This window comes from Balaenoptera musculus, chromosome 7 (assembly GCF_009873245.2).
Source record: "Balaenoptera musculus isolate JJ_BM4_2016_0621 chromosome 7, mBalMus1.pri.v3, whole genome shotgun sequence".
In the NCBI taxonomy this organism is placed as follows: Eukaryota; Metazoa; Chordata; class Mammalia; order Artiodactyla; family Balaenopteridae; genus Balaenoptera; species Balaenoptera musculus.
The window spans coordinates 97,654,243-97,897,236 of NC_045791.1; the positions used below are offsets into that span (position 1 = coordinate 97,654,243).

At 41.2% G+C, this 242,994-nt stretch overlaps 2 protein-coding genes across 8 annotated transcripts; one reads left to right on the forward strand and one right to left on the reverse strand.

Annotated features, from left to right (window-relative positions):
- Positions 1-14,277: 14,277 nt before the first annotated feature.
- On the forward strand, positions 14,278-162,073 carry SGPP2 (sphingosine-1-phosphate phosphatase 2). Of its 3 annotated transcripts, XM_036857631.1 has the most exons (11): positions 14,278-14,664; positions 18,742-18,835; positions 61,751-61,909; positions 88,826-88,882; positions 96,973-97,152; positions 99,910-99,999; positions 152,086-153,899; positions 155,689-156,715; positions 159,491-160,600; positions 161,224-161,311; positions 161,991-162,073. In XM_036857631.1, exons 1-7 carry the CDS (start codon positions 14,528-14,530, stop codon positions 152,635-152,637), a joined length of 1,269 nt encoding a protein of 422 aa, XP_036713526.1. In that variant the 5' UTR covers positions 14,278-14,527; the 3' UTR covers positions 152,638-153,899; positions 155,689-156,715; positions 159,491-160,600; positions 161,224-161,311; positions 161,991-162,073. The 3 variants fall into 3 exon arrangements, with proteins under 3 accessions (XP_036713526.1, XP_036713527.1, XP_036713529.1); XM_036857632.1 differs by lacking the exon at positions 88,826-88,882 and having other exon boundaries at positions 14,279-14,664; XM_036857634.1 differs by lacking the exons at positions 18,742-18,835; positions 88,826-88,882 and having other exon boundaries at positions 14,283-14,664.
- FARSB (phenylalanyl-tRNA synthetase subunit beta) lies at positions 161,877-230,607 on the reverse strand. 5 transcript variants are annotated; one of them, XM_036857627.1, is made up of 18 exons: positions 230,473-230,549; positions 228,896-228,931; positions 223,682-223,737; positions 220,142-220,198; positions 218,081-218,150; positions 217,381-217,496; positions 212,839-212,989; positions 211,566-211,674; positions 210,243-210,313; positions 208,689-208,750; positions 207,696-207,747; positions 206,088-206,149; positions 205,607-205,814; positions 205,010-205,090; positions 201,123-201,215; positions 197,023-197,140; positions 184,461-184,616; positions 163,160-164,661 (listed from the first exon to the last, which is right to left on the reverse strand). In XM_036857627.1, exons 2-18 carry the CDS (start codon positions 228,929-228,931, stop codon positions 164,510-164,512), a joined length of 1,650 nt encoding a protein of 549 aa, XP_036713522.1. In that variant the 5' UTR covers positions 230,473-230,549; the 3' UTR covers positions 163,160-164,509. The 5 variants fall into 5 exon arrangements, with proteins under 5 accessions (XP_036713521.1, XP_036713522.1, XP_036713524.1 ...); XM_036857626.1 differs by lacking the exon at positions 228,896-228,931 and having other exon boundaries at positions 161,877-164,661; positions 220,142-220,296; positions 230,473-230,607; XM_036857629.1 differs by lacking the exon at positions 220,142-220,198 and having other exon boundaries at positions 230,473-230,524.
- Positions 230,608-242,994: the final 12,387 nt, after the last annotated feature.

Consider the following 242,994-nt stretch of genomic DNA (forward strand, 5'->3'; position numbering starts at 1 on the left):
TCTTGGTAGCAGGTGCATAAACAAGTTCCCGGCATCACATTCTCACAAACCTGCATTCAGTGCAGCCAAGAAGTAGCAGGCCCCCTCACCAACTCTCCTTTTATCAGGGAGCAAAAGCATTTCCAGGAGAACCTTGGCAGGCTTCCTTTTATAACTCATTGCTCAGGATTGAAACATATGGGTCCCACAGCTGTATGGGAAGCTGGGAAACTAAGCATCTTTGGCAGAAGACGGGTACGGAAAGAGGGTCTCGAAGTAGCCCTGGAGTTTCTGGCCACATGGGATTTATCATTTTTTTCACTGTAAATGAATATTTTGTTATTTTTTAAAATATATATTGGTATTTGGTATAAGAGTTAGGGTTATGTTTTCCTGCATATAATGCCTCCCAATAAATTACCTTAATCTGACCCTCAGGATTTATCATTATTTGTGATGGTAGGATTGCAGTTACTTCTAACACATATATCTTTTTAAGACATTCTGAAATATTCACAGGTGAAATTACATGATGTCTGGGACATGCTTTAAAATAATACAGGATGGAGGGAAGCAGCTGGGGGTATGATGGGGCAGCACTGGCCATGGGGCAATGACACTGGGGTGGAACGATAGGCACATAGGGGATTCTCTACACTATTCCGTCTGCTTTTGTGTGGGTTCTAAATTCACAATAATAAAAATATTGAAAAGGTCACTCTCCAGTCTGTAAAAACAGTAGCAGCAGGTCCCACAAGAGTCTTATTGATGTTGATGACTCATTTAAAGAAAGATTATATCTTCAGAAGGGAGGATACCTGCCAGTGGTGGGAGCAGGGAGATTGGGCCATGTTCACCCAGTGTTGTCTGGGGGAAGATCCTCTGATCAGCGGGCTTGAGATGCGGTCCCCAGTGCAGGTCAGTCCCCATGTGGATTCTGGGTCCTCAAAATCTGTGACTTGGGGACTTCCCTGGTGGCTCAGTGGTTGAGAATCCGCCTGCCAATGCAGGGGACACGGGTTCGAGCCCTGGTCCAGGAAGATCCTGCATGCCGCAGAGCAACTTCTGAGCCTGTACTCTAAAGCCCGTGAGCTACAACTACTGAGCCCGTGTGCTGCAACTACTGAAGCCCGTGCGCCTAGAGCCTGTGCTCCACAACAAGAGAAGCCACCACAATGAGAAGCCCATGCACCGCAACAAAGACCCAATGCAGCCAAAAAAAAAAAAAAAAAAAAACTCTCTGACTTGATATAACTAGCTACGAAAACTGTATGGCAAGTTCCCCATGACTTTCTTTCTCTACTCCCCAGACAGATTTCTAGCGGACAGAGTATACTAAGTATTCAATTATGTGGGCCCGTAAGACTTATAATTATTTTTTCACTGTAAATGAATAACTTACAGTTCTGTTTTATATACATTGGTATTTTGGCATAAGAGCTAGAGTTACATTTAGCTGTATTTAACAGAGAACCCAATATAAAAGAGTCTTATAAGCACAGAGTTTATGCTCACTTGCAAAAGAAATCCACACATAGACTGGGACTGTGGTATGCTGGATCCACAGCGTCCACAGAGACCTGGGCAATATTTGTCTGCCCTATCATCCCCAGTGAATAACTTCCATCTTCTTTGTCACCTCTTGGTTCAAAATTGCTGTTAGAGCTCCAGCTATCACCTCTGCATTCCAGGGAGCAGGAAGAAAGAAGAATGTAATACTTCCCATTGGCCAGAACTTTGACAATGATGACATTTATCTGAAAGAAAGACCAAGAAAGGTAATCTTTCAAATAAGCTCATTGCCACACTGAACAAAATAGGGTTTGATTACTAAAGGAAAAAATAGAGGGAAGAGATGTTGGGTGACAACTGCTTAATGTGAATCAGCCCCTAGAATCTAGTCAACCAATTAGGTTGAATTCCTCATTTTATTTTCAACTCAATTTGGATTCAAGACAAAAAAGATGAGCATAATTTCTGCCAGCCTCTGTTTTGTTATCTTATTGTATTCTTATTCTATTTCCATAGCATCCTGTGGTTTTATTAACCCCATTTTATAGATGAGAAGGCTAAATGTCAGAATATTGAAGTGGATTCATGCCTTAGGTAATACAGCTACTAAGATGTGTTGACTTAAAATCTAGTGTTCCTTATCCTGAATTATAGAAGCAATAAGGTGAATCTGGTCTTACCATATTAAAGCAAATGGTCCCTGTGACAAGGAACTATTTTGAGGATAGAAATTGGTGATATATGTATAATATCGTCTGCTTTACTTGATTATCAGAGTAATTATCTCACATTTCCATGAGTTTTTTTCTTCCACTGCCACACTGATAATTTTGTGTACATTCTTCAAATGGGGGAACATTTGGTCTGACAGCCAGGATAAAGTGGTATATTACTATGACTGTGGCCCAGGGTACCTTGTCACAGATATTTTGCAAGGTGTTCTTAGCTTCATGTGTTTGGTACTGTGTCAGCCAATTTGTTATCTAAGAACTAAACACTGATGTGTATTTTTAGCAATGTGATTATGCTTCTTCCTTAAGCTGCAGAAGCTGATCTCTGCCAATTACAGGATCCATTAGTTGACCAGCTGCCATATGAGCTCTGTTCCCATCATCAAACATGTTTTTCTCCCTTATGATCATTTTTAGAGGTACCATCCTCTCCTGAAGCAACACAAGTTTTACCAAACAATATACCTGAGGTAGATAATTTACTTATATAATCTCTGTGAGCCTAATTAAAGTTGGTAAAATGAAGCTTTTTCCTTTGTTTGTATTTTAAAATGAACATAGATCAAAATCATCTGAGAGAAAAATGGGCCCTAATCCATTTTAATGGTGTCATATGAACCAAGCACATAATTATTTGTATTAAAATAAAAATACCCCTTTATGTGACCCACAACCAATGGAATTCTTCCTTTTTAAAACATTTAATCGGTACGTTGGAAACCTACCCTAGCCCATAAAATGATAACTTAAAACGATAACTTACTTTCATGATTTTTAACCTAATACGTATAGTTTAGTAACTGTGCTAGGGTGAATAACTATATCATTTTGTGTAAATTAATACTTAGCAAAATTTTATCAATCTAACTTCATAATTGAATTTACTAATCAGAAAAATATTTGGACAATTGGCTAGAATAAAGTAATTTGTTATTTCAGTTTCATCCACATACAGCCTGTCGATGGCGCCCTTTGCAGATCCTGGTCTGCCCATATTGTTATCATATCCACCCTCAATCTCTGACGTAATTCTTCCCTTTCACATCCCTCCCAGACTTCAACCCACACTGTTCTGTGTTTCTGCTTTTCTTTGTGCTATGTTTTTTGTCTTCTGTCTGTTATAACCTTCCATGGTCTCTGTTTGTCACGATCTTTCCCACTACAGATAGGCCTTTCCCACTACAGATAGGTCTTTTCAAACCCTACCTCCTCTCTAGTGCTTTCTTTGATCCTCCAGTTGTCATTAATTTCTACCTCCCTTATTTCCCCATTGCTTCATCCTAGATGCCAGCTTGGCTATTACAGTCATTACCATATCTGTCTATATCCTCCCACACACTGTTTATTCAGAAGGACAAGGCCTATGTTGATTTCTCTTCTGCATTTTCTATCCTTACAACATTAAAACAGCTCTTCATTTAGTTGGTGCTGAACAAGTCAGCATTGAACCACATCCTGTTTTGTTGTTGTTTTTGTTTTCTTTATCTACTCTGACCAACAAGGATTCAGCATTCCTTCATATGGTCTTTGTAGATCTCGGAGTTACAATGGCTTTTGAAGAATGCTGGGAGAATGTGCTAACATCCCAGGAGCAGGATCACCAAATGTGCAGAGAGCCCCACATCCTGGAGGGAGTTGGAAACAAGCTGGGGAGGAGGGCAGACCATCCAACCGGACGCCCCTTCAGAATGGACTAGTTGGATGCTGCCTTCCTCACTCTGTGCTACAAGTTATTTACCAGTCCGACACATAATGTTGGCCTTCCTAATAATTTCACAGGGGACTGCGGGGTAAGGAGATCAAGTGGGACTTCTCCCCAGCAGCAGGTGAGTGGAAGAAAAGCTGTCTTATGTCCTAAGATACATGATTGCTCTTCAGTGGTCAGGCCACTAGTGAGTTGATCATTGCTAGTGAATAATGGATTAAAGCTATAGTTTATAGCAAGTGATTTAACCTTTCCAAATCTCAGTTTTCTCATCTGTCCAACAGGGTAATAGTAACTTTTCCCAAACTTTTTGATTGCTGTGATGATTAAAGATAATGCTTGTAAAGGGCCAACTTACATCTCCTCCCCTGGTTCTCAGGCCTTTGGACTCGGACTGGAAGGACACCACTGGCTGTCCTGGGTCTCCAGCTTGCCGACTCACCCCACAGATCTGCGGACTTCCAGCCTCCATAATCATATGAGCCAATTCCTTATGATAAATCTTGTGATATAAATAGATATAGATACATAAATCATCTAGATATATTTATATATCTATATATTTAAATTGTACATATAATATATATAATATATATAGATATATTTATAAATGGCCAGATATAGATATATAAATAATATAAATGACCAAGTGGTCTTGGACAACACTGGAATATATATATACCTCTCTGTATATAGACATATAGATAGAGATAGATAGATAATCTCCTATTGGTTCTGTTTCCTTGGAGAACTAATACACTACTCTCAGTATTATCTGAAGTAGAAAGAAAGAAATTAGAAGCTCATTAGCCATTGAAAAAAAGAATGGGGGACATAGGGAATTTGCCAGTGGCATTTAGGTAATCAGGAAATAAAGGAATCACAGGACCCTGCGGTGAGTCACAGGAAGTGGGCGATTCACAGCAAGACCCCCAGAAGCTGCTGTCAGTCCTTATGTCTGTGGTCCGGAAGCCTCCACAACAGACTGTCAGGACTGCGGAGCACAAGGGCTTCTGCTTGCCTCTTACTTTCAAATATCACGCCAGCCTCTCTCATGTGAGGAATCCAAACTGCAACTCTACCAGCAAGAGTGAGTTTGGGAAATGTAAGTTTTAGGCCTCCAGCTGGTGATAAAGAGAGAACTTAGAAGTATTAAAAAAAAAAAAAAATCAAACAGAGAAAAGAAATGAATTTATAAGGTAAAATTTTGTTGACTTGAATAACAACCCCTAAAATTGTCCTCCTTCCTTTCGCACAGCAAAGGCCCCCAGTTTTGTTTTTTTTATAAATTTATTTATTTATGGCTGTGTTGGGTCTTCATTGCTGAGCGCAGGCTTTCTCTAGTTGTGGCGAGTGGAGGCTTCTCATTGTCGTGGCTTCTCTTGTTGCGGAGCACGGGCTCTAGGTGCGCAGGCTTCAGTAGTTGTCGCACGTGGGCTCAGTAGTTGTGGCTTGCGGGCTCTAGAGCTCAGGCTCAGTAGTTGCGGCGCATGGGCTTAGTTGCTCCGTGGCATGTGGGATCTTCCCGGACCAGGGATCGAACCCGTGTCCCTTGCATTGGCAGGCAGATTCTTAACCGCTGCGCCACCAGGGAAGCCCAGGCCCACAGTTTTAGCTGTGCCGGCACTAGCAGGGGGTGTGGGGCTCCTACCTGTTGATGCTCTGAAGTGGCCGTGACTCCAGGAACCCAGCACTCTGATTCAGTGGCCAAGCCACTTTCTTCTGGAAGTCCACGACGGGTAGGTGATGTTTATTGTTCATAGGTCAGTGACATTGGAACAGATTCAGCTATGCTCTTCCCTGATACTGACCACCAAGGTGAAAGGTTAACCAAGTATAGAAAAAAGAAGCTAAAATTTTAGGCCAGGCTAGAAGATTTTGCATTCACTGAAAAAAGGAACAAGCTCCTGGCTCTTATGAATTAAAAGCTCACTTGTGTGGAAGCAAACTGTGAAACAACCAGAAGAACTCTCTAGCCTGCTTTCTAGTGTTCAACAAATCCACAGATACCAGTTACCTCACTTATACAAATGGTATTTACCACGGTTAATAAACTCAGTTCATGACTAGAATTTGGATTTATAAGGCTTCACAAGTATTTATTAACCAAGTAATACAGTGGTATTTTAATGGGGCATGACATCAATAATAAAAAACATTGTAAAGGCCGTAACATTTAAGACTCTAGAACTTAGAGTTAATATAGGCAGTTCAGAAATAAAAGCATGCTTGATTATCCTGTTTTCTTCCTGTTATCACTTCAGCTGATCATCAAGAAAGCTGCTTCCGGGGCTTCTCGGGTGGCACAGTGGTTGAGAATCTGCCTGCCAATGCAGGGGACACGGGTTCGAGACCTGGTCTGGGAAGATCCCACATGCCGCAGAGCGGCTGGGCCCGTGAGCCATGATTACTGAGCCTGCGCGTCTGGAGCCTGTGCTCCGCAACAAGAGAGGCCGCGATAGTGAGAGGCCCGCGCACCGCGATGAAGAGTGGCCCCCACTTGCCGCAACTAGAGAAAGCCCTCGCGCAGAAACGAAGACCCAACACAGCCATAAATAAATAAATAAACAAATATTTTTTAAAAAAAAGAAAAAGAAAGCTGCTTCCCACTGCACACTGACCACAAATGTTAGCATTAAGCAGAGTCTTATGGTATTTCAACAAAGATTTTTATCTCACTTCACAGAGTGGATTAGCCAAATGATGTAGGTTAAGCTATGTCAATGATGATGCAGATACAAAAATAAACAAATAAATAAATAAGGGGTCTGGAGAAAATTCTGTTACAGTTAAACTAAGGAGGAAACAAGCATCACATTAACTTCATGAAATGATCCTTCAAGAAAAATAGGGTATGGAATGATATCCCAGTTTTACAGATGGTTAAACTTGGGCTCAGAGAAGAAAAGAGAATTGCCCAAGGACTAAGAGACCTGGATTTGAACCTGGGTGTTCCAGACTCTGCAATCCACACTACCAAATCATTCTGCCTCCAACATTATTGGTAACAGAAAAGGGTATTACCAGCAACAAAAGAGGCAATTAGCAATGAGAAAGCACCGTGAGCAAAATTATAAATTAACACTTTGTTCATTATTCTTCTGGGGAGATAAGTATTTGTTATTTAAGCAAGACAACATATCCCTATTAAAATTGCCAATGTGTAAACATACCCTTGAGAGAAGTGCTGCAAGTGTCAGGATGGTTGAAATTTAAACATATTCAAAAAAAATTGAAATACAGGATCATTTATGGACAGTCACTAACTATGCTAAGGAAGGCAAGAAGATTCAGGGGCCAAACTTGTGACTAGATTTACTGATATAGATGCCTATCCTGTCTCCTCCACTGCATTCTAGATTTCTTAAGCCGCAGTACTGTGGTTTCTTGTTGTATCTAACATTGGGAGATGGGATTCCAACGGACAGCACGGCTGACAAACTGCACTGGCCTTCCTTGTTTTAAATGCAGTGGAGGTAATCCCACCCACTTCAGGGACCAAGCTGGCGATCACATGAGAAACGGAGGAAGCATGTGAAATAATACGGAGTGGGGAGAACTGTGGAAGACCCTAGAATGATACTCCATCTAGAGAGAGCCCAGATATTCAGCTCAGGCAAGTGTGGCTACAATGAATCTTGACCCAGTGATATCAGAGCACCAGTTTTTAAAGAGAAGTTAGAAATCTACATCTTACATGAAATTATCTGATGCTTAAAGTTGGCAATTAATTCCATTTTTAAGATCATAGTGTGGGCCAGACTCTGAAGCCTCTGCTCTAGATGTCAGTTCCTATGTACTTATAGCTCTGACTCATGTCTGTAGACTGTGCTCAGGGGGCCCCTCTACTGGCTCAGCTGAAGCCATAGGGTAGCACTGATTCTGAGAATCTATATTGGCAGGCCTCGTGGGCAGGGCTTTCATATAGAGCAGGGGTCCCCAACCCCAGGTCGAGGTCCGGTACCGGTCCCTGGCCTATTAGGAACCAGGCCGCAGAGCAGGAGGTGAGCGGCGGGAGAGCGAGCAAAGCTTCATCTGCTGCTTCCCATCGCTCCCTATCGCTCGCATTAACTCCTGGACCATCCCCCGCATCGGTCGCATTACCGCATGAAGCATCCCTCCCCCCCATTCCTCCCCACCCACCCCACCCCCTGGCGTGGAAAAATTGTCTTCCGTGAAACTGGTCCCTGGTGCCAAAAAGGTTGGGGACTGCTGATATAGAGTGAGCTTTGGAGTCCTACATGCTCGGGCCAGTTACAGATTGGGCATCTGCCGATTGTAGACACCAGTCAGAGCTACAGATGCTTCAGCTGAAATGACCTTTATTAACCTGCCCTCAATAATGAAGAACATGGAGACCCCATGAGGTTCCAGGGCACTTGCCCAGCATCCTCCCCACTGTACCCCTCGTTGCCCGCTGACCTCTCACCACAACAAGATGACTTATTAAGTCACTGAATCAGAAACTCAGAAGTCCCTAGACCACATGCTGAAAATATTTTTTTATTGTCTATCAGGTGAGTTTGACAGGGGTATTGTTAACTTTGTGAGAAAGACATGCTAGTAATATCTGGTGGCTCATAGCCAACTTTCAATAATTATAGTCTCTTGATATAATTACTCACAGTAATCTCTTTTATATAAGCATCTCAAAAACCTGCTTCTCTCACTAACCAAACCTGACCAGTTAGAAGAGTTTTAAAAGAACAACAAATCTTTTTAAATTATAAAAGGAATACACATCTGTGAAAAATTCAGACAAATCCCAGCACATAGAGTAAAATCTGAAAGTCCCCCCTGTCTCCTATTGCATGCCAGGAGGTAGCTACTGTTAGTTAATGAGTGATTTTACGCCAGACCTTTTTCAAATCGTTTGCATGTGTGCACATATATGTACCTGCACACACACACAAACGTGTATGTTAACATCTTAAACATAAATAGCAACATATTATACCTAGTGTTCCATATTATTCTGGGACTTGCTTTGTTTATTAGACAATGCATATTGGAGATGAATATCTGTGAAGTTTTCCAATCCACCTTTAGCTTGTAGATGATTCATTAATTTGAATATATGCATGAAATATAACCAAAAATGCTTCACTTAGATTTGGAAGCTTATTGTGAAGTAAATGAGGTTTTAAATTTTTGATAACTAAGTGGTACAGTTCTACCCAGATCTATGTAGTAAACGTAGTCTTGGAAAGTGTTATGTTAACTGAAACTGTAAATTGAATCATATTATAAAAGTGTCCAGGAAACTGATTATTGGAAAGGACTCAACAAGGAGTGATACTAATAGGGACTATTCTTTAGGAATAAAAATGACTATCCTAATAGACCACTTGTGAACAGTCAAATACATTTTCTTTGTCCTAAATTGGGCCTCTCTGTATATGAGCTTGACCAACCCCAATGCAAGCCTGATGGAATTGGAAGAAATGGTTCCCTTTTCTCTGTTAGATGTTTGATGTTTTATCAAAGCATAAGCCAAACAAAGAGGACTGACTTTTAAAATTGGTTGGCATGAGATATCCCCCTTCCCTCAAGTTCTTTAGTTAGGTAGAGCAGGCTAAACCCTACCATGTTCCTCATAAAGTGGTCAAAATCCATCAAAACTCATTGGAAAACTATTTTGTCTCATATGGTTTGATTCAACTGGATTCAAACCAAGAAGTCCCAGCTGAAATCAAACTCTTAAGCAATATTCATGGTTGTGAGAGCATGCAAACTGGACCATTCCTTGACTGTTTGCTGCAGGAGAAATTCAAGGCTCCCAGCCTTTCTTCTTACTGCTTGCCCTCTTTCTGTCCCCCTGTTTACAGGAACATCACCTGTAACTGTTTTCTTTTAAAGCAAGGTTTTAACCTGAAATTTCTCTCAGCCTGAAAGTTTCCCCCCAACCCCAAGAAAATAATTTATGTTTGATGATTTATTGAAACTGTCTAAATAGAAAAATTGTTTTTCATTAGTTAAGGAGAAGAAAGGGTTTGCACCCCAGAAAAAAAAAGATGCGTTTAATCCTTTACATTTTAAAATTTCAGTGATCCGAACAGTCCATGGAGCCCAGGGCTTTGATCAATTTGTCAACAAATGATATATCTCTAATCTGCTAAGGCTATTAATCCTTGGTTACTTTACGTAACATATATATGCAAAGATATAAATTACCCTTTTAAAAAAAGACTGCCAGTAACCAAATTCACATATACAGTAGTCCGCAAATTTTGAAAGGGTTATGTGCCAAACGTTAGCTTGGATCTCAGAATGCCTTCCCCACGTAAAGTGACTAGATTTCCAGCAAAGCCTAGAAAGCAGTCTGATTCACCATGAGGTGAAATATCAGTAGATTCACTGTGTTCCAGAATCTCTTAGGAAGCCAGGACTCTGCAGCCCTTTTCAACACCCTGATGGGCTGGGGTGAGGGGTCAGAATCGGTTCCCATGGCAGCAAGAAGCCTGCAGCAGCAAGAGGTGGGCAGGGCTTTGGTAACCCCTTGATGGTGACATGAAGGTGGGCAGTTACTGCTCCATTTCCGTGTTCTGCCAATCCCTGGCTGGCTGAGTTAGGACTCTTCCGGCCATAAGTAACAGAAATGTGGGAGTTGTTACCAAGGATTCGGGGGTAGTTTGGGAACCCAGGCTAGGAGGACCTTCACAATGGTTGGAAAGAGGCACCGCGGAGCTGTCTCTCAGGATCTATTGCTTGCCTTGCCCATCTTCTCTGTGTGTCTGCTTTATTTCTCCCTTGTGAGCACGCAGCAGTAAGACCACTTGCCTGCCCCACGGTGTGGTCTCCAGTTTGTGAATTTTCTTCTCCCTAGTTCAACAGATACCAACTGGGGTCTATGAATCCAAATGCCCAAAGAGAAAGCATTTGATGATCCCAAATTTGGTCAAGCGGTGTCCAGCCCAGGGCCAATTAGCTCTGGCCAGGGGGCCAGGTCATATGGCTCAAACGATGGCTGCCAATCTCCTCTCCCATTCCTTTCCCATCCCCTGGGAAGAGAGTGGGTGAAGGAGGAAGGAAATCCTCCCATAAGAGCAGTGTGAGATGGCAGACCCTGAAAAGACTATGTAATACATTTTGTAACTTTGGGAAAAATTACTTCACATCTCAGAGTCTCAGTTTTCTCCTCTAAAAAAAGAGATAAAACTACTTGCCTCTGAGGGTTGTAGAATTTACATGCAAAAAATTGCAAATGAGTCCTAAACTCCCAAAGCTCTAAAAACTGTGAGGGGTACTCTTAGTCTAGAACAACATTCACTAAGTGTTTATTGAGCACTCATTACACACTGGGAATACTTTTCAATACAAGAGTAAAGAGTAAAGATACATTCCAGGAGAGAATGTGATTTAGTAAATGGAAAGAATACGTGTTAGAGTCACAAAGACCTGAGCTGACTCCTCCTTCTGCCACTTAGTTGTGTGGCTTTGGGTAAGTTTCCTACCTCTGAGCTGGGAGTATTACTCCTTATTACACCTTAAATGGCCCTACTTGATCCCACTTCTCCCAAGTCAATCCCCGCACTCAAGCCTCTCCTGCCAGGCTGGCCTCCTGGTGGTTCCTCCGACACTGCTGAGCTTGGGCTGCCTTTACAACTGCAGCTTCCTCTGTCTGGAATGCTGTTTCTCCTGATCTGGATGGGGGGGGGCTCCTTCTTTTTTTTTCAGGTCTCTGCACAAATATCCTCCTCTTGGAGGTAACCAACTTACCTACATGTCTTCCCCCTACCCCACCCACCTTGCTCCTCTCCATAGCATTTGTCGCTTCCTAAAAGTACAGATTTATTTGATTTTTTTAATTAGCTGTCCCCCCACTAAAATATAAGTTCTATGATCTAGGGCCTCTGGTGTTTTAACTGATGTATCCCCAGGCCTAGAAGAGTGTCTGACACTAGTAAATGCACAATTGTCAAATACATGAAGGATGAGCAGCTACTTCAGAGGGCTACAGGGAGGATAAAGTGTGATTAAATTAGTTACGGTATGAAAGTACTGAGCACATGCCTGGCACTGAGTAAGTACTTTACTGGGTTGAGTAGCATTCCCTCCAAATTCACGTGCACCCAGAACCTGTGAATGTGGCCTTTTGGCAGATGTAATCATGTTAAGATGAGGCCAGACTGGTTTAGAGTGGACCCTCATCCAATGACTAGTGTCCCCATAAGAAGAGGGAAATCTGGGCACAGAGAGTCATGCAGGGAGAATGCCCTGTGACAACAGAGAAGGAGATTGGAGTGATACTGCCACAAGCCAAGCACTGCCACACCAGCCACATAAGAAAGACAAGAAGTGAGGATTATCATTTCATCACAGGAGGAAAGTGAGGCACACCGTGACATCACAAGCCACTGGAAGCTGGAGTCAGTACCTGGTCCCCAAGGGGATATAATGCATTGTCTGAATATGCAATTTTTTGGCCTTATGCTCCATGTGCCATGTTTGGCTTTGCCTCTTTTTCCTAATTGGGAGAAAGGAAAATCGAAGCATCAAATTTGGGAGATGACATCACTCAAGTGTCTTCATGGGGAACATATTTCTTTTAACACATACAAAAAACAGGTCTGGGACTTCCCTGGTGGTGCAGTGGTTAAGAATCCGCCTGCCAATGCAGGGGACAAGGGTTCGATCCCTGGTCCGGGAAGATCCCACATGCCGCGGAGCAACTAAGCCCGTGCGCCACAACTACTGAGCCTGTGCTCTAGAGCCCTCAAGCCACAACTGCTGAAGCCCATGTGCCTAGAGCCCCTGCTCGGCAACAAGAGAAGCCACTGCAATGAGAAGGCCGCGCACCGCAAGGAAAAGTAGCCCCTGCTCGGCAACAAGAGAAGCCACTGCAATGAGAAGGCCGCGCACCGCAAGGAAAAGTAGCCCCTGCTCGCCACAGCTAGAGAAAAGCCCCCGCGCAGCAGCGAAGACCCAACGCAGCCAAAAAATAAATAAATAAATAATGAAATATTAAAAAAAAAAAAGAACAGGTCCGAAACCACTACAATTCCAGCTGTTAAAACTAAACCACAAAAAGAAACAAAAACAACAACAACAAAAAACTAAACCACAGGGTTTGGTCCCAGTGACTGTAAATGACAGCAACATTGAGGAGAGAAGCCTTCTGCTTCTCGGATTGACCATCTCTGTGCGTGACACAGCTGGATTGTGACGGCAGCTCTGTGCTTCTTCTGTAAGTTAAGTGGGAAATGGTATTTCCCAACAGTTTCATTGCTCTCTCAGCCACCTTGATCTTGCTTACCAGACAGGACTGGGAAGGAGAGAGGAAACTCAGGCATGAGGGAGACCACGTCATCCTTGAAAGCTACATCCCAAAGACCTGAATTGACATCTGGATAAACAAGGTCGTGGCAGGTGTTCCTCCATAGTCATTTGTGCAACCAAATACTTAGCAGGACTTACACTGGGCTACCAGGAAATGCTCAGCCTTCAGCGGCAAACTGAAGACAGAAGGATTGAATTGCACTTTCGTTGCAAGCAGGTCATCTGGGCCTAATTTGACTGTTGTCTTTCACTCCCTGTGAGGAAGTGCAGTGCCGCTAGAAGATTCAGGAGGGAGGAGGGAAAGCCAAGGTCGACCAGCAGGATGTTTTCTTTGCTGTTCTGCTGAGATCCCTAAAGCAGGCGCAGGTGTGGGGAGAAGTCAACCCCTCCTCGCGGTCCTTCAACACCTTGTTCTCTTCGGGTCTAAAGGTCTAGAGGCAGAGCGGAAAAAAGAAGTAGGAGAGGGGCAACCGCCATCTTTCTTAATGCGGAAAACCAAGAGAGAATCAATTTTCCTCTCCACCTGTCTAAAAGTGTTCCCCAGTTGCCAAATCACAAGGGCAAGGGTAGGGACGCGGAGGATGACCCAGGATCCACTTCGAACCTACTCGGTTCTTGAGCAAGGTTAAAGAAGTTTGGGCCTGTGGGGAGACGTTGCATCACGCAGAGTTTGGCAAGAACTTGGGAATCTTCCCTGGGGGGCTCCCTCTACCTGGCGGAAGTGGGCAAAGGCAGGACTACAGGCGGGATGGGGGGAGCTGGAGGGGAAATCAGACCTCCTCTTGAGCTCAAAAGTGAAAGGAAGGTCACTAAGCGATCAGCCGGCGCACGCCAGGATGGACTCACGCAGGTCCACACGTGCTCGGCCGCTCCCCATTAGGTGGCACTTCTGCACCAGCCGGGAGGGGTGAAGGAGGCGCGGTCGGGCGCAGAGAGGCGCGGTGTAGACACCTGTACCCTTTCGCCCAGTTCCGAGCGGGCCGGACGCCAAGGATCGCCCGAGCCCGCCCGGGCCCGCCGGGAAGGAAAGGAGGGCGGGCGTGCCTGGCGCAAGGTGAAGGCGAACACCTGGACGTCCGCGTGCGCGGGGCGGGCGCTAGGACCCGAGCGGCGCACCTGTTGGCTGGCGCCCCGGGCCCCGCCCGCCACCCCGAGCGCCCGGCCCGGCGAGGGCGAAGGCAGGAGGGACAGTGCGAGCGGGGGGCACCGGGTGGCGGCGGCGGCGGCCCCGGGATCACCATGGCCGAGCTGCTCTGGAGCCTGCAGGATTCCCAGCTCGTCGCCCGCTTCCAGCGCCGCTGCGGGCTCTTCCCCGCGCCGGATGAAGGCCCCGGCGAGCCCTGTGCTGGCCCCGCGGAGGGCGCGGCGCGGGCGCCCGGGCTCGGGCATCTCCCCGCGGCCAAAGGCAGGGGCGCCGGGGAGCCGGCCAATGGGCTGCGGAGAGTCGCGGTCCCGCAGGTAACCGCGGGCCAGGTGTTCGCAGTGGTGGGGGGAGGGGACAGCTCGCCCCGCCGCCTGCGGACTTGCTGGTCCCGGCGACTCCGCGACGCGGCGATGGGTGCGCGCCGATCCTGCCGAGCCGAGAGGGCCCCATACCCGAGCGGCGACCCGGCTGCCCGCGCTGTGGGTACCAGGGAGCGGTGGGTGGGAGTCCAATCCCTAGGATGACATCCTCTAACGCTGCCAGGTGGTGACCAGGTCTAGTAAGACTTCAGATGCCCCCAGAGCTTTAAATGCAGCCTATTTGGAGACTTTCTACTTTCATAAGTAATTAAATTTATGTTCATGCATATTCTCCCAAATGTGTAAGAGTTACATAATTGAAAAGAGGCGCGGAGACGTCCTTGGCATTTTCACAAGAGGCTTCCCTGAGGAGGGATTCTGACTACTCCCCCCGGATTCTGAGTTTCCGCCCATCCCCCTTTCTTTGATCCGCACTAAAGGCGTGTAGCGGGGCTCGGCGTGCTCTTCCCCGTCCTGCAACGCCAGCTCTAAGGACAGAATTTCGGGTTTAAATATCGCTGCTGAAAAAAATATATATATATCGCTGCTGGAGAGATTTATAAAGCCCACCCCCTACCTCCAGTGATGTTGTCCAGACAGCGCTTCGCTCTCTCCTTCCCCCAGAGTCTCAGGGTCCCTCCTGCCTGGTGGGTCTCATATTAACTGGCACCAGTGACTTTTAACAGATGCTGTCAGGAGTGAAGCTAAGCACGCTCTCCTCTAGGCGTTCACAGTGTGGTTACACAATCCACTGCGGCTTTGGGAAGCCAGCGCGTCGTCGCAGTGCACAGGGACTCCAGAGGGGAGGGACCAGACAGGCGGCAGATGCTAACGTGCCGGGGCTGCTGTCTGCCGGGGCGCAGGGCTGCCCTCTGGGAGGGAGGTCTCCCTGCAGCTGCGAGATGCCCTGGGCCGCCACGGAAGCTGCCCTTCTGGGGAGGGGAGGTAGAAAGTGTGGCAAATGAAAACTGAAACAGTGTATTAATTACAACTCTTTGCGGGCGTGGTGGAGGAAACCGCGTATTTTTCTTCCTAAAAGTTTTGGTGACAGGAGGGTGGCCTTTATGTGTAGATTTCTAGATCTAGTAACTGAGGAATTATGAAGAACCTGGCTTCCATGTGGAATGGAATATTATGGGCATTAAATTGTAGGATTAATTTAGAGGCTGGGGGGTGGGTTCCACTCCAGAGAAATCTTCCTGCGTAGTATTTTTTTTTTCATCTCTTGTTGTTTATTCTCTGTCCCCATGACACCCAGTAACTTTTAGATGAGTTTGAGAGCCCCCTTTCCCCTTCCCCTTTCCTCTTGCTTTGTCTTTAAAATGGGACAGAGGGAAGGAATAAGAACCAGTCTCAATCCTGAAATGCTGTTTGGCATTTTCCGTGCACACACACTTTATACCCACAGGCAGATGCACGGGCTGCTCTCTGTTGCTCTCTCCTCAAGGGTCTACTCTGTCTCCCTAATTCAGGAAGCTGAGGAAGAGTGCATTTTCCCCCTAGTGTTTCTCAAACTGTTTTAAACATTACCCTTAGTCATGTAACTTTCAATTCTGGAAAAGGACCATCTTGCCCTTTAAAAGCGAGATGAGCAGATTTTCTTGTAGAGAGGTGTTGTCTTGCCACTTGAAGACCCTGATCATTCAGTGAACCAAACGGAAGGGTCGCCCCCTTTCCATCCTACACACGACCTCAGTCACTATCGATCATGTAAAAGTAAGAGAGCTAAAAATTCACGATAAGAAATCACCACATTGGTGTGTGATGGGAAAAAAATGAGAGCACTTGATAAATAATGGGTTAATGTTTTTAAAGGTGGGTTGGTGTCAAGTGACTTGGGAAGATTAATACTTTGCAAGTACAGGTGGAGTTGCCAAAAGAAAACAATTGCATACCTGCCCCATATAATTGATGAGACCTTAAGGGGACAGCTGACAAAACTTCTCTCCAACAGCTACTCTTCCCCTTGGCCTCTGGCCTTTGCCTGGCCTGCCTGAGCTCCCGGTCCTTCTTTCTCTAAATAAACTCCCATTCATCCTTCAGTTTCAAAGGTCAATTCCTCAGGAGACACTTTCACTCACCTTCCAGTCTCCCTCCTCCTTTTATAGGTTCTCTTTGCTCCTTGTGTTTCTTCACAGCAATTATCACATTGTGTAAGCACACCTTTGTGCGGATATCTGATTATTGCCCGCCTCTTCCAGTGAATGATAAGCTCTAAGAATGCAGGCAACTTGTCTAGCTTGCTTAGTATTTTCTCCTCATGGCCTGGCATGTGGGAGCTCAGTGAATTTTGTAAACAAATGAGTGCAGATGGCAATATAAAATTGCCCTTTAAAAGCAAAACAAGCAGATTTTCTTGCAGAGAGGTGTCTTGCTGCTTGAACAGCCTGGGCATTCAATGAGGCAAATAGTAGGGGTTTCCCCCTTCCCATCTAACACACTTCACTATGTCGTGAAAAAGAGGGAGCTAAAAATTCAAGATAAGAAATTGAGGATTTTTTAAAACTGAAGCGTCAATATTGAAAATCAAATTTTTCCACATAACTTAGAAGTCAGGCAGCACCAGGGTATTGATTTAAGACACTTCAAACAATAGTGAAGTTCTTTTCTTCCCGTGAGGGTCTTTAGATTGCAACAAATCTAATCTTTCTCACCTCCCATGTTTTCTGTATGTCTTGTACTGCTTAAAGCAGGGACAAGTAGGGAAATGATTAAGTGAGGGCTTCCTTTTCACATTCTTGTAACACCACACGCCACTAGCTTCAAGATTAACTACACATTTGCAAACCAGGTCTGGGCTGGGCTTGCACAAAGCTGTCATTGAATAAATCAGACTGGCCCTCATAGATTTCCCAGTAGTCATGCATGTCACAGACAGAAAAGGTTTGCGTCCTAAAGAGTTGAATGCTTTGTTGAGGGCTTTCCAGATATCACACGGTCAGATCGGTGACTTAAGTCTAAACTTCTTTCTACTGTGCACACCTTCCAGGGAAACAATCCGAGGCTTCATTCTATCTGTCTCATTGGGAAGGTGTGAGGTGTTAGGACTGGTTGGGGGCAGGGTAGAGACTGGATGGAAGGAGAAACTATTGCTTTTGGTTTGCAAGTGTAACTGGTTTGCAAGGGTAACCAGAGGGGGACGTTCTTGGCAGTCACCAGGAGCAAGAGACAGGGGTCCTAGGACCCAGCTAGGAGGGCAAAGGCCCAGACGGAATTAGGTTTATTTGTTCTGGGGTAAAGCCAACCTTGAATACAATGGTATTTTGATTTCTATCATCTTCGCTCACTCAACACAGTTGCATTAAGTTAGATTTTGTAGTGCCTTTCCCATTGTTATGTTAGACTGTGGTTAATCTTTCCAAATTGTACTGTGCTCAATAAATACTTTTTGATAACTATTTGCTCAGACGTAGTTCTAAACTTGGATTGGGGAAGGGGTCAAAATTAGGTTATTTTTAGAAGTCTTTGCACTCCCCGTTTTCCTCTTGAAACATTTGGGGTGCTCCAAGTCTGTCAATCTACAAAACCCCACCCTTGATTTTATTGGTTTGCTTAAGTGTAAAGGACCAGGAATCAAAAGACCAGGATCTAGCTCTGCCCTGGGATCAATCTGAACTTCTCCGGGCCTCTGTTGTCCCACCTGCAAAGTGAGCAGAGTAGAACAGAACCATGGGTTTCCAACTGTGGCTATACATTATAGTCAGTTAGAGGGGCTTTAAAAACAAAACAAACAAAAAAAACCAATGTCCAGGATCCAGGTCAGAAGTGGGGCCCCAGAGAAGCTGGCAAACAGAAGGGGGAAGCTCTGAATTCTCTTCCCCTGGGATCCACCACCCTTAGTGTGTTCAGGACGAGGGAGGTGATGGCTGGAAGCAGAGGTCATGGTGGCTGTTGATGTTTTGGCTTGATTATGTCTAAACTGGCCAGCAGATCAATCTTCAAGTTTTGATTATCTTTACATGGATGCTCAGGTAGGAAATGGCAAAATAAGCCACTTTGAAAAGGTACATTTGATCTTTTTTTTTTTTCTAGTTGCAGATATTGTTCAGATGAGAAAACTTGGAAAAACTACAAAGAAAAAGTTAAATCCATGCCCATTATACCACTGCCCAAAGATAATCACTCGGTAAATGTTCAACCTGATTTTTAATGGCTATATATTACTACACAGCGTGGATGTACTATAATTTAGTTGGCCTCTTGATGGACCTTTAGGTTCTTTCCAGTTTTCGCATTAAAAAATAACATCTTTGGGGACTTCCCTGGTGGTCCAGTGGATAAGACTCCACGCTTCCAGTGTGGGACACGGGTTTGCTCCCTGGTCGGGGAAGTAAGATCCCATATGCCATGTGGCATAGACCAAAAAAAAAAAAAAAAAAGAAAAAATCTTTGACATGTACCATTATATTAGTTTCAAGTGTACAACATGATTCAATATTTGCATATATTGTGAAATGATCACCACAATAAGTCTAGGTAACATCCATCACCACACATAGTTACAATTATTTTTCTTGTGACCAGTTTAAGATCTACTCTTTTCGGCAACTTTCAAATATACAATATAGTGTTAACTACAGTTATCATGCTGTTCATTACATCACCATGACTTATTTATTTTATAACTGGACGTTTGTACCTTTTGACCATCTTCACCCATTTTGCTCATTGCCCTCCCCCACCCCTACCTCCGGCAATCACCAATCTGTTCTCTGTATCCGTGAGTTAAGTTTTGTTGTTGTTTTTGTTGTTTAGATTCCACATTAAATGAGATCATACATTATTTACCTTTCTTTTTTTAAAAAATTAATTAATTTATTTTTGGCTGCGTTGGGTCTTCGTTGCTGTGCGTGGGCTTTCTCTAGTTGCAGCGAGCGTGGGCCACTCTTCATTGCGGTGCGCGGGCTTCAGTAGTTGTGGCACGTGGGCTCAGTAGTTGTGGCTCGCAGGCTCTAGAGCGCAGGCTCAGTAGTTGTGGCACACGGGCTTAGTTGCTCCGCGGCACGTGGGATCTTCCCGGACCAGAGATCGAACCCGTGTCCCCTGCACTGGCAGGTGGATTCTTAACCACTGTGCCACCAGGGAAGCCCCCATTATTTATCTTTCTCTGTTTGACTTATTTTACTTAGCATAATGCCCTCAAGGTCCATCCATGTTGTTACAAATGACAAGATTTCCTTCTTTTTTACGACTTAATAATATTCCATCATGTGTATGTGTATATACACAATGGAATATTTTATATATATATATATAGGTTGCTTTCATGTTTTAGCTGTTGTAAGTAATGCTGCAATGAACATGGGGGTGCATATATCTTTTCGAGTTAGTATTTTCATTTTCTATAGATAAATACCCAGGAGTGGAATTGCTGGGTCACATGGTAGTTCTATTTTTAATTTTTTGAGGAACCTCCATGATGTTTTCCATAGTGGCTGCACCAATTTACATTCCCATCAACAGTGCACAAGGGTTCCTTTTTTCTCCACATCCTCGCCAATGCTTGTTATTTCTTGTCTTTTTGATAATAGCCATTCTGACAGATGTGAGGTGATATCTCATTGTGGCTTTGATTTGCATTTTCCTGATGATGAATGGTGTTGAGCACCTTTTAATGTACCTGTTGGCTCTTCTTCTGTATGTCTTCTTTGGAAAAATGTCTGTTCAGTTCCTCTGCCTTTTTTTTTTTTTTTTTTTTAAGAGGGGCACGCTGTCTCAGCATCTCCATTTTTTTTTTTTAATTTATTTATTTATTTATTTATGGCTGTGTTGGGTCTTCGTTTCTGTGCGAGGGCTTTCTCTAGTTGCGGCGAGCGGGGGCCACTCTTCATCGCGGTGCGCGGGCCTCTCACCATCGTGGCCTCTCCTGTTGTGGAGCACAGGCTCCAGACGCGCAGGCTCAGTAATTGTGGCGCACGGGCCCAGTTGCTCCGCGGCATGGGGGATCTTCCCAGACCAGGGCTCGAACCCGTGTCCCCTGCATCAGCAGGCAGACTCTCAACCACTGCACCACCAGGGAAGCCCCCTCTGCCTATTTTTAAATTGGGTTGTTTGGTTTTTCGCTCTTGAGTTGTATTAGTTCTTAATATATTTTTGAAATTAACCTCTCTTATCAGATATATGATTTGCAATTATTTTCTCTCATTTAGTTAGGTTGCCTTTTCATTTTATTGATGATTTCCTTTGCTGTGCAGAAGCCTTTTAGTTTGATGTAGTCCAGCTCGTTTATTTTTGCTTTCGCTGCCTCTACTTTGGGTGTCAAATCCAAAAGTCATTGCCAAGACTGATGTCAGTCTTTGATTGCTTTCTTAATTTAAATTTCCAGACTTGTAATTGCTGGGTAGAAATATGCATATATTTTGGCTTTTAAGAGGTATTACCAACTTGTCCTGCAGAAAGGGTGGAGGGATAACGTAACTAGGAGTGCAGGTTTTCCTATACCCTCACCAATCTTAGGTATTAATATTCTCTTTAATCTTTGGAGAAAATAGGCCACTTCTGCTTCTATCTCATCTTTGCTTCCTTTATTTCCAGCTAACATATATTGATCAGCTACTGTGTTTCTGGGACAGTCCTCAGCCTTAAAGATACAAAGATAAATAAGATTTAGTTCCTGCCCTGGGAAGGCCACCAAGAAGATGGTGCAATGCAACCAGTGCTAGAATATAGAAGGAGAAATACGTGGTCAGGGAGACAATTGCAGGAGTAATGGTGATCCCTAGGGGAGCCCATGACATCTTGAGTCAAGGCTTAAAGAGCAGTATGAGTCAAATAGATGAAAATGTGAGAATCTCTTTTCTTTACATGGAAATTTCATGTAATAAAACATAAAGACACATTATTATTTTTGATGAATAGTGACAAGTTCAACTTGGGCATAATAAGAGTCCCAGCAGGAGACAGATGGCCTACTGATAAGGGGTCATTGAAATCCTTAAAAATGGTTAAAGTGGCAAATTTTATGTTATGCATAATTTACCTCAATTTACCAAAAAAAAGAGAAAAAAGGAAAAACGATAGAACATAGGCTCTACTCTACTTCAGGGAGAGGAAGCATAACTTCCCTCTCCTTAAGTGTGAGCTGCACACAGTGACTTCCTTCTAAAGAGTACAATATGGAAAGAGGGAGGGAAATAAAAGAGTGATTTTACAGTGTAGGAACCTGACGGACACTACCTCAGCCAGATGGTCCAGGCTGACGTCAACAGTGATAAGTCACGATGATGGATGTGTTCTTGGTTTGTATTGAAACGATATACTCTTGATACATGTTGAAAATGTCACTTCACCTCTGTGGTCTTCTTCCCCCAAAACCAAACCCGTATTCTAATCATGAGAAATAAATCAGACAAATCCCATTTGAGGGGCATTCTACAAAAAACCTGTACTCTTCAACACTGTCAAGGCCATCCATCACGAGGAAAGTCTGAGAAACTGTCACAGCCAAGAGGAACCTAAGGAGATATGACTACTAAGTGTAATTGTGGAGTCCTGGATGGGACCCTAGAACAGAGAAAAAGGACATTCGGTAAAAACTAAGGAAGTCTGAATAAAATATGGACCTTGGTTAAAAATAACCCGTTAGTATTGTAACCAGTGAATCATACTAATAAGACGTTAAAGATCAGGAAACAGGCTGCAGAGTATGTGGGAAGAATGTGGAATACATGGGAACTCTCTGTACTGTGGTCTAAATTTTTCTCTAAATTGGGAATTCCCTGGCAGTCCAGGGTTAGGACTCAAGGTTAGTCAGTGGTTAGGACTCCTCGCTTCCACTGCAAGGGGCACAGGTTCAATCCCCAGTCGGGGGAACTCAGATCCCACAAGCCATGCAGCATGGCCAAAAATAATTAAATAAATAAATAGAAGAAAATAAATTTTTCTGTAAATTGAAAACTGTTCTAAAAAAATAAAGTCTATTTAAAATTTTTTAAAAGGGGGTGGGTAATTGAAGGAAGTTCAAAGATGGGATCATTTACAAAGGTGTAGGCAGGGCTGGAAAAATATCAGCATGGGAGGATGCAGTATCCTGGAGCAGGCAATTTCAGCCTAGAAAGGCAAGGGGAGAGGATAGCGTCTGGTAACCCCGGACCCAAGGAGAGCTTAGCTGTCAGAGAGAGGCCCCTGACTGGAGCTGAGGCCTTTAGTAGAGAAAGAGCCATAGCCAGGCAGGAGGAGAGGGGGAAATATACCTCAAACTCCTTCTCTGTATGCCCTCTCATATCCTGCCAATGCCTCTCCTCATCCAAATTCAATCAGAAGCCAGGGAGCTTGGGCTGATGCAATCCGAGAAGGTCGGCCTCCCTGGAGAAACATGGAGAGTGGATCTGGAAGGACGAATGGAGAATATCCAGCGCACGTTGTGTAAGGAAACTGGTGAGGTTATATTGGATAGAGTGTTGAGCTAGAGCCAGAGTTTCAGGCTAAAGCCTTAGTGTGGCTTCCTGCAGAATTTGGACTTCATCCTATAGACAGGGGGATGGCAAATCAATTTCATCCCATGTGCCAGATCAGAATTTTCAACTCAGGCACGGTGATGAGAAAGGTTCTCGGGTGTCACTGTGCTTAATCGGAAAGAGTGTGGGATTGGATGGCAATGCATCTGTGGGGCACTGAGGGACCTGGTGCTGAAGCATTTAAGAAATGGCGATGTTATATTCAAACAGCAGCCAATATGGGATTAACGTTAAATCAAGCCTCAGTATCTGTTTTGGGTTCTTGGTGATACTTTGAGTGTCTCCTGCTCCTGTAAATGCCTTAGGAGGAAAGAGACCACAAATGGTTTCTTAAGACGTAGGTTGCCATGTTTTGAATCAGGGGACCCCATCATTATGGCTACAAGCTGATTGGATCAGGGGTCAGCCCTTGAGTCAAAAGCAGCCTTTTTAGGCTGGTCAGCATCTTATGAAGTGGCCCTGCATGGGCACTTCACCTAATTGGGATACTGCGTAATGGAGAGTGACTAATGGAACCAATCAGATTGCTCCCTTAGGGACTCTGAATGGAAGACCCAGATGTAGAGACACAAATGGTAGAGTCGTGATGGACTTCAGAGAGAAAAAGGAGGTCATAAACAGAAGCCTTGAGACAGAGAAAGCAGTAGCAAGGCAGAGGTCCACAGGAGAGAGGAGGACAGAAAGTCTGCACCAGTGGGTGGTAGAAGCAGCAGGAAAAACTCCAAGTGGAGAAAAAAGCCAAGTCTTGGGTGGTAAAGACTCCCGTTCTGAGGGGGGAGGTGCTAGAGGACTGCTGCCTTTGAGGTAGAATGGCTCAGGGTGGGGCTCAGGGTGGGGCTCACACGGGCTGTATGGCTGCAGGCGTATTTCCTTACTTCTGAGGATTACTTTACAACTCCTCTCACTGGAGGGGACCTGAGTGGCTCTCCACTTGCAACCAGAACATGCTGGTCTCTAGTGCTCTGAAGACTTGCACATAATTGCAATTAAATCATTAGTTCTAGCATTTTTGTGAAGCTGGGAATGGGGGCGGGGGGCTGTGAGGGAGGGAGGGACCAGGGTCCTCTTCCTCACCTGTGCATCCCCAGTCTAACATATGCCTGGAACATATTAACCTGTCAACAGGTACTTAACAATCCCTGTTGAATGAAGCATGTAAGGGTGTGCTAAACTCAACATTTTCTTTCTTGGCAGAAATGTGGTCACCTGCCCTCTCCTGTCAGAACTGGGGTCATTTTACCCCTGACCACTTTACCTGGCTGTGTCTTCCTTTAGCTTAATGCTTTTTTCAGTGTTAGCTCCTTCCTTTTTACCAGGAAACTGATGAAGGTTTTGATTAATGAATAACTTTTTTTATTGGTTTGCTTTCTTCTGTTGGACACTGTGAAGGGAGTTCAGGTATTGCTAAAAATTGATGATGGTGAAACACCTGTCAACTTTTAAAATGTGGTGAGATAACTATGTTTTAGGAAGGCTGCTGACAGCAAGGCTAATCTAATTTTACCTTTCTTATAATTAAGATGTTGAAACTTTCCAATTTTAAAAGCACTTTCACTTCTGTGGGTATAGTTAATGATTAAATCCTCTGTTCTGATAAGAATTATGTCTCGAGCAAAGGCATTCTTCTTACATTTTATTTGGCATACAATTTTCCTGGGAGAAAATACTGTCAGTGTTTCCTGGCAACAAATTTAGAAGGCTCCTATCTGTGTTAGAAAACTATGGAAATGCTAAAATTGGGGCATCCACTGGTCTTTATAATTCTGCTTGCCTGGTGAGATACTTTCTGCAGATTAAGAAAACGAGATACTGAAAAATCCAGTCAAGACTGATTCACATTTTTTTCCTCTCACTCTTGCTTCAAACAGTGTGGGCTAATTAGCAAAGTGTTTTGAAAACAAAGAAAAAATCCTTAGGCCTGGGCCAGGGTGGATGGGAGGGAAAGGAGTGAAGCATTGAGATCTTGAGGGCGTGGTTAGGAATCTTGGGAAGGGGAGTAATGGTTTCCTCAAACTATTTTGAAATATTACCTCTAGTCCTCCAAATGCTTATGGCAGTTTTATACCTCTCTGTTTAAGAAAACAAAATGAAACGATCCAAAGCAAAACACTGGGTTCATACTTGCTTTTGTTAATGCCGTGTATTTGTAATCATGCCTCCAGGAGAAATGTCCTCTCTGTCATCCCCGGGTACGTTTTGATTTTTTCCAAGTGGCAAAAACTTTGTTCTCATAGAATTTTTTTTTTAATTAATTAATTAATTTATTTTTGGCTGTGTTGGGTCTTCGTCTACTGTGCGAGGGCTTTCTCCAGTTGCGGCAAGCGGGGGCCACTCTTCATCGCGGTGCGCGGGCCTCTCACTATCGCGGCCTCTCTTGTTGCGGAGCACAGGCTCCAGACGCGCAGGCTCAGTAGTTGTGGCTCACGGGCCTAGTTGTTACGCGGCATGTGGGATCTTCCCAGACCAGGGCTCGAACCCGTGTCACGTGCATTGGCAGGCAGACTCTCAACCACTGAGCCACCAGGGAAGCCCCCTTGTTCTCACAGAATTTTATGGGAAACAGCTCATCGAAGCAGGAACTCCTGTGGGCAGGAGGAAGAGTTGATGATGGTGAAAAGAGGGCTCCTGGGGGTAAAATGTTGGCAGCTGAGAGGCCAGGGCTTAATTGGTGGGGAAAGGGCATAGGTGAACTTTTTTTTTTTTTTTTTTGCAGTTAAAAAAAAAATCATCCCCTCTTGATAGGTGACTTAAAAGGTGGCCGTGAAATAGAACATCAAAGATTTTGTTAAAAGCGTGACAAGTTAAAGGAGGCTCTGTTAGAAATTGGTTGGTTTTCTTCTCCTTTCTGAATTTTGATTGTTTGATTTTTTTTCAACTAGGAAGGTATCCAATACTTTGGAATTAATTTTTATGCTTTTCTACTATTAAAGGAATGCATGTTTATGTTAAAAATAGTGGAAGACACTGAAAAGTATAAAGAAGAAAACAAAATCCTGTCATAATTTTGCAACCCAGAGAAAAATATTAAAGTTTTAGAGTATTGTTTCCTTTTATCTCTATGGAAACATAGAATATTTAAGTTATCAACATCCTATGCACGTATAATACTGGGATCAACTTTTGTCACTCATATCATGAGCATTTCCCCACATAACCGAACATTCTTTAATTATATGATTTAATAGTTGTATTATAGTTTATCATACGATTGTAACTTAATTTTTTTTAAGCATTTCCTAAAGTATGTATTTAGTTGTTTCATTGTTTATCTTTGTACTTCGACTGGAGTTTAAATATTTAATTGCTTCCTGAGAACTGGAAGAGAAGCATATTTCAGAGCTCTTCACACTAACTACCAAATTGCTTTTAGGAAAATGTATTTCAATTATTGTTCTGAACAGCAATCCAAGACTGCTAGCCCATTGTCAGCATTTTTTATCTTCTTGTTGCCCATTTTCTTTTTCTTTATTATAATATAACTTCAGTATAATAAGTGCAGAGATATTAAATGTACAACCTGATAAATTTGACTGTATGTCTAGATCCCAGTAACTATTGCCCAGATAAAGATATAGTGCAATTCCAGAAACTCAAAAAGCTTCCTCAGGCCCCTGCCAGTCAAGACCACTCTAACCCCCAGTAACCGCTGTTTTCTCTCTGTCACCATAGCATAGTTTCACCTCTTCTTGAACTTCACATAAATGAATCATATAGGATGTACATTTTTCATGCCCTGCAGCATCCATTGCACAAACATATAATTTATTTATCAATTCTACTGTTTATGGACACTTAGGTTTTTATGAATAAAGGACAGCATCAAGTATTTTCTTTAAAACATTTTTATTTTTAACTTTCATTTTGAAATAAAACTTTAAAAAGTTTGCAAAAATAGTACAAAAAATTCCTACGTACTCTTGACCAATATTCTCCTAATGTTAACATCATATATAACCACGGTATAATTATCAAAATGAAGAAACAGTATGCAATCTATGGGCCTTATTCTGTTTTTATGAATTGATCTACTAATCTCCTTTTGCCATTCTAGGATCTAATGTAGAACCATAAATTGCATTTAGTTGGTATTGTCTCTTTAGTCCAACCTGGAAGTTCTTCAGTCTTCCTTTGCCTTTCTTGACCTTGACTCTTGAAGGGTCCAGGCCAGTTATTTTGTATAATATTCCTCAGTCTGGGTTTGTTTGATGTTTTCTCATGATATTCAGGTTCTGTAGTTTTAGCTGGAATACCACAAGAAAAATATTGTATCTTTCTTAGTGCATCATACCAGGAGACACACAATGTCGATTTGCTCCATTCCCAGTAATTTTAACTTTATACACCTTTAAAGGTGTTTAAGTGGTGTCTTCCAGGTAAATGTTTTCCTCTTTGTAATTAATATGTATCCTATAGACTGGTATTCTGAGGCATTATAAATATCTTGTTTCTCTGTATATTTTCGTCCTCTAATTTTGTCATCCATTTAAAAAAATAATCTGCCAAAGTAATAGCAAAATGAAAACATCTCATTATTTTAATTTTGTATTTCTTTTATCTCTAATGAGGATGAGTGTTTTTCTTTTGTTTAGCAGATACTTGTATTATTCTTTTCGTGAATGGTCTGGTCATATACTGTATCGACTTTTCCACTGTGACTTTAATGGGAGATGTTTTTCTTACTGACTTTTGATGGTCTTCTCAGTTTATCCATTGTGCGCCAAAATCTTCCATTGTACATCAGTTAACATAAGCTCACAACTAACGGATTTCTCATTTCTCCTTATAAAGAGAAAATATTTGGAGCCTGAGGGAGAGAAGGATGATAAGGGAGAGTGATGACTCCCTTCAAGGCATCTGTGGGTTTAGATGCGTCATGCCTGGTCCCCTGTCCTTCTGCCTGCTCCTTCCAGGTCAGGCCCATCATTTGCAGCCTGTGAAATGTTTGTGATACTTCCATAGCCTCAGGCAGGGGCTGGAGATTCTGTAAGAGTTAAGGAAAGCATATATTCCTTAGCAACTCTGAGCCAAGAAGGCAGTATATGCTTAGAGGATGTTACCCTCCCTTTATGACATTATGACTGTGAAACAGAAAAGTGAATTGGTTCTCTTGTGCATTTGCAGAGGGTGGCACACAATTCTGGAGTCCTCCCCGAGTCCTGCCTGCCTTAGGTCTCCCCCTTCTGCATGGTTCCTGAGGAGGCTTCAGGACTGCCTTCTTGCCATGGTTGTTTACAATACACATATCCTCAAATAGAAGGAATGGAATGAATATTCCCAGTATTTATTCAGTAGTATATTCCTGCATAAGCGTTACTTTTGGAGAGGGCCCAACATCCATTGATCCTTTAATTTTGCCTCCATCTCAGCCCATCTGAAGCCACAGTCATATTTTATTGTCCAAAAATTTTGACCCTGAAGGCCTTATCTGAAATTTCCCAACATGTTGAGTTATAAATGGTCTAACCCTGGTATTTTCATGCTTACTACCTCAGTACCATTGCAGGGATAGAAATGGGACTTCCCACACTCATCCTGAGTACTTCCCAGTATAGACAGGTATACCTGCATACATTTTGGAGCCCATGTATCATAATGAAGCCCATAAAAACTATATCTTCTCTTAGGTTTAGAATGATTTATTTGGTGATCAATACTTCCCCTCCTCTCCCCATGCCTCACCCAACCCTCAGCCCAGTTGACTCACCAGATGAATAATCTATGATGGGAAAATGTTACTTTTGAAAAGAGAAACTTACTTGATCTTTAAAAGTTTGTACTAAACATACATTTACCATGCAACCCACAATTGCAATCCTGGGCATTTATCACAGAGATACGAGATCTTCTTCACACAAAAACTCGTACATGATCGTTCACAGCAGCTTTATTTGTAATAAGCCCCAATCTGGAAACAATCAAAATGTCCCTCAGTAGATGAATGGCTCTGCAAACTGTGGTACATCCATACCATGGAACACTATTCAGCAATAAAAAGGAAGGAACGATTGATACACCCAACAACTTGGACGGATCCCAAGGGCATTAAGCTGAATGAAAAAGCCAATCTGAAAAGATCACATACCGTATAATTCCATTTATCTAACATTCCTGAAATGACACAATTATAAAGACGGAAAACAGATTAGTGGTTGCCAGGAATTAAAAATGGGGGCATGACTATAAAAGGGTGTAACAAGGGATATCTTTGTGGTGATGGAATAGTTTTATAATTTGATGACAGTAGTCGCTAGTGAGTCTACACATGTGGTAAGTTGTCCTAACACTATACACACACACACTGTACCAGTGTCAGATTCCTGGTTTTGATAGGTAATTATGTGAGGTATAATTATGTGAGATGTAACCATTGGGAGGAAATGGATGAAGGCTATACGGTATCTCTCTTACTACCTTTGCTGATCCTTGTGAATCTATGTTTAAAAATCAATACTGCCTTGTAAAAATTGGTCCTCACAGCTTTTACTGGAGGCGCTCTGTGCACTGCAGGAAACCCAGCGTGCAGAGTGCAGCGCTGGGGAGAATTTCCTCTGAGGCCCCTCTAGAGCCGGCCGAGCTGCCGTGTTGATTTCCAGAGCTGCCGGGGTTGATTGTAAACCTCCTGCTCACTGGCCTCAGCTGCCTGCCCAGGGAAAGCACAGAGAAATGTTTGAGGGTCCAAAAAAGGCACATATGCCCTTAACTTTCATTCGACTCACTTGTTTTATAACTGCAGGATCTTTGCATTAAAAAATATTTTGTTGTTTTCTGTTTCATTGTCACTTCAAATTGGTGTTGCAAGTAGGTCAAATTCACACATCAAGTCTTCACTCTCCCCTCAGTTGTCATTTTTTCTCTGTCTACAAACATGCTTAAAATCTTCAACCCCCTCCTTACCCATCGCAGAACATCTGCATTCAGCCCTAGCATCCCTAGAGTCTGACATTCTTGTCTTTCTTGAACCAAGAGACGTCTTAAAAGAGTCACCTGAGATCAACACTCCATTTCTACTATATCACCTATTTTTTTTACCTGGCTGCATGCTAAATGAGGACATTATTTAGCATAAAATATGATTTTTGAGGTTTACTTTGCCTGTGTGTAATTTCATTGAGGATAGCTGACCAATTTCAAATTAAAAATTATAAAAGCATTCTCTCTGATATACATAAGAAGCAAAGGAGATTTCTCTTTATTTCAATTGTACTCCAGATGGCAGGGGCCAAGGCAATGGCAAGGGAAGCTGAATAGACGCTCACAAACTCATATTTTAATGGCTACTTTTCCTGGTATCAGGGTCAACAATATCCACTCCCCAAGTGGTGGACCTCCCTGCCCCTGTCTGTTAGATTTATGTTTTTCTCCCACATGTAGCTTTCATCACCAGGAAGTGTTTATCACATATCTAATTGTAAAAGATTTTTTCAACTATGTTCTACAACAGGAAAACTTAATCACAGTGTCCAAAGCATATCCCCAAAGTTATTAAAATTCCATATATTTCTAGATATGGAAACACATGTATGATATATTGTTCAACCAAAAAAAAAATCAAATATAAAAAATATTTATAATATGACCGAATTTTTTAAACTGTATAAGCACGTATTTGAACAATTTTTTTTTAAAGGATCTGGAGTGATGAACCAAATCTTACCAGTGGTTCTCTCTGGATATTTGAAAATTTTATCTTATTCATTCTTTTCTGTATTTTCTGCATGGTTTTGTTTTGTTTACAATAGAAGGTAGTAGTTTTATACTTAGAGAAAACTAAAGGATTGTCATTTTATAGAAAAAATTCTCCTATGAGGATATTTTATACTTTTGAGGAATATTAGCTACTAAGATTACTAACATTGTTCCATATAAGAATTTTTTTAAAATTACCATTGACATCCTTGTAACAAAATCCCAAATATCAGTTGTTTTGGTCATAATTCTTAACTTAGGGAATATTTATTAAATCCTATGAAGTACCCTGAAGCCTTCTTAAATGTAACAATATAGCTCCCTCCATGTCTGTATAAGGGCCCCCTGTGAAATTACAGGACACCTTTTCCTGCTCTGTCCAAACAACCATGTGAAATGCCAAGAGCTTAAAATACATAATGTTCTTCTGTATTATTGGGAATTTCTTAATGCAATGAAAGATTTTGGCCTCAAAAAGATCTCTTCTTTTCCTGGGCAAAAATGTATTATTAGAGAGCTCAGGAAAGTCTTAAGAAAAGCAGATGTTGTGTGTTATCACCCCACCCTTCATTCAGTTTTTGGCAAGTATTTTTTGTTGTTTCTTTACAAGATACTTTGAAAGATCTCTTTTTATTGTTGTAGATCCAAACGATTGTAAGTGGTTTTGCAGGCTCGTTAGTTACCTGATAGCAATATCTTGGGCATGTTTTGTGTTGGATCTTGGTTCCTCTTAATCTGATGACGGTGATTAAAGTAAAGCGATCCTGAAGTAGGATTCGATTGAGGGCATCACAACTACCACTGCTAAATGTTCGATGTCGTTCTTAACTGAATAATATAAGAATTTATCCATTTTTATTTTAAAATAAAACACAATTACTAATTTCAAAAATTAAATGAGTGATAGTTTTTTTAAAGTATTATTTTTCACTTTCCTAAAAAATATAAAATAATTTGTAGATATTAATTTTAACATAATTTTATTTGGAGTTGTATTAAATCTATGGGTTAATTTTGGGATAAGTGACATCTTTTTGACATAAAGTCATCTTATCCCTAAACATGTTATATCTTTCCATTTACTTAACTGTTTTTGTATTTTTCAGTAGAATTTTATAACTTTCTGCATAAAATCTTGCATCCCTTTTGCTAGATTTATTCCTAGATACCTTATATTTTTGTTAGTATTAAGGCAATGTTTTGAAATTGGTTTTCTGCTGATGTATTGGAATGCAATTGAATCTGGTATATTGATTTGGCAACCTTGCCAAACTTTTATTAATTCCAACAAAATGTCTCTCATTTCTTTGTGTTTGCTATGAAAACAATAAAAAATGGATTTTATTTCTTCCTTTTTGATTCCTATACCTTTCATTTGTTTATTTTTTTTTCTGCCTTACTGCACGGACAAGGACCTCCAGTATTATGTTGAGCAGAAGTAGTGATAGCACACATTCTTGTCTTGTTCTTGATTTTAAGGGAATGGTTTTAACATTTCACCATGGAGTATTATACTTGATGGAGTTTTCCCCTCCCTCTTAGAGCTTGTTTGCCAAGAAGTGTTCTCATGAATTTTGGCTAAATTGTGTTGAATTCTTTTTCTGTATCTATAATGAGAGGATCGTATGTGGGTTTTTTTTTTTTTAATCTCCTTTAATCTTATAAAAGGGTGAGTTAAAAGAGATTTTCTTTGTTGACCCAACCTTCCATTTATGGAATATATACTCAGTCTTTGGCATGATGTAATCAACAGCAGTATTCACTACTTATAATGGATATTATAAAAATATTATCTAACAGACTTTTTGTACCAGTGTATTTTTAAAGTATCTTCCTCCAGCCCCTTCTCTCACCCTTTCTGGCTTTGTTGGCTGATGTTTTTCATAAGCACAGAAAAAACACTGGACAACTTAATAGTGTAGTTCATCTTCATGTGTCTATGAATAATATTAGACACATATAAAATTTGCTTAGTTATGTAAATATTCTTGAGCATATGAAATATCCAGTTCCTAAGGTGTTAACTAAATGCTTTTCTCTTGGCTAAAAATCCAAAATGTTAAAAAAAAATAATTTCTTTTTGCAGTGTGTTTCTGGACTCATATTTATGAATCCACTACAGTATAATGGAGTCACATTGGAAGATTTGACTCAAGGGGCCTCTAACTTCCTCTGTCCTCAGAACAGGGACTGTTTTATCGCTCAATATTCTGAAGATTCTGACCAAAAGCAGAACAAGAATCTGCAGATCAGTGAGCATGGGGCCTGAGTGAACAAACCAGAAATCAGAGTGACCAAGTACTGAATCACAGGATTATACCAAGCAATGCCGCGGAAGGAATCGGCATATTTGCATGTAGTGACCTTTATAAGACACCCACACTTAAAAGGAAAATGACATTTTTAGTAGTTTCTCCCCTAAAAATTGTCACATATTAAAATTGAAAATATATCAGCAGACAAGAACGGCAGCTGTCTTATGAAGTAGTGCACCATGAAATGAAAGATCTAGCTTTATCCTGTGAATCATTTTTTTAAAAATTTGACCTTCTTCTATTACTGAAGAAAAGGATTTAGGAGGGGCCAGCATGGAGAGAAGGAGAAACAGTGATGTTCCTTCCTGATGCTCCTCCAATCATTTCTTCTTCCTGGTAGTTTCTTGGGTGATCTGTGTTATGCTAGGAGCAGATATTGCCATAGTTTGTTCTCCCGTTTTTATCTTTTCAACCATGGGTTTTGGTGATGTTCACTTGGGTCGTGTGCTACAAGGATGTTGGTCGTGGTGAGCCCTTCGTGGCTGCCCATGCTCCAGCAGAAAGCAGTGTGTTCCACGTCTGTGCTGTACTTTGCGGGGAGGCAGTGTAAGGAATGGGCTAAGATGGCACTTGGGTTCTTACACTTCCAAACCCTGTGACCTTTGACAGATCACATAAGCTGTACCACCTTGGTTCCCTTATCTGTGAAACATTGAGGAGTGGGGAGAATAATCCCAGGTACCTCCTAGAGTCCTGGGATGTAAATAAGATCATCAGTGCTCGGAGTGCTGGACACATTGTGTCTGGCATCAAGTAAGCCCTCAAATGCTAACTATTTTCACCATGGTTTCTGGCGTCCCACCAGCACCAATGTAGCTGTTCCAGCTCCTAATACTGCTAATGTCCCTACTGCTATTTTTATCCAATGGGCCTTTTCTAGAATGAATCTCACCTCTGATGGCAGGGCATGGGTGGTGGGGTGGGGGAGGAGGAGTGTTGATATAAGCAGTGCAAATCCTTCTATGCCGCTTCGGAATGGCTTCTACCCTATAATTTGGGTCAATCTCATGCTTTCAGTTGTTGCATTGAAATGTACTAAATTTTGCATTCCTTCCTTCTGATAGTTTGTGACACCTAATCATCGGCCATAAAAACGCTTTCCCAGGTCCCGCTTCCCCTCATCTGAACTTGCTGAGTTATGGAAAGTGTATTTTAGAGTGTTTCTTGCTCTGAGATAACACTGTTAATGTTCAGCCAATACATATGAAGCACCTAATGATGTGCCAGACCCGGGGTCACCCTCTGAAGTCTCAACAAGGATGTGCCTGCAGCCCCTGCTCTGGAAGAGCTCTCAGTCTGTCAGGGGAGATGAACATAGCCCAGAGGGGAAAGGACAGATTCTCAAAGATCATCAGTGTTCAATTGAACAAGGTCTTCCTTTCTCAGATTCCCTCGTTCCCCATAAGAAAACTCTAAGAGAACATTTCAATAGAAGATGCTTCTAAGATTTCTGATGGAACCATTTAAGAGGATTTGAAATGTACCAAATATAGAAGTAGGACAGCTGACGTTTTCAGGTTTTAGAAAACAATAAATGTGGACATCATATGGGAAAAAGTCCTTGGAGACTTTTTTATTACAGCATGTGACATGTAGGTTTCATGCTTAAGACTAGAATTTTCTAAGTTAAGAGAAGTTAAAAATGGGAGAAGAAGTGCGCATGAGTAATGAGATAAAGCTTCGAACATGTGGGTTTAATCCCTGGCCAAACCCCAGTGCAGGAGAGTGTTAACCATTCAGTGACCAGAAAAAGGAGGGCCTCTCATGATCCTCTTGTCCGCTGACTATGGGCGGAGTTTTGAGAATAAGGCCACCCACCCTTGTAGGGCCCCACGTGAGTCATGGTCATCCCATGCGTGGTGAAGATGGTAACTAATCTTCACTGCTGGCACCTGGCCTTGCCTGGGGTGGTGGCTCTCCTTTAACCACAAAGCAGCGGTCACGAAAGGCAGACCAAGTGTTGGGCTACACACAGGGTTTGTTCGCACATGGTTTTACTAGCAACATCTTTCTAGATTTTCTGGCTTCTGTTTTTTTAAGAAACTGGGAGATGGAACAGCACCTGCTTGCATTCCTGCACAACCGTGAGAGGTTGGGGGCTTCCCTGGTGGCGCAGTGGTTAGGAGTCCTCCTGCCAATGCAGGGGACACAGGTTCGAGCCCTGGTCCGGGAGATCCGATATGCCACGGAGCAACTAAGCCCGTGCGCCACAACTACTGAGCCTGCGCTCTGGAGCCTGCGAGCCACAACTCCTGAAGCCCGGGTGCCACAACTACTGAAGCCTGTGCACCTAGAGCCCATGCTCTGCAACAAGAGAAGCCATTGCAATGAGAAGCCCGCAACGAAGAGTAGCCCCCGCTCACCGCAACTAGAGAAAGCCCACGTGCAACAACAATGACCCAACACAACCAAATATAAATAAGTAAAATAAATAAATTAAAAATAAATAAATAAATAAATAAGAGGTTGGTTCCCGGTTGCAGTTGCCTCCCTGAAATAGAACAGACTGCCACCCCCATTTTATCCCACACCTGCAATTGCTTTGCTGATTTACAGCACTTGCTTCATCCATGTAAGCATTTGAATTTGCTGCTCCTGGTCTAGAAAATTCCAGAGTAAAGGAGAATGGCCAGGGTTCCCAGGGTAGAAGCCCTCAGGACACTCAGAAATGGTAGGAGCAGCTTCTCTTTAGTGCTGCTCTGGGGACCAGGATGTCCTGCCTGATACTATTTGATGTAGGCAGGGGTCCCCGGGGGAGAAACGCAGAATCACTCTGGAGTGATCAGGCCATCAAAAGCCACTGTTGTTGGTGGGAGTGTGTGTGGAAAAGGCTAGGCTGATGACTGCTGAGTAGAAGAAGCCTTGAACGTTGCCCTTTCTGGATCCTCCCAGGCTTATGTGGACCTGCCACCTGCCCCCTCCACACGCTAGCCCAGGAGCTTCATCCTTGGACTAGGCTTGAGAGAAAGGATATGGTGGGTTTCGAAGAATGAAGTGGATTTGCATTGATGGAGGAGATGGAGAGAACATTCCAGAAGAAGGGAACCACAAAGTGAAGGACTGGTGGTGGGAATGAATGTGCCATGTGGAAGGAACACTTAGGAAACCAGATGGACAAAAGCAGAGGAAAAAAGTGAAAATAAAGTTGGTTAGTTGGCTACTCAATCTGTTCTTGAATGCTAGGCTGAAAACATGGGGGGCTTCATTCTAGAGAGTTAGTCATTGTTCCTTTTAGACAGGGGAATGACCTGAAGAATGCAGATGACGAGAAAGGTTAATTTGGGGGCTGAGTACAGGGTAGGTTGAAATGGTGAGAGATAAGAGAGAAGTCGGGGAGCCGTTGGAGGTGATGGCTGAACTCTTTCCCCCTGGATTCTGGTCATGACAGGAGAATAAAGAGAAAGTGGCGAGTCAGAAACACCAAAAGCCAACTGACAAAACTCTTTTTTTTTTTTTTCTTATTACATGAGCAGTATATGTTTACTATAGAAGCTATATAAATAATCAAAAGTTTAAAGTGAAATAGTTAATCTCAGTACCCAGATTACCCAGAGATATTCCCTCTTACTATTTTGGGGTATAGATTTCTGGACACCTTTTCTATGCATATGTTATACATATATATATCTTTAACAAAAATACTGGTTTCCAATCTGATTTTCTAGTTTAACATATCTTGATCTTTGTTCCACATCAACAAATGTTTGTTTTCCATATTTTAATGACTACATAATATTCTATTTTCTATTCATTATTTGCCATGATTTATTTTTGCCAGTCAGGTGAGGTCATTTCCATTTTTTTCTGCTAATGTAAACACTGTAATGAATATCTGTGTGCATATCCTTGTTGAAGGTTCTGAGACATTTTGAAAGGATTGGCAAGACTTGAAGATGGATGCCTTCTTTGCTCATTGTATCCAAAGATAACTCAGCATTTTGACTCTAAAGAATTTGGGGCATGATGATTATGTTACTGACATAAATGAGAAAATATTGGAAAAGGAAGAATTATATTTTTGAAGGAAGGCACTATAGGTCAGTTTAAAATTTTTTGCTATAGGTAACTAAACTCTGTTAATAGTTGCTTGAAATTTTTTTTTCTCATGTAACAAGAGGTCTAGAGTTGGTGAATGCTGACATTTTGTTCAGCTGCTTCACAATATCATCAAGGACTCAAGCTGCTTCTGTCTCTCTGCTCCTCCATCCTTAGCTTGTTGGCTTATTGTCTCATGATGCTAAGATGGCTGCTGTTACTCCTGGCATCATAGCCATGTTCAAGTTAAGAAAGAAGGTGGAAGTAATGGCAGCTACCTCTATCCTTTTTACAAAGAAGACAAGTTCATCCAGCAGCTCCTCCTCACCTCCTTACTTCTCACGGACTAGACTGTGTCACATGCCCACCCCTAATTGCAAATGAAGCTGGTAAAGGAAAAAGTAGAATTGTCCAGATTGACTTGCCCCATTGCCCAAGGTCCAGTCTGAGTTAGGGTTTTGCTAACAAGCCAAAAATTGCTTACTAGATACCACCCATCTTGTGGGTGGTGAGCAATTCATGATGTCTTAGATACTATGCTTTGAAAAACTGAGTTACTGGGGCATTCAGAAGGTATTTCTCTGGGCGGCAAGGAACCCTGGTATCCAGGCCAAGGCTGCATAATAGAAGAGAAGATCAGAATGATCATTGCATAACCATAGAGGGAACCAAGGATGGTAAATCACTTAAGACAACGTTTAACAACACATTATTGAGTTTGAAGGAGAAAACTATGAGACGTGGGAAGAACTAATATTTATTAATTTTATGTAGTTGTTTTAATTTAATCTTTCTAAGGGTAACTTAGTCATTCTCCAGATGTTAACCAGTGTTGACCATGTGCTGAGCTAGGCACTGGTGTACGTACGATGGTGAGTAAAGCAAACAAGCCCCTTCACTATTGAGCTTATAGCCTATTGAAGGAGGCAAAATAATACCCAGAGAAACAAATAATGTCAGGGAAAAATACGTGCAGTGAGGAAGCATGCAGCTGGACAAGGGGATGGAGAGTGATGGGGAGAGACGTGTCTCCAGCATCACCAGGAAGCTGCTTCGTCATCACCACTTTACTGCCAGGGACACTGAGGCAGGCAGGCTGGGATCCAAAGCCACAGGTGGTGTTCGTCAGAACCTGGCCTCTGATCCAGGTCGAGCCCTGGAGCACATAATTGGGAAGTCATGCAGCTGGGAACTGGGGGACCACTTTGTGTCTGCATCTAAGTGGAGACCAAGCATCTCATGTAGGACTCTGTATATGAGAAGAATTCAGCCTGGATGGCATCAAGCTCCTTTAAATTTGCCTGTGCACTATATCAGGGACCAGCCACCTGACTTCCTGGCCTCCACTGGGCACTGGTCATGGAAACACAGGGACTATATCCCATGCCATGAGCTGCCTGGACTCACCAGCACCAGGTTTACATGTAGGATAGAGAGGTGGTTGAGGAGGGGTCGCAGGCTCTGGACTCCAGTGGCTTGGGTTTGAACGCTTATTCTCTCACTCATTGGTGTATAAACTTGGGCAAGTTAGCCTCTGTGCGGCCAAGTGTCCTCACCTGCAAAGCAGGGCTAATCCTAATTTCTGCCTTAGTGCCTAGTTGTGAAGAGCGTCTGAGAAAATACAGGTAATGGGAACATGGGAAGCACTTAATAAATGCTCACTCTGTGTATTGGCTTCTTTTGGTGGCTTTTAGAGAATCTTTGCATCCTTTGATGTGTTCACATTGCAGAGCTAGCCTCAGAAAAACATAATTTTTTTTTTCCATGCAGAAACCTCACATTCACACATTTATAAACTGTGAGCAACCTGGTGGCATGATGAGGGATCGTGTTCCCCTGATGGCACATTTGTGAAGCACAGCCTGCTCAAACTTTTATCTTCCTATTCGACATGCTTTTGCAGACGGCACAATATGGAACTGGTCAGACTCCTAATTATGACAGTGGTCCAGAGCCAGAATCCAATCATCTAGTTGACAAAGAACTTGGTACAGAGAACGGTGACCAGCTGTTCCCCATCTCCAGTGAGCAGAGAGTAAGAGGAAATGGGTTTAAGCGGCGTGAAGGATTTGGGTTATTTATGGCAGAATTTCCTGACAGTGAAGGTTGCTGAACATTAGGGCTGGATTAGAGAGAGAGTTTGTAGAATTCCAGTCTGCGGAGATTTTGCAAACATACTCATTTGTGCAATTATTACATGGCTGCCTTCCAACTATGCTCTCTGTCTTGTCTCTCTCTCTTTCTACCCCTGTGGTGCTTGTAACCAACTGAACTTTCTCTGAAAGACGAGAGGGAGGAGGCTGGTCTGCAGAGAAGGGAAGAGCGCTCCTGGTTAACCTGTCTCTGTCATTCTGGGTAAGGAGGCATGAACACCAACAGCCTTGGACTGAAAAAGCCCACCTGGGCCAGGTGAGATGCAAAGATGGTCAGGTTTAGGACTTGGATGAACGTAGAGGACACAGGCTGGCCCTGAAGAAGGCAGCCCCTTAGGAGAATCAGCTGATTCTCATCACAGGGCTGGTGGGAGCTCACACAGTTGCCGGACTTTGATTCCCGAAAGGAGTATGAATTTTAGGGAGTTTAAAAATTCTGACTTTTTTTTTTTAACGTCTTTATTGGAGTATAATTGCTTTACAATGGTGTGTTAGTTTCTGCTGTGTAACAAAGTGAATCAGCTATATGTGTACATATATCCCCATATCTCCTCCCTCTTGCATCTCCCTCCCACCCTCTCTATCCCACCCCTCTAGGTGGAGACAAAGCACGGAGCTGATCTCCCTATGCTATGCAGCTGCTTCCCACTAGCTATCTATTTTACATTTGGTAGTGTATATATGTCCGTGCCACTCTCTCAGTTCGTCCCAGCTTACCCTTCCCCCTCCCCATGTCCGCAAGTCCATTCTCTATGTCTGCGACAACTAACTTTTAAAAAGCCAGTCACATGTGGGCCAAAGTTAGTGTATCTCTGTGGGTCGTAATTCAAAGTGCAGGGCGCTCTTCTGTGACTTTGGCTCTGTTGGCCCTGTCAGTAAGGAGAAGACTGAGCATCTCTCCATGTTCAAACATGGACTTGAGGCAGAATTCCTCTCTTGAAGTGAGAACCTCTGTATTCATGGGTTGAACTGTAAGAAATTGCTCTTTTGTAGATCAAAAATTATCAAATATTGTCAGTTTCATATGCTTCAATCTAAAGTAATCATTCACCACTCAAGAAAAAGAATATTAAATGTAAACCATGTTCTCTCCTGTAGTATCAAAAATTGCCACCTCGGGACTCCCCTCGTGGTCCAGTGGTAAAGAATCCGCCTTCCAACGCAGGGGACGTGGGTTCGATCCCTGGTCGGGGAACTAAGATCCCACATGCCGTGGGGCAACTAAGCCCGCACGCCACAACTATTGAGCTCATGTGCTGCAAACTACAGAGCCCACATGCCCAGGAGTCCACGCGCCACAACTAGAGAGAAAAAACCCGTGTGCCACAACTAGAGAGAAGCCCAAGCAGACCGTGTGCCATAAAGAAAAAGATCCCGCATGACTCAACAGAGATCCCCTGTGCAGCAACTAAGACCTGACGCAACTAAAAAATAAATAAATAAGGAAAAATAAATATTAAAAAAAAAAACTTTGCTGTGCAAAGTGAATCATTAAAAAAAAAAAAATTCCTGCCTCCTTTCAGTCATCCTTCTTTTCTCTTTCTGTCTTCCATGTAGTTATAGGCTGCCATTTTCTACAAATATAATTAGTTTGAAATCAACCAGGCATAGCTGAGGATAAAACAGTTGTTATTCGTAGACAGATGGACAGATTCCCAAAGTAGGAAGAGTTCCGTTTCAGCCAGGATCCATAATGCTTCTGGTGGAAGTCAAATTGCTTACTGATGCTTCCGTTCTCTTAAACAAAAGGTTGTAGTGGGGGAGTCGTGGCTGGCAGACGGCCTCATAGGAACCAGAAGAGGAAGTTCTACCTCTGATGCCACGTCCCTTGCCACCCACAGTCTGACTCCTGGGAAGCTAGAGGGTGAGGCGCCAAGCCTTGGTCATGTCAGAGGAGAAAGACACGAGAAGAACCTTGCTTTCTGCTCTGGCCTCCCAATGTGTCCTAGAACTCAAACTCCAACGGAAGGACTTCCTCGGTCAGTTCTGAGAGCTCTCTGGATAAACAGGGGGATGCATTTTTTTTTTTTTTAACCATTTAAGGTTTACTCTCTATTGATGTATAGTTCCCAACCTTTTTGCATATTTCCTTCGTAACATCGATCATGCGTTTTGACCAAATTGCATAATGTATTCTCGTTCTCTTAATTAATTGGAATTCCACCCCTGCCCCGGTTTCTTCACTTTTAGTAAAAAGTAGCAACTGAATAAAAACCATACTCAAGAGAGGGAGGAAAAAAAAGCTGGAATCAGAGACTTAACAAAACTCCCCACTGAAACAATATTCCAGAAGCTATTTTCAGAATACCTATGAAATCAGTCATCTGGGGGCTGTTTTGTTTTTGTTTTTGTTTTTTTTAAGCTTATTTATTTATTTTTGGCTGTGTTGGGTCTTCGTTTCTGTGTGAGGGCTTTCTAGTTGCGGCGAGCGGGGGCCAATCTTCATCACGGTGCGCGGGCCTCTCACTGTCGCAGCCTCTCTTGTTGCGGAGCACAGGCTCCAGACGCGCAGGCTCAGTAGTTGTGGCTCACAGGCCTAGTTGCCCCGCGGCATGTGGGATCTTCCCAGACCAGGGCTCGAACCCGTGTCCCCTGCATTGGCAGGCAGATTCTCAACCACTGCGCCACCAGGGAAGCCCTGGGGGCTGTTTTGAAGGAGGAAGCTACAGAAAATGATTCATGTGTTTTCTTCATGCAGCTTTAAAAAAAAAGTATATTCCTCACTCTATTGATGGTGAATAGTTTGAAAGTCATATTAATATTTAGGAAACACACGTGACCATGCGTGGCACTATCTAGCTGCCTCTTTATCTAGTCTAATAAGTATGTAAAAACTTATTTTGATGTGTCCAAAGAGCCTAAACCCTCTGCGTTATCTGTGGCTGGCTCGAAAACTGCAGAACGATCATGTGAGGGCTGAGCCCTGGGCTGTCCTCTGAAACACAGCCACCCCAAAGGCTTCCTTCTCTTATCAAAAGGGAGAGAATCCAGTGCTGCTTTGCTTTCCATTGACTGCTCTCTCAGCAGCTTTGTGCCTCAGGTTTTAGACTGATGGCACTGCAAAGGCACTAAAAGAAGGAAAAGAATAATATACACTGATTTAAAAATATGTTCTCATGTTCCCCGAGCAGGGATGCATGGAAACATACTGCCTAGTGGTGGTTATCTGGTGCCTGATGGGGTACAACAGTCCTCATTCTTACCATCAACAACCTGCATTTGCTCAGCACTCTTGATGTGCCAGGCGCTGTTCTAAATGCTTCACGTGCACTGATGCATTTAATTTTCACAGCTCTGTAAGGCAGACGTTTTATTTTTCTGTAGTTGAGGAAATAGGCACAGAGCCAGTACCACACAGCTAGAGGACAACAGAGCTAGGGTTGAAACCCAAGTGCTTAACCATCTTTCTGTCTTGCCCCTTTTGATGAGGGTGCCAGAGGCCATTTGGTTATATCCAAAAGAGCGCATGCATTTCGTGATCATTTTCTTTTTTTTTTCATTTTATTTATTTATTTATTTATTTATTTATTTATTTATTTATTTATGGCTGTGTTGGGTCTTCGTTTCTGTGCGAGGGCTTTCTCCAGTTGTGGCAAGCGGGGGCCACTCTTCATCGCGGTGCGCTGGCCTCTCACCATCGCGGTCTCTCTTGTTGCGGAGCACAGGCTCCAGACGTGCAGGCTCAGTAGTTGTGGCTCACGGGCCTAGTTGCTCCATGGCATGTGGGATCTTCCCAGACCAGGGCTCGAACCCGTGTCCCCTGCATTGGCAGGCAGATTCTCAACCACTGCGCCACCAGGGAAGCCCCTCATTTTCTTTTAACACTACCACTTAATTTTCCTCTGTAACCAGGAGGTCCCTTTGGAACCTCCAGAAATCAGACCTGTTGTACTTCATGTCTTTTTTTGCCAATGCAAATCAGGAAATTTTCTCTCTAACCTGCCAATAGTCTAAAGATAAAGAGAGAAGAACAGAGCGATTTTTGTCTAACAGAGATAAGGGAAGATACACCCCAGGTAACCCTGGATGGATACTGTTCCTGATGCTGCTATGCCGTGTTTTACATCTTTCTATTGGGGTTAGACTCTGGAGAAAAGCTGCCAAGGTGAAATGGGCTGCAGCTTTCTGCCCAGACGGAAACCTTGATACTAGGAGAACTTAGGAGAGGAAGGAGGGAGTTCAGGGTTGACACGACTATTTTGTGGGAAACTTTGAAGTGGCCTGTTATGAAGGTCCTCCCGATCCATGATTCAGAATAGATTTCTCCTTGGTGTGAACCACAGAGGATTCGCAGTGTCGTGGGAGAGCCAAAGCGCATGTGGATTTGTTCCTGGTTAGTTGAACCTCTTAGACTGGACAGTGAGACTTTTTGCTTGACTAGTTAGAAACTCAGGCAAGTCTGAACCTCACTTACCTCCTCTGAAAGTGAGGCAATTGCACTAAGCAGTGGAGCTTTGAAAAAAGAGACCCATTTGAGCCTCCCTCCAGACCTAGTAAATCAGATTGTAAGAGTGGGGTCCAGACATGTGTATTTTGCACAGCTCCCTGGGTAGTCATTATGAACTTCTGGATGGTTCTAAGGTCCCTTCCATCCAGAGTATGTGTTGATGGCAGCTCACTCTTTGTTCCTCTGTCTGTTTATTCAACAAGTATGTATTGGATGCTTGCTATGCCGTGGGCGGAACACGGCCACTGTGCTGGATGCCAGGGATTCTTCAGGAAGGCAGTGGTCCAGCTTCCTGCCTTCAAGGAGCTTGCAGTCCACTGCAGACAAGCAAACAAGTCCAAGAAACTCTCAAGTGGGGTACAAGCCATGCAGAAGATAGCACAGGGTCGTGCAGTGCAGTCGCAGAGAAGGTGGCCAGGGAAGGCATCTCCGGGCGGCAGCGGGTGGGGGGACTCTGAGGGGCTGGCATCTCAGAGATGAGAAGGAGCCAGCCAGGCAGAGATATGCTCAGTAAACAGGATGGAACCTGCTCCACACGCTGGAGGAACAGGTAGTAAACGAAGGCCAGGGTGGCTGGTGCATGAAAAGGCGGTGGGCAGAGATGTGGTAAAGAGGAGCAGCAGTCAGATCTCAGGGCCTTGACTGTGGTCAGGCATTTGGACTTGATTCCGAGTGCAACAAGGAGCCATTGTATGGTGGAGGTTGTTCACTCTTCTTGTCTTTAGACATAAATTGATTCTCTTGGATTGATATTTGAATAAGTTCATTTTGGCTGCTCTGTGATGCTTGGCAAGGTGGATTTATGAAATTATTACTTGATATTTGATCAGTTAGCCTTGCTCTTTCTCACGCTTTTAAAATGTACAGTTCAGTGTTTTGTTTTTAATATAAATTATTTATTTATTTTTGGCTGCGTTGAGTCTTCATTGCCGCGCGTGGGCTTTCTCTGGTTGCAGCAAGCAGGGGCTACTCTTCCTTGCGGTGTGCGGGCTTCTCATTGCGGTGGCTTCTCTTGTTGCGGAGCACGGGCTCTAGGCACACGGGCTTCAGTAGTTGTGGTGCGTGGGCTCAGTAGTTGTGGCTCGCGGGCTCTAGAGCTCAGGCTCAGTAGTTGTGGCGCTCGGGCTTAGTTGCTCCACGGCATGTGGGATTTTCCCGGACCAGGGCTCGAACCCGTGTCCCTTGCATTGGCACACGGATTCTTAACCACTGGGCCACTAGGGAAGTCCCGAGTTCAGTGGTTTTTAGTATATTCACAAAGCCATGAAGCTGTTTAGACTGTACAGCAGTACTATCTACTTTTAGGATTTAAGAATAAATTGCTTTAAGTTACAAACATGTGGCTATATAAGAAATAATAGTCCCAAGAACAGAGTGAGTAAAGGAAGGCTTGGTGAGACTACAGAGAAAACATGGAAGCTCTCCCAATTCAGCACTTCCGATAGAACTTTCTACAAAGATGGGAAGGTTCCGTATCTGCGCTTTGTCCAAATTGGGAGCCATTAGTCACATGTGGCTGTTGAGCACTTGAAATGTGACTAGTACAACTGAGTAACTGGAATTTTTATCTAATTACATTTAAATTTAAATAGCCACATATGGCTACCATATTGGCCAGTGCAGTTGTATGGCAACTTACAAATTCACAGTCTTATCTGAGATCATTCTCCCCATCTCCCCTACCACTCCAGCTTCCAAAATGATTGAAATTTTGAAGCATATGCTATACAAATTGTTGTATTTAAACTTAATCCTCACTACAAAGAAAAAGCTGCAGCCTTCCCACAAGGAATCCAGATGACGGGCGGGGGGATGACATAAGGGAGGGAGGAGCCTATTCTGGAAATATATCTGGGCAGGAGTCAACTTGGTTGGCAGCAGGCATGGGTGACATCTGTGCGATCACAGGAGAGCAAAGGAAAGTCATGAGTTTGGCCTCGGCTTCACGGCTTACAAGGAATAAAAATAATTCCAAAAGCAGAATATTTTGAGAGTACGCGAGACTAAGATTTCTTCTCCTGCTCAAATTGTGGGTCGCATGTGACACAAGAACAAAATCACCCCTTCTAGGAATCTGTCACCAAACTATCAGTTAAGAAGAATCAAAGAGCCATGAAAGATTCTTTAAACTCTTACAGTTCAACTCATTAAATTCCTCCCCTCCCTAAAGTTCCATTTAAGTTGTTTCTGTTATTTAAAAATAGGTCTTCAGCAGCTTGCATTTTTTTCTCAAGGATTCGCTTTTCCATCCTTTAGAAGAAGAAAAGTAGCCCAAGAGAATCTTTCAGCTTTATTAATGTTGTAAAATATTCAGTGTCTTTTTTCATTGTTCTTTATTTCCTGTTTTCCTTTTTTTTTTTTAATTATCATGTTTTGCAAATATGAGACATACATGAAGACAAACACACTGAAGATGCTTTTTGTCCAAAAACTTCCAATACTCTTAGAGCAAAAATAAATCTTTGGCATTTATTATGTATGAAGTTATGAAAAGATGGGCTGGCCTTTAATGAATAATTAATATTTACCTATAAAATACGACACGCTCGGGAGAAAACCAAAAATATTCACTGACTGCTTGACAAACTTAGAAGAAAAAGTAATCAACCTCTACAACGGTAGGGTTTTAGGGCAAGTGCACAAGTGGAGACAGAGATTCCATAGGTCAAAGTATCTTAAAGATATTTGTCAAGCTAACAAAGCATTACATATGATACATTTTGCCCTCCTACCTTGACATATCAATCTTCATGTGACCTGGAAAGCTAGGTTCGTAGTTAGAATTCTCAGTCCCCCAGAGTTCCACGCTGGCATGCAGCGAAGTCAGGGAGCCAGCCTGTCATGTGCGCGGGGCTGTATAATGGACTCCCCAGGGGCCCAGGCTCCTTCCTCACCAGCAGCCAGCCCTCGGGTCTGGGGAAGTGCACACTGGTTCTCTTGTCTGCACTAGGAAAGACAGCCCTGGCGGGGAGACCTGCACAGGCCCCGCATGCAAGCTTGGGCATTTGGGCAGGGAATACTGGGGTACCAGGTGCCTAGAGAAAGATCTAGAAGACTGGGCATCTCCCCTTGCTTTAGGAGGAAGGACACAGCTGGAGGAGGATTAGAGTGAGGCGTGTAAATCACAAAGTCCAGGGCACGGAGCCTGTGGCCTGGGTCTGAGGACAGCGTGGAATCTTTTATGTTTTAAGAGCCAGTGACCATTTCAGTGCCTCTCTGTTGGAAGAAACTCTGTTCCCTAATATGCCCCTTAAATCTCACCACCATAGGACCACAGAACGGTCTCTTATTGGAGGTGCCCTTCAAGATCTGGTTCTACAGGTGGTCTCTTTTGCAGTCGGGAACCAGAAATTTTCAGTTTGGTGTTTTTGAGGCTCTTGAGGGCTTTTATTTCTATTTTTAAGCTGTCTTGAGATATAATTCACAAACCATACAATTCACCTATTTAAATGGTTTTCAGTATATTCAGAGCTGTGCAGCCATCACCATAATCAGTTTTAGAGCATTTTCATCATCCTAAAAAGAAAGCTGTACCCACTAGCAGTCCCCCCGCCTCCATCACCCCCACTTCCTCCCCACCTCAACTCCAACCCTGGGCAGTCGCCAATCTGTCTCTATGGGTTTGCCTAGTCTTCACTGAGTGACTTCGCACTTTTAGTTTCCCCTTTCATGTGTCCATAGGCCCAGAGACCATAGTAAAATCTTAGTACATCCAACCGTTTTATTTTTCTTATGAGATGTGGATTAGTGCTTCTTAAACTTTAGTGTGCATGCAAATCACCTGGGGAATCTGGTTAAAATTCCCAGTGATTCCCCAGGTCTGGGGTGGGCTTGAGATTCTGGATTCCTAACAAGTGATGCCCATGCTTTGGGTCTGGGGACCACACTTCAAAGGATAAGGACATGGAAGATGCTGAAGTCATTATTTTAACCGGAGTAGCCTCCATTTCAGACAACGTGTCAACAGCTTGTGATTTCACCTGGCTTTAGGATGGCAGGTTTCCATCCCGGCATAGAAAGTGGGGGGAAGGAAAAACGTGTGTGGGGAGGGGGAGGGGGGCAGTGGGCAGGGCTTTGCATACATGGACCTCTGTCTACCGTTCTGAAATGAGGGCTGTGAGGACCCCAAGCATCCTTTATCTCTCCTCTTTTCTTCCCGCCCGTGCTCCCCCTGCTTCATCAGCATCCTCATGGAAGCAGTCAGAGACACCCCATTGTTTAACTGGGTCTGGTTCCTTATCAGCGCTGCAAACCCGTGTTCTCTGACCATCTCTGATGCATCAGGGTCATCAGTTCTGGTCACACAGCGCTTTCCGGAAATTGTGTTCTATGAAAAGAAATGAGAACCACATTTTCCACACTTCGGTATTTTCAGTGAGTTCTGTGTCCTTAGGTGTAGGAGCCGCGGTCCCCGTTCGCGGGGGGAGGCATCCGAAGCATGCGTCACTCGGTGACAGAACTGAGCCGAAGCCCAGAGCCCAAGGGTTTGCTCAGGGTGGGTCTCTGCACAGCCTGTGGCATTCAGTCTCCTTCCGTGGAGAAACTCACTTTCTCTGGGTTTCATTAAATTGTTTTTGTTCCTGTGGTTTCTTGCTAAATAACTGTATCATCAGATCCCAGATGGCAGAGCCAAGGCCAAAAACAGAAACCAAGCTTTCTTCATCTCCCAAGATGGCCCACAGAGGCTCTGGGAGCATCGGCTTTTATTGCAGATGTGAAACGGAGCACGTCCTGGAGGCTTATCCTGGGCTGCGGGACTGTGGGTGGCAGAGGCAGGTTGTGTGTGAGACCCTCTAAGAGCGCAGCCTGAGAAGTGGTTTCTGTGACCTCTACTCAGATACATTTCAATCTGCAAAAATGGGAAATCACAGAGAAAGGACAAGAATGTGAGCACAGAGCTGGCCGTTCAGAGCACGTCTCTTATCAGGTCACTTCCCGGCTCAAACACTCTCAGCGGCTCCCCATTACCCAACCTCCTTACTACTGCCTTCAGGACTCCTCTCTCCAGCTCTGGTCACCCCTTCTAGCCTTGCTACCTACAATCCCCCCTATAAATACCTTACACTCTAACTATCCTGGCCCCGGTACTCTTCCAGGAACACTGTGCCTTGCTGCTTCCATACCTCCCCTCATGCTGTTCCCTTCAGCGGGAATGTCCCTCTTCCCTTTCTCTTTCTGTCACAGTTCCAGCCTCCTACCAGGACAGCTTGCTTTCCTCCTCCTTCTTCTCTTTGTTTTTTAAATCTTCTCACCTTCTTTCCCTCCTCTGTGCTCTACTATAACTAGATACTTCAGACACTTTCTTATTATCTATACTTTTATTTTTTAAAAAATATTTATTTATTTGTTTGTTTGTTTGTTTTGGCTGCACCGGGTCTTAGTTGCAGCACGCGGGATCTTTTAGTTGCAGCACGTGGACTCTTAGTTGTGGCATGCGAGATCTTTAGTTGCGGCAGGCATGAGGGATCTAGTTCCCAGACCAGGGATTGAACGCGGGCCCCCTGCATTGGGAGCACGGAGTACTACCCACTGGACTACCAGGGAAGTCCCATTATTTATACTTTTAATCAAAACCATGCAAATATGACTACTATTTATTGAGCTCATACTGTGTGTCTGGCGTGGTTTGATGTGGTTTACCTAAGTGCCTTCATTACATCTTCCAAGAGTTTCTGCAAGGGAGCTGATGTCACACCCACCGCACAGGTGAAAAATTCAAACTTCCCCAGAGTTGCCCAGCACTATGTCATTGGACTAAGGCTGGAGCCGACACCCAGACCCTTGTCTTGTTCCGCTGATATCTATTTATCTCACCCAAAGCTTGTCAGAACTGAAGAGGGAGGGCTCTGGCTCATGTACAAAGCCCTAGGACTTCCAAGCCCACGGAGGGCCTGGTTTTACCTGTTGAGAGATGGATTATGGGACGGTTTCTCTGCCTCAGCACAATGACTGTCCCAGGTCATGCCCATCTCCAGGTCATCCTTTATTTCTTTAGCAGTGTGCTTTGAGCTGTGGCCCTCAGGCAGCCTTAAACTGTATCCCTGTTGCTTTTGCAAAATCTGGCAAAGAAACTTGAGGTCCCTGGGAAACAAAACAAGCAAACAGCAGTAAGACCAAAAAAATGCAAACAGGTGGTCGCAGGGAATGCTGTTGGTGTGGATGGTTATTTGGCCAGGTTGAGGAATGAGCAAGGTGAGACAGCGTCTGTGGAACGGTACCTCCAGGGGCTCGAACAGATGTGGGCAGGGAGCTCCTGTAAAGAGGTTCTTGGGTGGTAGGATTCCTGGTCACCTGACTTATGGACGTGTTTGTGGTCTTGGTCTGCCCTGGGATCTGCCATGAGAATGTGTGAGTGAGAAGGGGGAGCACAGTAAAGGTGGAACAAAAAAGTGAAACAGTCAAGCTTGACCGAAATCATGATCTAAAATAGTATTTAAGGACCTAGAGAAATGCTCACAATACAATAAATAATACTTAAAATTTTAAGATTCAGTGGAATCTCAATTTTGTGAAAATGCAATCCACCACACTTAGGCATAGGAGAGGAGAGAGACCAATCGGAGATACTCAAAGGGGCTGAGTCTGAGGGTTGGGATAATGGGTAACTTTTACCTTGTCTTTATATGGTTTTTGAACTCCCACATGTTCCGGAGTGAAATGTGTTCATCAGAAAAATAAGTGGTAATCAGATAATCAGGAAGAAAACAAATGATATAAAAAAGCCCAAACCTTTAACTCAAAAAATTAAAAGTGAAAACAAAACAAAACAAAACCTAAACATTCACAGGACACAAGGAAATCAGTGTGCCAGAGACAGGCTGGGTGGGAAGGACCATTGTTCTGACCCAGTGTAGCTTTTTTCTTAATGTTCTTTTATGTGTGTACACAAAATTTCAAAGCTTTTCCTAAGTTTATTTTTGTGACCAGTGGCTTTAAACTTGCTAAGAGATAGCCTTTCAGAGGGAACTACGGTTTGAAAATGTGACGGAAATTGATGGAACCTCCCAAGAGTTTTTGGTGTAGACAAGGCTTAGAAGTGTGGATGAGTGAGACCCTCTCAGCAGAATGTCCTCCCCCTTCCATCTGTCCCTCCTTGATCTGTCCCATCCCTGCTTTACTTCTGATGCCCATCACCCCGTAAGGACAGTGCCCCAGGGAGGGGCAGGGAGGGATCAAGAAAGGAAAATCTTTCCAAAGTATCTTTACCATCTTGGATTCCTTGAGAGCTCTGAAAAATGGAGGCTGGATTTAAGAAATGGGGATGGGGTAGCACAAAGATAGCTTTCTGCTTCCTTTCTTTTCCGTGTACACACACACCTACTAACATGGTAGCCTTGGGTAAAGTAAACTCCAAACTAAACATTCTGTGCCCGTTTAGCCCAGATAAACAAGAAGGATGGAAGCAGGAAAGCCTTTGGATAAAATCTTTGACTTCAGTGGCAAACTAGTCAGACTTCAGCTGTGGCTTTGTCTGATTTAAATGTTTGTTTTTATTTTTTATTTATTTTTAAAAATTTATTTATTTATTTTTGACTGTGTTGGGTCTTTGTTGCTGCACGCGGGCTTTCTCTAGTTGCGGTGAGCGGGGGCTACTCTTTGTTGCGGTGCACGGGCTTCTCATTGAGGTGGCTTCTCTTATTGCGGAGCACGGGCTGTAGGCGCGTGGGCTTCAGTAGTTGTGGCGCACGGGCTCAATAGTTGTGGTTTGCAGGCTCTAGAGCACAGGCTCAGTAGTTTTGGCACATGGGCTTAGTTGGTCTGCGGCATGTGGGATCTTCTGGGACCAGGGCTCGAACCTGTGTCTGCTGCATTGGCAGGCAGATTCTTAACCACTGCGCCACCAGGGAAGCCCTAAATGTTTGTTTTTAAATCTTTGTCCGTAAAAGATCACCAAGGAGAAAACTTACATGTACTTGAATAGCTTTCTTACATTTTGGTGGTGCCTTTTAAAAATAAAAAAAAAAATTTTTTTTAAATTGAGGTATAACTGACATATAACATTATATTAATTTCAGGTGTACAACATAGTGATTTAATATTTGTATATATTGCAAAATGATCACATAAGGCTAGTTAACATCCATCACCATACATAGTTACAGAATTTTTTTTCTTGTGTTGAGAACTTTTACAATTTACTCTTGGCAAACTTTCAAATATGCAATTATGGTATTATTAACTATAGTCACCATGCCGTACATTACATCCCCATGACTTATTTATTTTATAACTAGAATTTTATACCTTTTGACCCCCTTTACCCATTTTTTGGTGGTGTCTTTTAAATCTTTAGCGAATGTTTTTTGAAGGGAATTAGGAATGGGTGAGTTCATGCTGCCAGTTTAGAGCAGAACTGAGTCAACCCTTCCAAGTTCTGAATTCTGAGTATGTGCATTGGGGCGGGGGGTGGAATTCCTGGATTAAAACTAATGAACCCAAGTTTATAAGACTCCTTCTTGAACATCCTGTAGTTCTTCCAAATGTCATTTTGATAAGTTAATATAAATGAATCAGAAACATCTGCACCAAAAATCCCGCTGAACACACAAGGGCTTAACAATTAAATGGAAGAATGTTTGGCACAATGTGGTTCAGGTTTTAGCGGATCCAAATATTTTGAAAAACAGTTAAGTTCTTAAGACATTTTGAGAATTTAAAGGGCAGCTGGTTCTTCCACCCCCTCTAAAAATGGGAGCGGTAATTTCTGTTCTTTGTGTTGACTCCTGTTGTTCTTACTGCCTATGGGGGGAATTCTCCTAGCAGAGGCCCTGTCTCTGGTCTCTGCAAACTGCTGTCCTACCCTCTCTCTCTCTCTCTCTCTCTCTCTCTCTCTCTCTCTCTCTCTCTCTCATTCCTAGATTTGCTTCCTCAGCAGATTCCGTGTGTTTCAGGCACAGAGATCTAACAGTGATGACGAGCCAGCGCTTTGTCGAGTTGTGAGATCCATTTCTTGGTTCAGGTGGAGCGTTGTTGTCACCCTGGATCACAGAATTTCACAATCCTTGTCCCGGTTCATCCTTCCTGATGGTGCCAATATGAGAACTGGTCCCTGGGAAAAGAAAACAATTATCAGACGTTCAGAGGAGGAGCTAAAATTCGATGGATGGTCAGGAGGAAAACAAAGCTCAAATTGTGGAAAAGGCCACAACGAAAACCTCTGCCGTAAATAAAAGCCACGTTCGGTTCAGTCCTCTCCAGCCTCCCTCTTGTTCTTGGACACAGACTGAGTGATCCCAGCAAATGCCAATGAAGCAGATGAAAGTGATTAGCGTGCAGTTCCCTTTCAAGCTCTTTTATTCGAAGAAGTTGTCCTTCCATTTTATTGACTTTCAGTCTCGCCATCCTGAAATTTTAATCACCCGAGCACTGAGCAGGCATCTCAGATCACCCAACTCGTAATTCTATCTGAATTGCAACATGAAAGGGGATACCCTCGTACATTCTTGTTCCTTCTGTTTTCCCCTTCAAGGGACACTGTCAATCATCCTTAGGCTTCCTAAGTGATCATCATTTAATTTTCTTTATAGGTTGGAAAGTCTTGATTCCCTAACTTAAAAAAAAGAGTAATTAAAAGTGATGGGAGGATATTAGTAAAGAGACGTAAATTCAAGAAAAATGCGTGTCTACCTCACTGGGCAAACAATGGGACTCTACCCCCAGTGACTTTTAAGTTTACTCTTTTTTTTTTCTTTTTAATTTTTAAAAAAAATTTATTTATTTTTGGCTGCGTTGGGTCTTCGTTGCTACACGCGAGCTTTCTCTAGTTGCGGAGAGCGGGGGCTACTCTTCATTGCAGTGCGCGGGCTTCTCACTGCAGTGGCTTCTCTTGTTACGGAGTACGGGCTCTAGTCTCACAGGCTTCAGTAGTTATGGCACGTGGCCTTCAGTAGTTGTGGCTCGTGGGCCGTGGAGCGCAGGCTCAGTAGTTGTGGTGCACGGGCTTAGTTGCTCCGCGGCATGTGGGATGTGGGATCTTCCTGGACCAGGGCTCGAACCTGTGTCCCCTGCATTGGCAGGTGGATTCTTAACCACTGGGCCACCAGAGAAGCCTGGCTTTGCTTTTTTTGTTTTTTGTTTTTTTAACATCTTTATTGGAGTTCAATTGCTTTACAATGGTGTGTTAGTTTCTGCTTTATAACAAAGTGAATCAGCTATACGTATACATATATTATATCCCCATATCTCCTCCCTCTTGTGTCTCCCTCCCACCCTCCCTATCCCACCCCTCTAGGTGGTCACAAAGCACTGAGCTGATCTCCCTGTGCTATGAGGCTGGGAAGCCCAGCTTTTAAGTTTAGCACTGCTAGTTAATGATATTTCTCCATTAAGTTGCAGAAACGAAAAAACAAAAGAATTAAAGCAGGGCTTCTTCCCATGGGTTCTGAGCCAAAATTTGTTTCAGTCTTGCCAGAGTTCAAATAATCACACTCTTATTTGGAACCTTCCAGGGACTTACTATTGTTCCCGGCCTAGATCCCAAACCTTAGCTTGATCCAGCTGCTGCTCTTAACTTCATCTCCTATCTCCCTCTTTTCCACCTGCGTGTCCCAGCACACAGGCCTGTTTCCTACTTTGGGGCCTTTTGCTCAGTGGTCTCCCTAACCCCAGGCCCCAAAGGAACCAGCTTATCTCCCCATCCAGGGCTCAGCTCAAATGGCTGCTCCTGGGAGAGCACCTCCCCAACACATGCATATCATTTGGTATCACTTGATCCTGCTGTAATTTCATCCTCGTGCTTATTGCTAAATGAAATACTCTTGCTTATTGTTAATCTTCCATCACTAAAGTGTAATCAGTGAACCGATGGTCTGTGTAGGCATGGCCTCTCTCCAGAAAAGGTTTGCCACTTTCAATTTTTAAAAAAATGTTGGGGGTCTTCCCTGGTGGCACAGTGGTTGACAATCTGCCTGCCAATGCAGGGGACACGGGTTCGAGCCCTGGTCTGGGAAGATCTCACATGCCGCGGAGCAACTGGGCCCGTGAGCCACGACTACTGAGCCTGCGCGTCTGGAGCCTGTGCTCCGCAACAAGAGAGGCCGCGATAGTGAGAGGCCCGCGCACCGCGATGAAGAGTGGCCCCCGCTTGCCGCAACTAGAGAAAGCCCTCGCACAGAAACGAAGGCCCAACACAGCCAAAAATAAATAAATTAAAAAAAAAAAAATGTTGGGCATTGCTTGGTTTGTACTTGGCGTGTTAACATGCTAGTCGGTGTCTTATAATAACTTCGAGTGTTTATTTTGCAAATATTCCACCTCTGCAGCGTCTAATGGCATGCGCACCAAAGCCGAGTCTTTCAGAGAGAGGTAGCAGGACCAAAACCTCGCGAAGTGTAGGCTCTAATGAAAGTGGCATCAAGTTCGTTAGATTTGCCCTTCCTAATCTTTAGGCTCTAGATTAGAAATTCTGGATGAATATATGCTGAGCGTGAGAATCAGAGAGCAAGGCTTGCAGAGTTTTAGTTCCGAATCGACTGCCTTTCAGGACATTGCCCCAGCCATGGAAGGCATTTCTGGGTAGGCCCCCGTCTCTGTAAATGGCTGTCAGTCTGGAGACCTAGGCTGATGCCCCTTTTCTCCCACCACCCCAAGCACATGAAGCAATTCCCACCTTGAAGAAAAATGCCAAGCTGACAACCCTCGGGAGCTGATGAGAAGAATCAGTGGGTAGGTTGAATGTATAGCAGATGTAACTAGACATCACAAAGCCTTTCCCAAGTTGGGTTAAAAAAAACAGTTTAGGGACTTCCCAAGTGCCGCAGTGTTTAGGAATCCGCCTGCCAGTGCAGGGGACATGGGTTCGATCCCTGGTCCAGGAAGATCCCACATGCCACGGAGCAACTAAGCCTGTGAGCCACAACTACTGAGCCTGTGCTCTAGAACGTGCAAGCCACAACTACTGAGACCGTGTGCCACAACTACTGAAGCCCACGCACCTAGAGCTCATGCTCTGCAACAAGAGAAGCCACCGCAATGAGAAGCCCGTGCACTGCAACGAAGAGTAGTCCCTACTCACCACAACTAGAGAAAGCCTGTGTGCAGCAACGAAGACCCAACACAGCCAAAAATAAATAAATAAAATAACTTTATATAAAAAAAACCAGTTGAGAATTCCAAAAACCATTGATTTTAATGGAATACTCTCCTGTGAATTTTAATCTTAAAAATAAAGCAAATTGCTGCTTCTATCTTAGCAAAGAACATAATGGCAGATGCTCCTGCCTGCAGAGCCAGAGAACCTTGTTTCCAAGCCAGGATTCTGACGGTGGTGCAAGAGCCCTTTTTAGGGAAATGAGGTTTCTTTTTCTGTACCGTGATGGTCTGAGAGGTTAGGAATGTTTTTCAAGCTTCATGACTCCTTAACTAATTTTGGATTTGTCATCCAGGAATTTATGCAGACCCTACTCGGATGAAGACAGGGAGCTTGGGATGGCTTCTTTCTGCGTCGTCAGTTGGTTGTTTGATCCGCTGCTATTTCATCGGGACGCCTCTTCCTCATGCCCTTCCCGTAGTACCTTCTGTGGTTGAGGGGTGTGCCTGAGCTCAGTTCCTGCATTCGGACCACTGTAGAATCCTCCGTAGAATTAACTAACTGTTCCCTTCTGGTTTGTCACCAGCATTTTTACCTGTCGCTTTGATCGCGTTATCTTACTCTCTTAAACTCCCATTGAGGCTTCCTCTAACACTGAGAATTAAACCTGAGAGCCTTCCTTTTGGGTTTAAAAACACTTCACTGGGGTGTCCTTGTTCCTTGCTACTCAAAGTGTGGTCCATGGGGGGGGGCAATCTGGCAGCATACGCATCACCTGGGAGCCCATTAGAACTTACAACCCTGTCGCAGGTGAACTGCATCAAAATCTGCATTTTTAACAAGATCCAGGTGAGTTGCAAGTGTGTTATAATCGAGAAGTGCTTTGTGGGAAATCCTTACTGCTACCATCGTCATTCACAGCCAAGAGCTAGGTCTTTGTGAGACGTTTCTCTGCCAGGGTTTGACCTGAACGCTTTGCACACACCAGCAACAACCTCTAATTTAATCTTCCCAGCGTTCTCACGTGGTATGTACTGTTATTATTCCCATTTGCAGAAGGGGAATCTGAGGCCCCAGGAGATCAAGTCATTGGTGTGAGATTATTCAGGTAGTGAGTGTTGAAACAGCCTGGATTTAATCCGAGACACTTTGCGTCCAGAGTTTGTGGATGCAAAGTTTGTCCACCAGCTCTGCACCCTCTCCTCTTCCTGGGCTCTTTTCTCCAGGCCACTTAGTCTGGACTCACTTGCCTCTTTCTCATCGGTCTGTAAAACTTCTCTAAAGCAAAGCCACCGTGAAGGAAATGCTGCTGTTTGGTGTGATCTATAAAAGCTTTGAGTCCTAAAATTATTTTTAAGTAAGACTGTGCTGTACCCTGTATAGATTTGATCTCTCTCAGCCAAAGAGAATGAGCTCCTTCTACTGCTTCCAATTAATATGGGCTGCTGGGAGCCTTAGATACTACCCTCCCGGATGTGAATTCCTTCCGGCTGTGATGAGATAGAGTAGCATCTCAAACTTGACCTTTGGAAGAATACTTGCATTTACAGTTCTAATCTAAAAAAAAAAAATGTAGATAAGTAATTTGACCGTGCAATGACATTGGTCCAGAGTTTATCAAGTCCTTTAAAGACCTCAAGGTCAGAATGCCTATAGCCTGTGTACTCAAGGCCAAAGATTAGTTACAGAAAGGTGGTATGTGAGGTCGAGCAGAGATTAAGGTCAGTGGTTTCCAAACTGATTACGGAACTGCTCTGAGGGGATATTCCAGAGAAAAACTTGGGGGTTGGGATGGGGGGGTGCCTGGCCTGAAATAGGGGTTCCCTGGGCCCCTCCTCACTTTCAACCAATTGGTTTCAATCTTTTTATATAATAGGTCCTGGGGTAACGTTCTGTTTAATGGGCCTTTCTCTACTTAAATTTTCTTTTTGTATATTAAAAGCCAACTGAACTAATCCTACTCCATCCTTTGCAGCTGAGGCCGTTGAGGTTCAGAAAGGCTAATTGACTTACTCAAGGTCACACATTGTTTTGGCTAAAAGCTATTTCTTTTTCTTTCTTTTAATAAATTTATTTTTTCGACTTCATTGGGTCTTCGTTGCTGTGTGCGGGTTTTCTTTAGTTGTGGTGAGTGGGGGTTACACTTTGTTGAGATGTGCAGGCTTCTCATTGTGGTGGCTTCTCGTTGCGGAGCACGAGCTTTAGGCACGCAGGCTTCAGTAGTTGTGGCGTGTGGGCTCAGTAGTTGTGGCTTGCAGGCTGTAGAGCACAGGCTCAGTAGTTGTGGTGCACGGGCTTAGTTGCTCTGCGGCATGTGGGATCTTCCCAGGCCAGGGCTCAAACCCGTGTCCCCTGCATTGGCAGGTGGATTCTTAACCACTGCACCACCAAGGAAGTCCTAAAAGATATTTCTTGTATTCCTCCTTTGACAGCTCAAAAGCTGGGCCAGCTACCAAGTGTGCTGGGCATTCGCTTCTTTTCTGTCTGGGTCTGCCCTTATTCCAGCCAGTGGTGCTGACCTGGCCATATTTCCTTTGCATTTAGGACTCCTCTCTGTGCATTTGGAAAACTAAACACTGTTCAGGTGTTTCGGGGCAGACCTAAATCAAGGAGTCATATATTCTCGGCGTTCTTTGTCTTTATCTTGCGGTAAATCTGTATGACACCCTGTCGGTCCTGACTTAGTTATGCACTGAAGGCAGCCTTGCAGAGAACAGGGAATACTCTGGTATCTGCAAAATAGAGCAGCTGTTCTCCCACCCAAACCTTAAGTTACCAAAAACCCCATTTTAGGAGAATGTGCATTTGAGAAATTTGTGACCAAAAGGGAAAGATGGCATTGGGAGACTGAGATCATGTTTTTCACCCCCACCTGCAAAAACATTTTCCTTTTTCACTTTCAAGAAAATAAACCAGGAAATCAAATAGACAAATGAGAATATCAGTGACATTTTGCAGTTAGTAATAATGGCTATCTGGGTAATTTCCATCTTATCATCCCTTGTTTACCGGAAACTTCTTTGGCTTTGAGGCAGATGATTGGCATACTAAGGGGTATTTTATTTCTAAAAATAGCTCCTCTCCACTCACCTGAATGTTCAGTGCTTTTCCTGATCTTTTGTCTAAAAATTAGCTGCTAATCACTGACTCCTGAGTCTGTGCTGCAGAAACACGGCCCCGCTGCCTGGCATGTCAGCTCCTTGGGCGCGACCAGTTCTACAGAATGTACTGATGGATGTTTTTGTTCCAGGATTTGGTTTCCTGTCTCTCAGTTTTATCTCCTCTTCTCTCTGCCATTCACTTTATCTACCATTTCTGTTTCTAACCCCGGTTTCTTTTCTCTCTAATTGTTCCCCATGCGACCAACACATACACTGAAACTGAAATTCTTATTTACAAAGATATATTGAAGTGATACACACTGAGATTTCCTACAAGGGAAACTTAGATTCTTGTCCTGAAAAGACAAGTACTTAACTACTTTATTTACAGTACATATAATTCTCAAGAATTTGGAAGCAAATATTGGCTCTCAAGCTATTTAATTACCTATACAGAGATGTTATCTAAAAGCTCCTTTGGCTGCCCTATACACACGTTGATATTTTTAACTTCACCTTTGCTTTTTGTTTCTAAGAAGATTTAGAGAATATTTAGCTCTCTACTCAAAAAAAAAAAAAAAAAAGAGAGCGTTCCTAAAAATTAAAAAAAGAGAGTTCCTGAGAGAATGTAAAAGGCATGCCTAAAGATATTAAGTAGTAATATGTAACACTAAACCAGTTTGCTGTCATCCATACCAGTCTTTTCAATTATTTACTAGGATGAAAATATTGAACTTGGTCTCAGTTAAGTCTCTAGGGTAGAGAATGGTTGTTGCTGAACATTTATCATGTCATATAACACTTGGGTACCATGAAATAACACGAGGGAGGGGTTTGACCCTTGTCAAAGTTTGGCAAAAGTTTTCCTCATAAAGCTTCAAAGCAGGACAGATTACCAAGTGTACCTGACAGCTGGTGCATTAAAATAACTAATTTTTACGTAAAAAGGGTCGCTTCACAGGATTTGCCCCAAGGTCAAGCCTGTTGGATGTATGTTTATGAAACAGAATCTACAGAGATTAGTCCTCACATTAGATAATGAGACACAGGCAGAAGGAGGGAGGAGTTTGTCATTTATTCATCTCAGTCCCTTGACCTTGTTTTGCACATCTAACCATAGTATCTTGGCAGAGAGGTAGAACTATACACTTCCTTATTTAATTCATTTTGTGCATTACTGTCTTTCTACTTTAGGATGGATCCATTCTTTCTCCTTTGAATTCACTTAGAAGTAAAGTTCATCCCAGAAGAGAGATGAACTTCTGGCTTACATTGTATGCTCACTCCTGACTAGCAACTTCCTCCCAGGTAGTGCCATGTACTGCTTGGCTTGAGGCTGAATTTTTGAACTTAACCATGACTGGTTTACACGAATCCAGATATGCCTCTGGAGCCGAGGGCAGTGTCAACATAAGCCTTTTTTTTTTTTTCCTTAAGTCTTTTTTTTTTTTTCCTCCCTGCCTACTACCAGGATAACAGGGTGGAGAAGGATGATGGAAAATGGGAGTGCATTTTAGCGGGCCCCATGCGTACTTGCTGTGTTTCTTACACCATCACTGTAGTGGGCCGACTTGACGAATCCCATTCAAAAGGTAAATTACAAACATTCATCTGCAAGTGATTTTTCTAAAGTCTTCATGTTAGTTAATCTCTTGTTGCTGCAACAAATTACCATGAACTTAGTGGCTTAAAACAACACATATTTATTCTGTGGATACAAAATATATGGAGGTCAGAAGTCCAAAATGGTTCTTATCTGGCTGAAATCAAGGTATCAGCAGAGCTGTGGTCCTTCTGGAGCCTCAAGGAGAGGATCCTTTTCCTCACTTTTTCCAGCTTCTAGAAGCTGCCGGCATCCCTTGACTCTTGGCTCCTTCCTCCATCTTCAAATCACTTTCTGACTCTTGACTTTTCTGCCTCCTTCTATTTTTTAACGATCTTTGTGATTCCATTGAAGCCACCTACATAATCCAGGGGAACCCCTCAATCTCGAAATCATTAATTACATCTGCAAAGCCCCTTTTGCCGTGTAAGGTAACATCTTCGCAGGTTCTAAGGATTAGGAGGTAGACATCTTTGGGGACATTCTCCTGCCTACTACGGTCATAGACCCACACAGTGTGCTATCAGAGTTCACCTCCCTTGAGTTTCTAGCCCTCTGTGGACACAGGAGAAAGGTTTGGGTTTTTTTGTGTGTCTTTCCCTGATATTTCTGTCTTGGATGTTACTAATTTAATTTTATGGAGAATTAACATCATCTGTGTTTGTGTAGACACCTGGGGGTTGATAGATGTTCAATAACACTGTAGGCTGCTAGTATTGATACTGTAATTACACAAGGGGAGAGGAGGTAGCACCTTGGCAATTGAAACCCTGTGAATCGTAGATAGAGGGTTTTTTTTGTTTTGTTTAGTTTTTGTTTGTTTGGGGGTTTTGGGGACCACATCTAAGGGCATGTGGGATCTTAGTTCCCCCGATTAGGGATGGAACCAACACCCACTGCAGTAGAAGCAAGGAGTCTTTGGACGGCCAAGGAAGTCCCTAGGTAGAGGTTTTTATTTTTTCAATTTATTTTAAAATATTTATTTATTTATTTGGCTGCGCTGGGTCTTAGTTGCGGCATGAGGGACTCTTTCAGTTGCAGCATGCATGCGGGATCTAGTTCCCTGAGCTGGGATCAAACCCAGGTCCCCCTGCATTGAGAGCACGGAGTCTTAACCACTGGACCACCAGGGAAGTCCTTAGATAGAGGTTTTTAAAACTTGCCTTATAGTGACCTGTTCAATGAACTCACAGAGTCTTCTAACTTTTGTCTTTTAGGCTTATGTACAGAAGTACATTGTGAAGAATTATTTCTACTATTACCTATTCAGATTTTCAGCTGCTTTGGGACAAGAAGTGTTCTACATCACATTCCTTCCATTCACTCACTGGAATATTGATCCTTATTTGTCCAGAAGACTGACCATCATATGGGTTGTAAGTATTAGTATTACTCATGAACCAGTATTACTTCTACAACAGCTACCTGCTTTGGTATTCAAGTACTCTGCATATATGCTCTTTTTAAAAAATCACTTAGAGTTGAATTTTTACCTGGTTTACTTTGGGAAAATGGAAGGAAAGATTTAAAAGCTATGGGTGAATGAGACTATGAGAGGGGAGAGGTGATGTGCAGGAAAAGGACCTTTCTGAGAATCCATGAAGGGACATAAAATGCTTCCTCCCAAGAAACCCCTTTTAGTAAAATTTGATCAAAAACTGAAAATAGGAGCTGTTGACTAATAATTCCGAGTGGTATTAAGTGTAACTACCCCATGTCTATTGGATACAGAAAAGCATGTAAGGCAGGGCAACTTCTCTGAGGAAGCTGGTAGTATTATGTGGGCAGCTGGCGTATACACGAAAACCCAATGATAATTCTGGGTGGAGAGGTGGAGCCCCTTCTGATGTTTTGTCTGGGACCCTATCGTGGAACTTTGTTCAGGATCAAATAAGTTCTGATTTTTATTTATTTATTTATTTATTTAATTTATTTTTTGGGCCACATCAGGTCTTAGTTGCGGCATGCGGGGTCTTTGTTGAGGCATGTAGGCTTCTCTCTAGTTGTGGCATGCAGGTTTTCTCTTCTCTGGTTGTGGTGCACAGGCTCCAGGGCAGGTGAGCTCTGTAGTTTGCGGCATGCAGGCTCTCTAGTTGAGGCGCGAGAGCTCAGTAGTTGTGGCGTGTGGGCTTAGTTGCCCTGTGGCATGTGGGATCTTAGTTCCCCGACCAGGGATCGAACCCTCGTCCCCTGCATTGTAAGGCGGATTCTTTACCACTGGATCACCAGAGAAGTCCCTGATTTTTTTTTTTTTTAAACTGGGGGAGATGGTGGTTATTTGCAAGGCAGCAAGGCATGCTGCCAGCGTCCGGACCCTGGGATCAGATAGGCCTGGGTTCAAGTGCAGCTCAGCCACTGCGCTTGTCCGTGTGCCCTTGTCCTGAGCCTGTAAAATGGTGTCAATAATGTACATCTCCCAGAATCATCATGAAGACATATAGGGTATGGCCTGGTGCATGTGAGGACTCTGCAAGTCGCCAGAAGCATGGTAACACATGGTGATGAGTCCAAGAAGGCGAAAGAGTCTTAAAGATCAACCAATTCTTAGGGCAAAGATGGTTTAGCCGGGAGTGGGGGCCTCAGGGGCAAGGTTGCCAGCACGGCTGTTTCCCTGACTCAAGATTCTGCTCTGAAAACAGCTTCAGAAGTGCCTGGTCAAGAAATATTTTAGATTCCACATATAAGTGATATCATATGATATTTGTCTTTCTCTTTCTGACTTACTTCACTTAGTATGATATTCTCTAGCTGCATCCATGTTGCTGCAAATGGCGTTATTTCATTCTTTTTTATGGCTGCATAGTATTCCATTTTATATATGTACCGCATCTTCTTTATGCATGAACCTCTCTACGAAACAGAAACAGACTGGCAGACATAGAGCACAGACTTGTGATTGCCGGTGTGGAGGGCGGGGGAGCTGAGGGAAGGATTGGGAGTTTGGAATTAACAGATATAAACTAGTATATATAGGATGGATAAACAACAAGGTCCTACTGTATAGCACAGGGAACTGTATTCAACATCCTGTGAGAAGCCATCGTGGAAAAGAATATGAAAAAGAATATATATATGAATAACTGAATCACTTTGCTGTACAGTAGAAATTCTAACACAACATTGTAAATCAACTCTACTTCAGTTAAAAAAAAAAAAAAAGTGCCTGTCGTATCTAAAGAAGCTGGGGTTCTCGGGCGGCTCTGCTCTGAGAAGCCATGGCTGCACCCCTGGTGCTTTTATTTTTCTCATTTGTAGAACAAGTGAGAGGGGCCTTGATCAGGAGGCATAAGTGCAGATATCCTAAAAGGCAGGACAGAGGAATAAAGCAGTGAAGTGCTGGGTGGGGAGGGCTGGTGGGTAGGGCACCTGGGGCATTGGGAGCAGCTACCCCTCACCTCCACCTGTGCCTGAGAGAGGAAAGACAGGCTGGGGTGGTCAGATCTCTTTTTCATGTGAAATCTTTAAATGTAGGGCTTACATTTTTAAAATCTCTATATGCCAATTGAACAAAGGATCCTTGAAGTCTAAACTTCCGAGGCTTGGTTTGAAGCCTCTGGCCTTGAAGGACAGCTAAGGTCCCTCAGGCTTATGGTTAAGATTATTTGGCCCCGAATTCTTCCTATTTGCTCCTTTTCTCTCTCAAACTACAAGCCACTTTTTCCTTTCTCCATCCCTGTCTCCCTTCCAGCCCTCTTCTGAAATCTAGCTTCTGTTAAAAGTATGATCCAACGAGAATCTGCAAAAGCATAGGCATCTTGCAAAAGATGAGTATTAGTGCAGTTGCCCTTTCCTTTTGGAAGCGGCTTCTGTTCCTGTAGAGAGGTGATGTCCACTGGAGGAGCTGGGGGAGGAGAGACAGGGAGCGGGGTGCAATCCTTCTGTTCTTAGGATGTGAAAATGCACCCAAGACCCGTGGTGCTTGAGTTTCTTTTCCTCTCATTTATTTTCTGAGATACCAAAAAAAACCCCAAAACTTCCAACTTTTATGGTTGTCAAATGGGGCAAATGATGCAAAATACTTCTAGTAACCTGGGAAAACCTTATACTGTGTACAGTCAGCTCAAGGCCAATTATCTTGCCCGCTGAGGGTGGAGAACTTTTCCTGAGGGGCCGGGAAGATGTTTAGACCTGATGGGAGGCAGTGGTTAGGGGACTCAGATTGTCATTATAGGTTGTTATTTTTCACTTTGGAGTCCTCATTTCAAAGGGCTCAAAAGATTTCCCGTTTGAGGTAGAATTACTAGTCTTTTGTCAGAGAGTGGACAAATAAAGTCTTTACCTGAGAGAGGAAAGAGCAACCTTTGAGTATGCAGTTTGTCCTGAGCTTTGGCGATGTGCTATTTGCTTTCAAAAGTGGGTGCATGGCCAGGTCCAAAAGGCCCCCATGCAGAGAGGTATGTAATTCGTATCTGTGAAGCAGTGTGTGCATTCCTGGCGGTTCCAGTGGAGGGAACAGTGGCCGGTCCAAGGTGGGGATGGAGGGAGGGAAGGAAGAAGTGGCAGAGGGAGAGAGGTAGAGGCTGGGGTGGGTGGGGGAGGGTTCAGAGGTGTGAAGGTGTTTGCTTTGTGCTCAGCTGCGGAGATAATAATGAGAGAGGCTTGGTTTGGCTCCAGTGCTGAAAGTGGGTGGAGGGAAGGAAAATTCCTGATGGTGTTGGGAGCTGGGAGGGAAGGAGGGGTGGAGACGGGTGAGATTCTTTTGGGCCATCAGCTTCCTGCTGAGGCAGCCTGTCTCCTGTAAGGGATATCCCTAAATTAGTGGCTGCCCCTTTAAGGGGTGAGGGTGAAGAAAGGTTAATTATATAAGGGGCAGAATTTGAAGTCCCCCTAACTTTAAACATCTTTTCTCACCCAAAATCCTTTGGAAGGCAGCTGTGTCCAAGGGTGTCAAACATCTTGACAAATTTCATATTAATTCGACAATTGTCATTGGATGAAGTCTCAACAGGTTTCATTGCTTTTAAAAATAATTTGTCATATTAGGGGTGACTCATGCTGTCTGAAGTAGCTTAGCAGAATTTATGGTTATATTAACTGTTTTCTCATCACAATCATAATTGTTCCTCTTGTCTATTGCACCTCTCTTATTGCTTTTGTTGGCATCTGTGTTCATTATTTGATCTTCATAACAATGGGTTGGTATCATTTTATAGATTGGGGTAGTAATACTTCAAATAATAATAAGCCATATTACATGTTGAGGCCTTAGTATACATGCCACTCAGTGTAATAATGCTTTACATATTTTACCTAATTTAATCCTGCCAGCAATCCTGAGAAGTGATTATTGCCAGTTTTACAGATTAGGAAACTGACATGTAGAAAGGATCACTTTGGATTAAGTGGATTTGATCCTGTCCCCTAAGGCCTCTTGTGCTAGAGAGGGCCGCCACTGTTGTTTCTTAGAAGAACACAGCTGAAAGACACGAAGAGCATTCACTGTTGATTTTTTTTTTTTTAAGTGATGTTGAAGCTGAGGCTTTAAGCATTAAAACCACTTGCCCAAGGTTCTCTTCCATTGCGTATTTGCTATGATTGTATTTCAGGTTTGCCTGTATGGCATTTATTAACTCTATCTACTACTTAAGTGTCTTCTATAGGCTCTTCTTGACAAGTCAAAGGTATCTTATCCCAGAAAAGTTAGATAAGCTTTTTTTTAATTAGCTGAAAAACATCAATGAGGTATTTTCTTCTTCTGTCACATATGAGGTTTTTAACCTGTCATTGTATTCAATAGAATCTTCGACCTTGGGACAGAAAAGGCCATGAATGGGTTATTCATTAGATGCTCATAAAGAGATGTTATAGATAGTGCTTCACGAGGAGTCACTGCCCAACTGAGTGATTATCTGATCTCCTGGCTTCCACTGTGGTGTGGTGACAGCCCCACCAAAAAAGACAATAGTACTGCTTGTGTCTAAAAGGGTTAGAGGCAATTTCATTGAAACTGCATCGTGTTCAGCTTTGTAACATGAGGCAAAATCTCACTTTTTGCTAAATAAAGTTATTCTCCATTTTGTAAAATAACAGTGCAAATATCGATACCACAGCTGATCCATGGAAGGCTCATCTTCTCTGTTCTTATGATACTTACATCCTGCCTCTTTTCACAGATCTTGCATGGCATTCAAGATGAGATGCAAGAGAAAAATGGGAAATGTAGGTAAAATCAAAATTAGGGGGAATACAGATAGAATAGGAGACGAATGCCTAAAGTTGAGCCATGAATTTGTCTTTCAACTTTGTCTTGACTAATTTAAAACGAAATGACATTATTCGCTAGGGAAGAATAAGCTTATTCCTAAGAGAGGAAACGTCCTGACACATAGGATTGATAGACTCATTAAGGATAGTGACGCATGTTGCTAAATTATATTCCTAGGAATGTTGTTCGCTATCAGTACCCCTGATCAGCTGTGTGAGAGTACTCATTTTGACTCTTCCTCATAACCTTTGTGTGTTCTCATTTTTTCAATCATTGCTGATTAAACCGATGAAAAATGGTACCTCCATTAATTTTCATATATTTTTAGTGAAAATGAAAATATTTTTCGGACTTTCATCAGCCATTTGTGTTAACTCTTGTGAATTGTCTGTCCTTTGAGTATATTTTTAAAGGGCTTTAAGTTTTTAATTGCTTTTCAGCAGTTGTTAACATAAAATGTACTTAGCTATTGATTTTCCATGTCTCAGAGGCAATGTGCCTTTATATATAAGATTTTTAGAAATTTAAGATTTTGAGAAATGGTATGTAAGTTTATGGTATCAGCAATAGTGACCTAAGAAAATACCTTAAAATAGAATTTCAATGCTTTTATGCTGGGTGTTCACCTTAGTTTTAGGCACAGACCTCACCACTCCTTGTTGCCCTACCTTTTGTGACCTCCCTGGCCCCTTTAAGACATTTGAATTTGGGACTCCCATCTTCAGGCACTTAATTTTCCTGGCCTGCAGTTTCCCTGGCCACAAAATAGCTTACTCAGGGGCAACCAGCTGTTAGAAAACCTGATTCTTGCTGCCTAAACTCCAGGAAGGTTTAAATTTGTCTTGGAGTTTTTCCTTGCCTTTTTTCCCCATTTGTAAACACTTCTTTTACCTAACACCAAAGGATACAGTCTCCACCATTCTAACCCATGTGTGGTTATTTTTAAGTAATTGTCATCCTATCCAAACTGTTCTTGAATGTTGAAGATCTGGTTGCTTCTGAGAGTTTCTGGGCAGGGTTAATCTCTCTTCTAATAATTCGTGGTTTTTTTGGTTTTTTTTTTTAAAGTCCCCTCAATCCAATTTATGGCTTTTGATGATCTCCTTGAATAGAAGCAAGGAGTGTTCATGTCAGGGGAGGGGGGCTGTTTCTACCTCTATCAGCAGCTTTGAGGTTTGGTCAGAGGTTCCTGATCCTGAAATACCATGAAAGGAACATGAGGCTGATGTTTATAGGGTGTTTTTTGGTTTCCACTCAAACTAGCTCAGGAAAGGGGGGATTTGTTGTAAGGTTACGAGGAATCCCATAGGAGCCAGAACCTCACAGGAGCTGATGCCAGTGAACAGCTTGGTTTCTGGTACAATTAAGCAGGTGCTCCAGGATCTGCTTCTTTACCTCCTGTTGCCAGCTGGTAACTTCCTGTCTTTTAGTTCAGAGTTCCAAGACAGTCTGACCCAGCTCACTGTGTAGCACAACTCCATCCATCTCGGGGTCAGTGCGTATGTTGACTGTATTTCGTCCAAGCAGCCGTGTTGGGGGCAGCGATAGACAATTAATTGGGGCCCAGAGCCACGGGCCAGGTTGAAACATCAAGAGACTTGGACTATAATCGTAGCAGTGAAACCTTGCTCAAGCCACTTCATGATTCTGGCCTGCAGCATCCCTAGCTTCAAAATGAAAGGACCCAGCTAGAGAATCTTTGGAGGCATATAACATGGTCATGACTCTTCTTTATATGTTCGCTATGTGACACTTAAGAGATCCATCCATGGCATGGAGTAAGAAGGCAAAGAGTAAATGCTGGGCAGGATAACATTAAAAAAAAAAAAAAAGGCCTGTCATCTCTTTTGCAGACCAAATGCTAATGTGGTTTTACATATTTTGTGCTGGGAACCCCTCAATATTAGAAAGTACATTAGAAATGCATATCAAATCCACTGCTAAATATTTGTTAGGCAGTCTGCTGTTTTGTGTTCAACACGATCAAAGGAACACTTTAAAAGGAAATGCTGAATTGCTTGGTGACTATCGATTCCATTTTTATGTACACTCAAAATCCTGGCGATAAGGAAGTCATAACAGCAGAAGATTCCTCTTGGCAGGTCCTTCCGTTCCTACTCCTGCAAGTCAAATTAACTTATGTTGGAGAGCTTGAGTTTAAATGATGGATTTTACATCTCACATTCTGATTATTGAAAGCTAGCTAGCTGATATCTACATTATAAAGTAGAACTAAAATTTATATTTAAACTGTGCCTATGATCTAGTGTCTAACTGCAGCAGAGTCTAGGGTATTATTTTATAAACAGTTCCATAAATTGGTTAAGAGGTAGCTTTATGATAACATGTCTAAATGCAGTGGTGTCTCTTTGGATGTGGGCAGGCTGCCATCTGGCTGTGTCACAGGGGAGTCTCTGAGACTTGGTAAGAGAGGAGTGCAAAACAGCCTGCCCCATCCCTGTAATTCACAACCCTTAGACAGGGGTCAATTTTAGTGCCAAAAGATGACTTTTAATGTGATTATCTCCTAATCCTCTGTTTAAACCACTACCACCATTCACTTCAAAAGATTGCCCTGCTTGTTAAGTTGGTTCTTGCTTGAGATTAATGAGTCTTGAGAAGTATTCAACAATGGCCAGATTGTAACCCTCACTAACTTGCATTGAATGAAATGGAATTAGGTGTCAGAGATTCTGCCCAGTTCCTCTGAAGTAGAACCTTGTCATTTAGCCTTAGTTAAATATTAAGTAAATGTCTCTAGGGTGTTTGTTATGCAAACTGTATTGGTTTGGTTTTAAAACACAACAAGGAAATGTTTTGGTTTTAGTGTAGCTTTAAAAAAAAAAAAAACAACAACCACCTTGAAAACTGGACTCAGCAGATTTGGATCTCTCTGATTATCACCATCATTACCTGAAAAATGATCTGCCCCTCCCCCCGTGCCCACGTTCTTCCCTAACTCTTCTGCCACCCCACCCTCACTACTGTCCCAATTTTCAACCCCCTAAGACTTGCAATGCTGGTTTTGGGTTTGGTTTGGTTTTGATTGAGCAGAATTGTAATCCTCCCACATAGAGACCAGCGCCCCTGACTCTCGGCCCTGAGCATCACTTCTAAATGCTTCACTTAACTTATCTCAGGATGTGTGATTACTTTCAAGCTTAGCTAGGTATGAGATTGTTTGAGACACCAGGAGCCTGGAGGCAGGATGTCTTTAAGGATGAAATTAGTTTGGATCTGCTAAGACAATGCAAAAAAAAAAAAAAAAAATTAATCATTTCATACAGAGTTTGGATATGCAGTTAGTCTTTTTCCTCTCCCTTTAGTTTTATCGTAGCTTTTAATGTCTTATCAAGAAAAACAAATAGCCTTTGCCAAGTTATATCCAGACCAGAAACCAAGGCACATCCGGCAGGGCAGAGCCTCAGTTCACTTTCTGAATTCGGCTGGAGTCTAGGACCAGGCCTGAGGCTGCTCTCCCCAGCTGCCTGCAGGCGAATCACTCCCTAGGGGGTCTTTACAAAGCACCCTTCTGGACTGGACCTTGTCCCAGATTCTCTCCCGTTCATTTGTAAAACAAAGGGAAGGAAAAATGAGCTAATCAATAGGCCACAGGGGCCTTTCTTTCAGAGGAAATTTTCGAATAAAATCTTAACAATGCTCTATTTTTTTAACCAATCAATTCCATTTGCAAAGCTGCATTCTTGTTTTTTTAAATAATTAATTAATTAATTAATTTTTGGCTGTGTTGGGTCTTTGTTGCTGCGTGCAGGCTTTCTCTAGTTGCGGTGAGCAGGGGCTACTCTTCATTGTGGTGCGCGGGCTTCTCATTGCAGTGGCTTCTCTTGTTGGATAGCATGGGCTCTAGAAGCGTGGACTTCAGTAGTTGTGGCACATGGGCTCAGTAGTTGTGGCTCTCCGGCTCTAGAGCACAGGCTCAGTAGTTGTGCACAGCCTTAGTTGCTCCGCGGCATGTGGGATCTTCCCAGACCAGGGCTCGAACCCGTGTCCCCTGCATTGGCAGGTGGATTCCTAACCACTGCGCCACCAGGTAAGTCCCAAAGCTGCATTCTTGAATGGGTATGATTCTCACAGCAGCTGCCTTCTGAGACTTCTCTACCTGCCAGATGCTTTACATACAAGAACCCCATTTCACAGGTGAGAAAACTAAGACCCAAAGAGTAGTTAAGTGATTTACCCAAAGGGACACATCTAGTAAGCAGAATAGGTACATCTATCTCCCAACCCCATCCATTCCTTTCCAGTGCACCATCTTGCCTCAAATGGCTAAATTCTTTTTCCCCCTCAACCCAATTATTCAAAATAATAATTGGATTGGGCCTATTTGGTTGGAAAAGCTCCATATATCATCACAGCCTCGTTAGCAGGTGCCCTGTATGTGCAGCAGACTCATGTCACAGGTTCCCCAGGCATTTGTCCTGCAGTTCTCTGTGCTGTCATCCCTGGTGTCCCCCCTCACTTGTCAGACTGTGTGTCCCAGACTCTTTACCCTCCCCAGAAGGCCAGGGCATTACAGGGACCTGGGAGAGGAGAAGGGCTTTGGTACCTTTGTTGGGGGCAGGGAGTAGGGGGAGGCCTGATGAGGCTGCCTGCTGACCCCGCGGGCTTGTTGGGCCGAGGCCCACGTTCCACTTCCTTGTCCAATTCTGCAAAGAGCCCAGTGGAAAGGAGGAGTAGGGAAAAGATGGGCCTTTGTCCCACGAAGAGGTGGGGATTTGCGCTATGGGGACAATCCTTCCCTGAGGAAACTCTGGTGGAGGGGGAAGGAGCCTTACACCCCTCAGCAGCTCTCCCATAGGATTAGGAAGTGACCCCTATGCTGAGAAGGGGAAGGAAAGGTTTTTCCCAGCTAAGTGCTCTACCAATTTACAGCTGGAGAGGCCATACTGTATTTTGGCCTCTGGAATTTTCTGGAAGCTTGAGAGGTAGTAGACAAACCCAGTCTTGTTTTTTTTAAATTTATTTTTATTTATTTATTTATTTATTTATTTAAAAAATTTTTTTGGCTGCATTGGGTCTTCGTTGCTGTGCGCAGGCTTTCTCCAGTTGCGGTGAGCAGGGGCTACTCTTCGTTGCGGTGCACAGTCTTCTCACTGCGGTGGCTTCTCTTGTTGTGGAGCACGGGCTCTAGGCGCACGGGCTTCAGTAGTTGTGGCTCGTGGGCTCAGTAGTTGTGGATCGTGGACTCTAGAGCGCAGGCTCAGTAGTTGTGGCGCACGGGCTTAGTTGCTCCACAGCATGTGGGATCTTCCGGGACCAGGGCTCGAACCCGTGTCCCCTGCATTGGCAGGTGGATTCTTAACCACTGCGCCACCAGGGAAGTCCCACCCAGTCTTGTTAACCTCATGGCGGTCACCTCTCTTCTTCCCTCTCCTTTCACCAGGGCAGCCCTGGGGCTTCCCTAGGTGCACCCTTTGCAGCCCCTTCTCCCCAGTGCAGACTACAGCCTTGACCTCCATTCCTTTTCTTCCAGGCCCAGCTGCCACCAGGCGCCAGTCAGCCCTGTTGCACCAGTGGCCTCAGTGGGCATGGTGGCTGGGAGGCTTTGTGCTTGCTTTGGGGGAGCTGGGCCTCAGCCATCTGAGGGTTAATCTGGGAAACTGAGGCTGACCTCTGACCTAGGGTGCCCTCTCACTTTGGCCTCTTGCCTCCTGCAGCAGTCCTGGTGGTGCCCGAGGCCCAGCCCCAGTGCTCTCCTCGCTGGGCTGAGTCCCACTCATGTGACCTTATTATGTCCCCTGTGAGGCGGAGTGAATATATCATTTTCAAGGGGCCACAGTCTAACTGCTTATGAACAAATAACACTGTAAAGATCCTAAACGTGAGCAGAGCCTCTGTGCCAGCCTTCAAGATGACAACAGCTCTCTGTACAGCCAGCCGTAGTCATCTTACTGAGTTCCAAGTGGGTGCTGGACTTGGGGCCGTGGACCCTATAAACATTATGGAGTGAGGTATAGGCACTATTATTGTCATTTTAAAGGTGAGGAAGCAGCATGGAAAGCCAGCCAAGTTGATGTAGCCAGTAGGGAGCAGACTCAGGATTTGAGCCCGTGACTGTCTGATTCCAGAATCCTGGTTATGAACCGCTGCCCTCACGAACCATTTTCCTTAATTGTGTTAAATATAGTCGAGCTTTTTTGTGTATTAAACATGCCCAACTAATTTTATTTTTCATTTTACAAGTAGTGAACTGTGTTAATAAAAAATTGAGAAAAGAAAAAGTTCCCTAAATCCTACCACATTTATTGATTTGAGGGTGATTCCCCTTTTCCATCAATTTGCCTGCCTGTCTCTCTATCTATGCGCTCTTTGATCACAGGACACAGTTTAAATGATACTTTGTGATAAATGGTTTGATAGAACATTAAACATGACTTGGGGTTCATGGTGCATACCTAAGAAAAAGAGGGGAATGAGACGGGGGTGACTCACGAATCTTAACCTAAAAGAAATCATTGACTCAAAGGATAGTTTCGTTACCTTATGAATTAGAAGACTGGGATTCTAATCCAAGTGAGAATTGTTCCACCTCTATTTTACATAGTACATGTTTTAGTGAAATAGAGGGAGACACCTTGGAGTCGAGGGGATGGCCAGGCTGGGATGGGCTCATAACTGCTGGCTGTTACAGGTGGGTAATCAGTTAGTCCAGAGTTTCTTAATAATTAGCCAAGTGGGACTTCCCTGGTGGCGCAGTGGTTAAGAATCCGCCTGCCAATGCAGGGGACACGGGTTCGATCCCTCGTCCAGGAAGATCCCACATGCCGCAGAGCAACTAAGCCCGTGCACCACAACTACTGAGCCCGCGTACCACAACCACTGAGCCCGTGTGCCACAACTGCTGAAGCCCGCGCGCCTAGAGCCCGTGCTCCGCAACAAGAGAAGCCACCGCAGTGAGAAGCCCACGCACCGCAACGAAGAGTAGCCCCTGCTCACCGCAACTAGAGAAAGCCCACAAGCAGCAACGAAGACTCAACGCAGCCAAAAATAATTAATGTTTTAAAAAAATTTATTTATTTTTATTTATTTATGTCTATGTTGGGTCCTCGTTTCTGTGCGAGGGCTTTCTCTAGTTGCGGCAAGCGGGGGCCACTCTTCATCGCGGTGCGCGGGCCTCTCACTATCGCGGCCTCTCTTGTTGCCGAGCACAGGTTCCAGATGCGCAGGCTCAGCCACTGCGCCACCAGGGAAGCCCCAAAAATAATTAATTAAAAAAAAAAAAGATAAATGTCACTTGGCTGATTTTTTTTTTTTTTTAATCTCTGGCCTCAGTTTGACCATCTCTGAAATGTGGAGTTGAACAAAATGACCTCTTTTTTTAAAAAATTATTATTATTATTTTATTATTTTATTTATTTATTTTTGCTGTGTTGGGTCTTCGTTTCTGTGCGAGGGCTTTCTCCAGTTGCGGCAAGCGGGGGCCACTCTTCATCGCGGTGCGCGGGCCTCTCACTATCGCGGCCTCTCTTGTTGCGGAGCACAGGCTCCAGACGCGCAGGCTCAGTAGTTGTGGCTCACGGGCCCAGCCACTCTGCGGCATGTGGGATCTTCCCAGACCAGGGCTCGAACCCGTGTCCCCTGCATTGGCAGGCAGATTCTTAACCACTGCGCCACCAGGGAAGCCCCCAAATGACCTCTCTTATTTTGAAAGTTTTACGATTATATAAATATTGATGGCGATGTATTTTTTAAGATATTCTGTCTTTTTAATCATATGTTCCGGCTTCAACAATGCATCTGGCCCTATACAATTTCCCCCACGTGACCTCCACACACCTTGGGTTGGCTCCTACCAGTTTTCTTGGGGTCCCCATGAGGAACAATAGTTAGTGATTCTCTGAAAAAAGTCCTGAGACCCTTTGTTGGGCCCACCAGATCTGAATCGCTAGAAATCACTTGGCCCTGCAAATGCACACCAAGGGAGGGAGGGTTTGGTGAGGGTTCAGGGCTGTCCTAGTCCGGGCACAAAGCAATGGCAAACATTAAGCACACAGTCTTGCTCTGAGCTTGCGCGCGCGTGCGTGCGTGTGTGTGTGTGTGTGTGTGTGTGTGTGTGTGTAAGTGTAACAGGGAAGAGCCAGATCTGACTACATATTGGATCTGTTTCTTTTACTTTAACCTTTGCTTCCCCTTGCTTTCGTTCACTGAAAGGATACTGTCTATACATAATGGCCTGCCTCGGGGAACTCTGCCCCTCTGCCTGAACGTTTAACCAAAGTGCATTTGTTCAGGGAAACATCCGGACCCTGTCCACCTGTGGATGGCCGCAAGAAAGAAGAAATTAACACATCCCCTCCCCGAGGCTGGCCATTCCAGGGGATATTTGCAAAACTTATGGGTTTTTTACTTTACTTCCTCATCTCCTCCCCCTCTCTGTGCTATAAAAGAAACTGGCATCTAAACCCTGATAAGACGGTTATTTTGAGACTTTAGTCTGCCATCTTCTCGGTCTGCCGGCTTTCCGAATAAAGTCTAAAGTCGTCTTCCCTGCCTCAACACCTCGTCTCCGATTCATTAGCCTGTCGTGCGGCGAGCAGAGCGAGCTTGGACTCGGTAACGTGTGTGTACACATAAAAATCCATTGTTTGCATTGCATATGCTCCAATTTAACTAGAAAAAGATGTTATGTTTTTGTTCCTCTTAAAATTAAATTTCTTCTGGCATTCACAGGCACTGAAATCAGAAGGGAAAAAAATGTTTCGATTTGAAAATGTTTTTCAAATACGTAGCAATTCGACTCTAGGGGTTGGGACACGGTTTTTCCAGAAACTCGAACTTGGAAATTAGCAACGGAGCAGCAGTAAGCTGGCTTCCTTTTAAACTAACACTGATGAACAAATAAAGGCTAAATGAGTGAAATAAGAGAGCTGATTTCTTTATTAGGCCATAATAGAAGGTTTAGTCAAAGGAGAAAATGAAACTCTGGATTTAATACTAACTCTACAATCCATGGCATACCTGTACAGGGGCTGCCACTGGACAGGAGCCCCTCCCAGCCTGACCATGCCCCAATGAGGGCTTCTTAAACCTGGGTTATGTGAAATAAAAGTTGAGCAGTTTTCAGCATTTGTCTACATAATTGGGGAAAATATTTAGCAGAAAGAATGGATACAGGGCGATGGATTGAACTGCTCTCCGTTTTTCTTTAGCCAACAAAGACCACAATGGGGCTGTTTTATGAGAATTCATTAAATAAAAAAAAAAGGATCAGGGGGCTCATTCACTTGGATAAGCATTCCAAACAAGCTAAGTGTTCTTTGAGGCTTTAACCCACTGGGGGCTGGATTCAGAAATTTAAACCTGAATTTGTACTGTAGAAAGCTTTTCAAATGTATAAGACTGGGTTTTATGCTTAAAAAAAAAAAAAAAGTCTACTAATCTACAAAGAATGCTAGACTATTTCCCCTACAGGGCAATCAAAAGGGTGTGTCTTTAACACGAAAAGGATTAAATCATTATAACTCTGTCAAGAGCCTGAGTTTCAGAAAACCAGGTGCCTGTCTTTATTTAAAACATCTCAGATGCCTAAAAGGATGTCTAAGCGTGTGCTAATCTGTTATCTAGCTCTCTTATGGATGTTAATTTTGTATAACCTTATATACATTCATGAGGAATATATTTTAAGGAAAATTTATAAAAGAGGCATAAAACCACCTAGAGCCTTTTTAGTGTGTTATCTTTAAGATTAAAATATGAAGAGCCATGCATAGGATGTGCTTGGTAAGTGGAACAGAGTTTTTGTGGTGGAAATTCTCCTAGAAAACTCAAGGTGAAGGGACACCCAAATCAAACCTAGACAATGTTAAATACTCCTTTGTGGTCACCTGGACATTTTTCATCCTTTGCAACCTGAAATTCTGAAACTATGTATATTTAAACACTGGACATTGATCCAACCAAGAAGACAAGCATAGTAATCTTTTTTTTTTAAAACAATTTTATTTATTTATATATTTATTTATTTTTTGGCTGTGTTGGGTCTTCGTTGCTGTGCGTGGGCTCTCTCCAGTTGCGGTGAGCGGGGACCACTCCTCGCCGCGGTGCGCAGGCCTCTCACTGCAGTGGCCTCTCCCGTTGCGGAGCATGGGCTCTAGGCACGCGGGCTTCAGTAGTTGTGGCTCGCGGGCTCCAGAGCTCAAGCTCAGCAGTTGTGGCGCACGGGCCCAGCCGCTCCGCGGCATGTGGGATCTTCCCGGGCCAGGGCTCGAACCCGTGTCCCCTGCATTGGCAGGCAGACTCCCAACCACTGCACCACCAGGGGAGCCCCAAGCATAGTAATCTTTTGAAGGTGCCTCCTAAAACATCTTCTGAATCCTGTATTTTTACAGATTCAAACTCAGGTCTTCACTTGTAGTTTTTTGTTTGGTGGTCTTATAACCCTGAGCCTAATTCATTAGTTATCACCAGTAATGTAATATCCCATCCCTAAACTATTTACTTCTAGCTGATGCCGAAAGTGCGACCTCTGTGCACCGGTGCCGAATCGAATCTCGGAGACAAAGTTTTGGGTGAAGTAGAAAAGAATTGCTTTGCCAGGCAAAGGGAGACACAGTGGGTTCCTGCCCCAAAAAACTGTGTGTCCCAACCTGGAAGGCTTTGGTGAGGAGTCTTATAGCAGTGGTTCAAGGGTGGGGTTGCTGAGAAGAATTAGGGTGTGCGCAGGGCCTGCACTCCTTTAGCTGGCCTCAGGTCATGGGGGCTGAACAGAAAGGCTCCCATGCCCAGGAGCCCCATAGGGTCCTGCTTGGTTTCATAGGTGCACCATAGCCAAGTCTGAAAAAAGTAAATGATGTGAAAACGTGCTTGTCTCTTAAAATGATGGGGTGGTACGAGGGTGCATTTGGTCTCACACCAGCGCTCCATCTCCACTGTAAGAACAGCTGGACGTAAACTCTGTAGAAGTAGGTTCTGTAGCGTATCTATATCTAAAATGTGATGTCAGGAGCATGTAAATAAGAAAGAAGTTCTATGAGTCAAGTCATTGTTTCTAAAAATAAGGTTTTTAAAAAACATACAACTCCACAGATGGCAGAGCATTTCCAAACATATTTTTATCTCAATCCAACATCATTTTTGTAAGCTATTAATATCTATATTTACATAAGATGAAACTAAGGATGAGATATTAATATCACCCAGACCTCGTTCTCACTCCAGCCCTCTTCTTACTTCATCATCCTGTGTCAAGCCTAAAATAAAGGTTCTCTTTGAAGCAAATGAAGAATCTTTGGAAAGGGCCTAATAGGCTGGACAGTGGGTGGTGGATTTAGAGAGAATATTGGTGGATGGGAAAATGCACCCCTCAATGAAAGTTCAAAGGAAAACAATTGTACATCTAGCATCATAAGATATGTTGCGTAAAGCTGAGCAGGATTTAAAGACATTTAAACAGTCAGGAAAGACTGGACCACTTTGGGGGTCGGGGGGTGGTTCTTTTAATTTTAAAGGAAAGTTTGCTCCTTTTCACTCAGTGCTGGAAATCTTGGCTTCACCTCGTGTCAGCTTCTCAGAAAGCCCCTGACAGCTCTTCCTCAGCTGGCCCTTGTCGACTGAAAAAAAATACACAATGTGAGAGTTGTGAGTTAAGTTATATTTGGGGCAAACTGAGGACTAGAGCCCGGGAGACAGCATTTCAGACAGCTCTGAGAAACTGCTCCAAAGAGGTGGGGGGGGAGGTCCGTATATATGTAATTTTGGTGAAGGGGGAGTCCATGCAATCAGGCACATATTTTTTGCAGAAGGTTACTGCTAGTCACAAGGAGCAGACGTCATCATGAAGGATTTTAGTGCTTTTCTAGATCCGAGGAGATGCAAGAATTGGGCTCATAAAATCTTCTCCTGAAAATATCTAACTATCTGAAGACCTGTCCTTGCCAGTTTTCCGAGAGCACAGAGTGCCTCATTCCTGATCTCCACCCTGAACTCCTTTCAGGGGGTGTCGAAGGTCAGCAGCTGCAGTGGCTCATAATCTGATCCTTGTAGAGGTAGATGGCAAGCACCAATTTGTAGATGACACCCCCAACCTAAGAGTCGCTGATGGTTTGAGAGCCTGAAGGGGTTTGCCGTTGTCAGAGTTTATCTTAAAGTACTTTCACCCTTTTTACATCTACATTTTCTCCTGCAAATCAAAACCTGATTAGATAAAGCCCTAAATACACTCTTTGCTTAAAAATAAAAGAAAGAAGGTGACCCTGCTGAATTTTACCTGGGCCCTGTCTGTGCTCCTGGAAAACAGAAACCATGAAGATAATTCACCCACCCTTTTGTGTTCTAGGAATGATTTACTACAAGGAACCGTCCTTCCCCATGTGACTTAGACAAGACTTACAGGTCCCCCACCACCCCCCGTGTTTACCTGTGACAAGGTCAGTCACGGACCCTCCAATTCCCACTCTTTGTCTTATAAATGGTTTGAACTCCATCCCCACTGGCCAATCTGGACAAAATACCTGCTACCTTACACTCACAGGTCTTATGATCAGAGAGGTCTCCCAGTTGCAATAATCCTTTCAACTAAAGCTATCCTTGCCAGAATCCAGATTGTTTTTTATTTGATAAAGACAGCAAGGAAGCAGAGAATTCAACCTGGGAGTCCCTCCACGTGCTGTACTACAGTTCTCACTTTCCAAGATCATTTGCAGCAAAATTTACTCAGTGTTTACTTCCCTTATGCAACATACAATCTTTTGTATTGCAGAATAGCTTTCAGGAAGGCATTTGAATTCTTCCTCTAACCAAAGCATCATTTGAAAAACAAAGAAAATGAGGAGGAGTCATTTTGCTTAGGCTAGTATTTCACATACACTTGAGACTAGATTGCTGCTCAAACACAAAGCGATTTACTAACTTTGTAGTTATAGCTCCAAATCACAAGCGTTAGAGATAACTATATTCAAATGTAACTACAAAAGCAACTTCCACCCCCCAATATTTATTTATTTATTTTTAATTTTATTTATTTATTTATTTTTGGCTGTGTTGGGTCTTCGTTTCTGTGCGAGGGCTTTCTCTAGTTGTGGTGAGCGGGGGCCACTCTTCATCGCGGTGCGCGGGCCTCTCACTGTCGCGGCCTCTCTTGTTGTGGAGCACAGGCACCAGATGCGCAAGCTCAGTAGTTGTGGCTCACGGGCCTAGTTGCTCCGCGGCATGTGGGATCTTCCCAGACCAGGGCTCGAACCCGTGTTCCCCTGCATTAGCAGGCAGATTCTCAACCACTGCGCCACCAGGGAAGCCCCCAATATTTATTTTTATTCTCTCTCGCTTTATATATTTTAGAGCTGGCTTTCCCAGCGTTAACTAGAGACATTGAGAATTTGCTGTCAGGTAGCTCCTTCTCAGCTGTGTCCAGTCAGTCACCTTGTTTTATTATTGTTTCTAAGGAATAAATAGTCCACAAAAAATATGGGTTTTAAGGAGTGCTATATCATTTTAAAATAATACATGGAAAGTCAGTTTTAATTCTATTAGGACACCTAGGCTGTTGATTAACTCCATCAAATATGTATTCTACTTTGAATTCTAATTCTAATTCTAATTCCTTGAATTCTAATTCAAGGACCTTAATTTAACCAGTTGTATGATCAGGTCTGTAGTAATGAAGCACGGAATATTTTTTTCAGTCCTAAATATTCTAGTATGTAACTTAGAAGTTATATGCTAGGATTTACATAGTATTGAAGAAGTTGTCCCATACTATTTTGTATACTGGCTACAAGCCGTAAGTCCCAAGTTGTTTACCAATAGAAGTGACTTCTTTTCTCTAATTTTTTCATGAGCTTGGTAGATCCAAAAAGCAGGACGTTTAAACCAAAACATCTGAATGATCTTCCTTCACACAGGAAGATATGAAACAGAAAAGCTACAAAATAGAGACAACCAACTTAAAACAGTTCATGTCCGTTAGGTCTTCACTTCTCAGATGGAGTAGTGAACAGAGTGTAATTCTCCAGGGAGCCACAGTTTGTGCATTTATTCATTTAGTAAAGATTTTTGGTCTATACTGGGCACTTGTAATTTTAGATTTCCAACAATTCTGGAAACATTCCCTCACTTCAAGCCTGCATCATCTTTATTTTGCATGCTCATGCGAACCATCTAATGAATCTCCTTCCAGCTATCTTATGACCTTCAAATCCATCCTCCCCACAGCATGTAGAATGACCTATCTCAGGAGCTGCAGTGGTGCAATCGGTATAGCGTGTGGTACTTATATAGAGTGACCTATCTCAGATGCAAGTATGACCATGAACCACTCTTTAAAACATATTAATGTCCAAGCACCTTAAAATTACCTATAAGGGCTTTCATAATGGACTTCTGCCTAAATCTCTACCTTTAACACTTCCCCCTATCTGTTCTCTTCTCTGGAATCACAGAACTGCTGACGACTCCCACTCCCACGCCAGTTCCTGCACTGCAGACATATCCACGCTCTACTTTATACTTCCTTCCTACTGTTGCTACTGCCTTGCATGCTTTCACCTGCTCCAAGTCTCAGCAAAGGCGTTGTCTCTAGATAAGCCACCTTGAACCTTGTATCTATATTCCCTACTAGATGGTTCTTTATTGTTCCTTGAACCTGGCATGTAGTAGCAACTCAATAAATAATTAATGAATAAAATAAATAAAGCCTGTTTCTACAAAGAGGATTTAAGAGCTGTCCCCCTAGAGGAAACAGATGTAAAGAAGTAACTACAGTTCAGAGTGCTAAAGATACATTAGAAAATTCTACAGAGTGCTAAGGGAGCCTCCTAGAGAGCTTTTTAAAATGGAATTGTTCCCCATCTTGAGTGGTTCCCCAGTGGCCCTGATGGAAATTCAGGACACAGATTTGGTCAAGATTTCACCAAGGTTTTTTCAGTATGAAAGTAGTAATTCTATATGTTTCTGAACTGTGAAGGGATCTTTGAACCAGAAACCAGATTTTATTTGCCTTTTTAAAAGAGCCTCAGGTCTCTTTCTTATCTTGTAACTGATGAGCAACAACTATTAAATTTCATTCATTCATTTAAGAAACATCTGACCAGGGCCTGTTATGAAATACTATGCTAAGTGCTGGGGATTAAGCAACGAACAAGAAAGACTCCATCCTGCTCTTCTGAGGTTTACTTGTAGGCAAAACAGAGTAACAAGTAAATCAATACAGAAATTAAAGATTATACGATTGTTGTTTAGGACACAATAAGGTTGAGAGCAGAGACCTACTTTAGAGAAGGTGGTCAAGAAAGGGTACTTGGTGCTAGTTTCACTTAAGCCCTGAAGGATGAAAAGTAGCCAGCCAGCGGAGGAGTTGGGGGAGAAAGCTGCAGGCTGAGATAAGCAGAAAGGGCAAAGGTCCAAAACTGAGCCAGAGCCAGGCACTGTCCCAGACTCTGGGCCAAGCGTCCACTTGGGGCGGGGATGAGGCTGATACAATCAAAATGTAGAGTCTAAGTGCAGGCAGGGTAGAGTTCTATGAAGAAAAATAAAAGCAGGGTATGCAGACAGAGTGGCAACAGGCAGCTGTCTTAGGTAAGGTGGTCAGGGAAGGCCTATTCCATGGAGGTGGCTTTTGGACACGGGGCTGATTTTACTTATAATTTACTTATAACTCACGTTTAAATTGCTTATGGCAAATCTAGAATGTTCAAAATGTATCACCCGTCTTTGTGACTGATTTCTGTATTCATTTGGAAACCAGTGTTCCCAAGCAGTCTAAATGGCAAGCAAGCCTTCTAAGAAGACAGCTGGATTTTAAGTGGAAAGCCACCTTCGAGTTGGTCTTCTCCAACTCTAACACCAAACATTTGCTGTGATTCAAATCTGGTAAGGCACCTCATCAGACAGTTCTGTAAAATTACTGGCATTGCTCACCATCACAGGGACCCCAGCCTGACAGTGGAATGTGGAAATTGCAGAGGAAAGGGCTCGGAGAGAAGAGCATGGGAAGTGCCTGTTGGCTCGGAAGGCTGAGGCTCGCCAGCTCGCGTCAAGCTTCTCTCATTACAAAGGGTCACGGGGAGGTTATAGCCCCACTTACAGTCCTGTTGGGGAGGTGCTGACGGTGTGATCAACAGCCCCTCCTAATAGCTAGAGTTAATCACTCACTGACCGGCTGGAAAATCAGTGGCGGCCTACTCTCTCCCCCTCCACTCCGCCTATGTTGGTCCAGCCTCCTTCCTTCGCTCCCTGCGGTGAACAGGCGTCAGGAAGGGGATTCTCTGGGACTCTTGTCCCTTCCTGCTCAAAGACTGGCTCTACAGGAGGACAGTCATCTAACTCCAGGGGAGGAGAACCCATTCTTCTCTGCCTGGGAGAAACCTTGTAATGAAGATACCGTGTCAAAGATGAGAAGGAAGCAGCAAAGACAGGAGATAAAGTGGGGGAGAAAAAAAAGAGTCTTTCAGAGGAAAGACATGATTGCAGCCAAATGAAAAGGAAACTTGATTTTCAGAGATGATGGGCTAGAGAATATTTACATGTCTCCAACCCCTTGTCAAATGCACTGTAATCTTAGTTTTTAGAATATTTTCCTTTCAGGAGGTGGTGAGTTACATTTTTTTTGGTTGCGCTTTAAAAGTTGATGTCATTAAGTTTACCCCAAGCAGGCCCTGTCATAGGGCTTACCTAGACCAGCGGTCTCTTGGCAGGGAGGCTGAGGAATCAGGATGCTGGTGCCCTGGACCAGAACTGAGAATGGTACGCTGTCACCTTGGGCCTGACCAGGTGTATGTCTGAACCTTGGCTTGTCAGAAATGTGTTACCAACAGGAGGAATTAAATTCCAGGGCACTCTGGCTGAGAGCTTTCGTTCCCGAGTTGTGAGAACCTCCACCTGAACTTCACGGCCATGCAAAAGAGATTGTCACAAGGTTTATATGCTTCCCAGGAGGGAGGTTAAATCTCAGACCAGGGCCCATTATTTTCCCAAGTGAGAGGTGAAGTCGGGGTTCCTGGTGGTGGTGATGGGGGTGGAGGAGAGTAGTGCTGTCATGACAGTGTGGATCCTAACTTATACTGGAATGTCTCTGATTTCCTTTTGGAAGGAAGAGAAGTGATAACCAGGAAAGGTGGGGGGCAGGGTAGTGAGGAGTGTTGGGGGTACTGATAGACATACAGCTGATTGAAGGTGTTATGGAAATAGTATGCTCAGGTCTCTAGCATTTAGACCGACACTGGCACACAGAGTTGGTAGCTACCCCTGTTCACGGTCATCATGTTGACAGTCGTTCAAAATGAGTGGGAAATTGGCTTTGCCAAGTGTTGATAGCACAGCCTTTGCCGTCAACCTGAGAATGGAAATGGATGTTGTGTAAAGTAATATGAGAGTCCGATTGGCTGTTCCCCCAGTGAGTTGAGTAGATACGTATCCAGGGCGCCTTCACCGACAACCAACATCGTCTGCATGGTCATAAGTGAATTTTCTTTCCTACATCCTGTGATTATGGCTCCCATAATTTTGTTAGCCTGCATATTGAGTTTTTATTCTTATGCATTTCCTTAGCTCTCCATTTCCTCCCCAGCCTCTTAACTGGTAATTTTGTTTGCTCATGGACTGCTGTATGACAGAGTATCTCATCATGAAATGGTGATTCTCCTCACCTCCCCACCTTCCACATATGTGCAGATGTTCTAGCACAAGGAAATGCAGCCAGCAATACCAGCCTTTAGAGACAAAGAACACCTAGACCGGAAGGATTGGGGACAATTATCTGCCGTTCTTATCACCAGCTAGTTCAATGTTAAATTACTTGCCAAGTAGGAGAAGGGAGAAGATTTGGCATGTGTGAAGGGGACCAAATCCAGACAGACGGAAGGTCCCTAACCCTGGAACTACCTCAAACCAGGGCCATCAGGACGAGTGCTTCTCTGACATTGCTTTCACAATGAGAAATAATTCCCTGGGGTTACAGCAAGAGTTGTGTGAGCCTGCCTGCAAATCCAGTTTTCTTTCTATGTAGTACAGCTGACTGGTCACTCAGAAGGCAAGCCACGGAGATGTGGTTGATGGTCATTCACAACTTGGGTGGATGCAGTTGTGTGACTGGACTCTGTAAAGTCTTTAATCCTTCCAGATATAAATCTTTTTTATTTCTTCTGAGTGACCACCACCCAAATCTTTTCTGAGTTCTATAAGATTGTAGACCGGAGGCCAAGGTGAAATGACCCAACTCTGACTGAATGTGTAAGGAGAGCCTGTGATGGCCTGAAAAACTAGGTGTGGAATGTCAATGACCTTTAGCCTAATATCGGGTGGTTCATGGTTCATCGGGTCAGCATGACGGCCGCTCCGACCTTACACCACGTCCAGAGACTTCCTCATACACAGACGCTTCTGTAGAAAGACAAGAGAGTGCAGCGTGGTCATGTTTTCTCTTGTCTCAAGGTAATTCAAGGCTAGACCTTCTCTAAGGTGAGACGTATTTCAGGATATACTGAGCCTGAATCCCATTTAAAAGATGTCTGTGGCGGCTTCCCTGGTGGCGCAGTGGTTGAGAATCTGCCTGCCAATGCGGGGGACACGGGTTCGAGCCCTGGTCTGGGAAGATCCCACATGTCGCGGAGCAACTAGGCCCGTGAGCCACAACTACTGAGCCTGTGCTCTGCAACAAGAGAGGCCGCGACAGTGAGAGGCCCGCGCACCGCGATGAAGAGTGGCCCCCACTTGCCGCAACTAGAGAAAGCCCTCGCACAGAAATGAAGACCCAACACAGCCAGCCAGCCAGCCAGCCAGCCATCCATCCATCCATACATACATACATACATTAAAAAAAAAAAAAAAGTCTGTGCTTTTTCCAGTGGAATTTTTTTTTTTTCCAGAAAATTATGAGACACATTACAAAAACCCAAATCGTTTAGTTCTACAGAGCTGTTTTTCTTTTGTTGTGGGTTTGGGTTTTTGGTGATGGTGAAGGTGGGAAGGACAGGTTAAAACATTTTGTTTTGTTTTGTTTTTATGACCATCATTTTTAAGACAAATGCTTTCTCAGTCTTTATGGAGAAACACAAGTTTACTTGGGTACCACTAGAATGACCCGAGCTTTAAAAAAAGGTCTGGGCAGCTGTTCCTTATACCATCCTCATAAGTTTTTCCCTCCGTGAGGTACAGATAGCTGCGCTCACAGAACATGGGTGATAAAATGGTGGGAACATTTGTAAAATATGGTGAAACAGGGAAGTTGGCCTAGGGTTGCTCAATTAAGTTTTTTTTTCTTAAATCACCAGGAATCAGGATATGTACAGGAAAATGTCTTGGGAAAATTTACAGGTCATAAATTTATTATTTAAATTTAACCTACCAGTATCCCCTTCTTATTACATCTACGCAGAAAAATAAGAGAGCGACTTCCCAGGGAGGGTCCTTTGAAGGTGGAGAATAGTGTTTTCCTGAATTACTGCCAGAGCATAGCTCATATTTGCTTTATAACACCATATTTAGGCTGCTGTTAGAGATGTTGGCTTTTAACATCTCAATGGCTCCCAAGATGATGTATGTATAAGCAAGTGAGGATTTAGATCAAGGGGGCAGCAGCTCATTATTAATGCATGTGCTGAAAAATCTCTAGCTTGCTCTTGCTAAAGACAAGAGTGTTGGGGAGAATGAGAGCTCATTTTGGAGGCTAATATTAGAAACGGTTAGTATTAAAAATGGTACCACTACAGACAAAGGGTTTACTCTGTGTGAGTTCTGTCTTTTGAGACTTATTCAATTACAGAGTAGAATTGCCTTTTAAAAGTATGGATAGAAGGGCATAAAAAGTTGAAGTACTCTGTCTTATTTTGAAACTTGATGTTAAATGATCCATAATTGATTTATTTCTAGTTGAAGAAAAGATGCCCATTCAAAGGATATCACTTAGAGCATCCCTTTGCCCTCATCACCTACTCTGGAACATTCTGCTTTGGGAGGCCTAGGGAAATTTTGAAACTTTTTTTTTTTTTGATTCTGGTAAAAATAACTCTGTTCAGACCAAATAACCCATTAAAAAATAAGCAAAAAAAAAAGACATGAAAGGATGAGAGTCAAGAGCATGATTGTGTAGTACAGTGAGGATGGTCAGGAGTCCTTCTGTTATAGCAAAAGCTATATAGTGAAATGATTGAATCATACGTTTTATTAAATATATTATGAAAGATTTCAAACGTCTTAGGGCTGAAATAATATAAAGAGAGGAGAAGGCTGGTGGTGAATTCTTGTTGTTTTATTGTAAGTGTTAAGAGCGTAGATTTATATTGGTTCACTTACCTTCAGTACTCAAGTCTACCTTCAAGAGAGATGTGAGGCCAGCTGTTCTGGGACTGTTCCCACTGGAAGCTGACAGAGGGCTCAGTCCCTGGTTGCTTCGGATCAATGTGTAAATTACAGACCAGCGGGGGTTTTTTGTTGTTGTTTAGTTCTGGGGCTTTTTTGTGATTACAGTGTGCAGGATTATAATGTCAGTAATTATAATGTCAATTTTATGTGTCCCCATGGGTTTTATTTCCTCATCTGTGCCCCCACTGTGCACAGTGTGGATTTTATTGTTGGTACCAATGGTACACAACAAAGGAAGACTCTTAAGTGCCCCCCTTTCTCACCACTCCTGATGGTACCTGTATAGAGAGGATGGAAGATTCTTGGAGTATTGGGGGTAGAACTGAGGCAGGGATTCCTCCGTGGCTGAGAGCCTCTCTCTGCCCCTCATGCCTTTGCAAGGGAGGACAGCCCAGGACTCTGACTCCTTAGAGGCCACGTGGATCATCAGATTCCCCCAAGCAGTTGCTCTGGCCAGATTCATGGTCATACTGAGAAATATGTTTGATGACGTGCTTGCTGAGGACAAAACCCACGCCAGCATCAAAATCTGAGACTATATTTAATTGACATGTGTACTTAAATGCCTTTGTGTGTGTGTGTGTGTGTGGCTGTTTCCTAGGCTGGCTGGCTGGCTGGCTGGGTTACCCACAAAGACCTGTGGCAGCACACTTGGAGATGGGAGTAGTTTGCGGTTTTAATCAGATGAGAAAGTTGAACATGGCATGTGGCTAATGTCTATTGCATTTGTGCTTTCAGGGGTCTGTAAAAATAAAGGTTTTGATCTTTCAGTATTATTTTGCAGTTATTTTTTTCTAGGGTCAGCAGGACTGACAATTAATATACTTAGATATGACCCAGCAATCCCACTACTGGGCATATACCCAGAAAAAACCATAATTCAAAAAGACACATGCACCCCAATGTTCATTGCAGCACTGTTTACAATAGCCAGGTCATGGAAGCAACCTAAATGCCCATTGACAGACAAATGGGTAAAGAAGATATGGTACAAATATACAATGGAATATTACTCAGCTATAAAAAGGAATGAAATTGGGTCATTTGTAGAGATGTGGATGGACCTAGAGACTGTCATACAGAGTGAAATAAGTCAGAAAGAGAAAAACAAATATCGTATATTAACGCACATACGTGGAATCTAGAAAAATGGTACAGATGAACCGGTTTGCAGGGCAGAAATAGAGATACAGATGTAGAGAACAAACATATGGACACCAAGGGGGGAAAGCGGGGGGTGGGGATGGTGGTGTGATGAATTGGGCGATTGGGATCGACATGTATACACTGATGTGTATAAAATGGATGACTAATAAGAACCTGCTGTATAAAAATAAATAAAATTGAACAAAATATATATTAGAAATGTGAGGGAGGAGTCTAATAGTAAGTTTTCTTAGCAGTGATTACATTGTTATCTGAAGCAAGCCTTATTTGTTTTTGCATGAAAAACTCAAATGGCACTCAAGGCACCCACCCCAGCCCTTAGTTCTAACCCGCAGTGGATCCAGTATCCACAGTTCCTCATGTAACCTGCATGCATTTACTTATAAATAGATTTTTAAAATTACAAATGGGATCAAAATATACTCTTGCTGCCTCTTTTTTCATTTAACAGTATATCTCACAATGTTTTATTAACAGTTGCATAATTTAACTGGTGTCCTGTCATGAGCATTTAGAGTTGTTTCCAGGTTTTTGTGGTTGGTTAGCTGTCCGAAGGAAGGTGGGCTTATGCATGATTTTAACTTTTGTATGCTCTACATTTCCTAAGACTGAAGACACCAATTCCCTCAATAGGCATCATTTTGGATGTGACATCTATCCAGTGGTGAGTAAAAGACACTGGTCCCAGGCTTCTGCTGAACTGTTACTGGTGGGATGGTGTGGATAAGAATTTGGCAATTGTCTCATCAGATGCGACATCTTAATCTCTTAGCCCCAAGGGCAGCCAGGTGGCCTCTAGTGAGTGTTACATGGATATAATGGGTTAGGATCACAGAATTTGGGTTCTTTAAAAATAGGTATCTGGTCTCAGTAATAATTGTCATGCCAGGTTGGGGGAGGGGGGGCATGGTGAAAAGACCATAGGATTTGGCATCAGAGCGAAATTCAAGCCCAGCTTCTCTACATGCATTATATTTTCTTTAGGAGGACGTTCACCTTCTTTAAGCCTCAATTTCCTCATCTGTAAAACAGGAATGATATGAATATTAAATAATGTCTATGAAAATACACTTAAAAAGTCACTGCACAAATATTAGTTATTATTTAACCCAAGTCCTCCTTAATAACGAAAAGAAACCTCAACTGTTTTAAAGTAACTTTCCTAAAGCTATACATGCATACATCTATGACTTAATTACTAATCTTTGTACCTTTAGTGTTTGTCTTCAAAAATTTCAGACGCAGATCTGAGCTTGAAAAAATGGAGCATTAGAAAGAACAGGAAAATGTTGTCACTTTAATCATTTTATTTTCCTCACCTGCCATTTGTGCTTTCGTTATTGTATCTCCATTTTTACAGAACCTAGAATATGTCAAGACCAGTTTGCTGAGAGTCTTCTGTGATTTACGGTGTTTGCTCTGCAATTTCTTTGTTTTGGTGTTTCAGGCGTGGAATGAAATTTTATTAGTTTGAAATTACACCTGCTTGTCCCAGTGACTCACCATCACACCACCCTCCACAAACACACACAAACCCACACAAACCCACATGACATACACTATAGAAGGGCCGTGAATTTTAAAAAGTAAATAAAAATAATGCCACAAGCAGGAGAGGACATTCACCAGTTGAAAACAACTTTTTACACTGGATGGTAAGCAGTAGTCTCTAGAATGTTCCCAAATAACCATAACAAAGACCTGCTTTTAATTCACTCCCTGAAGCCAAATAGGAGACCACAGAGCAGTGTGTATTCTAGGGAGAAAAAAAATGACTGAACACTGAATAAACAAAAACACACACAGGCTAGTGCAGTCAGTCTTTTTTTGTAAAACTGTTGATCTGAAAAGCCTCCAGAGCTTAAAATTGCTCTTAAAATGAATCCCATACTCATGGGTTTGAGTAGGTAGATTTTCAGCAGCTTTCTCTGTGTCATGTGTGGTCGCCACCTCCGTGCCCTGTAGAACTGGGGTTTGGAGCGGAGTTGGGCAGGACTTTTGAAGAAAATATTAATAGAAGCCATAGCTGCTTCTATTGAATCAATATTTGAAGGCATTGTTAATAATATTTTGGAGCAAAAGACTTCAAGGACACATAGAAGAGGTATTTCAGAACCCACCTTTATGTCTAGTTTCTCTTTTTTTCAGTGGGCTACAATTAATATTAACCTTTTTAAAGAATATAATTCAGTGGTTTTAGTATATTCACAAAGTTGTGCAACCATCACCTGTGTCTACCTCCGGAACCTTTTCATCTCCCTAAGAAGAAACCCCATATTTACTAACACTCACTCCCCATCCGCCACCCCCTCATCCCGCCCTAGACAACCACTAATCTACTTTCCATCTCTGTGGATTTGCCTGTTCCGAACACTTCATATAAATGGAATCATACAATATTTGTCCTTTTTATGTTTGGCTTCTTTCACTTAGCACACTATTTTCAAAGTTCATCCTTGTAGCATGTATCAGTGCTTCGTTGTTTTTTAAGGTCAAATAATATTTCATTGTAAGGATATACCCCATTTTGTTTATCCATTCATCAGTTGATGAACATTTGGGTTGTTTAAACTTTGGGGCTATTGTGAAGGATAATGCTAAGAATGTTATATTCATGTACAAGTTTCTGTGAGGACATATATTTTCAGTGTTCTTGAGTATGTACCTAGGAGTGAAACGGTTTGGTATCTGGCCTTTCTTAATCCAAATTATCATGTTAGTAACCTGAGAAGAAGGGGAATGAGCTTAATTTGGACAGATTAAGAAACGGGATGGGTAGAGAAGCTGTGGTCTTTGGGTTACATCTCATTGTTCTCTAGAATGATGAAACTAATTCCTGACTTCTTAAAAACAAATCCATGGATAGACTGTCAATCCCAGGGATTCACAGTGTTTCTGTCCCATGAGACCTGAGGGATACCTTACATCCCTGTTAGTTAATCGCTTGCACTGTGATTTCCCCATGGTGACGTGGGCTGAGGGTGTAGCCAGAGGGAAGAAAGACGTTAGAGTTTATCATAATGTGTGTGTGTTTGGGGGGAGGGCCGGTGTAGTTTGAAAAGAGCCTCTCGGTGCTCCCTCCGTTTTGCAGAGGATTCAGCTTTTATTATAATAACAGTGGAGCCTTCACACTTTGCTTTGGGAGGAGGACAGAGGAGGGAGTGGGGGCAGGCAGCAGTCTCAGAGCGTAAACAATAAATGTATGGCTGTTCTCTAAGATCCTGTGGCTGCTTTACTAGTAATGTTATTTCAAGGATCTTCTGTTTCCTGAACTATCTGGGTTTTATTTATCCGGGCGTGAAGACTAAATTCTGTTCATCAGAGCTGTGTTAGACATAGAAAAATCGTCATTTTGGATTGTAATAACTAGGAAGGCCCACCACATTAAGAGAGAAAAAGCACCGTTTTCTCTGCTGACCCCAAAGAGCCCAACCATCAAGGACAGATCCCAGATTGGAAATTCTTCTAACTTGTGAAGACACATTTCATTTTGAAAGAATTGGTTCTCTAGAAAAGCCTTTTGTCTGCTTGGGGTCAACAGTAGACAATCCAGAGAACTGGATTTTCTTTCCACCTATACATTAATTAGGGAAGAAGTAAGCAAGTAGGCTAATTCCTCATCATGAAACGCTACGGGGCCCCAGCGCCATCAGCACCATGCAGGGGACCCAGCTAGGTTGCTGAGGCGTTAATGAGCTATAATTGCTTCCGGTCCTGCCTCCCCGTGGATTTTCGCTTTTACACATAGGCCTTGGGGGCCTCAGCCCAAAGGAGCATGATGGATGATGCAACTTAATTTGGTCCCTTTAGGTAGAAGGGCCTTTCAACAATACAGAGCAAAGTCCTCCGTTGAGGGCAAGCCATACTGAGTTAATCATTATACTCTTTTACTGTGAACTAAATGGAGAAATAGTTCTCTTCTGCCATAGTACTCTCTTTAATAGACTTTACTTTTAGAGTAGTTTTAGGTTCACAGTAAAAATTGAGCAGGAAGTATAGAGAGTTCCTGTATAGCCCCTACAACCACACATGCATACCGTCCACCAGAGTGGGACATTTTGTTACAACTGAGGATCCTACACTGGCACCCAAAGTCCTTAGTTTACATTAGACTTCACTCTTGGTGTTGTACATTTCATAGGTTTGGACAAATGTGTAAAGATGTGTATTCACCATTAGAGTATCATACAGAACAGTGTCAATGCCCTAAAAATTCTCTGTGTACCACTTACGCATGTCCCCAGCCCCTGGCAATCACTGATCTTTTTACCATCTCCATAGTTTGCTTTTATCAAAATGTCATATAGATGAATTCATACAGTTTGTAGCCTTTTCACATTGGTTTCTTTCACTTGGTAATATGCGTTTAAGATTCTTCCATGTCTTTTCATGGCTTGAAAGCTCATTTCTTTGAGTGCTATGAAGGTGACTGTCCGTGATCCAGGAAACAGGTGCTCACCAGGTACTGAATCTGCCAGTGCCTTGATCTTGCACTTCATCCTCCGGAACTGAGAGAAATAAATTCCTGTTTATAAGCCACTCAGTCTGTGGTTGGTTGTTATAGCAGCCCAAGCTGGCTAAGACAACATTTTAAGATGTGACTGACAGGCAATAAACTGTACGTACTTAGTTTTATTGAGGTATAATTCACATACTATTCAATTCATTCTTTTAAAACATATGATTCAATAATTTTTAGTGTATTCACAAAGTTTACACATATTTAAAATGTACAACTTGGTACATTTTGATATATGTACATACCCCTAAAATTATCACCATAATTAAGACAGACATAATTAAAACATAGTTAAGACATAATTAAAACTTCATTACCCAGAAGTTTCCTCATGCCCATTTGTAATTTCTTTCCCTCCTTTCTTTTTCTTTTTTGTTTTTTAACATCTTTATTGGAGTATAATTGCTTTACAATGGTGTGTTAGTTTCTGCTTTATAACAAAGTGAATCAAGTTATACATATACATATGTTCCCATATCTCTTCCCTCTTGCATCTCCCTCCCTCCTACCCTTCTTTCCCTCCTTTCTGGCCACCACTGATCGGCTTTCTATCCTATAGAGTCATTTCTATTTCCAAGAATTTTATATAAACAAAATCATAGAGTATATACTTTTGTTTGTTTTTGGCCTGGCTTCTTCATTCAGCATAATTATTTTAAGATTCATCCATGCTGTAGCATGATATCTATAGTTTATTTTTTTGTTTTTGCTGAGAAGTATTCAATTGTATGATTATACCACAATTTGTTTATCTATTCACCTGTTGATGGAAATTGGGTTGTTGCCGGTTTGGGGCCGTTACAAAGAAGCTGCCATCAATGGTCATATACAAATCTTTGCGTGACTTATGCTTTCACTCTTTGAGGGTAAATACCTAGGATTGGCATGGCTGGGTCATATGGAAATCATGTGTTTTAACTTTTTAAGAAACTGCCAAACTGCTTTTCCAAAGTGGTTGTATCGTTTTGCACCTGCCGCAGTGCTGTATGAGGGTTCCAGGTATTCCCCATCCTCCCAACACCTGGTGTGGTCAGTTCCTTTCATCTCAGCCATTCTAACTGATGTGTCATGGTGTGCCCCACAATTTAAACTCCGCTGGTCCTAACTGCCTCGGAGGTCCCTCTACGTACCACCCAACATCACTTCTCTAAGTCTTTGCTCATGCTATTCTTGCGAAGTGGATGCTTCTCTATCCACCCCTCATCTTAAACAATCTTCCTTTAACATTCCACCTCAGTGCTCCTGGTGTCTCGGGTTGAACCCAAGTCTGTCTCTACATATATACATACCCATAGAATTCTGTGGATAATTTTTTTCCAAAGCATATTTGCATTATGATGAGATCCTCTGCGTGACTGTTTTCCCCACTCAAGGTTGGAGACCTAATACAGGGCTGGGCACGTCATAGGTTTGCTGTAATGAATGCAAACTGACAGAGACAGGACCCGTCACCCTGTGAGTGGTACTCTTTCCCTACAACCTGAAAAACATAGCTCCACGTTCTCTGGTTTGAAGAGCTCTGTCATTACAGTAATTGTTATTTGAAACTTATTGATCAGAAACAGTGTGTTGCTATGGGAACACTTTTAAATAAAATCAACAATTGTCCTCATTCTTAAAAACATCCTTCAGACATAGAAGGCAAAAGATAAATGAAGCCAAAGAAACTCATGGACTTCAAGGAAATTAAATTTTGTCTGAATGAGGGTCACACAGTCTGTCTTCACTCTATGATTTTAACGTTTCCTGTCTGAAGATTCTGTGTATTTTTGAGTGAACTAGAGTTAGTCATAATGCCTGTAATATTCTTTTTGATGTTGATGAGTGGGGAAGGGGCAGGGTTGAGAAACATTTATATCCTAGCATCTTCTGAGAAATTCTTAGTAGTCAACAACATCTGCAAGTTTTCCAACTCCCCAGAAAATAGTCGGTCTGATGTGGTTTTTATAGGTTCACAGGAGGGAGAGGCAGAAACATAAAAGAGTAAGCTGGTTTCCAAAACAGTAGTTGCTGGTAATAAGGGGATGGTAAAGAGGTTAAGTTTCAAAGTCTGATTAGAAATTGCAGCTATGGAATTTGGAGTGATTGTCACTGAGGCTTTAAAGCCTGTGGATTTGGCCTGCTGTGCACAGACAGTGGTTCTTGATTTTTAACCCAGAGCAAAGTGGCAGCAGAGCACAAAAACATATGCAGCCTCTTCTGGGGGATACTGAGTGTGCTGGGATAATGTTCAGAATTCACCAGCAACTAGATGAGTTAAAAGAAAGCACCACAATGTGGGAAACTCTAAAGCAATCTGGCTGACTAATCAAAAGTATTTTGAAATAGTCCTTCATAGCGGGTTTTGTTCCAAAGCTAAGTGACTCCATCCATCACAAGCTAAATAAAGCCCTAGTAAGATCAATGCGATCATGGTAAGATGAGGTTTATCATTAAAGCCCATGACAAAGTGACCTGTGCAAGAATACAGTGTAAAGCCGGCCGTGCTTCCCAAATTCTCATGTGCACACGAACCACCCGGGAGTCTTGTGAAAATGAGGGTTCCAATTCCGTAGGTACAGGCTGGGGCCTGAGATTCTGTATCTTAAAACAGCACTCATGGGCTTTCCTGGCGGTGCAGCGGTTAAGAATCCGCCTGCCAATGCAGGGGATATGGGTTCGATCCCTGGCCCAGGAAGATCCCACATGCCGCGGAGCAGCTAAGCCCGTGAGCCACAACTACTGAGCCTGCGCGCCACAACTACTGAAGCCCACGCACCTAGAGCCCGTGCTCGGCAACACGAGAAGCCAACGCAATGAGAAGCCCGCTTGCCACAACTAGAGAAAGCCCGCACACAGCAACGAAGACCCAAAGCAGCCAAAAATAAATAAAAAAATACATTAAAAAAACAAAACAAAACAACAGTCATGTGGTGTGGTTGCTGTCTGTCCTCAGATCACACTTTGGGTTGCAAATGCAGAGACTAAGTGAATGGGTTGCTTCTCCCTCTTTTATAACAGGTCACGGAAATGTCCTGTGAAGCTCTCTGACAAATAAGTCTATTGTTAAACAGTCCTATTCATCTCAGGAGGGTATGGAAATCAATTCTGATATCTATGTTGTACTTTAAGGGAAAAAGAGAGAGGGATTTTTTCATCAATGGCATCATGGAAAAAAAAATCAATTGAAAAACTTCCAGATTGAGTTGTGTTTATTTTAGGGTTGAAAATAGTCATGCCATTTATTGTATGATGCTCTCGATTACTGACAAAAGTTAAACTATATCCAGTATGTTGACTACATACATCAGGAGTAACAGTGGCATTCAAAATATTTTAAGCCAGAAGTTCCAGAAGTCACTTTTTTGGTTGAAACTTGAAGGGCTGTCTGATTTGAGTATTAGATTATCTTAGTCCAGGACCATCCCGAAGGTATTACCGTGGTAGTTTAAGGCACATATTTTTTGAAGCCAAACTCTCTGGATTTGAATCCGATAAGTCTTGCCACTTACTATGTACAACGGTTTACCCCTCTGTAAAATGGGTCTGCATTCTACAGGTATTATTGGATTAAGTGAGTTAATATTTGTAAAGTTCTTAGACCAGTGCTTGGCACACATACCAGCTGTACAAATGTTAAATATATGACCAAATAAGTAAGACATGTGTTAGTGTCATATCTTAGTTGCCCAGTGACCCTCTGGAATCCAGAAGGGCTGTTTCTCTTTTTTCTTTTATTTTTAGAAATTTATTTATTTATGTATTTATTTATTTATTTGCTGTGTTGGGTCTTTCTTGCCGTGCCCGGACCTTCCCTGGTTGCAGAGAGCAGGGGCTACCCTTTGTTGCGGTGCGCGGGCCTCTCATGGTGGCTTCTCTCGTTGCGGAGCACGGGCTCCAGGCACGCGGGCTTCAGTAGCTGTGGCTCGCGGGCTCTAGATCGCAGGCTCAGTAGTTGTGGCACACAGGCTTAGTTGCTCCGCAGCATGTGGGATCATCCCGGACCAGGGATCGTACCCATGTCCCCAGCATTGGCAGGCGGATTCTTAACCACTGTGCTACCAGGGAAGTCCCGGCCTGTTTTTCTTTTTAACAACTAAAATGTCTTCCTACAAGACTTCCCCATAGGCAGCTGGGTCAGAGAGAAAGGTGATTTCAGCCAACCAACAGGAAACCTCAAAATAAATTCATAGAACCTAGGAGTTTATTTATTTTGCTCATTTGGTTAGACTTACCTCCATCCTTTGGTTTGGCAGTTGGTGATGTATATTGGCCAGGTGGCCAAGGATGTCTTGAAGTGGCCCCGCCCCTTTTCCCCGCCTGTGGTGAAACTGGAGAAGAGAGTGATTGCTGAATATGGGATGCCGTCCACCCACGCCATGGCAGCCACCGCCATCTCCTTCACCCTCCTCATCTCTACCATGGACAGGTACCAGGTAAGCATCTCTACCATGGACAGATACCAGGTAAGGCGCCGGCACCTCTTCCTCCCGTGTGACACCATCCCTACAATGAGGCAGCAAAGAGTTTCCCTTCAGGATTTTCTTGTTTTGAAGGGCTTTGAAGTTTATGAAATAAAGATGGGGAACAGAAATTTACTGAGCAGTCAGTGACAATTTCTTTATAAATGAAGTGACCATATGATTTAGTACCCAAAGCAGGTTGTGCCCGAGAGTAAAAGTGGACACCATTAATAATGACAACAGCACCACAAACATAACCAGGGTGTGTGGTATCCCGCTCCCGAAAGCATTTTCACCCTGAGCTGCCCGACCAGATGGCACTTGAATAGGTGCTCTCATCCTCTGTTTGCAAGAGACTCGAGGGGTTTATGATCCTAGTAAATGATCCTCCAGGGCTGAGATGATTTCACCAATCCTCCAGCTACACGTCCCAGGGCCCAGGGTGAAACAGTCTGTTCCCAAATTAGCCCCCAAAGATGTCTCTGCCTTCTTTGGGGGCTCAACCGTTAGAAATAATCATTCCATATTTTCTAGAAAGCTGTCTAAATGACAGGAGATTAATAAATGTTGAAAATAGAAGAATTTCACTTAATATCTGCTTAAATGCCAATTATAGTAAGACCTTTTAAAAGTTATATTATTACTGCATTGAAGATTTATTTTTCCTTTCTGAGAACTCTTGCTCTAATTTTGTGCTTAATTTCAGAAATTTTACCTTTTACCCGTTGGAAAATTTAGATTTCATTAACTCTCGCAGTCTTGTATGTAAATGACAGTATTGCTTCTCCTGCCCCTCTACACCAGAAACCCAGGGATGTTCCGGGTTCCAGGTTGTACAGAAATGGGGTGTCAGCCTGATGTGGTTGGAAGAGGATAAGATTAGTGCCAGGTCCTGGCTCTACCTGGTCTTCTACCTCATCACCTGGGGTCAGATCTCAGTTTCCTAAATGGGAAAGGGACAAGTATAGTATTATATCCAACTAGGTATAATCTTTTTTTGTAACTTAAATGCCATGCTAGGATCAAACAATGTCTGAGCTCCCCAGTACTATCGGAATTAATTGAATGCAGACTTCTGAGCTATGTCATATCCCGTGCCGTCTGCCCCGGAAGGACATAGTAGGCCCAACACTGACTCCCATCGGGCTGCTGTCAGCATCCAGAGAAGCCTGTGAACATGCTTCTCTTAGGAAAAAAGCAACAAGTGGCACTGACTGCAGGAAAGCAACAACAATCATTTATATGCTCATTTTAAGGCCACCTGGATCTTCTTAAAAATTTCTTTACAGCTTACGTGATGAAACGGTTTTCTTTTCTTTTTCCTTTTTATTTTTTTGGCCACACCACTCGGCATGCGGGATCTTAATTCCCCGACCAGGGATCAAACCCGCGCCCCCTGCAGTGGAACTGCGGAGTCTTAATCACTGTACCGCCAGGGAAGTCCCACAATAGTTTTCTTAAGGCCTGAGTTGTTATGCACTTCTTTCCTATTTAATTTTTAATAATAAATATATTCAGCTTTTGGGGTTATTTACTCATGAGTAGCTCTAAAGATGGGTTTATTTATATAAATATGTGTTCAGGCGAATACCAACCTCTAAATTCTGAATGCATTAACTCATTAATTTTCAACACTTTTTCCATTAAAATCAGAGACCCAGTTAATGATAAATCTTAAGAAAAGATGCACAACCCTGTGTTATTATACTCAGATGTTGCATTGAAAAGAACATGCTGGACTTGTACTCAGAAGATGTGGCTTCTGGTTCAGACTGTGTCACTACTGGCTGTGTGACCTTGGGCAAGTCATTGCACCTCTCTGAGCCCCGGCTCCTGTTGTGAGGGGTGATTGATGGGCAAGCATCTTTGTGCTAAAGTTCAATACTAATGCCACTTATTATCAAGGTTAAGGGCTTCCTCATTTGTGGACTGGGGCTAGTAATAGAAGCTATTTCATAGGGTTGTGCGAAGATGCATGAGATAGTGACCATAACGCACTTCACAGAATATAGACAGTTCTCTATCATCTTTATCCTTATCACCACAGAAGACCACAGACATTAGTACTTGAAGCAACTGGATTATAGCTCTGTGTCTAGCTCATAAGCAGAATATCTGTGTGTTCTTTATATGACTCGTCATTAGCCAGATTCCTCCAGCTGTTTTCATTACTCGCGAGCAAATGTCAAGATTCAGTGAAGTCTGGACTCTTGCCTTGACATCTGTACAGAAATATGCCCAGTCTTAACATGGGGCCATTGTTCCCAGGCTCCCTCAAGAAGCTGATTGTTGCCAAGCTTTATCATCACAGCACATGATGGGAAAGTAGCTAGTTGGACTTCCAAATTACAGCACTGTCTATCTACCTTGCCTCTTGGAAATACTGTATATTTCATAAGTTTTAATCTAAAAATAGGTAGAAATAAAAAATGATTTACTCCATTAAAACTTGTAGCACAATAGCTAAGGTCAAGTTCTCTACCGTGTCTTATTTGCATGTCAATATGTTGCAAAACTTCCTTCCAGGACTATATTCCTGGGCATCTTCCCCTTCTCTTTCCTTAGTATTCCCATTTTTCAAGTGATTTTAGATCATCAGACTGCTGGTCTAGGGAGTATGACATTGAGACTAGGAGTTATGGGATCAGAAATCCTATTCCCTTCCACAGCATCAAAGTGTATGTGTCTGAACCTGCCCTAATGTCCTTGTTTTCTCTTCGCCCCCTGCAGTATCCCTTTGTTTTGGGACTGATGATGGCTGTGGTGTTTTCCACGTTGGTGAGTCTCAGCAGACTTTACACGGGGATGCATACAGTCCTGGTAAGCCTTTGTGGGCAGGTCTCGGGGTGATTATCTGCATAGGAGTGTGGCTAGTATGTGTTTATTAAGTGATTTGCATATGTAATTATATTTCCCATCAGGCCAAGGAATTAAGGAATTATTATCTTATGGCACATGTATAATAATAGTAATGAATCATTAAGATGATACGAAGGCAGGTGAACTGGGCTAGACCCTCATGACTTTGAAGATTGGCTAGAATGGTAACAAAGATTCAGGTAATTTGTTTACATGCTGGTTTACTGATGATGCAACAAGAGGTGCAGAAAAACACCCAGGGTCAGGGATGTGAGTGATGGATGAAGTTCTCCACTTGGTCCTCGAAGATGTGGGTGTGAAATTTGGGGGTCTCAGCTGCCCTTGCAGGGTAGGAGTCCCACCGGGTCAAAAGAGCCCAAAATCATGAGCTTGCTTCCTTCCATACTGGGTTTGCATTTAAAGAGCTTTCCACGTTTTTAACCATATTAGGAATTTTTTTCAGGGCTTCCATAGGTAGCACAGTTAAAATTACTCAATTCTATTTCCTAGTGTTCCAGCCAGCTACCTTGGAGTTCCAGAGCATAAGGCTGGCCATGGTTTACCAAGGGCACTGTTTATCATCATAATTGCTGCAAGAAAGGTTTCTTTAAAAAGAACTAGGCCCTTGCTTATTGTGTTACTCTTCATGTGACGCTGAAAAATTATGTTAGCAAAAGACCTCAGAGGGAAAGGCCGGCCTTCACTGGCCCTCTTGTTTCTCCTCCTGGTGCCTGATGTGGGTCGTCCTGGGAAAGGTGGCGGGGAGGTGTGCAACGGCAGAAGCCGCAGAGGTGAACAGATTTAGGGAGAGAGTTTGTCAAAATGGGCAGAAGAAGAGGACAGGGAGGAAGTAAACCCGGAGAAAGACGTCTGTGGTTGCGTGAGATTCAGAGAGCAACATCATGCTTTCCCCTTAAGAAAAAAACAAATGACAACTCCAAGGAAAGCGGGGATGTGAGTGGAGTCAGGGCTGGACCCAGGGTGAGGCAAGTCAGGCAGGAAATGGAAGGGGTGCCCAACAACTCCAGTATCAAGAGAAATGATTTTCATGCGATACTTAAAAAATCAATGCAGAAACTTTCCGTGATGAACAAAATATCCCGGTCTGAAATAAAGTCCTGCGTTTGTGTGACCTTGCTGGTTTTGCCCTACCCTGATCCTGGAGCGCTGCCCGGTGCCAGGGGGCCCAGATTTTGAAAATACGACGGGAGCAATGAGGGGTCAGTCTTATTATCTACCTACCAAGACACGTCCCTGCTGTTCCCGTCCCGTTGCACAGTGTGTCTCATGGCTTCTAAGACTTAAGGGGAGAGGGGAGAAGAGCATTCTCAATTTGCTACACCGCTGCTCCTCATTATAAAGAGGTTCTCTCCAAATACGTCCACAGACTTAAATATGGAATGACGCAGAACCCTCTCGGGTGTTTGAGTATTTCTTTTATCTGGGGCTACTTTTTAATTTCCATTGGTTTTAATAAAAAGCGATCTTAGGAACTCAGGTTAAAATTAAAACCAAAGTAAACATGAGAATGTGGAGCTGCAGGCATGAATAGAGGGGACAGAAACCCACCTCAATAAAAATCCAGCTACGTGTCTGTCTTTAGTTTTAAAAGTGGGTTAAGGGGTAGGGAAGTACAAATTTGTGGGGAAGATCGTTTAGACCTCTCTTTGAGATGCAAGGAATGGGTCCCACCACTCATTTTGGAGCATCCGTTCCAGAAAAAACTGGAACAAGGGGCAGTAGCAACTCTTCCTCCCACCCCCGTCCTGCTCCACCATTGCCGTGCAGGACTTCCTTCACACGTATAACTTTGTCTCATAAAGACCTGAGACCCTGGACTTCCCTGACGGTCTAGTGGTTAAGACTCCACGCTTCTAAAGCAGGGGTGTGGGTTCGATCCCTGGTCGGGGAACTAAGATCCCACATGCTGCACAGCATGGCCAAAAAGTTAAATTTAAAAAAAAAAAAAAAAGATCTGAAACCCTGACTCAGGCCCAGGTCTGAGTCAGGCTCCAGAGCCAAAGACATGGCCCAGGGTACATAATTTCAGTAGCAAAGGGGAATGGTTAGTTTTAATAGAAAGATGGAGTTGAATTATGGATTGGTTGTCTTTATATAGCAGCAACTTAATAAGCTTCTGCAGGGTGACAGGCTTGGAGCTAGATCTAGAAGATACTGAGGTAAACAAAATCTACCTCACCCTCCCAGGTGTCCAAATCTATTGATGGAGACAGATGTATGAGCTACTGATTGCTGGCTGTGATGAGTATTCTAATTAGCATGGGACAGCTGGATCAGGCCAACTAAGGTGGCGTGCCTCTCCTCTGGACTCCTCACATTCTCTAGGGACTGCCACACACTGGTGGTTCTCAACCTTGGCTGCCCATTCAAATCCCATGGAAAACTTTAAAGAAAATATTTGGGGATGTTTGGACATCTACGATCATAGCAGCAGCATTATTCACAGTAGCCAAAATGTAGAAGCAACCCAAGTGTCCATTGATGGATGAATGGATAAATAACATGTGATAGATACATACAATGGAATATTACTCAACCTTGAAAAGGAAGGAAATTCTGACACACACTACAGCACGGAAGAAACTTGAAGACATCATGCTAAGTGAAATAAACCAATCACCAAAGACAAATACTCTATGAGTTTGCTTATATTCATAAAGACAGAAAATAGAAGGTGGTTCCCAGAACCTGAGGGGAGGGGGGATGGGGAGTCATCATTTAATGGGTACAGAGTTTCAGTTTGGGAAGATGAAAAAGTTCTGGAGGTGGATAGTGGTGATTGCCTAACAATGTAAATGTACCTAATACCACTGAACTGTACACTTTAAAACGGTTAAGATGGTAAATTTTATGCTATGTGGGGTGTTTAACCACAATAAAAGATACAGTCCCAGGCATTGGTGTTTTCTCAAAGTTCCTCAGTTGATTTCAGTGTGCAGCCAGGGTTGAGAGCCACCTATTAGACTGTCCCTTAGAGCTGGGCCAGGGCACAAGCCTGGACAAAAGAAGAGTTGGAAGGTGGAACGCAAGTGGGGACAGGTGCTGTATAGGCACCCACTGTGTCCACAGCGGGAACGGCTCTCGTCGCACCCAGCCAGGAGGCTCACGGCACACGAGTCATTCAGGTGGCTGCCAGCTTCATATAAATGGCTCCCCGTGCATAAGAGGAAGAACGGTTCACAGAGAGCAGTCATTTGCTTATCTCGCCTGTTAAGAAATCTCTCTTGTCAAAGGTGAGTGGTTTGCTGTGAGATCAGCCTTCTGGACAGGCTCTGGCTGACTCCTGGGCAGGTCTGAGTGAAGCATGGGGAGGCATTGAACCTGCGCGTGGTGTCACCATCCGGCCAAACCACCTCTGGCATTGCTTCCATCTACCAGGGCGCCCAAGGAAGAAACTTGGGCACTGTCCTAGCTCCTCTCTTCCCACACCCATCAGTCAGGTAGTCACCAAGTCAAATTAGTTCTGACTCTGAAAGATGTCTTAAAGCTGTTCCTACACCACTGCCAGGATACTATTTCCAAATCTGATGGTGCTCTTCCATGCATGGAAACGTTTCTCCATCTCCTGCTGAATGTGAGGAACAACGCAGGTAGCCCCAGCTGGGGCCTTTGGGGGAATCGGCCTTTGAGAGAAGTCAGCACTGTTTATGGCAAAACATGGAAATAAAACACAGGGGCCCTGATGACATTCTTGTACCATACCTGGGGCCACACTACCTCTAGGCTGGCTGTCCCTTATTGCCCACGCTGATTTTTATTCAAATTGTACATTTCCCATAGTAAAAAGCATCCTAACCAATGATTTACAGAAATAATTTTTTGGCGTATAATTTCATGTTCCCTTGGTTTGAAAAGTAAACCAATTACAGCCAGCTGAAGGGGCAGGGGAGAGGGTAGAATGTCTTGGAAAGATGGGGTAGCCTGTGGAATCCAACACAGATGGGGCCGAACAACTCGGCCTCATACGTGTCTTCCTCTCCCTGCAGAGTGCCACGGTGCACAGAACGCAGCTCCTAACAGCTTCTCTCTCAGATCCAGACCCTCATTTCCAGAGATGAAACTTTGATTGGACTGGGCATTACCCTTGGACATGGGAGCCTGGCAGGGAGACAGGGTCGCAGAGCAGAAACAGGGCCCCAGAAGCCACCCCTGTGGGCTGCAAAGGCAGTGCCCAAAGAACAGGAACTGGAAAAACAACCCAGTAAGTAAGTTCATCATGATTGAGAATGCCCAAACTCAAGTGGTTACCTTGTGCATGAGTCAGGATGCCTTGAATGCAAATAACAGAAGCCAACGCAAACTTGTTGAAGCTGGAAAGGAAATACACTGGTTTTTATAACCACACTGTAGGAAGGGCAGAGGTGCAGGTGGCCACTGGGAGTGTGGGACTCTGGGTCTAGATCTTTATTGCAAGTCTCCCCCACTCTTTCCCTAGGTTCTTTCTTTTCTTTTCTTTTCTTTCTTTATGGCTGTGTTGGGTCTTCGTTGCTGTGCACGGGCTTTCTCTAGTTGCGGTGAGCAGGGGCTACTCTTCGTTGCGGTGCGCGGGCTTCTCATTGTCATGGCTTCTCTTGCTGCGGAGCATGGGCTCTAGGCGTGCAGGCTTCAGTAGTTGTGGCACGTGGGCTCAGTAGTTGTGGCTTGCGGGCTCTAGAGCTCAGGCTCAATAGTTATGGCGCATGGGCTTAGTTGCTCCGCGGCATGTGGGATCTTCCCAGGCCAGGGCTCGAACCCGTGTCCCCTGCATTGGTAGGCGGATTCTTAACCACTGTGCCACCAGAGAAACCCCCTAGGTCATTTCTATATCTCTCTACATGGTGGATCCATCCTCTTGGGCTGCCCTCTCTCTGACACTAGACCCAAGGCTTAAATTCTTTCTGCGTTACTCCTGAAAAGATTCTAGTGGAGACTTTCATTGGCCTAGCCTGGATTATGAGTCTCTTGCTGTACCAAACACTGTCCAAGGGGATTCAGGGGATTGTGATTGGACGAGCTGGGCCAGGAGCCAGCCTATGTGAACAGGGGTTGTGATTGGCAGTGACGGTTAGGGTTAGTACTGGCGTGTGAGAGGGCCCCTTCTCCAAAATAAAATGCATCTGTTGCCAGAAGATGGCAGGCAAAGCACCAGTGATATACTTTGTACATTGACATCATTGCATTTTCCTACCGTTTGAAAGACTCAAAAACTGGACGTTATGTTTGTGGGGAAAGGAGGACTAGAGAAAATCAAGAAGGCTGATCATACTATGTTTGTGAAACCTAAAATTAATCAACTTATACAGAATTGATTTTAAGTCTTTTAACTGATAAAGCAATCATCCCTAATATATTAACAGTAAAATTAGCCAGAATTTTTGTTGTTGTTGTTAGGTTAGTGAATAGTTGTTCCATTATTTTAAACTTGAGTTAGCTGAAATGCTGTTCTATTTTATTGTCCCTAAATTGCTTGATCTGTGAATAATTATATAGATATTAGGTTTTATTTGCGTACTCATTTTTTTCCCCCTAAATATTGCTTTAGTTTTGGTTGGAGTTGGAGAATGTTGAAAAGGTTTCTCAAATATTAAATTATCTGCAGACCATACAAAACTATGTTCTGGCTTTGGACTAGAGCATTTTGGGTGTGTTTTTTCAAGTTTTTTGAAACTATTTTTTTTTTTTTTAAAAAAAAAAGCTTACTTCAAACTGCCTTACTTAACATAGAGAGAAAGCGAATTGTGATATAAATTACACCCTACAAAGCTCTACTTTGTTATACCCTGTTGGGTGAGTTAGTTACTGAGATAAAAAGGGAATTTGGGGCTTCCCTGGTGGCGCAGTGGCTGAGAATCTGCCTGCCAGTGCAGGGGACACGGGTTCGAGCCCTGGTCTGGGAAGATCCCACATGCCACGGAGCAACTAGGCCCGTGCGCCACAACTACTGAGCCTGCGCGTCTGGAGCTTGTGCTCCGCAACAAGAGAGGCCGCGACAGTGAGAGGCCCGTGCACCGCGATGAAGAGTGGCCCCCACTTGCCACAACTAGAGAAAAGCCCTCGCACAGAAACAAAGACCCAACACAGCCATAAATAAATAAATAAATAAAAATTTTAAAAAAAAAAAAGGAATTTGGTTGTGTTTCTATGCATCAGTCACCACAATATTATGCACAGTCTTTTCTCTTTACCTTGGAGAGAAATATTTTTTGCCCTTTCATTAAAATAGAGGATTATTTCTGGTTTCAAAAGTAATAAGTACTCATGGTAAAACACTCATCCCCTCTTGTTTTTAAAGTTGTTGTTGTTGTGTGTATGTGTGTTTGTGTGTGTGTGTGTTTTTAAGACAAAATAAATTGCCGTTAGTCAAACCACCACACGAGGAGTTCAGACAGCCATTTGTTAGGACGATACAAAGGGAAACTGAAGGCACTTTATGCTTCTATATTAATTGAACCAAAATTAGGACTTTGCACAATTTCCAGCAAGAGCTGCTCATGGTTTGTATTCCTAACAACAAACATAGGCAAATTAATTTTTTATCTCCTTTCTCAGTGTCGTCTAAAAAGCCACAGTTGGGGTAACTTTTTCCACCTGTTCTGTAAGTGTGAGGTGCATAGACTACTGGAAATGCCCTAAATCTAGGAGGGGGAACTGGACTGAGCCTCGAGTGCAGCCCACAGAAGATACACAAAGACAGAAGTTGGTCAAAGCACCAGAATCACGCAGAGTTCAGAGGTCCCTAGGGGCAGTGGGCCAAGCCCTGAAGGGCTGAAGCAGGCACAGTCTGGTCCTGGGCCAGTTTGCCTCAGACCAGAAGCTACTTATATCCTTCCTCCTGCAATTGTTGGCCTCTAACATTCTGTGGCCTGGAGCCTCAGAAGCTGCTCCAGTAGGATGTGTTGTCAGACCTGCCAGAGTGTGACAACCAACAGTTAGTCTGATGGGGGAGGGCTGGGAAGCCAAGCCAAATGGACCTAGCCCTGCAGCTGCAGAGATGGTCCCTTGAGGCTGAGTTGGGCAGGGGAGATGGCGATGGGGAAGCAGGTAGTTTACCTCAGTGGGCATGACACCAAAGTACCTGTATAGCCCAGATTGCTGAAGAGGGAGCTCAGGTAAATGCTTAAGGTCTCGACTGTATTGAGAATGCATTCACTTTTCCCAACTACTCATGAAAAACAAGCACATTCAGATACAGAGTACGGATTTGAGATGCAGCACTACCGTGGGTTGTATTTGTGGTCTACATGAGTCCCATTTACTAATAAAATAAGAGTAAGGGATCGGATTAAACCTTCTGTAGAAGCCAGTCTCCGTTTTTCTTTCTTTTCTTAGGTTATTGCTTTTTGGATCATATAGTGTGTTACAGTCTCATTGAAGGGTGAAGTTTTTCTGTAAGCTTATAATTGTGTGCCTCTATTTATTGATTGATTGATTGATTGATTGATTGATTGATTGATTGCTGTGTTGGGTCTTTGTTTCTGTGCGAGGGCTTTCTCTAGTTGCGGCGAGCGGGGGCCACTCTTCATCGCGGTGCGCGGACCTCTCACTATCGCGGCCTCTCTTGTTGCGGAGCACAGGCTCCAGACGCGCAGGCTCAGTAGTTGTGGCTCACGGGCCTAGTTGCTCCGCGGCATGTGGGATCCTCCCAGACCAGGGCTCGAACCCGTGTGCCCTGCATTGGCAGGCAGATTCTCAACCACTGCGCCACCAGGGAAGCCCTTTTTTTTTTTTTTTTAAAGAAAATTAAATTTATTTCTCACACCAGAAACCAGAGTGGTCCAGACTGGTGGGTCACTTGGGGATCTGGCTTCTTCCCATCTTGTACTTGTATGCCTCTCCTAATGGAAAAAGCACTCTCTTCAAAATTTGTTTGTGAAATCAACTTTTGTAAAATGAATCATACCTTCCCATTTATTTACATGATTTTTTTTAAAAAAGATTCTTTGGCCCCTTGGGGAAATATATACACAAATTTCTGCCGTAAATGCTCACTGTTGCTGTGATGTTCCTGAAAATATTGGCATGCACTGGCACTTCATTTTCATTGCAGCTGTTTAAGTTATTACTAGTTTGTCCTACTAGTGGAACAAAGAGAAAGGGATATGAAATGCTTTGCCATGATTCAACTAACCACTGAAACCAGAGAATAAAACTTTATTTCTGAACCAAATCCAATCATAGGAAAAAAACTCAATCTAGTTTCATAAACTATTCACCTTCTTCAGAAGGCAGATGAACCCCTTAGAAAAGAAGAATCCTACATATTTAATATCAGTAGTTCAAAGCCATGAAGGCAGAAGCAAACCCAACGTGCTAGGGGCGAAGTGACTTTTTGTATGCCTCAGCCAGGAAGCCTCCTATATTCTTCATGCTGTTTTTCCAAACAAACATTTGGAAAAATTAGACAGAAAATATAAGTGAAAATTTATGTAAACATAAAATAAAGACCTTTCTAGGCATGATATTAAATGTGATAATTCACAAAAGAAAAGATTAGAAGAGCTGATTACATCCATTTTTTAAAAGCTTCTGTGTATAAAAAAAATATATTAAGTGACAGGCAAAGGATTAATACAATAAAGCAAAAGCCCAGCATACAAACAGACAGGAACAGGCAGTTCCCATAAGAAAAAATTAAAATGTCCAATAAATATAAGGAGACAATTCCACCTGTATTTACAGGGATATAAAAAAAAAGTCATAAAACAAGTACAAATAAAAATGAGATGTCATTTTAAAATTTTTGCCTGTGAGATTGGTAAAAGATTAAAAGACAGCAATCGATATTGATAAGGGATTGAGTAATGGGATATTCTCATAAGGGACTTTTTCATGTAATATGTGTCAAAAGCAGTAAAATGTATGACACCTACCGTTTGACCTAGGAATTCTTTGAGAATTTCTCCTAAAGAACAGTTGAACAAATACATACATTTGAATAAAGTTAGAGTGTTATTTAAAACAGTAAAACATGGAAAACAATTCAATGTGCAACAATAAGGAACTGCCAGATTAAATTAATTGTATATCAGGATATGGAACAATATTCAGCTATTGAACATTATGTAATTAAATATTTATTGATATAGCAGTTTTGTTTATAATCTCTAAAAACTGGAAACAGTGTAGATGCCTTTCAACCAGTGAACTGATTAGCAGACCTTGGTACATCCATACGATGGATTATACTCCACGATAATGAGCAGCAAACGGCTGTTTCATGTAATATGTTGGATGGTCCTGTCTTTTTTTTTCTTATAAGTTTATTGAGATATTATTGACATATATAAGTTTAAGGTGTATAATATGATAATTAGATATACATATATATTGCAGAATGGTAACCATAAAAAAGTTAACACCCCTAGCCCCTCACATAATAACCTTTTTGTTTTTTTTTTGTTTTTGGTGGTGATAACATTTAAGATCTACTCTCTTACAACTTTCAATTGTATAACACAGTGTAATACAGTTTGTTAATTATAGACATGATGCTGTTCATTAGATTCCCCAGAACTTATTCATCTTATAGCTAGAAGTTTGTACCCTTTGGTCAACATCTCCCCATTTTCCCCACCTCCCAGCCTCAGGCAACCACCATTCTACTGTTTCTATGAGTTTGGCTTTCTTAGATTTCACTTATAAGTGAGATCATATAGTATTTGTCTTTCTCTGTCTGACTTATTTCACTTAGCATAAATGCCTGTAAGGTCCATCAGTGTTGTTGAAAAAGGCAGGATTTCCTTCTTTATTATATATATTTTTTATATATATTCATATATATATGATGGTTCTCTTTTGAATTATGCTAAGTGAAAGAGGCCAGAATCAAAAGGCTACATATTATATGATTAATTTATATTATGTCGGGAAAAGGCAAAATTATGGTGATGGAGAAGATATCAGTGGTTGCCCGGAGTTACGGTGGTGACAGGGCTTGCCTGGAAAGGACCAGCGAAAGAGTTTTGGGAGTGATGGTGCCATTGTCCCATATCCTGATGCTTGTGGTTGTTACCTAAGTCTGTACATTTGCCGAAACTCATAGAACTGTAAATGAAAAAAATGAATTTTAGTGTATATAAATTTAAAAATTATACTCCTAAATATAAGAAAAAGCAGAGGGGTCTGGGGAGAGAGAGGGAGAGAAATACAATTTGTAGAAAAATAAAGGCTAAAAAGACTCCAATTTTAAGGAAAAAAAACTGTAACACAAAAATCTGCTACAATATATGATTGAGTGAAAAAAGCAGGGTATTTCTCTCTGGTGCATTTTGCACAATGCTCCTGAAAACAGTTGTCCCATGAGATTCCCTGGTGAAAATAAAAGGATTCCTTAAGCAGTTTGTGACAAGTGTTCTGCCCCTCCTCAACCTAATACACGGTAGTATATAAAGGTTCTTAAACATTTGAAATCAAAGAAACCAGTGTAATGTTGCTCACCCAAGGTTCTATCCCATTTAATCCAGTCAAGGAAATTCTGAGTGCTTACTTTAAAATGCACCATAGGTCTCTGGCCAACTCTTTATTATTCCCTTGGAGATTTCTGAATTTCAAATTGTTTTCTTTTTCCTGCTTTGTATGTTTCTGGACTCCTCCCTAGCAACTATTGATGGATGCTTGATAAATGCTAATTAAACAACAGAATTTTATTTAAAAACAACAAAAGCCCAAGATTCTACATGAGAGCAGAAAATAAAATCAACTCTAGGTATGTTAAGCAAAGTGGAATTTAATACAGGAAATGTGGTGCTTACAGAATGTTGGAAGGGCTTGATGAGCAGGGAGAGCCCAAGGCTCTCCCTGTCACCCAGAAGTCGAAGTGCTGCTGGCGACTTGTCACCACCGTGCTCACGGTCTTCCCCTCTGGGCACTCACCAAACCAAATGAGCAGACGCTAGGCTGGAGCCTCTGTGACCGACTTTGTTGCCTCTAGAAAACTAGGAGCTGGATTCCCCAGCCTACTGCTGCAACTCACCTTCCTGTGATGTTGCAGAATCCCAGGAACAGCAGGAGGAAGGTAGCCTCCACCTCTTTTCCGCTTTCCAAATTCTGCAAGAATACATCTAAATGGTGGAACCTGATTTCCAAAGGAGCCAAGGGAATGTAGTTTTTTATCTTTCCCACATCTCAAGCTCAGGGGGAGGCAGGAATGGACACAGGGTGCTAGTTGAAAATTTCCATTGTGCTTTGGGATCCCTTCTCCCATTGTCATCTGGTTTCCTCTAAGCATACTGTGGGAAACTCTGCGTAGGATAATTTCCTAGAAGTGGGCATCCTAGGGAAAACTATGACATTTTACCAACAGAAAAAGCAAGAATGTGAATTTCCTGACATTTGTTTCTTTTAACATTAAATACAAATATTTCTATTCCAGTAGATAAAAGGACACTTGAGAGATTTTCATTCAAAGTCCCTCAGGTCACCTAACATTTTAATGTAGAAATATCACTTTCATATCAGTAAGAGCAAGCTATAATATAAGCATATGATTGGTTATATTCATGTCTGTTTTCCCATTAGATTGTGAGTGCCTTGAGGCTAAGAATCTTATTTTCTTCACCTTTGTTTGCCCCAGAGTTCCCAACAGAGTGCCTGACAGTAAGTTCACGGTAAATGTCCAGTGGATTGTAATGGATATCATCTGTTATCTGTTCATAAATCAGTCTTTTTTATTTCTTTGTACTTTTTTTTTCTTGTATTTAATGGAATGTAAAAACCATAGTGACTTTGTAATTACCATCATTCATTAAAAAAAATACAATACATGAACAAGCTATTTTTTTTTTTTTTTTTTTTTTTTTTAAAGGAGCCATTGTTGTTTTTTTTTTATAGCTACTTTATTTATTTATTTATTTATTTTTGGCTGTGTTGGGTCTTTGGTTCGTGCGAGGGCTTTCTCCAGTTGCGGCAAGCGGGGGCCACTCTTCATCGCGGTGCGGGGACCGCTCTTCATCGCGGTGCGCGGGCCTCTCACTATCGCGGCCCCTCCCGTTGCGGGGCACAGGCTCCAGACGCGCAGGCTCAGTAGTTGTGGCTCACGGGCCCAGCTACTCCGCGGCATGTGGGATCTTCCCAGACCAGGGCTCGAACCCGTGTCCCCTGCATTAGCAGGCAGATTCTCAACCACTGCGCCACCAGGGAAGCCCGAACAAGCTATTTTTTAACAGTTGCAAATTTACATTGTTCCTTCTTCTTGACATTGTATTTCCATTTCTCTTCCCCTTCAAAATTTTAAATTAACATAATATAGTTTTACACTTAAAAGGCTCTTATTAATCATCCCATCATATGTCCCTGCAACAAAAAGATGTAAATAATTTGCAATATAATTTGTACATTCCCTTAATTATTAAACTCTGAAGCATTAACATTTTTTTCTATATTGGATTACTGTTATAATTTTAGTATGCAGTTTATCAGTATATATACATACGTATATGTATATATGCATAGCAAATTTGTCTACTTATTAACTAAATGTGAAAAGTAAATTTTACTGGGAGTTGTGTTTGTGAGATGGACCGGAATGGTTCATAGTGCCATGATTCAAGGGGGCAATTAAGTGTTGCAATATCTCTTTGTTTTGTGCTCCAGAGGCAGCTTAGCATGGGGAGATTTCAGCTGGGCAAGAGGCACATCCTTGTTTTGTATGATGGGAGAAGGACAGATGTGAAGCGGGGGTGGGAGATGAGAGCCACCACGATGCCAGCCTCTACTGTGGCGTGTCTAGGACCTCCCGAGGCATCACACTTCAGCCTGAAAGCACACGGGTATGACTAGGTACATAAATGTCCCCCTGGAAAGAGAGGTGCTGTATTTATTGCTTGCTTTTACATCTCATTACCTAGTAGGCTTCTTTTTTTTTTTTTTTCCACACACACACACACACACACACACACACACTGTATTTTATTTTTACAAGAGATAAATAGACTGACACCAAGCATTGTAAATGGATGACCACAACAAAAGCAACAATGATTGCAATTACCAAACATGAAACACACTCATACTATGTCATAATATTGACATTCAGTCTAGTAATCCTCCACTGTAACAGCTCCTTTACTTTGCAGTGAAAATTGATTTGTATATTCTTTGCCTCTGAGTCCTCATGGGATTTTTTTTTTTTATTCAAACAAAGTCACAAAAATTATAATCATCCTCATCAGTTCACTCAGTCCCATGTAATTAATTTTTTTTTATCTTGATCTTTTGTTAGTACTTTTATGAGTTCATCAGTTTTTCATTAGAGTTCTGAACATGCTTATTCATTCAGTTCAGCAGTACAGTCAGTTACCAGAAACCTGTACTTGTCAGAGTCTTTTCCATGAATTCCTTGAAGATGAAACCCTTTTATAGGAACATATTTGCAAAAGCATCAGAGTACATCCAGAACTGTCTGTAAATGACAAAAGACTTAAAAATGACCACAGTTAAAGATTTGATGAAAGTTCATAATAATGCAATTGACAAGGAAATTTAGTTATTTGAGATATACATTTTAAAGTAATAACTAGAATTATGACTTATAACATTATACTAGAACATATAAGATTTTTAGAAATTTCATGTAATGTCTGAAACATTTATATTAACATATTTCCATGCAAATAACCCAATGAAAGTTTAGTATTAGTTGTTTTGTTTGTTTTTTTATACTGCAGGTTCTTATTAGTCATCAATTTTATACACATCAGTGTATACATGTCAATCCCAATCGCCCAATTCAACACACCACCATCCCCCCCCCCCACAGTTTTCCCCCCTTGGTGTCCATATGTCTGTTCTCTACATCTGTGTCTCAACTTCTGCCCTGAAAACCGGCTCATCTGTACCATTTTTCTAGGTTCCACATACATGCGTTAATATACGATATTTGTTTTTCTCTTTCTGACTTACTTCACTCTGTATGGCAGTCTCTAGATCCATCCACGTCTCAACAAATGACTCAATTTCGTTCCTTTTTATGGCTGAGTAATATTCCATTGTATATATGTACCACAACTTCTTTATCCATTCATCTGTCGATGGGCATTTAGGTTGCTTCCATGACCTGGCTATTGTAAATAGTGCTGCAATGAACATTGGGGTGCATGTGTCTTTTTGAATTATGGTTTTTTCTGGGTATATGCCCAGTAGTGGGATTGCTGGATCATATGGTAATTCTGTTTTTAGTTTTTAAAGGAAACTCCATACTGTTCTCCATAGTGGCTGTATCAATTTACATTCCCACCAACAGTGCAAGAGGGTTCCCTTTTCTCCACACCCTCTCCAGCATTTGTTGTTTGTAGATTTTCTGATGATGCCCATTCTAACTGGTGTGAGGTGATACCTCATTGTAGTTTTGATTTGCATTTCTCTAATAATTAGTGATGTTGAGCAGCTTTTCATGTGCTTCTTGGCCATCTGTATGTCTTCTTTGGAGAAATGTCTATTTAGGTCTTCTGCCCATTTTTGGATTGGGTTGTTTGTTTCTTTAATATTGAGCTGAATGAGCTGTTTATATATTTTGGAGATTAATCCTTTGTCCACTGATTCGTTTGCAAATATTTTCTCCCATTCTGAGGGTTGTCTTTTCGTCTTGTTTATGGTTTCCTTTGCTGTGCAAAAGCTTTGAAGTTTCATTAGGTCCCATTTGTTTATTTTTGTTTTTATTTCCATTACTCTAGGAGGTGGATCAAAAAAGATCTTGCTGTGATTTATGTCAAAGAGTGTTCTTCCTATGTTTTCCTCTAAGAGTTTTATAGTGTCCAGTCTTACATTTAGGTCTCGAATCCATTTTGAGTTTATTTTTGTGTATGGTGTTAGGGAGTGTTCCAATTTCATTCTTTTACATGTAGCTGTCCAGTTTTCCTAGCACCACTTATTGAAGAGACTGTCTTTTCTCCATTGTATATCTTTGCCTCCTTTGTCATAGATTAGTTGACCATAGGTGTGTGGGTTTACCTCTGGGCTTTCTATCTTGTTCCATTGATCTATGTTTCTGTTTTTGTGCCAGTACCACACTGTCTTGATGACTGTAGCTTTGTAGTATAGTCTGAAGTCAGGGAGTCTGATTCCTCCAGCTCCGTTTTTTTGCCTCAAGACTGCTTTGGCTATTCGGGGTCTTTTGTGTCTCCATACAAATTTTAAGATGATTTGTTCTAGTTCCGTAAAAAATGCCATTGGTAATTTGATAGGGATTGCATTGAATCTGTAGATTGCTTTGGGTGGTATAGTCATTTTCACAATATTGATTCTTCCAATCCAAGAACATGGTATATCTCTCCCTCTGTTTGTATCATCTTTAATTTCTTTCATCAGTGTCTTATAGTTTTCTGCATACAGGTCTTTTGTCTCCCTAGGTAGGTTTATTCCTAGGTATTTTATTCTTTTTGTTGCAATGGTAAAAGGGAGTGTTTCCATAATTTCTCTTTCAGATTTTTCATCATTACTGTATAGGAATGCGAGAGATTTCTGTGCATTAATTTTGTACCCTGCAACTTTACCAAATTCATTGATTAGCTCTAGTAGTTTTCTGGTGGCATTTTTAGGATTCTCTATGTATAGTATCATGTCATCTGCAAACAGTGACAGTTTTACTTCTTCTTTTCCAAATTGTATTCCTTTTATTTCCTTTTCTTCTCTGATTGCCATGGCTAGGACTTCCAAAACTATGTTGAATAATAGTGGTGAGAGTGGACATCCTTGTCTCGTTCCTGATCTTAGAGGAAATGCTTCCAGTTTTTCACCGTTGAGAATGATGTTTGCTGTGGGTTTGTCATATATGACCTTCATTATGTTGAGGTAGCTTCCCTCTATGCCCACTTTCTGGAGAGTTTTTATCATAAATGGGTGTTGAATTTTGTCAAAAGCTTTTTCTGCATCTATTGAGATGATCATATGGTTTTTCTTCTTCAGTTTGTTAATATGGTGTATCACATTGATTGATTTGCGTATATTGAAGAATCCTTGCATCCCTGGGGTAAATCCCACTTGATCGTGGTGTATGATCCTTTTAATGTGTTGTTGGATTTTGTTTGCTAGTATTTTGTTGAGGATTTTTGCATCTATATTCATCAGTGATATTGGTCTGTAATTTTCTTTTTTTGTAGTATCTTTGTCTGGTTTTGGTATCAGGGTGATGGTGGCCTCATAGAATGAGTTTGGGAGTGTTCCTTCCTCTGCAATTTTTGGGAAGAGTTTGAGAAGGATGGGTGTTAGCTCTTCTCTAAATGTTTGATAGAATTCACCTGTGAAGCCATCTGGTCCTGGACTTTTGTTTGTTGGAAGATTTTTAATCACAGTTTCAATTTCATTACTTGTGATTGGTCTGTTCATATTTGCTGTTTCTTCCTGGTTCAGTCTTGGTAGGTTATACCTTTCTAAGAATTTGTCCATTTCTTCCAGGTTGTCCATTTTATTGGCATAGAGTTGCCTGTAGTAGTCTCTTAGGATGCTTTGTATTTCTGCGGTGTCTGTTGTAACTTCTCCTTTTTCATTTCTAATTTTATTGATTTGAGTCCTCTCCCTCTTTTTCTTCATGAGTCTGGCTAATGGCTTATCAATTTTGTTTATCTTCTCAAAGAACCAGCTTTTAGTTTTATTGATCTTTGCTATTGTTTTCTTTGTTTCTATTTCATTTATTTCTGCTCTGATCTTTATGATTTCTTTCCTTCTGCTAACTTTGGGTTTTGTTTGTTCTTCTTTCTCTAGTTCCTTTAGGTGTAAAGTTAGATTGTTTATTTGAGATTTTTCTTGTTTCTTTAGGTAGGCTTGTATAGCTATAAACTTCCCTCTTAGAACTGCTTTTGCTGCATCCCATAGGTTTTGGATAATCGTGTTTTCATTGTCATTTGTCTCTAGATATTTTTTGATTTCCTCTTTGATTTCTTCAGTGATCTCTTGGTTATTTAGTAACGTATTGTTTAGCCTCCATGTGTTTGTGTTTTTTACGTTTTTTTCCCCGTAATTCATTTCTAATCTCATAGCGTTGTGGTCAGAAAAGATGCTTGATATGATTTCAATTTTCTTAAATTTACTGAGGCTTGATTTGTGACCCAAGATGTGATCTATCCTGGAGAATGTTCCGTGCGCACTTGAGAAGAAAGTGTAATCTGCTGTTTTTGGATGGAATGTCCTATAAATATCAATTAAATCTATCTGGTCTATTGTGTCATTTAAAGCTTCTGTTTCCTTATTTATTTTCATTTTGGATGATCTGTCCATTGTGTAAGTGAGGTGTTAGTCCCCCACTATTATTGTGTTACTGTCAATTTCCTCTTTTATAGCTGTTAGCAGTTACCTTATGTATTGAGGTGCTCCTATGTTTTTTTGTTTTTTTGTTTTTTTTCAAGAAATTAAATTTATTTTTTATAGGGATAAATTGGAAACAAATGTTAACAATAGCACAGTTAAATGATCACACATCCCTTAGATAGCCTCAACCACCAGAGGGCAGACAACAGAAGCAAGAAAAACTACGATCCTGCAGCCTGTGGACCAAAAACCACAGTTACAGAAAGATAGAGAAGATGAAAAGGCAGAGGGCTACGTACCAGATGAAGGAACAAGAAAAAACCCCAGAAAAACAACTAAATGAAGTGGAGATAGGCAACCTTCCAGAAAAAGAATTCAGAATAATGATAGTGAAGATGATCCAGAACCTCGGAATAAGAATGGAGGCAAAGATTGAGAAGATGCAAGAAATGATTAACAAAGACCTAGAAGAATTAAAGAACAAACAAACAGAGATCACCAATACAATAACTGAAATGAAAACTACACTAGAAGGAATCAATAGCAGAATAACTGAGGCAGAAGAACGGATAAGTGACCTGGAAGACAGAATGGTGGAATTCACTGCTGCAGAACAGACTAAAGAAAAAGAATGAAAAGAAATGAAGACAGCCTAAGAGACCTCTGGGACAACATTAAACGCAACAACATTCGCATTATAGGGGTCCCAGAAGGAGAAGAGAGAGAGAAAGGACCCGAGAAAATATTTGAAGAGATTATAGTCGAAAACTTCCCTAACATGGGAAAGGAAATAGCCACCCAAGTCCAGGAAGCGCAGAGAGTCCCATACAGAATAAACCCAAGGAGAAACACGCCGAGACACATAGTAATCAAAGTGGCAAAAATTAAAGACAAAGAAAAATTATTGAAAGCAGCAAGGGAAAAACGACAAATAACATACAAGGGAACTCCCATAAGGTTAACAGCTGATTTCTCAGCAGAAACTCTGCAAGCCAGAAGGGAGTGGCATGATATACTTAAAGTGATGAAAGGGAAGAACCTACAACCAAGATTACTCTACCCGGCAAGGATCTCATTTAGATTTGATGGAGAAATCAAAAGCTTTGCAGACAAGCAAAAGCTAAGAGAATTCAGCACCACCAAACCAGCTCTACAACAAATGCTAAAGGAACTTCTCTAAGTGGGAAACACAAGAGAAGAAAAGGACCTACAAAAACAAACCCAAAACAATTAAGAAAATGGTCATAGGAACATACATATCGATAATTACCTTAAACGTGAATGGATTAAATGCCCCAACCAAAAGACATAGACTGGCTGAATGGATACAAAAACAAGACCCATATATATGCTGTCTACAAGAGACCCACTTTAGACCTAGGGACACATATAGACTGAAAGTGAGGGGATGGAAAAAGATATTCCATGCAAATGGAAATCAAAAGAAAGCTGGAGTAGCTATACTCATATCAGATAAAATAGACTTTAAAATAAAGAATGTTACAAGAGACAAGGAAGGACACTACATAATGATCCAGGGATCAATCCAAGAAGAAGATATAACAATTATAAATATATATGCACCCAACATAGGAGCACCTCAATACATAAGGCAACTGCTAACAGCTATAAAAGAGGAAATCGACAGTAACACAATAATAGTGGGGGACTTTAACACCTCACTTACACCAATGGACAGATCATCCAAAATGAAAATAAATAAGGAAACAGAAGCTTTAAATGACACAATAGACCAGATAGATTTAATTGATATATATAGGACATTCCATCCAAAAACAGCAGATTACACGTTCTTCTCAAGTGCGCACGGAACATTCTCCAGGATAGATCACATCTTGGGTCACAAATCAAGCCTCAGTAAATTTAAGAAAATTGAAATCATATCAAGCATCTTTTCTGACCACAACGCTATGAGATTAGAAATGAATTACAGGGAAAAAAACGTAAAAAGGACAAACACATGGAGGCTAAACAATACGTTACTAAATAACCAAGAGATCACTGAAGAAATCAAAGAGGAAATCAAAAAATACCTAGAGACAAATGACAATGAAAACACGACGACCCAAAACCTATGGGATGCAGCAAAAGCGGTTCTAAGAGGGAAGTTTATAGCTATACAAGCCTACCTAAAGAAACAAGAAAAATCTCAAGTAAACAATCTAACCTTACACCTAAAGAAACTAGAGAAAGAAGAACAAACAAAACCCAAAGTTAGCAGAAGGAAAGAAATCATAAAGATCAGAGCAGAAATAAATGAAATAGAAACAAAGAAAACAATAGCAAAGATCAATAAAACTAAAAGTTGGTTCTTTGAGAAGATAAACAAAATTGATAAGCCATTAGCCAGACTCATCAAGAAAAAGAGGGAGAGGACTCAAATCAATAAAATCAGAAATGAAAAAGGAGAAGTTACAACAGACACCGCAGAAATACAAAGCATCCTAAGAGACTACTACAAGCAACTTTATGCCAATAAAATGGACAACCTGGAAGAAATGGACAAATTCTTAGAAAGGTATAACCTTCCCAGACTGAATCAGGAAGAAACAGAAAATATGAACAGACCAATCACAAGTAATGAAATTGAAACTGTGATTAAAAATCTTCCAACAAACAAAAGTCGTCCAGGACCAGATGGCTTCACAGGTGAATTCTATCAAACATTTAGAGAAGAGCTAACACCCATCCTTCTCAAACTCTTCCAAAAAATTGCAGAGGAAGGAACACTCCCAAACTCATTCTATGAGGCCACCATCACCCTGATACCAAAACCAGACAAAGACACTACAAAAAAAGAAAATTACAGACCAATATCACTGATGAATATAGATGCAAAAATCCTCAACAAAATACTAGCAAACAGAATCCAGCAACACATTAAAAGGATCATACACCACGATCAAGTGGGATTTATCCCAGGGATGCAAGGATTCTTCAATATACGCAAATCAATCAATGTGATACACCATATTAACAAATTGAAGAATAAAAACCATATGATCATCTCAATAGATGCAGAAAAAGCTTTTGACAAAATTCAACACCCATTTCTGATAAAAACTCTCCAGAAAGTGGGCATAGAGGGAACCTACCTCAACATAATAAAGGCCATATATGACAAACCCACAGCAAACATCATTCTCAATGGTGAAAAACTGAAAGCATTTCCTCTAAGATCAGGAACGAGACAAGGATGTCCACTCTCACCACTATTATTCAACATAGTTCTGGAAGTCCTAGCCACGGCAATCAGAGAAGAAAAAGAAATAAAAGGAATACAAATTGGAAAAGAAGAAGTAAAACTGTCACTGTTTGCGGATGACATGATACTATACATAGAGAATCCTAAAACTGCCACCAGAAAACTGCTAGAGCTGATTAATGAATATGGTAAAGTTGCAGGATACAAAATTAATGCACAGAAATCTCTTGCATTCCTATACACTAATGATGAAAAATCTGAAAGAGAAATTATGGAAACACTCCCATTTACCATTGCAACAAAAAGAATAAAATACCTAGGAATAAACCTACCTAGGGAGACGAAAGACCTGTATGCCGAAAACTATAAGACACTGATGAAAGTAATTAAAGATGATACCAACAGATGGAGAGATATACCATGTTCTTGGATTGGAAGAATCAACATTGTGAAAATGAGTATACTACCCAAAGCAATCTACAGATTCAATGCAATCCCTATCAAATTACCAATGGCATTTTTTACAGAGCTAGAACAAATCATCTTAAAATTTGTATGGAGACACAAAAGACCCCGAATAGCCAAAGCAGTCTTGAGGCAAAAAAATGGAGCTGGAGGAATCAGACTCCCTGACTTCAGACTATACTACAAAGCTACAGTAATCAAGACAGTATGGTACTGGCACAAAAACAGAAACATAGATCAATGGAACAAGATAGAAAGCCCAGAGATTAACCCACGCACCTATGGTCAACTAATCTATGACAAAGGAGGCAAAGATATACAATGGAGAAAAGACAGTCTCTTCAATAAGTGGTGCTGGGAAAACTGGACAGCTACATGTAAAAGAATGAAATTAGAATACTCCCTAACACCATACACAAAAATAAACTCAAAATGGATTAGAGACCTAAATATAAGACTGGACACTATAAAACTCTTAGAGGAAAACATAGGAAGAACACTCTTTGACATAAATCACAGCAAGATCTTTTTTGATCCACCTCCTAGAGTAATGGAAATAAAAACAAAAATAAACAAATGGGACCTAATGAAACTTCAAAGCTTTTGCACAGCAAAGGAAACCATAAACAAGACGAAAAGACAACCCTCAGAATGGGAGAAAATATTTGCAAACGAATCAGTGGACAAAGGATTAATCTCCAAAATATATAAACAGCTCATTCAGCTCAATATCAAAGAAACAAACACCCCAATCCAAAAATGGGCAGAAGACCTAAATAGACATTTCTCCAAAGAAGACATACAGATGGCCACGAAGCACATGAAAAGATGCTCAACATCACTAATTATTAGAGAAATGCAAATCAAAACTACAATGAGGTATCACCTCACTCCTGTTAGAATGGGCATCATCAGAAAATCTACAAACAACAAATGCTGGAGAGGGTGTGGAGAAAAGGGAACCCTCTTGCACTGTTGGTGGGAATGTAAATTGATACAGCCACTATGGAGAACAGTATGGAGGTTCCTTAAAAAACTAAAAATAGAATTACCATATGACCCAGCAATCCCACTACTGGGCATATACCCAGAGAAAACCGTAATTCAAAAAGACACATGCACCCGAATGTTCATTGCAGCACTATTTACAATAGCCAGGTCATGGAAGCAACCTAAATGCCCATCAACAGACGAATGGATAAAGAAGTTGTGGTACATACATACAATGGAATATTACTCAGCCATAAAAAGGAACGAAATTGAGTCATTTGTTGAGACATGGATGGATCTAGAGACTGTCATACAGAGTGAAGTAAGTCAGAAAGAGAAAAACAAATATCGTATATTAATGCATGTATGCAGAACCTAGAAAAATGGTACAGATGAGCCAGTTTGCAGGGCAGAAGTTGAGACACAAATGTAGAGAATGGTCATATGGACACCAAGGGGGGAAAACTGCGGTGAGGTGGGGATGGTGGTGTGCTGAATTGGGCAATTGGGATTGACATGTATACACTGATGTGTATAAAACTGATGCCTAATAAGAACCTGCAGTATAAAAAAACAAACAAAACAACTAATACTAAACTTTCATTGGGTTATTTGTATGGAAATATGTTAATATAAATGTTTCAGACATTACATGAAATTTCTAAAAATCTTATATTTGTATTTGTATGGAAATATGTATGGAAATATGTTAATATAAATGTTTCAGACATTACATGAAATTTCTAAAAATCTTATATGTTCTGGTATAATGTTATAAGTAATAATCCTAGTTATTACTTTAAAATGTATATCTCAGAAATAACTAATTTTCTTGTCAACTGCATTATTATGAACTTTCATCAAATCTTTAACCGTGGTCTTTTTTAAGTCTTTTGTCATTTACAGACAGTTCTGGGTGTACTCTGATGATTTTGCAAATATGTTCCTATAAAAGGGTTTCATCTTCAAGAAATTCATGGAAAAGACTCTGACAAGTACAGGTTTTTGGTAACTGACTGTACTGCTGAACTGAATGAATAAGCATTTTCAGAACTCTAATGAAAAACTGATGAACTCATAAAAGTGCTAACAAAAGATCAAGATGAAAAAAAAATTAATTACATGGGACTGAGTGAACGGATGAGGATGAGTATAATTTTTGTGACTTTCTGTCTGAATTTAAAAAAAAAAAAAAATCCCACAAGGACTCAGAGGCAAAGAATATACAAATCAATTTTCACTGCAAAGTAAAGGAGCTGTTACAGTGGAGGATTACTGGACTGAAGGTCAATATTATGACATAGTATGAGTGTGTTTCATGTTTGGTAATTGCAATCATTGTTGCTTTTGTTGTGGTCATCCATGTACAATGCTTGGTGTCAGTCTATTTATGTCTTGTAAAAATAAAATACAGTGTGTGTGTGTGTGAAAAAAAAAAAAAAAAACCTAAGTCATCTTGCCAGGCCACAGGATTCTGGCATCAAACCTTAGTCAAGTTCCCAGGCCACACATTTCCAGAATCAAACCTCAGTCATATTCCCAGACCACAGGGTTCCACAATCAAACCTCAGTCATGTTCCCAGGACAAAGGTGTTCAGAATCAAACCTCAGTCATGTTCCCAGGGAACAGGGTTCCAGAAACAAACCTCAGTCATGTTGCCAGGCCACAGGTTTCCACCATCAAACCTCAGACATGTTCCTAGGCCACAGGGTTCCAGAATCAAACCGTTCTCATGTTCCCAGTCCACAGGGTTCCAGATTCACTGATGTCATGTTCCCAGGCCACAGGGTTCCAGAATCAATCCTCAGTAATGTTCCCAGGCTACAGCATTCCAGAGTAAATCCTCAGTCATGTTCCCAGTCCACAGGGTTCCAGAAGCAAGCCTCAGTCAGGTTCCCAGGGCACAGTATTCCACAATCTATACAGATGTCATGTTCCCAGGCCACAGGGAAAAAAAAAAAAAAAAAAAAAAAAAAAATGATCACACATCCATAAGTATTTTGCAGCCACTGATATTTGCTTACAAGAAATTTTAATGACCTAGGAAACGACTCACAGAGGGAAAAACCAAAATATAAAATTCTATAGAATGGTCAAATATGTTAATAGAAAGACTAATAGCAAACAATACCAAAATGTTGACAGATCTCTCTGGATAGTGGATTACTAGTATTGAGGTGCTCCTATGTGCTCCAACACTAGCTCCTATGCTCCTATGCATATATATTTATAATTGTTATATCTTCTTCTTGGATTGATCCCTTGATCATTATGTAGTGTCCTTCCTTGTCTCTTGTAACATTCTTTATTTTAAAGTCTATTTTATCTGATAGGAGTATAGCTACTCCAGCTTTCTTTTGATTTCCATTTGCATGGAATATCTTTTCCCATCCCCTCACTTTCAGTCTGTATGTGTCCCTAGGTCTGAAGTGGGTCTCTTGTAGACAGCATATATATGGGTCTTGTTTTTGTATCCATTCAGCAAGCCTGTGTCTTTTGGTTGGAGCATTTAATCCATTGACGTTTAAGGTAATTATCGATATGTATGTTCCTATGACCATTTTCTTAATTGTTTTGGGTTTGTTTTTGTAGGTCCTTTTCTTCTCTTGTGTTTCCCACTTAGAGAAGTTCCTTTAGCATTTGTTGTAGAGCTGGTTTGGTGGTGCTGAATTCTCTTAGCTTTTGCTTGTCTGTAAAGCTTTTGATTTCTCCATCAAATCTAAATGAGATCCTTGCGGGGTAGAGTAATCTTGGTTGTAGATTCTTCCCTTTCATCACTTTAAGTATATCATGCCACTGCCTTCTGGCTTGTAGAGTTTCTGCTGAGAAATCAGCTGTTAACCTTATTGGAGTTCCCTTGTATGTTATTTGTCATTTTTTCCCTTGCTGCTTTCAATAATTTTTCTTTGTCTTTAATTTTTGCCAATTTGAATACTATGTGTCTTGGCGTGTTTCTCCTTGGGTTTATCCCGTATGGGACTCGCTGTGCTTCCTGGACTTGGGTGGCTATTTCCTTTCCCATGTTAGGGAAGTTTTCGACTATAATATCTTCAAATATTTTCTCTGGTCCTTTCTCTCTCTCTTCACCTTCTGGGACCCCTATAATGCGAATGTTGTTGCGTTTAATGTTATCCCAGAGGTCTGTTAGGCTGTCTTCATTTCTTTTCATTCTTTTTTCTGTATTCTGTCTTGCAGCAGTGAATGCCACCATTCTGTCTTCCAGGTCACTTATCCGTTCTTCTGCCTCAGTTATTCTACTATTGATTCCTTCTAGTGTAGTTTTCATTTCAGTTATTGTATTGTTCATCTCTGTTTGTTTGTTCTTTAATTCTTTTAGGTCTTTGTTAAACATTTCTTGCATCTTCTCGATCTTTGCCTCCATTCTTCTTCCGAGGTCCTGGATCATCTTCACTATCATTATTCTGAATTCTTTTTCTGGAAGGTTGCCTATCTCCACTTCATTTAGTTGTGTTTCTGGGGTTTTATCTTGTTCCTTCGTCTGGTACATAGCCCTCTGCCTTTTCATCTTGTCTCTCTTTCTGTGAATGTGGTTTTTGTTCCACAGGCTGCAGGGTTATAGTTTTTCTTGCTTCTGCTGTCTGCCCTCTGGTGGTTGAGGCTATCTAAGAGGCTTGATGGGAGGCTCTGGTGGTGAGTAGAGCTTACTGTTGCTGTGGTGGTCAGAGCTCAGTAAAACTTTAATCCACTTGACTGTTGATGGGTGGGGCTGGGTTCCCTCCCTGTTGGTTGTTTTGCCTGAGGCAACCCAACACTGGAGCCTACCTGGGCTCTTTGGTGGGGCTAATGACAGACTCTGGGAGGGCTCACGCCAAGGAGTACTTCCCAGAACTTCTGCTGCCAGTGTCCTTGTCCCCACGGTGAAACAGAGCCACCCCCCGCCTCTGCAGGAGACCTTCCAACACTAGCAGGTAGGTCTGGTTCAGTCTCCCCCGGGGTCACTGCTCCTTCCCCTTGGTCCCGATGCACACACTATTTTGTGTGTGCCCTCCAAGAGTGGGGTCTCTGTTTCCCCCAGTCCTGTCGAAGTCCTGCAATCAATTCCCACTAGGCTTCAAAGTCTGATTCTCTATGAATTCCTCCTCCCATTGCCAGACCCCCAGGTTGGGAAGCCTGACGTGGGGCTCAGAACTTTCACTCCAGTGGGTGTACTCCTGTGGTGTAAGTGTTCGCCAGTCTGTGAGTCACCCACCCACCTGTTATAGGATTTGATTTTACTCTAATTGTGCCCCTCCTACCATCTCATTGTGGCTTCTCCTTTGTCTTTGGATGTGGGGTATCTTTTTTGGTGAGTTCCAGTGTCTTCCTGTCGATGATTGTCCAGCAGCTAGTTGTGATTCTGGTGTTCTCGCAAGAGGGAGTGAGAGCACGTCCTTCTACTCTGCCATCTTGGTTCCTTCCCTACCTTGCTGTTTTGATTACTATCTATTTCTTTGTACTTTATTGAGTCAGATTTGACAAGATTCAGCCATTAGTCTGAATATTGCATTCACTATAGGAGACCAGGCAAGATCACATGTCTAATATTCTTTTTCAGCATTATTTTGTTTTGCCTATAAGAATAAACTTGTGAAAAATTTAATAGAAAGTGGCATGCAAAAGTAAGTACTGCTCAGGCACGGATGCTCCATTTTGGAGCTTCTAGAACTCCCAGAGTTGAATGTGGCAGGTGTCTTGACGTGTAAAAAGGGACCCTGGAACAGTGGTCTGCAGCGTGAAGCTTTGAGGCTCTTTGAGGGACCATTTCTTAGGAGAAGAGTATCTGAAGACATGCTGCTTCAATGCTTCACACATTTCATTTTATAAATGTGTTGCTGATGTAGCCAGGGGTGGAGAGGAAATTTTTCAGTTCCTAATGGAGTTGAGAATTTTATAAATAGAAAACCTGCTACCTGGTTCTTGGGTATAGGTGTGTAAGTTGTACCTAGAGGATAAGGAGAGATCAGTAAGCACGTCCGAGGAATCACCACCCAGGTTACTGTAAATACAGCATTACCAGTACCTCAGAAGTCCTCATGCCCTTTACTCTGCATTTCCCCCAAGGTACCCACTCCCCAGGTCTCTGACACCATACCTTAGTTGAACTTCGCATAAATGGAATTATACCGTATATTTTCTTCAGCCCTGGGCTTCTTTTACTATTTCGTTTGTCATATTCACCGATATTGTATGTCGCTTTAGTTCCTTAACTTTTATTCTTGTATAGTATTAAATTATAGAACTATATCACATTTTACATGTCTCTTTTATTACTGATGGATATTTGTGTTGTTTCCAGTTTGAGGCTATTATGAATGATGCAAAACTTTCTTTAATGTGCCTTTTAGAGCACATATGTATGTTTTACTGTTGAATATGAATGTACAAGTGAAATTGCTGGATCATAAGGTATGTTCCGTTTTCAGATGTCCAGTTGTGTTTTCTGAAGAATTGTACCAGTTTATGCTCCTACCAGTAGTATATGAGATTTCCAGTTCTCCACATCCTTGCCAACCCTTGCTAATGTTAGTGATTTTCATTTTAGCCATTCTAGTGGGTGTGTAGTAGTATCTCTGTGTGCTTTTATTTTGATTTCTCTGATGAATAATGACATTCAGCCCCTTTTCATGTTTACTGATCACCTCTTTGGCAAGGTGCCTGTTTATCTTTGACCATTTTTTATTGGATTGTCTTCTCTTTACTGATTTAGTGGTGAGTCACTTGTCAGATGTATGTATTGAGAATTTCTTTCCCCATTTTCGGCCTTGCCTTTTTATTCTGTCCGTGGTATCTTTAAGTGAACAGAAGTTCTTAATTTTAACATACTCCAGTTATCAGTCTTTATCTGTGTTTATAACTTTTTGTGTCCTGTTTAAGGTATTTTTGCCTACCAGAAGATTGTGAAGATATTCTCTTAGTTTGAAAAGTTTTATTATTTTGCTTTTCTTATTTAGATCTACAATCTACTTGGAATTGATTTTGTGATCCACTTTTTTTTTTTTTTATAGACTTTTTTTTTTTGAAGTGTTTTTTGTTTTAATTAATTAATTAATTTATTTATTTATGGCTGTGTTGGGTCTTCTTTTCTGTGCGAGGGCTTTCTCCAGTTGCGGCGAGCGGGGGCCACTCTTCATCGCGGTGCACGGGCCTCTCACTGTCTCGGCCTCTTCCGTTGCAGAGCACAGGCTCCAGACACGCAGGCTCAGTAGTTGTGGCTCACGGGCTTAGTTGCTCCGTGGCATGTGGGATCTTCCCAGACCAGGGCTCGAACCCGTGTCCCCTGCATTGGCAGGCAGATTCTTAACCACTACGCCACCAGGGAAGCCCGTGATCCACTTTTATTCTATAGGAATACCCAATATACTCAGCATTATTTATTGAAAATTTAGATTGTCTTTTTTCCACCAACTGAAATATCAACTTTGTCATAAATCAAGTGAATGTACACTCTTTATATATATTAATATGTACATACACTCTCTATTCTTTTCTGTTAGTTTACTGTTCTATCTTCATGCCAATACTGCTCTCTTATTTATTGTAGATTTGTAATAAGTCTTTTTTTTTTTTTAAACATCTTTATTGTAGTATAATTGCTTTACAATGTTGTGTTATTTCTGCTGTATAACAAAGTGAATCAGCTATAGGTATACGTATATCTCCATATCCCTTCCCTCTTGCGTCTCCCTCCCACCCCTCTAGGTGGTCACAAAGCACTGAGCTGATCTCCCTGTGCTATGCAGCTGCTTCCCACTAGCTATCTATTTTACATTTGGTAGTGTATATATGTCAATGCTACTCTCTCACCTCGTCCCAGCTTACCCTTCCCTCTCCCCATGTCTTCAAGTCCATTCTCTACGTCTGCATCTTTATTCTTGTCCTGCCCCTAGGTTCATCAGAACCTTTTTTTTTTTTTTTAAGATTCCATATATATGTGTTAGCATACGGTATTTGTTTTTCTCTTTCTGACTTACTTCACTCTGTATGATAGACTCTAGGTCCATCCACCTCACTACAAATAACTCAATTTTGTTTCTTTTTATGGCTGAGTAATATTCCATTGTATATATGTGCCACATCTTCTCTATCCATTCATCTGTTAATGGACACTTAGGTTGCTTCCATGTCCTGACTACTGTAAATAGTGCCGCAGTGAACATTGTGGTACATGTCTTGTTTTGAATTAAGGTTTTCTCAGGGTATATGCCCAGTAGTACTGGGTCATATGGTAGTTCTATTTTTAGTTTTTTAAGGAACCTCCATACTGTTCTCCATAGTGGCTGTATCAGTTTACATTCCCACTTGTAATAAGTCTTGATGTCAGCTAGTAAAAGTCCTCCAACTTTGCTCTTCAAAACTATTTTTGCTATTCTTGGCCCTTTGGATTTCCATACGAATTTTGGAATCAGCTTGTCATTTTCTCCAATGCTAGACTTTTTTTGAAAATTAATTTATTTTATTTTTATTTATTTTTGGCTGCATTGGGTCTTCATTGCTGTGCGCAGGTTTTCTCTAGTTGAGGCGAGCAGGGGCTACTATTCGTTGCAGTGCACAGGTTTCTCATTACGGTGGCTTCTCTTGTTGCGTAGCGCGGGCTTCAGTAGTTGTGGCTCAAGGGCTCTAGAGCACAGGCTCAGTAGTTGTAGCACACAGGCTTAGTTGCTCCCTGGCATGTGAGATCTTCTCCACAGACCAGGGCTCAAACCCATGTCCCCTGCATTGGCAGGTGGATTCTTAACCACTGTGCCACCAGGGAAGCCCCAATGCTAGACTTCTTATTGGGATTATATTGACCCTATAGATCAACTTGAGAGAATTGGCATCTATTGCAATATTGAGGTTTTCAATTCATTGGCATAGTACATTCCTCTACTTAGATCTTTAGTTTATCTCAGTAATGTTTTAGTTTACTGTGTAGAGGTCTTGCGTATAATATATTAGATTTATTCCTATGTGTTGGTAGGCTTGTTTTTGAAAATTGCATTTGTTTCATTTTCTAATTATTCTATTTCTAATTATCCCATATATATAAATACAATTGATTTTTGTACATTGACATATCCAGTGATTTTAGTAAATTCAGTTATTAATTCCATTAATTGCTTGTATATTCTTTTGGATTTTCGACTTAACACAATTATGCAATTGGTGAACAATGCCAAATTTACTCCTTCTCCAATATTTATTTCTTTGGTTTGCCTTATCCCATGGGCTTAGATCTCCATTATGATATTGAATAGAAATGATGATGTGGTCATCCTTGTTTCTAAACTCAGGGAGAAAGTGTTTTATATTTCATCCTTAAGGGTGATGTTAACTGTAGATTTTTTTTGTTGGTACCATTTATCAGCATTAGGAAGTTTACTTTTATTCCTGATTTGCTATGAGTTTTGTGGTTTTTTTATCCTAAATGGTATTGAATTTTACTAAATGATTTTTTGCATCTCTTGAGATGATCTTATGATTTTTCTTCTTTATTTTATTAATGTTATATTACACTAAGTTAGTATTACACTAACTTTTTTTTTTAATGTTATGATTTATTCTGATTGATTTTTGAGTATTACACTAACTTTGCATTTCAGGAATAAACTCAACTTGGTCACTATATATTACCTTTTTTTATATCACTGAATTCACTTTCTCCTAATGTGATTTTTATGGACTTTTATAACTATATTCATGAATGAGATTGGTGTGTGATATTTTTTTCTTGTGGGTTTTAGTATTAAGGTTAGGCTGACATCATAAACTGATTTGGGAACTCTTTTCCTCTTTTTCTATTTTTAGAAGAATTTGTATAAGTTTTTTTTTTTTTTTTTTTTAATCTTTGGAAGAATTCATCAGTAGCCCAATTGGATCTGGAAGAGTTATTTTTGAGAAAAGGCTTTTAATTATATTGATATATTTCATTTATATATAAAACTATTCAAATTTTGTTTTCTCTATATGTTATGTTTTTCTAGGAATTTGTCCATTTTGTCTCAGTTGTCAAATTAATTGCCATAATGGTGTTTATAACTCTCTATATTATCTTTGTAGGATCTGTAATGATTTCTGTTTTTTCATTCTTGATTCTATATTCTTTGTTGATCCATTTTATAAGGGCTTATCAATTTTAGTCTTTAAAGAACCAACTTTTGGTTTTGTTAATTTTCTCCATTGTACATGTATTAATTTTTTTCTTTATTATTTTCATCCTTCTTTCAGCATTACTTTGCTGTTATCTTTCTAGTATATTTGAAGTAGATTCTTAATCATTGATTTTTAGTCCTTCTTCTTTTCCAATATATCATTTAAGGCTCTACATTTACCTCTAAAAATATGTTTAGTTGCATTGTACAAGTATTAACAAATTATTTTTCATTGTCATTTATTTGAAAATATTCCCTAATTTCCCCTAAGGGTCACTTAGAAGTATATTACTTAAATTTTAAATATTTGGGAATTTTCTAATTATTGTTTTAAATTTTATTTCTAGCCTAATTTCCCTTTAATCAGAAATGGTATGCTCTATGATTTCCATTTCTTGAAATTTGTTGAGATTTACTTTGTTTCCCCACATATGGTTTTATTTTGTGTAATTGCTGCATATGGTGTTTTGTATGTCAGGTCATTTTTTAAATTGTACTTTTTGACGTCCTGTATCCTCATTGATTTTTTTTTTCCCTGCTTGTTCTTTGCATTGCTGAGAGAGGTATACAAAAATCACTCACTGTGGTTGTGAATTTGTCTATTTCTCCTTTTAGTCTGTCAATTTTTCCTTCACATATTTTGAAGCTATATTATTTGATACATACAATTTTTAAATGGTTGTCTCTTTGATAGGTTAGCCCTTTTACCAGTATGGAATGTCCTTTTTGTCACTAGCAATGTTTCTTGTCTCAAAGCCTACTTTGTCTAATATTAATATCCCAACACCAGCTTTGTTTTGGTGAGCATTTGCAAAGCATTTTCCATCCTTTTACTTTTTGCCTTTTCTGTATCCTAATATTTGCATTGTGATTCTTATGAGCAGTATGTAGTTGGGTTTTGTTTTTTAATTTAGTTTGACAGCTTTGCTTTTTAATTGGTGTATTTAGTCTATTATCACTTAATATAATCTGATATATTTGGATTTAAATCTGCTATATTGCTTTGTTAACTTTTCCCCACCTGTTCTTCTTTATCTCTTTTTTTGCCTTCTTTTGTATTAATCAAGTATTTTAACTCTCTCTTTTTCCCTCCTCTATTAACTTGTTATAAATTCTTTACAATTCTTTTAGTGGTCCCCAAGAATTACAACATGTATCCTTGATTTATGAGCATCAAATGCAAATGAGTAAATTTATCACTTCCTGGGAAGAGTGGGTTATTAAATAAAATTTAATTCTACAAATATTTAAAGCCTTCAAGGACTTATTTTTATTGTTGTATACTTAATATACATTTAAGTTCATCCACATATTTATCCTTTCTGTTGTTCCTCATTCCTTCCTACAGTTTTGTTCTTCCATCTGGTATCTCATTCCTTCTGCCTAAATTTCTCTATTCAGTGTTTCTTTTAGCATGGTTCTGCTGGTAAGGAATTTCTCAGTTTTCGTTTTACTGGAAATGTCTTTATTTCACTTTCATTTGGCTGGGTTTAGAATTCTCTACGTCATTTCCTCTGATGTCCCTGAACTGGAATCTTGCCATTTCCCTTTGCCCATGGTATACACTTAAATCAATGTAGCCAGCTTGGTCAGACTGGCAGTGAGTTTTCCAGATCTCATACCTGCCAAGCAAGGACGACTGTTTTCAAAGTTATGGATAAACCATTGGTATAAGCTTTTTGGAGGGCACTTTGTAGACTGTATTAAGATCTAAAGTGTACATTCAGAGCCTTCTAGGCTCTTAGCCCATTCCCCTAACGCATATAATTGCACAGGTGTAAAAGTAAAAATAATAGCAAACACTTATAAAGCACTTACGATCTGCTATGCACCATTCCAAGTGCTTTATATGTATTAACTACCTCATCAGGGTAATTAACAGTGACCCTATGAGGGACCCTGTTGTTATTCTAGCCTTACAGATGAGATTAACTAAACTGACCAAGGTTATACAGTTGATAAGAGACTGAACTGAGATTTAAAACTAAGCAGTCTGACTTGAGAATCCATGCTTTTTTTTTTTTTTTTTTTAACATCTTTATTGGGGTATAATTGCTTTACAATGGTGTGTTAGTTTCTGCTTTATAACAAAGTGAATCAGTTATACATATACATATGTCCCCATATCTCTTCCCTCTTGTATCTCCCTCCCTCCCACCCTCCCTATCCCACCCCTCTAGGTGGTCACAGAGCACCAAGCTGATCTCCCTGTGCTATGCGGCTGCTTCCCACTAGCTATCTATGTTACGTTTGGTAGTGTATATATGTCCATGCCACTCTCTCATTTTGTCCCAGCTTACTCTTCCCCCTCCCCAGAATCCATGCTTTTAATTACCATTCTATAGTGCCCCTCCAGGGTGTTCATTAATGCATTTAGTAGCAAACAATGAGAATAAACGTCCACCAATCAGATGGAGTTAAGGATGGTATTTCCATAGAGTGGAATGTGACATAGCCATTAAAATAATGTAGTTCTGTAGTCACAAAAAGATGTGTATGACATATAGTCTGTGAAAAACACGTTACAGTATGGTGCCTTTAGTTGTAAAATTATGTGTGTGGGAAGAGGAGTTGGTTATGGACAGAAGGCTCAGAAGTGCATTTTTAATAGTGAGCCTGAATTGCTTTTGACAAAAACAATAAAGTTACTTTTATTTAATGGACAGACACTATATCTTATTCTTCCTCTATCCGAGTATATTTTTTGATGTGTAATAACCAGTCAAAAATAAAAGCACGTGATAACTATTGAATGAACTAATAAAGAAATATTTGAGCTCCATTATTACTTACATAAGGATTTCCTAGAAGAGAAGGAAGTTTCTAGACTTTGCTGTGATGAATGATAATTCTTCATTGACTGGGTACTTGCATTTCTTATATCTTCTCTTGCACTGTGTCTATTTTTCTTTTTTCTTTTCTTTTTTTTAAACGGAACAACACTTAATGTGGATTTTGGCAATAAAACAAATACCTGCATTTCCAATGCTTTTGTCTTTGGTCCTTTTATTGTTTAGGAATCAATTTAAAAATTCACAAACCATTGATTTCCAAAATTCCTTTTAGTCCCTGTAACCCTACCTACCAAATCTGATTAAGAAAGGGAACCAAGTTCTCCACAGAATTAATATCCATCCATCTTCTCTGTGATGCTGTTTCAAAATAAGAAATACACCTAGAAGGGTTTAGAGAGTTGAGCTGGGCTAAGTTGCCTGTGGAGAGAAATAGCAGTATCTAGCTTGCCATACAGGGCAAATGGATCGTTTATCCATCACATAAACCATCCATATAAAACTGCCTGAGAATTGGTCTCATTACCAAACTGTGCTCTGTTGGTGATCAAAATGAACACTAATTGGGGCACAGCAGACAGATGTAGTGAATTAGCTGCCTTGCATCTTATGCTCTGAAAATCAGCTAAAAGTCTAGAACTTAATTTTAATCGCAAAATACGACTGAGGTCTGTGTTTGTGTATGTCTGTGGGAATGTTCCTTAAACCATGCTCACTGGGGAAAGGAAATAACCACTTCATGAATCATATTTTTAAATGCACACAGGGCTTCCTATAAGTGCTATAATTTATTTGATTTTTTTCCAACACTGAAACCTCCATAAAATTATTCCACATGCATAGGGTTATGGCACAGTTTGGTTTCCACACCGCACCCCTGAGCTCTCACCACGTTTGTGAAAACAAAGGGTTATGCACATACCACAGTCTTGTGCTTCACTGTATCTTGAATCCCATTTCTCCATTTTAATAGTTACGTGGTGTTACTATCTTCTCACTTGACACCCAATAACAAGGAGGTGACAATCTCTGTGATTGAGATGGTCCAGCCTCATCATAAACATTGTGTGGCCATATCAGACACACCTAGAACAGTCTGCAGAGCAAGACTGATATTTTTTAGGTCTCCAGTAATCTCCAGTTCCTCGTGTGATATAAGGGCTGCAAAAGATCCCCTCAGGGAGTTTTGTTTCTGCACAGGGAGCCAGGACTCAAGGGTTCGAGCCAACATTCCCTGGGGTCAGTGACAAAGGGCTGGGCAGAATTATTTTTCCTCTAAATGTGAGCAGTCATGTCACCAAGTCTACAAAGAATTTTCAGATCTTTCTCTAGGACCTCTTTACACTCAAATGTTTCTTCATTGGAATATCACTCAAAGATTTTCAAAAACTATACTATCACTTTTTTACAGTACTGACTCAAGTATTATATGAGTATATTATACGGTGCTCATATAATTCAGAAGGTTTTATTTTTTTAATCTTTTTTTATTTTTTGGCCCATCTTTTTTTTTTTAATTTTTATTTAAGTATAGTTGATTTACAATGTTGTGTTAATTTCCTCTATACAGCAAAGTGACTCAGTTATACATATATATATTCTTTTTCCTATTCTTTTCCATTATGGTTTCTCACAGGATATTGAATATAGTTCTCTGTGCTCTACAGTAGGACCTTGCTGTTTATCTATCCTATATATAATAGTTTGCCTCTGCTAATACCAAACTCCCCTTCCTTCCCTCCCTTACCCCCCATCTCCCTCAGGTGGTTTTATTTTTTTAATGTGTATTTCAAAAAAGCACTCAGAAAGCTCTGACCTATCATGTTCAGCTAGAGGAGCCTGTGCCGGCCTCTGCGATTTAGCAAGGTGAGATAATCTTTGCCATTCACAGTGTGGTCCCCTGACCAGCAGCCTCAGCACCACCTGGGAGCTTGTTAGAAATGCAGACTGGGAACTTCCCTGGTGGTCCAGCGGGTAAGACTCCGCGCTCCCAATGCAGGGGCCAGGGTTTGATCCCTGGCCGGAGAACTAGATCCCACAAGTATGCCACAACTAAGAGTCCACATGCCGCAACTAAGAAGTCCGCATGCCGCAACTAAGAGTCTGCATGCAGCAATGCTGCAACTGAGACCTGGCTCAGCCAAAATAAATTAATTAATTAATTTAAAAAAAAAGAAATGCAGACTCTCAGGCCCCACTTGGACCTACTGAATTAGATTCTGCATTTTAAGAAGTTCCCAGTGGGCTCTAATGCAAGATGCAGTTTGAAAAGCACTGAAACAGTCTATACACAACATCCCAGCCAATATGGGGACAATGCCAATTAAATTTCAACCTGCATGGGCCTGTTCAACAATTATATTACATTTGAATATGACTTTCTTCTGTTCTCTTGTTGCTCAGAGGCCCCTCTGCCCACCCAGATTTGAGAAAAATCACTTAAATGTTTGACAGTGTCTTTTGTGTCTTCTAGCAGATTGCCCTTCCCTATACTTGTCATTCTTGCAGGCTGCTTAACAGTTGTCAAAGACAATGTTATAACCTGCCTGTGAAGCTTGTTTGGTCTAATGTCATAATCCTGTTGACCTGCCAGGCCCTGTGATTCATTATAGTTAGAGCTGCTCATATTAATGTGAATTATGGGTAGGGAAACTTTGTTTCATGAAGATCTCCTGTTTGGACTTGTTAGATTTTGTGAAACCAAGACAAGCAAGTGATTATTTCCCAAATCATACTGTATATGGACTAGAGTTTAGAAATATATAGTATACCTAAATCCTTTCTAGTTAATATTGATATTGTAAAAAGCATACAATAATATCTTATTGCATCATCACATTAAGAAACATAACACCTGCCTTATTTACTTTTTGAGCAAACCAGTGCCATTTAAAGAGAGTATACAGAGGAAAGCAACATAAAAAATGCAATTTGTTACATGGGATATGCATATTCAATCATTCAAAATAATTAGTCATATGAATAAACATTGAAATAATTACTCGCTAGAGTATAATTTTTATTTTTATTTTATTTTATTTTTAAATAAATTTACTTATTTATTTATTTATATTTGGCTGCGTTGGGTCTTTGTTGCTGTACGCATGCTTTTCTCTAGTTGCGGTGAGCAGGGGTACTCTTCGTTGCGGTGTGCAGGATCCTCATTGCGGTGGCTTCTCGTTGCAAAGCATGGGCTCTAGGCATGCAGGCTTCAGTAGCTGTGGCATGCAGGCTCAGTAGTTGTGGCTCACAGGCTCTACAGCACAGGCTCAGTAGTTGTGGCGCACGGGCTTAGTTGTTCCGTGGCATGTGGGATCTTCCCTGACCAGGGCTCAAACCCATGTCCCCTGCATTGGCAGGCAGATTCTTAACCACTGCACCACCAGGGAGGTCCCTAGAGTATGATTTTTAAATGGTAAAATCATAACTCTTGTCCAAATATAAATGTCAAAGATTTTATTCAACTGATTTATTAATGAAGGAACTAGTCAGATATAAAGAACTAAATATTTACAGACAACTTAATAAAGAAATATTACTTAGATTGCTAGGTTATACAAAACTAGTTACTGACCTACAGGGCAACAAGCTGTTACCTTTGAGGGTCATCATTTCCACTGAACGGGAATTATTTGCATTTCTACCAAAAAAAAAAAAAAATCTGTCAGCTAGCTTGTCACTTCACAAGGTCTGAGACCTTTAATCAATAGCAAACAGTGACAGTACCATAATGTCTTGATTACTGTAGCTTTGTAGTATAGTCTGAAGTCAGGGATCCTGATTCCTCCAGCTCTGTTTTTCTTTCTCAAGATTGCGTTCGCTATTCAGGGTCTTTTGTGTTTCCATACAAACTGTGAAAGTTTTTGTTCTAGTTCTGTGAAAAATGCCATTGGTAGTTTGATAGGGATTGCATTAAATCTGTAGATTGCTTTGGGTAGTATACTCATTTTCACAATATTGATTCTTCCAATCCAAGAACATGGTATATCTCTCCATCTGTTTGTTTCATCTTTAATTTGTTTCATCAGTGTCTTATAGTTTTCTGCATGCAGGTCTTTTGTCTCCTTAGGTAGGTTTGTCCCTAGGTATTTTATTCTTATTGTTGCAGTGGTAAATGGGAGTGTTTCCTTAATTTCTCTTTCAGATTTTTCATCATCAGTGTATAGGAATGCAAGAGACTTCTGTGCATTAATTTTGTATCCTGCTACTTTACCAAATTCATTGATTAGCTCTAGTAGTTTTCTAGTAGCATCTTTAGGATTCTCTATGTATAGTATCATGTCATGTGCAAACAGTGACAGGCACAAAAACAGAAATATAGATCAATGGAACAGGATAGAAAGCCCAGAGAGAAACCCACACACCTATGGTCAACTAATCTATGACAAAGGAGGCAAGGATATACAATGGAGAAAAGACAGCCTCTTCAATAAGTGGTGCTGGGAAAACTGGACAGCTACATGTAAAAGAATGAAATTAGAACACTCCCTAACACCATAAACAAAAATAAACTCAGAATGGATTAAAGACCTAAATGTAAGGCCAGACACTATAAAACTCTTAGAGGAAAACATAGGCAGAACACTCCATGACATAAAACCTAGCAAGATCCTTTTTGACCCACCTCCTAGAGTAATGGAAATAAAAACAGAAATAAACAAATGGGACCTAATGAAACTTCAAAGCTTTTGCACAGCAAAGGAAATCATAAACAAGATGAAAAGACAACCTGCAGAATGGGAGAAAATATTTGCAAATGAAGCAACTGACAAAGGATTAATCTCCAAAATATACAAGCAGCTCATGCAGCTCAATATCAAAAAAACAAACACCCCAATCCAAAAATGGGCAGAAGACCTAAATAGACATTTCTCCAAAGAAGATATACAGATTGCCAACAAACACATGAAAGGATGCTCAACATCACTAATCATTAGAGAAATGCAAATCAAAACTACAATGAGGTATCCCCTTACACCGGTTAGAATGGCCATCATCAAAAAGTCTACAAACAATAAATGCTGGAAAGGGTGTGGAGAAAAGGGAACCCTCTTGCACTGTTGGTGGGAATGTAAAGTGATACAGCCACTATGGAGAACAGTATGGAGGTTCCTTAAAAAACTGAAAATAGAGCTACCATATGACCCAGCAATCCCACTACTGGGCATATACCCTGAGAAAACCTTAATTCAAAAAGAGTCATGTACCACAATGTTCATTGCAGCACTATTTACAATAGCCAGGACATGGAAGCACCCTAAATGTCCATCAGCAGATGAATGGATAAAGAAGATGTGGCACATATATACAATGGAATATTATTCAGCCATGAAAAGAAACAAAATTGAGTTATTTGTAGTGAGGTGGATGGACCTAGAGTCTGTCATACAGAGTGAAGTAAGTCAGAAAGAGAAAAATACCGTATGCTAACACATATATATGGAATCTAAAAAAAAAAAATGGTTCTGATGAACCTAGGGGCAGGACAGGAATAAAGACGCAGATGTAGAGAATGGACTTGAGGACATGGGGAGGGGGAAGGGTAAGCTGGGACGAAGTGAGAGAGCAGCATGGACATATATCCACTACCAAATGTAAAATAGATAGCTAGTGGGAAGCAGCTGCGTTGCACAGGGAGATCAGCTCAGTGCTTTGTGACCACCTAGAGGGGTGGGAGGGAGACGCAAGAGGGAGGAGATATGGGGATATATGTATATGTAGCTGATTCACTTTGTTATAAAGCAGAAACTAACACTACATTGTAAAGCAACTATATTCCAATAATGATGTTAAAAAAAAAATAGCAAGCAGTGAGGTGAACAAAGTATTATTCCTTCTATTATCCTCAGGCGCTTTGCCCCCAGAAGAGGTTTTCTACCTTACGTCCAAGTTGTATATAATTTTTCTTACACTTATAGAAAACCATTTTCTGTTAAAGATGTCAACATGATTTCTAATGAAGGTTTAAATAGGCTCACTTTCTAAGTGGGCATTTATTCTAATACAGCAGAAGGTGAAAGCTGGCATACCTTTTTCTACCTCCTATCTTTACTCCTGAGCTCCAGCAGGTTTTCAAAATAAGTGTAGATTTCCATGCCTAGTGATCCTTAGCCCTAGATTTGTGCTTGGATATCTGAGGTGGCTCAGAGAACAGGCAAGACAGAGCGCCCACTCAAAGAGCTGTGAATATCAGGAGATTCTGCTGCTTACACTTAAACCACGTGGCAAGGTAAATCTGCTCCCTGCTTTTGATTGATCCCTGTGGACGTTGGTGTGTTTCAATAGGAAATTAATATTTTTGAATTTAGGCATTCACTCTTTCTCCCCTATACATATGCTAATTACATAAGATGTAGGTTTCTCTCTGTAATCATTTATATTCATATTCATGAACAATGTTGCCTCCCCCTCTTACCATTTGGCTTCTATTGAATCTCATCTGCATTATTCTCAGAAATTGAATGAATTGTGAGCTAGCATGGAAAAGAATCAGTATTCTGAGTGTATTAACTAGGAAACGTTGATCTATAACTAAAAGTTATTTTCTAAAATAATTGTAGGGAGGGTTTGAGGGTTTGGGGTTTTTTTAAAGTTTGTTTTAATGTCAGGGTCTGCTTGCATTCAGAGCATTCACTGCATCTACAAAGAAGTGGGTCTTGGCTTTTACTCTGCTCCTGGCTTCAGCTTGCTCTCTGAAGGCAGCCAAGGGCAGAGAGGGCCCTTCACATTCTCAGCAGGGGACCTGGCAGAGGGGAAGATGCCAGAATCATCGAGTTCTCGGCATAAATAGTTCCAAGATCTGAATGCATTCTTTCCGAACAATTGAATGAATGGGTTTGTTCTCCCCTTCTTTCTGGTGAGCTAACCCTGTGTTGTTTTGGTCTGTTCAATAGCATTCTTCAGTGAAGATGTTTGGAGATAGAATGTAAATTTTTCCCTGTAAACCGCATATAGGAATGTGATATAGGGTCAGAGCTCACAACTGCTGGGAGTTCTCAGGGTTAGGGCCTGCTGTTGAAATATCTAGAGATGTTTACCAAAAGGAGGAGTGTTTCTGTTTGACTCAGAATAAAAACACTATTTTATGTGTTTATATAGCATTCACTAAAATTTGTTCTGATGTTTGGGATAACTCCATTAGGATTCTTTCCTAAACACTTTAGATTGCCTGTCTTTATTATTATTTTTGGTAAAGAGGTATAATAAAGCTCAAGCTTTTATCTGTATACTAACTGTTATAACTGAAAATGAGAATAGGTACAAAAATGAAAGGCATTTAGATCTTTCTGCATTTTAACTTTAGAAAAGGTTAGGTTCATGTAATGATTTTTTTTCCCCAAATAATTTAAAAGGCTTCATTTAAACCTTGATGGTAACTTGAATTAAAGGTTTATTATGTTTCAATGTGATTTGTAGGGTAGCACTGGCAACGCATCTTATATGCTTTTATTTTACTTACTTACATCATGGAAGAATGGTATCTTGATTATCATGTAGATTCTTGGGCGTTTCATTTTTCTTTTTTGCATGATGTGAAAACTTATAAGCATTAATTATTTCCATGCTCGTCTATTTTGAAACATTCTGATTTTAACATCCTGATTTTTTGCCTTGATTGTATTTTTATTACAATAAAGGTGTTGACTAGAAAATTTAGAAAATATATGCAAAGCATGGGGAAGATAATCATCATCTGTGATATCCAAACAGATAAAAACTACTATTAATATTTTAGTCTATTTCCTTCCGATATTTTATCCATGCATGCAAGTGTATATTTATATAGAATTAGGATCATCCTTTATGTAGAGTTTGTATTCTGCTTGATATTATCACACTTATGGATACTTTGAAACCACAAAAAAAAGAGGTTGCAGAAATGTTTCTTTTCAAATGGAAAATATTCCTGCTATGTTATTAAATAAGAAAGCAATATGTATTTTTAACTCATTTTTGGTGAAAACAACATTACACCATGCTTGATTTATGTCTTTCCAGATTCTTCCTTATTATGATGTATGCTCCATTCTTTATGCTCTTTTTGCTTATTTGTGTTTTCTGATTGTTCTGTGGTGGAGCATGTGTTAGTTACTTTTTGGACTTCATCAGTATAGGTTGAAATAACTCAACAAGAATCATCCCTATCCAAAAACATTTGTGAGTAGCTTCTTCACTGATTATTTTCTTTCTTTCTTTCTTTTTCTTGTGGGGGGTGCTGTGTTGGGTCTTCGTTGCTGCACGCAGGCTTTCTCTAGTTGTGGTGAGCCGGGACTGCTCTTCATTGCGGTGTGCGGGCTTCTCATTGCAGTGGCTTCTCTTGTTGCAGAGCACGGGCCCTAGAGCGCGCAGGCTTCAGTAGTTGAGTCACATTGGCTCAGTAGTTGTGACTTGTGGGCTCTAGAGTGCATGCTCAGTAGTTGTGGTTCACGGTCTTAAGTTGCTCCACGGCATGTGGGATCTTCCAGGACCAGGGCTCGAACCCGTGTCCCCTGCATTGGCAGGCGGATTCTTAACCACTGTGCCACCAGGAAGTCCCTCTCTGATTATTTTCTTAGAATAAATTCCTAGGAGTGGAATAACTGGGTCTAAGTGCTGAATATTTTGTGTGTGTTGTAGTCTAATTACATTCTTCTTGGAAAGGAGTTTTAAATGTGTTTTTTGCAAAGTAAAGCACACTTATTCTGCCATTTTTGCCCTCATTTTTTTTTTTTTTTTTTTTTTAACTTTTGGGTTTATTTATTTATTTATTTATTTATTTATTTATGGCTGTGTTGGGTCTTCGTTTCTGTGCGACGGCTTTCTCTAGTTTGGCAAGCGGGGGCCACTCTTCATCGCGGTGCGCGGGCCTCTCACTATCACGGCCTCTCTTGTTGCGGAGCACAGGCTCCAGACGCGCAGGCTCAGTAATTGTTGCTCACGGGCCCAGCCGCTCCGCGGCATGTGGAATCTTCCCAGACCAGGGCTCGAACCCGTGTCTCCTGCATTGGCAGGCAGATTCTCAACCACTGTGCCAACAGGGAAGCCCTCACTTCTTTTCTTTATCATGCTTTTTGCATCATTATCTTTTACCCATCTTCCATAGCGTTCCTACCTCCTTACAAACCACACACACTCTTCTCTCTTCCCCCCACCCCCCAAATCCACCTTTTTTGGACAGAATTATCCCAGGGCTGGCTAGTGGCTCCACACGTCTGTACTGTGCTCTGTACACTGTCCTCTGCCCCACAGCTCACCTTGGCCATTCCAGAGAACTGTGAACTCTTTTCCCTCTGGCCCCATGCACTGTGCCAAACACATGTCTGTGCAGTTCCAAAGAAATCACCTCCTCATTTAGAACTTGCTAAAATCAAAACAGCAGATCCAATCCTGAGATGAAGATTTTGTGAGTTTTTCATTTCTGTGAATTTAGTAGCTTGAAAAAATTAGTGTAAAGAAGTTGTCCTTGAATTTTCAAGCACTCTGGTCCTTATTTTTAATTTTTTAAAAATTTATTTATTTTTATTATTTATTTTATTTTTGGCTGCGTTGGGTCTAAATTGGTGCGCGTGAGCAGGGGCTACTCTTCGTTGTGGTGCGCGGGCTTCTCATTGTGGTGGCTTCTGTTGTTGTGGAGCACGGGCTCTAGGCGCACAGGCTTCAGTAGTTGTGGCACATGGGCTCAGTAGTTGTGGCTCGCGGGCTCTAGAGTGCAGGCACAGTAGTTGTGGCGCACGGGCTTAGTTGCTCTGCGGCATGTGGGGTCTTACAGAACCAGGACCCAAACCTGTGTCCCCTGCATTGGCAGGCGGATTCTTAACCACTGCGCCACCAGGGAAGCCCTGGTCCTTATTTTTTAGGAGCTGTTTAGAATAAGTTTATTATTAGAAACATAGAGCCCCAAATTAGAAAGTTCATTAGAAATGGTTCAAGTATTTTTATTATAAAAATACCTAAATTGTCTTTATTACAATGCCACCTTTTATGGCTAAAAATCCAACTGTGTGGCTAGAAGGAAAAATCCGTACAGCAGCAGCCATGTTGGCCAAAATTACTTTCGCCTCAAATGCTAGGGCTGTGGACCAAAGTTGTCTCATCTCCTGATGCACTGAAGAGGAACAGAATTAGTTTATGATTAATATTCCAACCAGATGTCCGGGAATTTGGTGACTGCAGTTACAAAGGAAGACGGGGAAGGAAGGCACATTTTCTTTTATGTATGGTAACAATGGGTTTTAAATATTATGGATATTCCGGAAAGAGAAAGGCATTAGATTCTCCTAATCTGTGTAACTGAATATCTGCTACCTGTTAGGCACTGTGCTAGGAGCTTTGAGGAACAATGTCAATTTGCAAGAGAACTTCCTCCTTGCCGATCAGACTGTTATAATCAACTCAGGAGAAAAACACGTGAACACGTAACTACAGGAAAGGCAATTTAAGAGAGGGGCTTTTTGGATGGATCTAGAGACTGTCGTACAGAGTGAAGTAAGTCAGAAAGAGAAAAACAAATTCGTATATTAACGCATGTATGTAGAACCTAGAAAAATGGTACAGATGAACCGGTTTGCAGGGCAGAAATAGAGACACAGATGTAGAGGACAAACGTATGGACAAGGGGGGAAAGCAGCGGGAGGGGGTGTGTGTATGATAAATTGGGAGACTGGGATTGACATATATACACTAATATGTATAAAATGGATAACTAATAAGAACCTGCTGTATAAAAAAAATAAATAAAATTAAAAGAAAAAAAAGGGAGAGGGGCTTTTTGAGTGCTGTTAAGCAAGTGCCTTTACGTTCAGTTCAGGCACAGGTTATTTCCAACTGTGGAGGTACAGGAAGATATTCTGGAAAGGAAGTAGCTTTTGAGCTGAGCCTTAGATGAGCTGATAAGATCTTGATAGATAGAGATGGTTAAAATGTGCCGTACATAAAAGGAATGTAAAACTATGATAAAATTGTGCAAGGCATGTTTGGGAAAAGCAAGTAGACCTATCTGACTGGCGTGGAATGTTCAAATGGGAAAGGAGTGAGAGAAAACCCTGCAATGGTAGGTTAATTAAACCCATATGAAGCAGGACTCCGAGTCCGTCGAGAGGTTGGTATTTCTTTTTTTTTTTTTTTTAATAAATTTATTTATTTATTCATTTATTTAATTTTTGGCTGCATTTGGTCTTCGCTGCTGCACGCGGGCTTTCTCTAGTTGCAGTGAGCGGGGGCTACTCTTTGTTGTGGGGCACAGGCTTCTCATTGTGGTGGCTTCTCTTGTTGCAGAGCACAGGCTCTAGGCGCGTGGGCTTCAGTAGTTGTAGCGCGCGGGCTTCAGTAGTTGTAGCGCGCGGGCTTCAGTAGTTGTGGCTCGCAGGCTTTAGAGCGCAGGCTCAGTAGTTATGGCGCACGGGCTTAGTTGCTCCGCGGCATGTGGGATCTTCCCGGACCAGGGCTCGAACCCGTGTCCCCTGCATTGGCAGGAGGATTCTTAACCACTGCGCCACCAGGGAAGCCCCAGAGAGGTTGGTATTTCTCAGAGTTGTTTCTGTTTAGACTCACTACATCAGCATTATGTTGAGGTGTGAAAATGCAGGCTCCTGGGCCACACTGCAGATCAGAATCAGAGGGCAGTCCTCTGGAATCTACATCTGAATAATTGTCCTAAGTGAATTCCGCTGCACACTAAAGTTGGCGAACATTGGTTATTGAAACAGCAACCAGGAAGGCGGTGAGTGAATGCTGTGGACAGGAGACTGGCCGGCAGGCAGGGAAATGAAGCTCTGGGTGGGAGAGTGGGCGTTCAGAGGTGACAGCTGGAGCGGGAGCTTGTGGATGAAGGAGGGGGCGTCTGTGACTGCTGGTCAGAGGTGGTGAGAGGGAGGAGCAGTCGTTAGGACTCTGAGCTTCTGCCACCAGGGAGCCTGGGGGTGGGGGGGCGGGCCCATCAACAGAAATACGTATAATTAATGAATTTCTCTGAGCCCTACAGGGTCACTCTGAACCCCTAGTCCTCTGCAAAACTGTGTTTAACCCCTACAGAAATGGGGGGGTTAAACACAGTTCAACCCTGACAGAAATGCCCACATGAACAATGTCTTGACTTTGCAAAAGGAGTCTCACATCTGCTCAGGAACCAGTCCGAGCCCCTAGCACCACTGTTGGCCTGTCGGACGCCATGATGTGAAGATAACATTGCCGGGTCCCTTGCTCTCTGCCCAGGCTGTGACATTGAGCAGCTTGGTCTTGCCCACTGCCCTCCAGGCCCAGCAGCTTTCTGATGTTGTCCCACCAGCTGGTCTAGGATATGCTGTTGGTGCTCTGAGTTCTGCAGTTCCTGCCCCATCAGCATCCTTCCCTGCTGATCTGCGTGTCAGCAGTAACTCTTCGGCTGCTTCACCAGGCAAAGCAGATCTGTGCCCATGACTCTAATTCAAGGGCCACAGTGGATGATACAGATGCTCTGCCTTTGTCATGGTGTCATAAAGTGCCCACATGGGGCACTGTGGCCTGGAGGTATGAGGAAGAATGGGTTCCCCCCTTTGGAGAGCCCTCTGCCAGAAGGGTCTCCAAGCAGCATTCTTTAGCTCTGTGTTTTGCAGATGGAGGCAAAATGACTCTTCCATCCTCTCTGACTTCCTCTGGGCTCAGACTCGAGTTCAGTGGGGCTGCCAGAGACACTCGGGGTGGCAGAACCTCTCCTCCCCACTGAGAAAGCAGAGGCTTGTGCTGGGTATCGAGTTCATTGTGCCTGGCCCTGCTCCTCCCCGCAAACTGTGTGTTCCTTTAAAACTCACAGAAAGATGCCCTCAGTCCTCAGCAGGTGATGCTTCGGCAGGACGGTCGCACGCCCCCATCACCACATACGCCCAATCCCCTGTGGAGGACACCACTAGCCTCACCTCAGATCCCCACTTCATATGGGGAATTGAAAGGCAGATCCTGTTTGGAAGAGGAGAGATGGAATTATTTTCACTTAATTTTTTAGAGTAGGCGGTACATTTATAGGATATAAAATTCAAAAAGGGGAATCCCCTGGTGGTCCAGTGGTTAGGACTCCACGCTTCCACTGTAGGGGGCCCGGGTTTGATCCCTGGTCAGGGAACTAAGATCCTGCAAGCCGCATGGTGTGGCCAAAAAAAAAAAGATTCAAAAGGTACACACGGGTATCCTGTGAAAAGGCTCCTTGCCAACTCCATCCCCTGCCATTCAAGTGAACCTGCTTGTGTATCAAGTAAAAATGTATCCATATATTCTACCACCGTTGTAAAAATGGAAAATGGTAGCATGCTGGACACACTGTTCAGTACCGTGCGTTTTAAAATTCCACATCAGAGTCTCCTCATCCTTTTTACAGCTGCAGAGTATTCCATTGTATGAATATATCACGGTTAGATTTAACTGGCCCCTCTAGGTAAAACTCGGCATTTTTCCAGGGTCCTGCTATTACAAACAATACTACAATGGACAGCTTGTAAATACTTCCTTACAGACACTGGCGGATGTATCTCTATGGTCAACACCTAGAGTGAGATTGTGGGTCAGAGGTTATATGAATGTGTAATTTTTTAAAATATTGCCAGGTTCCTCCCCATAAGGGTTGTGCCATTTTGCATTCATGTGATTAAGAGACAAGAGTCCCTTTGCCCCCAACTACTGTTTCATCAACAGAATACTGTCAAACTTTTGGATTTTGTTAATGCTGATAGGTGAGGGGTACATTCTCAGTGGTTTGTGGGGCAGGGGAGGGAGGGCGGGGTCACGTTGGAACCTCTGGGTGTCCAGAGCACTGGTTCACACACAGCACGCATGACACTGTTATTTAGAGAAAACAAAAGAGGCCACCAGCTTTTTTATTTTTCTTTAAAATGTCATTTTTTATTTTATTTTTTAAATGAACAAACAGTGAAATTGACTTTGCTTTGGGTGTATAGTTCTCTGGATTTTAACGCCGGGATAGATCTGAGTAACCACCACCGCAACACAGAACAGCTCCATCACCCCAAAAAAGTCCCCCATGCTCTCCCTTTGTAGTCGCACCCTCCCCCTGCCCCTAGACCCTGGCAACCACTGATCTGTTCCCCATCCCTGTAGTTCTGTCTTTTAGAGAATGTCATATAAATAGAACCACACAGCATGTAACCCTTGGAGACTGGCTTTTTCCATTCAGCATAATTTCCTGGAGATTTCATCAAAGCTGTTGCCTGCATCAGTAGTTTGTTGTTTTTTATTGCTGAGAAGTATTCCATTGTATGAAACTAGCACAGTTTGTTTACCCCTTTAATGACATTGGGGTTTTTTTTCCAGTTCTGGGTGATTATTAATAGAACTGCTGTAAACATTTGTGTACTGATTTTTGTGTGAATGTAAATTTTAATTTCTCTTCAGCATAGCTTAATTTCCACTTCTTATTATGAGTAAATTTAGGTATATTTTATATGTTTAAGAAGCATTCATATTTCTTTTCCTATAAAGTGCTCATTTCCTTTACTCATTTTTCATTTTGGTGACTTTTATCTTAGATAAGTTGGTTTGGGGGTGCTGAAAGGACATCTGAATGAAAATGTCTAGCTTTTGGTTTAAAGAGGCAGGACTAAAGTTTGAGAGAGATGCCTGGAGACATAGTTGGGTTTTTTTGTACTTCGCTTTTTTACTTTTTTATTGTTGCATAGTATTCCACTCAATGACTATACAATAGCTTATTCGACCAATTTTTTAAAATTAATTTTTATTGGAGCATCTAAACATGGGCATTTCCACAGACTGTGTCTTCAGGCTCTGCATGTTTTTCTCTGTTGAAAAGTTTGTGTAGGTCCATGGCCTCATCTCTCCATTCTCTAACAGCGTGGCACTCAAATCTGTGTCTCCAATGTTGTACAGCAGAAACTAACACAACATAGAAACTACACAAACTATTCAACAGAGAAAAACACGCAGAGCCTGAAGACAGAATCTGTGATCCGTGAAAATGCCTGTTTAGGATCTATTAGGATCTAAAGGAGGAAACCAAGAAAGAGACTTCTTAGGGGTCAGAGAAGAGCCAAGATGGTGCAGGGTAATATTAATAAAAGCTGAATATTAAAGGTCTGCTAAGTGAAGGGTGTCAGTCCACAGGGCCCAGTGTTCAGAAGGAGAAACAACATCTCTTTCCAAGAATCCAAGCAAAACCCGCACAATTTTGTCTGATTGGACTGGTGTAGGTCACGTGACCACCCCTGCACCAATCACGGTGACCAGGAGATACAGTACACTGATTGGCCTACCTAGGTCATGTGCTCCAACTCCATAATTTTCCAGAACTTCATTGGTCCCCAAGGGGAGGTATGAGGCTATTGGGTCAAAGACAGATGCTGAAGAAACAACCAGCAAATGTCTAGTAAGTGGCCTTTGAGAATGGTGTATCATCTAAGTCTAGGTTGGCAGCACTTGTGTTTCAAGGTGCAGAAGTGGAGATGACAGGTGTAGAAAATTCAAGAGTTTGGCTCAAGTTTTGGTAACCAGGAAACTTAAATGAAAGATTGCTCCTTTTTTTCCCCAAAAATAAAGTAACATCCGTGCATAATCATAGCACAGGAGAAGGTCATGGGGAGAAAGATCATGGAGACTGTGAAGCCTGAGGGATATTTGAAGAGAAGGATGATGGCGGAAGTAAGAACAGGTAAAGCCCAGGTGCCACGTGAAGGACATGCAGCGACACAAGGCTTCCCCCCACTCTTGCCCCTCTCCTATCTGTTCTCCTCACTGCAGTCAGAAACTCTTGTCATGTTGGTACCCAATGAGAGCTACGTCAGTGGCTTCATGTTGCTCCCTGGATGCAGGCTTTAGGAAGCGGACTGGACTCTAGAGCCCTGTGGGAAGTGTTTCCTACCTGTGTTTACTCTTCACTCTCCAGCCCCAAGGGACCATCGAGATCCACAGGCTTATCCCTTTCCCTCTTAAACAACAGTAATCCTCTGTCTCTCCACTAAGCCGTAAGCTCCGCCTAGGTGTGGTTGTGATTGTTTGGCTCAGACTGGATCCTCTAGCACTGTGTCTGGCATATAGCAGGCACTCACACATGGGCTGGAAGGAAGAATGGATGCCCTCTAATCTGTGAAATTTGCTGTAGCCTCAGTGTTTATTTCTAAGGTCTGATTCTCACCCATTGTTCACTCAAATCAGATGTCATTTTATTAGAAACTAAACAAGAGAAATAATGAATGAAGCTATTAGGGGGGAAAAAAAAAAAGACCTAAGCCTTTAGAATTCTATTTTATGTTTATATGGAAAAAAAAAGAGTGGAAGGCAACATGCCAAAATATAGACAGCGTTAACTGTAGGTGGTGGAAATAAGGATCTATTTATTTTTTCTTACACTTTTCAGTGCTTTCCAGTTTTTCCACAATGCATGTGTTTCCCAGATTTTCCAATACATTGAGGAAAGTGTTTCAATTTTCCAATGGTAAACTTTCAAAATAATCCATGTGCAACTTTGTAACAAAACCACAGCAAAGCTCCGCATTCTCTGACTTAGATGTATTCATCTATTGGTTACATTAAGAATTCACCTTATTTGTATGGAAATATGTTAATATAAATGTTTCAGACATTACATGAAATTTCTAAAAATCTTATATTTTCTGGTATATGTTATAAGTCATAATTCTAGTTATGACTTTAAAATGTATATCTCAGAAATAACAATTTCCTTGTCAATTGCATTATTATGAACTTTCATCAAATCTTTAACCACGGTCATTTTTAAGTCTTTTGTCATTTACAGACAGTTCTGGGTGTACTCTAATGCTTTTGCAAAAATGTTCCTATAAAAGGGTTTCATCTTCAAGGAATTCATGGAAAAGATCTGACAAGTACAGGTTTCTGGTAACTGACTATACTGCTGAACTGAATGAATAAGCATTTTCAGAACTCTAATGGAAAACTGATGAACTCATAAAAGTGCTAACAAAAGATCAAGATACAAAAAAATTAATTACATGGGACTGAGTGAACTGATGAGGATGATTATAATTTTTGTGACTTTCTGTTTGAATAAAAAAAAAAATCCCACAAGGACTCAGAGGCAAAAAATATACAAATCAATTTTCACGGCAAAGTAAAGGAGCTGTTACAGTGGAGGATTACTGGACTGAATGTCAATATTATGACATAATATGAGTGTGTTTCATGTTTGGTAATTGCAATCATTGTTGCTTTTGTTGTGGTCATCCATTTACAATACTTGGTGTCAGTTTATCTCTTGTAAAAATAAAATACAGTGTGTGGGTGTGAAAAAAAAAAAACTCACCTAATTTATTTTGCTGTGAGAACGCTAAAGGAAGAAGAAAGTGGATGACATTAAGGAGTTAAAAATATTTTAAACAGGAGTTTAAGGAAAGAAGCAAGGAGGGAGGGAGAGAAAGAGGAAAAAATAGGGAAGGCAGGAGGGTCAGAGGAAGCAAGAAAGAAAACCAGAATCTAAAATGTAAAGAAGGATTGATTAAATCAAGCATGGTGCATGCACCCAGTGAAATATATACACTATTTGAAATCCTGTCTCTGAAGACAGAGTGGTAGTACCCAGACGGGCATGGCGGAGCTTCGGCACCACATCTACAACGTCTTCTCAAACCACCCCAAATAAACGCGCTCCATAAGTAATGACGGTGTGCTTGCTAGGAAGGTGACTCCCGAAGAAGCCAGCTTCCTCCTCCAGCCAGCTGCAGCCCCGACCCCTGCCTGCCAAGAAAGGATGACGCCACCTCTGTGAAGATCATGACAACCCTTGTGATATACTATGAGATCAAAAACAATAGATTAAAGGGAATTCCCTGGCTGTCCAGTGGTTAGGACTCAGCGCTTTCACTGCCATCGCCTGGGTTTGGTCCCTCGTCGGGGAACTAAGATCCTGCAAGCTGTGTGGCGCAGCCAAAACAAAAGTTTTTTTAAAGTACAGAATTCAAAACAAAAAATAATAGATTGAAGGAACAGTATGATTATAGCTATACATTAAGAAAATAATTTATTCCAAAAGACAGAAACACTGGAAGAAAAGACATAGCACGAATAGCGTGATTGTGGTTTGTATTTTTCCTATTTTCAAATGTCTACAACTGTACCTTTTAAAAATATGTATTATAAATTAAAACAATATAAAAATTGTATTTTAAATGTCAAATCAATTATATTTGAATCAAAATTATACCTGTATACAGGGGAGCACTCGTTTGACTTACATCGTCCTTTTCTCTCCCGCAGGATGTGCTGGGTGGCATCTTGATAACCGCCATCCTCATCGTCCTCACCTACCCCGCCTGGACCCTTATCGATCGCCTGGACTCGGCCAGCCCCCTCTTCCCTGTGTGTGTCCTGGTGGTGCCATTCTTCTTGTGCTACAATTACCCCGTGTCCGATTACTACAGCCCGACCAGAGCGGACACCACCACCATTATGGCTGCCGGGGCTGGGGTGACCATAGGATTCTGGATCAACCATTTTTTCCAGCTCATGTCCAAGCCCACGGACCCTCTCCCTGTTATTCAGAACATCCCGCCCCTCACCAGGGACCTGTTAGTTTTGGGTCTGACCAAATTTACGGTGGGAATTGTGCTGCTCCTCCTGGTTCGTCAACTTGTACAAAATCTCTCGCTGCAAGTGCTGTACTCCTGGTTCAAGGTGGTCACCAGAAACAAGGAGGCCAGGCGGAGACTGGAGATCGAAGTGCCTTACAAGTTTGTCACCTACACGTCAGTTGGCATCTGTGCTACCACCTTCGTGCCAATGCTACACAGGTTTCTGGGATTACTGTGAGCCTCAAGTGGTTGGAAATCAGCTCACTGGACATGAGAGCAAGACATCAAAAAGTTGTTGAGTGGGGAAGTTTTGACAACACATTTTTCTTTAAAAAAAAAAAAAAAAGCCCTAAGTCACATGTCTGTTTTGCTGGTACCTGAGAGAAAGGTTGCTGCTTTATGGAAGGAAAAATGGTCTCACGGTGACCACTAGCCTGTAAGTGTAATGTTGCAGATGAAGCCAGGCAAACCCACAGCTGAGTTCTTTAAGGCGCCTCACCCTGTCCATTACTTGGACTTTGGACCAGTCCTGGGCTGGCAGGAGCTGTGGCCTGGCTTGGGAATGGCCACAAGCCCCCCTGGGTTCTGGAGAGCCTAAGGAGACGGGCATGATCCAGGAGGCTGGACGTCGGGCGTTCCTTTTCAGTTGTGACCTTGCCCAGCACTGAGTCTCATTTCCAAAACTGCAACGTTGGTCCAAGAGAAAGGGTGGTGCCACGTAAAACTGCATTCCTTGGACAGGGCGACTTTCTTGTCACGATGATCACATTAGACAGTGCCTGCATGGGGGGAAAGAGCACTGGGAACCTCGCTGGGAAGCAGGAAAGGCGGGGGCAAAGCTGGCGAGGTCACGGGCAAGAGCCTGCTTTCCTTATGCATCCTGGTCTCTGTCGGGTGCATATTGAACCGGGATCCACTCCTCGTTTGTACACTTTGCAGGATCCCAGGCACCATTTCTGTCCTCTTCTGACCCATGAACCCAACTGGCTGCTCCCATCTCAGCTCATCTGGGTTCCTCTGAGTGTCCTGCTCTCTCCTGCGTCACAGTGACTTGGGACAAGCCCTCTGCTCTTCTTCAGCTTTCTTGCTTCCTTACAAACTGGGAAGCCAGTGTCGTCTGCCTGTGAAAGTGGATCAATAGAAGAACAGATGAACACAATCCTTCCTGGGGCCTGACAAAGAGGGACCAGCCCTCCCTCCCTGACACTCGTCCTCCACTTCTTAGTTACTTTTCCTACATCTGTTTTCTCATCTGCTGAATAGAATCAGCGGCTCCCTTTCCATCTTCCCACCTCTTACCTCTTGGCAGTTTTAAGGGTAATTAATGCAAGAACGACATCAGCCTCTCTTAGGAAAACAAGCCAACAAAATACAACACCTTTAAATCTCGGGAGAGTCCTTAGACTTAGGAAGGTGGTCATTATGCAGACAACCCCCTGCAGGGGTTCCTCTTCAGTTCTTAAGAATGAGGAGGAACAGGTATCAACAGTGTTCTTAAAAGTGAGTATCAGCTTGTAATTAACAAAGTGTCTTTTGCGTGTAGTGCCTGAGCTGCTGAAGCCAATGATCTATAACCCTGGTGCATCCTCACCATGCACACACTTTGGGGGAAAATTAGCCTGCCTGGAGAGTTAGGCTCTTACCTCTGCATCCAGTGTGAAAACCGAACACCCGTTTCTCCTGATTTTGAATATGCACCCTGGCCTTTTGGTTGTGATGATCTTTAGTATTTGACTTAATGCTCCAGTTTATTGAGAAGAATAATTGTTAAGACATCCTGTTTTTCCTTCAAATTCTTCTGACATTTTTCATAGTTAGAAGGCAGGGGTCAAAATGACCTGCTGTTTACCTGTCTTTAGATCATACTCTGACCAGTAGTTGTGGCACCGTGATGGGGAGATGCCCCAGCTCATGGGCACCCCTTCCCTAGGCCGCCCCACAATGCAGTGCATGAGGCACTTCCCTGTACCTCCGTCCCCACAGGCTGCCAAACCCGAGGTCACAGTGCTAGCTGATATTTACGCAAAATGATTTTAGTTGAATTCTCTGAAGCCAGCTAGCAAAAGGATCAGCCTTTTCCACTTGTATCTTTTGAGAAGAAGGGCCATAATTATTGTCACAGCAGTGGGTGTGGGTGATTCATTTGTGTGTGTGTAAAGTTTACTGCTGTCCTTTCGTTTTAAGTCCCGACAATAGGATTGCGATCAGCTGTATTATGTATTTAAGGCTGTATTTACACGATTTGGATTGAGGATGAATATGTTAGCCACAGCTCATTAAAGAAAGACCCATGGATTTGTCATGGTTGGTCGCTTTTCAAAGTCTCTTGATATAGCATCTGAAGAATAAAATGTGCATATTGGTGAGGCCAAGCTTAGTTTTTGAGCACTACAGCTCTGTGGCTTAGAAACTGGTTGGAAAAGTCCTTACCTGATTCACACTGCAGCTTGGCCAGCCCTCTTCATTCACTTCACACAGCGCTTCACTCTGTTAGACTCTCACACCCTCTCAGTCTCTCTCTCTCTCTCTCTCTCTCTCTCTCTCACACACACACACACACACACACACACACACACACATGCCCCTTCAAAGACTATGCCTTCTGTCTCTGACCTTTGGATTTTCTCTCTGGGGAAAGACTGCCCCCTGCTGGCTTGCTTCAGGCTTGGTCCAGAGCCTCTCTCTTGAGCAGGAGTCTTGAAGAGTTTCAGAATCCAGCTCACCGTGATGTATCCAATCTAAGCTTAGCACCTGCGGTCTGGCCAGTCCTGAATTTGGAAATGGTGACACCAAAGCCCTCGGGGTCGTTGGCCCCTCCAGGCAGAACAGCATGCCCTTTTCCCGCCTGTCCTCATCCTGCTCCCAGCCCACCACCTCTCTGGACCAGGGCATCCATCCTGTGACTGTCATTTTAAACAGCCATCATTTCAGGCCAGCTTTGCTCAGACTTGCACCATAACAGAATGTGCAAAAGAAAAAAAATCGCAGACGAGACCATGAACTAAAAACCCTAAACAGCTGAAATCACCCCTCAACGTCCCTGCAGATCACAGTGTAACACAGGATTTTCTTGCCCAAATAGGCGACTCATGCTTCCCGAGTGTAACCAAAGCATGTGGTGTTTCGGGGCCATATGCTCCGGGTTTCTATTTTGGAAACTTTCAGCTGTCTTGCTTATGTACCGTATGTAAATTTATTCTTTTTAAAATAAAATCATTTTTGTTTGATTAAGATTTATTAAATGCTTTAAAAGCCAGTGTTCTGCTACCTTGGAATTTTTTTTTCCTAGATCTTTTTCCCCCAGATCCTCAGGGTTCACGCGACCTGAGTTGAAAAGAGGCGACAAACATAAACAGGAGGCTGTACAATTCTCTATCGCTGTCATGATTCAGTCACGTGCAAATGTTGGTGAGCATCATAGCAGCCACAGGTGTGATGAACAGAAAGTAAGTGGTAAGACTGCATGCTTAATTCCCCTCCTTCAACTCCTTGATACTAAAGAACATCCTCTTACCATACTTAGAGATAAATGTCACTGTGTGTTGAAAGGTGAATGTTAAAGGCGAGGCTGGGAAAGGTAAGTAAAACAGATGAGAGTATGTTGTCTGCTGAGCAAAATGGACATGACCGCATTTCACATTCACATCGTAGCAACGATATGCTCTGCCTTTAAGCGTCCCTTGCTGTTTGAAATGGTGCCAAAGGCCGATGACGCTCTTATTTGCAAGGCTGAGGCTAGGACCTATTTGTACCTTGAATGCTATGTATTTCATAATACCTAATATGCTGCCTGCTTGAGGCTGGATGAGACCTCAGCTGCCCTGTGGAGTTCTCTCCTGAGAGAGGAGACTCAGGCTCAGAAAATTACAATCCAAGACCCAAAGTGTTAAGGCTGTAGGGAAAAGACAGCTTTGTAGTGTGAATTGAGAAGAGGGAGAGACAAATTCCAGCTTTGAGGTCTGTGACTCAAGGGAGGCTTGTGGGAGAAGCAGTGTGTGAGCCAGGCTTAAAGAACAGATGGGGTTTGCACAGGGGTGTGATGCACAGTAGGTACGAGATGGTACTCCATGGTGAGGGCACAGCTTGCCAGAGACACTTCTCCAAAAACCTCCAGCTCTAACAAGGAGAAGACAGACCACACCCGTGCTGGTGAGTGTGTGTGGGAATAACAGTGGTGGCAGGAGTGGGATAAACGGTGAGCAAGGGGCTTTGATGTTGCAGAACCGAATCACGAGAACAGGAAGGAAGCATAAGAAGCTCTTTAGTCCATTTCCTTGCCTCCACGTGGGACCATCCAGAGGAGTTGACATCTACAGGTGATTAGTCTCCTTTCATTGTTCCTCATTCGAATATTTACCCGTGGGTGCCTTCCCCTTCTGCCGTCTCTGAACCTGTCATTCCCACGTCCTCTTGTTCATCTCTCAGCAGATGTGACGGCAGCGAGGGACTCAGTCTGTGACCTTGGTGCCCATGCCTCTTCCCTCTTCTCTTTGCTCAGCCCCTTGAAGTAGTCCCATGAAACTTCATTTTAAAAACATTTTACCATGATCCTGGCTCTTTCCAGGACCCGTAAATACTCCATGTTGCTCTTTGATGATCAAGAACCAAGCCCTGTTTCTCTAGTAAGAGAGAGGTTAACCAGAACCACGTGGAATGTGAGTATAGATGTATCTCGTTTTATGGAATAGATGTTTTCCTAAAAGCTGCCTGTTGTGTGTTGGTTGTTTACATGTGAATTTTAAGTGCACCGAGGGATTTGCTGTTTAAAAATCATATGGCAATTCTTCATTTCTGTAAACATAAGGCTCCTTAATGGATTATTTGGGATACACCACGCACGCATTGTTTTCTTCAAGTGGGGCACACCTGTAGTGCAGACTTGACTATTTACAGGATGCATATTAAGAAGAATGAGAGCTGAATGTGGACCATGAATAGAATGTTAAATTCTTAAAACTGTAGCCTCATGAGACAAGGGAAATCTATACGAAGCCAAAATCCTTTTTCCTCTTCCACGCCTGTCTGTATAGCATGCAAAAGCCAGCAAGACGGGCTTCCCTGGTGGCGCAGTGGTTGGGGGTCTGCCTGCCAATGCAGGGGACACGGGTTCGAGCCCTGGTCTGGGAAGATCCCACATGCCGCGGAGCAACTAGGCCCATGAGCCACAACTACTGAGCCTGCGCATCTGGAGCCTGTGCTCCCCAACAAGAGAGGCCGCGATAGTGAGAGGCCCGCACACCGCGATGAAGAGTGGCCCCCGCTCGCCGCAACTGGAGAAAGCCCTCGCACAGAAACGAAGACCCAACACAGCCATAAATAAATAAATTAATTAATTAAAAAAAAAAAAAAAGCCAGCAAGACAAGCAAGGATGTAGCTGGAGTTCCGGCTGGGACGCTTCTTTGCTGCACACACTCAACACACCTGCTGGCACCTGTTAGCTGGTTCTCTCTCGCTATGACATCAGGGTCCCCTTGGTTGGAGCACAAGCCAGATTCTTTCTCAATGGAGAGGTTCAAAGGATGGCAATGCCTCTTTAATACACACAAAGCCAGCCTTAAAGCATTGGGGGTGGGGCAGGGTGACAGTTGGTACTGCCATCATGCCATCTACCTGCATCCGTGAGCCTAAATAGGAGCCAGGACCTCCTGGGCTTCCAGTCTGCAGTGTCTCGTGGGAACCAGGTGGATGACCCTGTGACAGGGGACACTGTGCACAGGGCACACTAAACACAGACCATTTCAGCCGTCTTAATTAGGTACTGATAAAAATATTTGGCTGGAAAACTATTTTTGCTGTGGGGGTATAAAAGCACAGCTTAACGTAAATTCTTCATCAAGTGAGTCAATCAATTCTGCTGCTATTAAATAGGTAATAGTATTTTTAGCCAGGGTATCCCTTTCTACTTTATCTCCAACATCACAGTTTTTTCATTGATAGAAACTCAAAATATCCATCTTCCACATCTCTACTTGTTCAATCTTCACTCTGGCTTCTTAAAGATATGGGATAGAGTTATAATATGCTGGTCTATTAATTTTATCAGCTATGTAATTTTTCATTCTTTTTTATTCATTTTTCCCCTTCCTATTGGTTGTATTTGCCACTTTCTTTGCTTGTCTGATAATTCTTTTTATTGGATGCCAGGTTCTGTGAAGTTTACAGTGTTGGGTGCTGGATATTTTTTTATCACTATACATATGCTTTGTTCTAGGATGCAGTTCATTCCTTGGAAATAGTTTGATTCTTCTGGACCTTTTTTTTTTTTTTTTTAATTTATTTATTTATTTATTTATGGCTGTGTTGGGTCTTCGTTTCTGTGCGAGGGCTTTCTCTAGTTGTGGCAAGCGGGGGCCACTCTTCATCGCGGTGCGCGGGCCTTTCACTGTGGGGGCCTCTCTTGTTGCGGGGCACAGGCTCCAGACGCGCAGGCTCAGTAGTTGTGGCACACGGGCTTAGTTGCTCCGCGGCATGTGGGATCTTCCCAGACCAGAGCTCGAACCCGTGTCCCCTGCATTGGCAGGCAGATTCTCAACCACTGCGCCACCAGGGAAGCCCTGGACCTTATTTTTAAGCTTTATTCGTTGAAACAGAGTAACGCTTAGTCTAGAGTTGGTCTCCCCACTACTGAGGCAAAGCCCTTCTGGGTACTCTCCCCATGGTTTCCGAGGTTTGCTAGCTCCGGCCCACCTCGTGTGGGCTCCCGGGGCGGTTCCCTCACGTCTCGTGGACGTTCCAGGTGGTCTCCTCGAACGGGGCAGTTCCCGCACGTGCATGCACTCAGTGCTCAACGGAAGACTCAAGGTCAGGGGCCTCTGCCTATCTCTCCTCAGCCCTTTCCACTTCCCTGCCAACTCTAGCCGCTTCGGCCTCTCTGGACTCCCAGCTCCACCTCCTCAACTTCTGGAGACCTCCGACCTCCACCTGGGTCCCCACCGCTGCACCACAGCCTGGACTCTCTCCAGGCCGTAAGCTGGAGAATCACAGGCCTCACCTTGTTTCTCTTCTATCTCTCGGGGAATCACTGGCCTTCGTTGCCTGATGTCTAATGTGTTGAAAACCATTGCTTTACGTATTTCATTTGGATTTGTAGATGGGAAAGCAAAGGAGGAAAATGTCCCTTGGGAAGAAGGAAGTAAAGACCACATGTATGGATCAACTAGGATGCAAGATGCTGAGCTAACGTGAAGGCTGGAGAGGAGGTCAGGCCCAGCTGATCATGCTTATTATGCTCCAGAACAAGCCCTGTCCAGGGCCTCCCCGTGACAGGTGTGGTGCTGTGTTTCCCCACAGGTTGTCTCACCTACACGATCTCTCTCCTCCCTACAGCACGGTTTGCTATTGGGGCACCTTTCTGTCTGGCTTATTTTGCTTCATCTGCCGCAGGCTCACCGCCAGGGCTCCGTGTTTAAATGTTGTGCCCGACTCTCACAGCTAAGAGATCTCCAGTGAATCCCGTCCGTCTCTGAGTAGCCTTTCACCCCACATGTATCCAGCACCAGTGTGGATGTCTACACAGCTTTGCCTCCATTACAACTCGTTTCTTGCTGGCCCTAAGTAGGTACTCATTTTAGGGGTGGGCGGAATGTAGGAAACTTCTTTTTCTGCCAGGTTTGGAACCAAGCAGGCACATTTCCTCAACATCCTCACTTTTCTGTCTTAAAGAAAGGGCAGATTTGCTTCGCATGTCTTACAAGTCCTATAATTCAAATGCCGGAGCAGTTCTCTCATGCCAGCGCCTCCTAACACCTGGGAGGGGTGGGGGAGGGCTTTTTCAAAATGTGTTGTAATGCAGAACATGTCATGTTCCTGATTTCCTTAAACAGGGACAATCAAGCCCAAACCTATGGATGAGGAGTGAAGAACTTGAGTGTAGGCCTTAAGTATATTTTTATTGCACTGCATGGGTCACATGAGGGAGAAGAAACAGGGCTTTAGCCATACATAATTCAATTAAGCCCTCTGCTGGAGGTGTTTGTTCAACCCACAGTCTACATGTTTACAGTCATCCTTTCTGTTTACTAGAAAGTTGAAGGTGGGCAGGAAACCTGAAAACAAAGCAGGCGGTAGTGGAAATGAAAATCACCCGGATTGTTGTCAAGTACTTGCCACGCGGCTCCTCTGCCTTTGTCCAAGGAGGCCAATTGCCCCACGTGGACTCTGGTCAGGGGCCTTAGGGAGCTGCTCACAGATTGTCCTAGAGGTGAGCTCTGCCTTGAATCTGATTACATATGCCATCCTCTACTTTTTAAAAAAATTATATACATAAAATTATTCAAGCTCCTTATAATAAGTCACAACTTAGAAGATCAGATGCCAAATGCTTTTCTTATTTAGAGGAAATATTTTGCTGAGGGCAGTTGCATTGCTTTAAGGCCACCTGTTTGCTTTTGGATAAAACAGACAAAAGAGCCAAGTCAATACCCAGCACTGGGGTCAGTGACATTTACAGGAAACACCAAGCGCAGAGGCTAACACTGAGACAAAATATTGTGTGTGCTGAGCCCATCACTGCTGAGGGCAGAAGCAGTGGTTAGGCGAGCTGGTTCCCAGTTAGGCTACTCCTAGGTAAAAGGTGATAGGAGAATGTCATATGCCCTGCATTGAGAAATCTAACGTACTGAGACTATATACTGCTCAAGAACAGAAGTCACATCTAAGAAATATCTAAGATATTCCAATGTGGTATTCAAATATCTAAGACAATACCAAATGTGGACAGCTATAGTCTTGCATCTTTAGGGATGGTTTTTCATGGTCCCTAAGCCAGTGCTATTTTAGGGGGAGGCATATGGAAGTCCACTGGAGCACTCTTTGTAATTGCAGAGCTGGAAACAACAGAAGGTTCATCAACAGAGGAACAGCTGAACAAATTATGGACATCCATGCAATAGGATTTTGTATCATTTAAAAGGTAGGTAGGTCTAAAGGTACTGGCCTGGAAAAATGGGACATATTAAGTGAAATGTCATGATATACACTATAGAAAATAGAAACCCAAACTTACTGCAAACCAGTAAGTAAAGCATGACCCAAAAACTGTGAGCATGTGTATGGGTCTGACTGTCCAAACTAAGGAAAATGTCAGAAACAACATGAACCATTAACAATGGTTAGTTACTTTAGAGGATTGCGGGAGGAAGGGTAAATTAGGTTGGGATGCTCTTTGTACAGTTTTTTAAAGTAGTGAAGTTTTAATTTTTTGTGTTTTTTAGTATTTTATATATAAAAAACAAAACTGGTAAAAAAAGGAAAACCTCAACATTTGGTTAAGTAGGTAAATGATGCAAAACATTGAGTGATCCATGGGCTCTACATCACTCTTACTAGGTGTCACAAACCCACTTTTTAGCCATGTGACTTCTGGGCACATTATTAATCTCTCTGTCAATTGTTCTCATCCTGTAAGTCAGGGAGAATCCCTATTCTAACTCCCTCCTACAATTGTTAAACCAAGAAATTAAAATGTTGAGACAAAATCACATGTGAAAATACTTTATAAACTGAAGAGTAATGCAGGAATGTCAGGCTGTAGAAGTTATCTGTAAGCTAGAACAGGAATCAATTATATCTAATTTCTCTTTTAATACGAGGGCTCCCAGTTTTTACTACATAGGTGTGTCTTCTCCAGTAAAAGCTTTCTGGCAGGCAGTGCCCACAGACTGCTCTGGCTCCAGTTCAAATGCCTCACGGGGACGAGTGTAAGACGATCTGGCTGTGCAGCCTCCACTCAAGCCGAAGGTTCGTTTCTCCTTCTTCTCATGTACCCGATACTGTTATTCTTCCTGCTGTTTCCTGCTTTAGAGGGCAGAAACCTCCACATGATGGATGGAGTTGTTGATCTTTCCCCTTTCAGGCTGGGATATACAGTTAGGTATCACTGGGTTTTTCATTACAAGTTGTTTCTGACCATCCAAAAATCATCCAGGTGGCTGGCTGCTAACAGAACTAATGGCTCCACCCACCTCAACAACGGCTATCACATGACTCACAAACCCTGATTTCAATCATAGCGAACTTGAAACTAGGGGAGAATGTCTCACTAATGGTAGTGGACCAGTAAGCCATCATGAGCAGACATGCCGATTCTAAAATTCATGCTCTTTTACCCTATGTGTGCATCTGCTGGTGTTCGTATTAAAATACAACATGTTGCATTAATTTTTCTCTCCCAGCTTTACTGAGGTGTAACCTACATCTTAACTACCTCCTGAATTAAGGTATAGATATTGCCATCACCCCAAAGAGTTTCCTCTTAACTCTCTGCAGTCAATTTCCCTTCCACAGGCTCTAGCCAATCAATCTGCCTTTGACTTTTCTAGAACTTCATATAAATGGCATCACTTGTAGTCTTGTGTCTGGCTTCTTAGTGTAGTGTTTTGAGATTCATTCATGTTGTTTCGAGTGTCAGTAGTTTTTTTTTTTTTTGGCTGAGAAGCATTCCATAGTATAGATATACTATAATTTGTTTACCCATTCATCTGTTTGAATAACGCTGCTGTGAACATTTGCATAAAAATCTTTGTATGGCCATATGAATAGAGTAAACCTGGGAGTAGAATGGCTAGATGGCAGATGTATGTTTCATGATTTAACATATTGCAAAACTATTTTCCAAAGTGGCCATATCACTTTACATTCCCACCAGCCACACATGAAAGTTCCAGTCTCACCAACACTTGGTATAGTCAGTCTTTTTAATTTTAGCCATTTTAATTCGTGTTTATTTTTTTATTTGCATTTCCCTGATGACTAATGATGTTGAGCACCTTTTCATGTGCTTATTTCATTTATCTTCTTTTGGGAAATGTCTGTTCACATCTTTTGTCCATTTTTTAAAAACTGGGTTGTCTTAAGTTATAAGAAATCTTTATGAATGCTGGACACAAACCTTTTGACAAGCATTATTTTTAATGGGCGTATCTCACTTCATTATAAAATGTAAGGCTCAGCTTACAACGGGATTGGGAAGGAAGAGATGGCAGTCTGTACGTTCACAAATCTTGCTAAGCTGGACATTGCTGCCCTGATTCAAGGTAGTAATATAGTCTTAGTATTAGGTGCAGCAAAAGCTCCATAAACATAATTCTTGTCTATCCTTATTAGCTATTTCTATGGGGACTTACTTTGAAGTTTTACAATTTATTGTGTTTCATAACATCTCAACAGTAACTGAGAACTTTTCTCAAACAAACATTACACCCAGCTTTTTTCAATACATGGTACCTACTGGAGGATTCTAGATCAAAGTATTAAAGTAAATTAGGAGGTTAAGACAAGGCAGACTGGCAGAAGCTTAGCTTCAGAGAAGGAGAGACCTAATACCTCCCTGTAAAATAAGACAGAAACTAGTAGCTCTATTAATTATTTAAAACCATGGTTTTATAACACTGACAACAATAAAATATATGGCCTAGGGCAAAAGTAAGTTTTTCACTGTTTCCTAATGTTCATAGTGCACTGGTACCAGTGTGTCCCTTTTAACTCTTCTAGCTGAATGAATCTGCTGTGTGTCCACAAACCCCATCTCTGAGTATCACAGACAGAGTAGCCAATACCGACGCACCCTCAAATATTTTGAATACGTGTGCATTTTTCTTTCACTTTAAGATGACTTCAAAGGCTGTTAACTAATAGACCATCACTAATTCTTAAAAGTTTTCTAAAAATGCTGTTATTGTTTCCCAGTGATGAACATGCATCAAATGTAGAAAATAAGAACTAAAAATTCTTAGTTAACCTCGTACGTGTGCTCTAATCAGCTATCTATCTCGTTTCATCAGGGAAAAGAACAGGATTCTGTCCTGCAGACGTGGTGGTGACGGTGAGAGGCTCTGATGTGTGGAGAGCTTCTCTGTTTCTCAGAACAGCTCCTGGCCCCCCACTGGGCTCTCATGGACAAGGCAGCTTCAAGCAGATGCCGCGTTTGTGCAGTACAAGCTGGCCTGACGCGGGGATGCCAGTACCACCCACGGAGCCAGACACTGCTTTCTACTTTATTCAACATTCATGCACAAGCACAAGTGGACTGACTTACTGTGGGGACAACTAAAGGGCACCTAGGAGGAGAGAGGGACCCTCGGGGCGAGAACCACACGACAGAGACCCGTCTTTACAAAAACGGCTCAATGTTGATTTCCACGCAGGAGCAGGGCATGGTCAGCTCGAATTTGGTGATAACATCAGGATGAAGGACCCCCAGCTTCCCGATGCTCTGACCCCGGGCAAAGATCTCAGCACATCGCCCGGGGAAGAATGCAGGGCCTGAAAAACAGGGAGAGAAAAATCAACGTTTCTCCTGGCAAAAATGTCAGTAGACATTTAACACTGAAAGCTCACTAGTCTACTTTAAAAAATAACTATTCTTCTTTAAACTACTGGCCATGAAATAAGAGTGCTCCCTCACACTTTCTGGTCTTAAAAAGAAGCATTTGAGATAGCTAGTGGGAAGCAGCCGCATAGCACAGGGAGATCAGCTCCGTGCTTCGTGACCACCTAGAGGGGTGGGATAAGGAGGGTGGGAGGGAGATGCAAGAGGGAAGAGATATGGGAACATATGTATATGTATAGCTGATTCACTTTGTTATACAGCAGAAACTAACACACCATTGTAAAGCAATTATACTCCAATAAAGATTAAAAAAAAAAAAAAAGAAGCATTTGCTATTATACCAAGACACTCTTACAAGGAAAGAAAAGGTTAGGGGCAAATATGAAAATCAGGGCCCTGTGTTTTTTATCACAGCGGTCCAGGCAGGATGAAGAAAAGGAGGCTGAAGGAGCAGAGGTGGGAGAAGACTTGGGAAGTGTGCAGACGAGGAACTGCTCTAAAGAGGACAAAGGGAAAAATGAAATGTAAAACCAACGACTTTGCCTGGGAAGAACCTGTTTTGAAACAGGTTTTTCCATAGTAATACTTGCTGGATTAAAAGCCTACACTGAATTCATGTACTATTCAAAACATCACTCTTTTCTACCTCATTCCACAGAGAAACGCGAGCTGCACTGTCATTGGCAGGCGTAGGCCTCGTACCAGAATGTGACCCACATTCCTGTGGGAGAGAGAACTTCCTAAGGAGTTCTGGCACATCTACTGTAAACCCGCAGCAAAGGCTAGTCCCAGAACAGGGCTGGGCTGACCTCTGATTTACTCAAGACAGGCAGAAGTTTCCCTCGCCATCTGGGTGCCAAGGCATGGATATGGCTTACTAACCCAGTAACAGTTCTTGAGGTTTAAACAGCTAAAAACAAGCGAGCAGACAAACGTACAGGCCCACTGCATAGTCACTAAGTTACCAGTGCTGCAGGGATGCATCAACGCTCCGTGCTCTACTGAGGTTAAAACCAGTGCTGACTCATTTCTCTCGTCACCAGCTTGTAAAGGGATTAGGTCCACAGCTCCTGACTGATTCAACTGAAACATCTACTGGCATGAACTATAAAATGCTGAGCCACAAGCCTCCAGCCCGCCATTTCAGAGTGAGTGCATTATTTATGAAAGAGCAAACTTCTGAGTCTCTACTAATGGCTCCAAGGTCAGCATAAGGAAGAAACACAGAATTGGTGGTGTGTGTGTGTGTGTGTGTGTGTGTGCTACCATTAAGTCAGCACCAGTCACGCCACAGAGACACAGGACGACTATACAGAAGGATGTTTTCCTGAAAAATATTTTTAACTGTCATTCTTAAATAACCCCAAAGCAACCTGGTTGAATTATAAGGTGGCCTGTTTCTCACATGCCCCCATACTAAACAATCCTGCTTCACTATTAAAGCAAAAATTTCAATGAACTGCATTTGAAGTTCATAATTGTTTGGCTATGTGCATTAATCCACACTTGGAGAGAGGGATCAAGTAAAATAATACAGAAACCATACTGCATCGATAACGTATAGCCTAAGAGAGAGATGAATATTGCTAAATCTGACAAAGATGGCATGTTTTAATTCTGTCAAAATAAAAAACCTAACTTAAAAGATAAAACCAGGCCAAAAAAAACCACATAAGTTGTACTCCCTGGCGGTCCAGTGGTTAAGACTCCGTGCTCCCAATGCAGGGGGCATGGGTTCAATGCCTGGTCGGGGAACTAAGATCCTGCATGCCGTACGGTGTGGCAAAAAAAAAAAAAAGACCACCGCCCCCCACCCCCCACCAAATAAATATTCACAGGACAAGTCTGTAAAAGTGTTGGTGTAAGTGGTATAACCAAGAATCACAGAGCTGAAAGGGCTGCCCAAAAGTCATTTATTCTATCACCCCTGGCACCCCTTATACAGAATTACATCTGAATAAACTATCTGAAAAAGACACCAGATTATTTTTAAAGGCCATTCAGAGAGGAAGTTTTCAAGAACTTCCCTGATAACCTTGCTATGTTTAAGAATCCTCACTGTACCAAAATCCTTCCTTTTTATCTATCTTCAAATTCCAATTTGATTGGATTCATTTTAACTGAAGCATAAAACCAAACTATTTTAGAATCTAAGCCAGATGTGCTAGCTCTGACAGTGTTAGCAAAATAAAGCCTAAGAGATAAGAACTTAGAATTTTTACTTCATAGAGCAACTTTTTGAATCAGAGCTTTTTTAGCAAAATCCAGTCATGTTCTTCTTCAGCTAGCAAGCATGATAATGCCAGCTGGACCTCTCTCCAGAAGTGTGCACCAAACTCTGCTGAAGCTCACTAACCGGTTAAATACTTGGTCAAACAAAAATATTAATATCATTAAATAGAATTTTCCCCCTTTCCGAAGAAAAGCAAAAAGAACTGAAATTCATATTATGCATTATTTAAAACATATCCAGGTGTGGGAACATTCTAAATGACACAAATATCAAAAGCTCTCAGCCCAGCACGGACCCGTCCCAGTCACTACAGCACCCTAAACTGCCCCGGGTCAGAGGCCCTCCCCACAGAGGAGCTGCTTCCCAGTGAAGCAGGCACCAGAGGGGTCCGTCCTCTGCCCTCTCATCCAATGCTAATGCTCCCCTTCCCATCCACAGGTGAAAATTAAGCCCAATAATGCGATTTCTGTATAAACTCCACTTTGCCGAAAACTGCACATTTTAACCTGTGATGACAATTTTAACTTTCTTGCCATTTTTCATTTTTTCATTTCTACAAGGTCTTAAGATTTTTTGATGGATGCCTCTGTTGAGTTAGAGCAAGGCTAAAGGTCTCTTCTTCAGACATAAATCGAGAGGCACACAGAAGTGCCTTCAAGTTTGTAAGGGGAACAGAGAGAAACTGTACCACTTGACTGATGTTGTATGGGAACTAGAAATACTGAAAGACAATTTTAAGTTACTAGAACACAAGCATTTCTTAGTGCTTTTTAAAAATCTTTATGGTTCAAACCAAACTTTGCAGACAGAAGTGAGTGGCTTCAAAGAAGGGCAGATGAGAAAGAGAATTGCTTCACTAACAAAAAAAAGGGAACACACCCCACTAAGGCAGCAATTAGGCCCGAGTTCAAAGATGAGAGCATCTCCTCCATCAGCAGGAGGGGAGCTCAGCACATCAATGTGATCACAATGCTCTAGTTAGGACCAAGGCAACTTAAATCAGAGTCTTTCCAGAAGTAAAAGAAGTCACATCTGAATGGAACCTAAATATGGGTCTAGGCTTAAGAAAGATCAGACCTGGATGGTAGCCAGAGGCTACTTTTATCTCATTAGCAAACAAAAATATTTCTGGAGAAGAGCAGCCCGCTGTGTCCAGAGTCATAAAGCTGCCAATTCAAGGGAAATCATGTTGCCTTGTGAATGGGAATTCTAAAACTCAAATTCTACAAAGTACCTTCTTCTTCTTTTAATCACGCATTTAGGCCCAAACAGAGTTCTGGTTTACTGTTGTACCAAGGTACATAAATACTACAATTTTCAACCTGTGCCCAAAACACTCTCCAGCAAAAAGCCTCTCAGCCCACTTTTCTACCTAGTTTCTTATACCGTTTAAACCCTCAGCTTTGCTGGTATCCATCACAGCAAAATGGCTTCGAATGGAAAACAGACTTGGGAAAATTAGTGTCCTCTGTTGAAGTACATGCGGAAACCCAGACAAAAGAAACACCAGTTAAGCGCAAACAAGAATTTAATTTCCAGAACTTAGTGGGGTGTAAGTAAGTCCCTTAATTAAAGCTTTTGTAGCATCTCCTCAAGGTCTATAATTGCCTCTCTGTGCTCAAACGGCAGGACCGCTCTGAGGACCTCGGGGGCAATTCTTGGGCCAGTAATCCAGCACAGCACCCAGTCTTCAGCACACTTTCTGGCTAATTGACCTTCAAAGAGTTTGTGAGCTCCCTCTCTTGCTCGTTGCCAAACACCTTTCACAGTTTCTTTTTGCCCCCGTCTTTCTTTTGGAGTAATATTATAGGCCTAAAGTTTGGATACGCTTTACACATAGAGTTATTCCTATAATTCTGTGAAGCATCGGAAGTAGAAGCTTAAGGCGGTAACTGAGCAGACCCTTAATCTGAAAGCTCCAAGGTGTTATCAAGCATAAGGCTTAATTCCTTAATCTTTAAACCCCCTGCCATTGGCTGTTTTCAACTAATTCATTTGGTATTTTATTTAATCCATCTCTAAAAATCATCCACTCATACAATTTTACTTTTCCCTTTCTTCACATTACTAATACATACTTTGGGGTTCAAATCCACATACTGTAACTGCCTTCAATCTGGTACTTCATCAAATTTTCCATAATAAAAAGAACAAAATTAAAAGGAGGGTGGGGAACACTGGAAAAGGAATGTCACTGTATCCCATACATCATAGCCAATAATAGAAGCTATCATCATGAGCTTTAATAAAAATAACCACACATAAGTCCCCAAATTCAGGGATGAAACACAAAATGCAGAATTATATAAATATAGTAAGCCACTGGGCCAACAGAATGTGTTTTAAATCTGTTCTAAATGACTGATGATGCATCATGGGGTGGGAGGAAGAAATAATCACTTAATAGGCTGACTCTAGGGCTGGCATCTACCCAAACCCTATCCTTTCCTCCCCCGAGGCCCTAATTCTAATACAATTAGATACATATAAAATTATCCATTCCATGGTCCAGTAACCCATCCTAGGAAATCACACAAAGGGAAAAAAAAATAAAATAAAAGCCAGTGTTCCATTCTGGAGTGAAACTGACAGAGTAGGTGACCGGCCAAGAGTGGAATGGGGCTGCAATTATAATTTCCCACGCAGGACTTTCTTCTGGTCTCCTACCACTTTCTGAAAATGTAGTAACCATAACTCACTATGCCACCAGCACATCAACCTCACTTTCCTTTTCTAAATAATGCTAATTGAAAGGAAGAAAAAAAAGACAAAATATAGGGCTTAAAAAAAACCCGACCACACATTTATAACATGTGAGTGGGGTATCATTCTTAAGGGTGGTTGTTCTCTAAGTTTTAGAACCGGGAGCTTTGGAGTGCCTCAGTGGAATGAGGGAGCACCCAGGGCGGAAAAGGCACAATGCAGATAAGACATGAACGTATAAAAAGAAAAGGTTTAGGAATATGAGGAGGCAAAATTGGCATAACTACCATGATATAAACACACACATTTTTTTCAGATCTTAGTACACTCCGGGTTGGAAGAGAAGTTCTCTGCAAAGACCATTTAATTTGTAAATGGAGAATGAATAGTTTCCAACTGGTAATATAAAACACCCATTTTCCCCCAGATATAGACAGGTCTTCACCTTATATCTGAAGTGAAATATTTATGGTACCTAAAGTCTTTAAAGAGAGGGGACCTAATCCCTTGAGTTTAATGGCTATCTTTCATCCCTTTCTGAAGATCAAAAGAAAGAAAAACCCCTTACACAACTTTACCGTGCTAACCCCAACACACCTGCAGACTTGGTTAACCCTTAACGTGGAGGCAGCTGGACGGGAGAGGAGCGCTGGGCCCACCTACACCCACAGCACGCACTCAGGGAGGCAGCCTGCGCTCACAGGAGGGAGCCCTTAGGATCTATTTTAAAGTCTCATCTTAACCATCTGTCTCTCATACACACATACTCATATTTCAAAACCTGAAGAGGATCAAGAATGTTAGGAGAGGGGCTTCCCTGGTGGCGCAGTGGCTAAGAGTCCACCTGCCAAGGCAGGGGACACGGGTTCGAGCCCTGGTCCGGGAAGATCCCACATGCCGCGGAGCAACTAAGCCCGTGCACCACAACTACTGAGCCTGAGCTCTAGAGCCCGCGAGCCACAACTACTGAGCCTGCGTGCCACAACTACTGAAGCCTGTGCACCTAGAGTCGGTGCTCCGCAACAAGAGAAGCTACTGCAATGAGAAGCCCGCACACCACAACGAAGAGTAGCCCCTGCTCGCTGCCATTAGAGAAAGCCCACACGCAGCAACAAAGACTCAACACGGCTAAAAATAAAAACAAATAAGCAAATAAATTTATTTAAAAAAAAGCAATACATGCCCTGAAAGTTTATATTTAAAAAAAAAAGTTAGGAGAACTTAAACGTGATACATCTAGTTGCAATTTTAAATCCGTCTCTAATTTGTGTAAAACCAAAGGATTTTTAACTTTAGGTTAAAAAGTGCCCTGTCTATTGGCTTGTTTTGAAAATTCCTATTCCAAAATAATGCCATCATCCTACATTTGTCTGGCACTTGAGTCATTTCCTCCCAAATTTTCACATTTCTTTAATGTTCCCAGGACAGATACAGAAATAACAACTCAAAAATAAAAGGTATGGGCCATCATCCTGCCTTCCTGGGTCAATAAAATGGGTCTTTCCTAGTCTTTCATCTGATAAAAACGCTTAAACGACAATTTCTCCAACCAAATATGAGCAATTTATTATCAATACTTTCTCCACAGTTATAGTAAAATAATAAAAACAACAATAATAAAGAGACTATTCTAGGGCTAATTAAAGGAAAGAATGGAAATGTTGAGTGTTTGAGATTGCATCTGTAATTTCACAATTAGTTAACTTACTCAATTGAGACCTTTGGCCAGCATGGAATAAACATAACCTCAAACATGTCATTATCATAGACGTGCTGTAGTTTCAGAATTAAACTTCAGCAGACAAGTAGGGAGTGGAGAAGAAAAAGAAGAGAATAATGAGATCGTGAAAACAAAGTATGCTGCTTTCTACTCATCTCCTTCCACCCCCAGTAAAGGGAGTGACTTGGTCCCAGTGCAGCCCTGGCCAAGCCCCAAGGACAGGCAAGTTACAGATGGAAAAAGTGAAGCACAAGGAGATTAGGGGACTTGCCCGAGGCAAGCAGTAGCATAGGCCGGAGAGTGAGGACTTCTGTGTGTGGCCCCAAGGCACGGAAGGCCTAGGGAATAGTGTTTGCAAACTTTTGGTCAAGCTGTCCATTTCATGTTTGCAAACCTCCTCTGGTTTAAAATTAAATAAACAAAACCTTTAAAAAAAAAAAAAAAAAAGACTGACAACCTCTAGCCTTAGGACATAACCAAGTATGCTCTACAATATTATTAACACAACATGATACAGACAAAACCTAGAGCTTGCCAGGGAAGACAGAACTACATTTTTTAAAATCCCATATAACACAGGCATCCTTAAAGAATAAGTTCCAGATTCCCGAAACAAGACTGGAATAATCTGAAGAGATAAATAAGCACCACAGTGACACCATCTAAAAAGGCGAAGAAAAAGAGCTGCTACATTAGACCCTGCGGCAGAGACTGCTTCTGAACCATTTAAAGTCCTGCAGAATCTTAAAACTAGAAATGACCCTGGCAGTGATTCTGTCCATGCCTTTATTTCTAATATGAGAAAATGGATACCAAAGAGGTTAAGAAAACCATACAGCCAGGTAACAGCAGAGCTGAGAACCCAGTTCCTTCCAGTCTGTGACTCTTTTATCCAATGCTGATTTTCTGAAGGGCAGACCTAATATCTACCCGGAGGGTACTCTGGAGAGTGACCACCCATTCCAAAATGCTGTCCCAAATTCTTATATCTGCCTCTCCCAACTACCCTGCAGTACAGACAGGACAGACATTATCATTCCCATTTTACAGATGAAGAAACTGGCATAAAGGGATTAAGTCCTAAATCACATGGGCTAACACAACAGCAGGCCCTGACCCAACACACAAGAGTTACGGTTACTACATCACAGTTGATCATGCCTCCTAGCCTCCTAGGGCTCAACAAAATGTATTCTTCCCTATCATTTTAATAAGAGTCTGTACCATCTTAACATCTGCTTTTTCAACTTAGTTTATAATTCACGTTTATCATATGCCATTATATTTATATGTCGTAGTTTGCCAAATTGTTCTTTAAGTATTTTATGTTGGAGTTGTTTCCGATTATCCACTGTTATAAATAGGGCTCCTGTAACATATATGTTACTTGTTGCTCTTTTTTGGTTTCTTCCTTTTGCCAAAGGTAGTACCACACAAGTAAAACAACGCCAATTATTGTACAGTTCAATTACATATCAAAATGTTAAACAGTAGACTTCTAGCAATGGTAGTACCAACAAACCACAAATTTAATATAAGATTATACTGATCTTATTTTGTACAACACTGATTTTTTAAAAATTTTCCTTTGCATAGTACCAATTACTTACTATCTTTTTTTTCAGTTCCACTGGTGGGAAAAAAAAAAAAAATGCATCAAAGCAGTCCAGGAAAATAATTCCAAGAGGAGATCTTTGTTCAGAGAATGCAATTCACAAACAAGTTAGGGGCCTTTAGGGATTAAGAGAATAAGCAGAAACCCTTCCCTTCTGGAAGAAGAGTGTCAAAGTGTAGTGGCTGCGAAAACAACATTGATAAAATATTTAACAGCTACTGATGAATATTGGACACATCAAAACAGGTCTCACAGAAGAGACAACAGGAAGTTCTAGAGACATTTAGAGCACGGCATTTTATCTGATATTTCTGCTCAACTGTTTACTCTTTATGGGCTGGCTTCAACATCATTCAAAAGATTATTGTAACTACAGTCACACGGTTTATTGTTTAAAGAAAGGCAGGTAATTAATGTCTGCCTATGTGCTAATATACTGGGCCATGTTGCTGCTTCCCTCACCTCTTCCAAACACGCTCTTTTCACATAAGGAAGTGTGTGTGTGTGTGTGTGTCAGCTGGGTGTGGTTTCAGGAGATGGAGAGGTTTTTCTATTCCACTAAATTTGCCCCACCCTTTCTAAAGCTAATAACCTGACATTTTCATAAAGGGACCAAATTTTTCTCCTTTCACAATGAGAAAGAATGCCCAAAATTAAAGCATCTCTTAAGTTCACACTGATATGTATCAACTGAACTTCAAGTCAGATGCTTTCCTGAAAAGAAAATTTTTTTAAAAAGGGCAAAATGGGAACAATGAGAGTACAGGGTCCTGAAGGGGGAGGAGTGGAAGAAGGAACAACTAAGACGCAAGGCTGCAAGGCTGCAAGTGTGGAGGGCTGGGGTCTGAAGGCGCGCTGCTGGCCTCGTATGTGGCCTATTTGGCCTAGAAGAACCCTCGGCAGGAAGACAACGTTCCTGACCCACGACCCACCAGGGCCAGCAGGTGCTCAGAGGTATTTCCAGGAGGGGGATGGGTTGCCCACGTCACCCAAGTGACTACTGGCATTTATTTCTCAAGCAGGTGGAGATGAGGCCACAGCTACTGAACACTAATGTAAAGCAAAATAATCCATCAAGATCAAAACCACACCTGGGACCTCAATGCAGTCAGATGGTGGGCCTATCATTTATAGAAAAGCAGCAGGAATGCTTTAAATGAATGTCAATCTGTGGGATTCCTGCAATGTTGTAATATATTGAAGACTGTCTCTCTAAAGGCAGCATAATGGGGAGGGAAGAAATGTGCTGGCAGATGAAAGAAACTCCAGAGAAGACAGATACCAAATGGATGTTCGATTAAGGTTCTGCCTCCCCACTGCCCCAAAGTCCATAGTAAAATATGCATTTCTAATTTTTAAACAAAGCAGACTGTGAATTAATATAATATTTTAAAAAATCAGTGCAAGCATTAGTTATTTAAGGCTTCTACAGTCTTGCCTGATAAAAAGAAATACTGGGAATATGTTGGTCAAAATGTACTTTATTTTGTAGAATATTTTCTAAGTACAAAAAGAACTGAAGATAAAGCTTAAACTGTTTCTAACAATGTTATTAGCAATAATATTGATATTTTGAAACAAAGATGGATAAATAGGTAATAACGTAAATTCATTAGGAACCAAGATTTTCAATGTAAAGAAAAAGAGCTACTATAAAGACAAACATATTAAGTAAAAATCCTCTAATCCTGAACATAAATTGGAACTATCCATATGAACTCAAGGCTTTTCTTTTAAAAAAAAACCATTTTTTTAAAAAAGGTTTTCTTCTGCATACTAAAAAGTCCTAGAAACAATGACTCGCTCAGTAGCAATGAGCAACCTTAGCACCTAGATTGTGATCTAAATTTGACTTCCCACTACAAGGAACCAGGGCCACTTGGCAATATAGCTGATTCCAGGTCTGAGGCAGAAACAATATAAGATGAGCCCAGAAATATATTTCCTATATTATCACCCACATCCAAAAAAGCATCACCATATACAACTATTTTCTCCCTTTCATTTTAGTAAGAACCTCCCTACCAATAAAAGCTTCTCAAGACTTAAAAAGTCTTCTCCTTCCCTTCCAGAATAATCCAGCCCTAAAGGGGCTGAGGAAGGAAGAAATCCTCTCACTCAAGTGTGGGCACTGGGTGTCAGAGCTAAAGGGGGCAGGGAGGGCATCCACAGGTGGGAGGGGAACAGCCCCAAGAGGGCAGTCAGAGACTGAGAGTGAGTGATGAGCAGGGCAGACACGCAGGGGACAAGATGGAGTTTAGTTACCAACAGGAGCAATGAGCAAGTAAGTGAATAAAGTATGAATCATGGGAACCAGGTTTCTCACTGTTGGAGAAGTGAGGTACAAATACAGAAGGCGAGAAAACTGGAATGAACCCTAAGGTGCTGGACTGGAATGGAGGTATTGCTGTGGGCTTACGGTCTTTAAAATACGTATAGATATAGGAGTAAGTTAGTATATGTATGTGTCTGTGTGCAACTAGAACCCTACATCTTGACTTTTAGACACCATTCCCCACTAAAAGGAACCAGGGTGGAGAAATGGGACAATGGAAAGATCAAGATAAGCCTTGAATATCTTCTTGTGCCCAAAGCAAGAGAGTGCTAATAATAATAAAGAATAGTAGGAACATGCTAAAAGGATACAGAAGCCAGCTTGAAGGGACTCCCACTGGCCAAAGTGAGGACAATGTGAGAATCAGAATAAATAATGGATTAAAATACACTGAATAAAACAGGAAATAATGAATCCATACTGAGATAGATAAATAGGAGGACTGATTAGGAACGGAGCATTTACATAATTTCAAAGTTCCTCCCCACAAAATGTTTATTGATGATAATGGAGAAAGGAATAACTTGACAGTAAAGAAGCCTAGTAGATACTAGTTTGATCAGGTGATTAAAGTGAACATTATCAGCTATAAGTGGAAACTGGGTGCCACTGATAGGATGCATTGAGAAGAGAGCGTTACTTCTGCAACATTCCTCCAAAGTTGCCTAACTTGAATCTAGACAACCCCAAATTGAGGGACACACTACAAAATAACTGGCCTATAATCTCCAAAAGTGTCAGGGTCATGAAAGTCAAGGAGAGACTATTCTAGAACTCTCCAGAAGGAGGCTAATGAGACATGACAGCTAAAGGCAACAAGTGATTCTTTGATATAAAGGATAACTGATAGAACTTGCCCAGGGTATAAGGATTAGATGGGGTTAACATTAACGTGAATAATATATTCCTGGTTTTGATGATTATATTTTGGTTATGTAGGACAATGTCCTTGTTTGTAAGAAATACACGCTAATGTATTAAGGGGTACAGGTTGGCAATTTACTCTCAAACAGTTCAGGAAAAGTTTTTTGTCCTGCACCTGTTTTAATAAGCTTGTAACTGTTTCAAAATTTTAAAAAGTTAATAAAATGGGGTTTACATTATATGAGTTTCTTCCATCAATTCTCAAAAAAAAGGGGGGGGGCTAAAAATTATTGCCCTCGTCCTACACCTTGAAAGAAAAGGAAATACTAAATGTGAATACATCAAGGGGAAAAGCACATTTTGCAGATAGGAGCACTTATTTATCAACCCTACCTACAGATGTATTCAATATGTGTACCTCTTTTTCTCTCCACCCATCCATCCTTTTAATCCTTCTGGATTAAAGCTGAATTGACTGCTTAGAGGGTTAATACTTAGTGTACCAGAACACATCATTCTCTAGGAATTCAGAGGAGAGTGGTCGCTGCAGCACACCAGTGTACCAAAACCAGGGTGCTGCCAACGTGTAAAGCTGCTCCTCCCTGAGGAAAGCCAAACTTACATATGTAAGATCAGAATTGAGTAGTGCATTCAGACAATAACACAAAGCTACAGTAAACAAAACAGCATGGTGCTGGCACAAAAACAGACATATGGATCAATGGAACAGCACAGAGACCCCAGAAATAAACTCACACACCTACAGTCAATTAATCTTTAAGAAAGGAGGCAAAAACATACAATGGAGAAAAGACAGTCTCTTCAATAAGTGACGCTGAGAAAACTGGACAGCTATGTTAAAAGAATTAAATTAGAACATTCTCTAACACCACATACAAAAATAAACTCAAAATGGATTAAAGACCTAAATGTAAGACTAGATACTATAAAATTCCTAGAGGAAAACATAGGCAGAACACTCTTTGACATAAATCCCAGCAATATTTTTTGGATCCATCTCCTAGAGTAATGGAAACAAAAGCAAAAATAAACAAATGGGACCTAATCGAACTTAGAAGCTTTTGCACAGCAAAGGAAACCATAGACAAAATGAAAAGACAACCTACGGACTGGGAGAAAATATTTGCAAACAATGTGACTGACAAGGGATTAATTTCCAATATGTACAAAAAGCTCATGCAACTCAATAACAAAAACAAAAAAATGAATAACCCAAACAATAAATGGGCAGAAGACCTAAATAGACACTTCTCCAAAGAAGACATACAGATGGCCAACAGGCACATGAAAAGATGCTCAACATTGCTAATTAGCAGAGAAATGCAAATCAAAACTACAATGAGGTATCACCTCACACCGGTCAGAATGGCCATCATCAAAAAGTCTACAAATAATTAATGTTGGAGAAGGTGTGGAGAAAAGGGAACCCTCCTACACTGTTATACTGTGGGAATATAAATTGGTGCAGCCACTATGGAAAACAGTATGGAGGTTTCTTAAAAAACTAAAAATAGAATTACCACATAATTCAGCAATCCCACTCCTAGGCATATATCCAGAAAAGACGAAAGCTCTAATTCGAAAAGATACATGCACCCCAATGTTCACAGCAGCACTATTTACAATAGCCAAGACATGGAAGCAACCTACATGTCCCTCAACAGATGAATGGATAAAGAAGATGTGACATATAAATTCAGTGGAATAATACTCAGCCATAAAAAGAATGAAATAATGCCATCTGCAGCAACATGGACGGACCTAGAGAATATCACACTAAGTAAAGTAAGTCAGACAGAAAAAGACAAATATTATATATCACTTACATGTGGAATCTAAAAAATAGTACAAATGAACTTATTTACAAAACAGAAACAGACTCACAGACATAGAAAACAAACTTATGGTTACCAAAGGGGAAGGGGGTGGGGATAAATTGGGAGTATGGGATTAAGAGATGCACGCTACCATATATAAAATAGATAAACAACAAGGATTAACTGTATAGCACAGGGAACTATATTCAGTATCTTGTAATAAACTATAATGGAAGAGAATCAGGGGAAAAAAAACCTGAGCAGTACAAATCACCCTAAAAATCCTCTCAACTTTCAGGATTTGGGTCCTTGAAACTGGAAATGAATTTCTTTCGCATCTCTTTTTATTTGGGCCATAGCCTTTTCTGTAGAACAGTGGAAGCCAAGGTCTAGTTTGGAAGCAGGAAAAAAAGGAGTACAAGGTGTTAAATAAAAATACCTTTCTCTCTCTCTCTCTTTTGCCCAGCACATACAGTTAAATTGAAACAACTCCAAAGTACGCATTAAGTCACAGCATGCATTCTCAAAGGGGAATGAAAACTGGTTCTTGGTTGGGGAGAGGGGGGTATGAAAAAAATCTTATATTACAGTGGTTTGGAGCCCTCCAAAGATGAACCCTACTTAACAAAACTGTACTCCTTAGTATTCAGTTCGTCTCACTGGGTTGTCTTGGGCTTTACAGGAGCAGCACTGACATGGAAAACATAGCAAATGTACGCAAGATCAGCGCTCCACGACTATGGCGACAGATAGCTCTGATCCAGTGACTGCAAGACTTTGTTTCAAGTGCTCAATTGCAAGGTCATGTTGAGAGATGACCTGCATGTGCCAGGAATCACCATTGGCTGCCTTGTGGACTCTGTTCATGTGTGCTCTTGAGAGCTTCCCTGGGTAGTTCAGGCTTTGAGAATTAAATAAAAACAGTTTCTAATTTAAAAAGTTATTATTCAACACATCATTAACTACATCAAGTGCTGGAAAGAAAAAACATCAGCAATATCTGACTACCAGCTAATTAAAAGTTATATTCTCTTATCAAGGAAAAGTTAAATTCACTAAAAATGACTTTTTAAGAAATTAATTTTTCAATTGTTTTACTTTTGCTGGAAAAGTGGGTTTTGAATGATTTCTAAAAATTTTTGGTTACAGTTATATATTTAAATTAATTGCCAATTGGCATATATAGTTTGATGCACTACAATTTATATAAGTATGTAACATTAAAACCTATGCAGCAGATACAAAGTTAAATGTTAGTAGTTTTTTGATTTAACTCTCTCTCTCTTTTTTTTTTTTTTTTTTTCTGTCTGCACCGATAGGCTTGTAGGATCTCAGTTCCTCGACCAGGGACTGAACTTGGGCCACAGCAGTGAAAGCCTGGAATCCTAACCACTAGGCCACCAGAACTCCCTAATTTAACTCTTAACTTAAAAATGTTTACTTATTCTTAACCCTGAATTGAATTTTAAAAATAAGGTTTATACTTTTTATGTATAAAGCAAAGCTATACATATAGTACATAATAAATATGCAGTATACCAGTGGTATTAACATTTTATGGAGGGACAATTAGGAAAAAAATCTAAAAGGTTCCTTAAGGGAGAGATAATAAAAAGAAGTTGAGAAACACTGTGTTACAAGACCTATCAGATGGGAAAGTGAGCTGACCAAGTCATTCAAGTGGGACCTGCTGTGGAACACGCACTCCAACACTGAGTACTGAAATGTCAGGTGGGTACCAAGGCACACCAAAAGCACGAGGTGGTGAGCATGAGTGGAGAGAACTTTGCCTCATACATATAAGAGAGAGTGAGGCAAGGAAGTAAAACACACTCAAGAACAATACAGGGCTACGTGAATCACGATAACTGCTGAGGCTTTAACGGGCACTGTGGACCCATGTCATCCCGCTGTTCTGACGTGTGGTGATCACTGCAGACGTGTTTAATATTGCTCTTAATAAAGCCTTCAAAGAAGGTAACAAAAACTGTAGTACTTGAAAGCTTGCCTCAAACACCGAAAAAAACCAGAGAATCAGAGGATTAAGGACATTTTTTACACAGAGTAATAAGGTCAAAAGCTTAAAAACTTCCAAACCTTTTTTCTTTTAAACGTGGTGCCTTAACAGAGTAATGTCTTTGCTGATGGTAACTAAAAATGTGGAGACACTATACAGATCCCCCTTTTTTCCAGCCTAGACTTTTGTGTAAATCAGACCATAAATGGGAACACCTTTACTCCAGCAAGCTGTTCAATACATATTCTTCTCATATATTTCCAAGCTCATGTTACACTAAAAACCAGTATGAAGGCCAGGGAGACATCACAATTTCACCCATACTTTTTAGCATCTGAAATCTTTCACAGGTGTCCTGAAAGAGGAAAAAGGTCATGACCTACAGGTTAAGTCAATGATCATTAGGTGATGCTGTAACAGAAGGTATCTAAATAACCTCTGTGGGTACATATGGTGCAGGATTAAATGTGCCTATTACTTACAAGATTATTTTTCATTTCACAAAATGAATTCTGAGCAGCATGAAAATTAGAATTGTCAAAACTCAAAGTACTAAAACTTCTGTTTTTCCATCAGGAATCTTGTCTCAGGTTAAACTGACATTTTCCATAGATTTGTGAATAAACAAAACTGAAATAGTAACAAATTCAAGGGGAAAAAATACACACTCAAGTCAATGCAGCCAATCGCACACAAAGCCTACTACCTTCCCTAAGAAATTATTTTCGCCACTGATTTGACCAGGAACCACATAACTGTTCTAAACACAAAAATGCTGTGAATTTTCCTTGCCCAGAAGTGGTTTTGAAAAGGATAAATGCATTTTAACATAATTTAGTTTGCAACAAACCACAAAAACAAAGGGGAAGAAGTCTGAAAAAAAGCGTGTACATATGCTGTAATGATCCGATCAAATGCCACTAAAACATGAGTTGTTCCAAGCGCTCAAAATGCTCTACAGTCTGTTAAAAAGTTAAACATTCTTCTACTCAACGACTGCCCTTATTCTATCAGCAGTTCGGCATTCTACCTCACCTTGTGTTCCTAATTGCAGGGGCGCTCAGCAAATAAAAACTCTGTGAGACTAAGTGACCATGGCTTCTAATTGCGGCTGCACTCACAGGACTTGGGAGTGCTTCTCAGAGATCCACGGGCTGCAGAGGACTGCTGTCTGCATGAGAAGCCAGGTTACACAACTCCCTGAGATCAATGTGATGATCAATGAAATGAGTTTCCAGACTTCTCTCACAGTGGACAGGGCCAAGTTTCTCAAGAGGGAATCAAGTTCTGTTCCACTCTCTACCACCAAACAAAGCAGCACAAAAGGAAGTCAGTGGTGTTCATTAGAAAGGACAGAGAGAGATTAGGTATATCTACCAATGGACTGACATTAGCAAGACTCTCTGGTGAACAGACTTAGCTCAATTATAATGGCAAAGCCACCAGGGACTTTTAATTATTAAAAGGTAAACCATATGCCAGAGTAATAGAAGACAACTCAGTAATCAAGAATGGCAGGAAACGGTAGCTCTTAATCTGTTTCTTCTTGACTTTTTTGATACTCTGAAGACCTTTTCTTGAAACAGAAAAAGCCTTATGCAAAATAACAATAAATCTGAGGAAATGATGTAGCTAAACACGCCCCAGCAACCAAATTCCTGTGTAGAGATTTACTTAGGAGATATATATATATATATATACATATTAAATTTTAGATGAAGAACTTATACCAACTTTACTGCTGACTTATTTTGACAAGCCACTCCTTTAGGTCTTGGTTTCTTTAACCATTTAAAAAAAAGGTAATCATATTTGTCATTACATAATCAAAATAGATAATCAAAATATAATATAACATTACAATATTCTATTATGAGAGCCAAAGTAAATTCAACAGGAAACACAAGATGGCCTCTATCCTCATACAAAATCCAACACCAGTAACAATCTGGCCTAAAAAACTGAACATAAAGATCTACAACCACATCGTAAGTGGTTACAGTTTATGAATGTATTTTCTAATTTGAAAACACACACACCCACCCACACCCACACACACACCCACACACTCCAAGCCAAAATGATAGACATCTACATATTAGGGAAATTAAGTACTAAGTATTATGTTGTTTTGGTGCTAAAATATAAAAGGATTAAATTTATAATATCATAGGTCTAGAATGATGAAAATAGAACTTAAAAAAAAGATCAACACATGTGAGCTGTATCATAAAAGGTTCCGAGTGGCATAAAAGGTTCCAAGTGGAACTTTTCCAAATGCTGAATGCTGTAGCTTCTACCTTCATAAAGTTTCTTAAATCAGTCTTCTCCTTGGTATAGCCTTGGCCAACATTCAAAGTCAAGTCCTTATTCTCACTATAACACCTTTCAACCATTCTCTTCCCCTCTACTCTCCATGCCGCCCAACCTACATACTGCTGCCAGATTAATCCCTTCAAAGTACAGATCTAATCACATCACTCACTTAAGGAAAAGAAAAAAAAGCAGCAGCAGCTTCAATATTTTCCAGCTAATTAGCTACAATTCCTTATTCTAGCACTCAGGACTCTAAATGTAGTCCCAAGCTTCTTCCTCACCCTGTAGTCAAACCAAACTGCAGGAGGCTATGTTTCCCATCATTTTTGCCTTTGCTCTGGTAGTTTGCCTTGCTTCCCCTGTCTCCCACCTATTCCTTCGAAGGCCTATGTCACTTTCCAGAAAGTCACTAACGCTTTCCCATATGCTCTTAAGAAACCACACCATCTCGCTCTTTGGAAACTTCAAGGCACTCGCCTTACCAGCTTCTTGTGAAAGCTGGTATGCAGTGGTCATTCCCCCTGTAGGTTCCTTGACAGCAGGATCTGTGTCCTGCTTATTCTGTCTTCTTGAAGCCTGTCTCATGAAAGGGGAACTTAGAGGCTTCTGAGAAATATGTCTAAGGAACTTATTGAGGCAGGAGAGTCATTATATTAAGACACTGGTTTATGGTTTAGAGAAGCATCATTAATATAAAAGTTATATATAAAAGTATCATATCCACAACAAATTATGCTCCAATTTACCATTTCAGCTCTCTGCAACCTTTCAAATAAGAAAAAAAATTATATCTCATATATATGGCATAATCTGTTTCAGGAAACAGATTTTTATTCAGCTAATCTCTATATGAAGTAAAATTTCTGAGAAAAGACTCTGTATAGAAGGTTAAAAAAAATGTGTCACATCAGCTTTCAGGTTGCCATTAACTTGGATGACCAGATCTTAAAGCAGAAATTCTAGAAGAGTCAACTGGTGAATGAGTAATGTAAAGCCACTATAAAGATAGGCAACTTGGTCTTGTGGAAGGAACACTGCGAGGCAGGCGCCCTGGGTTCCCCATGTGTGACCCAGCCCAACTCACTTAACTTGCCTATCCTTGGCTCCTTCACTTGTCAAATCAAGGAACTGGACTTGATGAACTCTAAGACCCAGTTCCAACACTCTAAAATTCTATAAGCATCACACATATCTTCACTGAATGATTACTAATGAGAGATGTGGTAGAAAACGATAACTCCCTGCAATATTTAATCTTTCAATTTTATTAAAAAAAAAGATAACTCCACAAAGCTTCAACCTAAAAAGGCCATATATTTAGGGTTATTGCATTTTCAAAGAAGTTTCCAAATTAAAAAAAAAAAAATTGAAACAAACAACAATAAAAAAACCATCTCTGAGGACTAAGAAAAATAAAACTAGGGGAAAACAAAACTATGTCCCCCCAAACCTCACACCACTACAAGTACTGCTAAATAACACTTTTAAAAAAGTGAACGTTCCAATAGAAATTTAAGATGCCAAATAAAGTTATAAAATTGTCAGGTAAACAGTGGAAATAAAGTGGTAAAATGTTTCTTTGAAGTTGTTTCTGGATCTCTTGTCTAATACTGATTCAAGCTATAGGGGTATGAAAAGCAAAAATTTCAGAATTCCTCAGACAACAAGAAACTAGCATTTTAGGGGTATATATACAATTTAGTTAGCCTAACTTCCAATGTCTCTCTTTTTTCTCCTTTTGCCTTAAAGGCTTCAGGCAGGAGGCTCTGAGCACAAGTCATGAGTTTTGGTTCTCTCAGCTTCCAGTTTGGATTGTGGGTTGGCCACGGCTAGATGTTGCCAGTAACTAGGGGCTACCAGCACTCAGCTGGGACAAAAGTATACTGTGTGGCACTACAAGAGCTCTGAAAAGCATCTTCTCAAAATGCTGGAGGGAAAAAGGATATTTCTAGAAAATACTGACAATTAATTGATATGAAGCTCTATCTCTCACCTCCCCCCTAAATCAAAACCAAAAAGACTTTATCACAAATAGGGCTTCGCCTCTTCATTATGGGATCATTGACTCTAGACTCAGCTGATCTGTCTCACCTTCTGATGCTTTGATCACATATCCTCCCTTCTTTTCGCCAGGAGGCACATCAAGTAGCTGCATGATTCTGTCCAGAAGCCCATGGATTATCTCAAACCCAGGATTCTTGTTGTAATAAACAGCACAGAGATGCCTGTAGTTTCTTGCACCTACATCTGAAAAAAATAAAAGAATTGGTCACAAGGCTACACTGACCATCACTTAAGAAGCTGATTTACCCCAAAACATAAACTCAAGCAAAATCAACAAAAAAGGAAACCAATTAGAAAACACAGAACCAATCAACCTCAGAAAGACAAGATAAGATGGTTTTTCAATCATTAAATTCCCTGAGGTGTTTTTACTTGGGGGAGATGTGGAAAACCCTCAGTGCTGGCCCAGGAACAGTAAGGCTTCATTGTGGTACGAATTGGTAAAGAATTTAGCAACATTTTTCAGAGCCTTAAAATTTCATACTCTTTTATTCACAATACTATCCAAAAGAAATAATTCTAAATACAAAAATGGATTCATGTAGAAAGATATTACTTCTACATAAAGCATTATTTCCAATAGTGATAATTAGAAACAACCCAAATCGGGAAATGGCTACATAAACTACAGCACAGTCACTCAGCAGAATACTACGCAGCTAAAAGGCATCTTTATGAAGATTTATCATAATAGAGCTAGAATACTTACAATAGTAAACAAAAGAAGGAGGCCACAAAGTTCAAAAAGAGTCACAACTAAATTATATTATCTAAAGAATATACACAGGCTGGACAACTATGAAGCAAAGAAGGGAATGACTATCACAAAAGTTAGGATAGTGATTGCTCTAGGTAAAGGGAAGGTAGTTTTGATGGGGAAGGGTCTTAACTTGGATGGTTACACTAGTGTTTGCTTTATAATCTTTTTAAACTGTGTATGTCATATATACACAACACAATTAAAACACGAAAAAAAAAGCAATTTATGAAGAATCACAGCTATGTAAATATAACCACGAGCCAAAAAACTCCATGCACAGGAAAAAGAATGTAAAGAAATATACCTGAATGTTAATAGAGGTTCTGTTTGGGCAGGAATATTTTTTTTTCCCATTTTTCCTTGATTAGTATATTTTTTCTACTTTGAAAATCAGGACAAACTTACACAATGTAATATTTTTTTTTTAAATAATTGCAATAATCCAAGTGAACTCTAACGGGTGACCAGATAAACTGGTTCACCCATACAATGGAATACTACTCAGCAATAAGGGAGACTTGATAACTTAGATGAATCTCAAGGACATGAAGCTGAAAGAAGCCAGTCTTAAAAGGCAATGTAAGTGGACAAAATGAGTCCATTTATATGACATTCTGGAAAAAGCAAAACTATACCAACAGAGAACAAGATAGTGGTCACCCGGGGTTAGATGTGGGGGAAAAAATGTGACAACGTGGGGACATGTGGGTTTTGGGGGTGACAGAACGGTTCTGTATCCGTAGTGATGGTTACAAAAATTTAAAACTCATTTTTTTTAAACATCTTTATTGGAGTATAATTGCTTTACAATGTTGTTAGTTTCTGCTGTATAATAAAGTGAATCAGCTATACATATACATATATCCCCATATCTCCTCCCTCTTGTGTCGCCCTCCCACCCTCCCTATCCCACCCCTCTACGTGGTCAAAAAGCACTGAGCTGATCTCCCTGTGCTATGCGGTTGCTTCCCACTAGCTATCTATTATACATTTGGTAGTGGATATATGTCCATGCCACTCTCTCACTTCGTCCCAGCTTACCCTTCCCCCTCCCCGTGTCCTCAAGTCCATTCTCTACGTCTGCATCTTTATTCCTGTCCTGCCCCTAGGTTAGTCAGATCCTTTTTTTTTTTTTTTTGAGATTCCATATATATGTGTTAGCATACGGTATTTGTTTTTCTCTTTCTGACTTACTTCACTCTGTGTGACAGACGCTAGGTCCATCCGCCTCACTACAAATAACTCAATTTCGTTCCTTTTTATGGCTGAGTAATATTCCATTGTATATATGTCCCACATCTTCGTTAACCATTCATCTGTCGATGGACACTTAGGTTGCTTCCATGTCCTGGCTATTGTAAATAGTGCTGCAATGAACATTTTGGTACATGACTCTTTTTTGAATTATGGTTTTCTCAGGGTATATGCCCAGTAGTGGGATTGCTGGGTCGTACGGTAGTTCTATTTTTAGTAAAACTCATTTTTAAAGAAAGAAATGCATAGCATACAAAGACAGACTCAAATTCAGTGGAGATCATTTAACTTTTTAACAGGTAGATACACTTGTGGCCCTTTAATAAATTCTGGAGGAGACCACTGCTCTACACAAACAGTGAATGAATGTTGGCTTCGTTTTGCCTTTCAAATCAGGAAAAGAGAAAGAACAAACTAATGTCTATCTGGGAGAACAAACTGAAAATAAAAAGCTGCTTCACATTAGCATGTATTGAGCAAAAGTTCTTCCACAGACTTATTCCCGTACCATAATTTGCACAAAATATAGAATGTCTTTTGCCTTCCAGATATCCAAATAAACAAATGAGTATTTTAAAACACTGTACTTTACTGCTAGTAATATAAAAGTTGGCCAATAAATAGGGTAAAAGGAAAGGGAAACTTAGTATCCCGAACTTAGTATCTTTCTATCAGCCTATCTGTCATCTTAATTCTCAAGATAATCATGTGAGCTAGGTTTTATTGTACCTATAAAGTGGATAGGGAAAATAAGATGGGGAAACAAAAGTTCAGAAAGGTTTTGCCCAAAGTCAAGCTAACTGCCTGGAGCTAACTGTAATTAATCACACAGCTAATTAGTTACAAAACCAGGATTTGACCAGCACTGTCTAACTCTAAAATCCATGCCCTCTCTACTATACAGTAGAAATCTCTAAATCTCTAAAGGATTTAGATGAAATCTCTAAATCTCTAAAGGATTTAGATGAAAATAAACAATATAAGGGCAAGCTTATGTATGAATATATTCTTAATATAGTCAAAGATGTGCATTCTTGAAATGTTTTTGATATGATACACAGATGTTTTCATTTTCAAAAGTTTTCATATTTAAGAATTGTAGTCAAGCAACTGAAATAAATTATTTTTAGAAGTCAGTTAACTGAACTTTCTAGCCTTCAACAGTATTGTAACTCATGGGAAGTACATTCTGAGTTAAACTTTGGACTGAACATACATAGAGAAATAACTGTTCTTGCCATGTAACATTTCTTAGCACCCACTATGCTCAAAGCACTCCACTCTTAGGTATCCCTAGAGGGTAGAGGTCAAAGCCAGCATAGGGCCTGCACAGACTAAACCCTCAACAATTATTTTCTGAATAAATGAACAAAGCCTGGAAAGGAAGCTAAGCATACACAAAAAAAATCATTAAACGAGGCCAGGACAAGACAGTGGCCACATTCTAAGTCAGCACAAGAGCCAGCTGGTGTCGGAAAGTGAGTACTGTGCCACTGCCGCTCTCCATCATTTCCATGTGCAAGAATAAAGTAATCTGGTACCTAAAAGCTATAATCGGAGGTGTCGGAATAAAGATTAATATTAAAACCAGGCAGGCATTGAACGTCACTAAATCAACCACGTGCATTAACTAAAATGAGGGGCCTGATTGCTCCGTAGGAGCGCGTGCGCACACACGCGCACACACACACACACACTCACTCACTCACACTCCTCTCCCCCTCCTCTCCCTCTCCCTCCCTGCTCAACCCCTCTCCCCACCCCCCTTCCCTTGAAGGGAAAAAAATGAAATGAAACAAAACTAATTTATCCCTTTCATATTACGGAGTTGCTCCTGGGTATCTCTGCCATGTGGTACCCATTTGTTGGTGTCACATGCTTTCACTTTAACACACAGACACGTATTGAAACCACTTTGTAGTCCCATTTGTGCTGTGAGAGAAGGGTCCAACAGTAATGCCATCATTCAGAGAGCTTAGCAACACAGACTGGAAGCTCTATTTTGGTAACCTTTGCCTTGGAATACTTCTGTCCTGATCTCCAAATTATGTAAAACTTGCCTTTCTGATAAGAGGAGCAACATCTGGTTTAAAGACTTAGAATTAAAAAAAAAATAATTAAGTGATTTTGACGATCAGAATAATGAAGTTACAATAAAAAATACAGGACTTAAAAAAAATTATACTCCATTCAAGAAAGGTTTCAGGATGTTTACAGCACATGCATATACAATAATGAGCTATATATTTTTAAACTCAATTTTGCAGTATTTTAAGGAAAGGCCACTGACTTTTAGGGCTTTATACTAAACCCACCATAAGAATTAGATTAAATATATTATTTAGGTGCCCCCTCCCAGCTCCCACCACTGATTGGCTGGTTTTTCACATCTCTCCCAAGTGCTACCATTCCCTCTAGACTTGCTTCCTCACATCTTGCTAAGACATTCCCTCTGAATTAGCTGGATTGAATTAAAAGAAAAAATAACCACATACTCAGTTCCACCCAGAATTTCTCCTTGGAGAAACTGCTAGGCATAATAAAATTCCCACTTCCTAGTATTTTGCACTGAGAGACCATATTACATCACAGGAAGTTCACTGACTGCATGCCGCAAAATAAGAACTATTTAAATTTCATGCCAAAACTAGGGTTTGTTGGAAATGCCTCAGTTCTTTATAACTCAGTTAACAGACCTCTTGTGTCATGCCATCAAACAATTCTGCTTTTTAAATAGGCCTGCCAAGTATGTCAGCCTAAATTACCAGTGTCTTTCACAGACTTCAAAGTACTGCCCGGAGAGGCTGATGTAAACCACCCAGAGAAGGGGTGGCTGGCTACAATTCTGGAAGCTGAAAGAACATGCCAAATGATTTTATAAAAGAAGAAAAAAGGAAAAAAAGTGATATGTGATGTCCCTTAGTAAATGACTATCACATACAACTCAAATTTTTTGAACAGCCTAGTGTAGATTCTCTCTCACCAAAGTACCAATGATTAAAAGCAAATTAGGGGTGTTAGACAATGTTATCGTAGTGGCACAGAATGCAAAAGGATAAGAGTCTTCAAGAGAAGCTTTCCATCTCTATTCTCACATTCACCGAGAAGCCCAAATGAAGATGCTAGGAGAGGGTTTCCCTGGGGCGCAGTGGTTAAGAATCTGCCTGCCAATGCAGGGGACACCGGTTCGACCCCTGGTCCAGGAAGATCCCACATGCCGCAGAGCAACTAAGCCCATGTGCCACAACTACTGAGCCTGCGCTCTAGAGCCCAAGAGCCACAACTACTGAGCCTGCATGCCACACCTACTGAAGCCCATGTGCCTAGAGCCTGTGCTCCACAACAACAGAAGCCACTGCAATGAGAAGCCCGCAGACTGCAACAAAGAATAGCCCCCGCTCGCCGCAACTAGAGAAAAGCCTGCATGCAGCAAAAAAGACCCAACACAGCCAAAAATAAAATAAATAAAATAAAATAAATAAATTTTAAAAAAGAAAAAAAAAGATGCTAGGAGAAAGCCTACTGGGGAAACAACAGAGCTCCCAGGGCAATTGGTGGCTGATACTGAGCTTGAGAATAATAGCCTGGCCAAGCTCAGAAAAGGAAACAAATCACCTTGATTTTTAGTCTATTCCATCTAACAAATTTCTTTAATATTGGTACCCATGAGACTAGTATAGCTAATATTACAAATTTTACTTATCTTCAGAAGAAATTCAGAGTAGGCCCAATGATTCACAAAAGCTATGAGAATCCTGTCAAGACACAGACCTTAAAAAATTAGATCTAATATGGGAGAACAGGAACCTTTACACACTCTTGGTAGGTGTGCAAATTTGTAAAAAATCCTTTTTAGAAGAGAATTTGACAAGGTAGCAAACATTTAATATGCATACCAATGGACTGACCAATTCAATTTCTAAAAACACATATTTGTATAAGGGTACAAGGATATTCATTACAATAGACATATTTTAGCAAAAACCTGGTAACAATCTAAACAGTCGTCATAATAGTTTGAGTCAATAAATTACAGTATATCCATATAATGAGATACTATGCAGCCATTAAAAAGAATGAGGTGGACAGAATGTGTTCATAGGAAAAAAGTACAGGACAGAAAAAGCATAATCCTATTTGTATAAACACTAAAAAGAATTTACCTGTATCTGTGGCTATATATAGAAATGTGAAACATACATTCTATGCATATGCATAGAATGTCTGGCAACTAATTCTAAGAGTAGGATTTGGGAGAAGTTGGATATGTGTATATTTTTTTTAATGTGAAAACAACAGAATTACTCTTAATACATATTTGTGAAAGTTCTTAAAGATATTACAAATACATTTTCAATTTTAAAAACAAACATAATAAAACCTAAGAACAATTTTCCTTAAAACACTTCTATATTATGGCACTGAGGTAAAGACTTTTCTTTTTTTAAATAATGCTGAAAGCCAAGAAACAAATGTGAGGAAAAATCTATGACCTTCTCAATGCATGAAGGAAAAAGTTACATCCTTGTGGGTTGGCTTTTATTTCGTTAACATAAACCTGGAATGGATTTTTATCTATTAAAAAAATACGATATTCAATGCATGACAGAGCACATTATACTCATGTTAGCAGATCTTAACTATGCGAACCAAACGTACTAAAATAACTTTCTACATTAAAAATGATGGTATTCACACAGTTAAGATGCCATCACATATGCGAATGATGCTACTTCAAATACTGTTAATGTCAATGTTCCTTACACCCATATTTTTTGGATTATTAATTGGAAATTCTACATGCCAAAAATATGAAGTAGTAAAATTAAACTAATCTAGACTGATGACATAAGCTCTCTTCAGAAAGCCACATTCCACATGTGGATGTGAGATAATCTTCCACTATTTAATGGCTGCAGAATTAATGGACAATTTCTCAGAGCTGAAGTATTTTACAAGCTCATAATGAAAATGCTTTCATTGAGCTTTATATCAAGCAAAGAATTATACCAAAAACTACAAAGACTGGATCCCTAGAGTTTAGCAGGTTACAAAATAAGACTGATACATGAAAGGTACAAACCGACAGCAAACAGAAGGAACAAACCAAATCATAAAAGAACAGTGAATTAGCTCTGTTCTATGTGGCCATGGTGGTCCCAGGAGGAGAAAAGAACAAGAATTTTAAATATACTAAAGTTAAAAAAAATTAACTTTAAATTTAAAAGTTTAAAAAAAATTCTAGATTTCCATATCCAAACTAGGCAAGGTAAGAAGTAGATCTTTCAGATTTAGAAAAGCTTCAGGGAGAATGAGAAATTTTAGCAACTATTTAAGCAGCAATTTGGGGGACAGAGGAAAGGTGGCTTGTTCCAGGGCTGAAGCAACGCTCTGGAGACGCAGGAACGACCTGAGCAATACAATAATTATTAAAACCCAGCAGTTTTAAAATTATTAAAATGCAGTAGTTAAAACTAAAGGGCAGTATGATTATCGGGGTTCTCTACCGATAAATGTCAAACTGACAACTGGATGACTGTATCATGCTAAATTTAAAACACCCTATATACTTGCTTTACGAAACCAAAGTACATCTTCCTTCTTAGGCTATCATTCCTTTTAAACTTAGACTCAACCCCATGATGCATTTTCTCCTGCCACTTTTGTGAGCTTTTAGGCATCCTGGCAGTTTCAGTGACCACTGTGGAATAAACTGTGATGGCAGAATTCAATCTGCGTTTAATAAAAAGCCAGAATGCTGGACTTTGCAAAATATAGTTGCATTTCTGGGCATGAAGATTAGAAATTCACAACTGCTCCTCTGAAGTAATTTTTTTACTATTTTGTTGATAGTTTCTCCTCCACACTGAAAAGACAAACATAACAACTGAAACCAACCAGTTACTCACACAGCAGCCCGATCTGACAGCTTCAGTACAGCCTCTACTGGACTTCCCTGCTATAATAAAGCTGAAAATTTACCCCACAGCAGAGTCTGCATTCAACTTCTCGTTCCAAAGACACTGCCACTCTGCCCAACAAAAGCGATAAATCAGCTTAGTCCCTCGAGTCATGACTAATTTTTTAAAATGTTGCAGCAACTTCAGATCTCACAATTCAATAAATGCAGTGACTGGCTCAGCCTCTAAGAACAGGACTGTGTCTGACTCAGAGTGGAAATTCTCATACTTGAGGAGGAGGGTGCCTGAGTCCCTCACCGGGCAGCCTGACAGCCTCACGACATGGATGGCCAGTCAGAAAGTCCACATTAGCATAAGAAACTGTCCGATAAGGTCAAGCACAAAAACACGAGCTAGTAGACTTTCGTCTACTCTTACAGGAACGCAGGTCAGACAGAATTTGTGGAAGGCATATTGAAATCCAGTAGAGATTCCTCTTCCATTTCCACTTTGGAAGATACACTTGCCTACACAAAACCGTGAGGCTGAGAGTGTTGGCTTTTCCTTAATGTTATGAAACAAGTTAGTGGCAGCTGTCACTCCCCTCTCTGTGCTATCAGGGCACCTTGTACACTCCCTTGGCAACCTTTTCTCTCATGTTCCAAGCAGCCCCTGGCAATGAAAAGGAACTAAAAGATACTTTCTCCCAGTACAACAAATGAGACTGTCTTGCCATACATCTCCACCCCTTTTAAACCAGCAGTTTGAGTACTGCCCTCACTAGTGAAAATTTGGGACATTTTCATAGTCCCTAGAAAACTGCTCTGTCATTTCACTTTTGATGGTCTAGATTTTTTTTTTTCTTCAAAATTGTTTAATTATTTAGGAGGAAATGGCTACTGTAAATCCAACAGAAAAATGGTTCCTGGTGTGAGAGACGGTAAAAACATATACGCTCAATTCACTGAAAAGAAGTGGGTGATGAATTGCTCAAAAAACATTCCTGGACTTCCCTGGTGGCGCAATGGTTAAGAATCCGCCTGCCAATGCAGGGGACACGGGTTCGAGCCCTGGTCCGGGAAGATCCCACATGCCACAGAGCAACTAAGCCCGTGCACCACAACTACTGAGCCTGCGTGCCACAACTACTGAAGTCTGTGAGCCTAGATCCCCATGCTCCGCAACAAGAGAAGCCACCACAATGAGAAGCCCACGCACCACAACGAAGAGTAGCCCCCACTCGCCGCAACTAGAGAAAGCCCACGCACAGCAACGAAGACCCAATGCAGCCAAAATAAAAAATGAATAAATAAAAATTAAAAAAAAAAAAAAACCCCAACATTCCTACTTTCTTAAGTAAATTCCTACATTAGTACGTTTTGGTTTTCTTTTCCTAAAAAAAAAAAAAAAAAATAGTGCACAACAGAAGAAAAACCAATTAAGTTCAAAGTTAGGATAAAAATGAGCCCCAAGTGCCTTAGCAAGGTGATATTAACCCTTTAATGGCCAGCAAAGGTTTTCAATTCATTCTCAAAGAAAATTTCCAGAGACCAAGAAGCTATGTATTGGGCCTTAGGGATTGCTAATACCCTGACAGTCAGAGCAAACACCAAACGGCGCTTATTACGTGGCTGGAACTTTTCAAAATACATTTAATTTTTACAAGTCTACTGAAATAAGTGCTATCATTATTCCCATTGCACAGATGAGGAAACTGAGGCACCAAGAAATTAAATAAATTGTCCAAAGTTAAGCAGCTGGGAAGTGGCAGAACCATGACTCAAACGCAGGCGCCCTGGCTGCAGAGCCGCTCATGGAACCGCGGTGCTGGGCTGCCTCTCCTGCAGAGCCCTCTCTGTGCACCAGATGACAGGCGGGGAGACCGCAGGTCCATCCTTAGAATAATCCATCAGGAAAGCTTCTTCTGTTACGAAATAAAGTCCAGGCCCACCTAAACAGGAAACACACTCCACATAAACTAAAGCAAACCTATGTTTTCAAGATGGTAGACTTACTGGGTGCATCTACCTCCTCTTATTCCTCAAATCCCACTGATAGGACAGAAAACTGTAAAGAAAAACAATAAACCATGACGGTGTAAGACAACAGGCAAAAGTAATTATCAGTTAAAAATGGATTGATGTGGAAAACAGAGCAGAATAATCACAAGTAAGATCAGGTATAAAAGAGGTTTGCTACAGAGATAAGAACTACTCTTCCTGATGAAACAAAGTGTAGCAGAAAGACAAATCTTTGAATTAAAAAGTATATGGATGGGGTTTCTGGAACTATCACCAGGGTGATCTGTTAAATGACGGCCTAAAGCACTTGTATTTAAGAACAGCTCTCTTTCAACCTCCAAGCATGGGCCTTCCCAAGAAACACAGAGAAAAAGAAAACCAGCAAAGGCACCTCTACCCAGGACTGCAATACATTAAAGTGGTGTTCCATGCCTACAGCGAAACCCTCCCTGTGGCAACTCTGGGGACGGCAGCTCACTCCTCACCCTCACCGTCCGGGCTCTGAGCTGCCTGCTTGTGAGCGTGCCCAGCCCTGCAGGGAGCCTCTGCCACTAGGGAAGAGTCCTGTTGCTGAAACAGTATTACAGAACTTTTGAGGAAATCTCGAGTAATTAATCTAATCCTATATTTAGAAATATGAAAGGATCACCAAGGATCAAAACAACATAAAACTCAAAGAACTAGGATGAAAGGTAACAAGTCAAAGTTAATAGAAAAAACTGACATAGGAATTACAACAAATTCTCAGTTATCTATACCAATGGATGATTTGAGGCATAAGAACCCTCAAAACTATATGCAGCTGGCACTGAAAATGTTTTCTGATTTCTATTACAGATTTATCATCCAAGGAAAATTCTACACAGAACTTTTATTCTCTAAGGATCTAATAAGCACTGAGACCAAAATTCTGGCCCTAGCTCTAAGTCCCTTATTTTACACAGCCTTGAGCAAATTACCACTTTTCTGTCTTAATTTTCCAGTATATTAAATGGGGACAATATTTTGTCCGATTTGCCTCAAAGAGATGTTTTAACAATCAAAAAAGAAAAAGTACCTTAAAAAATTTTGGGGGAGGAAAGCAAAAAGCACCATACAAATGCAAGGTGACACTGTTAACTGAAGACAGGCTGCATACTGGGAGCAGATGGAATCTAGCCTAGGCTGAAAGGTTTGCAATGGACAGTCCACAGGGCACCTTTATAGAATCTATTTCCTAAGACAGGCCGATTTACAGTCAATAGTTCTTGGCTACTTTCTAGTCATTAGAATGACGCCATGTTGTCCTCTTCAGGAGAAACTGAGGAAAAGGCCCCCTCTTTTGTCAACGGATTCAAAAGAACACATTCTGAATTCTGCAGAGTCTGGAGTAAGACTGAATAAATACTGCTAGGACTTCAACTGTTAAATCCAGGGAATCAAAGAAACACTGCCAGTAATTTAGTCATTTGAGGGCACTGCTCACCAAGAGATACCACATATGCAGCTCGAACAGTCAGTCGGACTTATATATAAGTTGAAGACATGGAGAAGTTTGAACGAGACAGGCTTTCTTGGCAATCAGGTTTAAGGACTTACTAAATACATAATATATTTATTAAGTAACAGCTACATTCCAAATATTAGACGAAGCAACTTGCTGTACTAACAAGTCCAGACCATCCTCAAAAGAAGCAAAAACTGGTAAAACACATTTACAATCACTGGTACAACAGTAGTATGAACAATCATTGTTAAACTAGAATAGTAAGATATCAAGTACGTCAAAATGATATGCATATAAATCACATGACATAAGAAAAAAAGAAATACTCCACAGTGCTTTTCAAGTTGAGGTTTTAATAGGGCTCTTCATAAATATTATTAAATTCTCTGTTAAAATTTGCTTTCTAGGGCTTCCCTGGTGGCGCAGTGGTTGAGAATCTGCCTGCTAATGCAGGGGACACAGGTTCGAGCCCTGGTCTGGGAAGATCACACATGCCGCCGGGCAACTAGGCCTGTGAGCCACAACCACTGAGCCTGCACGTCTGGAGCCTGTGCTCCGCAACAAGAGAGGCCATGATAGTGAGAGGCCCGCGCACCGCGATGAAGAGTGGCCCCCGCTCGCCGCAACTAGAGGAAGCACTAGCACAGAAACGAAGACCCAACACAGCCAAAAATAAATAAATAAATAAATAATAATTAAAGGTGCTAATAATTAAAAAAAAAAAAAAATTTGCTTTCTATTAAAAGTAAGAGATATTGCAATCAAATATCTGGCCCTTGCTTGGATTGATTCACATAAATCAGTCATGAAAATTAAACTTATGAAATAATTGGGAAAATTCAAACACTAGCTGGATATTTGATGATAAGATATAATAATGGCATTGGATTATTAAAAAAAATAGTGGTAGCCCTTACCTTTCATAAATACAAACTAAAGTGTTTGTTAATAAAATGATGTGATGTCTAAGATTTATACTAAACGAATACAAGGAAGTGGGTTGGACTATAGATGAAAGAAGTCTGGCCATGTGTGAGTTGATAACTCTTGAAGGTGGGTGCTGGAATCACAGGAGTAATTACATTATTTCCTCTATTTTTATATACAGTTGAAGTTTTCATAATAAAAAATGCTTTAAGTATACAAATCAAAGGTGACTCATTCTTACCTCTGCTAGAATCTTGTATTACAATGTCAGAGATTTCAAACAGTTTCAGAGGAAGGGGCATCTTCCGATTCGCAGCTATGGTCTTTAGGAGGCCAGGAAGAAGGGTAGTGCGTGCCACCTACAGGAGAAGACATGAAATTGCACTGACCAAATAGGAACCAGACATACTTGGTTAATCCATGGCCTCACAGGAAGACACTTTTGGAAAATGCAATGCCTAAATATCCAAGTCATTTTTAATTTTTAATTCCAGTACTTCATATCCTGTTTCATTTCACAAAGTAATTGAAGTAAATTACAAGAAATACAAATATTTAAACAGTTTTAACATGAATTAACCAAATTTTTAAAAACTAGGACCAGGGAAAAAATGTAAATGCAGTTAAAATACCAGGACAATGAGAAAAACAGAACACAAATATGTAGGCACTAAAAAACCACATAGCTGCTATGGGCAGGATGTGACTACAGTTTTCAGCTTAGTAGCCAAAACAAATAGGAAAACGTCTAGTTATTTCATTCTTAATATTCATAAGAAATACAAATACACATTCCAATTCTTAAAAAAAAAAAAAAAAAAAAAAGGCAAAACTTCCCCTGCTTTTTTGTCTGTGAAATAAATTTCTCATTCTAAGCTGTATGAGATATGTTAGCTTTCAACACATCATGTTACCAGAAGGGTTTTATGAGCGACGGTATTACATCTGCAGTCAGACTCCAACACCATTATCTTTTGCCCAGACTCTGCATGAGCTTCCTAGGATAATTTCTCTGTTTCTACTTTGCCACCTTATGATCTATTATTCTCCCCACACATGTGACCCTTTAAGACCTAAATCAGATCATGGAACGCTCCTGCTCAAAAACGTCCAACGGACTTCCATCAGATTTTGAATAAAACCCATGCGCTACATGGGGCTTTATGTGAATCTGGCCCTAGCCCCCTCTCCAACCCCGACGCCTGCTGTTCCCCCTGGCTTACTGCACGTGCTCCAGCCACACACCGCCATCAGGATCCCATCCCAGGCCTCCACACGTGCTCTTTCCTCTGCCTCATACATTCTTCCTCTAGATTCGTATGTAGCTATCTTACTTCCTTCAGGTCTCTGCTCAAAGGTCTACATGGTCCTACATGGGCCTGCCCTGCCCACCCTGGCTAAAACAGCAGCCCCTCTTAGATCCTGCATATGTAACAAGGACTTGCTAGATTGTGTTGAGGAAAGAAGAGAACACAGGGACTTCCCTGGTGGCGCAGTGGATAAGACTCCATGCTCCCAATGCAGGGGGCCCGGGTTCAATCCCTGGTCAGGGAACTAGATCTCACATGCATACCACAACTAAGGAGCCCGGGAGCCACAACTAAGGAGCCCATGTGCTGCAACTAAGAAGCCTGCCTGCCGCAACTAAGACCCAGCGCAACCAAATAAATAAATAAATATTAAAAAAAAAAAAAAGAAGAGAACACCTTTCCTACTATATTCACTCTACCAGAAAGCTGCTATTAGCCTTCAACTCAGTGTTTTCTGAAATATGGGTCACTTTCCCAACCAGAGAGAAAGTGCCCAAACCATTCACAGAACAAAACTACAATGTTAAAGAAAGCTTAACTTATTAGAATAGAAACAAGCCACTTTTGTAGATGACTTTTTTAGGTTTTTTTTCACTTTATTTTATAGATAAGATTTATTTCTTTAAAAACTCACAGCAACACAAAAAATTAAACCTGAATCAGATCAAGCTCCTAGATCTAACTCCAATTTACTGAAAATATAGGGGACCACAGGAATATAGTCAGCAAAATCCTAAATGTGAGAACCCTACAGGATAAGTGACCCAGTTTCTTCCACAAAGTGAAAGGGGGAGGGGGAGAGAGGGAAAGAGATGAATGAATGGAGGAGCAACCTGTGGATTAAAAGAGACTTAAGAAGCACATCAATCAACTTTAATGTATGAACCTCATTTGAACCCCAAATCAAATAAACTATTTAAAAAAAGACACCTGAGAAAATTTGAACAATAATTGGATATTTGAGGATATTAAGGAATACTATTGCTAATTTAGGGGGATATGGTAATTTTCTGTAGTTGTGTTTACAATAATTATAGTAAAATTTTACATACTTCAGTAAATAACATTTCTCTTATTTCATCCATTCTCTAGTATAACTACTACCAGAAAATAGCCCAAAGTTAAGAATTATGCAAAAGAAAGAATAAGCTGAGACAATAAATTGAGATACAAGACCATGAACAACTTACACTTATTTTAACCATAAATAAATATAAACCTGTTAGCCACATTGGTAATGGTAGGACGTTATCTGTTCATAAAGGAGGAGTAAAATAGAGAATCTGTCAAATCTAAAAGACAGACTCTCATCTCTTATGTATTTAATGCAGGAATATTGAATCTTACGTGTGCTGAGCCACAGCTATTTAGAGTGACATTTAATGTGTTTCTGATTTGTTTTCCTTCCACTAGTATAAAATAGATACGATGTAAACCCTAAAGAACATAACATTACCACATTGTAAGAAATCTATCAAGCTTGAGAAGTAAAACTGGGAGAAAAAGAAATACTGGAAAAAACTCAAATAAAAATCCATTAAGGTTTACTGAAAAATTTCTCTATCCAAATGAATTTGAACATCTCTTATTAAAGAGAACACTTCACACGTCTTAGAAAAGCTAGTGGGCATCAGAAATCAAAATATAAAAATTATCACAATCCTTCTAAACTAGCATAAAGATTCTTCAAAGTTCTGACACTGAATATGGAGAAAGAATTTATGTATTTGATGCATATTATTAGCAATTAGCTCTTTAGTCTAGCTCTAATCTGCCACATTAGTACGTAGCTCTATACATTAAATCTAACTTTAAAAAATCTAAATATTAACATTTTTAGAACTTTTAGAATTTTTAGAACTAATCCAGACACTACTTTTACAAAAGTGAAAACCAAGATCCAAAGAAACTATCTCAAATCAGAGTTCATGTATTATTTTATCATTAACTTTCTGAAAAGCATGTCCTTCCAATTCTAAGATTCCCCTTGATTCTAGAAGACATGATCTTCTCTAAAGCCTGTTTAAAAAAACACTGAAATGCATATACAAGGAAAATAGAATGAGCTTATTAGTATGAAAGAGATAAGACGATTCAAAGTCATTAATAAGCAAAGATATTATAACTCTGAAATGCTCTCTTTTGATAGTTAAGGTCCGAATCTATCATGTAAATCACTTAACGTTTACTATTTTTTTTTAAAATTTATTTATTTATTTATTTTTTGGCTGTGTTGGGTCTTCGGTTCGTGCGAGGGCTTTCTCCAGTTGCGGCAAGTGGGGGCCACTCTTCATCGCGGTGCGGGGACCGCTCTTCATCGCGGTGCGCGGGCCTCTCACCATCGCGGCCCCTCCCGCTGCGGGGCACAGGCTCCAGACGCGCAGGCTCAGTAATTGTGGCTCACGGGCCCAGCCGCTCCGCGGCATGTGGGATCTTCCCGGACCAGGGCTCGAACCCGTGTCCCCTGCATTAGCAGGCAGATTCTCAACCACTGCGCCACCAGGGAAGCCCAACGTTTACTATTAAGGGAGTATCATTCTCATTTAAATATTCCTAACCTCCACATGAAACTGCCAATAAACTAGACAATTACAATGAAAGGCACAGTCAGCATGGTCCAGAACTGGCATAACGACTTATTTCAAAGTAAAAGACTTAATGGAGGTACTGGGAACAGGTGTAGTTTCACTTATTACAAATGGGTGGAAAAGAGATGAAACCTGAAAATAGTATTAAAAAAAAAAAAATCAATTGTGAAATGGAAAGTTCAGACAAGAAAGGCTGGGCTAGGTATAGGTAGCACAAAGCAAGTTAGAACCGCCTATAAGGTTAATCAAGAAAAGATTATAAAATGTTTAAAGAATTTTTGTCAGTAATGTATGTAAGAACCAAATATAAACCTATCCAAGAAGAAATTCTAAAGAAGCTCCATGATTTTGCCATTTGAGATAAAATAACTGAAGAGACTTTTCATAACTCATGTACTGCCTCTCAGTTTTTACCCAAATTCTTAACTACTTAAAACTCTTACCTGAAATTCAGCTGTTTTAGGATTACTTATGAGGACTGCCTTTGTTGCAGAGATATGCAAACCCAGTTTATCAGCAATATCTTCTTGGGAGCACTAAGAAATACATAAAAATAGATCAATATGGAAAAGCAATGACTAAATCCAATATAAAAAGTATTTAACGCTGTAAGAACTTTTGATGGCCTCATGGCAATGTAGATTATATAAAGTAAGCTAAGAATAAGCTGAGAATAAACATATATCAATTAAATTCAGGTCCACAGCAGATGCAATTTAACATTAATAATTCTCTTACAATGAGTTCTAACCACGATGCAGAGCTAAAGTACATTTTTCACATGGAGCTGGTGGTATAACCTGTACTTGGGCCCCCTTAAGCTAGCCTCCCATTGACCTTACCAGTCTAGTCTCCTACAATCCCCTACTCATTCCCTGAATTGTACACTTTTCCCTACCTTTACCTGAAATGCCCTCCCTGCCCGACTTGCTGCCACCCCGCCCCCTGCAAGATTCTACTTAAAAGACATCTCTTCCACCACTTCCATAAAAATAACCCTAATGACTCCAGTCGGAAATTCTCTCTCCCTCCTTGGTGTTCATATGACTTTCTGTTTTGACTACTATTGTAACCTCTGCAAAATCTGTACTGACTTGTGACAGAATGGTGCGACTAAGAGCAGAATTCAAATGACCTCAACGATGTCACTTAACTTCAGTGCATATGTGCTTGATAAAGCTCTGGGTAATGAGCAAAATCCTAAGCACTCACCCACCAGAAAGAGAAAGACGCCTGTCACCCTCAAGAACCAGGATGGGAGGCAGAATTCTGAAAATAAAACTCAATGACTATGAGATACAGCAAGTCTTTATCTCAATGACTATGAGATAAAGCAAATACACTACTTGGCACAAACTAAGGGATCAAAAAATATTAATGATGATAATTAATGTCATTATTAAGAATAAACAATTATCACATATATTAATGTTAACGTTTGAAAGAGTTTAAAACTTAACATGAAAACTGATGTACCATCAGTTACTCTTTTCTATTTTCCAACATTAGGTTGGAAAATAGAAAACTGTCCTCAAGGACTAGTGGTCTGTATTTCACTTAGAAAAAAAGAATGGGTTTAGATCCATTTTATGCCAATGCCAGTTCTAATGACTTCTGCCTTGCTCTTTCAGGAAGGATTCTGAAGACACATCCAGGCACAGCAGAAAAGAGCTCCCTGCACCGCCATAGCTGCAGCAGTGGAGAATGGCAGCAGGCATGCTGGGAATAACCATTTTTTCCTCCATAACATGGAGGAGTTTTAATAACAAGATTTAGACATAATGTGACCAATTAGGAAATGCAATTTACATGATGCAATCTATTCTCAAACAGAACTAGTACTGTCTGTATCAAAGAAAAAGAGGCCCCACAGACACGTGGCTACACAGTTAGGTATCTGAGTGACCTTGCACTTTATCATGATGATGGACCATAAGGGATAGAGGTAAGAAGCAATTTAAATCAGGTATCCTGAAGTGGCAGTAGCTGGTATACAGGATGAAATGTTTATAAGTGTTCATATTTATGTGTTTATTTTAAATAAACACATTTACTTGTTAGAAAAAATAGAATAAGTAAACGAAGCCCATAGTTTTTACAAATATTATTCTTAAATAAGGCTGAAGTAGGCTTTTAGTTTTAAAAGTGAGCTAATTTAAATGAAAATATTAAAACTGGTATGCAGATATAGCAAAAATCATGATGATGATATGTGAATTACTTACACCTGGGAAGTCAAGGGCTGGGTTTTAGGAAGAGAAGGGCTGTTACTCTTGTGCAAAACTAGATATAAGGCTCAGTGATGTTTAGGTTTGCTTATAAAGTATGTAACTTTATAAATACCTTTCATGTTGAAATTCCTATAGGAAAACTGTTACTACAAATCTGAGACTCTCTAGCACCTAACTCTGACCCCCGCCCTGCCCCACCCCACTGTGATAAATGTGTTGAAGTGACCTTGGACAACTGAACAGACTGTTTCTGGCACTCCTGGTGGGACAGTTCAGTCACAGGCCTGGGGTACAGATAGACCTGTGCTGGAATCCCTGGTCCACAGCCAATTGGCTGTGCGAAGTGGGACAAGTTACCTCAATTAACTGCTGTGTAAGACAGAAACACCTACTTCACAGGGCTGCACTGAGAGATGGAATCATGTACATAAAGCCCTTTGTGGAAGACAAACTCTCTCTGCAGAGTACCTACTTGTCAGGAGGCAGAGCACGTGCTCCCCCTTAGATGCGTGGGGCTACATAGTTACAAAATCAACTCCTTTGCCACTTAATTATAAAAAATAGAATACATTTCTAAAAAAACAGAATACATTTCCTTATGCTATTTTTTGTATATCAGTTCACATGAAATCACTGCTGCTCCTGACTGCATATGCATGTGTGGTACATATATGAATGACATGGTACTCAAACCTAGCATTCAGTCTGACATAACAGAAAAGCACTCCTCAAGAAGTCAAAAGGCCAGATTCTGGTCACGGTTCTCCTGCTGTCTGTGTAAACTTTGCTGGGTACTTATCCTCTCTCAGCCTCCGGCTTCCTCACTGGTACAGTGCCTGGCATATAACAGATGTTCCATAAATGTTGTTGAATAAAACATTTCTAAACCAGAAAAAGGAAGGTGTTGGGACTTCCCTGGTCGTGCAGTGGTTAAGAATCCGCCTGCCAACGCAGGAGACACGGGTTCGAGCCCTGGTCCAAGAAGATCCCACATGCCGCAGAGCAACTAAGCCCGTGCGCCACAACTACTGAGCCTGCGCTCTAGAGCCCGAGCGCCACAACTACTGAGCCCGTGTGCCACAACTACTGAAGCCCACGCGCCTAGAGCCTGTGCTCCACAACAAGAGAAGCCACCGCAACGAGAAGCCCGTGCACCGCAATGAAGAGTAGCCCCCGCTCGCCACAACTAGAGAAAGCCTGCGCGCAGCAAAGAAGACCCAACGCAGCCAAAAATAAATAAAATAAAATAAAATAATTTAAAAAAAAAAGATTAAAGAAAAAAAAGAAAAAGGAAGGTGTTGAACTAGATCTGGAAGGTCCCTTCCAGTAGGAACATCCTGTGAATTACAAAGGCTCAATAAAGTGATGTGAGAGAGGCTACATCTCCCCACCAGCCCTCTGTGTACTGGTCGTGATTCCCACCACTGCCTTCCGTAAACACCTTAAAAGACTGAGACGTTTAGAGCTGGAATTGCGTTGGGGGGAGCTTTCCTGGTTGTTTTGGTTTTTGCCTTACATCGTTAAGCTGAAATGGACTTGAATGGTCAAGAAGTACACTGCGGGCACCACAGCACAGCTCAGCAAGAGAGAGAAAGAAACTACAAATTGCAGACACATTTCGATATCTTCAAATGCTCGATCTGCTGGGGGAGGGAGATTTCTGTCTGATTTTGTAATAAAACTCATTTCCTGACTTAGGCCTTTCATGTCAGCTTTTCAACTCAAAGCAAATGTCTGTGAACATGTTCAAAGACAAAGAAACAGGCTTAACGTGGAGCAGTCCACAAGCCCTTAGCCAGGGCGGCATCTAGTGGGTACAGCCACAACCAAATTAAGACTAAAAATTCTAACGTAATAAATTTGGTTACGAACTTCATTGTGAACCCTCCACAACTACATGAAACTCTAAAATTTAGTCCTTCGTGCTTTTCTGCGACTAAAAAAAAGAAATCTTCATTTCTTTACCAGAAATTACACAATCTCAGGTAACAAAGTGTTCTTCATAACTTTTTATAAATTCATACAAGGAATCACAGAACAAGTAATTTGGAGAGTCAAAGAAAACAATCAGCAGGGCACAAAAAGCATGTACAACATACCAGAGCAAAGGTAAGTGCCTCAGTGAATCCAGCAGCTGCCATGTCGTGTCTCAGGAGTTCTGTGAGTTTATTTAGGGGAAACTGGGGGGAAGAAATTATTTCACCTCAGTAAAATTTCCCACTTTTTTTTATTAAAAAAAAAGAGAGAGATTTATAGAAAACTTGTCACTTAAAGGAAACCACCCTTCCATCCTAATATGCCGCTCGTCCCACCATCTCCCCACCACACCGACCCCTCCCCATCACCTCACTACCCCAACACTCCTACCCAGACGTACAAACCCCCCGCTTCTACCTCTCCCGCACGCCACTTCTGCCTTCAGGCCCAGGATCAGAAAATGAATCTCCTACTTAGAGATGCAAGAAGGGCTCCAAACTCGAAACCTGTCTTTCTTCAAAGAACTAGTCATCACAGGTTTTCAACGTACTCTAATCAATCGGGCATCTGTTTTGCATCCTCTCCACAGCAAATGCCTCTCAGAGCAGAGCATGGCCAGTACTGCTTAATTCCTATGTTCTGTTTTTCTCGAAGCCTTCCTGGCATTCAATAATCAGCTTCTAACAATAAGGAGTGTTTATTTAAGGGTGCAATCTTACTTGATTAGCTATGGTGTATGTTTTCGGGAGAGTCATCTGAATGTTGTTATATCCATAAGCAATAGCTGCATCTTCTATGATATCACAGGCGTGGATAATGTCAGCTCTGGTCGGAGGGATTTCAATTTCAATCTGATTCCCATCGCCTATGACTTCTGACTTTAAACACATCCTGGTCAGAAGCTTGGCAAGATTTTCTGGAGTTTCTCTGAAATAGGAACGTACAAACCATAAACTTCACTGGATTATTTAAAACATGTTTATATTTTGTTTTAAAATATGCTACTACCTGAAACCTGTCTTTGTGAATTCCAATAGACACCAGACATCCTAACTGATGTTCTATCGTCACTTATTACTCTGAAGGGATATCAAAATTCTCTCCAAGCATTTTTTCAGGGAAAATTAAGCAGTCATATGTGTACTTCATTCTTGAATTCTCTTCAACAGTAAATAAATAAATGAAGTTTTCAGAGCATACCTGATCCCAACTTTTTTGTTAATTAGATCAGCTCTCACCATCTCCTTTCGATAAGCCAGTTCCTTAGAGAGAAAAAGAGTTTGAGAAGCTGAAATCAGTCCTGCCAGATACAGCATTAGCCTCTTTCTAATTCAATTCATTATTGTTGTGGTTTCATTACCCTCCCAAGAAGTTGTCATTAGAGCCAGATATCAAAAATAAACTCAGTGGGCTTCAGGACATTATTTGCTACATTATATTCATATATGAACATTCTACTTGCTAGACAACTGGAACTGCTTGGAAATATTATAAAATGCCAAACATTTTTCTCTTTTACTTGGTCCATCACCATTCTCTTCAGCAAAACACTAGGTGCATTACATCATTTCTAAAATGCTTACAAATCCTGCTGAAGATTTTCAATTTCATCTCATGCAAGTAGGTATTTATGACCAAGAATAATTCATGTGTCATACTGTACTATCCATCATACTAAATCTAAGAGTGTTATGAAGTCATTCCTTTCCTATCATTTTTTTCAGGTGGGGAAAAGCAACTATGCCCCAGTCCTGGCTATCAATCTGCTCCAGGAGAGAGCCGGGCTGGGAGTGTCTCACGAATTAGTACTCACTCTCCTTCGAACAGTACGTAACTCTACCATGTGAGATAGGAACAAACACACATAAAATCCAGGCTTTTCAGCAACGTTGGAAACATACTTATGAGTATTTCTTATCACAAAATTACTCTCAAAATTGTAACCGCCACTAGCAAAAAGGCCGTAAATTAAAAAACCTGTTTGGACTCAGGTAAGGACAATGGGCTTGCTATGCAAAACGCAATTCTCAGAGCAGAAGCATCATTATCACCTGAGTGCAGCCGCCACCATGTAAAGAAGCCCAAGCTAGCCTGCTGGATGAGAGGCACCGGGCCTGTTCACCTCACTGCCAAGACGCAGACAAGTCAGTGAGGCCACCCCAGGTCATCCAGCCGCTAGCCTACCAACCAGCTGGAGCCTAGCAGAGATTAGCCCAGCCAGTCCCGACCAGAACTACCCAGCTGACCGCCAGAATCATGACATAAACAAATGATCGTTGTTTGAAGTTAGTAAATCTTGGGGTGGTTTGTGACATAACAAAAGCTAACTGATAACAGCAATTGAAATCAATTTTTTAAAAAACTGCTACTGGGACTTCCCTGGCAGTCCAGTGGTTTGGAGGGCTGACTAACCTTAAAAGGGGTGAAACTATAAATTACCTAGGTACCTAGTTAATAAGGGAATAAACCACAGGAATTATGGCCATATAATGCTGTGGTATAATGTAGTGGGTTGGGAGTGAAGTGTGGTATAATATAGTGTGTTGGGCTTAAATCCTAGCTCCACCACTGAATGGTAATAGGCAAGCTATTTAACATCTCAAGGTCAAGGGCCTAATGATAGCACCCACCCTCATAGGGTGAATGTGAGGATTAAATCCATGTAATACACACAGTATAGTGCCTGGCATGTAGGTAGGTGGATGCACAGATAGAAAGACCAAAAGCACTCTATAGCTATTATTATTATTAACGTCACTGCTGTTGTCAAAGTCATCATCATCATCAAGTCACTTCTTCTATACTCACTGGAAAGGTATGTAATTTTCCATTAGGAAAAACTACCTCAGCTGCTTCAACCCTGAAAACAAAAAGCCAGAAATAAAATTAAATATAAATAAAAATAAAACTTAAGGGGAAAAAAGGGCCATAAATTCTAAAAATGTGTGTGGTTGACAAAACTTTCACTTGGTCTACAACTGCAGCCTCAACACATTCAATCTATTCACATTCCAACACTGCTGTCTGGATTAATCCTCCCATACACAACATTACTATTCCATTTCCTGTGGCTCCCATGTCTCTTCAGGCAGCACCCACTTGATAAGTTTATCTTCCAGTCCTGCAAAGCATGCATCCTTGATGAACACCTTGCCAATACGGACACACACATTCCAGGCTTTACCAGGGTCACGCTGTTACACATTGAAAGCTGACTGATACAACCACTAAAATGCAAATCAATTTAAAAAAATAACCAACACTGCCCATACAATTTCAGTCATGCTTTCTACAGTTATACATTTATTTTGAATTATAATACTCTAGAATAAACTATGAAGCTAGTACACAGTAAGGGCCATATAGGTTTGATAAGCAATTTTTTAAATAAAAAATTAGCTTTGGAACAAATACAGTAGTCTTATTAGTATATACAGGATATATGCTTTGCTCTTATATATGATTCTCTATCTTTGTTTAGCTGTTCCTTCTGCTGTTTCTCCATGCTCAGTCTCAAATCCTTAAATACAGCTTAAATTTCATTGCCTCCATGAGGTCTACCCAGATTGCCCCAGCTAGCAGTAACTTGCCCTTACAGACGGCCAGACCATCACTGAAACTTTTTAAGGTACTTATCACTTTTTACTTTATACATTATTTGTTCATGTCTAAGCTCCCTAAAGAGATTATATATTCTAGTTACAGGAACCACATATTTCATCTTTATATTTAGCACAAGGCCTTAGTGCTCTGACTTCAGAACAACAGGCCATCATCGATAAAGATGCCGAACGAACTTACGTAAATTGATTCTCACAATATTCACTGAACGTGGTAACAATGATATCAAGAACTATTTTTGCCTGCAAAGGAGAAAAACAAATATTATGGTAACCCATAAATATACTTTCTTCCATCAGCTGGAAATGAATTAATATTTAATATAATTTAGTCTCCAAACATCTAAAACTGTATCTGTATATATAAATTTTAAAGAAAGAAGTGGAGTAAAAACTCTTGAGCTTGAGAGGCCCTGACCTTATGTTCAGGTGTTCTGCATTTATGCGGTTCTCTGACAGTTACAATCCATGACTGAGACAAATCATCTATTTCCCCACCCCCTCCCTTGGGTTGAGCAAATTTTAAGAAAGACAGATGGCTAACTACGGCGGTAAACCTTATCAGTCTCATAAGTTTCTGCAGCCAGATGTCAGACTCCTGGCCCAAGCACTTACTAGCAGTCTGATTTTGCCCTTACTTAATTACTGTCTTTGTACCTTTGTTAGTTTGTTAAGTAGAGATAATAAAAGTTCCTACCTCATTTGGTTAATATCAGGATTAAGAGTATGAGTGTGTGTGTGTGTGTGTATAAAACACATAGAGCAATGCCTGGTACATAGTGAAGGCCATATAGATTTGTTAATTTATTTTTTTAATTAAAAGAAAAAATACAGTAACCTTATTGGGATATATGCTTTGCTTTTATACATACTTCACTCATATACAAGCTTCAGAAAAGATATCCAAGGTCTGCTAATGTGCAAATTTAAAAAAAGTTTTTAACAGGAAAAGCTATATTACCCTGACAATACTTCTGAAGGCACATATGGTATATAAAAGTTATAAATGAAATATCTTACAATGATCTCCAATCCTGTAAGATGTATGTGAATGCCATTTATCTGCCCTACTTCTATACTCCAGCCTTCTGCCATTCAAGTTTACCTTTCTTAATCTGCTTAATTGCCACCTCACTCTATGGCTTCCTTAACATTTGTAAAGAAAAAATATGCCACAAAAAAAAGCTTTCATAACAATCCAATCTAATATATAGTGATGAAAAGTGACTGAACGATTAGTATTCTACATATTCTAGACATCTTTGTGTGTATAAACCCTTTATCAATTTGCTAAATAAAACCTGATAGCCAGTTGGTTTTAATTTTTTTTTTTACCAAGTACACAAAGGTACGAAATTAGTCAGCATTCAAACTAAGCCAACTAAGATGAACACTTTATACAGATGGCATTATAATGTATATCCCATTCTCTGTTTTACAGTAATGTATTTGGCTAATTCTCTCACAAGATGACAAGTTCCCTGAGGTCAAGAACATGTAACTCATTATTAAATTCATGGCATTGGAAAGATAGTAGGTGCTCACTAAACATTTGTCAACTGAATGAAATCACCTTAACCAAAGTACAGAAGAGCTACCTCTTTCTAATTTTCTAAATGGCTAAAGTATGCCCCCACCTACAAAATAAACATATTTTAAAGTTTAGCACATGGTCTTGGCCCAGAAGTAAAAATCTACCCTGACAGTACAAAAATAGAAAAAAAGTTTTGTTTACCTTAGTAAAGTCAGTCCCTGTGCATTCAATAAATATATTTCTAGTATTTACTGTTATTTTGGAATGATTTCCTGCAACAAACACAAAACAATAATGACAAAACAATCAGTTTCAGAAATAAAAGTGCAAGAAAAAGCTCTACAAAACAGAAACTACATTTTAATTTAGAACATAATATAAGCTGACACCTCAGAGGTAAGGAGATACACAACTTTTATTCTAAGCTCCCATTATAAGCTGGAGAATAAAGATAAAATAAAAACAAGGCTTTACTGAGTGCATTCCACACGTAGGGTGCTTAACAGAAGTTGTCTCATCTCATTTTCACCACGATCTATGACAGGGCTGCAGGCAGGACAACTAAGATTCAGAGATTAAGCTCACTGAACATGATCACAGCTATTAAGCGGCAAGGCTAAGATCTGGGTTTGGATCTGGCTCACTCCGAAGCCCACTATGAGTACTAGAGTCCAAGATCTTGAGGAGGAAAAGAGTCTCCTTCCCATCATGAATCAACTGAACCCCCTTCTCACCTCCAGAAGAGCAAACATCTATGGCTTTGACATCACTAAATTTTGTAAATACGTTCAAGTTGCGTCTTCAACAAAAGCTTCAGAAAGGAGTTAAGAGGGTAAAATTCAGTTTTAAGGGCTTCCCTGGTGGCGCAGTGGTTGAGAAAACGCCTGCCAATGCAGGGGACACGGGTTCGAGCCCTGGTCTGGGAAGATCCCACATGCCACGGAGCAACTAGGCCCGTGAGCCACAACTGCTGAGCCTGCGCGTCTGGAGCCTGTGCTCCGCAACAAGAGAGGCCGCGATAATGAGAGGCCCGCGCACCGCGATGAAGAGTGGTCCCCACTTGCCGCAACTAGAGAAAGCCCTCGCACAGAAACAGACCCAACACAGCCATAAATAAATAAATTAATTAATTAAAAAAAAAAAAAAAAATTCAGTTTTAAAATTTTAATTTAACTATAAAACAGCAGGCCAGACAGAATTTGACTTTAAGTTTAACTAAATGAATTACCTGCTAAAACCAAAATATCAACATCCTTTGGAGGAATATGACAGAATCCAGAGACTAGCACCAGAAAATATTTATAAACTTATAAATATGTATACATTTATAAATTACATAAAAATCACCAGTAAAATACTGAAAAATGAATGAAAAGAACTATTACAATAAAATCCACAAAAGACCTGAGATTCTCAGATTGAGTCGTCTGATTGATTCAGTCAAGTCTATTGAGAATTCCACAGAAATGATAAAGAATAAGAGGGAAACAGCCAAAAACCTATGGTGCTTCAGAAATAACTCACCATTGATGACTGGAGGCATTGAAAGGACGACACCGTTGCTATCATAGATAACCGGATACAGAGGTTTATTTTCAATTATATGTAAATAATGTTTAAGGTGGTTGTCAGTCTGAAAAAAAATTAAGTCAAACAAAATTAGCTTTTTATTTCTGTCACCGTAATTAGTTTACATACCTACCTAGCATAAAAAGAGGGGGGAAAATCAGAAAAACAATAAAACAGCCCCCAAAGTTTTAAATGTATAATGTTTTCTAATGTAAACTAATATCTCAGAATCCTTATACAGCCTCATTTCCTACTGGGGAAAGATAAGACCGCAACCGTTTTTCAAGACTGAAAACAGACTTGCAGAGTAATCCTGAATCACCTTAAGCAAAACACAAACCATACAAAACTATTTAGATAAATAGGAAGAAATCACTTGCAAATCAGGTCAATGATAATAGCTGCTTTTTCCAAATGATACCCACCTCTTTTACTATTTATTAAATGCAATTTAAAGTGACTACTGAATTCACTTTCACTGCTGGACTCTAAAGTGCTAATCGTGGGAGGCAGATGCTTTTTAATAGTGCATGCTACAAAAAAACTAGCTAAATCTCATTGTTCCTTATATTTGAATGAGTTTTAGTTATACCTAAATACGAATATTACAATGCGGTATGACCTACTTCAATGGATCTCAATCCTGGCTGTACGTTAAAAACATCTGAGAGGATAAAAGTAATAACAGGGCTTCCCTGGTGGCGCAGTGGTTGAGTCTGCCTGTCAATGCAGGGACATGGGTTCGATCCCTGGCCTGGGAAGATCCCACATGCCGCAGAGCAACTAAGCCTGTGCGCCACAACTACTGAGCCTGTGCTCTAGAGCCCACGAGCCACAACTACTGAGCCTGCGTGCCACAACTACTGAAGCCCACGTGCCTAGAGCCCGTGGTCCACAACAAGAGAAGCCACGACAATGAGAAGCCCACACACTGCAACAAAGAGTAGCCCCCGCTCACCACAACTAGAAAAGCCTGCGCACAGCAACGAAGACCCAACACAGCCATACACACATACATACATACATACATATATAAATAAATAAAAGTAATAATAAACAAAACTATGCCCAGACCTCACTCTAGAGCAAAGGAATCAGTATCTCTGGGTTGGAGCCCAGACACTGCTATTTTTTCAAGCACTCATTTTATTGCCCTAATTAAGACTTGATTTGGGAGGAATTTCATGATTTATCCAGAGCTATTACATTAACATAAAAGAACGTTTACCTTGTATATGTTCATCAGTTCACAGGCTGTATACTCCTTGGTCTTATTTAGAGGCTTGAATTTGATATCGGAAGGTTTCTTCGCAGTATAAGTAAATGGGCCTGACAAAGTGTCCAAGTCATGGGTACCAATAGCAACCAAGGCTCTTTTCCTAAATGTGGAGACAGAGAGAAAGAGAAACAGAAAACGATTTGAATATCTCAAAGCAGAAACTCTAAAGATAACATAGAGTACAGGTTTTTTATTTTTAGACACTTCCTTAAAATAGCCTGTTACTACTATATAGCACCTTTACAACCATTAAAAATTATGAGAAATATAAATATAAAGCTACTTCAAACACATTATTTCAGCAGCTGAAGTAAATCCCTTCCACTATGTTTTCCCTAGTACTATGTTATTAGGACGTTTTCAAAGTCAACATACCCTTTACCTTCTTTTAATCTATTTCCTCTAGTGTCCTCAAGTAAACATAAATCTTTTATTAAATTAGAATAAACTACCAAAAAACTCCTGTGTTTTTTTGCTTTTCCATATTTTCCTAAATTTCCTGTCACATAGCTATATTGCTTTATTAATGGAAATTATTTAGTTTTAAGGACTGTGAATTATACTTAAAATTTAATATGTAAGGAAATTTCAAGAGCTATTAATTTCATTTGTTCTACAGTTTACCTGTAAGGGATTTAAGGTAATTTTAGGAACTTAAAGCAAGATACAAAGTAGGAGAGAAAGAAACAGAAGTAGGGATATAAAACGAAGCCAGAAACAATGTTGATACTAAATTAGAATTTCAAAGCTTACAGTCTTATCACAGAGGGTCACAAATTTGGCTCTAAGCTTTCCAAAAGACAATTCAAAAAGAGAAACCTGGTCAGAATTTATGATGTTCTAAAGAATTCTTAAAACGTGTTTTAGACTATGTGTACATATATTCGAATATGTATGCATAACCACAATTAAATATCAAATGGATAAAAGAATTAGTAATCAAGGGATGTGTTAAAGTCCATATTACATGAACTATGACATAGTTTTTAAAATTTGTAAGAAACAAATTTTGGTCAACCTCAAATTAACACAACATTGTAAACCAACTATACTGAATAAAATAAATTAAAAGAAAAATTTTTTTTGGTCAAACTCCAAGACAGGTGACTAGAACTTTAATAAATATGGGTAAATTGAACAGAGTTGTTGACAAGCCTAAAGGAGATGTTACTTTACTCAATGAGTTACATGTTTATATACTAGCATAGGTAGAAATATACATGGTTCAGTAAGTTTAGATAAATTAATAATTGACAAATTCATAGGTAAGAAAGTCCATGTTTTCTTGGACATTAATATTGGTTTCTTAATCCTGAAACAGCACCTCAAAATGTCACTAAATTTCAACTTCAAACCACAAAAAAACAAATTCCGGATTAATCAAAGAGCTATGCATTTTGAAAAACAAAAGGCAAACATACATACACACACACACACACACACACACACACACACACACACTGAACCATAAAAATTATTCAAAGAAAATATAGGAGAACAATGCTTAAAACCGTGGAGTAGAACATCCCTTCTTAAGACACAAAACATAAAAGTCATATAGGAAGACTGACAAACTTGACTATATCCAAACTGTAAACTTTATACAACCAAAAGACCCCAAAAGTCAAAAGACACACTGAGAGAAAAGGTCTACAACGTAGGTACAGAAAAGGATTAATATCCCAAATATAAAAAGATATGAAAACAAAAAATAGTCAGAAATCAAGATTTTACCTATTCTACTGGCAGAAATTTTATTAAAGTCTTGCTGTGAAAAAGCAGCAGCTCAAAGAACTGGGCAGAAAACTCTGCTGCTGCCAACTGCAGAGGTCTCATCTAGCCAAATGTTTCGAGTCTGAGTCAGGCTAAGTATTCAAGACCCTTTGCCTGCAACAGAAACCACTTCTCAGAGAAAAAGAGCAAAATAAGAGCCTCTTACATAACAAAATATTCTTTATGCAATCAAAAAGCAGTGCATATGAAAACAGAGAAACATGGCATACTCCACACGAACCAACCCATAAAAATCAATGCTAAGATGACTCAGATTTTCAAATCACCACACAGATTTTTAAAACGTTACTACTACTACCAAAAAAAAAAAAAAAGCCACCACAAAAAACATTCAAGAATTATGTGGAAAATATACACATAATGAACAGACGGGGAAATAACAGCCAAAAAAAGAGAAACTTTTTAAAAAGGAACCAAACAGATTCTATAGAGATGAACAATAAAATAACTGAAGTAAAAAGTTCACTGGACCCTTCTAGCCAAGATGGAGTAACAAAGACTAGATTTACACTCTTGCCTGATACAATCACAAAAGAGGCAAAACATATAAGATGACAGTTTCCATGGCTGGCACTGGAGATCAGGCTATGAAGGGCAGATGACAGACAGGAAACAGATAAGGCGAGTCCTACGCCTGCCCAGCTGACTGCCTGGAAGGGTTTCAAGCCACAGGGCAGGATACGGGGTCTGGCTAGAGCCCAGTGGACTCCCTAAGTTGAAGAGACACAGCTGAGAGCCTAGGGAGACAAAGACGGCCAGAGTTCACTGCACAGAGTACTGGGGAGGACAGAGCTACTCAGACAGAGAACTCTGAGATCTGCAGAGGGGCCCCCTCAAGAATTCAGCTGAGTATTAATCAGTGTGTGCATGTGAGGAAACCAGCCAAGGCCAGGGAAAGAACCATCCAAGGCAACGGTGCTCACACAGTCTGAAAACCTCACTCTTCATATGGCAATGGATAAACAGGAACAAGGTCTTGCCTCAGTAGTAAGGACTAACTAACCCTCGAGAGAACACTGCATGATCAACGAAAACAGAAAAACAGAGGAAAAAAGCAGAGAAAAGTCAATGAAACCAAAAGCTGGTTCTCTGAAAACTGATACACAACGATACACGCTGAAGTAACTGATGTGTACACTGATCTCTAGCTACACTGATCAAGGGGAAAAAAGAGAGAAGACACAGGAATGAAAGAGGTGATATTGATACAGATACTACAGATATTAAAGGATAATAAGGGAAGATCATGAACAACTTTTATGCCAGTAAATTTTATAATTTAAATGAAATAAATATATCTCTTGAAAAACGCAAATTAGGATTTACTGACTCTGGCACACCAGAGTATTAGGATGTGATTCATTCTCCCCTTAGAAAAAGCTCATGATTTCCAGAAATACTGCATAAAACAGAGCTTAAAGTCGAATTAAGTAAGGAAATGCCTTCCAATATAGATAAAAATTAGATTCTTCAAATGACCAGAACAGGTAACTGGGCTCAAGCACTTCCTAGCTATATCAGTGCTTGCCAGAAATCCTCTATCTTGTCCTATATTTTGAAACTATATTTAAATTCTTATTGTTTTGCTTAAGAATAACATATCTGCAAGATGACAAATAGATTATTTTTATTAAAGAACTTGGAATAAATGTTATTCAGAATCTGAGAAAAAGTTTCTTCTACGATGTATGCAAAAATATTTCAAGAAAAAGAAACCTCCTGAGCTTAACCACAGGTATTTTATTTTTTAAATATTTTTCACACCAGAAGAAAACGCCCAGGGTCCCCCCAACCCTGTCTCTAGACCATCCCTTACACAAAAGGCTCTTTTAGTTTCCATAGTTTACCAAATTGCAACTACTGCAATTATTAAAATATAAAAAATTTTTTCCATTTTTACTCAAGACATATATAACTGTTAATCATATCTTTGACTAGCATAACTTACGTTTATATATTTTAGTACCAACACAAAAAAACTTGGTATGTTAGCTAAAGGCTGACATTTCTTATCATCAGTAAATATATATTTTCTATTAGGATTTTTGAAATACTGGAATTAGTTCGAGGACTCCCATTGTTACCTTCCTCGACCTTTAGGAGTTCAGCAATTATATAGGTTTGAAGATCACCACACTAAAGGGAGCTGTATGGGAAATGATGTGTAGCAATGCCAAAGACAGAATAAGAAAATTCAGTTATTTAAAAGTCTCAAGTTTCACCTGTCGATTTATAATTATATTCACTCAAAAAATTAGATCAAGCCAAAAATTTTTGTCTATTTTTAAAATAAGTCATACTTCAAATTACCATGGTTTAATATTTAGTAGTATAATCCACTGTTAATGATTTGAACCAAAAAACAAAAACCAAGAAAATCTCTAGGACTAGATATTTCTTCTCTGTATAGTACTCAAAATATATCTTTATTTCTCCATGGATACACTATCTATAAGCAGTAACAAAGAGCTGTTTGGTGAAATTTAAACTTATTTAAATTTAAATTTAGTTAACTTTAAACTCTTGTTACTCCCACGTATGATTAATTTAGAAATGCTGTGAAAAAAGTCTACAGTGGAGGAAGAAAGAAAAGAGGGAGGGAAAGAGGAAGAGAAAAGGGAAGGGGAGGGAAGGAGGAGGGACAGGAAGGAGGAGGGAGAGCGGGAGGCAAGGAAGAGAGAAGATGCCGCCACAAACCTGCAAATGTTCTGATGTAACTTCTCCTGAAGTTCAATGAAGCTGTCATATCGATCTTTAGTAAACTTTATGTTTCGGAGAACCGCTGCAACAGCGTACGGGCGTATTTTAGCTGTCTGAAATTCGTTATATCATTAGAGATGGTAAATATTAAGGCTTTTCTTTGTAATATCATCTTGTAATAGAGAGTTAGCTGTCACAAATTTTCATTCAAACAAGTGTCTATTCATTCATTCAATCAACAGTAAGATATAGTGGTGATAGACAAAGTCACCGTCCTCATGCAATTTACATTTCAGCAAGATCTCTGAAAATTTACTGAATTACTGAGAAAAGAATTAACCCTTAAGTAGTTTGCTCGTAGTTAATATTTCTACCAAAATAGCCTTTCCCCAAAAGATTTTTTCTAAATTTTATTAATATACCACAATTTAAACAATTATATGTCAAATGTATTTTAAGCAAACATTTGGATGTTACTTTCCAAAATTATTCATGGAAAACAGATGCTGTGTTCCCTTTCACTTCTTGGTAAAAAACGAAATGACAATTTTTAAGAGCTAGAGGCTAAATATACATCCATTTTAGCAAGTGATCAAAGAAAACTACATTTGGCAGAAGGGTCACCTTTGTCCCACCTTATAGAGATATACACGAAAGAGATGTTTTTAAAAGAAAAATAAGAATGGATCCTTATTACCTCTTCTGTGATGATCAATTTCTGGATTTCTCCATTAGGCATTACCCGTTTATACACTGGAGCCTTTATCCTAAAATATTAAAACAAACTTGCTCATTATTAACCAAAACATTCGATAAACTAATTTATTCTGTGTATAGAAAGTACACAAAATGAACAGAACTAGGACAATGGGTTAAAGTTACAGCAAATCAAATTTGGGCTGAGTATTAAAAAAAAAAACAACCCAAAACCTAACAAACTGTCTAACATTTCTAGATGTCTAAAAATGGGCTAGGGGTTTCCCTGGTGGCGCAGTAGTTAAGAATCCGTCTGCCAATGCAGGGGACATGGGTTCGAGCCCTGGTCCGGGAGGATCCCAAGTGCCGCGGAGCACCTAAGCCCGTGCGCCACAACTACTGAGCCTGCGCTCTAGATCCCGTGAGCCACAACTACTGAGCCTGAGCTCTAGAGCCCGTGAGCCACAACTACTGAGCCTGCGTGCCTAGAGCCCGTGCTCTGCAACAAGAGAAACCACCGCGGTGAGAAGCCCACGCACCACAACGAAGAGCAGCCCCCACTCGCCGCAACTAAAGAAAGCCCATGCGCAGCAACGAAGACCCAATGCAGCCAAAAATAAATAAATAAATAACATAAATCTGTTAAAAAGAAAATAAAATAAAAATGGGCTAGGATGCCTCGTGGTAATGCGTGTCCTATCACTGGAGTCCCGGCAGAGGCTGGAAAACCTTTAACTAAGCAGCTGTATAGGGGGCATTTAAACATCAGCTGAGGGGCTGGATTAAATCACCTTGAAGTTTTACTCCAACCATGAGAGTTTGAGCTTCTAAGAAAAGTAGGGCTTATGACAAATACAGATGGCCTGGTCCCATCTGGACCTAATGAATCAGGATATTCAAGGGAAAGGCCTGGTAAACAGTACATTCTGGAGGCACAGTCCAGGTAACTGTTATCATCAGAAGAGGGTGGGAACTACTGTTTTAAGTCAGTGCTTTTCAAACCTCAACGTGCCCACAATCAACTGGGGAACTTGTTAAACCACATATTCTGATTCAATAGGTCTTGGGTAGAGGCTGAAATGCTGCAGTTCTAACAAGCTCCCAGGTGTTACAGATGATGCTGGTCCATGGACCACACTTTGAGTAGCAAAGGTTTTAAGTCACTTTCCTAATTCAGTCTCATCATAAAAATCATACGAGGTGCCTATTAAAAACAGAAATTCATATCAGACAGGTTTGGGAAACACACTGTAAGGGCTTATCCCTGACCCTAAAATATAAACATCTGATTGTCATGCAGAGAAGCAACTGGGTCAACCCCCAAATTTTAACCACATTAACCAAATCCCTAATTATCAACAGCCATCACTCATCCGAAGGCCTCACAGTTCCAGAGTCTAGCCCATCAGCCTGAGGCTCTTACTCTTTTGCAACTGACGAGATAATGAATAAGTAATCAAAACAAAAAACAATTATTTTTGATAGCTTTACTGTTTCACCTCTTTTTCACTTCATATGTTCATCATTTTCTATATGTATTACATGAAGAGTTGGAAGAGGACTTAAAAATATTCTTCAGTATAAATTAGGAGACTGAAACTAGAAAAGTCAATTAACTTGCCCACAGCCATCACAAGATCTTCAGTTTTCCAGTTAGGAGGCTCCAATCCCAAGCTTCCTCAGAATTCTTAAGAAAACAGCACATAGTTGTGCCACCTCTACTTTTCTCCCAGCCTTTAACAAACCCAACAAACTATCTATTCCAATTGGATTACTAAAGAACTCACATGAACCCATTAAAAAGTTTTTTAAGACACCATAAAATCATTAACCACTCCAGCTTTAAAATACGCTCCCAAAATGACAGGCTATGACTCAATATTCAGGCAAATTTTCAAACGGCTACAATCTAAAGGCTCCAATCCTCCCTCTATGCAGACCTAAAGCTGTGTACCTGTCCAACAAGTTTTTTTCTAGAAACTTAAACAGGGTTGCTGATAATGACAGGCAAAGAAAAAAGAAACCCAACTTAGCCAGGTATTTAATGAACAGATTCCCTTACCTTTCTTTGAAGACCTGAAGTCCTCGAACCAATCCTTCCAGACATAGGAGATCATATCTATTGGCAGGGACATCAATTTTGTAGAGAACAACATCAGAGGCCCCCTGTGCCTTTTCATTACCTTGTTCCTTACTTATAATTTCCTTCTCAGATGTCTAAAACAAACCCAAAAATTAAAATAAAACTAAATAAATCCAAATTCTTTTGAAAAAGTAGCCCTATAAAGTAGTAACTACATTATTCATGTTCTTTCCAGAGCAGCAGAAATCCATCTAAAGCAAAGAGTGGGCCAAATCATGCCTGCCACCTATTTTTGTAAATAAAGTGTTACTGAAACATAGCCAAGCCTATTCATTTACATTTTACCTATTGTTATTTACAAGCTGCAACAGCTGAATTGCGACAGAGACTATACAGTCTTCAAAAGCTTGCTATCTGGCAGAAAAAGTTTGCCCATCCTTTATCTAAAAGAAAATGAAAACACCGAAAAGAACATAGGGCAACAACAACAAAAGTGTCAATGAGACAAAGTAAAGAGAATTCACCAAATAAAAGCTATGTTGGGAATTCCCAGGCAGTCCAGTGGTTAGGACTCTGCGCTTTCACTGCCGAGGGCCTGGGTTAGATCCCTGGTCAGGAAACTAAGCTCTCACGAGCCACAGCTCATGGCCAAACAAAAAAAAAAAGAAAAAAAATTAAAAGATACACAACTTTTTATAAGATAATGACTCTAAAAAGCTAAATCCTATGGGCACCCAAGCCTACAAACAACAGGAGAATGAGAGTAATACTATAAAAACAAGCAAAAACATTTGGAGAGGGGACTTCCCTGGTGGTCCAGTGGCTAAGACTCCACGCTCCCAATGCAGGGGGCCCGGGTTCGATCCCTGCACAGGGAACTAGATCCCTCATGTCACAACTAAAGATTCCACATGCCGCAACTAAGACCATCAGCGCAGCCAAATAAATAAATTAATATTAAAAAAAAAAAACATTTGAGGAGATCATCAGAAGCTGTGGTGTAAATTAGAAGGGATTATAGGTATGATGGGAAGCAATCTAATGACAGTAAAAGGTACAGAGCAGCAAGAATGAAAGCAAACAAGAGGGAAAAGAGAGAAGAAATACCACTAGAATAATTTTTAATGCAGTGGCAAAAAGCTTAGACTATCTCAATAACCACACTACAGAGATTTTCTTAAAAACAACCATTGCCAAGAAGTTAAATTCTGTTCTCTATGTTTACTACAGCAGGGAACTGTATGTATACTGAAGAAATTTTCAACCAAAATGCTTAAAAGCCATATTCCAACTGTTAATGTTACCCACTAATTATCTGGAATTCTCACTTAACTGGAACTCCTGCTATTTTTACCACCAATAACCTGCTAAAATAACTGATGAATTCCTATCAAAATATGTGATGATTTTTGTTTTACATGATGCTCTCCCTCTCCCACTGCCAAAATATGAGCAGTTCAAATTATTGCCCAAAGAATTATAGTCTACACTTGCACAGCATGCAGAAGAATTCACTTTCTGTCCATAAGCACTACGTGCCCGAGCCGCACCCGAGGAATCACAGAGTCCATACGACGCTGGGACCGCGCAGGGCTCACAGTGCTCACTGACTCTGGGCTCCAAGGAACACCTCCACTGGCCATCTCAAACTCAGGAGGCAAATTTTTTAAATTAGGGAAAATTTAAAAATAAAAAAAAGGAGAGGATGAAGAGGAGGAGGAAGAGGAGGAGGAAGAGGAGGGAGCAGGAGAGGAGAAAAGAAATGGGGGGGGGATGGGGGAGGATATGAGAAGAGGCAGGAGGAGAAATCAGAATGTAAAGAAAGTTCCAATAAAGGGGTCAATAAAATTGCTAACGTTTTAGTGAAGAAAGATAAGTCACCTCATGCGGGTGCTGGATTTCAGGGGGGACCCATATAAAGAAGGGAAGAAAATGTGCGAACCTGAGAAAAGAGGGCATTCAAACAAAAAAATGGCCTAATTCCTTTGCAAAAAAGACACAGCTGCCTAAGCCTTCTTCCATTTTCAGTATCTCAGTTCATACAAAGATCGTATGTGAAGACTGGGTTTGTCAATGCTAACAAAAATGTTATGGCAATCAATGACCACAGAAATTTCAGAGCCAGAGGGATCTATAGGGATCATACAATGCAAACCTCTTATTTCACAGATGAAAAGGAGGCCCAGAGAGGCAATGTAATTGTCCATGGTTCCACAGCTAGTAAATGTGGGAGTTCGAACTATTACTCCATTTTTCTGATATCCAGTCCAATGCTCTTACGATATCACAGAGCCTCAAGCATAATTTTGAGTTCTAATAAAATTAATAACAATTTAATATAAACTACAGAAATCTCAGCTGACTTCTTAAGCATATGGATGCTCATTAACATAAAAAAAACTTTCTGCAACATTAGTTAAGAAGCAATAGGAAAAACAAGGCAGAACAATATAGGTTTTTGTCAGTCTGAGGTTTATTTTAACCTTATTGTGTTATAAAACACTTAACAGGGGCTTCCCTGGTGGCCCAGTGGTTGAGAATCTGCCTGCCAATGCAGGGGACACGGGTTCGAGCCCTGGTCTGGGAAGATCCCACATGCCGTGGAGCGACTAGGCCTGTGAGCCACAACTACTGAGCCTGCGCGTCTGGAGCCTGTGCTCCGCAACAAGAGAGGCCGCGATAGTGAGAGGCCTGCGCACCGCGATGAAGAGTGGCCCCCGCTTGCCACAACTGGAGAAAGCCCTCGCACAGAAACGAAGACCCAACACAGACATAAATAAATAAATAAATAAAAATTAAAATGGAGATTTCTTTAAAAAAAAAAAAACACTTAACAGATCAAGAAGGCTTGGGGTAAAAAGTAATACTAATTACCAGATATCTTTTTAGTTACAAGTACAGTGTCTCTAGTACATAATCATTGCTAATAATATATTTGGTAAATAAAGCTATTTTTTAAACATTTTAATCATTATACAATCAAAAGACCAGAAAATGTTTCAAAATTATTTTTACAAGCAATTCTTCAAAAAGTAGGAGATGATTTTACAAGATCCATGTATAGAGTAATAAATGAAGAATGAATTAACGTTGGTTAAATAGGCACAGAGGAAGGTGGGGTGGGACACAGAGGTAGTGAAGGAGGGGGAGCCAGAGGCCAAGGAGACAGCAACTCTGGCTGAAGCAAAGTTTCCACTGCTCCCAGACCCCTTCCATCTGGTTATCTGCAAACGGCACCTCACTGCCCGGGAGACTGCTTTCATTCTGGGGTTACCTGAGAGGGTCTATCCACCTCCACAGCACTAGCATGATGACTTGAGGGTACTGTATCAGAATAAGGCATGAACCCCTTTTGAGATTTTACACAAAGTAACACTCTTGGAACCAGAGCTTAGCCCCTTAACACAGAAAGCACCACGGCCCACAAATGTTCCATCTTAGTCTAACCGTAAGGTAACAAAGATAAAATATAACGAACTTATACACAGAATATTAGAGAAATAAATATCCAATACATACAATTTCATCAAGTTCCAGGCCAAATTCAAAACATAGTTCATCAAATTCTTCGTCAGCTAGAAAAAAAAAAAAAAAAAGAGATTGCTAATTTTAATCTGTTAGTACAAATGAAAATAGCATATAAACTGCATTTTTTTAATCGTCTTATACCAAGCATACTAAATATCAGGCATCAGATATCTCCATTTAAAAACAAAAAAAGCTTGACCAAAAAACATTTTTTAAGAAAACCAAAACTATTTTAAAAAGGGCTGATTCATCTAATATCAGCTACAGAATTAGGTTACCTGCACTAGGGAGTTTACATTTACTTGGAAGAAAAAAACTTGCTAAGCAGGGATCCAATGTAAAGTAGGCTCCAAATCACAGATCCAACATAAAGGAATAATGTCATATAAATCGCATCATTTAAAATTCTCTGAGGTGGCCTGACAGTTGGCTTTGGAGCCAGGTCAATCCAAGTTCGAACTCTGACTGTTCCACTTACCAGTTGAGAGCTTGGAACTTTATGTAAACTTTCTGATTCCTATGCCTCATCCATAAAGTAGCATTTTACAGCCACTTATTTGTAGCATGCAACTGTTGGAAAGATTTAAATGAGTTCATGCAGATAATGGGCCTGGCATAGCGCCCTGAAACATAGTAGGTCTGCAATAATTAATAGTTCTCTTCCTTACTTTTAAGTTATATCCTACTTTGCTTTGCTACCTGATACAGCATTGTCAGGGTTTCCTTGTTACCAAAAACTGAACACAAACCATCATTACTAGTATATTCTAGTAAAAAGCTGGTCATGAGATTCCTGTTCCTGACATTGAACTTCAATTTAACAAACATTTATTGAGCACCTACTATGTGTCGGCACTGTACTAGGTGCCAGGGCTACAGAGATAAATAAGATACAATTCTTGCCTTAACTATGCCTTACTCTAGTAAACCAGATGTGTAAATACAGTTATGGTTAAGTGCAAGGTACCGAGTTGGCACAAAGGAAGCAATCAACTCCACTGAGAGTCAGCAAAGGCTTCACAGAAAGGATGAATTCATTAGGCAGGGACTGTGGGGAATGAGACAACCGCATGGCAAATTTGGGACGTTCCATATGAATGAAGCGTGAGGTTCATGTCAGGAAGAGATATGATGAAAAACGCAGAAAGAAGTCAGCTCAAGATGCCAAGGGATTTGCCCTCCGTCCTGCCTGAGGCAACGGGGAGTTACACTAAAGGATTTCCAGCTGGAAAATAGCATGATTAGACCTGCATTTTAAAGAATGGTGGTGGACAAACTGGAGCAGAGAATCTACTGCCACAGACAAGCGAGACAGTTGGGACTTGGTTAAAGCAGCCAGCAGTGAGTCTGGGGGAGAAGGAAGAATGTGCGAAACGTCAGGGGCAGAATCTGTGAGGCTCAAGGACTGACTGGGAGGTGGGAACAGTGAGCGAGCAGGAGGCGTGGGCAATGGCTCCCAGGCCCCTGTGCGGGTGAATGGGTATCACTAGGGCAGGAAGTAACAGAGGCCCCCAGGACCCCTGCCTCCTGGTACTCACACTGTTCACGTCTCAAGCAACCACATGAGTGAGCTGGGAAGCAAACTCCAGCCCAACCAAGCCTTGAGATGACTGCAGGCCCCGCTGACAGCTTGACTGCAACCTGGTGGAAGACCCAGAGCCAGATCACCCAGCTGTGCCACTCCTCCCTCAATTCCTCTCTCAGAAGCTGTGTGAGATGATAAAGGCTTGTTGTTTTACCCTCCTAAGTACTGGAGTAATTTGTTATGTAGCAACAGATAACTAACACAGACTTTAGTCACTGGACGTAGAGTGCTGCCATAACAAAACACGGGAAAACATGGGGAAGGCTTCGCAATCAGGAGGAGGTGGGCTTTGAGAGTGTAAATGAAAACCTAAAGTGCCTTGACAAAGCTGTTAATAGAAGCCTCAGTCTCTGATAAGGATGCCGGTGAGGATATGAAGGAAAGTGAGGAAGCGTTATTGGAAACTGACAGAACGGGTATCCTTCTTATGTAGAGGCAAAGTTTAGCAACACTGTTGCCTACAGTTATGGGGACTGGAGAAAAGGTACCTACTCAACCAGGTGACTTAACTAACCTTTCCAACCAGTGCTGAAAGTGTCTCCTGGTTTAGACTGTGAGAGAAGAGATAAACTAAAGGAAAGACTATTAAACAAAAAGGAGCCAGGACCTAATGGTTTTAAGAATTCTCAGCCTCCCCAGATGTAAAAAAAAAAAAATGCTAAGAAATGGTACTGAAGAACTTAGGGGCAGGACAGGAATAAAGACGGAGACGTAGAGAATGGACTTGAGGACACGGGGAGGGGGAAGGGTAAGCTGGGACAAAGTGAGAGAGTGTCATGGACATATATACACTACCAAATGTAAAATAGATAGCTAGTGGGAAGCAGCCGCATAGCACAGGGAGATCAGCTCGGTGCTTTGTGACCACCTAGAGGGGTGGGATTGGGAGTGTGGGAGGGATGGAGACGCAAGAGGGAGGAGATATGGGGATATATGTATATGTATAGCTGATTCACTTTGTTATACAGCAGAAACTAACACACCATTGTAAAGCAATTATACACCAATAAAGATGTTAAAAAAAAAATGACTTCTGATCAAAGAGCAAACCCAGAGCATTTCCAGGAAACGTGGTCAAAAGATGAATCAAGGGCATGATTGTAAAATCTTAAGACGCAGTAAAATCAAAGGCACTATTCATTCAGACAAAAGGCACTACATATAAAGAAAATAAGGGTGTGCCTCACAAATTTATTCAGTCACACAACTGAGCTTAAATAAGAGCACTGGGGCTTCCCTGGTGGCGCAGTGGTTGAGAGTCTGCCTGCCAATGCAGGGGACACGGGTTCGAGCCCTGGTCTGGGAAGATCCCACATGCCGCGGAGCAACTGGGCCCGTGAGCCACAACTACTGAGCCTGCGCATCCGGAGCCTGTGCTCCACAGCGGGGGGGGGCCGCGATAGTGAGAGGCCCGTGCACTGCGATGAAGAGTGGCCCCCGCTTGCCGCAACTAGAGAGAGCCCTCGCACAGAAACGAAGACCAAACGCAGCCAAAAATAAATAAATAATTAAAAAAAATAAAATAAATAAGAGCTGTATCAGCAAAAGGTACAAAACAGCTTATTTCAGAGATCTGTGGGTGGTGTGGCTTTTGACTAATGAAGTGGAAACCAGCAAAATTGACCAAAGACCCACAAAGTTAAAAAAAAAAAAATATGCAGAAACATGGCAAGCTGGAGCTGAAAGGGACAGAGACGGGACAAAATGAAGTCTTTGAGCCCCCAAAATTCTATTAGTGGGAAGTAGACCAAGAAAACTAATCAGCTGTAAAGCATGTGCTTTCTTTCACCAAAAAATAAAATAATGAGGATCACCCAGAGGGTGGAACCAAGAGCCTAGAAGGTAGGGCAGAACCATGGACAATGATCCCAGGCCTTGGGATCTGCTCAAGAATATGCAACATTTGCCAGCTCAGTTTCAGAACTGCCATGGACTAATAACTCCTTTGTGTCTCCCATTTTCCCCATTTGAAGAAGAATGTCCTATGCCTGTCCTACCACTGTATGTTAGGTGCAGGTGGGGCAGATAACCCATCTCTTTAGTCTCTCAGGCCAAGAGTAATTCTACTCAAGCAGCTGTACTTAAGGAACTATACCCAAAGAGCCTCATCCACAACTGGACCTGATTTAGCTGATGAGACTCTGGATTCTGAGCTGCTTCTGTAATGGGATGACACTTCCTGGGGCCTTGGGAGGGCGTGTATGTGGCATGTGGGAGGAACATGAATCACTGGGGGCCAGAGGGCAGACTGTAGTAGTCAGTCCTCAAGATGGCCTCCAAGAACACCTGCCTCCTGGTATTCACACCCTTTGTAGTCTTCACCCACACGGTGCCAGAACTGGTCTGTGTGACCTAGAGAGTATGACAAGGGATGGTGTATCCCTTACGAGATGTTAGTAAAAACTGTGGCTTCTATCTGGAGCACTCTCTCGACTACCTGCTCTCTTGGACCTCTCACTCTGGAACAAACAAGCCGCCATGTTGCAAGCAGTCCTATGGAGAGGTCCAGGTGGGAGGCACTGAAATCTCTGACCAAAAATCAGAAAGGAACTGAAGTCCGCCAACAAGCACTTGAGTGAACTTGGAATTGGACTCTCCAGCCCCAGTTAGGCCTTGAGATGACTAGAGTCCTGACACTTTCACTACAACCAGGTGAGAGTCAGAACCACCCAGCTAAGCCACTTCCCAATCCTTGAGCCTCAGAAACATATAACAAATGACTGTTGTTTTAAGCTGCTAAATTTGGGGGTAATTAATTATGCAGTAATAGATAACTAAATGGTTACTTACCAAATTGTACAGAATCATTAAAATATACTGAATCCTCTACTGAGTCCTAATTATCATACAATTTGTTTTATTCCTTTCAGCTGTATTTCATGCACTTAGACGGACGAATCAACAATGAAATCATGATTAATGATTCCCTCTAACAAAATGACACACCTAAGTAACTACATCTTCAAGGTTCATGATATACACGGGTGGCTCTGGCCACATTGCCAGCAATTACACCAAGGCAGAACAGGGCCAGAATTGAAGAACAGTGAAAACAAACCAGTTAACAAAAAACGAGTGGCAAGAGGAAAACATCTGAGCAGAAAGGCGATAAAAACGGTAGACTAAGGAGACAAAACTGCCCCAAAGGAGCAAAATGAACAGAATAAAAGCAGCCTGAAAAATATCCTTTGCTTATCCTTGATAAGCAAATAAGTGGTGAAAGGCAATGACTGATGAAACAATGGAATTTAGGACAGACAAAAAGAAAGCCCTAGAGGGACTGAAAAAAAAAAGAGGGAATGGGGATAGAAAAGAGGGAATGAGACATTACCTGTAAACAAGAAAAAAAGAGGAAGACAGAAAGACAGAAAAGGGGGGAGGGGGCAAGAAACAAGCCGGATCCACGCTGCTTGCAAACGAGATGCTTTGCCAAACATGTTTTTCCAACTTTGACCTCAACCTAATTTACATTTAAAAGATTTCAAGGAAGAACATGTGAAATATGAACTAATGGTAAGTATTATTTCTGACCCATGTGAAGTACAGTTCAACATCAATCTTCCTGACTGAAATTTTAATAAGTCAGTAGTCCACAGATATTTATGGATAATCAAGCTTACCTGATCTCTCTCAATATGGAAAAGGGGAGGAGGCATCTAGAGAATATATTAAAACATCAGATGACAGTAAACAGGTAATAAATCATCATTTCTTAAAACCTGACTTATTTCTTACTTACCCAGATATAGATACACAGGTGGGAACTGATCATAGATGTACTGAACAAATTTTTGCTACACACCATCTTGTGTAATTCAGGTATATCATACACAGTTAGTGAGAATATGGTTTAGAAGGATGGATAAGAAATATAAAAAAGCACAGTATGAAATAAAAAGTATAGGGAATTAGAGCCCTGTTTAGAGGACAAGAGTATTACCTCTATTTTCAGGGACTTAGGGCAGAACCCTAGGGAGAATAACACTTTAAGAACACAACTGACCCTTGAACAAGGCAGGGATCAGAGGTTCCCAGCCCTCCATCAAGTCCAGAATCTCTGTAACTTACAGTTGGCCCTCCTGGGTTCCGCATGGGAGGATTCAACAACCATGGATTATGTAGTACCTTAGTATTTACTGTTGAAAATAATTCCTTCTATTAAATGGACCCACCCAGTTCAAACCTGGATTGTTCAAGGGTCAACTGCACATAGTATCCAAAAATGCACCTTAAGAAACGTTTTAAAAAGCTAATTTTATTTTCACAGTAATATCTTATTGGAGGAAGCAGTATCTGTTAAACCGACTAGGCCTTTGTTATACTGAGCCCTAAAACCAAAAACAGCTCTCACAAACCAATTATCCCTGCTGTCACACAAGCTGATGATATGGAACATGGCAGATGTCACTTCAACTGCTACACGTATAGGGTAACTGCTAATCGTACTTAATATTTCTCCCTTTTTTTTACTGGTAGTGTTTTTAAAACTGAAGAGATGAAGCGTAGCCTGAAGACTAAGCCCACCAAGTAAAGACTCCTTGTCACTCTGGGCTCAGCCCACGTTACCACCCTATCTAATGCTGTTCTTAGCACAGTATCTTTTTTGTTTCCCTGCTAGCACTTAACATTATCCGAAATCATCTTATTAATATGCTAGTTTTATTATCTGCCTGCTTCATCAGAATGTGAACGTGGACCTTATGTGCCCTGTGCACCGCTGTGTTCCCAAAGCACTTAGAACAGTGCCTGGCACATAACAGGCGCTCGGTAAACGTGAATAAAAGTAAAACTAAGAAAGAAGGCCGCCCTCCCACACACACACATCCTGTTGCTCACAAATGGAGTTCCCACAGCGCTCTTCTTATTGCACTTAATGAACTACACTCGGGAGGCAACCCGGAGCTTCATTCCTATTCTATCCCCTGGCATCAGACACGCAGCAGGCGCTCGATATCGCTGAATGAATGACACAGTGAGCCCAGCATGTGCGGTGATGCAATAGCACCCACGGAGACACCGGTTCCCAGAGGCTACATCGGCCCAGCAGGGCCGCCGGGGACTTTATGCCCTATCTAGAACTCGAACGCCCAAGGCCAAAACCTGCGGGGCAGCATGAACGTTGCCACGATGCCTTTTTGCAGGGGGTCCCAGACTCAGAGGAGAGGCGCAGAGCCCAGGCTACGGGACGTGCACTCACTGTAGGTCCGGCCCAGGGCTCGGAAGAGCAAATCCCGCTTCAGGCTGACAGTCGGCATGGCGAGTCCGGCCCACTGCGCCTGCGCGGCGAGCTGGCCTGGGCGCGGCTAGCTGGCCCGGGCTTGGCGACCGAGGTGTGTAGGACCCGGCCCCTTTCGTACGGGCTGTCTTGAATATCGCCAGTTTTCTTCCAAAAGCTCCGCCTCTCTTTTCTCAGCTGAAAGCAGGTAAGTTGCCACCACTAACCTCAGTAAATCTAGCTTCGTTGGGTGAATAAACTATAGGGTGAAAAAGGAGACATAATTGGATAAAATGGGCTAGGATTTGATGGGCAATAAAATGAACAGCCCGCGAAAGCCCTCACGCCTCCAACACACTACGGACGGAGGACGCCAAGCTAGGGGGGCGGGGCGAGGGGCGCGTGCGTAAGGGGGCGGGACCTCGTGGTGGAGAATCCTCCTGGGAGGGGGTTAGACTGTGAATAGGCGGGGTCTGAGGCGGCCGGCATAGAAGGAAGTGCGAAACCAAGTAGTGGGAGCGAGAGAAACTGTTAGTAGATCTGCTTTTATCTCATTCCTTGATCTCCTACACCCTGCTACGTGTTACAACTGTGCTTTTTTAAACCTTACAGCAGTCCTACTAGGGAGGCTTTCTTAGAAACGTCTTTTTAAAAGCGGAAACAGACTGACATTTACTCGTTCTGTACTGGCAGATGCTGGGCTCAATCCTCTGCCAGCCTTAGCAGATCTCCTTCTAACAACCCTCAGTGTAATAGGCAGAATAACAACCCACAAATATATCAAGCCCTAATCCCCAGAACCTGTAAATGTTACCTTAAATGGAAACAGTATTTTCAGATTAAGTTAAAGATTTCCAGATGGAGAGACTCTTCTGGATTATCAAAATGGGCCACTAATATGTATAAAATGGATAACTAATAAGAACCTGCTGTATAAAAAAAATAAAATTCAAAAATTCAAAAAAATAAAAAATAAATAAAACTCAAAAATTAAAAAAATTAAAAATAAAATAAAACTACCAATTCAAAGAAAAAAAAGGGGGGGGGCCCTAAATGCAATCACATGTATCTTTATAAGAGGAAGTTAGAGGGAGATTTGAGAAAAACAGAAGAGGGGAGGCAGTGTAACCACTGGAGCGGAGATTGAAGTAATGCAGCCACAAACCAAGGAATGCCAGCAACCACCAGAAACTGCAGAGGCAAGGAAGGATCCTCTCCTAGCCTTCTGGAGCAGCCCTGTAGTGTCTCTGGACACATTGACTTGAGCTCAATGAAACTGATTTTGGACTTCTGACCCCCGGAGCTGTGAGAGAATAAATTTCTTTGTTTTAAGCCACCAAGTTTGTGGAAATGTTACAGCAGCCATGGGGAACTAATACACCAGGGTAGGTGCTACCATTATTCTCATTTTACAAATGGTAAAACTGAGGCCCACTCTGAGTCACCCAACTCAGAAGGCAGAGCTGACACAGTTCCACGAGGGAGCGTTGCCCTTATCCTCTCTATACTGTACAGTAAGGGCCCCAAGGCCATTCAGGTGAGGGGACATAAGCTGGGAGGGATTTAGGTCTCTCTGACTGCCATTCAAGCAGTTTTTTACTATATTAGCTTCCGTCTATGGCTTCAGGCAATCCCTCCCCAGTGTGCAACATAATAGATTGGCAGAGGCCACATCAATGGCAAATATCTCCAATGCCAAATAAAATTCTCTGCTCTCAGACTGGTACTCAGTGAAAAATGAATCAATGAATAATGGACTTCCTGAATTATTGCATGCTGACCTTCTCTCCTTTGGGCACCCCAATATGTTCTGTGGCCTTTAACCTCAGTTTCCTTACCTGTAAAGTAGAGATGATAATAATGTACATCTTAGAGAATTATTGTAAGGATTAGAAATAATACTCATAAATGACAATCATAGTTCTTGTGTCTTAAGTCCTGGAAATTGGGCATTGTCATTATTGTAATCTTCCTAGTCAGTTTCTTGCTATTCTCAGACTACCCAGAGGCATTCTGTTCCCATCTCCCACATGCCACAACTCACCCATCCTGCTTTTTATCCTTGCACATGCACAGGTACCCTGTGCCTTCTCTATGACTAGCTAAACTGTTAGGATAATCTAATGGAAAAGGTAAAACTAGGCCACAAGTACTCATCACAAATGGCATTGGCTGACAGATAAGGAAGATATTTGGAAAATGTTGAAATAGTGTATCACAAAGTGTAGATATGTGCTTCTCTTGTCTAATTTTAGAGCCAGCCTGAGAGCAGGAATGAGATGGCAGCATTTCCTAAAACCGAAAGACGGGCTGGCCAATAAACATGAAAAAAGCTCTCCACACATTAGAAATTAGGAAGATGAAAATTAAAATTATAATGAAATACATTTTTATACCCACCAGATTGGTAAAAATGTGAAAGTCTGACAAAACCAGATGTTGGCAAGAACGTGGGAGTATAAATTGATACAACCAATTTGGAAAATTATGGCCTTACCTACCTAGAAAGGCAGAGCATGTGTGTACCCTACTACCCAGCAATTAGGAACCCAGGAATATTCCCCAGAGAAACTCTTACCCATGTGCACTGGAAGACCAAATAAGAATGTTCCGTTACATTGTTCATTATAACAAAAAAGTGGAAACATCCCAATGTCTATCAATACTAAAACAGGTAAACAATTATAAATTCATACAGTGAAGCACCATACAGCTATGAGAATGAATGAACTACAGCTGCATGTATAAACTTGGACAAAAAAATAAATAAACCACAAAAGCATATATACAGTATGGTGCGATTTATATAAAAATGAAAAACAGGATAACCTAAAGAGTATATTATTTAGGCATACATAAATAGATGGTGAAACTAAAGGAAAAGGAATGAGAAACACAAAATCTGAGACTAGTCAGTTCTGAGTGGGATGGAAGGGACGAAGCCTAGGGAGTTGAGATACCCAGAGAGTTTCAAAAATATTGGTAGTGTTCTGCTTTATCTAGTATACCTTTAAGGAAGTTAAGATGAAGTTGAGAAACAAGAGATGAATGTGGCCCTCTTTTTGCGGGGTGAGGGAGACAAACGCTTGGTGGCCTGTAGCTGAGTAGAAACACAATCGGAATACTTCACATTTGATTTTGTTTTAAGTTTTTTTTTTCAGAAGGGGCATTTTTAAGAGTTTTATTTAAATTAGAGTCTAATTTATGATTCTTTTTCTTTATAGATTCTGGGTTTTATGTTATGTTTTAATAGGTCTTTCACCGCGCCAAGTTATTTTTTTTTTAAATCACATATACTTCTTAGAGGACTTGAATGGATTCTTTTTTTTTTTCTCTCCATTTAAATCTCAGATCATTCTGAAATTTGTTTTGGTTTTGAGAGACAGTGAATTAACCAGCTTTATTTTGTTTTCAAACAGCTCTCCAGTGAGCCCAACAAAATTTATAAAATAAACTTCTTTTTCCCCAGAGATTTGAAATACCTTCTTTAGCACATATTAAATTTCCATGTATATTTGGGTATATTGCTGAACTATCTATTCCATTGCTAGTACAAAACTATTTTAATTATTATAGCTTTATAATACATTTTAATATTTGAAAGTGTTCAATGCTTTTTTTTCAAACATTTCCTGACTATTCTCTCATGTTACTTTTTCTACATGAGCTTTGAATTCTGTCAAGTTCTGAAAAACATTCTTTTGATGTTTTACTAGGAATCAAATGTAATTTATGGGTTAATTTAGGAATTTTTCTATCCAAGATCCGCAGCCTCCATGCAAGTTTTTGAACATGTCAGGCAGTGGTCCACCTTAGAACCAGCAGTTTCCTCTGTTACAATGTTTTTGCCCCCAGACTCCTGCAGGGCCAGCTTGCTCAGCTCCAACAAGTCTTCTCAGAAAGACCTATCCCTGACTATACTATTCATTATGGTTATTAGATATAAATGTCTCTCCCTGATAAAACATAAATTTCATAGAGCAGAGACTTTTGTGTACTAATATATGCCAAGAGCCTTAAACAGTGACTGGCACAGAGCAGACCCTAGATAAATATTTGAAGTTCTCTTTTAATGATAGGAATATCATATATTTATATAATTAATAATATATGATTATATATTATATATATTTTCTTTTTTAAAATAGATACTTCAATAGAAAAAAATGGGCAAAGAATAGTAACAAACAATTCAACCAATAGAAACAAAAAACAAAAAGTGAGGGCTTCCCTGGTGGCACAGTGGTTGAGAATCTGCCTGCCAATCCAGGGGACACGGGTTCGAGCCCTGGTCTGGGAAGATCCCACATGCCGCAGAGCAACTGGGCCCGTGAGCCACAACTACTGAGCCTGCGTGTCTGGAGCCTGTGCTCCGCAACAAGAGAGGCCACAATAGTGAGAGGCCTGTGCACTGCGATGAAGAGTGGCCCCCGCTCGCCGCAACTAGAGAAAGCCGTCGCACAGAAACGAAAACCCAACATAGCCAAAAATAATAAATTAATTAATTAATTTAAAAAACATAGAGTTCTATTGTAAAAATAGACCAATATTCCAAAAAAAAAAAAAAAAAACCAAAAAGTGAGGAGGGGAGGATAAATGCAAATTAAAACAACAGTGAAAGCAGGGATATTTTCTCCAAGGAGACGGGCAAAGATTAAAGAAATTAATGATCCGCCCTCGTGCTGACAAAGATTTAGAAAGCTGCCACTCTTAGGCACACCTGTCAGGAATATAAACAGTAGCTTGACAATAAGAATCAAACTTTTACTGAGCCTGCGCATCTGGAGCCTGTGCTCCGCAACAAGAGAGGCCGCAATAGTGAGAGGCCCGCACACCGCGATGAAGAGTGGCCCCCACTTGCCGCAACTAGAGAAAGCCCTCGCACAGAAACAAAGACCCAACACAGCCAAAATAAATAAATTAGTAAAAAAAAAAAAAAAAAAAAAAAGAATCAAACTTTTAGATATGTATACTCTTTGATCCTGAAATTCCACTCTTGGGATTATTCTAAGGAAGTAATCAAGGAAGTATTCTTCTGTTTGTAATACAGAAAATTTGGAAACAACCTAAATGTCCAACAATGTGGGACTTGATTAAATAAATTCTGATACCTCCATACAATAGAATACCATGCAAACATTAAAAATGATACTACATTTTTTAACATGAAAAAACATCTACAACATATTACATGAAAATGAGTTACTAAACAATATACTTAAAGTGATTTTTTAAATGCATGTATGTATGTGAGTGTGAAAAAAAGTAAAACGGCTAGTATGGTATACACCAAAGTGTTAAGTGGTTATCTTTGGGTGGTAAGATAATTTTTGTCATTGTACCTTTTGTATTTTACAGAACTGTAATCAGCAGGATCTTTTCTATTGCGAGGAAAAACCAATCGTGTATGGTTCTTCTCCTTGCCTAATAAAACGTTGGTAGACAACCTCACTCTTTCATCACCACATAGGTTGTGTAGATCTGTGGGATCATGTTTGCTTTTGTCTGTAAAACATGTAACATAACAGAGAGAATTTCTGAAATGATTAGGCCACTTCCCTGTAATGCTTGTGGGTTAGGCAACAGTTGAGAAAGAGATGTTGTCAGATCTGAAATTCTTCTTACATAGATCCTGAAAATACAATGCTGTGTTTGATGACATCTCACACTAGAGCAGCAGATAGTGGCAGCCTGGTCCATCAACAGATGAATGGATAAAGAAGATGTGAGATACACACACACACACACACACACACACACAATGGAATACTACTCAGCCATTAAAACAATGAAATTTTGCCATTTGCAACAACACAGATGAACTTGGAAGGTATTATGCTAAGTCAGACAAAGACTGTATATCACTTATATGTGGAATCTAAAAATTAAAACAAGTGGGTAGACCTTCAAGATGGCAGAGGAGTAAGACGTGTAGATCACATTCCTCCCCACAAATACATCCGAAATACATCTACATGTGGAACAACTCCTACAGAACACGTACTGAATGCTGGCAGAAGACCTCAGACCTCCCAAAAGGCAACAAACTCCCCACGTACCTGGGTAGGGCAAAAGAAAAAAAAAAAAACAGAGACAAAAGAGTAGGGACGGGACCTGCACCAGTGGGAGGGAGCTGTGAAGGAGGAAAGGTTTCCACACACTAGGAGCCCCTTCACAGGCGGAGACTGCGGGTGGCGGAGGGGGGAGCTTCGGAGCCACGGAGGAGAGCGCAGCCACAGGGGTGCGGAGGGCAAAGCGGAGAGATTCCCACACGGAGGCGCGGCGCCGAGCAGCACTCACCAGCCCGAGAGGCTTGTCTGCTCCCCCGCCGGGGCGGGCGGGGCTGGGAGCTGAGGCTCGGGCTTCGGTCGGATCGCAGGGAGAGGACTGGGGTTGGCGGCGTGAACACAGCCTGAAGGGGTTAGTGCGCAACGGCGAGCCGGGAGGGAGTCCGGGAAAAAGTCTGCAGCTGCCAAACAGGCAAGAGACTTTTTCTTGCCTCTTTGTTTCACGGTGCGCAAGGAGAGGGGATTCAGAGCGCCGCCTCAACGAGCTCCAGAGACGGGCGCGAGCCGCGGTTATCAGCGCGGACCCCAGAGACGGGCATGAGACGCTAAGGCTGCTGCTGCCGCCACCAAGAAGCCTGTGTGCGAGCACAGGTCACTCTCCACACCGCCCCTCCCGGGAGCCTGTGCAGCCCGCCACGGCCAGGGTCCCGTGATCCGGGGACAACTTCCCCGGGAGAACACACGGCGCAGTTCAGACTGGTGCAACGTCACGTTGGCCTCTGCCGCCGCAGGCTCGCCCCGCATCCGGACCCCTCCCTCCCCGCGGCCTGAGTGAGCCAGAACCACCGAATCAGCTGCTCCTTTAAACCCGTCCTGTCTGGGTGGGAACAGACGCCTTCAGGCGACCTACACGCAGAGGCGGGGCCAAATCCAAAGCTGAACCCCAGGAGCTGTGCGAACAAAGAAGAGAAAGGGAAATCTCTCCCAGCAGCCTCAGGAGCAGCAGATTAAATCTCCACAATCAACCTGACGTACCCAGCATCTCTGGAATACCTGAATAGACAACAAAGCATCCCAGAATTGAGGAGGTGGACTTTGGGAGCAAAGATATATCTATATTTTTCCTTTTTCTCTTTTTGTGAGTGTATATGTGTATGCTTCTTTGTGTGATTTTGTCTGTATAGCTTTGCTTTTACCATTTGTCCTAGGGTCCTGTCTGTCCGTTTTTTGTTTTGTTTTTTTTTGGGTTTTGGTGGGGTTTTTTTGTATAGTTTTTAGCGCTTGTTATCATAGGCAGATTTGTTTGCTTTTTGGTTTCTTTGCTCTCTTCTTTCTTTCTTCTTTTTTATTTACTTTTCAATTTTTAAAATTTTTATTACTTATTTTTTATTTTAATAACTTTATTTTATATTATTTTATTTCATTTATTTATTTTTTCTCCCTTTTCTTCTGAGCCATGTGGCTGACAGGGTCTTGGTGCTCCAGTCGGGTGTCAGGCCTGTGCCTCTGAGGTGGGAGAACCCAGGTGAGGACATTGGTCCACCAGAGACCTCCCACTCCATGTAATATCAAACAGCGAAAGCTCTCCCAGAGATTGCCATCTCAACACTAAGACCCAGCTCCACCCAATGATCAGCAAGCTACAGTGCTGGACACCCCATGCCAAACAACTAAGAAGACAGGAACACAACCCCACCCATTAGCAGAGAGCCTGCCTAAAATCATAATAAGGTCATAGACACCCCAAAACACACCATTGGACGCGGTCCTACCCACCAGAAACACAAGATCCAGCCTCATCCACCAGAACACAGGCACTAGTCCCCTCCACCAGGAAGCCTACACAACCCACTGAACCAACCTTAGCCACTGGGGGCAGACACCAAAAACAACGGGAACTATGAACCTGCAGCCTGCAAAAAGCAGACCCCAAACACAGTAAGTTAAGCAAAATGAGAAGACACAGAAACACACAGCAGATGAAGGAGCAAGGTAAAAACCCACCAGACTAAACAAATGAAGAGGAAATAGGCAGTCTACCTGAAAAAGAATTCAGAGTAATGATAGTAAAGATGATCCGAAATCTTGGAAACTGAATGCAGAAAATACAAGAAATGTTTAACAAGGACCTAGAAGAACTAAAGAGCAAACAATGACGAACAACACAATAAATGAAATTAAAAATTCTCTAGAAGGAATCAATAGCAGAATAACTGAGGCAGAAGAACGGATAAGTGACCTGGAAGATAAAATAGTGGAAATAACTACTGCAGAGCAGAATAAAGAAAAAAGAATGAAAAGAATTGAGGACAGTCACAGAGACCTCTGGGACAACACTAAACACACCAACATTCGAATTATAGGGGCCCCAGAAGAAGAAGAGAAAAAAAGGGACTGAGAAAATATTTGAAGAGATTATAGTTGAAAACTTCCCTAATATGGGAAAGGAAAGAGTCAATCAAGTCCAGGAAGCACAGAGAGTCCCATACAGGATAAATCCAAGGAGAAACATGCCAAGACACATATTAATCAAACTATCAGAACTTAAATACAAAGAAAAAATATTAAAAGCAGCAAGGGAAAAGCAACAAATAACATACAAGGGAATCCCCATAAGGTTAACAGCTGATCATTGAGCAGAAGCTCTGCAAGCCAGAAGGGAGTTTCAGGACATATTTAAAGTGATGAAAGGGAAAAACCTACAACCAAGATTACTCTACCCAGCAAGGATCTCATTCAGATTTGATGGAGAAATTAAAACCTTAACAGACAAGCAAAAGCTAAGAGAATTCAGCACCACCAAACCAGCTTTACAACAAATGCTAAAGGAACTTCTCTAGGCAGGAAACACAAGAGAAGGAAAAGACCTACAATAACAAACCCAAAATAATTAAGAAAATGGTAAGAGGAACATACATATCAATAATTACCTTAAATGTAAATGGATTAAATGCTCCAACCAAAAGACATAGACAGACTGAATGGATACAAAAACAAGACCCATATATATGCTGTCTACAAGAGACCCACTTCACACCTAGGGACACATACAGACTGAAAGTGAGGGGATGGGAAAAGATATTCCATGCAAATGGAAATCAAAAGAAAGCTGGAGTACCAATTCTCATATCAGATAAAATAGACTTTAAAATAAAGACTATTACAAGAGACAAAGAGGACACTACATAATGATCAAGGGATCAATCCAAGAAGAAGATATAACAATGGTAAATACTTATGCACCCAACATAGGAGCACCTCAATACATAAGGCAAATACTAACAGCCATAAAAGGGGAAATTGATAGTAACACAATCATAGTAGGGAACTTTAACACCCCACTTTCACCAATGGACAGATCATCCAAAATGAAAATAAATAAGGAAACACAAGCTTTAAATGATACATTAAGCAAGATGGACTTAATTTATATTTATAGGACATTCCATCCAAAAACAACTGAATATACTTTCTTCTCAAGTGCTCATGAAACATTCTCCAGGATAGATCATATCTTGTGTCACAAATCAACCCTTAGTAAATTTAAGAAAATTGAAATCATATCAAGTATCTTTTCCAACCACAACGCTATGAGACTAGATATCAATTACAGGAAAAATGTGTGAAAAATTCAAACACATGGAGGCTAAACAATACAATACTTAACCAAGACATCACTGAAGAAATCAAAGGGGAAATCAAAAAATACCTAGAAACAAATGTCAATGAACACACGATGAACCAAAACCTATGGGATGCAGCAAAAGCTGTTCTAAGAGGGACGTTTATAGCAATACAATCCTACCTCAAGAAACAAGAAACATCTCAAATAAACAACCTCACCTTACACCTAAAGCAATTAGAGAAAGAAGAACAAAAAAACCCCAAAGTTAGCAGAAGGAAAGAAATCATAAAGATCAGATCAGAAACAAATGAGAAAGAAATGAAGGAAACAATAGCAAAGATCAATAAAACTAAACGCTGGTTCTTTGAGAAGATAATCAAAATTGACAAACCATTAGCCAGACTCATCAAGAAAAAAAGGGAGAAGACTCAAATCAATAGAATTAGAAATGAAAAAGAAGTAACAACTGACACTGCAGAAATACAAAGGATCATGAGAGATTACTACAAGCAACTATATGCCAATAAAATGGACAACCTGGAAGAAATGGACAAATACTTAGAAAAGCACAAACTTCCGAGACTGAACCAGGAAGAAATAGAAAATATAAACAGACCAATCACAAGCACTGAAATTGAGACTGTGATTAAAAATCTTCCAACAAACAAAAGCCCAGGACCAGATGGCTTCACAGGAGAATCCTATCAAACATTTAGAGAAGAGCTAACACCTATCCTTCTCAAACTCTTCCAAAATATAGCAGAGGGAGGAACACTCCCAAACTCCTTCTACGAGACCACCATCACCCTGATACCAAAACCAGACAAAGATGTCACAAAGAAAGAAAACTACAGGTCAATATCACTGATGAGCATAGATGCAAAAATCCTCAACAAAATAGTAGCAAACAGAATCCACCAGCACATTAAAAGGATCATACACCATGATCAAGTGGGGTTTATCCCAGGAATGCAAGGATTCTTCAATATACACAAATCAATCAATTTGATACACCATATTAACAAATTGAAGAAGAAAAACCATATGATCATCTCAATAGATGCAGAAAAAGCTTTCGACAAAATTCAGCACACATTTATGTTAAAAACCCTCCAGAAAGTAGGCATAGAGGAAACATAACTCAACATAATAAAGGCCATGTGTGATAAACCCACACCCAACATCGTTCTCAATGGTGAAAAACTGAAACCATTTCCACTAAGATCAGGAACAAGACAAGGTTGCCCACTCTCACCACTAGTATTCAACATAGTTTTGGAAGTGTTAGCCACAGCAATCAGAGAAGAAAAAGAAATAAAAGAAATCCAAATCGGAAAAGAAGAAGTAAAGCTGTCACTGTTTGCAGATGACATGATACTATACATAGAGAATCCTAAAGATGCTACCAGAAAACTACTAGAGCTAATCAATGAATTTGGTAAAGTAGCAGGATACAAAATTAATGCAAAGAAATCTCTTGCATTCCTGTACACTAATGATGAAAAATCTGAAAGAGAAATTAAGGAAACACTCCCATTTACCATTGCAACAAAAAGAATAAAATACCTTGGAATAAACCTCTCTAAGGAGACAAAAGACCTGTATGCAGAAAACTATAGGATACTGATGAAAGAAATTAAAGATGATACAACCAGGTGGAGAGATATACCATGTTCTTGGATTGGAAGAATCAACGTTGTCAAAATGACTATACTCCCCAAAACAATCTACAGATTCAGTGCAATCCCTATCAAACTACCAATGGCATTTTTCACAGAACTAGAACAAAAAAATTCACAATTTGTATGGAAACACAAAAGACCCCGAATAGCCAAAGCAATCTTGAGAAAGAAAAACAGAGCTCAAAGAATCAGGCTCCTGGACTTCAGACTATAATACAAAGCTACAGTAATCAAGACTGCATGGTACTGGCACAAAAACAGAAATATAGATCAATGGAACAGGATAGAAAGCCCAGAGATAAACCCACGCACATATGGTCATCTTATTTTCGATAAAGGAAGCAAGAATATACAATGGAGAAAAGACAGTCTCTTCAATAAGTGGTGCTGGGAAAACTGGGCAGGTACATGTAAAAGAATGAAATTAGAACACTCCCTAACACCGTACGCAAAAATAAATTCAAACTGGATTACAGACCTAAATGTAAGGCCAGATACTTTAAAACTCTTAGAGGAAAACATAGGCAGAACCCTCTATGACATAAATCACAGCAAGATCCTTTTTGACCCACCTCCTTGAGAAATGGAAGTAAAAACAAAAGTAAACAAATGGGACCTAATGAAACTTAAAAGCTTTTGCACAGCAAAGGAAATCATAAACAAGATGAAAAGACAACCCGCAGAATGGGAGAAAATATTTGCAAATGAAGCAACTGACAAACGATTAATCTCCAAAGTTTACAAGCAGATCATGCTGCTCAATATCAAAAAAACAAACAAACCAATCCAAAAATGGGCAGAAGACCTAAACAGACATTTCTGCAAAGAAGATATACTGATTGACAACAAACACATGAAAGAATGCTCAACATCACTAATCATTAGAGAAATGCAAATCAAAACTACAATGAGGTATCACCTCACACCAGTCAGAATGGCCATCATCAAAATATCTACAAATAATAAGTGCTGGTCTAGAGGGTGTGTAGAAAAGGGGACTCTCTTGCACTGTTGGTGGGAATGTAAACTGATACAGCCACTGTGGAGACTAGTATGGAGGTTCCTTACAAAACTAAAAATAGAACTACCATATGACCCAGGAATCCCACTACTGGGCATATACCCTGAGAAAACCGTAATTCGAAAAGAGTCATGTACCACAATGTTCATTGCAGCTCTATTTACAATA

Excerpts from the sequence above, each read along its gene's own strand:
- SGPP2 (XM_036857631.1), top strand. The coding sequence starts at position 14,528 with ATGAAGGCCCCGGCGAGCCCTGTGCTGGCCCCGCGGAGGGCGCGGCGC. Across the intron at positions 97,153-99,909 it reads CTACCATGGACAGGTACCAG|TATCCCTTTGTTTTGGGACT; the intron begins GTAAGCATCTCT and ends CGCCCCCTGCAG. Across the intron at positions 100,000-152,085 it reads CGGGGATGCATACAGTCCTG|GATGTGCTGGGTGGCATCTT; the intron begins GTAAGCCTTTGT and ends TCTCTCCCGCAG.
- FARSB (XM_036857626.1), bottom strand. The coding sequence starts at position 230,530 with ATGCCGACTGTCAGCCTGAAGCGGGATTTGCTCTTCCGAGCCCTGGGC. Across the intron at positions 220,297-223,681 it reads GCCTGGAACTTGATGAAATT|ACATCTGAGAAGGAAATTAT; the intron begins GTATGTATTGGA and ends GGTTTGTTTTAG. Across the intron at positions 212,990-217,380 it reads TTACATCAGAACATTTGCAG|GAAAAGAGCCTTGGTTGCTA; the intron begins GTTTGTGGCGGC and ends CTCCACATTTAG.